This window comes from Aotus nancymaae, unplaced genomic scaffold, assembly GCF_030222135.1.
Source record: "Aotus nancymaae isolate 86718 unplaced genomic scaffold, 86718_ANA_hifiasm-v0.15.2.pri h1tg000016l, whole genome shotgun sequence".
In the NCBI taxonomy this organism is placed as follows: domain Eukaryota; kingdom Metazoa; phylum Chordata; class Mammalia; order Primates; family Aotidae; genus Aotus; species Aotus nancymaae.
The window spans coordinates 52,895,862-53,141,409 of record NW_026988428.1 but is presented as its reverse complement, the minus strand read 5'-3'; the positions used below and the strand labels follow the sequence as shown (position 1 = coordinate 53,141,409).

General features: G+C 38.4%; 7 protein-coding genes and 1 pseudogene across 11 annotated transcripts; 4 read left to right on the top strand and 4 right to left on the bottom strand.

Annotated features, from left to right (window-relative positions):
- Positions 1-9,522: 9,522 nt before the first annotated feature.
- LOC105705758 (protein spinster homolog 3-like) lies at positions 9,523-20,574 on the top strand (annotated as a pseudogene).
- Positions 20,575-44,104: 23,530 nt separating this feature from the next.
- GYS2 (glycogen synthase 2) lies at positions 44,105-104,920 on the top strand. 3 transcript variants are annotated; one of them, XM_021673829.2, is made up of 17 exons: positions 44,487-44,575; positions 59,400-59,502; positions 59,892-60,073; positions 64,340-64,531; positions 66,096-66,278; positions 71,394-71,538; positions 76,926-77,043; positions 77,225-77,345; positions 79,741-79,847; positions 80,508-80,567; positions 81,061-81,139; positions 81,913-82,026; positions 93,620-93,746; positions 98,513-98,608; positions 100,478-100,641; positions 101,715-101,795; positions 103,936-104,920. In XM_021673829.2, exons 2-17 carry the CDS (start codon positions 59,481-59,483, stop codon positions 104,155-104,157), a joined length of 2,013 nt encoding a protein of 670 aa, XP_021529504.1. In that variant the 5' UTR covers positions 44,487-44,575; positions 59,400-59,480; the 3' UTR covers positions 104,158-104,920. The 3 variants fall into 3 exon arrangements, with proteins under 3 accessions (XP_021529503.2, XP_021529502.1, XP_021529504.1); XM_021673828.2 differs by lacking the exon at positions 59,400-59,502 and having other exon boundaries at positions 44,105-44,575; positions 103,940-104,920; XM_021673827.2 differs by lacking the exon at positions 59,400-59,502 and having other exon boundaries at positions 44,105-44,575.
- Positions 104,921-108,630: 3,710 nt separating this feature from the next.
- SPX (spexin hormone) lies at positions 108,631-116,940 on the bottom strand. The gene is made up of 6 exons (XM_012435706.2): positions 116,758-116,940; positions 116,295-116,375; positions 116,051-116,108; positions 115,372-115,434; positions 114,091-114,174; positions 108,631-109,997 (listed from the first exon to the last, which is right to left on the bottom strand). The coding sequence occupies exons 1-6, from the start codon at positions 116,761-116,763 to the stop codon at positions 109,939-109,941; spliced, it is 351 nt and encodes a 116-aa protein (XP_012291129.2). The 5' UTR covers positions 116,764-116,940; the 3' UTR covers positions 108,631-109,938.
- Positions 116,941-122,771: 5,831 nt separating this feature from the next.
- GOLT1B (golgi transport 1B) lies at positions 122,772-139,094 on the bottom strand. The gene is made up of 5 exons (XM_012435703.2): positions 138,936-139,094; positions 133,871-133,962; positions 132,339-132,517; positions 128,600-128,681; positions 122,772-125,297 (listed from the first exon to the last, which is right to left on the bottom strand). The coding sequence occupies exons 1-5, from the start codon at positions 138,958-138,960 to the stop codon at positions 125,259-125,261; spliced, it is 417 nt and encodes a 138-aa protein (XP_012291126.1). The 5' UTR covers positions 138,961-139,094; the 3' UTR covers positions 122,772-125,258.
- Positions 139,095-139,239: 145 nt separating this feature from the next.
- Positions 139,240-181,706, top strand: RECQL (RecQ like helicase). The gene is made up of 15 exons (XM_021673830.2): positions 139,240-139,710; positions 141,239-141,286; positions 156,854-157,051; positions 158,364-158,543; positions 162,350-162,456; positions 165,625-165,823; positions 172,343-172,509; positions 173,655-173,736; positions 174,859-175,007; positions 175,098-175,215; positions 175,699-175,837; positions 177,389-177,480; positions 179,326-179,545; positions 179,888-180,017; positions 180,575-181,706. Exons 2-15 carry the CDS (start codon positions 141,271-141,273, stop codon positions 180,725-180,727), a joined length of 1,950 nt encoding a protein of 649 aa, XP_021529505.2. The 5' UTR covers positions 139,240-139,710; positions 141,239-141,270; the 3' UTR covers positions 180,728-181,706.
- Positions 173,205-208,744, bottom strand: PYROXD1 (pyridine nucleotide-disulphide oxidoreductase domain 1). Of its 2 annotated transcripts, none has more exons than XM_012435690.2 (12): positions 208,574-208,743; positions 205,622-205,702; positions 200,634-200,753; positions 196,308-196,436; positions 194,291-194,364; positions 190,834-190,994; positions 190,033-190,133; positions 187,358-187,487; positions 186,393-186,505; positions 185,657-185,779; positions 183,018-183,155; positions 173,205-174,434 (listed from the first exon to the last, which is right to left on the bottom strand). In XM_012435690.2, exons 1-12 carry the CDS (start codon positions 208,655-208,657, stop codon positions 174,408-174,410), a joined length of 1,281 nt encoding a protein of 426 aa, XP_012291113.2. In that variant the 5' UTR covers positions 208,658-208,743; the 3' UTR covers positions 173,205-174,407. The 2 variants fall into 2 exon arrangements, with proteins under 2 accessions (XP_012291113.2, XP_012291112.2); XM_012435689.3 differs by lacking the exon at positions 173,205-174,434 and adding an exon at positions 180,491-182,117 and having other exon boundaries at positions 208,574-208,744.
- On the top strand, positions 195,347-200,053 carry LOC135275403 (elongin-C-like). Its single transcript, XM_064377326.1, has one exon. The coding sequence runs from the start codon at positions 198,370-198,372 to the stop codon at positions 198,667-198,669; it is 300 nt and encodes a 99-aa protein (XP_064233396.1). The 5' UTR covers positions 195,347-198,369; the 3' UTR covers positions 198,670-200,053.
- Positions 208,745-227,103: 18,359 nt separating the features above from the next.
- On the bottom strand, positions 227,104-241,355 carry IAPP (islet amyloid polypeptide). Of its 2 annotated transcripts, none has more exons than XM_012435691.2 (3): positions 241,273-241,355; positions 230,111-230,205; positions 227,104-227,369 (listed from the first exon to the last, which is right to left on the bottom strand). In XM_012435691.2, exons 2-3 carry the CDS (start codon positions 230,188-230,190, stop codon positions 227,180-227,182), a joined length of 270 nt encoding a protein of 89 aa, XP_012291114.1. In that variant the 5' UTR covers positions 230,191-230,205; positions 241,273-241,355; the 3' UTR covers positions 227,104-227,179. The 2 variants fall into 2 exon arrangements, with proteins under 2 accessions (XP_012291114.1, XP_012291115.1); XM_012435692.2 differs by having other exon boundaries at positions 230,111-230,225; positions 241,273-241,285.
- Positions 241,356-245,548: the final 4,193 nt, after the last annotated feature.

Sequence of the window (245,548 nt, the reverse complement as noted above, 5' to 3'; positions counted from 1 at the left end):
AGCGAGACTGTTTCTCCTTAAAAAACAAACCAATCCTGGCATCATCTGACCCTGGCTGCCACCTCCATTCTTTTCCTCTTGCTCATTGTGCATCAGAGATCTGGGCTTCTTTTCTGCTCCTGTAAATGCCAAGCAGTTTCCCTCTTCAGGACCTTTGCACATGCTCTTCTCTGCCCCAAATGGACTTCCCACATCTCCTGCCATAGCTGGATTTTTCTCATGTTTCAGACCTAGCTCACACATCACCTCTGCAGGGAAATCCTCCCTCATCCTGTGAAGGGGGAATCATCCTCTTCTGCATTGCCTTGTCCTGCCTGGTTCTATCAAAGCAGATATCACACTCAAAAATCAGCTTGTTATTTATTGAATTGCTTGTCTGCATGTTCTCCCAAGGTCATGCTGAATCAGAAGAGAAGCTCCCTATGGCAGGAGTCTCATCTTGTTCATTCTCAGAACTTAATCTAGTAATTGGCACATAGTAGGCACAAAATAAATGTCATTAGAATGAATAAGTATCAAGGGGCCAGGCACTGTGGCTAATGCCTGTAATGCCAGAGGTTTGAGAGGCCGAGGCAGGTGGATCACCTGAGGTCAGGAGTTTGAGATCGGCCTGACCAACATGGTGAAACCCTGTCTCTGATAAAAATACAAAAATTAGCTGGGCATGGTGTGCACACCGGTAATCCCAGCTACTTGGGATTGATACTGAGGCTGGAGAACTGCTTGAACCTGGGAGGCAGACGTTTAAGTGAGCCAGAGGTTGCAGTGAGCCAAGATTGTGCCACTACACTCTAGCCTGGGCAACAGAGTGAGACTGCATCTCAAAAAAAAAGGGGAATGAATAAGCATCAAGGAAGGGAGGTTTTGTGATTTGCCACCTTTACATGGAAATCCTACTTAACATGGACATTTTCTATTTGATGGTATTTCTATAAGAGGAAATTGAAAGTGAGCTAATTAAAAGAGAATGAGGCTGGGCACTATGATTCATGCCTGTAATCCCATCACTTTAGGAGGCTGAAAGGGGAGGATCACTTGAGGCTAGGAGTTTGCGACCAGCCTGGGTGACATACAGAGACCCCTGTCTTTGCAAAGTAACTTTTAAAAAATTAAACAGGTTTGCCAGGGGCAGTGGCTCATGCCTGTATTCCCAGCACTATGGGAGGCCAAGGCAGCTGGATCACCTGAGGTCAGGAGTTTGAAACCAACCTGGCCTACATGGCAAAACTCCATCTCTGTTAAAAATACAAAAATTAGCCAGGTGTGGGTAGTGGATGCCTGTAAGCTTAGCTACTTGGGAGGCTGAGGCAGGAGAATCACTTGAACCCAGAAAGCAAAGTTTGCAATGAGCTGAGACTGGGCATTCCAGCCTGGACAACAAAAGTGAAACTCTGTCTTGAAAAAAAAAAAAAAAAGATGTAGTAGCATTTGCCTATGGTCCCAGCTCCTCAGGAAGCTGAGGTGGGAGGATCACTTGAGCCCAGGAGATAGAGGCTACAGTGAGCCACAATTTCACCACAGCATTCCAGCCTGAGTAAGAGAGCTACAGCTTATCTCTAAAAACAAAAAACAAAAACAAAAAAAGTCCAGGCTCGGTGGCTCACACATGTAATCCCAGCACTTTGGGAGGCCAAGGTAGGTGGATTACCTGAGGTCAGGAGTTCAAGACCAGTCTGGCCAACATGGTGAAAACTGTCTCTACTAAAAAATTAGCCAGGCATGGTAGCAGGTGCCTGTAATCCCAGCTACTTGGGAGGCTGAGGCATGAGAATTGCTTGAACCCATGAGGCGGAGGTTGCAGTAAGCAGAGATCACACCACTGCACTTCAGCCTGGGTGACAGAGAGAGACTCTCTCACAAAGAAAAAAAAAACAGAAACACAAAAAACACAAAAAAATTCCAGCTGCTTGTAAGGAGACTGGGTATGGAAGGGCAAGAGTGGGAGCAGGACGTCTGGTGAGGAGCTGCCACATCAATATCTTTTGATCACTTGAGGCCAAGTTTTGAGCAGGGCCTCTGCAAGAATATGGCCCAGCCTCAGATGCCTTAATTCTGACTCAGTGCTGGTGGAGGCCCTGTGAGGTCACACTGTGGAGGCTTCTTGGGAAAGTGTTGGCTCTTCAAAATCAACATCTTGGTTCATTCCTTTGATGCTGGAGACAATGACCTGTCTTTCCTCATATGTCCGCTCAAGACAGTTACAGGGTGCCTTTTAGTCCAGGAGCTTGTCTCCTCTAGAGTTTGCACAAACACAAATAATCATCACAGGCTCTCAGGCCACGTGTCTTGGTTATGATGCAAAACAATCCTCCAGCAGTGGACATCTACATTGTGGAAGTGGAAGTTCCCAAACACCTGTTTTTCTTTGAGACAGTCTCGCTCGGTAGCCCAGGCTGGAGTGCAGTGGTGTGATCTGAGCTCACTGCAACATCTGCCTCCCGGGTCCCAGTTCAAGCAATTCTCCTGCCTCAGCCTCCTGAGTAGCCGAGATTACAGGCATGTGACACTGTGCCCAGCTAATTTTTGTATTTTTAGTAGAGACAGCATTTCACCATGTTGACCAGGCTGGTCTTTAACTGCTGACCTCGTGTTCCACTGTCTTGGCCTCCCAAAGTGCTGGGATTACATGAGTGAGCCACTGTGTCCAGCCCTTTTTTTTTTTTTTAATATATAGAGACAGGGTCTCCCTATGTTTCCCAGGCTGATCTCAAACTCTTGGCCTCAAGAGATCCTCCTGCCTCAGCCTCCCAAAGTGCTGGGATTACAGGTGTGAGCCACTGAGCCTGTCTTTTTGTTGTTTTTAGACAGGGTCTTGCTCTGCCACACAGGCTGGAGTGCAGTGGCATGATCACAGCTCACTTCAGCTTCAAATTCCTGGGCTCAAGTGATCCTCCCACCTCAGCATCCTGAGGAGCTGGGGCCACAGGCATGCACCACCAGAACCAGCCAATTAATTTTTTTTTTCTAGAGACAAGATCTCACTATATTGACCAGGCTGGTCTTGAACTCCTGAATGTCAATCCTTCTGCCTTCACCTCCCACCTTAAAAATCATACATTCCCTTGGGGGCAAGTATTAGGATCTAGGTGGTTATATAGCTAAAGATGTTCCATCATTATGATATGCTCTAGGGGGCATATGACCTCATCCCCACAAAGTTGGTGACATAATACTAACACAGAAACAAGAAGAAAAACAGTTATGCTGAAGCTGATTTAAATTGCTTTTTGGAGGTTGCAGCAGTTGAGTTCGACTTCATGAGGAAACAGAACTTACGATAGCTGAGCTGTTAATGAGGCTGTGATTTCCCAGGTAGGGAGACTGGGTGTATGAACATCTGGAAGGAGAAGAAAGGAAGAGAATGAAAGGAGCCAGGGGAAAAGCACTGCATATGAGGGAGCAGTAAGGCCACACTGTGGTGGCAGGAAAGCTTAGACATTTATTTATCATTTATTATTATCTGAGATGGAGTCTCACTCTGTCACCAAGGCTGGAGTGCAGTGGCTCTAGCTTGGCTCACTGCAACCTCCTCCTCCCAGGTTCAAGCAGTTCTCCTGCCTCAACATCCCGAGTAGCTGAGATTACAGGCATGCACCACCACATCCAGCTAATTTTAGTGTTTTTAGTAGAGATGAAGTTTCACCATGTTGGGCAGGCTGGTCTCAAACTCCTGATCTCAGGTGATCCACCCACCTTGGCCTCCCAAGTGCTAGGCTGATATGTGTGGGCCACTGTGCCTGGCCAGCTTAGACATATAGATGTAATGTTAGGCATTGGAGAATTAAACATTTTGGAAAGAATGAGTGACTTAAAACTGTTAAACACAAGATTAATCTGACAGCAGTATTCATTTAATTTTAATTTTTTTTTTTTGAGACAGAGTCACTCTCTGTTGCCGAGGCTGCAGTGCAGTGGTATGATCTTGGCTCACTGCAACCTCCGCTACCCAGATTCAAATGATTCTCTTGCCTCAGCCTCCCAAGTAACTGGGATTACAGGTGCATACAACCATGCCTGGCTAATTAAAAGAAATTTTTTTGGTAGAGACAGGATCTCCCTATGTTGCCCAGGCTGGACATACTCATTTTAATTGGAAGGGGACAGGGCTAGGGGAGGGGAGTGGAAAGGACGTTAGAGTCAGTCTGTGCCTTGGCCCAGCTAGATTCCAGGTCATCCGTGGCACTAGCTGGGGGCCTTGTGTAAGTGACCTGACCTGGCTGAGCCTGTTTCCTGATCTGTGAAATGGGCTGTATGTCAGAAGCTCTTTGGAGGATGAGTCAGTCATTCACCAAGTATTTTACTTGGTTTCTAGAAAGTGCCAGACAGTTTACCAGGTGCCAAAAGTACAACAGACAAGGAAAAAACATAGTCTTGGTGCTCCAGGATCTTACCGGCTGGGGTAGGAGTCAGATAATAAAAAAGGCAACAAACAGATGAAACACTGCCCAGTGTGGTAAGTACCATGAAGAAGGCAGGCAGCGGGAGAGTTGCCTTTCAGTTTAAGATGCCAGAGAAAATCTCTCTGAGGATGTGAGACTTACTGAGACCAGAGAATTGAGAAGGAGCCTCAGTCAAAGAGGAAATGGGACCGGGCATGGTGGCTCACACCTGTAATCCCAGCACTTTGGGAGTTTGAGGCAGGCAGATCATTTGAGGCTGGGAATTTAAGACCAGCCTGGCCAACATGGTGAAACCCTGTCTCTATTAAAAATACAAAAATTATTGAGGTATGTGTGTGCCTGTAATCCCAGCTACTCGGGAGGCTGAGGCAGGAAAGTTGCTTGATCCTGGGAGATGGAGCTTGCAGTAAGCTGAGATTGTGCTACTGCACACCAGCTGGGTGACAGAGTGAGGCTCCAACTATAAATAAGTAAATAAATGAATAAATAAATAGCTAAAGGGAAGAACATTCCAGAGAAAGGAATGAGATGTGCAGAGACAGGAAGAGCTTGCTATGTTCTGGAAATAAAGACATTTCTAGAGCACAAGTGGTGAGGCCAGAAGAAAGGCCTGTGATGAGACAGAGATGACCTTGCTGGCCCTGGCAGGAGTCTGGGCTCTCTTCTAAGTGAAATGGAAGCCACTGAAATGCTTCAGGTGGAGAGGGACCTGTCCAGATGTGATTCAAAAACCTTATTCTGCTGTGTGATCCAAGAAACACACTGAAGGTAGGATCAAAGATCTTGGATGTGGATGGAAAGAGGGAGGAAAAGGGTGGAAGCAAGTGTGACTCTTAGCTATGTTTCTGGCGGGGTGGAGATGAGATTACATGTTAAATATCCTTTTCATGCCTGGCAATAGAACTCACAATGTGGGAATTATTACCACCATCTGAACATCCTGTGTTGCATAACAATGACTTCTAGAAAATGAGTGGAAATAGTAACTTCTGTGTCCTTAAGTACAGTATGCAAGCATGAAATAAAACAGAATTCTGAAAGTGGATGGCGATATGGTGTCTCTGAAATAATTACAGAAAACTTCACTAAAAAATAATGATGCAGGCCAGGCACAGTGGCTCACACCTGTAATCCTAGTACTTTGGGAGGCTGAGGGGATTTAAAAGAGCAGATTTGTGAACACACATTGTAAACTGTGAATATAGTATAATAGTAATAGTCCATAGCTTGAAAAAGCTATGTACTACATAAATTGTAGCCTGTACTGCAATTTTCCAGTTGTTCATGTTAGTTCTTCTTAACTTCACCTCACTTGAGGATACTATGTACACAAATTCCTCATCGTAAAGCCCAGAACCACATGTTTAAGGTTACTTTAGGGGCTAAACCATATCAAATAACAGTCTCAAGCCTAAAAAAATCGGTTGTAGCCAAGTTGACTTAAACTTCTGTAAAGTGACTTCTGTCTTCCCACTGATGTCCTTATTGACATCAGAATCATGTCTCCTAGAAAATATTTCAGTGCATTGGGTTGCAAACTTATTTTCTGATTTAAAGAATTACAGAAGCTGGCTAAATATATTTGAAGGGTCTCTGTCAACTAAAATAGTATACGGTTCTGATTCTAGTTTAGGATTCAGTCCAGCAGTTACCTTTTCTCAAACTGGGATGCCAGTGGGTGTATCCTGCTCAGATTTTCACTGGTTCTTAGGAATATGTCTCCCTTCTTGATGTTGATCTGCTCAGTTTACTCAAAATTTGTTTCTTTTTTAACTGTGTGGCCACAAAGGACAGAAATAGAATTTGGACTGATGTCACTGAAGGAACAATTCAATGTAAAAATCTTTCTAGCAACCAGAGCTGTCTAATGAAGAAGTAGCCAGTACTGAAGAAATGGAGTTACCATGGCAGGAGGAGATATTAGAGGGAGCTCACCACTTACTGGGCAGAAGCATCCATTTTAGGATATTACTGCTCATCCTTATCTCTTCTAACTAACTGTAGGCATCCTGGGGACAGTTTTTTAAATTTTGTTGCTCTCCTGGATCTCTGGACATATTGTAGATGTTTAGTAAATACATTTTTAATAATTGAAAATATGGAGACAGCAGTTGCTGGAGAGGATGTGGAGAAATAGGAACACTTTCACACTATTGATGGGAGTGTAAATTAGTTCAACCATTGTGGAAGACAGTGTGGCGATTCCTCAAGGACCTAGAAATAGAAATTCCATTTGACCCAGCAATTTCATTACTGGGTATATATCCAGAGGATTATAAATCATTCTATTATGAGGACACATGCACACATATGTTCATTGCAGCACTGTTTACAGTAGCAAAGACTTGTAACCAACCCAAATGCCCATTGATGGTAGACTGGACAGGGGAAATGTGACACGTATGCACCATGGAATACTATGCCACCATAAAAAATGATGTGTTCGTGTCCTTTGTAGGGACATGGATGAACCTGGAAACCATCATTCTCAGCAAACTGACACAAGAATAGAAAATCAAACATCACATGTTCTCACTCCTAGGCAGGTGTTGAAAAATTAGAACACATGGACACAGGGAGGGGAGCATCACACACTGGGGTCTGTGGGGGATGAAATAGGGGAGGGACAGTGGGGTGTGGGGAGTTGGAGATGGATGTCATGGGGAGAAATGCCAGATACAGGTGATGGGGAGGAAGGCAGTAAATCACACTGCCATGTGTGTACCTATGCAACAACCTTACATGTTCTTCACATGTACCCCAAAACCTAAAATGCAATAAAATATATATTTTAAAAAAATAAAAAAAGAAAGAATAACACAGAGGAGAATCCCGTATTTATTGAGTGGGGCATTGGAAAGCAAAACTTTAAGATGCTTTAACTGTGAGATTCTTGGAAGCATTCATCATCCTGTGGAAAACTAAATTCAGCGGTAAGGGTGTGATGTATAAGTAAGTATTTTGTAATTTTTAAGAGCCCTTTTCTATCTCCAGATTGTTGTCAGTTTCTTCTTGCAATTCTCTATTTAGAAGATTTTCTTTCTTATCTAAGGCCCCAACTTTATACTAAGACCCCCCCAGAACTGAAAAACCACTGTTATCATTGCAAAATGTCTAAAATTTAAGAGTTATTCTGCCAAATCAACTTTTAACAGCATAAGCCACATACTAATTGGAAAAATACCTGATTCTGAAAAACTTTAAATTTTATATTATGACAAATAAAACCCAAATTTGATAACTTATGTATTCTACCAGACTTGTTTGTTTTAAATAAAGTATACTTGAATTTCATATTATTCTTGAATACAACCAGCACCCTGATTTGTTTATGTTTGTGACTCCAACTGATACTCTGAGTCTCAATTATTTTGTGGATGATAAAATCAATTTAATGGACTGAATGCGGAATTTTTAAAAAATGATACAGTGAAATTGAAAAACATCAGAATACATTATACCTAGTAAGGAAAAGGATTTTTTAAATAAAACTTCCATTTCAGTAATTTAGATGTACATATAGTCACATGCGTGTTGTGATATAAAATGTATTTCTTACAGTGGATCACATGCAAAAAAAAGTTCTGAGGCCCTTCAAAATAATATCTACAGTATGTCAGTAGTATAATGTATAAATAATATCTGCAATAGGTCACTATCCAATTTTTTCAGGAGAACATTTTGATAGATAATCAGGCTCATACATGTGAAATTACTCAGGTTCAAAATTTCTTATTAGCAGTAAAGGGAACAGAGGACTCAGTTCCCAAGTTTCATGCACCTAGCTTAACTGGAATTGAAATAAGAAGAGGGGGATGCTATTCATTTTACATCTTCCACAGAGGAACTGAAGGTCAAGTGGTGCTTTGCAACCCACCGGTCCAGACGTAGATGCCCCTGCTTCCTTCCCCAGGGTCAGCGCATGGGCATTGTTCCTTTCCTGGAGTTACCTTTGTCGTCTTCCTTCCCCCTTTATAACCCACTACTATTACTGTCTCCTCTACTCTTTTATTTTAGCACTTGGCAAATATGTGAGGCAAAGTTTATAGGAGCTGAATATTTCTAAGAATATTGTTCTTAAAAGGTGGTTAGAAAGGAGTCCTTTCTTCTACCCTCCTTACTTCCCTTCCCCCTCTTTTCTCCACTCTACCAAGACCACAAGATAAGTGTTTAAAGGCATTTTTGTTCTACAAAGTGCTCTGTGTCTCCTTTAGAATGGGAAAGGTTCTATGTATGGTGGTAGTGGTTGAATAAGTCAAAATGAAAAAGGTTAAGAGAATGTAAACACTTTTAAATTGCCTTTTTCAATTTTCTTTTAGTAGCTTTAAATAACTACACATAATATACACTTCATAAACAGAGGAAAGTTAATTCTTATAAATATGATTTCAGGAGAAATAAAATGTTAGGTGCATTTCACTTCATAATATATTTTCCATTTACTGATTCTTTTCTAAAAGACTCCCCCTGCCCCCAATTTCTGTCTTATCAGTATAGTGGATAGAGAATATTTGACTTCAAGCTGAATCTATTTTCTCAATTTTTTTGAGTGACTATTCTCTAAAGGAAGTATTTTTAAAAGCAGACTTCTCCAAAATTGACTTTAACAGCGATTATTTTCTTTGAATATCAGAAGTGTATTTTGATTTCCCAAATGCACATTAATGAATTTTTGAACTGGATCTTTTATGGCTAAGTTTTCTCTATTTATTTCTGTAATAGAAGCACTACATTACGTTGTCTCCCTGAGAACTCTAAAGCTGGAGGCTCCATGGTATGTGTCTTGCATAAAATAAAACTGCAGATGACAGCAAATTCATTTTTCTACTCTGCCATACCTCCTATGGCTCACTTACATTTAGACTATGGCTGTGTTGAGTGAATTTTCTTGTCAGGCTTTGTAAAACTGCATTTCAGAGAGAGCAAAAGCAACTTGAGTTTTCTCAAAGGGACCTGTGTAGTGGACAAGTCACATGGCTTTTCTGGGCATTGGTAACTTCTATTGCATAAAGTAAGAACTTTCAGGTAGAATAATCTCCAGTGTTTGTTTTTTTAAGTCTTTCTAGCAATAAAAAAGTGTTGACTCTGTTAACTAATGTTAAGACATAGTCGCAAGGCCACCATGGGCTTTGGGATCTTGCTGTGGTCAGGAGCTGGCCTGGCTGGCTCCTTCATCCCACGCCAGGTAGGTGTCCAGGCTCCTGGGGCCCCTTCCTCACCTGCTTCCTCCCTGGCCCAGCCCTGTCAGAGCTGGGTGGGGACAATCCTGCTCCATTCCCAGCTATGAGTGGGGGTCGAACTGAGGACTGGGAGAGGAGGTGAGGGCACAGCCTCCAGCTGAGCCTGCACAGGGCAGAGCCGGTAGACTTTCTTTCTTTTTTCTTTTTGTTTTTGAGATGGAGTTTCGCTCTTGTTGCCCAGGCTGGAGTGCAATGGCATGGTCTTGGCTCACTGCAACTTCCACCTCCTGGGTTCAAGTGATTCTCCTGCCTCAGCCTCCCGAGTACCTGGGATATCAGGCACCTGCCATCAAGCCTGGCGAATTTTTGTATTTTTGTAGAGACAGGGTTTTACCAAGTGGGCCAGGGTGTTCTCGAACTCCCAACCTCAGGTGATCCACTCACCTCAGCCTCCTGAAGTGCTGGGATTACTTGCATGAACCACCGTGCCCAGCCAAGCTGGTGGACTTTCTTAAGAGGATGCCTCCTCTCTCCTGCCTCTCACTGCCACACCAGGTTCATTTCTGCCCAACTCTGCTGGGGTGGGGCTGGGGGTAACAGCTGCTGTCTTGGGGAACTGGCCTGGTTAGCCATGGAGTTACCCAGGAGAAGGGCTCCCCTGAGCAGGAAGGCAGGCGGTGGCTGCAGGGAACACATGTGTGACTTTGGGAACCTGGCGCGGGGAGAGTAGTGAGGTGTCTATAGCCCCGATCCCTTCTCCCTCCTCTGGGGTCCTGTGTCACGGGTCCCCTTGGCCCCTCCTCCAAACCCTTGGGCCCCTGGCCCTATGGGTGGTTTCTGGAACTCACTGTGGTCTTATGCCTGCTCACCCAGTATTCTTGGCTCTTCTTCCTGACCCAGGGCACCATGGGCACGGGCTCCGGCAGCTACGCCACCATCGCACCCACCGTCCTAGGCGACCTCTTTGTGAGGGACCAGCGCACCCGCGTGCTGGCCGTCTTCTACATCTTCATCCCCGTGGGAAGGTTGGTATCACCTATGGGTCCACTTCCCCAGGTGGTAAACTGAGGCCCAAAGGAGTCAGAACAGGGGCTGGGGTGGGTAGGAGAGGTCAGACCAGAGGAGCTGGGATTGGAGTTCTAATGCTACCCCTTCCTCACCATGTGAGTTTACCTCTCCGAGCCTCAGTTTCCTCATCTGTGAACAGGGCAATGCCACCAGCTGATGGGTGGGGGAGGAGTAGAGGGGATGGGGATGCACCTTCAGATTCGTACACTCGGCAGCATGGCCCGCGCAGGGAAGGGCCGGCCAGGGAAGCCAGGAGAGGAAGTGTGCTAGGACCAGGCCCTGCACCCACAACAGGCTTGGCCAGGGTGGGGTTTGCAGTCAGGACCCTGGCCTCTGACCCCGCTTTCCTGAACTCGCCTGACTCAAGCAGGGCCCAGCCTTAGGTAGGAGGGTGGAGGGTGTCCCCATAGGTGGGAGAGTGGTGCTGGGGGTGGGCCGGGAGCCAGAGGCCACTGGTGGCTTGATCAAGGGCATTGGACATCTGGGCCTCTCGTGGTTTACTTTCCTCAGTGAAACAGCTCTAAGCCTGCAGAGGGCCAGCTCCCTGGGGCGGGGGGCACCCTGGGTCAGGCTGGCTATGGGGTTTGCCTTCTGCGCCCCCCCCCCACAGCCCATCCCCCTCTCCCCTCTGTTGCAGTGGCCTGGGCTAGGTGCTGGGGTCGGCCATGATGGCGCTGACCGGGAGCTGGCGCTGGGCCCACCGAGTGAGTCCAGCTTCCTTGTCTTCCCTCTGCTTTCCCTCTGGACCGGCAGGGGCTTTCCAGCCTTGGGTGACCTTTGCCACTTGGCGTAGCACCCGGCGCCATGGTGGGGGGCGGTGGTCAGGCATCAGCAGCTTTGGACATTTAGGGCCTCAAAGGGAGCATGGGTCGTGGAGGTTGTAGCCCTGGGTTCCAAAGCTGGCTGCTTCGTGTACTCAATGTGTGACCTCAAGTGAGCCACTTTCTTCATCAGAGCCTCAGTTTGCCTGGGAGCGGAGTGGGGATAGTAAATGCTACCGGAGGCATCTTGGGGGTCAATGAGACAGAGATGGAATTTCCGAGCCGCAGGGTCAGGGCACAGAGGAGGCCCTTGAGGGCTGGCAATGAGGCTTGCTGGGCAGTGGGACAGGATGCTGGGAAGATGCTGCACAGGCCCTGAGGGGGCTGCAGCCATCGTGACTCCCACGTGGGCACGAGACGACCATTCTGCAGAGGAAGGCGCTCAGTAGCAAGGGTGCTGAGCTCAGCCCTGGGAGTGCCCGGGAGCTGGTGTGTGGAGCACTGAAACCAGAGCCGGAACCTTGTGGGTGGGGTGGGCTTCAAGGAGGCAGGTCTGACCTGGCTCGAATGTACCGTCTCTTGGTCTGATCTGTTTGAAGGCCACCCAAGGCAGGCAGTGAGATCCCCGTCTTTGGGGTTTAAGCCCGGGGGGCCCCTAGGAGGGGATACCAAGACTGGTGTGGCAGATGGAGGGCTGGCCCAGGGAAAGGTCAGCTCTAGGGGCAGCAAGACCTCCAGAGGCCGGGCTAGTGTAGCGAAGGTCCCTGTTCTCAACCATCTCAGGCCCACTGGCCCCAAAATAGTGGTGTCACTACTGGAAAGACGGGAGTTACATCAAGCCCCGAAGAGAACCCACCCCCAGAAAGGCTGCAGCGGAGTGGGCTGAGAAACAGGGATATGTCCTGCTCTGTGGATAGCAACACCCAGGAATCACATCACCCCAACTACCCCCAGGGCCTGGACCCCAGAGGTCAGACTCCGGCTGGTACTGTGGCCAGCTGCCCCCGGGGTCTCCTGGGCTGTGAGAATATGTGGTCCTCAGCTTCCTGGGCTCTCTTGTCCCCAGATCATGCCCTGCCTGGAGGCTGTGGCCTTGATCCTGCTTATTCTGCTAAGGGGAGGGGGTTGCAGGAGGCTCCAGGAGCAGCTGGTTCGAGGACATCAGATACCTGGGGAGAAAGTGAGTGTCCCCGCTACCCCCTGCCAGCCACGGAAAAACCCCTTTGTCTGCCCCAGCCTCATTGACCCCCCTCTCTCCACCTCCAGGGAGCCCTCCCTGGTTGCCCCAGTATTCACAGCCCTCCTCTTCCTCTGAGATCCCACTTATCAGTGGAAGTGGCCCTCCCTCCCTTAGAGCACAGTTCTCGTCACCTTGCCATGTGGCAGGAATATCGACGGGGAGGGAGGGAGATGGAGTGAGCCCCAGCCTTGCTACTGCTGCCACCCTGCCCATAAGTGGCCCCGGCACTCACAGCTTCGCAGTCCGTTTATTCAATGGAAGGAATTCTCCAGCCTTGCCCGCTTCTCCGGGTTGCGGAGAGGATGCATAGAGTTCATCACTCACCTCTCCCAGCCTCGTGGCATGCATCATCCTCTGTGCCAGCCATGCTGGGGAGGCCGGCAGGAGTCCCCTGCTGGTCCCAGGCCTCAGATTTACTGCAGTGCAGGCCAGGGACAGGACCCAATTCTGTTACTGAGCTGTGGCACTGGCCGGGAGGACTCAGGGGAAGATGGGGCAGGCAGGGACAGCTTCCTACAGAATGTGATGCTGGATGGGAGCCCCTCAGGAGGGGGAGAGTGGGTCCTGCAGAGAGGAGAGAGGGAGGAGGCGGCACGCATGAGCCAGGGTGTGCAGGTGGGGGCCTCAGAAATGTCAGGGAGGCTGGAGATCAGGAAGCTGCCGGGAAGGATCTGGAGGCTGGAGCTTGGGGAAACCTGAGTGACTTCTTCTTTGGCGTCTGTTTGCCTGCCTGTAAATAGGGGGTGGGAAATGCTGCCTACGGAATCTTGAAGGTTAACAAGACACGAGATGGAGAGTTCCTGGAGTGCCCAGGAGCGGGGAGGGTGGACAGGCCTCTTCAGCCCCAGCCCCGCCCGACGTCAGCCGAGGCACCTTGTCTGTCTTGCAGCTGGAGTTTTGTGTGGTTGACCCTCGGCATGACTGCCATGGCCTTTGTGGCTGGAGCCCTGGGCTTCTGGGCCCCCAAGTTTCTGCTTGAGGCACACGTGGTCCACGGGCTGCAGCCTCCCTGCTTGCAGGAACCGTGCAGCAATCCTGACAGGTGAGGGCGTCGGGGGCCTGTGGCCCAGCTCGGGGGGCTGGGGGCTCTCGCTGGGGAAGTTCTGAGATTCTGAGGTTCTGAGCTCCAACATTCAGTTTCTGTGGGGGGAGCACGTGGTGCTGTGTGGAGACAGTAGGAGCCTGGCTCTGGCTCTGGCTCTGGCTCTGGCTCTGGCTCTGCTGCTCCGACGGCCAAGGCTAGCCCCCTTGTCTTCTCTGGGCTGAACTCCCAGTCTCTCCACCCTTGGGGCTGCTGTAGGCTCCAGGAGGTGCCTGTGGGAGATGGGAGTGAGGCTTCTGTGGGGCCTGTGGGATGACAGGAGCCTTAGCAACCATCCTATGGGGGGCCTGCAGTGTCTTCCATGAGGGCATCCCATTCTACACATGGCAAACGGGGGCCTGGAGGCCTCATCGCCTCTCTGGTTTTGGGATTTCATGTGTTGGGAAGCCTGGTGGGAGGGGGGCGTGGGCACTCTGCCCTTGGGGCATGGCCTCTCCTGCTTCCTGCCTGGCTGTCTCCCCCACCCTGCCGGGCTCCACTTCTGTCCCTGCCACCTTTGACCCCTTGGCCCCAAGAGCTCCAGTGACCGCTTGATGCTGAGTCAAGGACATCCTCCCTGAATAGCAGACACCTGATCCTCAACCCTGACCTCCTCCTTTCCTCCAGGGCTGCTCCTCAGCCTCCCTGTGGCCTCCTCTTCCTTTCTGACACTGTCCTGGTGGGTCCTGGGGACACTGTCCTCTTCCCTGGAGCCCCATCCTCCCCAGGGCTTTGGCGACACTCGTCCTCTGCTGAATGCCCCTCCTTCCCCTCCTCCTTCCTTCCTCTTCCCTCTCCTCCTTCCCTCCTCCCCCTTATTCTTCCTTCCTCCCCCTTATCCTTCCCTCCTCCTCCTTCTCTCCTACTCCTCCTCCTCCTTCTCTCTTCCTCCTTCCCTCCTTCCCCTCCTCCTCCTTCCCTCCTCTTCTTTCTTCCTTCCTCCTCCCCCTCCTCCTTCACTCCTCCTCCTTCCTTCCTCTTCCCCCTCCTCCTCCCCCTTCTCCTTCCCTCCTTCCCCTCCACCTCCTTCACTCCTCCTCTTTCTCCCCTCCTACCCCCTCCCCTCCTCCTCCTCCTTCCCTATTCTTCTTCCTACCCTCCTTCCCTCCTCCTCCTTTCCTCCTCCTCCTCCTCCTTCCCTTCTCCTCCTCCTTTCCTCCTCCCCTTCCCTCCTCCCCTCCTCCCCTTCTCCTTCCCTTCTCCTCCTTCTCTCCTACTCCTCCTTCTCCTTCTCTCCTCCTCCTTCCCTCCTCCTCCTTCCCTCCTACTCCTCTTCCTTTCCTCCTCCCCTTCCCTCCTCCCCCTCCTCCTTCCCTCCTCCCCCTTCTCCTTCCCTCCTCCTCCTTCCCTCCTCTTCTTTCTTCCCTCCTCCTTCCCTCCTCCTCCTCCTCTTCCCCTCTTGCCTCACTCCCTGATGCCCAGAGAGAGCTCCGTGTAACTTCCAGAACGTCCTTGGCTTCTCACTGATCTGTGCCTGCCCTTTGCCCAGAACTTTCTTCCCTTTTCTCATCATTACTTATTAAGCTTTTCCTTTGGTTCAGACCCTATGCTGAGCATACCTTCTTCTCTTCTTTTCTCTTCTCCTCTCTCTCTTTCTTTTTTTTGAGACAGAGTCTCACTCTCACCCAGGCTGGAGTGTAATGGCACGATCTCGACTCACTGCAACCTCCACCTCCTGGGTTCAAGCAGTTCTCCTGCCTCTGCCTCCTGAGTAGCTGGGATTACAGGCATATGCTACCACACCTGGCTAATTTTTGTATTTTTAGTAGAGATGAGGTTTCACCATGTTGGTCAGGCTGGTCTTGAACTCCTGACCTTGTGATCTGCCTGCCTTGGCCTCCCAGAGTGCTAGGATTACAGGTGTGAGCCACGGTGCCCAGGTTTTCTTTTCTTTTCTTTTTCTTCTCTCCTCTCCTTTCCTTTCCTTCCTTCTCTCTTTCTCTTTCCCTCCCCTCGTCCCCTTCCTTCCCTTCCTCCCCTTCCTTCCTTTTATTTCTTTTTTGAGTCAAGGTCTCACTTTGTCACCAGGCTGGAATGCAGTGGTACAAACACGTTTCACTGCAGCCTCAACCTCCCAGGTTCAAGCAATCCTCCCACTTCAGCCTCCCAAGTAGCTGTGACCACAGGTGCACACCACCATGCCTGTCTATTTTTTGTTTTTTTTTTTTGAGACAGAGTTTCAATCTTGTTGCCTAGGTGGAGTGCAATGACATAATCTTGGCTGACTGCAGTCTGCCTCCCGGGTTCAAGTGATTCTCCTGCCTCAGCCTTCCGAGTAGCTGGGATTACAGGCACCCGCCACCACACCTGGCTAATTTTTTTGTATTTTTAGTAGAGACCAGGTTTCACTATGTTGGCCAGGCTGGTCTCAAACTCCTGACCTCAAGTGATCCACCTGCCTCGGTCTCCCACAGTGCTGGGATTCCAGGCGTGAGCCACCGTGCCTGGCCGTGCTGATAGGTCTTTAAGGGCTGTTCTGGCTGTGAGAGTCTGTGGTGCCGGGAAGGCCCTGTGTGGATAGAGGGAACGTGAAGGGCTTGGTGCTGGGGCATGCCCTCTGGCTGCACCCCCCGCTCAGGTGCTGGTGGGGGTGCCTGTTCAGGCAGCCTGTCTGAATAATCAATCCTATGTCTCATGAATATATGGAGAACCTGTCAAACTCAGCTCAGACCAGGACTCAGAGGCGGCTAGTATTCCTCTGGGATTCCAGTCACCTGACTGGGCTGAGCCAGACCTCGAACCGCTCAGAAGCCTGGGAAGGTTTGGAAAGCCCTTCTAAACTACCCAAGGATGCACATGCTTCTGTCTGGCGGGCAGAGGGCCATGAGGCCCTGGTTGTGCCCCTGAGGGGCTGTGTGACCTCAGGCAAGTTCCTGCCCTCTCTGGGCACTACACTGTCTCCTCCACACTGGGAGGATGGCAGAGGGGAATGAACCCGTTAGTCCTCAGCCTGCGAGATGGACACTTCACGGAAGTTCTTTAGGGGAGAGGTGGTTTTCTCATGGCACTCTGTTGGTAACCATAATCTTGCCTCTATGACTCTCTTCCATCTTGATGGGAACTATGAGAATAATAGTAGGCGCCTCGCCATCCACACGCCCCTAGAAACGTTTGGCTCTAGCAGTGGATATGATGAGGTAGCGAATGGTGGGTGGGGGCTCAGTATTCTGCACCCAGGAAACAGGCTGGGCCGACACAGGGAGGCCAGCAAGTAGAGGGTGAGTTTGGAGAATTCCCAGTCATTTGTGCGAAGTCAGGATGGGTGGAGAGGGGAAGCTGCCTCGGTCAGCATGGACCGGTCCTGCAGGGCTATCTGTGCTGGCCGGAAGCTTGCTGGGAGGACCCTGGATAGACTGGTGTCTTCAAGAGTTCGTGCTGGTTAGTCTCAGCCTTTCCTTTGAGCTCCTTTATTTGTTTTGTTTTGTTTTTTGAGATGGAGTCTTGCTCTCTCACCCAGGCTGGAGTGCAGTGGCATGATCTCAGCTCACTGCAACCTTCACCTCTCAGATTCAAGTGATTCTCCTGCCTCAACCTCCCAAGTAGCTGGGATTACAGGTGCCCACCGCCACACCCAGCTAATTTTTTTGTATTTTTATATTTTCAGCAGAGATGGGGTTTTGCTGTGTTGGCCAGGCTGGTCTTGAATTCCTGACCTCAAGTGATCCACCCGCCTCAGCCTCCCAACGTGCTGGGATTACAGGCTTAAGCCACATTGCCCAGCCCCTTTGAGCTCCTCTAAAAGGAGGCTGGAGGTTGCAGAATGGATGAATAGGGTGATGATGTATATTCAAATCCTGGTCTGTCTATTTATTTATTTATTTATTTATTTAAAGACGGGGTTTCACCATGTTGGTCAGGCTGGTCTTGAACTCCCGACCTCAGGTGATCCACCCGCCTTGGCCTCCAAAGTGCTTGGTTTACAGGCATGAGCCACCATGCTCAGCCCTGATCTGTCATTTACCAGCTGGGTCATCTAGGCCTTGACCTTTCTCAGCCTCACCTTGCTCGTCTATCTGTCTGGGAATTCTAGGAGGGATCAATGAGCTCATTGCTCCCAGCATCGAGTCAAGAAAAGACACCAAACCTGTTACTGTTCTCTAGGAAGTTCCTGGCCGAGAATGAACCTGGAGACACAGAAGGTGCTGTGGGAACTGATGGGAGTGAAGGGATCAGCAAGGGAACAAAGGAAGGGCATCCCCAAGAAGGCCGTGATGGCTTTTGAAGGATGAGTAGGAGTTTGGTAGGTCAAAAACTAGTGAAGGGTGTTCTTGATAGAGGAATGAGAGTATGAGGTGTGGAGTCGGGAGGGGAAGAAAATAGAGCTTGGACCTGGCATTGATGTGAGCCAGAGGTAGATCATGAAGGACAATGTACACCATATGGAACTGGGGACAAATCTTGTGGGCGTTTGAGAGCTTGTGGAGAATTTCAGGTAGGAGGTGGGCAGGGACAAGGTCAGGTCTGTGTTTTTAATTTTACTTTTAGAGACAGATTCTTGCTCTGTTGCCCAAGCTGGAGGGCAGCGGTATGATCACAGCTCACTGTGGCCTCGAACTTCTGACCTCAAGTGATCCTCCTGAGTAGCTGGAACTACAGGTGCACGCCACCAAGCCCGGATAATTTAAACATTTTTTGTAGAGACGAGATCTTGCTGGTCTTGAACTCCTCCCACCACAGATCTGTGTTTGCAGTGCACTCTTGGGGAGCCTGTCTGGAGGTTACTTTGGAGGGACAGGTCTCCACAGGATGGATGAAAAAGGGCAAGCCAAGTGGAGTTGAAGTGGGTCTAGGAGAGGACTGGAAGGGACTTCAGTCACGGGTGCTGCTTGAGAGGGGTTCGAAGACAGGGACTGGAAGGGTGGGATTCAAGGGGGAAGTGTGTGTTCAGGGCCCAGACAAGGGCCGGGTGTATCACGGGGCCTCAGTCAGTCCATGTGTGCTCACCTCCATTCCTCTTAGTACTGAGAGCTGGAAAGGCTGGGGCCAGAGTGGGACCCTGGAATTAAGATTTTGAGTGGGGCAGTTTTGGGTGGTGAGAGGGTGAGGGTCAATGGAGATGAGGGAGGCTGGGCCCTGGGGTGCTGGGTGATCACCCACGTGGCCAGTGGGATCCCCAGGATGAGGCAGGGGATGGGGCAGGAAAGGGGTGGGATATTGGTCCCTGGTCAGGGTCTGTAGGCCCTGGGATCATCAGTGAGGAGGGTGGGTAAGGCCTGGGTCAGGTCAGGGGTCCACAGCCATGGTCCCTGCAGGCATCAGATCCTGCACTTGGGCTAAGTGGCTAGACCTGGGGCTGGGAGCAGGATGAAAGGTCCCTGTGCTGACCCCGCCCAGTTGACCAACCCCTCTGTGCTCTTCCCCATCAGCCTGATTTTTGGGTCACTGACCATCATAACCGGCGTCATTGGGGTCATCTTAGGGGCAGAAGTTGCGAGGAGGTACAAGAAAGTCAACCCAAGAGCTGAGCCCCTCATCTGCACCTCCAGCCTGCTTGCTGCAGCCCCCTGCCTCTACCTGGCTCTCGTCCTTGCCCCGACCAACCTGCTGGTGTCCTACATTAAGTGAGCGCCTCTGTGGAGGTGGGGACAGTGTCGGGGGTGAGGACTCCTGTTTCCACAGGCTCACACTGGGCCTGGCCTTTATGTCCATTATGTTATGCCTTCCTTCTGAGTAGAGCTTGTCATTCCTATTTTACAGATCAGCAAAGAGAAGCTTGGCCGGGTGCGGTGGCTCACGTCTGTAATCCCAGCACTTTGGGAGGTCAAGGCGGGTGGATCACTTGAGGTCAGGAGTTTGAGACCAGCCTGGCCAAGATGGTGAAACCCCATCTCTTCTAAAAATACAAAAAATTTAGCCAGGCATGGTGGCGGGCACCTGTAATCCCAGCTGCTCAGGAAGATGAGGCAGGAGAATCCTATGAACCCAGGAGGCGGAGGTGATGATGAGCCAAGATCGTGCCACTGCACTCCAGCCTGGGCAACAGAACGGGACTCCATCTCAGTGGCGGGGCGAGGTAGGGGGCGAGATACGGGGAAGAGAAGCTTAACAGGAGTTCCACAGAACTGAGATTTGAGCCTAAGCTTTTCTGACTGTAAAAGGTGTCCTCTGAGCTCTGGGTTAATGTGTTAGTTTGAGAAAATAGGACTCATTTATTGCCAGGTCATATTGTGAGCCCAGGAAGAAATAGAGCAATTCTCCCCAGGTCACAAAGGAGGGAAGCAAGGCCCAGATTGGTTATGTCCAGTGTGGACGCTGCTTTCAGGCCGATAATCATGGTCACGTCGACTGTTCTGAATCCATATCCCATCACAGCCCTTCAGGGGCCTTGAGCTGTGGCCATGCCAGCCACATGGGCACACACGCTTCCCAGACTTTGCACGTGTCCATGTCTTCCACTAAAAGCACCATCTCCTCTCTTGTGAATCCTGAAATTCTCCTTCTGCAAGTCTCAACTCAAAAGCCGCTTCCTCCAGGAGCCTTCCCAGACCACTCTGTCCTCATGCCAAAATTCATGTTCCCACTTGGGCTTATGCTGGTTTGGGTCCCAGGAGGCGCCGAGGGTTATGGGGCTTGTCCATGGACAGGGAGCCCAAAGGGTGGAGACCAGAGCCCAAGAGTCCCGTGTGCAGCAGTGTCCCTGGCTCTGCAAAGCCCCGGCCCTGCCCATTCCCCAGCAGGGGGAAGGGCCACTGCTTCAGGGAGGATGACACCAGCCTGGCCGCAAGCAGAGGGGCCGGAGCTCCCTGCCTCTCCCAGCTCCACGGCCCTGGGCCGGTGCCTGCAGACATGGATATGCTTGTGTGTACAGCAGTTTCGCGGAGCAGGCTGGACTTGGGAAAAGTGAACCAGGCACAGCTCTGTGGTCCTCCCACTAGTTTGGCTGCATCTCCCACCCATGGCCAGAGCCCATCGCTTCTCCAGTCACACGCAGGAGCTAAACAGGCTGATCCCATTGAAATCATTGAAATCAAAACTTTAGCCCTGCTTCCAAATAAACTTCTTTTTCTTCTTTTTTTTTTGGAGACTGAGTGTCTCTGTCGCCGAGGCTGGAATGCAGTGGCATGATCTCAGCTCACTGCAACTTCTGCCTCCTGGGTTCAAGTGATTCTTCTGCTTCAGCCTCCTGAGTAGCTGGAATTACAGGTGCGAGCCACCACACCCGGCTAATTTTTGTATTTTATTTTATTTTTTGAGATGGAGACTTGCATTGTTGCCCAGGCTGGAGTGCAGGGGCATGATCTTGGCTCAGTGCAACCTCCACCTCCAGGGTTCAAGTGATTCTCCTGCCTCAGCCTCCTGAGTAGCTGGGATCACAGGCATGCACCACCGCACCCAGCTAATTTTCGTATTTTTAGTAAAGACAGGATTTCACCATGTTGGTCAGGCTGGTCTCGAATTCCTGACCTCGTGATCCACCCGCCTCAGCCTCCCAAAGTGCTGGGATTACAGGCATGAGCCACTGTGCCCGGCCCCAAATGAAGCTTCTTTCCAGGACCAGAAACTTGCCTTGGGAAGTGGGGGGCTGTAGTCTCATCTTGTTCTCCTTGTTCCATCTTCTACTAGCATCCCGACACCACGCCACCCCTCAAGATTCTGTCCCATCTAGAGATGAGTAGGCGAGGAAGGATGGCTCAGAATGGCCGAGCATCGCCTGTGTCAGGAGCTGTTTTTCTGCCTGTTAGTGCCTTCCCTGTGGCAGATGCCCAGAGGCAGGGTGGGGGGGCACTTTTGTGGGCATTTTGGGGCCTCTGGCCCTGGTTTCTGCTTTGCCCAATCCCTCCTTGCAGGGGCGCCTTTCCAGCCCGGCCTTCTTGCTGGGGCAGAAGATCCTGCAAGGGGTTCCCTCTCATGAGCATCTGTCTCCCTCCATGGTGTCCATCTGACCCCTGGAAGAGGTCAGGAAGGGAAGCCTCCCCCACTGCCACTCTATCCCCCGCCATGACACTGCAGACTGCTCTCTCTGGCATCTCCCTGGGGGGAGTCAGGCCCCAGGATCTGTCTCCCCAAATGCCAGATGACGTGCATCTGGGTGTCCTGAGGATGCCTTCTGTGCACACCCCTCAGGTGCCCTGGTACAGGAGGCTTGGCATTTAGCTGGTGTCCAGCCAGGGGGAAAAGGCCAGCTTCCTTCCTGGGAAGCACTGCCTTCTGTGGGGGGTGTCACCTGAAGCCCCTTACTCAGCTTAAGAGTGGAACTCTTTATTATTTATTTATTCATCTTTTAGAGATGGCAGTCTCACTATGTTGTTCAGGCTGGTCTTGAACTCCTAGACTCAAGCAATCCTCTTGCCTCAGCCTCCTGAGTAGCTGGGACTACAGGCTTGTACCATGACACCCAGCTAATTTATTTATTTATTATTATTACTACTGAGACGGAGTCTCGCTCTGTCGCCCAGGCTGGAGTGCGGTGGCACAATCTTGGCTCGTTGCAACCTCCACGTCCTGGGTTCAAGCAATTCTCTTGCCTCAGCCTCCCTAGTACCTGGGATTACAGGCATGCACCACCACACCCAGCTAATTTTTGTATTTTTAGTAGAGACAAGGTTTCACCATGTTGGTCAGGCTGGTCTTGAACTCCTGACCTCGTGATCCACCCACCTCGGCCTCCCAAAGTGCTGGGATTACAGGTGTGAGCCACCCCGCCTGGTCAAGGGCAGAACTCTTTTAATAAATCCTCCCCCAAGCATGACTTCAATGCAGGTGGGCGGGGGCCACATAGGATAGTTCTGTTCTCCTGCTGAGTCCTGAAGGTGTGTCTGGCACCCCTCTTAAGGTGTGGGCACTGCTCACCCCACACTGCTCACCCCTTGCTCTTAGCCTTGGGTCTCTGCAGAAATTCCTGAAGACTAGAAAAGTCTTGTCGTTCTCTTCTGCATATACTCTGATTTAGTTCTCATGACTGACACATTTGTGGGGAAGGTTTCTTCTTTACTTGTTTTTTTTTGAGACAGAGTTTCTCTCTGCTGCCCAGGCTGGAGTATGGTGTCATGATCTCAACTCACTACAACCTCCACCTCTCAGGTTCAAGTGATTCTCCAGCCTCAGCCTCTCCAGCAGCTGGGACTACAGTCATGGGCCACTAATTGTTCTATTTGTTATTTTTTTGAGATGGAATCTTGCTCTATTGCCCAGGCTGGAGTGCAGTGGCATGATCTCAGCCCACTGCAACCTCCACCTCCCAGGTTCAAGCGATTCTCCTGTCTCAGTCTCCTGAGTGGCTGGGATTACAGACACTCACCACCATGCCCAGCTATTTTTTGTATTTTTAGTAGAGACAGTGTTTCACCACGTTGACCAGGCTGGTCTCGAACTCCTGACCTCAAGTGATCCACCTGCCTTAGGCTCCCAAAGTTCTGGGATTACAGGCATGAGCCACTGTGCCTGGCTGTTGGAAGGCTTTTTCTTATGCCACTTGACAGGCTAGAAAACTGAAGTCCACAAATAGAAACAGGTGAATAGTGGGACAGACAAAACTCCAATGAATGGCTGGGTGTAGTGGCTGACACCTGGAACCCCAGTATTTTGGGAAGCTGAAGTGAGAGGATCGCTTGAGCCCAGGAATTAGAGACCAACTTGGACAATGTAGCAAGACCCTGTCTCTACAGAAAATTAAAAAATTAGGTGGGCATGGCGGCACATGCCTATAGTCCCAACTACATGGGAGGCTGAGGCTGGAGGATCGCTTGAGCCCGAGAGATGGAGGCTGCAGGAACCTGCGATCATGCCACTGCACCCCAGCCTGGGTGGCAGAGTTTGTTTGAGACCCTGTCTCAAAACAAACAAAAACAGTCTACTGTGCACCCTAAAAATATACAGTTTTCAAATTGTTAACCATAGCTGCATAAATGTGAAAAAACAGAGTAACCAGCAGGTCACATCTAGCCACATGGAAACTCAATTTGAAACACTTTTGGCCGCTGTTTCCAACTCAACAAGGGAAAGTCAAGAGCGCTTCTGGCCCCTGGACTTTGACACTCCTCCCGTGGTCCCCTAGGAACAATGCCTTGGGTAAAAGAGACTGAGGAGTGAGGGTTAAACAGAGACGAAAACTCAAGCTTTTTTAAAAATAGAGCTTGGAAACTCTTATTTTATTGCAAAACGTTTCTCCCCAAAAAAGTCAGCGGCACAAGCAAACTGTGAAAACAGTTTACCCCTCCCTGATTCAGAAATGTGTAATAAAGTGTGGTTTGCAGTTTTTAAAAAACAATTATTTGTGACTGAATCAAGTTATACAATAAGTGAACTAAAGTTCACATGACACACAGATGAGTTTATCAAACTTTACTATTTTATCTTGTCATTTACAACATCCATATAAGCAGTGAGCCATATAAGCAAAATTCATATAACCACTTAAATGTACATTTGTCCTTATCTCCATATATTTATACTAAGACGCACAGCAAACACAGAAAAAGAAACATCAAAAGTCTAGAAAAAGAAACATCAAAAGTCTATAAAAAGAAATCTGACAGTATGCATTCTTGTTCATGCCCTTCAGGATCTAGATAAATATTGTTGAGAAAACATGGATAGTGATGAATACATTTTCTTATCCCTGGAATAGCCTAAATAATATTGAAGAACTAATGAACAGGTAATATATCATAGAAAATTAGTTTATTGTTGCTTTCTTCTGTGAAGAATCTGTTGATATGTACTATATATTCAGTGTTTATATGTGGTTTGTTTTATAGCTAATAAAATATTTATATATGAACAACGGAGTACAGTATTGAAATAGTCAGTGTGCTGGCATTCATACTTTTCAAAAATATCATTGCAGGCAATTAAGTTGTGCCAGAAAAATCTGATTTCTAGTACAAAAGGAATACTTAACCAGAGCCTGAAGCTCAAGATATTTATTGAAAATGTCCTCAATTGCCATGAAAACATTATAACATTAAATAACTCATTTTGATAAATTATGAGTTAAACAAAAAAACAAATGATACCTTTTATGGATTAGGGAAGTGCTAATGAGAATGGTGATTGAAGCCCAAAGATCTGAATTCAGGTAAATAATTTTACTCATATTGGTTTTCTGTTGAAGAAAACAGTAATTCTGACCATGTACTATTTATTGCAGTTTAGTATTTTGAAAATTTGTACATAATATATAATTAATTTTCTAATAGTACAAAAGTAATCACATTCTACAAATTATTACAATATGGGCTATTGATGGGAGGGGTGTTTCAAATAAAAGAACTTTGAATTTCTCAGGAGGTGGTGATACATGCTATAGAAAATCTATGTAAATATTTTACTCATATATGCAACTATTGATATTTCTGCTTTCCAGAAAAATAATATGCTTTAAAAACTTAATGAAGACAACTAAAATCACCAAGAAGTTACAAGAATTCACAGAGTGCCTAATACCTTTGAAAAGAAATTAAGAAAACTTGCCAGGACTGGAAGTAAATAAAGGTAATGAACCAGAGAAATAATGAACCTAAGAGACCAGTGTTCCACCCACATGCATCTGCTCACAAGGATGTCAAATCCATGTGGGTTGTTCCCTTCTGACAAGGTAAATGGAATAAATAAAGAGAAACTGCCTGCAGGCATCAGAATGTGGTGTCTCCCATAAGTGAGGATTAAATTATAAATTACATTGCACACAGGAGATGAGCTACTGGGGTGAAGCATCGGGAAAAAATATATGGCACATAAATCTCAGATATCGACTTTATATTTAACTGTTTAAGTCAATATAATGGAAAAACAAGAAACCAAAATAATATGGAAAGAAACTATGAACTTGTCAAGCTATCTTTGGAAAAGAAGCAAATGAAAAGTAAAGAATTGAAAATGTTGTAAAACAATGTAATGTACAACATACAAATTACATATTAAAATAGACTGAGCTGAAAAGAGGACTAGTAAAGTGAAATGCTGATCACAATTCATGTAGCCATATACTTTATAAAAGGCAAATTAATAGAAAATCGAAGTATATTTATATATGAAGATTAGATTGAGAACAAATGAAAAACATTTAATTGTTTTACCAGACTATCTGAATAGGAGGGCAATATTCAAAGAATCAATGACTCATAAGTTTCAGAAATTGGAAACCAGACATGAATCTTTTAAAAGTTTAGGGTGTAATATATGAAAAAAAGGTAAATTAAGAAATACTTAGAAGAAATAATGGCTTTGGTTATTATGAATACTACTTAACGAACATGAGAGTGCAGTTATTTTTTGACATGCTTATTTTGTTTCCTTTTGATATATACCCAGTAGTCAGATTGCTGGATCATATGGTAGTTGTATTTATAATTTATTGAAAAAACCCCAATCTGGGTGTGGTGGCTCACGCCTGCAATCCCAGCACTTTGGGAGGCTGAGGTGGGTGGATCACCAGGTCAGGAGTTCAAGACCATCTTGGCTAACACAGTGAAACCCTTCTCTACTAAAAATACAAAAAATTAGCTGGACATGGTGGCAGGCACCTGTAGTCCCAGCTACCTGGGAGGCTGAGGCAGGAGAATCTCTTGAACCTGGGAGGTGGAGGTTGCAGTTGGCTGAGACTGTGCCATTGCCCTCCAGCCTAGGTGACAGAGTGAGACTCCATCTTAAAAAAAAAAAGAAAAGAAAAGAGAAAAGAAAAACTTTCATGCTGTTCTACCTATAGAAGTGGAAAATAATTGTACTAATTAACATTTTCACCAACAGTTATAAGTACCCATCTGCAGAATAAAGAAAATGTCACACACACACACACACACACACACACACACACACACACAGAGGAATAATGTTTAGTCATAAAATAGAATGAATTTCCATCATTTGTGTCAATGTGGAAGAGTGTAGAGGACATTATGTTAAGTGGAATAAGTCAGGCACATAAATAAAAAGACCACATACTCTCACTCATATGACATTTAAAGAGGTCGATCTCATAGAAGTAGAGAATAGAATGGTGGTTACCAGAGGTCAGAGATGGCAGAAGGATGAGGAAATGGGGACAGGTTTGTCAATAGGTACATAGTTATGGTTAGAAAGGATAAATCCTCGTGTTCTATTACTCAGTACAGTGACTATAGCTAATAATAATGTACTGTTTATTCTATCATAGCTTGAAGAGAGGATGTTAGCACAAGGAAATAATAAATGTTTAAAATGTTAAATATGCTAATGACTGGTTGGATCACTGTACAGTGTATGTGGTACAGTGTGATGCAGTGAAACATCATAAAATTAACATATAATTATACATGTTTATAGAGTACAGTGTGAGGTTTCTACACTGTAGTATGTAATATGATGCAGTGAAACACCACACTGTACCCCATAAATGTTACTGGTTCAGCAAGGAACTGTAGGACACAGAGAAGCTCTAGGTCAGCCATGACCAGCAGCTTCACCTGTGTGGGATAGTGAGAGGAGAAGGACCCTGAGGCTGACCCCTGATTTCATCCTCTCTGACTGCTGGGTGCCAGCAGAAGTAAGAGACCCCTAACTTCAGGCAGAGGCAGAAAACAAGGTCATTGCCTCTTAAGATTCCATCTCATGATGGGGGGAGTGGGGAGGGATCTTGGGGAGACCCAGCAGGGGCTGAGTAGGGAAAGGCGGGCAGCGGAACATCAAGGACAGTGTGGGACTGCTCATGAACGGGCACTGAGAACACGTGATCTGGCTCCTCCTGGGGACGAGGCAGCAGGGCACAGGTCAGCCAGGCCCCTGAGTGCTCCACCTAGCCACCAGGCACACATAGTGCCCATAGCCCCAGCAACCCCAGGAAATATTCTTTCTTGATCAGCAAAAAGGGGCCCTAACCTGTACCCACGAAGGCACTGGTGTCCACACTCATCAAAGAACAAAACAACTTCTGTGCATGAGGTGGGGAAAAAGGGTATAAAATAAAAGAAAAATAGTTAAGGCAAGTAGGATCTGTGGTCTCTACTTTTCCTGAAGAGAATTTTGAGGGTTTCCATATTTAAAGGTGGTACAGCAGGCAGGAGGGGGAAAGGGAAAGAAAAAATAAGAGAGAAGGTATGGTCACATTAGTGTGAGGCTTTGATTAGGCTTGCTGAATCCACACATTGTGTGTGAAAAGGAGACAGTAGAGGAAGGTATTTAGCAAAAGTTCAGTAAATCTGCACTTTACACAAGATAAAGCAAACCCAGAGCAGAGGAAGCAATCAAATATGTATTCATCTTGGAGTGGGGGGCTGGGAAGGGCAGAGGGGAGGGACAAGTTCTAGTCTTGTCTTGTACTGTGAAGATAAGCTGTTAATTTACAATGTCAGAGTGAGTGAGTTCACCTGTGGTGATATCTGGCCTTCTATCTGTAGCTATCTGCTTAGGAAGAAAAGGAAACATCCCCTTACCACTGTGGGTTCTACAGCATCTGCTCCTTTCAGCAAACCCATTCCCACCCCTACAAGGTGCTGGCACCCACCAGGATGTCATATGCCAAGAACAGCCTACCAGCACAGCCCAAGAGGTGTGAGTCCTGGAGAAGTTGTGCTGGAACTGGGGGCAGTGTATGTTTCCCAGTCACAGAATCTCCCTCATGTCACCATTCACGGCCTCTGTGCCACAGTCTTTCCCACTGTGACAAGATGAAAAACCCACCTGAAGGCTGAGGGGCTCACACAGACCACCACACCTGTTTAAGTGGCTGGAGAGGGTAAAAACCATGGGTGGGAAATTCTCCCTGCCCCGGGTCTGTTGCTCTAGGACTGATGTGCATCAGACCACAGCCCTGTCAGAGGCATGTGAGTCAGAGCAACTCCATCTTGAATAGGAGCTGGGTAAAATGAGGCTGAAACCTACCGGGCTGCATTCCCCAATGGTTAAGCCATTTTAAGACACAGGGTAAGATAGGAGGTCAGCACAAAATACAGGTCATAAGGACCTTGCTGATAAAAACAGGTTGCAGTAAAGGAGCTGGCCATAACCCACCATAACCAAAATGGCCACAAGAGTAATCTCTGGTCATCCTCACTGCTACACTCCTGCCAGCGCCAAGACAGTTTACAAAAACCATGGCAATGTCAGGAAGTTATTCTATATGGTCTAAAAAGAAGAGGCATGAATATTCTACCACTTGTTTAGCATCAAGAGTTAACCATTAAAAAAGGCAATCAGCAGCCCTCAGGCCTGCTCCGTCTACAGAGTAGCCATTTATTATTTCTTTATTTTCTTAATAAACTTCCTAGCACTTTGCACTGCTGACTAGCCCTGAATTCTCTCTTGCTGAGATCCAAGAACCCTCTGTTCAGGTGTGGATCAGGACCCTATATTGTAGCATATTTTTGGTGGCCACAGAAGGGACTATAGTGCAGAAACCCTGACCCAATGCTACCTTTGGGTAAGTGTAGGGTCCTGTAACATCTTTCTGGTGACCATGAAAATGACTATTCTGAGAAAAACCCTGACCCAAAAGCAACTTTGGGTGAGTGGTGGGGTCTAGTAACATCTTTCTGGTGAATCCTGCAGGAACAATACTGAAGAGACCCCTGACCCAGAGGCGATAGACTGCAGCACTCATTAGGTGATTTTGGGTAAGCGGTGGGGTACCCAGGTAAAGAATGGGATTGGGGGCCAAAAGCAGTGCTTACGCCTGTAATCCCAGGACTGTGGGAGACTGAGGTGGGCAGATCACAAGGTCAGGAGTTCAAGACCAGCCTGACTAATATGGTGAAACCCTGTCTCTGCTAAAAAATACAAAAATTAGCCAGGCATGGTGGGGTGTACCTGTAATCCCAGCTACTCAGGAAGCTGAGGCAGGAGAATTGCTGGAACCTGGAAGCCAGAGGTTGCAGTGAACCAAGATCATGCCACTATACTCTAGCCTAGGTGACAGAGTGAGACTTTGTCTCCAAAAAACAAGGTATTGGGTTAGAGGAGTTAAATCTCTCCTAAGACAAAGTGGGAAAGTGGGTTAGAGGCCCCTCTTAATAAAAGGCAAAGATGCTTGATTGACCTTGGGTTAGAGGCCCAAATTAGAAGGGTTAGAGTCACTTCTAAGATTTAGGAGGTTAGAAAACCCTCTAAGTGAAGTTCCTCTCAGCTAGGAACAGGTCCAGCACTATGGGATGTTAACTTCTATTCTGCCATGTACAGGATAGTGGGATATGGGAAGCTTTGTCCTTCCTAAAAGGGGAAACTTGAGAGCTGACAGAACTGCTGGAAAAAAGTCCCTTCACGATAGCAGCTGCAGCTGCCTGAACTTTTCAGCATTGCTGCAATGGATGGGTCTTTGTCTGGCCTCCCTGATCATTTCATCTTCTCCACCCTGCCACAGGCAATGCTTTTGTCTATTTCCTTTCCCTTTTCTGTCTTTTCTATTATTCAGGGTGACCATTTTGCCCAGAGACCATGAGTTGAAACTCCAAGTTGGAGGTTGAATTAAAGATGAGGAGGCCCATCTGGGGGTAAATTGAAGCCTTGCCAGTTTGATATTCAGTGCTAAGGAGAGTGGCTAATGTCTATGCTTTATTACATGTATTTTTCTCTGGCCAGAACAAAAAATAATAAATAATTTTCCTTTATGATTTGGTTTGGCCCCCCACGGTGATGGTGCCAAAAGCTGGATCACTGGGACTGCTCAGGGAAAGGGAACCTAGAAGTTTGTCATGCCAGAAAACAGTAATTTCTTGCCAGTCAGATTTCTGACTTCTCTCTCTGTGGGAAAATGGTTGAATTTACATACCCACCAGAAGTGTACAAGGGTTTCTTTTTCTCCAGTGCTCACCAACACTTGTTATATCTTGTCTTTTTTCTAACAGCCATTCTAACAGGTGTGTGGTGATATTCCATTGCGATTTCACCTGAAAATGTAAAACTCCTAGAATAAAACATAAGGGAAAAATCTCCTTGACATTGGGCTACACAATACATTTTTTGATAGGACATTAACAGCACAGGCATCCAAAGCAAAAATAAGCAAGTAGGACTACGTCAAACTGAAAAGCTTATGCATAGCAAAGATACCAGTCAATGAAATGAAAAAGTAGCCTATGGATTTGGAGAAAAAATTTGCTAGTCATATATATGATAAGGGTTAATATCAAAATATATGAACAACTTCCATAACTCAATAGCAACCAACAACACCCCCAAGATCTTATAACCTGATTTAAAAATGAGCAAAGAACCTGAATAGACACTTTTATTTTAGATTCTATACTAATCTCACACAATAAATATGAGTATTCAGTACAGAAGGTACAGCAATCCCCACCCTACAAAAGAGCACCCTGAGACATTGGGTCATCTTGGATGGTCAAACCCTCATATTTATTTTATTTTTAAATTTCCCCTTTTCTTCATCTAAACCACCATAAAAATCCTCAAACATAGAAGATCAAAACTTAGAAATAAATTCCTAGATAAAAACAAATTTAAAAAGTAAGCTGAAGAAGAAATATATTGATGGATATATGTTAAGAAATAGAATATATGGGAGGATCCAAGATGGCCGATTAGGAGCAGCTCAGGATTGCAGCTCCCAGTGAAAGTGCAGAGGTTGAGTGGACGCTGCATTTCCAGATGGATTTTTATTGCCCACAGATCAGGAGATTCCCAGGAGGAGGAGCTCCACAGGTCACCAGCACGGCTGCTTTGCCGGCACCCTGGGGCAGTGGTTCTCTGTACAAAATACACGGGTCCAGTCATCATTTTAGCTGGTGATCAGAACTCCAGGAAGGCAGAGTCGCCTATTCATCTGATTAAAAAAGGGACTGAAACAGGGAACCAGGCCGGGAGATTCCCGGGCAAAAAAATGCAGTGAATCTCAGTGCTGCTGTTTCAGCCGGTGCAGTGGGTCACCGCATTGGAAATCACACAGATCCCAGCACCTTTTCAACAGGCAACTGGAACACCTGGGAGAGAGTTGACCATTCAACTAAAAAAAAAAAGGCTATGAGTCAGGGAACCAGGTGATCAGGCTTGGATGGTGCCACCCCCACAAAAAAACAGCAATTGGAAATGCTATGGGTTGAGAGATTCACAGCAAGCACAGCTGAACCCAAGAAGGTCCAGCTCTGTCGGGGAGGGGTGTCTGCCATTATCAACGCACTCCACCACTACAGAGGTAGTCCGCCATTACTGAGGCAGCCCACCATTGCTGAGGCAACCCGCCACTACAGAGAGAGTCCACCATTACAGAAGTGGGCTGGCTTTGCTGAGGCAGTCCTAACTACATCCATATAAACAGGACTGCAGGGAAGTTCACAGGGCAGCTGGGCAGAGCCCACAGCAGCTCAGTAAAGCCCCTGCAAGCAGACAGTGACTAGGCTGCCTCCTCACTGGGCAGGGCAGCCCTGAGAAAAAGGCAGCAGCGCAATGGAAACTCATAATTAAAGCCTTAACTACACAGGACAGAGCACCTGGGGAAAAAAAAGGGATTTATGAGGTCTGCTGCAGCAGAGTTAAACGTACCTGCCCAGCAGTTCTAAATGAACAACGGAGATCACAGCTCAGCACTTGAGCTCTTATAAAGGACAGACTGTCTCCTCAAGCAGCTCCCTGACCCCCATATATCCAAAGAGTCACCTCATAAAGGAGAGCTTAGACTGACATCAGGCAGGTGTCCTTCTGGGACAAAGATAGCAGAAGAAGAAACTGGCAGCAACCCTTACTGTTCTGCAGCCACTGCAGGTGATCCCCAGGCAAGCAGGGCCTAGAGTGGACCTCAAGTGTCCTACAGCAGAGGGGCCAGACTGTTAGAAGGAAAACTAAGAAACAGAAGGAAATAACTTCATCATCAACAAACTGGACGTCCACTCAGAGACCCAATCTGAAAGTCAACAACTTCAAAGATCACAGGTGGATAAATCCACAAAAATGGGAAAAAACAAGCGCAAAAAGGATGAAAACACCCGAAACCAGAATGCCTCTCCTCCTACAAGGGATCACAACTCCTCACCAGCAAGGGAACGAGACTGGATGGAGAATGAGTGTGATGAATTGACAGAATCAGGCTTCAGAAGGTGGGTAATAAGAAACATCTGTGAGCTAAAAGAACATGTTCTAACCCAATGCAAAGAAACTAAGAACCTTGAAAAAAGATTTGATGAAATGCTAACGAGAATAGACAAATTAGAGAGGAATATAAGTGAATTGATGGAGCTGAAAAACACAACATGAGAACTTTGCGCAGCATGCACAAGTTTCAACAGCCGAATTGACCAAGCAGAAGAAAGGATATCAGAGGTCAAAGATCAACTCAATGAAATAAAATGAGAAGGCAAGATCAGAGAAAAAAGGGTAGAAAGGAATGAACAAAGTCTCCAAGAAATATAGGACTATGTGAAAACACCTAATCTACGTTTGATAGGTGTACCTGAATGTGACGGAGAGAATGAATCCAAGCTGGAAAATACTCTTCAGGATATCATCCAGGAAAACTTCCCCAACCTAGCAAGGCAGGCCAATATTCAAGTCCAGGAAATACAGAGAGAATAATCAAATAGATGCAATAAAAAACGATAAAGGGGATATCACCACAGATTCCACAGAAATTCAAACCATCATCAGAGATTATTACAAACAACTCTATGCACATAAACTAGTAAACCTGGAAGAAATGGATAAATTCCTGGACAGTTGCATCCTCCCAAGCCTAAACCAGGAAGAAGTTAAAACCCTGAATAGACCAACAACAAGGGCAGAAGTTGAGGCAGGAATTAAGAGCCTACCACCCAAAAAAAGCCCAGGTTCAGATGGGTTCACAGCCAAATTCTACCAGACATACAAAGAGGAGCTGGTACCACTCCTTCCTAAACTATTTCAAAGAATCCAAAAAGAGGGAATCCTTCCCAAATCATTTTATGAGACCAACATCACCCTGATACCAAAACCTGGCAGAGACTCAGCAAGAAAAGAAAACTTCGGGCCAATATCCATGATGAACATAGATGCAAAAATCTTCAATAAAATACTGGCAAGCCAATTGCAAGAGCACATCAAAAAGCTTATCCACCATGATCAAGTAGGATTCATCCCGGGGATGCAAGCCTGGTTCAACATACGCAAGTCTATAAACATAATTCACCACACAAACAGAACCAAAGACAAAAACCACATGATTATCTCAATTGATGCAGAGAAGACTTTTGACAAAATTCGACAGCCCTTTATGCTAAAAACCCTCAATAAACTAGGTATGGACGGAACGTATCTCAAAATAATAAAAGCTATTTATGACAAACCAACAGCCAATATCATACTGAATGGGCAAAAACTGGAAGCATTCCCTTTGAAATCTGGCACTAGACAAGGATGCCCTCTCTCACCACTCCTATTCAATATAGTACTGGAAGTTCTAGCCAGAGCAATTAGGCAAGAAAAAGAAATAAAGGGTATTCAAATAGGAGAGGAGGAAGTCAAATTGTCTCTATTTACAGATGACATGATTGTATATCTAGAAGACCCCATCATCTCAGCCCAAAATCTCCTGAAACTAATAAGCAACTTCAGCAAAGTCAGGATACAAAATCAATGTGCAAAAATCACAAGCATTCCTATACACCAATAACAGACTTAAGGAGAGCCAAATCAAGAATGAACTGCCATTCACAATTGCTACAAAGAGAATAAAATACATAGGAATACAACTAACAAGAAACGTAAAGTCCCTCTTCAAGGAGAACTACAAGCCACTGCTCAACAAAATAAGACAGGACACAAACAGATGGAGAAACATTCCATGTTCATGGTTAGGAAGAATTAATATCGTGAAAATGGCCATACTGCCCAAAGTAATTTACAGATTCAATGCTATTCCCATCAAGCTACCAATGACCTTCTTCACAGAACTGGAAAAAACCACCTTAAACTTCACGTGGAACCAAAAGAGAGCCCACATAGCCAAGTCAATTCTAAGCAAAAAGAACAAAGTGGGAGGCATCACACTACCGGACGTCAAACTATACTACAAGGCTACAGTAATCAAAACAGCATGGTACTGGTACTAAAACAGAGATATAGACCAATGGAACAGAACAGAGGCCTTGGAGGCAACACAACATATATACAACCATCCGATCTTTGACAAACCTGACAAAAACAAGCAATGGGGAAAGGATTCCCTGTTTAATATAAATGGTGTTGGGAAAACTGGCTAGCCATATGCAGAAAGCAGAAACTGGACCCCTTCCTGACACCTTACACTAAAATTAACTCCAGATGGATTAAAGACTTAAACATAAGACCTAACACCATAAAAACCATAGAAGAAAATCTAGGCAAAACCATTCAGGACATAGGCGTAGGCAAGGACTTCATGACCAAAACACCAAAAGCATTGGCAACAAAAGCCAAAATAGACAAATGGGACCTAATCAAACTCCACAGCTTCTGCATGGCAAAAGAAACAGTCATTAGAGTGAATCAGCAACCAACAGAATGGGAAAAAATTTTTGCAGCTTACTCATCTGACAAAGGGCTGATATCCAGAATTTACAAAGAACTAAAACAGATTTACAAGAAAAAAACAAACTTGCCCATTCAAAAGTGGGCGAGGGATATGAACAGATACTTTACAAAAGAAGACATACATGAAGCCAACAAACATATGAAAAAATGCTCATCATCACTGGTCATTAGAGAAATGCGAATCAAAACTACATTGAGATACCATCTCACACCAGTTAGAATGGCGATCATTAAAAAATCTGGAGACAACAGATGCTGGAGAGGATGTGGAGAAATAGGAACACTTTTACACTGTTGGTGGGAGTGTAAATTAGTTCAACCATGGTAGAAGACAGTGTGGTGATTCCTCAAGGACCTAGTTATAGAAATTCCATTTGACCCAGCAATCCCATTACTGGGTATATATCCAAAGGATTATAAATTGTTCTACTATAAGGACACATGCACACGAACGTTCATTGCAGCACAGTTTACAATAGCAAAGACCTGGACCCAACCCAAATGCCCATCGATGATAGACTGGACAGGAAAAATGTGGCACATATACACCATGGAATATTATGCAGCCATCAAAAACGATGAGTTCGTGTCCTTTGTAGGGACATGGATGAACCTGGAAACTATCATTCTCAGCAAACTGACATAAGAACACAAAATCAAACGCCACATGTTCTCACTCATAGGCGGGTGTTGAACAATGAGAACACATGGACACAGGGAGGGGAGCACTACACACTGGGGTCTGTTGGGGGGAAATAGGAGAGGGACAGCAGGGGGTGGGGAGTTGGGGAGAGATAGCATGGGGAGAAATGCCAGATATAGGTGATGGGGAGGAAGGCAGCAAATCACACTGCCATGTATGCACCTATGCAACAATCTTGAATGTTCTTCACATGTACCCCAAAACCTAAAATGCAATAATTAAAAAAAATGCCCCTACTTTATCGATGAGGAATCTGAAGCCCAGAAAGACTAAGACTCTCCCAGGCTCCCTCCCTCACCACTTGGTGGCAGCAGATCCCACACACAACCCTTGGCTTCAGCCTCCCTGTGAAGAGCAGGTAACTCACCCTCCAGAAGCTCACTGCTGCCTTTGAGAAAACTTTAGATGAAAAATAGCAATTTCCTCTGTGAAGGCAGAAAGAGTAAAAGCCCCTTTCCTTGGACAAACCCTTTATCACAGTTCTATAGTCCTGGCATTTATACTTGGTTAGCTGTCATTCACTAGCTACTAGATTGGGGCAGGGAGCACATAGGATTAAATAATGTTTCACACAACCCTGCTTTCCTGGCCTGGGTTCTCAACTCCTCCATCCTTCTTCAAATCTTTCTTCTGCTGTAACAGCTGGAGAGTCCAGGCCCTCACCTGGGTCATTTCTCCATGAAGGTCCCTGTTATTTTCTTCCTCTCCTGGAGATAGAGAGGGCAGAGATTGTTTCTGGGACTCCATAATCTTAGGTTTTCTCGTAAGCCAGCCAGGGCAGCTGAAAGCAATCATGACTGCGAGAGGTCAGGACAGTGAAGAGGAGCACGGGCTCACAAGGACAGCCCCTCATTGAGTTGGTCAGCACCGTCACACGAGCAATATCTGACCAATTCTGCTGGGGATGATGCAAAAAGGATTAAGTGGACGATGCTGCCATGAGGAGAAAGGGGAAAAACCAAAAGAGTGGGGGAAGAAGGAAAATAAAATGTTTTCAGTAACAATAGAAAAAAATGCAGAGCCCGGAGGCAAAGCCCCCTGTCACTGAGGGTTAGTTCCAGGCTGAGGAGCCTAATCAAGAAATTCTGGCTGGACTTTCCTCAGCACCATTGCAACATGGTTTTGGATCAGTGACTTTGTTCCTTCCACTTTCCCTCTTTTTGAACAAGAATTACTAGCGTCGTTATTCTGTGACTGTCCCACCATTGCACATTGAGGACAGATAAGCTGTTTGTTCAGTTTTGCAGGTCAACAGGGGTAAGAGAATTATATCAAGGATCTGTACTTTGGCCGGGCATGGTGGCTCATGCCTGTAATCCTAGCACTTTGAGAGGTCTAGGAGGACGGATCCTCTGAGGTCAGGAGTTTCAGACTCCTGAAATACACTCAAGCCTCTGCTGTCTGGAGTTTTCACCAATAAACTGGGAGACCAGTATTCCTCCTAGCATTTTGTTCTCATGAGTCCAATTTCTGTCTGGCTATGTTGACTCTAGAGAATGAATTAATTGCATCAGAAGATGATCAGTCTCTGGTCATATATAAGGAGGCCAATTTTCCATGAGGTCGTTTTTTGAAAATATCATTTGGTAAATAATTACCATCATAAGAAGAGTAAAATTCTAGCTAATACAATTTTCTGAAGCCCTAAAAAAAAAAAAAAATCCAAATAGAATGAAACAGATGTCTAGAACAGATAGCAACTTTCTCTTCCTGTTATTCTGCAAACTGCACTGCTCCTCCCTAAAGAAGACAAAAAAACATTTATTTTAAATGTGCATTTTGGTTGAGGTGATTTCTAATGTTTTACACAATCAATATAAAATTCCTAATTTCATACATATGTGTTAGCATGTAACCAAAGCACCTGTGGTATAATGAACGGTGGCAGGTATTGAACTAGTAATTCATAAAAACTTAAAAAGCCAGTCTTCATTATTTGTAGAATTCACCTAGTTTCAGATGTGTAGACTTTTTTCTCTTATAAAAGTATTTGGATATTTAAAAACTCTTAATTAAGGTTTACATGGTTTGAGACAAAATAAACATTAAAAACTACTTCCAAGGTCTTTTCTTGTTTTTCCACAAGTAATATTCTGAAAGCTGTATGTCCTATTTCTCAATCAATGTCTAATTTTAACCAGTAGCAAAGTTGATGCAATAAATGCTTTCAGAACAAACAGTATTTTGACTTCAATCCAGAAGTTAATTTTTCCTAGGACTTAAGGACTCATAACATCAGTTTTTAATGACACATCTACTGTCTATGTATATTTGCCAATCTTTCCCCTGAAGATAAGAACCGCTAGACTAATTGCCAAATAGATAATACTAATACGTTGCTTGTACTTTTAACTCTTTCTTGATTGTTTTAGAAGAGATTACATGCTTTACATCCGGAGTGTTGATTACCTGAGCGGTATCTGCACGTATTGCCATTCAATCACTTTTGACTGGGTCAGCCGCAGGAATAATCTTCCTTTTACTTATCAATTACTTTTTTAGCTAATTATAATGTTATAAAATATATTTTCAGGAAGAAATCTTTTTTTAAAATAAATTATGGGGTTTTGCGGGAAAGCAAAGTCAAGGTCATGAATTAATTCTGCTCACATTGCTTTGGTGAAAATTAGTTGCATGCCTACATCTGATCTCCAGAAATCTGTGGAATTTATGTTCTCCAGCCAGGTGACCATGTTTCCAGGATGAATGGGAAACCAGCATAGCTCACAATCTAAAAAGTAAGCATTCTTAAGATTTGTCTTCATTCATGAAATACATTTGAGTTTATTAGCAAAACCAAAGGTTCTAAATATTATGTCTTTAAAAAAAAGAAAACCTTTTTTTTTTTTAACCATGATAATGTTAATATGCCTTGTGGGTAGTATTCATCAATTCATCATCAACTCTAATTCATCAATTCATCATTGATTTATTAATTCAATTGTTGTTTTAACTAGGCAGCTATGCAGACATTAAGCGAAAAGCTGATTTCATTTAAAGAAACTTGCTGGAGATCACATATCTAAAAACTGGCAACTCCCAAAATTAAACCAATGTTCTTAATCCTTAAGATATTCTATGCTGAAGCATGTATTTGCACCTCCACCTGTTTTCCTTGTACTGTGTTAGAAAAGCCTCTTAAAACAAATAGAAAGTATTTGGCATCTATGGGCTAGCATATAAACTTAGAAAAAAACCACAGTAGATACCATCTCATGCCAGTTAGAATGGCAATCATTAAAAAGTCAGGAGACAGATGCTGGGGAGGATGTGGAGAAATATGAATGCTTTTACACTGCTGGTGGGAGTGTAAATTAGTTCAACCATTGTGGAAGACTGTGGCAATTCCTCAAGGATCCAGAACCAGAAATACCATTTGACCCAGCAATCCCATTACTGCATATATTCTCAAAGCATTTTGAATCATTCTACTGTAAAGACACATGCACACATGTTTATTGCAGCACTGTTCACAATAGACTCTTTGTCTAGCCTATATAATTAAATTTTCAGGAGTTAAATGTTCACATAATAAATCTCCAATATGCTACAAACACATCACCTTAAGTTTCATCCCTCCTTAACTCATTCTCTATTGTGCAGTGAAAATGATCTTTGGAAAATGTAAATCTTTAGAATGATCCACTATTTGAAATATGTCACACCATGGAATCAGTTCTCTGAAAAAAAATAATTCACTCTGGTATTGTTTGTTCCAATATTTTATTGAATAGTTACACAAAAGTGTTTGCTTTGTAATAACTCACTGGGGTATAATTTCTACACTTTGCTATTTATGTGGTCCACTTTGACTTAAAAGTTAAAACTATGAAAAAAACAATTAAATTCTATCATGGCTTTTCCTTATTATTAAGATAAACTCAAAATTCATATCAGCCCCTTCCCACTTCTCCAGGTTCATTTCTAGATCACTTTCTACCTCAAGGTTGTTGAATCTAAATATGTTGATCTTTCAGTTTTTTGAATTTGCCACATTCTTTATTGGTCTTTGCATGCACTAGGTCCCCTGCCTGTAACCCCTCTTCTTTAGATTTTCCCATATTTTTGATCTAAATTTAAATACTATTTTCTCAGGGACATCGTTCTTAATACTCTGTTTCAAGTTCTTAATACTCTGTTTCGAGTTAATTTTACTGTTACATGCTCTCACAGACTCTGTATTCCATTCATCACCCCCAAAGCTCTTTAGCTATTTGTTTAATATGTGCTTTCTCTGCTACAATGTAGACTGCATGAGAGCAAGAATCATGATCACAGTACCTTGACTTATGGCTTTTAATTCTCTGGTTTCTATAGTAACAACATCACTACATACTTAATAAAGTACATACAAGCAATGGACAGATAAGAACATATAGAGATACTATGTTGGAAAACAAAAGTACTCTCTCTAACCTTAAGAGACAAAGACTAAATGCTAAATAACTAACTTTCATTTTGCTTTTATGACATTTAGAAGAATATAGAGATTATCTAGCAAATGAATAAAGTTTTACATTCTAGAATTTGTGACTGATATACCAGCTTCATAACCTGTCTCCAAGCCTCCTCCCTTATACTTCTTAACACTCCATTTTTTTATTTTGCACAAAGTCCCCTGCTTAAAACCTTCCAATGATTTCCAACTACAACCAAAATAAAATCCAAGCTCTTGACCAGCTTCTCTATGACCCATTTCCTGCTTTCCTCTGACCTCATTCCCTCCAGAATTCCCTTCATTCATTGTGCTTTTGGCTTCAGCTGCATTAGTCTTCTTTCCGTTCCCGTAAGAGTTAAAGGCTTTGCTATCATTTCTCTCAGATCTTCAAATGTGGCCATTTTCTCATCATTTATAACCTAATTCAAATATCACTTGCTCAGAAGGGTCTTTCTTGACTTCCTCAGCTAAAGCACTCATTTCTATTCAATAGCACTCTCTATTGTTTGCAGTATTTCTTCTCCAAAAATCTAGCAGCACCTGAAATAACAATTTGTTTACAAGATTAATGTACATGTGTCCACATGAAGGCAGAGACTTGTCTACTGTTTATTGAAAATATTCTCAGTGACAAGAATAGTAGCACATAGTAGGTGCTTCATAAATATGTTAACTAAGTCATTCTGGATATGCAGGTGCAGGCTAGCCAAGCCCTGGAAGTCTAAAGCCTTTTTGGAAGACTTCGAAGAAGATTCCAAAATGTCAAAGCAAATGTGTGGTTTTCTAAATGTACTAGTGACCTCTGCTGGAATGCTTAACAAGGGAACCAAGGACAAGTCTTCATTTGTTCTTACTTGCCCTCTCACCTCTTTTCACTGGGTGATTAAATGTTAGCATAAGTATAAAATTTGGTATCAGGGACTTCTGAGAGTGCTTCCTCAACTTGGAGAAAACCCTTCTCCCTTTCTGTCTGGATGACTGTTCTCTTTCTGCTCCCATCTCATCAATTTGTGTTTTTAGCACAAACATTATAGGAGAGTGTTCAGGGATATGAGAAGAAGAGAACTTTCCCTGATTCCTCTTCAAATCTTATTGCACAAATGACTGCCTTTCTCTGCACAAATATCTGAAAGAAGGAAATTCATCCAGATACTATGAATATATGAAGATATATCTATCTCATGGATATACTTCATATGGTTCCATTCATTTTACCTCTCTTAACTCAATGAACAACTTTGAAAATGGTATTCACCATTAGCAAGCAAAGCATTTTGGCAAAGGATGTTCTCATGTCTTGACCCAGAATAACTGGGTCAAGAGGGTAAGTCTACTATGAGGGACCATTAGGAGCTGTCGTGTGGCTGAGAGTGCTGGTCCTTGACACAAAAATGCCAAATGGTAACTAAAGACTAGAAATTTCAAAAAATCAAAATAATGAGTGTGAATATGTGAAACAATCATGTGCATTTAATTCATTTATATGATTAAACTTTTGCTAACTGTTTACTCATCTTATATATGGTGTGGCTATATGTGTACATATATTACAGAAAATGTGTAGAACACAAATAAACAAAAATGCCACATAAATATCAATCATAATTACTACCAATTAAAGACAACCGTTGTAAGAGTTTTTACATGCAGCCTCCCCGTCTTTTGTTTATGTCTATTTCAGCCTTCTATTACATATATGTCATGAACAGAGGTATATAGTACATTTTTACAAAATTGTATCAGTCATACTACTTATTTTATTTTACATCCTACTTATTTTCATTTAGGATGTTATAAAATATATTCATGGATCTTAAGGTCATTTTTCTGAAAAACTTTTTTTCTGTAATTGAGCATTTGATCAGGTAACATATACAGGTGGTACAACATTAAAAAAAAGAAAGAAAACTAAAGTCTCCTTTTTAACCCTTTCCTCTTCAATGGTAACCTCTGCCATTGGAGAAAGCTTTTACTAGACGATCATATGTGTTATAAAAAAGGCTGAGATTACTAAAGTGGTTGGCTTAGTACCAGGCACTATGTGAAGTGACTTATTCAGATTATCTCATCCTCATCCCCATTTTTTCAAGAAAACCAAAACTTAGGTAAGAAATTGGCTCAAGTTTACACAGCATGTAAGTGGTGCCACAAATGCCTAACTCACAACTGATCAGTTGATACCTGGAACAGATATAAATAAATAAATCAGCCTTATGGTATACGCTGGAGAATATGAATCAGTGCTCCTGCGGCCTGTGTGACACCAGATGAACCAATCTCAAGGCTGCTGGAAGAGAACACTGCAAAAGTGAAGCTCTATCACCACACTGTCATCCCATTCTCACTCCTGTCAACGTGTCTTAGGTTTGGTTTTACTGGAATGTGTACTTGCAGGACTCTCAGAGGTATGTCAACATAAGCAAACCATTTTATAAAGAAGACAATCATTTGATCACTTGAGCTCATATGATCAATCAGCTTCTATTTTCCTACTTGAGTTTTTTAATTGGTCATAGACTCTCACAATGCAAACAAATGGATAATAAGCTATGTACTTAAAGGTACTTTTCTGGACAAAGATAAGAATCAAATGTGTCACAATATCATGGAAGACATTTATTTATTTTAGTTTTAATTAATTTGTTTTAAGAGATGTGGTCTCACTAGATTGTTCAGGTTGGCCTTAAACTCCTGGGCTCAAATGATTCTTCCCCCTCAGCCTCCTGAGTAGCTGGGGACAACAGGTGTGTACTACCCCATCTGGCTGACATATTTAATCTATTTGACTTACATAGATTTATTAATGTAATATAATAAAATGTAGTTCTGCCCCTCTTGAGTCACTAAGATAGGCATAAGTCAATAAAACCAAGTGTATAGAAAATAATTTAAAACCTAATAAAAGGTACAAAAATAGTATTAACAAGTAACAAATTACTGACAATTCTGATTGTAATTCTAATGTGAAGGATATTTTGTATGAGCTTCGATTCCACTACTCTAGAGAATAATAATGTAAAAATACTGAATTTAGCTAAATCTATAAAGATGACTCAAAATTAAGCTTGTTTGTGAATCACCAACTCTCCATAGGTACAATATCAGATATGTGTGTATGGGTGTGTAAATAAATTGAAACATACATATTTACATACATAGAAACACAGGGAAAAGCAAATATATGCCATTTGTCCTCAGTCTGATCCTGATGATATTTTAGAACCTAATTTCTTTTGCAATTTTCTTCCCATGTTTGAACATTTACATCCACTGAATTATTCTTTATCAATTTTAATATTTGAAGGAAATGCACAAACATGACAGATTAATTTGTACTACCTCATTATAATTATGGATTGATGATTATTGACCAGTCAAAATTACATTCTTTTCATGTTACACCCAAAGACACACTGAAATTTCTGGTTTTTCACAGGGAAAATTTTAAGAAAAGTAATTAAGAAAAGGGGGATCAAGATTATGGCTATCACCAAAATTCAATTTGTAAGTGTAGAATAAAATAACTAGGACTATTTTTTTAAAAGCTCTAGATACAGGAATCAAAAAAAAAGAAGAATACCTAGGAAATCCAAAGGGATTTAAAGCATAAAAATGTGTCCCAATCAGTCTACATAATTATAATAAGACTGGATTATTCTTTATCAGTTATTCTTTATCAATTTTCAATTATTCTTTATCAATTTTAATAATTGGAGGCCCGCAAACTGTATGAGGGGAGTTGCCAATATTGGATCACTTTGGAAATGATGAAATAAGCATTGGTAACCGTATAAATCTAAGAGTCTGGTCAAAAGGACAAGGGCTAAAAGGCTGGACTTGGGTCATGCCCTGCCTATCCCACGAGGTGCTTGCCTATGCCCTGAATCAGAGAATTTTTCTGTTAACAGCTCTGGATTGTTTGGGTAGATACTGATAGGGTAGATACTGTCCTCAAAATACCTACCCAGAAAGACGGGAAAGAGGAGGAAGAATTCCTCCTTCCACCAGGAATTCTCTGGGAAGCACATAAGATTTCATGCTACTAGTTTATTCCCAAGAGAAGCTACAACAACCTGGTAATTACCAGCTCTAACTTTCGTGTCTCTAAGTGCACCTTTCCTGGAATTACAACTAATTCAAACAGGGATTCAAAGGAGTCTCAGCGGACTGCAGGAAGAATGCTTCGAGGCCGATCTCTGTCTGTGACATCCCTGAGTGGGCTTCCCCGGTGGCAAGTTGAGGAACTTCCTGTGGAGGAGTTACTGCTCTTTGAAGTTGCTTGGGAAGTGACCAATAAAGGTTTGTACTGCTCCTTGAAGGTGGGTATTTGCTAGGTGACTGCAGAATGTGGAGTAACCTTTCACAGATGATTCTCTAGTGATAACCAATTCCCAGTGAATGAGGAAAGCATTTAAATAGAATGTAAATTAGGCTACATTTAACCTTGTCTATTACAACAGGCTATGAATACAGACTTGTGTATGCGCTGAAGAGGGAGAAAATTGAAAATATTAGCTGTTGCCATGGAATTTGCATTTAAATTAAAATTTCAAATCCATATTGTGACAAAAGAGAAATAAAAAGTTAATATTTATATTTTTTGTTTTAAAATTTGTCTCAGCAAAGTAGTATAATTAAACATTTTAGGAAGATGAATATGTAATTAGAACCAGATGGAAACTTTAACTCTACATTCTCTTAGTGATTATATGAAATACTTAATAATGCCTCTAACTCACAATTAGCCTGGCATAAAAGTTTTAATAGAAGCTTCTCAAAAGGCAAAATACTATGCTTATATTCATAAGAATTAAAGTAACTTTTCTTCAATGCTATGCTTATGTCAAAATTATAAAATAAAGAAAATTAAATTGGTAAAGGTAAACCAATTTGTGAGTGAGGTATAACCTCATTTGTGCTGGGTAGAAGGCAAGGTAGAGAACCACAATGTAAATGATTTTTAAAATAAAGACATCTATAACTCGATCAAGACAGTTGCAGATTAGCTAAATAAACAAATAAATAAATAAAAATAAAATAAAGACATCCGTAAAATTATAAAACAATTCCTTGTGGATTTATTTATATTCTCTAGTTTAAAAGTGTCAAGACTATTGAAGAACATTAGCAAAGAAAAAGTAATGGCTTTGAAGGCTGAGTTCATTGTTCATAGCCTGGAGACAAAACTCTCCTTGAGGTATTAACTCCCCATAAGCTTCACAATCTAGCCCCTGCAGGTCTCTCTCATCTTCTCTCATACTCCTCTCCTTTCCCTTTCTGAGCCCTGCTCAGATCTTTGAACAGAGAACCCTTCTGTGTCTTGGCATATATAGTTCTCTCATATAGAACACTTTCTCCCCTTTAGCTATTCATCCTTCAAGTGTCAGCTCAAACGTCTCTTCATCAGAGAGGTTTTTCCCAAACCTCTAGCTAAACTAGATTAGAAACCACATCCCACTCCACTGTACACTGTGGAGTCTTAGAACACCTTGTTCTCTTAGTCTCACACTCATCACACTTGACTGTATTATATGTTCAATGTCTACCTTCTACAAATTTGTCAATTCTTAAAGATTGGGAATCAGTTCTGTATTCTTAACTCTATGTCCCTTATCTCTCAGTGCCTGATACCTAGTAGACACTTGATGAATCCTTATCAAATAATAAAATGGATTAACAAATAAAAGCAATAAATTTCAAGGTTAATATTAACAAATGAAAAAGTTCTGAGAGAAGACCACACTTTTATCAGCTTCCTGAAGGCCCCTGTGATTGTCATAAAGAACAAGAGCTCTGAAGTTCACTACTCAGGCACTGGGCTCTTCTTTGTTAACACAGAAGTTTTCCAAATGGCTTTTCCCTAGAGCAGAATGAAAAGGATTCCATCCTTCCCAAGACCTAATGATGTTTTCCTTTTGTGATACAGTTTTTGTTCTTCCTCTTTTCTCCCACCTGCCACCACTTTTAAAGATCCCTGGAGGCCAGGCACGGTGGTTCACAACTGTAATCTCAACACTTTCCAAGGTCAAGGCGGGAGAATTGCTTGAGCCCAGGTGAGCCCAGGAGTTGGATACCAGCATAGGGAACATAGAGAAATCCTGTTTCTACAGAAATTAAAAAAAATTCTGTAGCCGGCCATGAAGGCTCACGCCTGTAGTCTTAGCTACCTGAGAGGCCAAAGTGGGAGGATCGCTTGAGTCCAGATGTTCTAGTGAGGCTGAAGTGAGCCAAGATTGCACCATTGCAAGCCAGCCTGGGCGACTGAGTGAGACCCTGTTTCAAACAAACAAACAGAAGCAAAAAGACCCATCAATCTGTTCCTCCCTTCCTTTACTTTCTATCTTGCTGTCTGTGGGCTCTAAAGTCAGACTGCCTGATTTAGAATTCCAACTCCACCATTACCTAGGTAATGGTAAAATTTATTGCATAGCCTCTCTGTGCCTCAGTTTCTCCATCTATAAAATAAAGATAGCAGCATCTACTTGTAAAGATGTTGTGAAAATTAAAAGAAATACCAATTGTAAATCACCTGGACTGTGCCTAGCATTTAAAAAACACTCTGTAGGTATTAGCTTATCATTCTTTCTTTATAAAATTTATTCATAGAATGAGGAAGTTAGCTCATTTTTTGTTTTGAGTCCATAACTCATTTTCAAACACAAAAGTGAAAAGAATAGAAAAAAATACATATATGTCAATGTTACTCCAATCACGGGATACGTGGTAATTAGGATTTCTTTGCCTGGTGTGGCTATGCCAATGGCCATGTAAATGTCATCTCAAGTTGTTATCACACCACATGAAACACACAATCTATGTAAAAATTATGCTTGGTTGCACAGCTTCAAGGTAAGCACTAGCTTGCTCCTTTCTCTTTTAGCATGCCATGTCTATGCTCATTTCATATAAAACATTTGGAGCTGCCATTGTAGGTATAATCGGTGGCAGTGCAGGGGGTCTTGCTCAAAGTGTGAGTATCACCTCCCACTGCCAAGATTGAAGCTGCTTTGATTTTAACTGAGGACCTAGGAAAGTACTGGGAACACAAATATTTGCTGACCATTGTCACAAGTAGCACCTAATCTCCTTCCTACCAGACCTGCTGCCTTATAAAATGATGTTCTAACTGTATAATGACTCCCTCTGCTTCTGCAACTGTGTTTTGAAACAGGAGGGTCAGATTGGTAGCCACACACACTGAAATAGCCGTATGACTTCCAAAGTCTGTAATTTTTAAGCATTTACAAAATAGTGACGTTTCTCTATATGTGTATAATATGTATATGTGTGTGTGTGTGTATATATATACATAGAGAGAGAGAGAGAGAGAGAGAGAGAGGGGGAGACAGAAATGGAGAGATATGGGGGAAGAGACAGAGTGAGAAAGAGAGAGAGAGAGAGACTTATTTTGGCTGATATCCATTCTATACTTCTTTGAAATTGTGATTTTAGTAAATTTGCAGTGTTGCCAGATGATGACTTAGGGTTTTAACCACCTTATTGTTATATGTACCATGGTAGCTTATCTTTTCTTTGAGATGAAAGGTGTGATACTTTGTCCTCACACTAAACATAGCCCCCATGTTGTTCCAGAAAAATAGAGATCAATAAAATACAAAGTACTTGTTTGAAAGTGAAGGTTAAGTTCAAATTCAACAACCTACGCTGTGGTAAAATGACAATTCATTAATGATATTGAGTGATTTTTTTTCAAAATGTAGAATAAAACTATTTATTTGCAGATTAAAAAAAATATGTGTTGGTAAATCTCCTTGGTTTATACCCTGAATTTGAAAATAGGAAGGACCTTGTCTCTGTGCTATTGCATTCGCTTATATTCTAGCTTGCTAAGAAAGAACTTGGGGCAAAATGTGCTGTATAAACAGTAAAAACTGAGGTAAAAATATGGGGAGGGCAGAAAAAGGCTAAAATGGTGTTGGAATATAAGAAATAGTAGTAAAGACTGTTATAGCAAGACTATACAGGGAAAAGTCTGGAGGGACAAAGATTTATTTACAATCAGGCCTCAACCAATATGATATGGACTTTCTCTTATTAATATATTTATGAGGTACATGTGGCATTTTGTTACATGCATATAATGTGGAATGATCAAGCCAGGTATTTGGGGTATTCCTCACCTCAAGTATTTATTATTTCTATGTGTTCGGAGCATTTCAAGTCCTCTCTTCCACTATTTTGAAATATACAGTATGTTGTTAACTATAATCACCCTATTTTGCTATCAAACATCAGAATTTATTCCTTCTATCTAACAGTGTGTTTGTTTCCATTAATCAACTTCTCTTCTTCTCCCTTCTTCCCACAACCTACACACCCTTCTCTTCCTCTGGTATCTATCATTCTGTTCTCTACCTGCGTGACATCAACATTTTCAGCTTCCACATATCAATGAGAACATGTAAAATTTGTCTTTCTATCCCTGGCTTATTTTGCTTAACATGAAGACCTCCAGTTTTATCCATGTTACTGCAAATGACATGATTTCATATTTTTATGGCTGAATACCATTCCATTGTGCATATATCACATTTTCTTCATTCATCTATTGATGGACACTTACAATGATTCCATATCTTTGCTAATGTGAATCATGCTGCAATAAACAGTGTAGTTGGGGTATGTGTTTATTATTCTGAATTCTTTTTCTTTGGATAAATGCCCAGTAATGGAATTGCTGGATCTTATGATAGTTGAATTTTTAGTTTTTTGGTAAATCTCCATACTGTTTTTCATAGCAGCTGTACTAATTTGCATTCTTGCCAATAGTGCCTAAGAGTTCCTTTTCCTTCACATTCTTGCCAGCATGAGTCATTCATTTATTTTAATCAGGACGATTCTAACTGGCGTAAGATGATATCTCATTGTAGTTTTGACTTGCATTTCCCTGGTGATTAGTAACTGAGCATTTTCCCCATACCCATTTGGCATTTCTATGTATTCTTTTGAACAATGACTATTCATATCTTTTGCTCATTTTTTAATGAGATTATTTGATTTCCACTGTTGAATTGTTGAGTTTCTTATATATTCTGGATATTAGTTCCTTGTCAAATGAATAGTGTGCAAATATTTTCTTGCATTCAACAGGTTGTCTCTTCACTCTGTTGATCGTTTGTTTTACTGTGCAGATGCATTTTAGTTTAATATAGTCCCATTTGTCTATTTTTGCTTTGGTTGCCTGTGCTTTTGAGGTCTTAGCCATAAAATCTTTGCCCAAACCAATGTCTTGAAGTGTCTCCTTTGTGTTTTCTTCTATTAGTTTTATAGTTTTGGGTCTTACATTTAAGTCTTTAATCCATCTTGAATTAATGTTTTATATGGCAAGAAAGAGGGATTGTATTAGGCCATTTTTGCATCACTATAAAGAAGTATCTGAGGCTGAGTAATTAATAAAGTAAAGGGTGTTTACATGGCACCTACATCTGCTTGGCTTCTGGTGAGGCCTTAGGAAGCTTTTATTCACATCAGAAGGCAAAGCAGAAGCAGGTATATCACATGACAAGAGAAAGAGCAAGAGAGAGAAGGGGAAGGTCCCAGACTTACTTACTTACTTAATTAATTGATCAATTTATTTATTTTCTTGAGACAGAGTCTCACTCTGTTGCCCACAATGGAGTGCAGTGGCACAATCTTGACTAATTGCAACCTCCGTCTCCCAGGTCCAAGTGATTGTCATGCCTCTGCCTCCCGAGTAGCTGGGACTATAGGCATGTGCCATCACAACTGGCTAATTTTTACATTTTTAGTAGAGATGGGGTTTCACCATGTTGGCCAGGCTGGTTTCAAACTCCTGGTCTCTAGTAATCTGCCCACCTTGGCCTCCCAACATGCTGGGATTAAAAGTGTGAGCCATCAAAACTAGCACCAGACACTTCTAAACAGATATGTGAACTAAATGAGCAAGAAACCAAGGAGAGGATGCTAGGTCATTCATGAGGGATCCTCTCCCATGATCGAATCACCTCCTACAAGCCTCATCTCCAACAGTGGGGATTACATTTTTTTTGAGGCTCATATAAAACATCTTTATTTTTAATTTTTAAAATTATGTATATATTATTATTTTATTTTTCCATAAGTTATTGGGGTACAGGTGGTATTTGGTTATGAGTAAGTTCTTCAGTGGTGATTTGTGAGATTTTGGTGCACCTATCACCTGAGCAGTATACTGCACCCTATTTGTAGTCTTTTACCCCTTACCCTCCTCCCACGCTTCCCTCCAGTCCCCAGAGTTCAGTGTATCATTCTTATGCCTTTGCGTCCTTATAGCTTAGCTCACACGTAAGAACATACAATTTTTACTTTTCCATTCCTGAGTTACTTCATTTAGAATAATAGTCTCCAATCTCATCCAAGTCACTGTGAATGCAGTTAATCCATTCTTTTTTATGGTTGAGTAGTAGTACGTCATATATACATATACCACAGTTTCTTTATCCATTCATTGACTGACGGGCATTTGGGTTGGTTCCACTATTTTGCTATTGTGAATAGTGCTGCCATCACATGCATGGGCAAGTATCTTTTCCTATAATGACTTCTTTTCCTCTGGTTAGATACCCAGTGTGGGATTGCTGGATCAAATGGTAGTTCCACTTTTATTTCTTTAAGGAATCTCCACAGTTTTCCATAGGGGTATTACTAGTTTACTAGTAATTTTTGTTTTTAATTCTGTTTATGTGATGTATCACAGTTATTGACTTGTGTATTTCAAAGCATCCCTGGTATGGAACCCACTTGATCATAGTGGATTATCTCTTTGTTATGTTGTTGAATTTGGTTATCTAGTATTTTGTTAAGGATTTTAGCAAGGCTTCAGGGATGTGGAGATGTAGATGATATTGGGGTCTGAGGAAAGATGTCATCTGTTGGGGGCTTGGCTCTCAAAATGGCACCTTGCTGCTTAGGAATGGGGATGCCAGGGGTGGGACCCAGTAAGAGCTCCTTCTTTGGAGCAATGCCTTTGTGTGATTGCTAGGCAGTTTCTTATGTTAGTTTCAAGGCGCATATGGTCAAGGGACTCTCCTGTGGCTAGGATTCCTAAAGTCCATAATGGAGATGTGGACCACTGGGAGTCACTCACTTACCTTTCCATGCATTGGGGAGCCTCTCTGGGCTCAGAAAGGAACCCTACTAGGTAGGCTTCCTTGCTTCCCTCACCTTTATTGCCTTAGATGCTTTCTGTCACTTCTCTGTTGAATTCCAGAATTCTCTCTTATGTGAGATTTTTTGCTTACTATTTTGGTTCTTTGTGGAGGAGGCAAGTATCAGATGCCTTTAGTTAAGTCATCTTGAAGCCCCTCCCCTTGAAGTTTTTAAAGCTTTATGTTTTTATTTCTAATAGACCGAAAGGGTATAATCATATTTTAAATACTCTGAGGCTATATGGGGGACTATCTGAAGGCCTTAGCTGAGTAAAAGAAGTAGCAAATTAATTATCTATATTTATCTCTTTATTTCATTTCCCAAATCAAATCATTTGTTTCTTCAAATAAAGAATTTTTCTTTCCCCCTTAAGTTATTCAGCAAATAAAAATGTTTGTATCCACCAAAGTGTATTTGAATTTGAAATACATAATCTAACAAACAAGGATGTTTTAAGATCTCTGAGCAAGATGCTTAGTTGCAAATAAAAAGAGTTTTCAAAAATAAAAAATGTAAATAAAGCATTTAATAAATGTTTACCTTCAGAAACCTATGGTATATTCTCCTGGAAAAGATGAAGATGAAAATAAGCCTACAGAGGAGGAGAAATTCTTTGGAAATTTTGCATTTTTGTGGACAGTGGTTTTGAAGAAAGCTTAGATATATTTAAATATGTTGCTAAGATGTAACTCCCACACTTTAAAGAAAAGTTCTTCATTTTAGTTGCCCTTACAAATTGGCTAAATTAATTTTTCCTCAACAAATAATTTTGATGGTTCCGAAAATTGTCCAGAATTTGATGAAATACTTAGGTGTAGTAGATGACATCAATTTATGTTGACTTAGAGTCATTGTTGGATGGTTAAGTGAATCATGTCTGTTCTTGTCCAGTCTAGAAGCTTCTGCTTCCAAGTTTTATATATCCTCCTCAAGTGTTCCATTCTGTCCTCATCATGTGGCATTTGACCTGTGATTCGATAGTGTCCTTATTATCAGACTCTGCTCAATGACAGTTTAAACTTTTTCTGATGCAGTAAAAATCTTTTCCTTAAAGATAAAATTCTTAAGGACAATTAGTTTGTATAGGCTCATATGAAAATTGCTTGCATTTTGGAGTTATATTAGCTCTTCTCTTTTATAAATTAATAAATCCTATTGGTACCATATAATAGTCTCAACATTTGCCTCTTGTGTCTCACCTTTCCAAAGACAATTTTACAAAGTATATTTTGCATGGCTCAGGCTTAAAGTAATGTCTTCAGATGCAATTCTAACTTGTGGCCATTGATTGTGACTATTGATAAGATTTACTATGTAAAGTATAAGTTACTGGAATAATGCATTTGAGAATATGGTAGCTATCAAAGCCTGTATTCTGATGAATTGGAATATATTTTGAAAGATAGCAGTGAAAAATAAGAAGAAGCTTTCTTCTCAGTATATAAGTAACAAAATTGCTCTTTGCAATTGAGTTGAAGATTGATGCCAGGATCGTATTAATTCCAGGATTTCACAGAGGATTTCTTGAGTCATCCCCTTGCTGTAGGTCATGGACAAAGTATTGCTGAAGTAATTGACAGATTGTGTATTCTCCAGTCATTATTGTTTAGCACTGTCATGAGAAATAACCTGCCTTAGTTTACTGGAGGTCCTCCTCCCCTCACTCCTTCCTATATCCTCCTACCTGGTTATCCTTTTCAATACTATAACTCTTGCCTTGCACACTCTGCTTCCAGTTTAGGGTCTTGGCTCTAACCAATACCTCTGCCTAAAAATTCATCTTCATGACATCCATTTGCCCAGTTTCTTCACCCTTTGTAATTACCCCACTGAGTGACACATTTTACTTGCTAAATTTTTGCCTTTCCAATCAGATCTAATTTATTTTATATTTTTAAAATTTATATATATTTGGAAGGTATGTACTAATTCATTTTCATGCTGCTAATAAAGACATACCTGAGACTGGGTAATTTATAAAGGAAAAAGATTTAATTGGTTCACAGTTCCGCAGGGCTGGGGAGGCCTCAGGAAACTTACAATCATGGCAGAAGGGGAAACAAAAATGTCCTTTTTCACATAGAAGCAGCAAGTAGAAATGCCGAGCAAAAGAGGGAAAGGCCTCTTACAAAACCATCAGATCTTGTGAGAACTCACTCACTATCACAAGAACAGCATGAGGATAACCATCTCCATGATTCCATTACCTCCCTCTAGCTCCCTCCTATGACACTTGGGGATTATGGGAACTACAATTCAATATGATATTTGAGTGGGGAAACGGCCAAGCTGTATCAGAGTACAAATGCAGGTTTCTTACATACATATGTTGCATAGGGATGAAGTCTGAGCTTTTAGTGGACCATCACCTGAAAAGTGAACATTGTATCCAATAAGTAGTTTTTCAGTCCCCACCCTACTCCTATCCTCTCACCTTTTTAAAGTCTCAATTGTCTATTACTTCATTCTGTATATGCACACCCATTGTTTAGCTCCTACTTATAAGTGAGAACATGCCATGTTTGACTTTCTGTTTCTGAGTTATTTCACTGGGGATGATGTCCTCCAGTTCTATCCATGTTGCTACAAAAGACATGACTTCATTCTTTTATATGGCTAAGTAATATAAATAAATAAATAAATATCTCACATACACATACATATACACACATATATGTATGTGTGTGTGTATATATAACATTTCTTTATCCAGTCCTCCACTGATGGACATTTAGGTTGATTCCCTATCTTTGATATTGGGAACAGTGCTACTTTGAACATACTAGTGCAGATACCTTTCACTTTGGGTACATACCCAGTAGTGGGATTGTGGGATCAAATGGTGGTTCTGTTTCTAGTTCTTCGAGAAATCTTCACACTGTCTTCCATAATACTAATTTACATTCTTACCAACAGTATATAAGTGTTTTCTTGTCTCCACATCCCCACCAACATCTGTTGTTTTTGAACTTTATAATAATAGCCATTCTGACTGGTATGAGGAAGTATCACATGGTGGTTTTAATTTGCATTCTCTGATGATTAGTGATGTTGAGCAATTTTGTCATGTTTATTGGCTACTCGTATGTCTTCTTTTGGAAAATGTCTGCTCAGGTCCCAAGCTGTATTTGTCAGGGTTCTCTAGAGAGACAGAACTAATGGAAGATAGCCAGATAGCTAGATATAGATAGATACAGATATAGATACAGATATAGATATAGATATAAAAGGGAGTTTTTAAGTAGTTTTAACTCACAAAATCAGAAAGTCCCACAATAGGCCATCTGCAAGCTGAGGTGCAAGGAAGCCAGTCCAAGTCCCAAAGCTAAAGAACTTGGAGTTGAATGTTCGAGGGCAGGAAGCATCCAGCACGGGAGAAGGATGTAGGCTGGGAGGCTAAGTCAGTCTAGCCTTTTCACATGTTTGTTTCTGCCTGCTTTATATCCTGGCTGCACTGGCAACTGATTAGATGGTGCCCACCTAGGTTAAGGATGGATCTGTGTTTCCCAGCCCACTGACTAAAATGTTAATCTCTTTTTGCAACACCCTCGTAGGCACAGCCAGGATCAATACTTCATGTCCTTCAATCCAATCAAGTTGACACTCAGTATTAATCATTGCAAGTCCATCCCTTGTCAACTTGAACCAATTCACATCTCCTGAGATCATATATTATCTTCAAATAAAGAGAGCAACAAGGTCATAATTACTCCTAAAATACTATAACTATCCTTCGTGCAACTGAAAACACATCAATCCCCAACGCAAATGCTACTATGTAAAGTTAATCATACTTAAATGCTGATATGAAGTCCATAAATCTTATGCCACATGATAAACGAAAAAGGAAATAAAATGAAGATATTTTCTTGGTACAAGTGTTTACATACACAAAGATGTTTTTAGCAAAAGAAGGAGGAAATACTCATGACAATTACAGTCCTTGTATCTGCAACTGGTCACATGGTTGATGACTACCTTCTGCTACTACACATTCTGTATTCCCTTTGCCTTCAGCAAATACCTCAGCAGGTCTTGTTTTTTTTTCCTGGTGGAGTGACCCAAACCTTCATTTGCAGTCCTGCCTGGATTGGGCTGTTGTAATTTCCCATTGACCTTAATCACAGGGGATGGTAATACTGAGATGCCCTAATGGATCTCCTGTATTCCATGCATACTCTTCCTTACCACCATTGTGGAGTAGTAGACTGATTTCATCTTGATAGTCCAGGTCAATCACCCTAGCCAACACTGTGACTCCTTTCTTAGCCTGTTGACTTAAAGGTAGGAGGAGCCCAAAGTATCCAGGTGGCAATCTTAACTTCCAGTTTAATGGAATTGTGTCACCTGGTGGCAGTGTTCCTCCCTCTGGAACTAAGACCTTTAGACCAGCAGAACATAATGTTATGGGAATAGGAAGCAAAAATGTTTCTAGTGGAATACTAGGGGTGATGGTGAGTGGTACCACTTCCACTTCCACCCTTTGATTCCCGGACCCATGAATCCTGGCTATGGGAGAAACAGTGCCATATATTGGACACTGATTCAGAGCATATATGGTCTTCTGGAGAACTTTGCCCCAGCCCTGTAAAGTATTGTCACCTAGTTGGCATTCTAACTGTAATTTCAGAAGGCCATTCCACTGTTCTATCAATCTAGCTGCTTCAGGATGATGGGGAAAATGGTAAGACCAGTAAATTCCATGAGCATGAGCCCACTGCTGCACTTGTTTCACTATAAGATAAAGTGAGTGCCTTGGTCAGAGGCAGTGCTGTATGGAATACCATGATGGTGGATAAGGCATTCCATGAGTCCATGGATAGTAGTCTTGACAGAAGCATTGCACGCAGGATAAGCAAACCCATATCTGAAGTAAGTGTCTATTCCACTGAGGGGCATGTCCTAGAAAGGGGCTGTAGTGCTGCAGCTGTCCACTTTCAGGTGGTGCCTCCATGTCATGCAGAACCATCTGTGAACCAGGCCCTAGTCTTCTCTTCCTCTGTCAGCTGATCATAGGGAACTCCCCATGAGGCCATCGGTGCAGTCTGAGGGAGAGAGGGCAGGGTGACAGGAGTGGAGACCATGGGCATTTGAACCACTTCCTCATGTAACTTACTTGTGCCTTCAGGATCTGCTCAAGCCCAATCATGTATATCCCACTTCCATTTGATGATGGAATGCTGCTGTGCACACAGACTTTATGGCTAGATGGATCAGAAAGCACCCAGTTCATAGCAGTTCAGGTCATATGGTGACTTGATGACCCATAGTCAAACATTCAGTTTCCACCAAAGCCCAGTAACAGGCCAAGAGCTGTTTTTCGAAAGGAGAGTGGTTATCTGTAGAAGATGGCAGGGCCTTGCTCCAAAATCCTAGAGGCCTTCGCTGTGATTCACCTATGGGGGGCTGCCAAAGGCTCCAAACAGCATCCCTATCTGTCGCTGACACCTCAAGCACCATTGGATCTGCTGGGTCATATGTCCCTAGTGAAAGAGAAGCCTGCACAGCAGCCTGGACCTGTTGCAGAGCCTTCTTCTGTTCTGGGCCCCACTCAAAACTGGCAGCCTTTTGGGTCACTCGATAAGTGGGCCAGAGTAACACACCCAAATCAGAAATATGTTGCCTCCAAAATCCAAATAGGCCCACTAGGCATTGTGCCTTTTTCTTGGTTGTGGGAGGGGCCAAATGCAGCAACTTATCCTTCATCTTAGAAGGAATATCTCAACAGGCCCCACACCATTGGACCCCTAGAAATTTTGCTGCGGTAGAAGTTCCCTGAATTTTAGTCAGATTTATTTCCCATCCTCTGGCACAAAAATGTCTCACCAATAAGTCCAGTGTGTTTGCTACTTCTTGCACACTGATCCCAGTCAGCATGTCATCAATGTAATGGACCAGTGTGATAACTTGTGGAAGTGAAAGATGATCAAGGTCTCTCTGAATAAGATTATGACACAAAGCTGGAGAGCTGATATACTCCTGAATTCATCATTTTCTTTCATAACTTTGTCCAGTGAACTTATGAGCAACCAACCAACTTCACTATGTTCCTTGATTCTCCACATGTAGTCAAAAGTATTATGTATAGAGTCACTAAATTCCTTGCCTCTCATAAACGTTAAATCAGGAGTATCAAATGCATTTATTTTACATAACTCTCTAAACAATTCCTGCCAAGGACTATCAATGTTCTTCATACTATTAGATCAAGAGTCCTTAGAATTTTGGGTCTAATCATATTAAGCAGCCAACTCCAGAAACCCCAAAACCAATGAAAGAACTCCATGCTTAATATTCTGTTCCTCTAGAACCACTCCTGGTACCAAAATCTGTATTTGTGAGGGTTATTTAGAGAGACAGAACTAATAGGAGATATATATACATATATATATGTGTGTGTATATAGATATATATATACAAAAATAAATACAGCAAAAACAAAAATAGACAAATGGAACTTAAAATGCTTAATTGAACTAAAATATATATAGGAATATATATAGGAATATATATATGGATACATAGAGAGGAATATATATATGAATATATATATAGGAGTGTGTGTGTGTGTGTGTGTATGTGTTTATATATATATGAGTTTATTAAGCAGATTAACACACAAGGTCCCACAACAGACCATCTGCCAGATGAGAAGCAAGGAAGCTAGTCCGAGTCCCAAAACTGAAGAACCTGGAGTTCGATATTCCAGAGCAGGAAAAATGCAGCAAGGGAGAAGATGTAGGCTGTGAGGCTAAGCCAGTCTAGGCTTTTCACATTTTTCTGCCTGCTTTATATCTTGGCTGTGCTGGCAACTGATTAGATGGTGCCCACCCAGATTAAGGGTGGGTCTGCCTTCCCCAGCCCACTGACTCAGATGTTAATCTTCTTTGGCAACACCCTCACAGACATACGCAAGATCAATACTCTGCATCCTTCAATCCAATCAAGTTGGCACTCAGTATTAACCATCACACTTACTTTCTAATGAGGTTGGGTTTTTTGGTTGTTGAGTTCTTTGTTGATTCGGTGTGTTAGCCTTTTGTTGCATTTATAGTTTGCAAAATATTTTTTCTCATCCTGTAGCTGATCTGTTTGCTCTGTTGATCAAGTCTTTTGTGGTGCAGAAGAATTTTAGTTTAATTAAGTCTCATTTGTCTATTTTTGTTTTCGTTGTGTTTATTTTTGAGGACTTGGTCATACATTCTTTGCTGAGGCCAGGTCTAATTTCTAATTCTCCTTTACAGCCTGTCTTTCCCTCCAAGCTAAATATTATTTACCCTCATTTGACACACGAGTTAAATGAACTTTATGTCAGTTAAATAAGTTGACTAGTTCAATGTAAGTTGTTTCTAATTTTTTGCCATTATAATGCTTCAGTAAACATCCTTCTATCACTCTTCTTAATTTTCCACCAGGACAGTTTTGACACTGTCATTAATTTTCCCCCAGGACGGTTTTCTAGATGTGGACTTGCTGGATCCCAGGGTGTGCATATTTTCCAAATGGATCCATATTGTCTGGATTTGTGTTCTAATAGAGGTAGCAGCAATATCAGAGGGGAGAATGAAACAATGATTCTAGGAAGGGAGAAATATCATGTGAGAATGAAAATATGGATCTGTGTTATTGGATTTGGCATCGGGGTTGGACCAAGCATTTTCTATGAAAATCTATAAGCACTTTCTTCTTATCCAAAAAGTACCTTGCTTGGTGCTTTAAAAGATAAATGACTATTTAGTTTAGGAGATTTGCTCATAATTGCAAACCACAGCAGCTGTTATTTGAACATCCTGAGCCCCTTTTGGACCATTGTAGGAGAAGGAGGAAGAGGGGTGAAAGTGATTTATGCTGCTGAGGGCATGTATGATGACAATGAGTATTTGTCCTAACTTTTGATGCTACAAAGTGATTGGAGCTTTAGGCAAGTAGTGCTTTACTCCAATTGTCTTTTCAGATTTTTTTCTGAAGCTATTTGACCTCTTTGCTGCCTCGGGCCTGCTGCTCTTTCACATGCACCTGGAAGGGACTTTAAAATATGCACAGAATTGAACAAAACGGTAACCATTCATTAGTGTCTCTTAACAACACATTTATTTGGAAAGGTAAACTATTTAGAAAGGTAAACAAAACCTTGGGCTTAGTGGATCCTAAATGCTAATTTAAAAATCTGAACTCATTTCCATCTCTTATCACTTAAAATGAATTGCTGGGGGGTGGGAAGGTGGGGAGAGATAGCATGGGGAGAAATGCCAGATATAGGTGAAGGGGAGGAAGGCAGCAAATCACACTGCCACACGTGTACCTATGCAACAATTTTGCATGTTCTTCACATGTACCCCCAAACCTAAAATACAATAAAAAAAATAAGCCATACATTTTTTGTGCAATTAAAAAAAAATGAATTGCTAACCTGAATGATAATAAAACCTTTTTTTTCTTTTAACAGTAGGGGGCATCTATACTGTGATTCAGACAAAGGCCAAAACAACAGCAGATGAATGGGGAGACAACTATTTTCTGATAGGTCCATATTTTGAACATAATATGAAGACTCAGGTGGAACAGTGTGAACCTGTAAACGATGCCGTCAGAAGAGCAGTGGACGCAATGAATAAGCATGGCTGCCAGGTAAAGGAACTGACACTTTACTTGGCAATTCTCAGTAAACTCATGGGAAAAAAGACTGCAATTAACATGAACTCAGAAGACCATTCACCTACTTAGGGAAAAAGCAGATTCGTGAGAAAGATGATGAACTTGCCTTTAAATGGAGTCCATTTGAGACACCTGGTGAAAACTAAGGAGAAAAGATAATTGGTTTGGAGTTCAGCAGAAGCTATAGGGTAAACATGTTTTTGAGGAAGTCATTAGTACATAAATCGAAGTCATGAGTGTTGGTAAAATTGTTCAGTGGAAATGTATAGATTAGAACAAAAATTTTCAGCCAAACCTTGTGGAATGTTAGCATGTTAGGCCATCTACATTACAAGAAGCTAGAGATTGCAAATGTAGAAGCAAAGCTAATGATGTAGAACCAACGATATTCAAATCTTAATCCTCAAAAGCTGTGACTATATTACCTTTTATAGCAAATGGAATATTGCAGATGTGATTAAGTTAAAGATTTTGAGAAGGGGAGATAATCCTGAATCATCTAGGTGGGCCCAATGTAAACATAAGGGTTCTCATAAGAGGGAGGCCTTAGAATCAGAATCAGGCAGGAGGTGTAACAATGAAACCAGAGGCTGGCGGGATGTACTTTGTAGATGGAAGAAGAGGCCACAAGGAATGTAGGTGGCCTATAGAAGTAGGAAAAGGCAAGAAAATAGATTTTTCCCTGGAGACTACAGATGGACTGTGGCTCTGTCAACATGCTGACTTTAGTGCATTTTGGACTACTGACTTCAATATCTATAAGATAATAGATTTGTTTTAAGCCTCTAGGCTTGTGGTAATTTGTTGCAGCTACAACAGGAATCGTGATGTCAAGTCAAGGGAGGAGAGAATTTTAAGTATGAAGAAGGGATTAAGTCAACAAAGGTTTGATCCAGGGTCTGTTGGGTTTGGTAATATTTGGGCCATTTGTAACACGGAGGAGTACAATTTTAGAGGAGAAAGGAAGGTTAAATCACATTTCAGTGGGTAAAGGAATAAATAAGTGGTCAGGAAAAAGGTACAGAAGTTGTGATTATAAGATGTTTCTATGAAGAAGAAATATAATAAAGTAGTTGCAGAATGACATGGTTTTGAGAATTGGTGTTTTATTAAATATGAGTAAGACCTGAGCATATTTATTTGCAAAAAGGAAATACCTAGAAGACAGGGAGAAGCTGAAAACTCAGAATAAATGGAGGATTGAAGAAAGTAAAGTCACTGAGAATGGGGACAGGAACAAGATCCAAAGCAATATTGAAAGAATAATTTTTCACTTGTCTTACTCAAACAGCAAAAAAGGGTAAATGCAAATACTAGAGACAAGTTAATGAAGAATTCAGGACAATCTTACCCAATGATTTTGATGATCTTCCTGAAGGAGGAGTTAAAGGTCATTTCATTAAGAGGCAAGTGTAGAAACTAGGGAAGTTCAAGAAAGAAGTTGTTCAAAATGTTCAAGGAATTTTTGGACATGTTTGAGATGTAGTCATGACTTTGTAGTGGCACAAATACACACAGCTGTGACTTTGTCCAGGCGCAATCTGCAGTCTGAGTGACAGTGCAGGAAGTAGAATAGATGAAGATCCAGTGTTGTTTAGTTTCAGCATTCATGCAAATAGGTCAAGGTGGCCCAAGAATTGAAGGTAATTGTGAAAGTGATTGAATTAATAGTTTAATTGATGGCCATTGCATTGGAATAGATAGAAAAGGAAGAAATTAAATAAGGAATAGACAGGAAAGTAAGCAAAGCCAGAAAGAAGATGATATTGTAGGACAAAATGGAGGGTTATAGGAACTGGAGGTCTTAGAGGGGACAAAGAAAAATATATACACTGGGAAAAACAGAGTGACAGAAATGGAAGTACAAGAGTTGTCATTGGGTAACAGAATGCCACAGGGGAATATTTTAGAGGAGAAACAATTTGGGATTTGACAAGGAAAGAATGCAGTCATGATCTCGAGTAGCTGAAATTAGGTGGACATGAAAGTCTTTTAAGTCCATAAGGTCAAGTAACCATGAGGTTAAGCGTGCAGGATAAAAAATCTGGACTTTGAAGTTGCTTAGGATAAGGTCAAAATGTAACCTTATCTTTGCTGAACAAGGAAAGGTAATATTTTTGGATAGCATACATTTCAAAGGTGTTTTATATGTAAATAATGAATAAGGCTTTAAAAGCTTCAGCAGAATTTTAAAAATCAGTAACTTTCCTTCCTACTCATCCCAGGAATATAGTTTCTGGGGGTGAAAAAATGCAAAGCCTTCACTTGAGATGCTGTGTGGGTAGTGGTGTCTAGGAGGTGCATGCAAAGTTTAAGGAGCGGAATGTATAATTTACAAGGGAACTTGAGATCCCAAAGAGTACCAGAAAAACACTTCTTAGTGAAGGCAGCATAGAGAATGTTAGAAATGTGATAGAACAATGCCTGTTGTACTATCAGAATGCAAGTAAAAGAGATGTTAGAAGGGGCTTGAAGTTCTTGTAAAGAAAGAGGTAGATGAGAAACACAATGAAACCGACTGGTCTCAAAACTACATGGATTTCTAGTGTAGGGATATTTTCATGTTGCAGCCAAGAACTGACTGGCAGTCAATACCAGCTAGCTTACACTCTCTATTTGTATAATAGTCTCAATTCTTCTTTATGATCTTAGCTCACTGTATCATGTAGCACATATTACACAGTGAGTAAATATTATATTATAATATTACATGTTATTCACAGTGTATAAATAGATGAAGCAATAAATTTCCCAAGGAGAAAAAGTGTTGAAAAGTTGTTTGGGGCTCAGGAAAATTTCATCTTAGTAGGAAACAGTGGCATGATAAACACTAAGTTAAAATGGAAACAACAGAAACATAATGAGGGTCTTTCAAGGTTGACCAAGGAAGGAGCATCCCCACACATGCCTGGGTCCCATGGCAGAAAAGGATCAAACTGGGCTTCAGAGCCCTGCAAAATTCAGCCATGGGTAGAGTCATAAGTGCCAGTATGTAAGCAATATGAATATATTTTATTTTCTAGAGAAGGCTGGATTCATATTCAAAGAGACTGTTAGCCTCTGCTGAGTTCCAGAAAGGACTGGAAGTAGTTTATGAGGTTGTATATCATGTAATAGGAGAATAAACACAAAATAAAAATTAAGACAGAAGAACAAGTAAATTACTATAGGAATATGGAGACAAAAAGGAAGTTAAAACTGGAATGTGTAAGTGATGATATTCATACAACTGGAAAAAATAAGAGAGCTAATTCATTAAAACTTGCACAAGATAAGACATTTAGGAATCAAAGTCAATTTGAAGAATGTAATAGAATTATACTTTGAGCTGCTAGATTAAAGAGATAATGTATCTAGGGCAATGTGTTTAGTTAAACCTCTGGCAGCAACCATACTGGGAAACATTTTGTGTCACTTTTTTGATAGTAATAGTAAGATAAATCACACTGGTCTATAGAAATAGCTTTTTCTGACTGGGCACGGTGGCTCACGCCTGTAATCCCAGCACTTTGGGAGGCTGATGAGGGTGGATCACGAGGTCAAGAGATCGAGACCATCCTGGTCAACACGGTGAAACCCCATCTCTACTAAAAATACAAAAAATTAGCTGGGCACGGTGGCGCGTGCCTGTAATCCCAGCTACTCAGTAGGCTGAGGCAGGAGAATTGCCTGAACCCAGGAGGCGGAGGTTGCGGTGAGCCGAGATCGCGCCATTGCACTCCAGCCTGGGTAACAAGAGCGAAACTCCGTCTCAAAAAAAAAAAAAAAAAAAGAAAAAAGAAATAGCTTTTTCTTCTATCAGGAAGTAATGTTAGTCCTGTTGCATAAAAAAAAAATAAGCAACACTGGAGACATTATATCTAAATACCCCGATTTTCAGAGATACAAAGCACTTCATGGCTCTTTCATAAAAGCAGAGACTATAATATTAAACCCTATAAGCTCAAGGTCACAAGAGAGTGACTAGAGATAGATGAACAGAAATTACACGATCTAGATACATTGTTTTTAAATTTAATGACGAGCAAGAATTCGGAGGTTCTAGACGAATGGATGCATGCCCATTCCAGCTCGAGGCTCAAACAGCAGAGGTTATATGTTATCAATATTCTTTTCTAAGTAGCTTGTTTAATCTGCTATTGAGTACTACATAAGGTTTGTATCCTCAGAGTGCAAATACATTGTCTTGTCTTACATGAGTTAATATCACTACATGGCTATGTGTTCTTTATATGACAGGTGCATTTTGGAAGATGGCTGATAGAAGGAAGTCCTTATGTGGTACTTTTTGACATAGGCTATTCAGCTTGGAATCTGGACAGGTGGAAGGGTGACCTCTGGGAAGCTTGCAGTGTCGGCATTCCTTATCATGACCGAGAAGCCAATGATATGCTGATATTTGGATCTTTAACTGCCTGGTTCTTGAAAGAGGTATGGTTTATTATACAGTGATACAACAGAGGAGCAGCACAACTGCTTTCAGCGCTCAAAAAAGATCCCATGAGTTTTAGATGAAGCAAATTTTGACATGATGCCATTATGGTTTGTCCTAATACAGTTTACAGAAATCTTAGGAAATGTTCAGCATTCTGCAAATTAAATGCCAGACTTTGGAACAAAGTAATAATGATACTTATTACTATTTACCTCATGTCAAATTTAAATGGCACGATGTATATAAAACATCCAATTATATTTGCCCGATATATAGATGATACTTAATTTATATGCAAAAAAAACCTCATGAAGTATAGAAACTTAAGCATAGCAAATAGTTTAATAAGCTATTTGTTTAATAAGCTTTCCAGGTGGTTCTGATGGACACTACATGTGATAACCACTGTTTTAACCACTCTCCAGCCTTCCCAATTCTCTGCTCAGCCTTCTTGAATTCCAGTGTTTTGCTATTGTCTCTATTAAGGAAATGAACTCTCATCGTGGAGCCAGTGTGAATGTTAATATTTCGTAAGGGCAAAACAACCTGTCTCTTTGTAAGGCAAAGAGACGATTGCCCACCTGATTTGGAATTAGACCCCAGGGTGAAATTAGACCCCAATCTTCAGTGTGTTACAAAGCTGCTATTTACTTCTAAGCACTTTTTTTATTAGCCTCTTTCTCTCTAATTCCACATTCTTAATAATATATCAGTTAATTTTTTTTTGGCTTCAAGAAAAAGAAAACCCAAATAAGCTGAATTTAAAACATAGAATAATTTATTATTTATTTTAAAATGATGTAATGGCATTTTATCTTTGTTTCTCAAAATCAAATATGTGAATATACACATGAAAATCATTGTTTGCTTTTGGAGTTTTCAAGTCATTGAAAATCCAAGTAATTGTTTATTAGAAAATAATAATATTATAAAAGTCCTTTTTTCTTCATATGCATTTTTTTTTTTCATTATCAGATTGTGATATATTTTTGGGCAACATTTGCTTCTCCATAATTGGGCCACTACAAATATAGAAGGCATTTTCAAGTTTCTGTCTGGCAGTTCCTTTAGCAAATATCAAAATGTACACAATAAATACACACACGTCATGTCAATTAAAAAAAAACTTAAGTAGTTTTTAAAAAATAAGCTTATAAGTGAGTAGTCCCAATTGATTCAGCTGTTCAGTGATATCTTTAAGAATTTATTTATTCATCCAGTAAATAAATATTTTTTGAGTTTATTTTACATTTATCCCATTTATTAATATTCATTACCTATCATTAATATTAGTATTTATTCTTTTGTGCATACAAAAAAAATCAGACCCATCACTGAAACAGAGGATTAAGACATAAAAATATATGGGGTTAATGAACATGCCACTGGATGTTCATAAAGAATCCTGGACTTTCTTTGCTAAATATTCATGCTTTATATTTAGACTATTTTAAATTGCAAAAGAATTTATAGACATCATAACTCCACTTATGATGTGGACCATGATCACAATCAAGCTTCATCAACAACTTTTCTGATGCTTTTTTTTTTCTGATGTAGGTGACAGATCATGCAGATGGTAAACATGTCATTGCCCAATTCCATGAATGGCAGGCTGGAATTGGACTGATCCTTTCTCGAGCCAGAAAACTTCCTATTGCCACAATATTTACAACCCACGCCACACTACTTGGGAGGTATCTCTGTGCAGCAAATATTGATTTCTACAACCATCTTGATAAGGTAAATATTCCTTCCTCCTTCCCTCTTACTCACCCTTCTTTCAGATCGCTGAAGCTGAAGGGTAAGTATTGATCTGTACATTTCATCTGCCAACCAGATGGCAGAAATGCCCTTTTAGCTGATCAATATTCATGACCAAGCTTCCCTTGGGTTGACAGACAGCTCATATAGTTCAACTTTGTTCAGAGTACACTAGAGTATAGAGGTGAGAGGCCTGATTTCTGTCCCACTTTGGAACCATAGATCCAAAGGGATATGACTGGGGCAAAGACATGGTGTAGGTTGGGCCCTTGTTCTAGCCTAAGGCTATGGAAATGCTGTGAATACTCTGGATCAGCACACAGCTCTGAGTGGCAGGTAGAGAACTGGGATTTGAGACATACAAACTTGCACTATGAGCTTTACTTCCTCTACTTCTTCTATCCTCCAAGTAAACATTTGATTAAAAGCCATATTATAGGTCGATAGGTCAGTTTTCCCCTGTAACTTTGCAATGCGTAGGAGGCATTTTTGTGGGATCAAATAAAACAGAAGTTATTGGAAACAGGGATATGGATCCTTGGTGAACAACAAGTTGTTTTTGCTCATCGTAGCAGATTATCTGATTCTATGACCTGCCAAAATCATTCAGTTTTGATTTATTTTTCCTATTTTTCATACATCGATTTAGATTAATAAAAGTATGTATTTTATACCATCATGTTAATAATATTAACAAAGCATTTGAGTAATGTAAATTCAGGGGTTTTGCAGATTTGGTATCTATATTAACAATCAAATCTATTTAGCACTCTAAGGTTCAGTTTCACTATCAGGAAAATTAGGAAGTTAGAAAGTTGATTTTTAGATTTCCTAGGTTAAAGACTTCCAGGATTCTATAAAACAGAGTGTGTGTGTGCATGTAATACATAAATAATACTCAAATAATGTTACTGAAAACTTACACTACTATCTCAAAGACACTTAGAGTGCAAGAAAGTTCTTTCTGAAAAACTTTAACATCTGTAAAGCAATGAGGGGTCCTAATGAGCCGTTCCCTATAAAAAGGTCAGCCTAATCTAAAGGTCAAACTAGAAACATAAGCTGTACATTTAAAATAAAGTCACCAAGGAATTCAGAAAGCCTGGGACATGGGAGGTTCTTAGCGGTATATAGTAATGGTGGACTAATAAGGGCAAACCAGTGATCTGTGAGAAGCTGATAAGCTCAACAACCGTGTTCCCTGGAGAGGAGTGCACTTTGACTTTAGTGAAAGAAAATATTAGAGTGGCAGACTGAATATTTCACTTCGGAATTCTTGAATCTTACACAGTAATCATTAATTTTAAAAGCTACTAATAATATACATAGGATGTGGTTATTTGGTTTTAAGGAAGAAATGCATTATAGTATATGTTATATATTACAATTTTACCCTTTCTGGCAGTATTTGTCATACTGTCTTCAGATAGAATCATGTATCTCCCTAGTTTAAAGGCCCTCACTGGTTGAGATAGTTAAGTGTAGTCAGACCCCTGCCCATCTTTCTAGTAAAATGTTCTATCTAGCAGAATGGCTAGTAAACAACAAGCAGTCAAGAACTAACTTTTGGGTTAAATTCATAACCATTTTTCACAACAGAAGCCCCCGTGCTCACACTAAGTTTAGAATTTGGGTGATACATAAGAATACCAAATCATATACATGAAAGGTTTTTTAAAATTCAGTAAAAAGAAAAAGTCATAGTTTAATCTTTGATGCAGGAACCAGGATGTTTCAATACATTCTGACATAGACAAATAAAATTAGGGCAAATAGGAGAATAAGAATAAAATTATGTTTTGCAAAATCAGAAATATTAGAACAATTTTACTCAAATTAGTACTAACTGAAAACAATTTTTTGGGGGAGCCAATTACAAAAACTCTAATGCTGGTTTAAGTTTTTAGTAAAATTTATTATTTAAAATAACATTTTAACCATTTTCGGTCAGCGTATGAAATTTCTGAGAACCTCTAAGAATATGTCTCCACACTCACTTTTATGATTTTCTTTTTTTTTTATTATTATACTTTAAGTTCTGGGGTACATGTGCAGAACGTGCAGGTTTATTACACAGGTATACACATGCCATGGTGGTTTGCTGCCTCCATCATCCCGTCATCTACATTAGGTATTTCTCCTAATGCTATCCCTCCCCTAACCTCCCACCCCTTGCTATCCCTCCCTTAGTCCCCCATCCCCCAACAGGCCCCAATGTGTGATATTCCCTTCCCTGTGTCCATGTGTTCTCATTGTGCGACACCCACTTATGAGTGAGAACGTGCGGTGTTCCAAACTCATTTTTTAAACTTCAGTCATTGATCATTTATCCCCTCAATTCTAATAGCTATGTAACAATGCTTTTCCCCCCCTAAAGCCCTTAGTTTTCTTATGTTTTGGCCCTTTTTTTTCTTAATAGTAACAGAGTTTCCTAGATGGAAATCTGAGGACAGTGCCATTTGGGATTAGAAAATGGGGAAGGAAGCTTTGGTCAATTATTTGGTGAATTTAAACTATTTCTTCTGATCAAGTTTTGAGCTCATCAATTTCAATTATGTGGTTACCCACATCTGTCACTGGACTGTGTTTTATTGATTAATATGTACTTTACCCATTTTTTGTTTTTCTATACACATTATCCAGAATTCAGTAAAAAATTACAAGCTATATTAAAATGCAAGAAAGGAAAACCCATTGTCAAAAGACCAGGTCCAGATATGTCCTATGTTGGAATTATTGTACAGAGATTTTAAAATACAATTATAAATATGTGGAAAAGTGGACAATAACATGTATAAATGGTTAGGGTTTCTGTAAATCCACAGCTATGTCCATATACACTACAGGCCTAAAAGATAAGGGCACCCCATAGGAGAAGAGAAAGGCAGAAGCATGCACACATGCCTGACCTCCCAGGACCTCTCGTGAGATCGCCAGGCTCCTGCTATCCTCCTGCTGTGTTTATGCGTGCTCAGCCTGCTCCTTTAGAAAATCTATCTTCCCATCTCTAAATGTCTGAATGTTAAATGTTATCTTATCTGTGACATATGATTATCTACAACAACAATAATAATTAATCATAACAATGGCTAAATTTATTGAGCAATTTCCCTATGTGGGGTACTTTTCTAAGCCTTTGACATTTGTTATCTCATTTGAAATTCACAAAAGTACTCAATGGGATGGAAAATATTCCTTACTTCTTTCCAGTTATTTTTCTTAAACATTGGCTCTGTTTTTACCACACCTCTAAATGAACATTTTCAGAGTGGGCTTTCTTGTTTTCAGGACAAAAGCAAAATTCCTAGGCTCATCCTCAGGGATTTCAGTGGTTTGGCCCTATTATGTCTGACCAGCCTCTGTCTCTTGCATTCTACACCCAATGCTACAGTCACATCAGACATCCTACTATTTTATTTACATGCCATAGCATTTTCTATACTTGTTCTTTAGGGCAACTAGTATTTCAGCTAAAAATAACTTTCCCAGAATTAAACTTCCATATCTCAGTTCAAATGCCATTTTATTCATCCAACAAATTTGGAGATACAAAGATGAATAAGTCTTGGTCTTTGCACTTGAAAGTCTTACATTTGTAAAGATGATACTGACTACCCTTGTTGTGTAGTATGAGATACTTTTGCCTACCTTCAGCCAGAGTGAATCAGTGCTGCTCTGATCCTATAACTTATTCAGACACATACCCATTTCATTTCTGCCTGTTTTTTTTTTTTTTTTTTTTTTTTACCGATTTTTTCCATTAAGGTAATAGAGATGTATAAATTGCTTAAAAAAAAAAAAAAAAGTTGGTTAAATGAGAGATTTGGTTTCATGAATTAGACCAGCCACATAGAGTTTTTAAGAAAACTTCTGCTGATCCAAGCATGTCATATACAACCTGAGTTAAACATTTTCAGAGAAATGATTGCAAATATTACAGTTGTGAAAGAATGGTCTAGGAGCTTTCTTGTCCTAATCATGAGATTCCTCTAACGGGTCTCTTTTTAGCACTTTTTTCTCTCTATGTTGCCATAGTTACTGGGACTAACCTGTTGATAGAGTTGAAATCTAAATGACATAAAAACAGACAAATACAAGACTGTATTCATTCATCAGTCAGGCTGGTTAGGGACCAAATTAGGGTTCTACTAAGATTCTTAATAGTAATGTGACCTTGGACAAGTTTTTTGACCTCTAAAATGTTCAATTTCACTCTCCATAAAATGAAGATAAAATATGCGTCTCGGTAGTTTATAAGGATTCAATGTTACTGTGCTTAGTGGACTGCTTGACACTTGTGCTGAAGAGCTACTAATGATCTTTATTATGAAAAGCATTTTACTTCTATAATGTCAGAAACTGTATGTACTTTTTGTCTTAGACGCTGCTAGCTTCATATGCAGCTATGTGAGACATTATATTCAGTAACCAAGTGAGATGACAAAAGCCCACAACTGTTGCCAGTTATTTGAGTGATTGTTGAGAATTTGACTTTTTTTAAGTTAAACTACCCAGAATTATAGATGATTGCATAATCTAGCACATTATCTAACTGGAGTAACTATACACTCTTTGCAATTATAAAGGGGACGTTCTATAACCAAGGAAAAGCATTTGTCTTTCTCTTTTTCAAGTTCCCTTTCAATGAATTAAGCATTGTAATAATTATTCTTACTTTTGATGTCAAGTTTAATGTCAACTTTGTTTCATTGTTTAATGGGAAAATATATTAAGGACTTTGGGGAAAGGCATTAGCTCAGTAATCCAAGATGTAGAATAACTAACCGTGTAATTAAAATGTTAAAAATTCAAGACTTCTATGTGATTACAGCAAGATAGAAACATCACTTACTTAGGGAGTTAAATAGCAGTTTAGAAGGAGAAATGGAGTAAACAATGCCTTTTAAAGTGTAAGTCCTTATGTATATTTTAGTAATGGGTTTAATTCAAGTTTCTATTACTTTTTTTTTTTTTTGCGGTCATAAAATTTTACATAGTCTTGAGGTAAGTCAATTGGTGAAATGTGTGATTTTGTTTTGCTTGTGTAGAAGGGCATGTGTCAGCAAAGGTGTGTTTTATTTTTGTTTTTCACAGTTTAACATAGACAAAGAGGCTGGGGAAAGGCAGATTTACCACCGGTACTGCATGGAGCGAGCTTCCGTTCATTGCGCTCACGTGTTCACCACCGTTTCTGAAATAACAGCAATAGAGGCCGAACACATGCTGAAGAGAAAGCCTGGTAATTATTATCCCTGAGTCGCCGATCTTTCAGTTCCAAATGACATTAGACTATGAGGATTTTGTTTTTTGGCCATGAAGTAGTAGTTTGAGGAAAAATTGCATTCAATTACCATGCAGCTCTTTACATGTATTTTAATTCTCAATTTCAGTAGGTTTGCAGGGAAACCAACACAAAGCCATGTCTGGAACACGGTTAAGTGTTCAATCTGTGCTTGTTGAATAAATGAGCTGTGCTTGAAATACCCTCGGTATGATCTGGGTTGTCATAATGAGTTGGCATGTGTAAGGAAGCTCAGGTGGCTCTTGCCTTTTAAGAAAATAAAAGCCAAGAAAATAGAAATTTGTGTGAGACTATCCCAGTCCTACCTACATCTTGTAACGTTGCCTCATTGGTGCTGTGTTGGTAGAAATGTGTTGTTTATCTATCTCCAGATTCCTTGCAAATTTTTCTAGGAACTATCCACAGACCCGACCAGAGCTTGCAATGATGAACTCATGCTCATAAGACATGGCCCTGTCTCCTGGCCACAGCTGATTGGCCCAAAGGAAGACACCTGACATAAGCTGAGCAATCAGAATGCTCCCATTCAAACGAGTCTCTGAATGCACTGTCATATAATAGAACGTCAGCTTTGAGCTGTTGGTAGTGTTCATTTTTCTATTCTGCTGCACTGGATGCAAAGATTAAACTACACTGAATTGCTGTAAGAAGAAAAAACAGGCTGAGAGAGAGAACTCTTTACGTTCTCCACAATGATTTCGACCACTTTTCAAAATCATTCCTGATGCTCAGCTAAATCTTTGCCATGAGACACTCTGGTATCCTATTAATTATATTATATTATTATATTATATTTATTATATTGTATTATATTATACATCCTATTATATTATACTTAAGCCAGGACTAGTAGATTTACATTACTTGCAACCAAACCGTCCTAATTAATATATCCTCCTTCTTAACTCCTGTGGTCTTATCTCTAGTTGTCCTTATTTCAGATAGCAGATTGTGTAGAGGAGGTATTTTGAGGTACTAGATTATAAAAAGCAAAACAAGATAGAACAAGAATCCAAGTAATTTGAATAGTGGCAGCATTAAGAACCGGTGGTATTCTTTTTTCTTTCCAAGGATTCTCTCAGATTCACTTGTATTCTTACTCTCATTCTTCTTTTGCGAGTTTATTCCAACAATATGCTCATTTCTCTCTTGGATCTTCCTCTTTCCTGTCTACAGTACCTTTCTGAGCTTACAAAAATGCTTTCTTTGTTTTTGCCTCTTTTAAAGTGAAATTTTCTCTTGAGGTTACTACCCTGCCAAATGTCATACTGTCTCCTCCTTTCTCCTCCTTTCTCCTTTCACCAAATTCAGGGTCATCTAATATTTTTTATTTTTCTTTATATTCCCTAGCATTTAAAGGTGATGAACATCTTTTCCTTTTCTTTTCATGACACTGCACATTCTGATTTCTTTTCAGTATAATCTTTTCTGGTGCCTCTAATCGTTTTTCTACTTTCTTTTACTTTTCAAAGTGGACATTCTCCAAGATTGTATTCTGGGTCCTGCTTTCTCTATTTTCTTAAATTTTTGTCTTCTTAAGAATATAGCTACAGAGTAGTGGTCAAAGCATGAGCTTTGTGCTAAACTGCCTGTATTCAGTATCAAAAATGATTTTGTGTTGAATATATGTTACTAGCTGTATGACATTATAAAAGTTACTTAAGCTCTCTGTGCCTTATCTGCATAATGTGGATAATAATTCTTTTATCTAGAAACGTTGCAATGATTCCAAGAGTTAACATATGGAGAAAACAGCTCAGTGCCTGGTCTATTGTAAAGATTTATAAAATATCGACAATTATTGTTTTGTATGGATCACTGTCTAGATTTCCCCCAAGTTCTCATCTATTACCAAGTGCCCACAAGCTAGCTTTACCTGGAAGTTCTACCAGAAACTATAAACACTGCGATCTAGTCTGTTTCAGATTGGCAGTAGAATCATGTGGTGGCTTTGATGGAAATTGTGAAATCTCTGAACATTTTGTGGTTCAAGAAGGTCAATGGACTTTTAGTAGATCATTAAACATATAAACCTTCCCAAGAGCATTCTGAAACAAAAAAAAGATCACATAGTGTAACTATGAGTTTGTATTCCTCAGTTTTTCTTGAAGTCCTCCCCGACTAAAAGTTTAACTACAGCCATTACTTTTAAGGCTGAGGGCACAGCTACAGAGCAAGAGACAAATGTTGGCTGGGACAAAAACATGCATGGGACAAGATATTTTTCAAAATATCACAGTATACTCAATGGCAAAACCCATATTTATTACTGTATCATTATACTTTTGCTATAAGTTTGATTTAAAATAATTTAGGATGCTGAAAAGATGATATTTTCTTTAAAATAAAAAAGTTTGTCATTTTCTCTTTAATATAGTCATTAATAGTATTGCAATTATTGATTTTTGAGCCTGTGCTAATGCCTTAACATAAATTCTAGCTAATGCCATCTTTTAGTCAACGTTTTTCCTTTGTGTTGGCGTTGCCTAACATCAGAAAGGTGGGTAACATTGACATTGTCTTCTATTTGGGAACAAATACAGGAAATTAGTGACCAATGTTGCTTCCAGGGAAAGGAACAAATTGGGAAACAGAAGTGGAAAGGAAGCTTTTCAAGGTCTATATTTTGATTTTTAAAAAATTTAAATGATATGAGCATATAACTTATATACACTAATTGTATAGTAATTCATGTACTTATGTGAACTAGACTAAATTAAATAATCAAATTAATTTAACTAATTCATGAAATTAAATTTAGAGCAATGCCAACTATAGAGTGGAATGTCTCACAAGTTGAAGATAGTCTTTGCTAGTATAGTAAACATTGAGAGAATCCTTTTAAACACAATTTGTAATGACTAAATTCTATGTAAGTATTTTTGCTCTAGAGATAAAGTTACAATTTTAATTATGTCACTGTGTAAAAGTGTCCATATAATCCTTATCCATCAATGAGGCATAAAAACATGTTTTAAACCTTATTTCTTAAGCCATGTAGGCAGTGATGTGCTAAAACCAGCTCTTGCTAGTTCACAAGAACCAATTGCAATATATATATATATAATATGTACATATATATTATATACATTTTATCTTTTTTGTAATTGTTTTTGAAACAATTTAGAAAATTCCTGAGAATTACAATCCCTAATATATATGTATATTACATATGTGTGTGTGTATATATATATGTATATATATGTGTGTATATATTGCACGGATGGAAATACTATAATAGTGTTACTGCACTTTTCTTCCCAACTCTGCATTTACATTGGTAGCTTGAAATTGGTCATGATGGGTATATTTGCACCTTGAAGAAAGGCAAATACTAAAATAACCTCTCTCTTTCTCTCTCTGTCTCCACTCTCTCTCTCACTCTCTCTCCCCATCTCCTCTCTCTCTTTTCCTCTCCCCCGTCTCTCTCTTTTTCCTGGGGTACTCTTTGTTAAATTTTACCAGCATACAACTGCATATAGGCATGTGCGTGTGAGATTATTCCGTTATAAATATGGATATTAGAAGACCTCATTGGCCTAACTCTTTAGGCTAATAAATAGACAATTTCAGGACACAGATCTTTTTTTTTTTTTTTTTTTTGATAATTGTTTGTGAAGCAATTTAGAAAATTCCTGAGGATTAAATCCATAAGAAGCTGATCTTCACATACATTCTTGCCTTCTATAGCTTTTTGGATGGTACAGTTGTATGACACCATTGCATTATAAGGATGGAGACCCCTGAGCCAGGCTGCTTTGGTTCTAAATCCAGCCTCTGTTACTTTGTAGTTATTTGAGCTTAGGCAAATGACTTAATATTCTGCAGGCCAACTTCCTCATCTTTAAAATGGGGACAATGAAAACAATTTACCTCATAGGGATTTTTAAAAATTATTATATTTCAAATATAATAGGGTCTGGCACAAGGTAAGCCTTGCATAACTGCTGTAGAAAGATAAATACATGTTAAGATGTAATTGTCATACTATACTAGTCACACTATATAGTTCATTTAGGAATTATTCACATGAATGCTTTCACTGGAAACTTTGGCTACCTAAGATTGACGCTACTGTGGCCATCTATGTAAAATAGTATAAGAAATGTCAGATTACTTAATAAAAACTCATAAAAATCTGTAAGTTCTTATTAATCACAAAACATGACCAAAATGCCTGGGTTGATTTGGTGGAACCATGTCAACAGAATAGCCAGTTAACTGTAAAAGTTTCTCTTTTTTTGAGATGGAGTCTCACTCTGTCATCCAGGCTGAAGTGCAGTGGCACAATCTTGGCTCACTGCAACATTCGCCTCCTGGGTTCGAGTGAGTCTCCTGCCTCAGCCTCCCCAGTAGCTGGGATTACAGGCATGCACCACCACACTTGACTGTTCGTGTCTTTAGTAGAGACAGGGTGTCACCATGCTGGCCAGGCTGGAAAAGACCCTTAAAACTACAAAAATCTTCATAGGTCTGTCCAAAATTTTTTTAACATAGCTTCTTTTTTCTTGCTTTTGATTTTTTGTTACTAAATGTGATAACCCATGTATTCAACTCAGTAGGTAGTTTCCATCATATGCTCTGAGTGGTTCTGCTCTTCCTTGTCACAGACCAATATTTGGAAAACCAAGAATGTCTTCCTGCTTAAGCAACAAAATCTCCTAGGAAGAATGAATCAGTGGATATTAGAAATAAGAAATTATAAGTAAGAATAGAAATTAGAAGAGGTTGCCTTTCCAGTTTTCTAAACGCACAAAAGGTGTCCCATACACCTGTGGAAAACAAGATGGCTGGAGGTAGTTTAGAGCTGGAGTTAAAGAAACAGTATGTAGGAGCAGATTGCATGGATTCTGCTTCGACTTACCAGCCGTGGGTCCTTGGACAGGGTCTTTAAACAACTCTGTGCCTGAGTTTCCACCTCCGAAAATGCAGATAAGAGCACTTACTCCATTGGTTTGTTGAGGAAGTGGAGTTACACTGTAAACCTTTAGAGCAATACCTGATGCACAGTAAATAATCAATAAATGAAAACTGTAATAACAATTGTTACTGCTATTGATTAACCTGTCTCATTGTACCAGTCCCTCATTGTTATTTTGGTCAGGTATTTCTGATTTCCTATTTCAATCAAAAGATCAAATTTGTTATAAATTTTATGAAATATTTTATGAACTGGAAATTTTATACATTTTCAATTTTATGGTAATTGGAAACTAGAAATGTTAGTAAACATTGGACTTTATAGATTTAAAGATACTTTTTTTCTATAATGGTGCCCTCTTTGAAAAGAGAAATTTCATAATAATTTTATTCTGCTTTTCTAGATGTAGTTACTCCAAATGGCTTGAATGTTAAGAAATTTTCAGCAGTGCATGAGTTTCAAAATCTACATGCCATGTACAAGGCCAGAATCCAAGATTTCGTTCGAGGTCATTTCTATGGGTATGATTTTCTTTATTTAAAAAAAGGTAGCATCAGATACCAGGGATCATTGGTAGAGAGAAAACAGACTTGTAATAGTAAAAGTTTATCTTTCCCAGCCCCTTTGTACTTTAACAGAATTCATGTGAACGTTTTGTTGCTGTTGCTGTATTTCATTTGAAACTGTTTTGTTTTATTTTAGTCACCTCGACTTTGATCTTGAAAAGACTTTGTTCCTTTTCATTGCTGGGAGGTATGAGTTTTCAAACAAAGGAGCTGACATCTTCCTAGAATCCTTATCCAGGCTAAATTTCCTGCTGAGGGTAAGAAAGATCTAGGACATGATATAATGCTTTTGTAGGGAGAACTTTCTTCTGTGGGAAGTGAAGAATTTTTTAGCATCTTAAATAGTTTTCAAGAGAATTAACAATAACCGTGTTCTAGAAATGGCCTCAGCCTTTCAATTTACATATTGGAGTTGGCACATTGTTGACTTGTGTATTTGTCTATAATGTCTTCTTTTCTTCCCGCCCTTAGGAGAATCATAAGCTTATCCCATTATACATGCTATGTTTTAAGAAGTCATTATAACATCCCCTTTCCCCACATGAGTTTGTAATCAATTGAAAAATATATAGAGAGAATCAAGTGAATGGAGAGCAAAATATCAATTTTCAAAAAATCAATGAAGATTGTAATGGAAGATATGGCTTATGCACGTGACAGTGGCATCCTAATACTGAACCTTGTTATTACTCTTAGCCATTTAATCATAGGAAGATCTGACCATCACTCTCCTCCCCTGACTGAAGCAAGCCTTCAGAGTACCATGTGCCGTACAGCTGGCAGCCAAAGCGGACAGCACTAACTCTCTATAGAACAAGGCAGACACATACATACTCGGTTCACTCACCTCTCCAGCCGCACCTCCTCCCTGCGACTGAGAGTCTTAAACTGTTGAACTAGTGGATATCCCACCACATGAAAGCATGAAGGAGGAAAAAGAAGGTTCTTACTCCCAACAACGTGAAATCATTTTTTTTTTATTCAGGAAGGTGGGATACAAAGTGGGTTCTCAACTAATCCAGCAATACAATATGTATAAATAGAAGCAACTATAAAAAATGGTACCATGTCATAGCTATTGATGGAAGCTATTGGTTTATATTCCAATCCCATCACATAAACATCTAGAATAAGCAATAGGAAAATATTTACAGGAGAACAGTGTAGAACTTCAGTTTTAATGAGATAATAAGAAAATCTAAACTTTCTTGAGCTTTGTACCACCCTCCAGTTAAATTTTTATTTCTTGAAGAAAGATGTATCCTTGCTTTAGAGCAGACAGTAGACCAAATATGCTAAAAAATTTGCTAAAGCCACATTAATAAGAAAGCAATTCATTAATAAAATCCAACTATGCAAAGTAGAACTGAGGGCTTAAAAGATTATTCTAAAATAATCTTACTTCATATTTCCTAGTACATATCCATTCAACAAGCTTTATAATGGACACATAACTGTATCAAATATACAGAGCCTTTAGGGACATTATTAATAAATGTATTTAGATAATTATTAAATATGCACTTTATAGATATGAGGAGAAGACAGATTACTATTATACTAGACATAAAAGATAACTGCAATACTTGGAGAAGTTAAAAGAAGGCATTCTCTTTCCACATAGTACATTTATTCTTTGATAGCACATAGGCTGTTCTAGGGTGAGTTTCCTATTGTACACCTTCTGTAGCTTTCCCTTATAAAATGTTAGGTCCCAGAGGGCAGAGGCTACATACTAGATGGTAAAGTGCCCCACACTGGAGCTAGTCAGTCATTTCCAGAACACATGAACATTCATAGAGGTTCATGGTTTTAAGTGAGTTTATGCTTTCATTCTTATGGCTTCTTAACAAGTCATTTCCTTTTGAGAGATGCTACGCCAGCAGTTTAAATGTCAGCTTTGGCACTAACCTGTTACAGGAACTCAGACAAAATATTTAACCTCTCATTCCCTTCTTTCAACCTTAATAAAATGAGGAGAATGATGTCTATTGTACACTTTTATTAGTAGTGTATTTAAAGCACCCCAGCACAGTGCCTGCTATCACAAAAGTGCTCAGTGTGTGCTTGCTTCTTTATTTTAGGGATAAAAAACAAAATATAACATCATATGAATCAAGACATTTAGCAGAAAAATGTAAATAATCTATTTGTCATCAATCAATGTGAATAAGCAAAAAATTTAAATATTATTTTAGCTTTTACCAAAGCTTAAATCTTCATTAAATTTCCACTCTGAAATTTTAAAGAACTAATTTTTATCTTGTAATATTAGCTCTCATTCATGCTATGTGTTTAACCACAGAAAAGCAAATGTCATCAATAGCAATTGTTATCTATTCTAGATTGTCAAAGGCATGAAAATATTTTGTTTGAATTTTTTAACTGCTAATTGACAAAAATGATTGAAAGTCAATTTGTTCATTGACAAGTACTGATTGAAAGTTTAAAATTTAATTTAAAATGTCTGAAAAAGTCTCAGGAAAGTGAATATAATTTGTCTGTGAATCATAAATAACTATTCCTTTTATCTACCGGTAGTCTCTTTACTGATATTTTAAAACACTACTTTTCAATGTTTAAGTTCCATCTATTATACTTTTAAAAAATCTTTGATAGTTGACTCTGCTGTGTTTTCTAATTCCTCATCAGATGCACAAAAGTGAGGTCACAGTGGTGGTGTTTTTCATTATGCCTGCCAAGACAAATAATTTCAATGTGGAAACCCTGAAAGGACAAGCAGTGCGAAAACAGCTGTGGTAATCTCACATCCTGTGAATGTTCTAAGCAATAAATGTAAAAAGATTTCTTTTAAGTGAATGATATCTCATGTATTGCCTTGAACTTTGTTTTTTCCTTAAGATTATTACAGACAAATAATACTTAGCCCTTTCTTCATTGTGCTACTCGTTTAGATTATTGTGATGCCTATGTGTTATAAAAATTTTGAAATGAGCTACCATTGAAGGAACAAGCCCTGTAGAAATCTTAAAAGATGAGTCAAGCATTTTTAAACTTTTTATTGTGAAATTCTAAAAATATGTCAAGTAAAAAGCTTAGTAGTAGGACCTCCTGTATACTCACAGTTCAGATTCAACAATGATCACCGAATTCCCATCTTGTTACATCTATGCCTCCATTTACTGTCCCTCTCTGCTCTCTACCCTATTTCAGTCATTATGAAGCAAAAAAATTTTAAGCTCTTTGTGCTGGCCATGGTGTTCTGTTGCTGCAGCTCTGGAGATTTTAACTTAAGCTGAATTGGAAAGTAGTGAAATAATAAAAGAGGCTATAAAAAAGATATCTGCAATTTCAAAGAATGTAATTTCAAAGAATGTCAATTAAAAAAACAGTATTATCACGATAAAGACTAAACCTTGTCATACTGTTTAAATGATAAGTCTTTCTTTTTGAAACAGGGACATTGCACATTCTGTGAAGGAAAAGTTTGGGAAAAAACTCTATGATGCGTTATTAAGGTAGGTGCTTGGAATGCTGTGTTCTTAAGGCTTCACTATTCAAACTTAAAGTTTTGCTGTCTAAGTTGTTAAGTTTGAAGAGTTTGAACATATTTTGTTCCAAATATAAAGGAATTAATAACCTTTTAAAATGTATTATGTCATATGAACAGTGTTTTATCCTTCATTTGACAAAACTTGTAAACATCTGTACAAATAAGAATATATTTATATGCAGGCAAGTTCTAATTCAATGAGGAAGTCATTAAAGGTTGATATATCAATCTGAAGCTGAGGGAGACTTCATGAGATTTTAATTCAAAATATATATTGATAATATGCATCAAATATCTGCTTAATATATATTAAGTCTATATGAACATATTTACTTAATTGAATAACCAACATTATTTATTAAAATACATGAAATAGCTAACATATAATCTGATGCTTAAGAATCACTGAAGTAGTGCCAACTGTTTTTATTTTTGTTATTCATATTTTTTCCCTGCAGAGGAGAAATTCCTGACATGAACAATATTTTAGATCGAGATGATATAACAATTATGAAAAGAGCCATCTTTTCAACTCAGGTAATAAGGAAAAAAGCACCCACTATGTCCCATAGTTATTAAATTCTATCTAAGTCAGTATTTAAATTTATTGAAATATGTTAATTTGGAAAATGTTTAGACCTGAGGCTAGAAAAGACATTCTTACATAGTCACTTAAATGATTACTTTGTATGTTTTTTCATTGGTGGTTTTAAGGGCTCCTTAAAAAAAAGTCTCATGAAACTTGTCTTTCCACTCACAAAATTATTTTTGAATCAATATATTCAATGTAAAAATTCTGTATAGTGTAGTAACTACAAAAAGTCCTAAATATTTCCAAAACATAGTATTTGAGTCACATTAGAGAAAAGAGTATTTCTTAGTCAAGTGGAATTATTACAAAAGAGGTAAAATAATGTGTTAGATTTGCATCAAAATGCTTGCTATAACACGGAGGAATCGGATACCAGAGGACAGCCTTGCTAAAAGAAATCAGTAAAGTTCATCTTAAGTCAAGACTTCAGGACACCTTTATATTACAAATAAGTCCCGGAAGCAGTCAAGAAGTCCAGTCTCTCGTATAGTAGCTGCAGGCGGAAAACAAAACTTCATGTGTTCATAGTAAGCGGAGGAGATTCTTCAACCCATTATCTTCCTTGGAAACACACACAGGAGTTAGTCATCATCATTAGTGCCCTCTCAAAAGACTGAAGGTGTAAAGGTTGTATGAAATGTCAATGATCTATTGTTGAAATTAGTCACCCTTGTTAATTCTCTCCGCAATTGACATTTCCTTCCCTCTCATACTTCAGCGACAGTCTTTGCCCCCAGTGACCACGCACAACATGATTGATGACTCCACTGACCCCATCCTCAGCACCATTAGACGGATTGGACTTTTCAACAGTCGCACAGACAGAGTCAAGGTAGATCTAACTGTTTATGTCGGGAACTTCAAACTTACATAAAATATATTTTCTGATAATTTATTAGGAGATTTCCTTAGTTGTTTTTACATCTACCAGAAATATTTTAAGTATTTTTAAATATATCATTAAATATTTTAAATATTTTACATCTACCAGAAATATTTAAGTATTTTAGTTCAGTTTCTTGTCTTGTATAACTGAAGTATAATGAATAATTTGGTATAATTCTGGAAAATTGAAGCATAGTCATAGCTTTGGGCTATAGTTGTAGCATTTATTTCCACTATACAATACTGCCAATAAACATAAGGAAATTACTTACTTTTTAATTATACCAATATATTCTAAGAATTATTTGAATGAAGGAATTGATGATATTAACATGAATTGTGTTTGTTTCTTTCTAATAACCTAAGGGAATAAAATGAGAAGCTTCCAGTTTCAGAGAATGAGGCTAATAAGTTTTTATATAATTTTCTATAGAGCAATTCATTTTTTTGACTTGAGTTTCTGCAATGACTAGGCACAATGTTACTTGCTGAGAACGTTTATATGAATAAGACCTGGTTTCTGCCACTGTGGAGTTTAATCTATATGATACTTACTGAGGGCCTGCTGTATTCCAGGCATAGTTCTGGATATAAAAGACAACAGTGAACATGCAAACAGATAATTGCTTACCTCTACTCAGCTCCGTCCACTAATGTTCAAGATCAAATGGCTGCAACCAATATTTTCAAGAGATCCCACTTTCTCTTCTTTCATTTTTAGCAGATGAACTAATTGATAATTAAATGAATTATGAACTCCTTCAGTGACCCTTCATACTGGCCTCAAATATAGATTTTGACCTATTCTTACATTTTTTCCTTCAGGTTCTTAGGACTATTCTGATTTCAATTCCCACATTCTTAGGAAACTTGTCTTATTTTTTACCTTCTGTTTTATTGTACATTTCTTTCTTATCACTAACTCCTTCTCTTCCTATCTATAAATATTTCTTAAATTTCTCTGTGTTAAAAAAAATCAACTAAATTTGGCCTTCATCCTCTTTCCCTTTGATGTTTTTACAAAACAATGGGAGAGATGGTTGCATGTAGGAAAGGCCATACTTAGTGACTGATGGATACTGGGAGTAACAAAGAGGGAAAAATGAAGAAAAATAGCACCCTGGCTTCAGTATTTAACCAATGCTTTCTAAAAATCAAAACAAGTCTTTAGCAGAAACTGGTTTGAGGGTCATGTCATGAACTGAGTTCAGTTTCTGATGAATTGAGTTTGAGTTACGTGTGAGATATCCAACTTGAGATGTTTAATGGGCACTGAGAAAACATAGGTGTGGAACTTATGAGGGCAACCTCAAAGGGAGATATTGGCGCGTGGGCAGCAGTGGACACCAAGGAATGGTGATCCTGACACACTCAAAACCAGGTTGAGGGCCAGGTGCGGTGGTTCACACCTGTAATTCCAGCACTTTGGGAGGTTGAGGCAGATGGGTCACTTGAGCCCGGGAGTTCAAGACCAGCTGGGCAACATAGTGATACCCTGTCTCTGTAAAAAATACAAAGAAATTAGCCAGGTGTGGTGGCACATGCCTGTAGTATCAGCTACTAGAGAGATATAAGTGGGAGGATTGCTTGAGCTCGGGAGGTAGAGGCTGCAATGAGCTGCGATTGTGCCACTGCCCTCCAGCATGGGTGAGAGTAAGACTCTGTCTCAAAAAAAAAAAAAAAAAAAAAAAAAAAAAAAACACAAAAACAAAAACAAAAAAGACTAGGTTTAGTAAGTAGAAAAAAATGTCAATCCAAGGAAACGTCAAGATTTAAGAGAAAATTAAGGAGGAAAAGTCAGGGAAAGAAAGAAAGAGCAGAGAATAAAAAGAAAAGTATTTCGGAAACTGAGGTAGGAGAAATGTTCATAATTGTAGGAAGACCTCATGATACCACATTAAGTAACACAGTTTGTAAAATATTCCATTCTGTGTTATCCCATTTATATCAAACATATCTATATGCACATACACCCTAGGCCACAGAATTGTTACTGGAATGGCAGTTTTTTGATCTGGGTCCCCTTGCTCATGGCTCAGAAAGCCAGTCACTGAGAAAATGAGTCTTGCTAGGGAAGAAGCCTTTTTTGGGTGCTGCAGCCTAGGAGAATGAGAGATCAGCCTCAAACTCATCTCCCATCTGACTAAAATTGGGGGTTTATCTAGTGGAGAAGGAATGTAAAACAGGAATTAGGGAAGGATAAAGAAGCAATCATGAAGAATGAGACGTCTGGAATTTCACTGTCTGGATGCAGTGATCTGGCGAGCAACTGTCCTTTACCTGAGGATCAGTTTCCTGAGGGAGAAACTCTGATGAGACAAATGTAAATTTCAAGTTTTAAGATCTGAAGTGCCAATTTCCATGTTTATTTAAAAACCCGTAAGTATTATTTCTATAGGATAGTGGGGCTAGTTCATTATAAGTGGTTTTTATTTTTTCATTTATGTTTCTGTATTTCTGAAATTTCTACACCTAGCACATCTTCTATACTAAGTGAGCTACATCCCTGGGAATGCAGGAATGTATCCATCAAGGTGCCCTACCCCTTAGATTTTTCAGTGTTATTAGATCCGCAGAGACTTATACTTCGTTACAGTGTGTCAGCACTAACTAGACTTCATTCTCATATAGTTTAACCTAGGCTGATCTTCTCTCTTTCTTTTCTTGTGTGTGTGTGTGTGTGTGTGTGTGTGTGTGTGTGTCCCCTGGAAAGAAAATAGTAAAGGGGCAATGAAAGCCTTTTATTTCCCTGTAGATTTCTGTTTCTCTCATTTCTGTTTTTCTTTTGTGTCACACTTATATCTAAATCTATAGATCTTTTTCTGAGGTCTGTCTGCTGGCTGGCACATGTTATGTACTACACATGCAGATAGAAGGGAGGGATGAGGGAAAGTGGGAAAAGGAGGGATGGGTCATGTAGCTGGCAATAGTTCATGCTTCCCGTGCTCTTGGGAAGACTGAGGCTGGAAGGTCCCTTGAAATTGGGAGCTCTAAATGAAGAATGCCTTGCTGATTTATGTTTAAAAGCGTTTTGCATGAAACAATTTTTCGGGAATGGAAAAGTACCTTATTTTCTAAACACATGTGACACTTTCATACCTCTCTGTCCTTCCTGATGTTATCATCTCTTTCTGAAATACTTATCTGTCATTCTAATAATTCTTTTAAGCTGCAACCTAAAAGTCATTACTTCCTTGCACCTTTCCCTAACACATATTCCTCTACTCCAGACAGGAACAGTGTTTCCTTATCTGCATTCTCAAGACACTTTATATCTACTGCAGTTATAGGAGTTATCACAAGAAATTGTATTTTTTAAAATGTTATGTGTCAATTTCTCTAGAAGAACTCAGTTATTTGAGGCAACAATCATGTTTCGTATGTATTGTCTCAGTTTAGGTTCTCTGAGAGGCAGACACCAAGGTGAGAGGATAAAGGAGTGGAAAGCAAGTGCTGGCAGGGAGATGCAGATCAGAGCAGAAAGGAAGGATGATGTAGGAAGAGCCATAGACTGCAGTCCAGGTTTAAAAATGCGTGGCCTGTCCTTCCTTCCTCTCTCCCTCCCTCCCTGCTTCCTTCCTTCCTTCCTCCCTCCCTTCCTTCCTTCCTTCTATTCTTCATTTCTCTCTTCCTTCCATTCTTCCATTCTTCTTTCCTTCCTTTCTCCCTCCCTTCCTTCCTTCCTTCCATTCTTCCATTCTTCCTTCCTTCCTTCCTTTTTCTCTTCCTTCCTTCCACCCACCCTCCCTCCCTCCCTTCCTTCCTTTCTTCCATTTCCCTCCCTTCCTTCCTTCCTTCTTTACTTCCTTTCCTTGTTCCATTCTTCCTTCCTTCCTTCTTTCCTAGAAAGAAAAGTCAAATATATTTAATAAAAAACAAGAATAAAAATTGGCTAATATACAAAAAACATACACACAGTAGCAGCACTTGTGACTGACACAGGGAAAAAGAAATGGTCCAAGACCACTCAACATGGCTTGTCAGTTAATGGAACGAAAAAAAAAAGAATGCACACATACACATGTATGCAGAAAAAATGGAAAAAAAATAGTTTTCAATAGTGCAATCTACAGCTAACACAAATTCAGAACTATTTTACAGTACTTCCTTTCTTAATACAAAAGAAGCCTATTTTATGTGTGTGTATGTGTTTACATTGGTTTACCATTAACTTATTTTAAATATATTAGTGTTAATATTACTACACACAACTTTTTGTTATATTCAGCAATCTTTCCCTTCTGTTTTACCTTTATATGTACCTGCCACTTACCAAAATAGTTTCAGATTGGCAGATAGCTGTCTGATTCTATGAGCAATTGAATAGGGATTCCTATTAATAGGGATAGGGATTCCCCAAATGAAAATTGCCCATTAAATGCACCTGTTGGGCAGAAATGACTTCACACTGGTACTAGTTTCCGCCAGTTCCTGTAGGTTAGGAGCAGTTGCTGCAATAGATCCAGAGGGAAGGCAATTGGCGCTGTCAGTCAAGATCCCTGGGGCTAAGATCTCTAGAAGGAAAGCTGAACTGTATTTCCAGGGCTGGCAAATTTATAAAGAAGGCAGCCTCAGGCTGAGTCCATGAAGACTGTCTTTAAATCCTGGCCACTTATCTAATTTGAAAATTCACTGCAGCTGTCTGTACCTCAGTCTTCTCATCTGTGAATGGTGATAAAATAGCCTTACACTCAGAAGTGTGAAGATTAAATTAGACATAGGCCAAGCATGGTGGCTCCTGCCTGTAATCCCAGTAACTCAAAAGGCTGAGGCTGGAGGATCACTTGAGGCCAGGAGTTCGAGGATGCAGCCACCTATGAAAGTGCCACTGTACTCCAGCCTGGGCGACAGAGTGGGAACCCGTCTCAAAAATAATTCATAAATAGGTGCTGCGTTTAACAGCTTGGCACATAGTAAATACATAATAAGTATTAGCTTCTTTTAGTAGTTAACCCAGTATTTGACACATGATGGGAACTCATTATTTTTAGAAGAGAGATGTGAATAGAGTTTGGTGAGAGTTGAAGAAAGTGGATTTATCTTCACCTTTAGGATTTGGTAAGACGTTTTATAAAAGAGATGACATAGTAGCTAGATCTTGATTAATGATCAGAAATTCATCATGCAAATAACAGGAAAGAGGACTCACCAGGCAGAGGAGAAAAAGTAGATGAAAAGGCACAGAGATATCAAAGCACTTGACTTTCGTAGGGTGAGTGAAGATGAAAGTTTGTCTCATAGTTTATGTCTATAGAGCTTTAGTTGTGAATATATTGAGATGTTCATTTATTATTATCATAAGGCAGCCACAGACATACAAAAACATAAATGTACAGCACCTTCCTGACATTTACTATATACTCAAAGCACTGAGAGAACTCCCATCAATTCAGAATCAGGTATTACATTTTATTAACAGAATTCTTTTAAAACTTGGCAATAACGTAGGCCTGTGCCGAGTAAAGTACCTACTTAATCACCTGCTTACTTTAAAAACTCTGTAGAGTGGTTCTAAACTCTCAGAGTGCACTGATAGGTTTTTGATATGAATGTCATGTTTGATTCAGCAAACATTGCAGATTATTTTGAGTTTGAATTTATCATTTTTGCCTTAGCTGAGGAAAGCTCAGGCTGAAGATTTCAGGTTTTGACTCTGCGCTGCTACAGTGTAAAAATTAACTTCCTGAGACATTACTTCTCTCTGAGAAAAAATAGAGTCAGACAAGTTTTTGTCCATTTCTTGTTTTGTTTTTCCTACTGATCTAGGCAGGGCCTGCTGAGAGCCAGGAGCTTTCCTGGGGACTTTTGTATACAGGATCTCATTTAATCCTCTTTATAACCTTGAACTGACCTCTAATATCCCTTGCTCATCCCTGGGCTTCTGCAATTGGCTGGTTTAGGGCCAGAGCAGCTGTTTTCTTATTTTAGTTTTGCTGTCATTCTGTTCGGCTGGAAGCCAAACAAATAAACCATGGTGTTTTCATGTTCCAAAATGGGCTCTGGACTGTGCAACTTTTCCTAAGCTTGGAAATGCTGAAGTAGACACAATGCTTTTCAAATCCCTCTTTCTTGTTTTTTGCCAAGAGAGTACAATGGGTTGCCAATTTGTTGATGGCCCGGATACAGTATGTGACAGTGTCTGTGTCTTTTGTCTCTTTTTGTAGTGCGGTACTTTGCACACAATAAAAACTCAAATCATGTTCTATGAATGAAAATATTTTTATTCACTTTTACTTTGCCATTTTGTGATTTCTGTGATTGAATTCTTAGGTACTAGGGTTTGGATCCTTTATCATTTTATTTCTTCTGAAGTTTAACTGATCTTCTTATGGATCTGCTGAGATATAACTAATGTTTATAATGTTATAATGTCCCTATAATGTCCTTGAGGATCCAAAGAGTAAAACTTTTCAATAAAACAAAGATTTAAGAATTTTTTTTATTTTGAAACAGAGTCTTGCTGTGTCGCCCAGGCTGTAGTGCAGTAGCATGATCTTGGCTCATGGCGTCCTCCGCTGCCTGGGTTCAAGCGTTCCCCTGCCTCAGCCTCCTGAGTAGCTGGGACTACAGGCACACACCACCACACCCAGCTAATTTTTTTGTATTTTAGTATAGATGGGGTTTCACCATGTTGGCCAGGCTGGTCTCGAAATCCTGACCTCATGATCCGCCCACCTCAGCCTCCCGAAGTGCTGGGATTACAGGTGTGAGCCACCGTGGCTGCTAATTTTATTTACTTTAATCCTTGGCATATGATGAGATTATAAAGTGATAAAATCAATTTAAAATTGATAATTTAATGGCCTCTTTATGTCTTAGCTTCTTTACCCATTGCACAATGTCACTAAGATTAAATGAGGTAATTTGTAATATATAAAATGTTATACAAATATAACGATAATTGTTATGTATCCAAATTAGGGTTTTTCTTCAAAGTTATCTCTTCTTAAGAATGTATACTCGTTATTTCATGAATAGACATGAAAAGGGTACTATGCTTGTGTAAAAGTAGTTTGTCTTCTTTCTCTCTCTTTTTTTTTTTAAGACGGAATCTTACTCTGTTGCCCAGGCTGGCATGCAGTGGCGTGATCTCTGCTAACTGCAACTTCTGCCTCCCAGGTTCAAGCAGATTCTCCTGCCTCAGACTCCCAAATAGCTGGGATTATAGACGCGTGCCACTACACCTGGCTGATTTTTGTATTTTTAGTAGAGACGGGGTTTCACTGTGTTGGTCAGGCTGGTCTCGAACTCCTGACCTCAAGTGATTTACCTGCCTTGGCCTCCCAAAGTGCAGGTGTGAGCCACCGCACCCAGTCTCTATTCTTTCTCTTTCTCTTTCCTTTTCTTTTCCAGAACAATTAAGTTCTAAAGCCATTAGGTGGGCAACACAAGGTAGGTATCTGCACTGGAACAGGGAGGGTGCTGTGGAAGTTCAGAGAAAGGCATCAGAATCCAAGTGGTCTGAGAAATGTTGACACAAAGAGGAGCAGCCTGAAGCAATATCAGAGCCAGAGTGGAGAGAGGAGGGCATCTGTGCATGTGAGGGAGTGTGTGGAGAAAGATTAGTTACACAGAAGAAAATTGACCCAATATGTAGCAAATTAAAGGTAGCAAAAACCAGGGGTGTGTGTGTGTGTGTGTGTGTGTTCTTTGTCTACTCAGAGCATTTGGGGGAAGTAATAGGCCAATGACAATGAGCACACCTAGTAGCCGGGTCTTGATTTCTAAACACTATTCGCTACTAAAGAGAACCAGGGCTGCCTTTGGAATTGGCTGATTCTAGAACGGTGACAGGTAAAAAGTACAAGATGAGCCTGGAACTTCTTGTGTCAAAAATCAAAGAAATGCTCAAGGAACAATGAAGACTTGTTAAATATATACAGAAACAATCTTGAAAGGGCTCTCACTGGCCAGATCATGGACAATTTGAGTGTCAAAATAAATAAGGATAGGAAGGAATTAGGATGCATTGAATGACATAAGAAATCAGAAGTCCAATACAAGGAGTAATCAAAAGTTTACTTAGGAATGAGATATTTACACAGCTTCAAAATAACTGCCCCAATGCTTATTAATAACAAAGAGAAAAGCCAAAAAGTGGAGAAGCCAAAAAGGCTTCAATCAAGAGATCAAAATAAACATCATCATTAATGAAAAAAATAGAAAACCTTTACGGCCTGATTAAAATGCAATGAAAAGAACACAGCATCACTTCTGCGATGTATCTGCCAAAGATGTGTAACTTTAATTATGAAGAAGCATAAGACAAACACACATTGAGGAACACGTATCAAAATAAATAGGTTATAGTCTTCCAAAATACATATATTATATATACGTATATCTCATATATCATATAGTCAGGAAGGCCAAAAAAAGCCCATGAACTCTTCCAAATTGAGGGACTCTAGAGGGATGTGACAACTAATGCAATATGTAATTCTGAACTGGATCCTTTGGTTTAAAAATCATTATTTGAATCATCAGAAAAATTTAAATGGGGTTTAAGGATTATAAGGTATGTATCAGCATGAATTTCCTGATTTTTATGTTTATGAAAGATTATGTAAGAATGCTCTTGTTTGTGGGAAATATACATTAAGTACTTGGGAATGCCGGGTATCAAGTCAGCAGTTTATGAATGGTTTTGAAAATATATTAATTCTCTTCATATTGTACTGGGAATTTTCTGTAAATGTGAGATTCCCAGTACTTTTATATCAGATGTTATTTATTTTCAATAACCCCTTAGGTATGGCTGAGACTGAGAGATAATCTAATAATAGCTCAGTGAGAACTGTAGTAAGTGGGAGAAATAGGATAATTCACATGGTTAGCAAGTTAAATAGCTATTGTAGTCACAACTTTCCAATTATAGCCATGCTCTCATCATTAGTAATACTTTGTGCCACTCACAATGTAATGGCTATAGATACAACACATTTTAAGGCTAATCCTGAGCTATTAATATTTTTCCATCACTTTCTTGAGTCCAGAAATCAATGCACAGTAAATCAAGCCATGATTGTAGTATTTGCCTATTTTCATTCTCTAAAAACTCTCACTGCTACCAAGGCCATTGTCAACCTATCAATGTGATATCACTGAATTTGGAGACAGATAGAATAGTAGGAACCAGAAGGATAAAGTAGCATGTGGGCAAAATATGGGCCAAAAAACAAACAAACATGCTAGGCAGAATAGCACATTGTGTAGATTAATTGACTATATAGAATTCACAATAAGGAGTGTTGTATATATACATGTTGATAGACTTTATTTTTAGAGCAGCTTTAGGTTCAGAGCAAACTTGAACAGCAAATACAGAATGTCCCTGCTCTTGTTTCTTTGTTTGCAGTGTCGTCCCAGAACTGGCTCATACAGGTGCACAAGAGCCAATAGTTAAATGTTCAGAGACTTTATGAGACAGTTTTAAATGCAGCTATTGCTAAAATTACATTACGTAAACTTAAAAATAAGTCAACTATATTAAATGAAAGGTAACGCTCAGAATTAATCTCATCCTAATTATTTACTGCACATTACCATGACCTATGAGGCTCTTGATGTCTGTGAGATCTTTATGGTGCAAGTGCTTTATAATGATGTGTTACTGCTTTCCCTGTCTCTGAATTCAGCAACATTAGACTGGTAGCTTGAAAATGGCCTTGGTGGTAGTGGGAGTATTTTTAGAATGAAAACAGGTAAACACTACAAATCTTGGCTTCATTTGCTTCACGTTGATTTCTGGATCTGTAGTTTTTACATTGTGAGTGGTAAAAAAAACTATTTTCTCTGTGTTCAAAAACTAGTATCTGACCCAGAAAAGAAGTCACTTGCATTATTGATGAGCTTGTGAAGTTCCAACAAAGGTCTCTGTTATTTCAGCTCCTTCTAACAACTAACAAAGGAAATCAACCAACATTTATGTCAGAGCTACATTCAGCCATCAGTTGAGACCATAAATTGGTTATGAATACAAAATTTTGGCAAAAATAAAAATAGCAAATTGTGATAATTAATTGACTATATAGAGTTCACAATAAGGAGTATTGTCTATATCCATTTTTAATAGACTTTGTCTTTTAGAACAGTTTTAGGTTCACAGCAAAATTGAACAGAAAGTACAGTGTCTATTTGCTCTCTGCCCCCTCACATGCACAGAACCCCCCATTATCAGCATCCCACAGAGCAGTGCATTAATTCTGATAGATAGATGAACCTACATTGACATAACTATCACCCAAGATCCATCATTTACATTAGGGTTCACTCTTGGTGTTGTACATTCTGTGGGTTTTGACAGATGTATTCATCATCATAGTATGATACAGAATAGTTTCACTGCCTTAAAAATTGTCTGTACTCTGCCTATTCATCACTCCCTCCCCCCTAACTCCTGGAAACCACTGATCTTCTTACTGGTTCCATAGTTTAACTTTTTCCAGATTGTCACATAGTTGAAATCATACATCATGTAGCATTTTTGGATGAGCTTCTTTTACTTAGTAGTATGCATGTATGCATTTACGTTCCCTCTATTTCTTTCCATGGCTTGATAGTTTATTTCTTTTTAGCACTGAATAATAGTCCATTGCCTAGATGTACCACAATTTATTTACTCATTCACTTATTGAAGGACATATGTGTTTCTTCCAAGTTTTGACAATTAAGAATAAAGTTGTTATAAACATCTACATGTTAAAACATCTTTTATTATTTACTAACTGTATATACATCATTTACATCGTTAAAAATTATAACAAATATATGTACTAATATATATTTATACTTCAGTGTCTCAGCTTTTAAATATTTACCAGCACCCCACTGCTTAGAAGCTATGATAAACACTTTGGCTTTTACTCTGGGTAAAATAGGAAGCCACTGAACAACTTTAATCAAGGGAGTGGCTGACATTTTTAAGGGATCGGTCTAGCTGTGTTGATAGAGACCCTAGTGGAACAGAAAGAAGCAGGCAAGTATGTTAGGAGGTGACGGCTTCTAGGTGAGAGAGGATAGTGGCTTGCATGAAGTCCTCTAGCATGATGTAGTCTAGATGACATTCCTAGAACATCTTCCCTGTGCCTTAGTTCCATTTCACTTGAATAAGTCATGCTTAAGGCATGTGAGAGTGGTCCGTTATATAGCTCCCTCTTTCCTGCTCAAGTTGGGAACAAATTGAATAAAAGACGGGAGCAATTAGATAATCAAATCTAATCTTTATTGCATGTCAAAGCTGGATTGGAGGACATAGTTTAGTGTGAGAGCAAAAATGAGCAGCTAACTCCTTATCCTTCAATCTAAGCCTTGGAATCTGAGAGAAAGTTAAATATGTAGAGTAGACACTTTTACAGAATGGAGAGAGGAGAACAAACCACCAAGGCTTTTTTCTTTTTCTTTTGTCTTATCTCTTTTTTCTTCATGAATCTAGAACACAAGGATTTTATGGTACAGTACTGAAATAACCAAATTAAAGATTTTTTCACATTACTTTCTTCTTTTTCTTTTTTTTTTAAATTAGAATTTTCTTTTTTCAGGTGATTTTGCACCCAGAGTTTCTATCCTCCACCAGTCCCTTACTACCTATGGATTATGAAGAGTTTGTCAGAGGTTGTCACCTTGGAGTATTTCCATCATACTATGAACCCTGGGGTTATACTCCAGGTATGTGTCATGTATAGAATGTGGAATGTTTGGATTTTGTTAGTATATTATTCTATGTGCATATATATAATATTCAAAGTTGATATTAAATTTCTAAGATTTCATTTCTTCAGTTTTAAATTTTGGTTGAGTTTCTCTCAGGGATGAATTTTATGGTTTGTAGATGATTACTTAAGAACAAAGATAACGATCATACAAGTATACCACAGTTTGGAAATATTTTAGGAGGTATGTGAGATATTGCCTCATTGAATTCTAAAGAAAAAGGAATGTATTATGAAGATAATATATTATTTAGCTTTCTCTATCTGCCCCCTTTATTAGTGTGAAGGAGAAATTGACTATAAGTAGGATTAATATAAGAAATAATAGTCTAGCAATGTAGTTCTTCAAAACTTATTTCAGAAGAATTTTTTTCTAAAAATTTAAGGGCTGTATTTAATATGTAATAGGGAACACAGTCACATGGTAGGGAAATAAATGTAAAAAGGTGTACAGTGAAAAGCCTTCTTCACATTCCTGTGCCTCAAAATAATAGGTACTAAGAGAGACTAGCAATTCAGTGCAAAGTATTGTCAACAATGACATCATTCCATTCAGAAACTCCTCCTTCACCCTCCTTCCTTATTTTATTTTATTTTATTTTAACAGATGGTAGATTCTCTTATCCACTAGGTATTTTTATTTTCTGGACCCTACTAGCATCATTGCCATTAGCATCAAAGGTGATCAATTTGGGCCGGGCTCGGTGGCTCACGCCTGTAATCCCAGCACTTTGGGAGGCTGAGGCAGGTGGATCATGAGGTCAGGAGTTCAAGACCAACCTGACCAACATGGTGAAACCTCATCTCTACTAAAAATACAAAAATTAGCTGGGCATGGTGGCACACATCTGTAATCTCAGCTATTCAGGAGGCTGAGGCAGGAGAATTGCCTGAACGTGGGAGGCAGAGGTTGCAGTGAGCCAAGATCATACCACTGCACTCCAGCCTGGGTGACAGAGTGAGACTGCATCTCAAAAAAAAAAAAAAAAAAAGAGAGAAACCACAGGCATGGTGGCAGATGTTTGTAATACCAGCTACTCAGGAAGCTGAGGCAGGACAATTGCCTGAACCTGGGAGGCGGAGGTTGCAGTGAGCCAAGATCATACCGCTGCACTCCAACCTGGGTGACAGAGTGAGACTGCATCTCAAAAAAAAAAAAAAAAAAAGAAATTACAGAAATTAGCTGGGCATGGTGGCAGATGTTTGTAAGTCCAGCTACTCAGGAAACTGAGGCAGGAGAATTGCTTGAACCTGGGAGGCGGAGGTTGCAGTGAGCCGTGATCATGCCACTGAACTCCTGCCTGGGCCAAAGAGCAAAACTACATCTCAGTAAATAAATAAATAAATAAATAAAATTTTAAAAAAGTGATCAATTTGTATTTGTACTGAAATGTCTAATTAAAAGGGAAACAAATACTTTAAATACATGCCAATGCAAAGAATACAATAATAACTTTTCCATCTCTTATTAATTATTAGAGATTTTTCTGCCCAATATAAATAAAATTTCACTTGTGATTTTATTATTTCTTTGGACTGGAGTCTCACTCTGTCGCCCAGGCTGAAATGTAGTGGCATGATCTTGGCTCACTGCAACCTCCTTCTTCTGGGTTTAAGAGAGTCTCATGCCTCAGCCATCCGAGTACCTGGGATTACAGGTGCATGCCACAACGCCCAGCTAATTTTTGTATTATTTTAGTTGAGATGGGGTTTCATCATGTTGGCCAGGCTGGTCTCAAACTGCTGGCCTTAACTGATTCACCTGCCTCAGCCTCCCAACATACTGGGATTAAAGGCATGAGCCACCGCACCCAGCCTCTTCACTTGTGATACTTAAAAACTTCAGAAAACGTTTTTATTTATAATGGAGATAATAAATTTTACCTTTTATATCTCAATGTCATCATTAACATAAAGCTCAAGTAAGGAGCAGCAGAGGCCAAGATGAGGTGGCATAACAGGCTGAATTATGAAGAGGAGGAAATTTTTCTATTATTATTATTATTTGAGATGAATTTTTACTCTTGTTCCCCGGGCTAGAGTGCCATGGCGCGATCTCAGCTCACTGCAAATTCTGCCTCCTGGGTTCAAGTGATTCCCCTGTCTCAGCCTCCCGAGTAGCTGAGATTACAGGCGCCCACCACCATGTTCGGCTAATTTTTGTATTTTTAGTAGATACGGGGTTTCACCATGTTGGCCAGGCTGGTCTCAAACTCCTGACCTCTGGTGATCCAATTGCCTCGGCCTCTCAAAGTGCTGGGATTACAGGCATGAGCCACCGCGCCCAGCCATTATTTGCATTCTTATCCTATAATTAAAATACAGAACTTAAACTTCTACAAAAATAGAATCCTATGTTATTTACAGCAGGAACAACATTAGAGATGTACGTCTTTGGTCATGAGGTCCTTTTCCATTGTTCTAGGTTTCACCGAGCATAATTTGCCAGCAGCTATAAAAACTTTAACATTTCTTGGGAAAAATAGACAAAGGATTGTCTTGAAACGTGACATAGCAAATGTTTGTATCTAACTCCTCCAGGTATCTGTCTTGCAGATCTAAAAATGGTCTACTTTTGTGAAGGTGGTATCTTCTTACTTGTGAAATGTCCACATGAATATCTCAAAATGCTTGCAATTGGGTATCTATCTTTTGAGATACATAAAGCACACATTTCACTGTTGAACTTAACACTTTGTTTTCGACCTTATTATTTCTAGTAACTCAGTTTACTATTGGAAGTATCATGGATAGAGGAGCACACAACCAAATGCATGAGTGACTGAGGCAAGTGGGAAGTCCTTTCTGTCAGGTCAAAAAAATGTTATAGAACTCACAGCGGCTGTCCACCACAATGTCATTTTATAGGGCAAAGTTACACTTAACCCAAAAATGATAGGGGAGATATAGCTAATGTTTTAAGATAAAGGCCAAAGAAGGTGTTATAAAAGATATTATAAATAGACCAATAAGGGAGTTTCTGGAATACTCCATAGTGAATGAGTCAGTCTGTGTTTTACATCATCCCAAGGGAGCTGGCCACTCTTCCTCTAACCTACAGTTTTAGAAAGAATGCGACTTTTGTTGGCATACATTTAACTTTAGCATATTAGATAGCGCTCTAATTTTTTTTAGAATAATCTTTTTATGCGTTACTAGATCTAACTCTCTCCAGAAAGTATTCATCAAAATGTGTTTTCAGAGAGCCAAGTAAATATAAGCACTTATTTTATTAAATTAATTTGATGAATATATACTGAGCTTCATGGGTACCTGGAATTTTACTACATAGTGAATTGATACATATAAGAATACACATAAGAATATAAAATTTTCATCATCCTTGGCGAACAAACACAGGAACAGAAAACCAAACACTGTGTGTTCTCACTCATAAGTGGGAGTTGAACAATGAGAACACTTGGACACAAGGAGGGGAACATCACACATCGGGGTCCATGTGGGGGGTGGGGGCAAGATGAGGGAGAGCATTAGGACAAATACTTAGTGCAAGTGGGGCTTAAAACCTAGATGATGGGTTGCTGGGTGCAGCAAACCACCATGGCACATGTATACCTGTGTAACAAACCTGCATGTTCACCACATGTATCCCAGAACTTAAAGAAAAAAGAAAGGAAGAAAGGAAGGAGGAAAGGAAGGAGGGAAGGAAGGAAGGAAGGAAGAAGGGAGGGAAAGAAGGAAGGAAGGAGGAAGGAAGGAAGGAAAAAGAAAAGAAAAAGAATAGGATATTCTTCAACTCCCAACTCCCATAGAAGGTGGAGCTGAATCCAGGAGGAAGTCTGAGGAAATAAAAATGTGTAAAAAGGGAAAAAAAAGAATATTTCTGGAGACGAGTTCCAAAATGTTCATCAGACTCTCAAAAGGGCTGAGAGTCCTCATCTCACTTTCCTCCTCTGCACCACCTGCTACTAAAATTAGAGAACCACAACTCCGTAGCTATATAGCTAAACCAAGGGGAAGCATTTGCAGAGCAAGAGATAAGGCTGCTGTCTAAATTGTATTACTTCATGGGAATGGGAAGATCTTTTTTCGTCCATCTCCACTCACCAACCAAGGGTAATTCCATTATCAAATATAAATTCTTCAAAATACAGACATCCTTGAGACTAGTAAAAATTTTTAAGATGTATCAATTATTTCCTAGAAAACAGATTTTGATTAAAAGGTGAGGGAGGACTGAAAGAGATCATCCATTTATTGAGCTCCTGAGACAGTGGAAGGAATATATGCCAAGAGAGATTTAAATGGAGGAAGAATCTGGTTGTGTCCAAAATGTATTTAACCTACTCCATAAATTTGCCAAGCACATGGAAACAAAGCCTAGAAAGAGGCTAAAAACAAAACCAGCTGAGATTGAAGGTGTAGTAGAGCCTGGCAGTTCTGCCCAAGGGTTCTGCAGCCGGGCACCTGACTTCAAATCCCAGCTATACGATGAACCTTGGCTTTGCAAAGGTAGGCAAGTTATTAATTTCTCTGTGCCTCAATTTCTTCAGCTGTAAGACGGGGATAATGGTAGCCCCATCTCACAGTGTTGTTGAGAGATTAAATAAGTTAATGAAACATGTAAAGAGTTTATTGTTGTGCCTGACACAAAGTGAACACTGCCGTTATTAGGAGGACTAGGGCCTTTTCTTCCTCTGAGTTCATACAAAGATACAGGCGCTGGTCTGAAGCGGAGCTTTGATCTGTTTCCCCTGGCAGCTGAATGCACTGTGATGGGGATCCCCAGTGTGACCACGAATCTCTCCGGGTTTGGCTGTTTCATGCAGGAGCACGTGGCTGATCCTACTGCTTACGGTGAGGTTTTTCATCATTAACCCAACCTGGGGAGATGTGACCTCAAAGCAAACAAGGCACAGGGCCTTTACAGAGCCCAACTCTAAAACTATCCTGATAATAAACTAATGTTTTTATATTTCTTGTTTAACTAAAAGTTGATTTAGGCCGGGCACGATGGTTCATGGCTGTAATAACAGCACTCTGGGAGGCTGAGGTGGGTGGATCACTTGAGATCAGGAGTTCGAGACCAGCTTGGCCAACATCATTAAACCCCATCTCTACTAAAAATACAAAAAAAAAAAAATTAGCCGAGTGTGGTGGCACATGCATGAAATCCAAGCTACTCAGGAGGCTGAGGCACAAGAATCACTTGAACCTGGGAGGCAGATGTGGCAGTGAACTGAGATCGTGCCACTGTGCTCCAGCCTGGGTGACAGAGCCTCAGGCTGTCTTAAAAAAAAAAAAAGTAGATTTATAAATAGAATTATGTCCTTTGCAGCAACATGGATGCAGCTGGACGTCATTATCTTAAGTGAATTAATGCAGGAACAGATAACCAAATACTGCATGTTCCCACGTGTAAGTGGGAGCTAAACACTGAATACATATGGACACAAAGATGGAAACAATAGACATCTGGGAACTGCTTGTGTGGGGACGTGGGTTGAAAGACTACCTACCAGGCGCTATGTTAATCACCTGGGCGATGGGATCATTTGCACACCAAGCCTCAGCAATATGCAACGTACCCGTGTAGCAAATGTGCACGTGTACCCCTCAACCTAAACCAAAAGTGGAGGAAAAAGGAGCATTAAGTACGTGGTCCCTAAATAACATAAGAATGCTGTTAATATTAATATATTACTGCAAAAACGTGCAAAACTTGGACAAACTTTGTCCATTACCTTTTTTTAACCACTGAATTTTGATCCCTTTTACTGCCTAGAAGTGATATTACAATAACTATGGTCTCAGAGTACATATATTGGTCATTAGATACAGAGTACATATATTATTATTATTGTTATTATTTTAAAGGCCCATCTCAAGTTAGCAAAATTCACCTAAATTGTTTAAGTTGTTTAAGATGGCAAAATAATTTGCATACCATTATCTCTCTGTTCATATTGCCTAGCAGTAAGAAGTTAGAATGAGATACATTCTCTGCCTATACCTTGCCAATTCCCTGGGTCTTTTTTTTTTGAAACATGCTCTCACTCTGTTGCCCAGGCTGGAGTGCAGTGGCCTGATACTGGCTAACTGCAGCCTCCACATTTATGGCTCAGGTGATTCTCTTGCCTCAGCCTCCCGAGTAGCTGGGGCTACAGGCACACACCACCACACCTGGCTAAATTTTGTATGTAGAGATGGGATTTCCCATGTTGCTCAGGTTGGTCTCGAACTCCTGGGCTCAAGGAGTCCACCCACCTCTGTCTGCCAAAGTGCTGGAATTACAGGTGTGAGCCACAGAGTCCTGGCTGTCCCTTAGTCTTTCACAGGTGTAATGTTGCTCTTTCCTCAGGCTAGAGCTGTGGTTTTCAGCCACAGCTGCATAAGGGGAACACTGGGGAGCCTAAAAGGCACAGATATCCATGTCCTGTCCCGGAAATTCTGGTTAGTGAGCAACCTCATGAAAGATCACTGATCCACCGATCCCTAGACTGCCAGAGTTTTTTCAGCAAGATCCACTTTGTTGGCTGTATGTCGGTGACAGTTATAAACCATTAGAAGGGAATTAGTGCCTTAGAAAAGAATAAAGTGGAGGTAATTGCTGAGTAAGGGGTAGATATTGCATAGGTCTTTGATGGAACCAAAGAGTAAATCATAAAAGGCAAATGTTTAAGATGAGTCCTACTTTTATTTGTGCTTTGGCTTTTGTGTTTTCAGGTATTTACATCGTTGACAGGCGGTTCCGTTCTCCAGATGATTCTTGCAATCAGCTGACTCAGTTTCTCTATGGATTTTGCAAACAGTCACGCCGCCAAAGGATTATCCAGAGGAACCGAACTGAGAGGCTCTCAGATCTTCTGGATTGGAGATACTTAGGCAGAGTAAGCAAGTTTTGATAAACACAGCAGACCACTTAAAAAAAATCCACTGGACTATAAACATGTTGATTCTAGTCCTAATCTTTAAAGTTAATCCAATATTGTAATTGTTAAAATCTCAGTGTCTCCATGTACTTCTTAAAATTTAATGAATTTACGAAGTCCTACACCCAATACTTCAAGTTTAGTTTGAGTCTATCCATAATAGCAAGTTCATCCGGATCTAGTACTAATCTTACTAGTTATTCCATTGTCAGTGCTTCACTTGATGTGTTCCAGGTAAGGAAACATTTTTGTGAAGTTGAGGAAAACATCAAGAGAAAAGTCCCTACGACATTTGTCTCTAGAGAAACAGTGTGGTCATATTTCTCAACTATAGTAGGGAGTGGGAATAATACAGTTTTTCAAAATGATGAGTACAGGAAGTACCTCCTCTCAATCGTGCAATATGTTTATAAACACCTGGATGCTCACATAGCTCAGCCGTGGTGATTTCATAATAAACAGATTGACTTTGCCTTCACCTAATGCGTCTGTCTGCATAGTGCTGAACACTCTTGGCCGAATGATAGATGCTGCCATTTGCTGAGTATCTGCACACACAAATGCCAGCGCTCATTACGACCTGGATGATTACTTTTGCTATCTCCATCCTACAATGAAAATAGATACACTAGGCTTTTAGAAGTGGTATTTCTTACCTAAGGTCTGAAGCAGGATTTACACCTGATTTATCTGAATATTCAGGCATTATCTTTTTTCCATGCCACATGGCTTCTCTGTGAAATGAAACCAGTGTTTTCAATCACCTTAATGCTCAATTCAGAGCTCATTATGACTGGTATGGGCATTCTCCCCCAGCTTTTCATAGTATTTCCTTGCCTATGTGTTGAAAAATAATAAAACTATAAACTGTAATTTCTTTCCTGAATCTTAAATGTAGAATGCATAGATCCTGTCACTTTAAAAAAATATGTATGTTTCAGAACTAGGAGAAAAAAGCCTTATTTAATAACTTGGTTATTGGGATATCTAAGGGTTTTTTTTTAACCTGTGATTTGGCTTTCTATCAATAGTATTACCAGCATGCCAGACACTTGACATTAAGCAGAGCTTTTCCAGATAAATTCCATGTGGAACTAACATCACCACCAACGGTAAATATTCAATGTATTGTTTGTTTTGAAAGCTATATTTCTTTTTATAAGCTTAAATAATGCCTTTAAATTTGGAATAACTATGCACACAAGCTATAATACTTTTCCATAATGTTGAATCAAAGCAAAGAAGAGAGAGAGGAAGTCCCAAATGAGACTATCTTAAAGCTCTCAATTCAGAGTCAGCCTTACGTATAGGATGAGGAGACAGTTAATTCATGTCATTAGAGAAGCATCTCTGAATTAAATATTTCTCTACCTCAATGCCTGAAATGGTTCTGATGGACATTTATGCTTTAGGGAGTTGTTCAGTGATAAATTGGACTGCTTTAATCGAAAGTGAATTTGCTATCCAAGGAAGTGTTTAAATATAGTATGATCACTTGGCAAGAGTAAAATAGAGTAAGTTCAGCACCCCAGGAGGAATTGAACTAGATGAGCATTTATGTTCCATCCAGCAATGCCCACCAAGGTGTCTTCTTCTAAAATCCAACTAGACATTTGTGTTCATGAGACTGCCAAAGGCCACATTTGTCATCAGATTCACCTAGCACGGTAGAAGATAGGAGGCGCCGCTTGAAGCAGGGTAGGATCAGGCATTTCTCTTTATTGGGATTGGTCCTTGTACTAGTCTACACAGTGGTCCAAGAGCTAAACATCTTTGGCCCCCTACACACTAGGTGACATCTTAGGTGCAAGAAGGTAAGACCCATACCATTGCAAATGAGATCACCTTAGCTTAGTAGCTCCATCCCCCACAGAAGACTCTATCTCATGTAAATCCCTGGAAACCAGCTTCCATGCTCCCTGCAAGGAATATGCTCAATTACAAGAGTCATCACATTCAGAGATTCCCAAAAACTCTGGCTCCTCATCAAGTATATATAGATTTTTCAGTTTAGATATAATTTCTCAATCAGGGGTCACTGTTGTCATAAGTAATTATGCCTAATACCATGACTTATATTCCACCTATATATCAAGTTTCCAGAGGAGCAGATCTAGAAAGTCAACCTGAGGTAAAATTTTCCCATAAAAAAGGTGATAAGGTTTTCATAAACCCTCAATCTATAAATTCTGTCTTTCATGTTTATGATTCTAGCATTCAGAGTTGATTGCTTAGCTTATTTAGAGGTGGTCATTCCACTTAACGATAATTCAGCAATAGTCATCCATTTATCTGCTTATCTACTTATTTATTCAGTTATTATATTGAATAAGCATTGAGCACCTACTTCAAGCTAGGTCCTGAGTGCAGAACTCAGTTCTTTTGTTGTATTGCTTACAGGTAAAGTATCTGAACCCTAAAATGACTGTACATGTGTGACATGATAGTAATGTATAAAATAGTTGAAATACAGAGTGACAAGCGCTATGACACTTTTATACATGTGTCTCCCCATTCAATCATATGCACGCCAATCATGTTTTTTCATCTGGTTTCTTAGTGGCATTGTTGTGCCTGATACATAATTGGTGCTCAGTATGTGTTTATCTAATAAATTATCTCAGTATCTCAAGTAGAAGGGCAAATTAATTGAAGTCTAGTGGTATTTTATCATTAACTGAAATAACAGCAACTGGTGGAGTTGTAGGGCTAATTAAGTGGCCTGACTTCCAGCATGCCTTCTAGTGGTGGCTGTCCATGGCATTTCCAGGCTACGCACATTTGGCAGCTTTGTTGAGCAAATTCGAAGGATGCCATAGAGACTAACAGTATCAGCATTGTAAGATGGCAGTTGAGATTAAAGTTTCTGGAGTCATCACAGACCTGGGACAAATCTTTGCTCTACTATCTATTTGCTGTGCGAGATTGGGCAAGCTACTTGACCTCTCTAACCCTCCATTTTCTTCCGTAATGGAAAAAGCAAATTTATCAGAGAGTTGTTAAAAGATGAGATGATAACATGTATATAGCACCTGACACATTTCAATACTTAATAATAAGTAGCTGTACATTTAATGAATCCCTCTTGAGGTTGGTAGTATCAAAATCAAAATGAATCAAAGTTTAGTAGCACCTGAACAGACTACAAAAGATAACTGCTTTAAAAACAATCGAATGTGCATGCGTAGAATTTACATCATTGAAAACCAAGAAATTATTATGATGTTTACGTCCTATTTTTGTCTTTGGCAGACAGAAGGATTTAAATATCCCAGGCCTTCCTCAGTACCACCTTCTCCTTCTGGGTCTCAGGCCTCTAGTCCTCAGAGCAGTGATGTGGAAGATGAAGTGGAGGATGAGAGATACGATGAGGAAGAGGAGGCTGAAAGGGATCGGTTAAATATCAAGTCACCATTTTCACTGAGCCACGTTCCTCATGGGAAGAAGAAGCTTCATGGTGAATACAAGAACTGAATTCGACACGTGCTGAATAGAGCTAATTTAGAAAAGCAAAGTAAGACTAATTATTTAAAATAATAAAAATGCCACAAATTTCATTTTCTCTTTCTAAGTATTAAAATGGAATTTATTTTCTGCTCAAAAAGTGGAAGAAATTGAGTGAATGACAATTTCGTAATTTAGAATAAGATCCAAGTTATTTTCCCCAACACTTGTTTCCCCCATAGAGTTAGGCATGAGGAGGAGCACTAATTAAAACCAGAAAATAGAAAAGTGTTTTTAAAATGGTGAATTTAAGTGGTAAGGATTTTTCTCTTACTCTGTTTGTTTTTAAATTATCATCATAATCCTATGCTTAGTATTTATGAAACTTCTCTACTCCACCACACAAATCTCCCATTTCCCCCTTGAAAACCCTGATCTTACCCCTGAATGTGCACTACCTACATATTTGAAATAGCTAGACTTTTATTAATTATTTTTATTTTTCACATGCATCAGAACCATGGTTTATATTTAGTTTTACAGAGACAAAATCCATGAGTGAATAGCTATCCTAAGTCCATATTTTGATGCATGTTAATGCACATTTATGTCACTTTTGAAATCTAGAATTGATGTTGTAATTAATGATAGATATTACCATGTGCATGGTACCACCATCTTACTGTAACATTTTTCTATTGTTTAACTTTGTTTTTTAAAATTTGGTCAGTCTTCATGGATGATAAGTCGTTAAATCCAAGTAAATAAATACATTAACATTTAATAACTTTCATTGATAATGTCTTGTTTCGAAATTGTTTAGACATTTAAATAATATGTGAGAAGCAGCTGTCATGAATAATTCCTAGAGAAGCTATCTTTTAAAAAACAATTAGAAAAAAAGAACATCTGTTTAGTTGTAATAAGAACAATGTCTCTAACATATTCTGTGATGTGCAGAGTCATAGTTGAATGATTATTAATTTAGCAGATTTATAGTTTAACCGTAATTAAATCTAAATTGGCACCAAAACTAAAAACAAAAATCACATTATTAGATTGCTTTTTTTTCATAAGTAGTTATTCACTGTGAGTTCGATTTAACTCACAGTGACTTCCTTCATTGACATATCAATTGGCCTTGTTCTGAAGAGGCTCTAAAAAAGTTTTGGTCTTCTTAGTATTGGATTATCGATGGCAAAAATGGAATAGTGCACAAGGTGTCAGATGGTTCAAGACCATTGGAAAACTATAATCCAACCCTTCTGTTGCTCCATTAGCTAGAACAAAGTAGAAGACTGTTGGATACAAGCAGCAAATCAGACCAAAATGGAAGGCGGTTGGAAATTTACTTTATTTAGATGTCCAGAAATAAGAGAAATAGTGGGCCTAAAATCTACCCTTTGACAAACGCTCTTTGGATGCCAGTTAACCCAGTATCTCCAGAACAGTTTGAAATGCTCTGTACTGGAGAGTAGAAAAAATATGAGATGGACTTATATTATAGGCTCATTCGCTGAAGTACCAGAACAATCTTGTGATAAACGGGGAGTTCACTGTTACAATAACCATGAAAATGATCCCTAGTAAAGTGGCATAACATGTGTATTCAAATGATACTCTTGATTGGTAACTGGTTGCTTGACAGCTATTGAAAACATGGCTACATAGTAAAATACCTTGAGATGTAACTGGTTTTTGTTCAATGAAAGAATAGTTCTATGATAAGAAGTGTGTACAAATGATAGTGCACATGGAATTTAGCTGACTTGCAAACACGTGGCTTTGACAGCGTGTGAAGGAGTCACCTTCTTTCCTGTACTCGGTCCCCTTTCAGACAGCTGCTGCTAGGTGATGCCATCTCACCACTCTGGTCATTTCTTTGTCCTTTTCCCCAAGGAGAAGCAACTATGATTGTTAGCAGATGGCTCTGTGTCTAGTACAGTGCCTTGTACATAATAGTTGCATAAATAAATGGTCTTATTGGGAGATAGAGAGGTTCAAAAAATAGTTGCTTTTAAAGAATGTATGTATTCGCAAGTTGAAGGACAGGAACTATAGAAAAAAAGTGTGTGGTGCCTGATCAGCTGACAGAAAGACTTGTTTTATGGATTGTACCACCTGCTATAGTTTGAATGTTTGTGTGCCCCCCAAATTCATATATAGGTGCTCCTCTACTTACAATGGGGTTATGTTTAGATAAACCCATTCATATTTTCTTTATTTTATTTTATTTTTGAGATTGATTCTTGCTCTGTCACCCACGCTGGAGTGCAGTGATGTGATCTCAGCTCACTGCAACCTCAGCCTCCCAGGCTCAAGCAATTCTCATGCCTCAGCCTCCCGAGTAGCTGGGACCACAGGCATGCGCCACTACACCTGGCTAATTTTTATATTTTCTTTTTAGTAGAGACATGGTTTTGCCATATTGGCCAGGTTGGTCTTTGAACTTCTGGCCTCAAGTGATCTGCCCACCTCAGCCTCCCAAAGTGCTGGGATTACAGGCATGAGCCACCATGTCAGGCCAACCCACTGATATTTTTAATTTATGATGGGCCTATCAGAATATAAATCCATGGTAAGTCAAGGAGTGTACTGAATGTGTGTTGCTTTCATACCACTGTAAAGTTGAAAAATCATAAATCACACCATCATAAATTGGCCCCATCTGTATTGAAATCCAAATCCCCAGTGTGACGGTATCCACAAAAGAGGCAGAGCCTTCGGGAAGTGATTAGATCATGAGGGCAGAGCTTTCATGAATAGGATTACTGCCCTTATAAAAGAGGCCCCAGAGAGCAGCCTTGCCCTTTCCACCACGTGAAGACACAGCAAGAAAGTGCCATCTATGAGAGAATGGGCCTTGGACTTCTCAGGTTCCAGAATTGTGTGAAATAAATTTCTGCTGTTTATAAGCCATCTAGTTTTTGGCATTTTGTTTCAGCAGCCTGAACTGATCAAGACACTACCGTTCCTTCCATGATAAAAGTTAGACTGCACAGACCTGGTTTTATGTAAACAGATGAGAGTATAAAATGTTACAGGTGTATACTAATAGTTTTCCAGGGTACAAGGAAAACTATTGTTTTCAGTCAGGAGGGGGACTGGTCAAGACATGGAATGAGCCCAAATATCTATGAGTAATATGGGCGGTAAGAGGACCCATTTCACACAGTGGTTGTGAGGATCAAATCAAATTAAAAATGAGCTCGTTCTAAAGAAATTTACAGTCCAGTATGAAGAGACTGAACAGAATGAAGTTACATTCCCAACTTCCCTTTCTTTTTAGTCACGATAAAATAATGTCATTCAAGGTTGATAAGATACATATTTTTATTTATCGTAACCAGGTAAAGAAGAAATGCAAGCCAGAGGCTGACTTGAGCAAGCCAGGGCCCTTTTGCCTTCTTCTCTCCTCTCTTAGGAACACAATGATGGTATTGGGGGAGAGAAGGCAAGTACCAAAAAACAAAGAATAATTAAGACCCCACAATGGAGGCCAGATAGCTGAGGTAGGCTATAGAGACAAAAAAAGGGAAGAAAAAGGGAAGGGCAATGGAAACTGTGCAGAAAGTGGCTGAAAGCCCTATCTGGAGACCAGGGTATTTTAGTCCATATATCTGTGTTGAAGGCAGAAATTCTCAATTTTAAAACACAAGCCATACAATGTGAAAGTTTTCTGATCTATGATCACTTGTTCATTTTTGTTTGTTTGTTTTTTGAGACAGAGTCTTGCTCTGTCACCCAGGCTGGAGTGCAGTGGAGGGCAGTGGCGTGATCTCAGCTCACTGCAACCTCCATCTCCCGGATTCAAACGATTCTTCTGCCTCAGCCTCCTGAGTAGCTGGGACTACAGGCAGGCACCACCATGCCCAGCTAATTTTTGTATTTTTAGTAGAGACAGGGTTTCATGATATTGGCTAGGCTGGTCTTGAACTCCTGACCTTGTGATCCTCCTGCCTTGGTCTCCCAAAGTTCTGGGATTACAGGCATGAGCCACCATGCCCCACCCATTTCAGTTTTTTAAAAAGCTAGGAATAAAGAGAATGCAGACACCATAGAAAGTTGGAAAGTTATAGAAAACCGGGAAGAGGGACCTTTGTAATTAATTAGCATATTTGTACATGTGAACATTCTAGGAATTTGAGTACTTAGCATATGTGAATCTGTATTTTAACAGCCATTGGTCATTGAGACAGCTTTTAAAACAATGATTAGTATGAAATTTTTGAGATTGTTCTGGTTAGTTGTGGGAAGAATTATTTCTTAAGATAGATGTTTAAAGTGTTCTTCGAATACACATACTATTTGAATAGTCAATATGTAAAAGTTGTGTCTGATAAGTAAATAATTTTTAATATCCCACGCCTCCTAATGGTGAAGTGGTTAGGACTCTGTATAAACAAAAACAATGCTTTTGGAAAAAAGTTTCAATAAATTGGATGTAAGCACTGCCTAGTAAATCTACTTTCAAATCAAATCATAATTAATGACAGGTGCCTATTATAATGCCACACAGATTTTTTAATGCTCACAAGTTATTTTTTGACAGAGATCAACATTACATTAACTTGAATTTAGTTTCATTATTATGAAACAAGATACAGATAAATCTTATAAGCCTAGTTCTGACTACTTAACATAGTGAAATTGCAATTCCACGTTACAGAGATATTCATATAAAGATATTCTTGGGCTATTAAATAATGGCTACATACTGATGACAAGAAAAATTAACAATACTTTCCACTTATGACATTTGTCGATAACAACTCTGAATTAGGTAAAAAATAATTAACATGATGGTCATATTGTAATTTTAAATAAATACATTATTACGTTTGCCACAGGAGTGTGTGTGTGTATATATTCAGATGGTACTGAACTCAAGTTGGCTTTTAAAAAGGAGGAAATCAGGCATATTACTGTGCACTTACGTTGTCAGAGTTATTTATGTAATGCTATGAGGTCAAATAAAATCTAGAGTCTAGTCAATTAGAGTAAGCAGAGTACATGAATCTGCTAACTCTGTTTGGCCATGGAAAATGAGTTACTTCTAACAAAACTGGCTTGTTCCCTCTTCCAATATGTAAACAACAGAGTGTGTCTCTATTGCTTATTTCCCAGTTACTTTTACATACATACATGTTTCTAAACTGAATGCAAGGTAGTTCCTAAAGAGCACAAGGGGAGCTCCAAGCTCTGGATCTTTGGCAAACCTGCTACCTTCATTGACTGTCTCCTCCCAGCAACCACACTGAAGCGTTCCTATCACAGGGCTTCTCCCCAGCCATCCAATTTATCTTCTTAATTGACCACTCCTGGATGAGCTCTAGAGAGTCATACTCTCCTATTTCCCATCCTGCCAAGCTTCTTAACTTCATGCCACCTCCTTGGGATGGGTTAAAACGAAAACAGAGAGGGAGAATTTCTGCTGAGTGAAAACAAAATGCAAGTGTGTAACAACATGAAAAAAAAAAAAAGTAAGATCAAGACAGTTACTGGCTGTAATTAAAAGGAAAGAACACTTTAGTCTTCAGCCTTATAATTATAAATATTCTAAGAAACTCAAGAGTAAGACACAAGGTGATCTCAACATTTTTGGTGATCTAAACAGGACCTGAGGCAATGAAAGAAGGTGATGATGTTCTCAGCTAAGCATCCTACATATTTTTTTGTTTCTGAAAGAATAAAACTATCTGTGTGTATTCTTAAGATTACAAATGGAATAAAAGAGTCCAAAGGTTTTATTCATATGGTTCATGTTTTCAAAGAGACTAGAACTATAATTAAACATAATCTAGTATATTTTCACCAGTTTAGCAGACTATCTTCCAGGAATCTGGGTTGATCAAAGTTTTTTTCTTCATCTGTAAGAAAAAAAATTGTTTAAAATAAATATACACTCTGCATATACTAGAGGAAAATTAATAGAGGAAAAGGTAAGACAAAGAGAATCTCAGTAAATAAACATTGAGCCTTCTAAGTTATGTTAACTCGTGGACTCTGCTACTGAGAATTTAAACAATACGGGTTTTGATTTGTTCAGTTTAAAATCTTTTCTTCTCAGCTTGGGACACAGTGGGGGTTTCATATTTTAAATCTGAATCTCTATAATGAATGAAACTACAATATGGGATGTCTGGTAAAAATCTGAAAGAGCCATGTGTCTTGCTCTCACAAATTGACTTATGTCTTAAATACCTGCCATGAAAATAATTCACTTTCATCAAAGGACTATCTCTTTATACTTCCTGTTAAAATGGATCTTACTCGGGAAAGATGACATAGGAACACATTTGCAAATGTTCTTTTATTAAGGGAGCTAGAGTTGTGGGGGCAGAAATGAGAAAGAAGAAACACTCCTGGGTGAGATGGCGAAACTTTAGAGCATGAGGTGGGGATACTTAAAGAGTCGGACAACAGCAGGCTCCTGGGACTCTAAAAATAGGATAGAATGACTACAAGTTACAATAAGGTAGGGAGAAGGAGTGGCTAGGGCAAAGTGCATCTACTAATTTCTTCTAAGATCACCTCTAGATAAAACCACATTCTTTCCATTAGTTGCAATATAATTTGAATATCTGGGTTACATCATAACCTGTATTTCTAGCACACTTTAAACCATCGCAGAGAATGGGCTTCTCTTTAAAGGGAAGGAAGATAACAAAACAAAACAAAACCAGAACACTGACCCTGTATAAATTCCACCGAAACCAAAATTCACTACAGAAAATAAGAGCCTTCTAAATAATATCAAGGGAGTATAGAAAAAAAGTACTAAAGGGATTAATACTAGTGACTAATTTATCATTTGGGAATCAAAAAATTTTGTATCGATTTAGACTGATAAAATTAGTCATTTCATCTTCAGAGACCATCCACTTAGAAAACTTCAGTAATTAAAAAAATACATATTTATTTTCCAAAAAAGAGATGGGAACCTATCATCACATCCTTTCCTCAAATTACTAATGAAGATACCTCTCCTTTTTTAAATTAGCTCCCTCTTGTCCATTACAGGTCACTTTCCTTTCTGGCTCTGCACATCTTCCCAACAATCAAATCTAAAACGTCACTATCAACCAATCTCCATCAGAGCTCTATTCTTACTGACTTCAAAAATTGCTGGGTTCCACATCTAGTGTTTTAAAAAGATCACCCTGGATACAGCATCCTCTACCCATTATTCAACTATTTCACACCTTTTCATTGCAAGAGTTCTGAGAGTCATGCCAGCTCTCCGGAGCCTTGGACACCGCTTTCTCTTAACTTTGCAGTGTACCTTCTTGCAACCAAATTCTGTCTAAACAAGGTTTCAGATACAGCACAGCAGAAGCAAGTTGTGTCACTGGACAGGAGGTGGCGGGGGGGATGTCCTGTGATGCATTGTTTAAAGTCCCCTGAGCTGTATATTCTTACTAACCATTCTGCTGTAGTTAACCATTCTGATAGTTTTCATCCTTGGAAAGTTTCAAGAGTGGAGTAATCAGTAGCATCAACTACTGAATAAATTCTGGGATACTCTGTTATTCTGATTTTCCTCTTATCTTTCTGCTTGCTCCTTTTAATGTCCCTTCATGGATACTATTTTCCCCCATTTCCTTGATTTTTGGGTGTTTTATTATCTTCCACTTTCCCATTATATCTAAACCCTAGAAGGTATCTCCATTCTCAAGATTTCAACTTTTATTAACTGCCTCTGACGTTCCTGTTGTTTTCAAACCTGACCAATCATCAGAATAATGTGGAAGAACTTCTTAAGGACAGAGATTCTTGGGCCTCACTCAAGCAGTACAGAATTAGAATCTCTGGGCCTAAGGCCAAGAAATCTCTACTTTTTTTTCAGTGATCTCTCCAGGTAATTCCGATGTCACCAGTCCACAGATGGATAGTGGAGAACTCTGACCCACATAACTTTATTGACTAGAAGGTCCCTGTCACTTTGAATTGAATCCTTCTCCATATTCACAAAAATTTCCACTCCTTATTGTCATCATCACCATTTTAAACTCTCAAACACAACACTTTAAAAATGTGCTTGACTTTGGGTTCTCTCTTACATCTTTAGTGAACAGCTATCCCACGTATCTATTCTTTCCGGTATACCTCAGAGTTGAGACTCACCATCTATTCCCACTGACTAACTGGGCCTCATCACTTCACTCCTGTATTATTTCCTGAGTTTCTTATTGGTTCTCCACTCTAGCCTTTCCTCTTTGATCCAATTCATATGAGAGGTGGCGTGGAATAATTGAGAGAGCTATAGAATCACACAGATCTGAGCTAAAATCTTGATATCACTTCTTACTATCTATGTGATCTTAAAAAAGTAAGGCCATCTCTTGAAAGGTCAGTTTTCTGAGCTATAAAGATTAGCAATAATATCTGACACATAATGTCTTATATTATAGCTATTGCTATTGCTTTTATTGTTACCCTATGTATCATAACCAGACTCATATTCCTTCACCTTGTCATCTCTCGGCTGAAAATTAATAGGTAGTCTTATTCATTCTGAAAGACCAAGTTACCTCCTGTTTTCATCCCAGTTCTGTTATGCACCTCTTATGTGATGGTGAGCAAGTTACTTAATCTTTCTGAGCCTCTATGTTCTCATCGGTAAAATGTGGATGAGTGCCTACCTCCTAGGGTTAGTGTGAGGATTAAGAGTGCATATTCAATATCTGAAAAGCATTGTCTTCTCTTCATGCCTTAGCCCCGGCCTTGCTCTGAGTTCGAAAGACTTTTTTATCCCACTCTCTTCCACTTGACTTTCACAGGTATTTTTTGACAACAAAGCCAAAGTTTGAAGCCAGAAAGTGCCTTCTGCTCTCTTCCCTTCTCCCACATGGGCTGTCCAATATGAGGCACAGAGCACACACTTTCTCCAATAGCACAGATATTATAGAACTAGGCTAGCAGCATGTGTTTCGACCACCAGACCACTAACTACATGTTCTTTTGTTTGTTTGTTTTTGAGATGGAATCTCGCTCTGTCACCTAGGCTGGAGTGCAGTGGCATGATCTTGGCTCACTGCAACCTCCGCCTCCTGGGCTCAAACGATTTTCCTGCCTCAGCTTCCAGAGTAGCTGGGACTACATGTTTTTTACACATTTTAAAATGTAAATTATGTCACAAATATTGGCATCATTACAATTTTTGAAAGAGAAAATGTTCGGTCTCTCTGTTACAGTTCAATGACTTCGTAATAGTAATAAGAATGATATAACTTGTTTCATTGGGTTCTTGTAGAGACCTTGCATATGAGTACCATTATTTCATTATTTAATTGATAATGATACTAAGACTCAGGTTCACCCAACTAACAAGCAGCAGAGCCAGAATTTAAGCCCAAGTCTGTTAGACTCCCAAGACGTGGTTGATCCATTACAAAAAGATGCCACAATTCAACCAGTAGTTTTAATGCTACATGGACACAGTACTTCTATTTGAAGATTAGATCTAATTCTGGTATAGAAAAAGCTACATAGGATAGTGAAAATTATACAGGCTTAGAATCAGAACTGGCCCATATCTATTGGGGTGAACCATATGAAACTGCTGTGTTTCTAAGAAAAAATTGTTGATATCCTTTGGTTTAACTTTGAATAACGAGCAATTGGATTTGTGATTATTTAAATTTTTTGGCCTCAGTTTGTTCAACTATAAGATAATGCAGTTGGACTTTGAGCTTTTTCAGTTTTAAAAGTTCTTAAAAAAATAAATAAAAGTTCTCATAGGCTAAGAATGCCAAAATTCATATAAAATTCCCCAGTCTTGCAAGGAAATGTTTTTATATTCTTGGGACTCGCTTCCAGACCAGTGAGAAATATACTGGTCTTTACAGAATAAACATCTCTGCGAATTTCTGGGGGACGGGCATTGCTCTCAACACAGAATCCCGAAAGTAAGCAAAGCGGTTCTGTCAGTAAAGGTGAAAGAGGTCACTATGCTAGTACCTTCTGGTGATTTCTGCAGGGACACCAGTAAGATGGCTGCTGCCTCCGGAATAGTTAGTAGTCGGGGATTTGGACTTCGTCTTTCTGGAGAAACAAAAATGTATACAGATTCTGTTAGCATTTATATATTCATATTGGTAAGTCTTATTCTAACATGCTACAACACTAGAAAAACCCTCTATGAAATAGATTTTGATCTCTCAAGAAAGGGCTCCTTACGCAGAAGACCAATTTTGTATAAACGGAAACAGTTCACATTTGCTTTGGAAATGACTTACAATTGGTATGTCAAGTTTACAAACCGGGTATGGAAGATAATTTTAAAATACCAAAGAGAATTTTAGATAATAATTTACCTTTTCGGCCAAATATAAGGTAATTATTTGACTGAAGGAGTATCTGCTAAGAATTCAAAGTTATTTCAAATCTAAGTTGAAAAAAGACAAATTGTTCTGATTCGATTCAGCACAAAACATGATTTCTAATTTGGGGCAACTAAAGTTGAAAAAACATAAAATAGCACAATTACACAGCATGTTTGAGGAGCCTACACAAAAATTTAAGCACCTACTATGTGTTCAAACAGTGTTTGGTATTTTTCAAAGTAAGTATACTTTTTAATTTTAGCATTTCAATCTTTACAATTTTATCGAATTGTACTGTTATTTTCTAATACAATACGATGGAAAGGTTTACCATGAAAAAGAACAGTCCCTGGTCCCATCCTTAACTGCCTGCATGTTACTTTTGATTTTGAGCCTTTGATAGCTTTTTCTAATAAAACAGAAGCATACATTTGAAGTTTCTAGGTAAGTTCCCATTTTGTTAATAAGTGTTTAAGAGGAGGCTGAGTAAAGTTCCTGCATAAACGCGCCGATACATTTCTAGAAGCATTTGCATAGTTCTTCCTCTCTCTCCTTACCCCGCAGAGCTGAACCTCAGGCCCTAACTCCCTGAGGACCTCTGCACACCCTGGCGGCCAGAGGGCTGGCTCAGCAGCCGCAAGCGGGTAAAGCTAGCGGAGCCGCAGCGCCAGCCTGAGCCGCCCTTGCCACTGTTGGCGCGGGGCTGGATGCGCGAGCTCCCGGCTCCGGCGCTCGGCGTCCCGCTGCTGCTGCCCACGTGGGCTGCGCTCGGGCCGACTGCAGCTCAGGGCGACTCAGAGCCGCGTCTTACCGGTGGGGAGATACTTTCTTTTGGCGCCAGCGCGGAGCAAGCCCTGCCCGCCCCATCCTGTTTCCAAAGCGCAGGACTAGCGAACTTGCACCCCTGGTCACTCACCCGGCAGTGGCCGGTCGGAGAGGTCCTTCCTCCGGCTCTGGTCGGAGATGAAGCGCCGACCCTCTGCAAAGGCGAGACCCGGGGTTCAACGACCGCCCTGCCCGGGACTGCCCGGGACAACCCGGGCTTACACCACAGCTCCTCCCGGCACCGCGCAGTCCCCGGGCGTGGGGAGGGGACAGGTTGCTCCAGGTTAGGGTCGCGCGGGGCTGTCGAGTTTCCAGCGCTCCCAGCGCAACCTCCGGCGGAACCCGGCGCCCTGGAGACCTGGAGACCTGAAGACCTGGAGAAAGCCCGGCGCCTGGCCGGACGCCTCAGGGGCGCTTTGGAGCAGAGGTCGGGTTCACGGCCAGTGCGGTTATTTTCCAGGCAACCCGAGTCCCCATTTGGACCAAGACAAGCAACCCTCCATTTAAGGATGGAGGATTTCTAATAAGAATGGAGGATCTCTAATAAGGATGGAATATTTCTAATAAGGGTGAAGGATTTCTAATATTCAGGGACTCTTCCCTTCTCCCACCCCTCCTTCACCTACCGGTCTCTTTGATGGCCTCTATGATTTAAGGGAATAAACTCGATATTTTTCTCTCTTCATAACTCTCCATCTATCTGTTCATGGATTCATGCAGTCCTAAGGGTATTCCGTTATTATAAGAAAAGCAAAATATTTGGAACTTACGTGCCCCTTTCAGATACAGCATAGCTTGAGGAGTCCAGTTCCTTCTATCCAACAGTCTCTATAACCCGGGAGAAGGGAAAAGCAGTTAATTAAACATTGCAGCTCAGTCCTCTACTACAGCAAAATAAAGAAAAAACTAAAGACAATAAAATAAGAAGGAAGAAAGAAAGAGCAGAGTGGACACACCGTGCACATTTTTAATTTATTAATTTAATTAATTTATTTATTTATTCCATTTGATTACCTGCGGTGCACCGCTGGCGTTTCCCAGGAAAAAAAACACCAGGAAAAGAGCCAAGGTTGTTGCTGCTAGACTTCTGAGTCCCTGTATGAGGTGATCAACCAGAAAGGGTCATTTCTGTGCCAATAGGATCTTCTGCTTCCTTCCTTGACCTCCTGGACAATTACAAACCCCTTACTTCTCGAAATATTGTTTTGGTACTCAGTTTCTGGAGGTGTTTCCCTTCTATCTTCTAGTTAATTGAAAAAAAAAATATCTAGAAATATGTTATTTTTACTACTTCACCCAAATGAAGAATAAGTAAATACGTGCATTTTTTCTTAGTAAAATCAAATGATTCTGTTATTCTAAAGCCATATCATTCAAATATCCTTAAAATGCTTATTAAACATGAAATAGGTAAAATGCTATAAAGTGTTTTTTAAAAAAAGCTAAGAAGTCTCAACTTAATAAAGCCTTTACTTACCTTCATGTTCTGCTTCTTTTCAGAACCTTGAAACAACTGTGACTTTCCCTGTGAGTTTTCTACTCTTGCCCTGAAATTGGAGCTTTTAAAATCTTGGTGTTAAGGACCTCTCTCCAACTGGAGTAGAGTTTGGGAGTCCACAGGGACATCTTGTCAGTCTTCAAGCAAGATCGAGAATCTGATGACTCCTCCAGGGAGTTTCATTGCAGGAAGTTGAGGAATGATTGATGGGTGGAAATTATTTGTTTGGATACAGATTGCATCATCCAGAAGACATTCGGAATGTGTCAGCATCACTGCTCTTGCTTTTCCTACTAGCTACCCAAAGCATTGTTATTATTATTAATGAAAACAATTAATAGTCCAAGGCAGAATCAAAAGTAAATGAATAAGTAAGAAAACTTGTCTTGGGTAACTAGCTATCAGTCTATCACTGATGCCTAAGTATGTATGAAAAGGTTTGGGAATCTTAATGGAATTTGACATCAGTCATTTGCTTAATTATTCATTCATTCTGTTGTTTAGCAAATATTTATTGAGTGCCTACTGTGAGACACACAATCCTTTATTTCAAGGGACACAGCCATGCACTGAAAAGGCATGGTCTTTGCTTTGATGAAAGTACCTACTAGTCAAGGTACACACTAAATTGAAGAATAGATAAAATAAGACACAGTAGTTACCCCTTAATCATAGGTGTGTGTCAGGGGACATGTTTCAAGACCCAGAGTGGATGCCTGAAACCATTGGTATGTATATGCCTTATATACACTGTATTTATTCATCTGTTCACCAAGACGGTTACTAGTTGATTAATGGGAGAATGGTGTTTACATATGAACATGCTAGACAAAAAGATGTTTCCTGTTTTGGTTAGGCTGGAGCCGAACAGTGAGAGATTTCAACACCCTACTCAGATTTAACACTCACAATTTAAATCTTATGAATTCTGAAATTTCCCATTTAATATTTTCAGACTGTGGTTGACCATGGGTAACTGAAACCATGGAAAGTGAAACTGCAGACAAGCAGAGTCTACTGTAACTACAGAATGTTTTAATTTTTTTTTTTTTTTTTTTTGAGACGGAGTCTCAGTCTGTCACCCAAGCTGGAGTGCAGTAGTGCCATCTCTGCTCACTGCAACCTCCACCTCCCGGGTTCAAGCGATTCTCCTGCCTCAGCCTCCCAAATAGCTGGGATTATAGGCACGCACCACCATGCCCGGCTAATTTTTGTATTTTTAGTAGATATGGGGTTTCACCATATTGGCCAGGATGGTCTCAAACTCCTGACCTTGTGATCCGTCCGTCTCTGCCTCCCAAAGTGCTGGGATTACAGTGCTGGAGACACCAAGCCCTGCCTTTAAATTGTTAAGTAAAAGTAAGCAAGGTGATGGGTTAGGATAAGTGGTGGGCTACTTTAGGGAAGGTTAAAAACAGAGGGTAGTCTTGAAGGATAAGGTGAAGTAATGGGAAAAACTGGGGCAGTAATTAGTATTACAGGCATTCTCAATAGAAGTAAGAAAAGCAAAATCTATGGACAACAAAGAGCATGGCTTGTTTGGGGAACAGGAAAGAGGCCAATGGAGACAGAGTTGTGTGGGTGACAGGGGAGAGGCTTTGAAATGAGATTGGAGAGAAAGAAACAGGCCAGTCGATACGGAAATATGATTATAAGAAAAGATGATGATGGCTTATACTGGGATGGTACACACAGGGAAAGAAGAGCCGTAAATGAGTTTGGATACATGTTGTGGAGGTAGAAAATATCGAACTTGTATATAAAAGGGATATGAGAGTATTAGAAAAATATATCAAGGATGATTCTTAGGTTTATGGATAAAACTATGGGTAAATTATGAAGTAATTTATTGAAATTGGAGAAACTTCTTAACTTACTTTTAGTTAGTAAAAGAGAATGGAATATAGAATGTAGTATGTGAGCAGAAACTTGAGAACTATTTACCATCTTCAAGGAAAAAAGCAAAGCAGGAAAAAGCTAGAGGCATTAGTGTAATGCTCTATTTCCACATCACAGGAAAGGAGAAAGATAAAAACTGACTAAAAAGTTATCTGGTTGCTGTTTTAATAATGCTTTAAATGTTAGATTTTAAGATTTTCATTTCAAAGGATTGTAGCAATTTCCTTCAAAAAAAGAGCAATAAAAGAAGTGAAATATGCTGTGTTTATGTTTTAAATAGTCACACATGAAACCTAATTACCAGATTACCTGAAAAATAAATAAAATGCCTTTCCATACCCAAAACACAAGTGTTTTGGGAAGAGGAGCAGGAAAATGAATCACCAGTAAAACGTGTTTTGAACTTACAATTTTAACAAGAGATACATAAATGTGCTTTGCTGATAATAGTTTAGCTAATGAATTCACAAGCAGATGTCTTACGTCAAAGCTGCCATTTTCTGTTTAATGTGCACAGAAGGGAATGGTTTTGACATGTTATCAATATTGTAGTCTAATCAAGAGTAACATGCTAGAATGCATTACTTCTAAAAGGATTTTCAGAGGGCATTGGCCCCCAATAGAATGTTTTTGTTAAATCACAAAGCTTTTAAGGTTTTTACAGTTTCAAACCAAGACATGAGTTGTTACAATATTTGGTATAAAACAAAACAAACAATAACAAAAACTCACATAGGTAAAGCCCTTGAATTTTATTCTGCTGACAGTATGACCAGACAGTAGATGTTGAATGAGTGGTGTTTTAAGCCTTTTTTGAAGGCACATTCAATGAACACTGTTTTGAATTCATCACTGTTACCTGCATTCTTGTAGTTGACTAAAGAGTGCCTGGACCCTGTTTAACCAATGATCACCTGTCACTGTTTAAATGACGTTCTTTCAAGGTCAGAGATTATTGTGTTCACAAGGAAAACAGCTGCTATCTTGGATAAGATTATCTGGACAATATGGCTATTATAGTACAAAATGCCTAAATGATGTTTTTGATGACAGAATAGAGAGAATTTGGGTTGGATAGCATGAATGAAGATATGAGTTCAATCTTCTATGTTGGCTTCGTTTATGGTTAGGACATCAGCCCCTTAGGCCAGTTGTCTCATAATCAGATGAAAGAAATCATTTCCCCAAAGGGTTACCAGTTTTAGGAGGGACTTTGGGAGCACTAAGAAGGCCTGCTATCCAAAATAAAACTTCTCATTAATTGGCCACTGTCTTTTAGTCAGGCTTCTTTTTACTTAATGCTTTGATTCACAATGAGCTCACACCCTGAGATAGATAATATTGCAATTGTTTGTTTACAAACTATTTCAGATCCTTTCTCCAGAATTACAGATAGGGAGAGGAAGGAGAAAATATGAAGATATTGGTTTTCTGAGGAGAGTTAAGACAAGTAATGTTTAGTGCGTTGGGGGTAGATAAAAGTGAAGCAGGGAGACTCAAGTTAACCAATTTCACACTATCTTCTGAATTAAAATATTTTACCACTCATTTCCAAAATAATGTAATAGTGCATATAAATTAATGTACAGCCACCGACTACAGGATAATTCATAATACATGGCTGCTAACAGTGTATGTTATGTAAAAGCAGCACAAAGAGGACAAATATAGCAAAAGGTTTTGGATCAGGATACAAACAACAAAACACTAACACTGATAGCTCTTTTGGAGATGTTGAGCCATATAAACCTTGGTAGCTCAGAAATGTGAAGAATGATTCCATAATTCTGTGATGTGAATTAGGTTGAACACCAGCTGTTGCCAGGTGTGATCATCAAATAGGAAGGTGGGATAGTCAGTTGTCCTACTTCTAATCTATGTCACTGGGCCAGAAATACTCTCAGGACAATACATGTTATTTTTCATAACACTTTAAATTTGAGACCTTTGAAATCCATTGTTAAATTCAACTTTCATATCAAATTCATGTATTAGATCCTGTATTTCACTTAGAAGCATACTTAGAGAGTTTGACCTGGTATGACACTAAATAGTAGAGTTAGTGTTTTAGCACCAAGACTGGTCCTTATACCGCCATGGAACTCATAGTCACCTCACAAGGTCACATCACAACAGAAGAGTCTTCTTCAGGGATTCAATTACCCATGATTATCAGTATTATTTCATATGTGTAAAAGACTATTGTGCAAGTGATCCCTCTTGTCATAGGGTATTATATCTGGCTTTCATCACTTAAGAAATACATTTTATTTTCTCCTTGGGATAATTCTACTTCATAATAGCAGCTGCAATGACAAACAAAACCCAAGAACTCTTCATTTCATACTGGAAAGAAAGGAGAATTAGTGGTTCACACCAGCCTCAAAACTTTAGGAGTAGCTTCTGGTTTCCCCAGCAGCCTCCCTTTTCTAGTAAAGAAGGGCAGCCAATCTGTAGGCATGGTCTTTCGTTTATCTACGATCCCTCCATTGGCAAGCTACTGGGTAAAGTCCTAAAGAATGTGAAGTAGAAAGACGGACTTCTGTGGTGGCCAGATCATTAGAGTCAACTCTATGGCTGACAGAGGCTGATTTCAATATATTAAAAGTGATCGGGTGGCTAGCACCAGAAGAGCTGAAATAATGAACTTTCACTCATTAAACCAACATTTACTGGGCACCTATTGAAGGCCAGGAACTGGAGACACAAATGTGAGTAAGAAGAGATTTCGAACCTCAAGAATCTTTTCTGTAACCAAATCAATACAAAGCAAGTGGAAAGCTGTAGGAGAGGACGAGGAAGGAGCAGCTGTTTGGCCTAGCTGGTCAGGAAAGATATGATAGCAGTGACATTTCAATCAGGCCTTGAGTAAAGCTAAGGTCATAGAAACACATATTAGTCAATGAAGAATTTGGGGCATGCTTCTAGTGTTCCGTCTCCTACATGGATACAGGTAACAGAAGAACTGAGGTTGGGGCCTTTTGGCGCAGGTCAAGATGAGAGAGACAGGCTGGATGTTTAATAGCAGATTCAAGACTTCCCATTCACCCAACAATAGTCTGAATTTGCAGCTTAATTAGTGAATTCAACAAATACCTACTGGATATTTTAAGTGGTAGACTTGGCCAGTAGTTTTTTTGGCCTTAACAAAATTTACAATCAAACCACTGCAGGTGTTGTGGTAATCTTATTTAGGTGACAAAGATTCTTTCCATTCTGAGAAAAAATATTAAAGCATCTAATTTCTAAATTCCCTGACCACTTTTTAAATTTTGCAATTAATAGTAGCAATCATAGCAGCTTTCAGAACACTGTCCCAACTGCCTGTAGCAATATAAATTCTGTGGAAGGCTTCTGGATAACACAAATAGCAGTGACAGTTCTAAATCCCTAGGCCTACATTAAACACATTTCTCTTCCCTCTACCACAAAGAAACCAAAAACATAACCCTATAGTAAGTTGAATACATACACCGGCTTGCAAAAAATTACATCTCAAAACAAACCTCCCAGAGTTAAAGCTGATATTATTTTTTTTTCCTCCAGACACCTTTTGAAAATGCAAATCAATCACACAGCTGAAGGTTGAATAGTTTTAGTAACTCTTGACTAGGAGAAAACAAGAGGTTGGGATGTTTAGACCACAGATTCTTCTACCTTTGCAGTACAAGCCAGGCCAAGTTATTTGGAAATACAGCTAAGAATTTACAAGCAATGTTAACATTATAAACACTTAATGAGCAGATGCCACATTTTGTTCTCCTGGGTCTCCCAAATTCAGCACAGGACTTTTAGTATTCAAGAGGTACTCAGAAAATGTCTATTGAATAACATCATAGAGTCTGATTTTTAAAAAACAGCATATTGCCCAAAGTAGTGCCTTTCTTTTTTAGTTTTCAAAATTAGGAATGTTTTTGCTTACATGAAGCCTATTTGTATTCATTAGTACATTTAGAAAATTTGGAAATGAAAGATGTGAAGATTGTTTGATAAGAAAAAAATTGCATATAAGGCGAATTTTTAAAAACTGAGGTTATTTTGCAATGCTAAATTAACTTTTAGCACTTTGTAACACACATATATTTGACCACCAATTAATAGAAAAGTACCCTTTTATTGAGAGGTAAGACAAGTATATTTACAATATTCAATTGTCAAGATAATATAATCTGACAGTGAGACTTTTTAAAGCAGCAGTATTTTCAGGAATTACAATTTATAAGGGGAAAAGAAAAACACTCCAAGTATGTTTCTGTTACAGAAAATACACTTGAACAATGACAGAAACACTTAAGGCTATGTAGTATTAGACCTTTTCCTCCATCTCTATAAAGTACAATTTTGTTACAAAGACAGAAGGCTGATTTTGGGAAGGAAAAAAACAAGAGGATGTATAGTGCTTTCTATCAGAAAACTAGTATGTTTAAAAATAGAGTCTCATCAAGGGTTCTGAATAAGAAATGTAAGTGTTGCCAGGCAGTCCCAAACTCATGTTTGATATTAACTGCAGACGCATTTAAAACTGAAAACTGCTCCAGCCTCTCAATCTTCCTAAGGACTGGGAGATTATCAAACCCTTTCAAGTCTAATAATGCTTTCTGAAATAAGATTGTTGAAAAAGGAATCTCTGTTACAGTGCAAGGAACATTTTGATAGAAATTCATGTCTACAAAGGAGTTAAATGATACAGATGTGTCTTACATTACCAGATACTATTCTTGCTGTAAAAAGGTAGAATCATCAAGCCATTGTAAATAATATGAGTCAAAAATATGTGTAACAGAGTTCTGCTGGGCACCTTACCTAAGTCAATCCTCAAAAGTATATATTTGACACTCTCCAAACGAGGATATTCCTTTTTTGAAGAACATTAGACACAACAGTAGGCTCTTATTATTCCATTAACTATTGAGGTAGGAGTCTCCATTTGTCACTATTATCGCATTTTCACAGACATATCGTTAAGTCAAATGCAAGTACCAAAAATGTCAGTAATCCTCCAGATTAAACCATTACACTATACACCAAGTCTTTCCTTATTTAGATGAGCAAGATTGGGAGTTCTCTGTGTATCAAGAGATTTAACTAAAAATAAAATAAGCTGTAATCTATTTTTGTAGACATGTTTGTAAATGAATACCACAAATTCCAATTATAATTTTATGCATTAAAAAGCTTTGCAACTGTCAAAAAAAGTAAACAGTGCAATCAGTGGTGAAACAAATAGTACTGTGACTGTTTGAAATGTTTTCCTACATCTACAACTAAAGCTGCCACATCTTGTAAAACTAAATAAGAAAACAACTGCGATTTCCTACTGTCTAATAATCAGCAACAGTGGAAAAAAAAACATTTTTATTTAGTGTCATGTTCTTAAGAAACTATAGCCAGTTTAATTACAGTAAAATAACTTCAGCATGTGAACTCAGGTATTTTCTCAATTAATGCAAGATGAGTGATCCTATGAAGGATATGTCATGTTTCTTGACTATTATATGCTAGGAAAAAGCTGAAAATAAGGGAAAACTCAGATTAAATGAGTTTAATCTTAGTATTAAATGAATAGCCCTTTAAAAATAGTTACTTAAGTTTAACCTTTTAACACGTTTTATGTCTTAAAGTAAACATTATCAAGTTTGTTATTTTAATTTGTGAAAAACAAAATAAGCCACTACTAAAATTAAAAAAAAAAAAAAGAAAAAAATTACATCATGACATGGAAAAAATCCATTTGGTTTGTATCATTTAGTATCTTAAATAAGACTATTCAGTGAGATAAGCTATGAAACAGACTACTTCATTCATGGTCAAGAATGCTTTTCTGTTAAATACTTACATGTAATGAATGATATAGACAGATACTTAGGAGGGCAGACTCCCAAGAAATACGAGAATTTCCAGAGTAGGTTGCTGACCAAACTTAGTCAGCTATAATTTAGCAACTAAAAGTTAGTAAAGTATGACCTTTGCATATTCCAACAAAGAATATCTAGTTCAGATTTTCACCTGGCTTCAAAATATTAAGATTCAGAAGAACCACAAAAGTTTTATTTTAACCATGTTTACAAAAAAAAGTAATCCATACATAAAAAAATGGGATTTCCTTGGTTTTAATACATTAAAATGACATAATTCAATCGAATTCATGCATCACTTTCAGAGATAGAGTGCAACTGGAAATATTTTTGCCACTGCAGTGGACGTTTCTAAAAAGCAAATGCCTATGGGTGCTCCTGAGCCTTCAAAATGAAAAGAAACAGGCACCACAGTTCTCTAAGGATGGCTATGTTTTGCACACTGTGGAAAAACAATACAAATAGCCTTCAAGAGTTTCATAAGCATCATAACATAGATTTCATCTCTCCGTTTGCTTGCTGACTTCTTAGTTCACTTGAGTAGAAGAAGCCTGTTTTCACTGGTTCTTTGCTAGTTTGCTGCTGGTACTTTGTAGGCTATACGTTTTGAACTTCTGTAAAGAACATTACAAGCTATTTCATGTAATTTAATTTTGTGCTGAATATTCTTCAAATGACTTTATAAATAACATGATATTTTAAATGAGTCTTCAAATTCACTTGCTGTTATACCATATTGTTGCTTTCTCCAACTTTATCTACGAACTGTAAGGAGAAGAAAAACAGGTAATTAAAGAAAGCCCAGAACATCATAGAACATTATAAAACATTTTATCAACATTTAAAATGTTGATTTTTAAAAACCCAGCCTTACAAGAAGAGTTGTGGAAATTTAAGGTATGACTGACAATGACTAATCCAGTACTACTCACCACCATCTTCTGATACATAAATGTGTATAAAATTTTTTTCTAAAAGTTTTTTGCATGACATGTTATACATATGAATTTAAGGGTGCAACATGAAAAATGCAACACAATGAATAAAAAAATTGTATAAAATGAAGATAACACTGCTAGCTTAACAAAAAATAAAAAATAAATAAAAAAAAACTGAAATGTCAGCCATTCATGCATTAATGAACCCAATAAATATTTCAACTGACCATTACTGTGGATCTCTTCTGGGCCTATGTAGTCTTTGAACAAACAGATTTAACTCCATTAAGTTCAATAATTAACAACAGTTATTGGCTAAAAATACTTTAAATGTGTATTCTGGACTTCAGATTGAAACTGGTAATGACATTAAAATAGATTTAATGATGTAAGCATAAATTTATAATTATGGAATATAAATTTTAACACACATTAATTGTACGTGGTTATTTACTTTGGTTACTCCACCCCAAACATAAAGCAGTTGGGCTTTTTTTTAACATTCCAGATGGTGATGTAAAGGCTGAAATTGTATATAATTAGTAGAGACATTAAAAGTGATATAACCCAAGTGGTTATACTATCAAATTCTAACAATGACCTGATCATTTATTTTATTTCACAATGCATATTTTTTACATAAGCACTTATCATGATGAATAACGATAAGAAACATATTCTATTGTATTGGGTGCCCATTTATGCAAATTCTTGAGAATCCTTAAATTAAGGGCACAAATAATGATTACAACTCTATAAGTTTCAGTACATTCAAAAGCCATTCTGGGTATAAATAACATTAACTACTGTATGAGTTTGCAGATTAATGCAAATGAAATCAGAGTATACCCCTAAACGCCTCTGTTAAACATTTTGTGATATTATCACCAACAGGTGACTGGCAACTGAAACTAAAAGTTGCTCTCAAAGAATTCATGGATTTACTAGAATTTTAAGGTAAATTTAAGTGGAGAGAAAGTACAACTTTCTCTCCAAAGGTAACTTGAAATATTTAGACTGTCTTGGCTGTAAGGTTATGACCCTAAAATTACCCTGGGAATGGAAATGGGATTAGGCTTATAGTGGTACTTATTCTTCCACAGGTAAGCCATCCTTTAGCTCTTTGATAATTTAATAAATGCTATGAACTTCATCTCTAGAAACATCTACAAAAATCTGTGAACAACTTTAGAAAGTTGATTAACTTCCCTGGACCTAACTGGAACTTGTAGTCTTTTAAATTTTCCTTTAAAGCTAGTTTATCCTAGTTATTTAGGACAGAGTTGGACCTATGAAACCAATCCAAAGAAGGACATGAATACTTCTGATATGGGTCTGACCTAGAGCCAAAAGAATTGTAGCCAACTCAGTTGAATTTTAGATTACCCAGATTCTTTTAGAATTTAAGGATTTTGTTTAGTTTTGAAACTTAGGAGGTAGGCTAAGGGACAGTCATCTGGTGTTGTCCTGAAATTCAGCAAGTGCCCTGAGGTTAACAAAATGCCATCCTTCACTCATATGCTTAGCAAAAAATATTTTGAGTTTCCATTATATGCCAGATATTATGCTGGTCACTGAGGATAGAACAATGACTAAAATACAATCTGTCTCTGCCCTCAAGGACTGTAGTTTTACATGGAAGCATCTCCCTTTCTCCTTTCCTTTCTCCTTTCTCTTTTTTGTTTGAGACAGGGTTTTGCTCTATTGCCCAGGCTAGAATGCAGTGGTGTGATCATAGCTTACTGCAGCCTTGATCTCCTGGTTCATGCAATCCTTCCACCTGGGTCTCCCAAAGTGCTGGGATTACAGGAGTGAGCCACCATGCATGGCCTGAAGCCTTTTTCTTGAAAATTAAAACAGAGGTAAGGCTGGGCGTGGTGGCTCACACCTGTAATCCGAGCACTTTGGGAGGCTGAGGTGGGAGGAGTGCTTGAGCCCGAGAGTTTGAGATCAGTCTGAGCAACACAGTGAGACCCTGCATCTAAGAAAAAACAAAATAAAAAAACAACGAAAAAACAGACGTAAATGCTATGAGAGAGTTGTGCACATGAATGTTAAAGAAGCACACCCCGAGCAGCCACAGGGAATCAGGAAAGCTTTTCCTAAGGTGGCAAAAAATAAGGTGAATTCTGAATGACCTTCTGAGCCTCCACCAAGGGCTGTTAGAACCTTGGAGCTAGCAGTTTAGTACAAAACATTTACTGAATGAATACTGAATAAGAGAAACTCTATTTGTCAATTTTGAAAATGTTCTCTTTAACCTTTATTGTCTGATTTGACACTCTTTATTTTATCAAGGTGGAAACCAAGGCACACACTGGAAAACAAATTTGCCAAGCTTGTTCAAACTGTGGGCAGAGCTGGGAACAGACACTTACCATCTGACACCCAGTATAACAGTGCTTTAGTTAACACTTATTTTTTTTTTGAGCAGGGTCTTACTCTGTCACCACCCAGGCTGAAGTGCAGTGGCACAATCATGGCTCGCTGCAGCCTTGACCTTCTAGGCTCAAGCCAATCCTCCCATATCAGTCTCTTGAGAAGCTGGGACTACAGGCACATACCACCACACCTAGCTAAGTTTTGTATTTTCAGGGGTAAAAATGGAGTTTCACCATGTTGCCCAGGCTGCTCTGAAACTCCTAGGCTTAAGCAATCCACCCGCCTCAGCCTCCCAAAGTGCAGGGTGTGAGCCACCTGACCCAGTCTTATTTAACTGTCTTAATCTAGTCTACTTGGTGATACAGTCTGAAAATGAAAATACTGCAGGAAATAATGGTTTCCTTTTTACATTATTGCTTCTAAAATTAGAGATTATATAAAAGTTAAATAAAAAAATGTCCTGAACTCTTAAAAAGAAAGGTAGCGTAGCATATCAAATCTGAGTAACATTAAAAAGTAGAGAATATGAATCCAGAAATGGATACGGTAAAACAAAATTTCACATTTTGTAAAGTTTAGTGATAATTACTTTTTGGTCTTTATGGTACTCATGATCTATGTGAGGTAACTATTTATAAAAAAAAATCATCAATTAACCACATATCAATTACTCAAATTTTTAGAAGTAAAAAGCATCAAATATGTATTTTGTTGGCTTAAAAATATATTGCTAAATACATTACTTACTGATCTAATTCCAGGTAAATTTAGGAGGGATCCAAGGACTGGCACTCTTCTAATAAAGCCAACGACGACAGGAAAGAAGCCCCTGGGAGAGAGAAAAAAAAGTTCTTAATAGTCACACATTTTCTATTTTCAAAATCAATTGCTAACCAAGGAAAAAAAGAAAGTATCCTGTTAAAATTCTGAATAATTTAGGGATTTCAAACTTAGAAATAATTACAAACAATGAAAAATTTTGTGATTGTTGGTAAAAAATGTGAGAAGTGCATAATTAGGTCTAGCTATGTTGTATACTCAGATTATGAGTTAGCTCAACTGCTGAAAATTTTTCCAACTGTGAGCTGTGTGGGGTGAAACTGATCAAAAGAAAGTGGCTGTGGAGACCATATGTGTAGAACCATGAAAATAATAATAACTATCATTTACGAAATAAATACTAAGGGTCAAAACATTTAGTTAACACTAAAGGACTACCTGCTAGGTACTGATCTTCACGGCATGTCTCATCTTTCTTGGTAGAAATACAAGTCTACAGAAGTTATACAGCTTGTAACCAGTTTAAAATTAATAGCAGATCAGTTAAGCTACCTCAATATAGGAAGAGAATGAAATAGTTTATTTTCAAAATGCAAAGAAAGTAAACTTTTTCTGGGTCTTAAAATATGTACTTAAAATATGTACTGTGATATTGTGAACTATATATTTGGTCTTTGACCTCATTTCCTGGCTTACAACTCCTAAAATACTCAGAGTTTCTACAAGGTGATGTCTTTTTGTATACTAAGGAGTTATCAATGGTTGGCAGCACCTAGGTAGCTTCAGGATGGGGGCTGGTCATCAGAAAGACCAAGGCAAGATTAGAGGGCTAGAAATTTGAGCCCTACCTCCTAACCTCCACAAAGGGAAGAGGGGCCGAAGGTGAAGCTGATCACCAATGGCCAATGATTTAATCGATCATGCCTAGTAATGAAGCCTCCATAAAAACCCAAAAGGACAGGGTTCAGGGAGTTGCAGAATAGCTAAACACAAGGAGGTTCTCGGAGGGTGGCAGGCTGGGGAGAGTTTGGGGTATCTGTGACTCTTCCCCCTTTTCTTGCCCTATGCATCTCTTTATCTGTATCCTTTGTAATATCCTTTATAATAAACTAGTAAACGTCAGTGTTTCCTTGAGTTCTGTGAGCCTCTCTAGCACATTAATCAGATCAAAGAAGGGATCGTGGGAACCTCAATTTAGAGCTGATCAGTCAGAAGCACGGGTAAAACAACCTGGGGCTTGTGGCTGGCATCACTGGAAGTAGAGGACAGCTGCGGGACTGAGCCCTCAACCTGTGTGATCTGGAGCTATCTCCATGTAGACAGTATCAGAATTAAATTTGGAGGATGCCCAGCTGTTGTCTGTTGCAGACAACTAATTGTTTCATTGCTGTATGGGGAAAACCCCCCACACATTTGGTCACAGCAGTCTTCTATGTTGATTGTGGTAAGACGAGTACAGGAAAAGCTGTTTTCTCCAGAGTTAGGAATGAAAATACTACAATGAATAGAATTCAGAAATTAAGCAATAAGATTCTGTTATGAATCTGTAGAAGTCAAAATAAAGAAACAGAAAGTAGAATTTTTAAAATTAGACAAGTATGTTGATGGTATATGTGCGTGTTTCAAACAAAAGCACAATTATTTTCTAGTAGTACTGTTTTCAAAAGATCATTTATTTTAAGTATTGTTTTAAAATATAAAAATGTGTGATTTCAAATGCTGTTTTTCAGGATTATAAATATCTAGAAAAACAATGCCAGAGACCCTTGGAAGTAAATCTCCAGCTCAGAATATCTCGGATCATAACAAAACCCAACAACAAAAACTAGTATTTATACCACAAAGCTCTTTAAACCACAAAACCAATGTAGTCTTCCAAGCTTATCAATGATACTAGGACTTCCCATTTTTATTCATCTCAAAGATCAGCTTTGGCTTTTAACTTCATTCCTAAAATTCCTAAATAACTAAGAAAGCCAATGGTTTTCTTAGTTCTTAAGGAGCTTAAGTTTTCTGCTGCAAGATACACCTGCTAAAACAAACTCCTTTTCTTTACTCTCTTCTCTCTTAGCCACTATGAGCTTTATTCCTAGTTCTTCTCCCAGCTCTTTTCCTAGTTCCTTCCAGTGTTTTCTTCTTTTTCTCTACCCACCCTAAAATGTCAAGAGTACTTCAAGATTCCAGTCTTAACATTCTATACTCTGTACTGTATTAAGGGCCTCCTGACTGGCTCCTTTGACTTCAATTTTCCTCTTTAATACATACTTTATCCAGATATCAGAACAATCTTCCTAAAACCCCTACCTGGTTGTATCACCTCTGGCTTAAAAATCTCTGTGCCCTATACCCTCGACCTTCTTCAAACATTACTCCCCCAGCCCAAATTTGGTTACAGGATAAGATACTTTTCTTAACAAGTAATCAAAGAAAGTTTGCAACCTGGCTCCAGACTTCATTTTCAGTTTCATTATCAACCATTTCCTTCAAGTGCTCACATGCTCCTGTTCTGCAGGAGCATTCATTCTTTTCAGAACAAGCTGTGTATTTTCAGGGCCCTGTCTGTTCCTTCTGTCCAGTTAACTGTTGTTTCCTTTTCATTTATAAGATGAATTCTTACCCATTCTTCAAACCCCAGTTTATGAGTTAACATTTCTTACCTCTCTTTGAATTTACTAATTCTTTAATCATGCTCCTACAATATTTGGCATATACATTTATAATGTCAATATAACTTTATCCTACTGGTATTTTTAGAGTCTACTTTCCATAATAGAAATGAGAGATTTTCTAAAGCAGATTTGGTACTTATTTTTACGTCTCCTATGAGTAATACAATCCTGGCAGATAGAAGACAAAGGATATGCATTTCTGGAATAAATAATTAAGACCAACCCTACTTAAAGGTATTTTCTCTTTTTGAGATGGAGTCTTGATCTGTTGCCCAGGCTGGAGTGCAATGGTGCAATTTTGGCTCACTGCAACTTCCGCCCCCCAGGTTAAAGCGATTCTCCTGCCTCAGCCTCAGAGTAGCTGAGATTACAGGCACCTGCCACCACGGCCGGCTAACTTTTGTATTTTTGGTAAAGATGGGGTTTTGCTGTGTTGGCCAGGCTGGTCTTAAACTCCTGACCTCAAGTGATCCAACTGCCTTGGCTCCCCCAAAGTGCTGGGATTACAGGCATGAGCCACTGCACCTGGTTGAAGGTATGTTCATACACATACATATATATACACTATTGTTTACCTAACTGGTATTTACAAAATATTAACAGATCAAAATCTCCCATAGTGGTATATTTGGTAAACAATCTTCTAATATGTACATGTGCTAAATAAATTGGCATCAAGTGGTAGTAATTACTAAGTATAAGATTCTACACACTAAAATGCTGGATCTATCTAACTACTTATCACTATTTAGTTGATAAAAAATATCAAGCATAAAGATGGTGCCTTAAAATGCTAATAAAGTAAACTTTATTGTGCTGACAACACAAGATAATTTATACCATTACTTAGGCAATCATTTACATTTGATAAACATTTTTATAGTTGCTTGATCTAAAACTATAATAAAAGATTCAACTTCAATAAAATTCCTTTTAAGGAAATGATCATCATCTTATTCCAACTGATGCAAATATCTGGGTTTTTGTAATAATATCTGACATACTGGTTTACTGAAAGAGACAATAATATGCCTTACCTGAACAAGAGAAAAAATCCATAAATTTCGAAGATCATGCCTATCAAAGGCCAACCAATAAGGACTACAAATACTCCACCCAGAAAAAATCCTGTAGCTTTCATTTTATGTTTTTGGAAGAAGAATCTAAATGTTCTTTCTAAACCAATTACAAAAGCCAAGCCGGCCACAAATAAAACCTAAAAGAGAAAGAAAATACAACACCGAAAAGGTAGTTAAACACACTGCATAAATTTGAAAAGTAAAGCCAAAGCTAAATATAAAAAAAGAAGCACATTTGTTTGGCTTTTAATGTGGGCAACTGGCCAGACAGAACTGTAATGTACAACCAAAAAGCAGAACCAAGGAGTGGGTTATGCATGTTAAAGCTGTAGTTTTGTTCCACTTGTCTCATTCCTCTTCTATCTTGATTAAATGGAGAAAAAGAGAAACAAAGAAAGATTAGACGTTACCAAGGGGCATCTGTGTTTGCAGTAGTTTTCCTAGTTTTAGCTGGATGAGGAAGGCTTAGTCAAGCAGATGAGTTGGCAAGGCATAAAGAGGAAAGCTGCCCATAAATATGTCACCCCAGGGTATTCCTCTTGGTTCTGAAATATTCATCATAGGCTACAGGAGTTTCTATGGATGGGAGAAATATTGACATGGCTAAGTTGATAGTAGAAGAAACAACGTAAAGCCAAGAAGATTCTAGTTTTATAAATTCTAGAATATCTGGTGGCAGCAGAAATAAAAATACAACCAAGTGTTTTCAAATATTTTGAATGTATTCTGACTGTGGACAAGAAATGGTGGTGTATTAAGAGCTTGCTTTCCCCAGGTTTGCTTTCCAAATACTTGCCCCCCCCATTAACTTTCTATAGTGAAAAACATTTCACACAAATATATATTAAGCCTAATGGTTAAACTTCATATTCTAGGATACCAGTGCTATTATCATTTATGAAGATATCAATTTTGAACAATTTTGCTATCCTTTATCATTTCCAATTAAAAGCCCAAATATATATATACATATAGTGACTCCACTGCCTTAGAAGGGTTATTATTTATTTCTGGAACGTAACCTCCACACATGAATAGCATAGTACACATTCCAAATAAACAACCATTAACAAAGAGATATAGTTTTTTTAAAAAAAGTTAAAAAAATCTGTTTATCTTATGCAGCTGAATCAAATTCGAAGTCTTGGATTTTTAAAGTAAAAATACTTTAGCCAATTTACCAAGACACAGGACTATCAAGTCATCTATTTTGAATTCCTATTTAGAGGCAGCCTTCATTTAATCTATTGTAAATCTCATGACAAACACTTAACAGAGTAGTTATGGAATTAGAAAACCTCATTAAGTGTTTACCTTTTATTTAAACAGAAAGCTGACAGGTTTCATTCCTGATGGAAATAGAGAATGTAACAGGAATTACTTATAAGTAATAGTGAATTATTTTCCCCAAATTTAATAGCAGCTAATAATTCATTTGTAGGTAAAATTTTCCTTATAAATTTAGTTAAAATATATATTTAAAAACTCACATTTCCAATAGCCAGTAGTGCTTTGTCAAAAAAGAGAATCATTCCAAAGAACAGGAAAAACACTCCAAATCCTGTTAATCCCATTCCAATTTCTGCAATATAAGTTATATGGTTAAGGGCAGAGAAAAATTAAAGTCACATTAACATCCCTATAAACTAAGTAAGAAAATGTTCCAGTTTTCCTTTCATTGATATAAGAAAACAGGTACTTAACATTGCAGGTTAACTTCATAATGACATTTATTTAGATCTATAACAAATTAATTATCAGCAAATTATTTCAAAATTTAAGACATGAATGAAAATTTCTAATCCTTATGTGGGAGACAGTATTTCTCAGACATAGCTATAATAAAAAAGATAAATCAGGATTCTAAACCTTTGGTTTTATATATATATATATTTGTTTTTTCCTCCTAAGAAGCTCTCTTGTTTCAGACATGAATGTATAGGTTTCCTTTAATTACTTATCTCCTTTCACATTCTATAATTATTATTTATATGCACAATATCTCTAGTTCTTTCTTACTCTTCTTAAAATTAATTCCTTCTTTATTCCATTAGAAAGGTTACGGTAGGCCAGCATTAGAAAGGTTACGGTAGGCCAGTGTATAATCATTCAATTATACACTGCTTGTCACAAGGGCAGCAAGAAATATTTTGAAAATCACGGTAGCAGTCTTCTCAAAATCAAATTTTCAGGTCAGGCATCACTTTTAATTTCTTGATTACTTATTATGGACTTTTCATCTATAAATTTACCTAAACTATAAATCCACTTACATATTTAAAGTCCTAAAATCAACTCTCCAAAGTTTCAAAGAATACTGTTTTACTTTATATTAATATTCTAGGTTGTTAGTGTTTCATTCAAAAACAAAGAATCGTTGATCAACTGCCAGATGCAAGGAACTGTTCCAGGTACTGAATATACAGTGGTAGACAAGGTGTAAGCTTTAAAGTCTATGTTTATCTTGCATATAAAGTTAATACTTTCATTGACTGTGCCTTCTCTAGTCTTATCTTTTTAGTATGAAAAGTCTTAACTCCTAAGGTGACAGATGTACTCTTCTATTAAAGCACAATTCACTAAGTCACCTCCTTGATCATTTTAGTTTTGATTTTAGAAAACAGCCACCAATCCACAGTTTAGCTAGAAGCAATGTCTGCATACAGATGAGTCAGAGTAGAAGCCACTGTATTTTTGGAAGCACAATTTAAAATACACTATCACTGACTTCTGATCTATTGCTTAACATTCTTGCCTCAAATCCAGAAAGCTAAAATCTAGGTCACAGCTACTTAAAAAAATCTTAAATCATATAAAATGTTCTGATAAGTTGAAAACTTGTAACAACTTTAGCTTTTTCTACATTCCTCACCTGCTCAATTTCCTGATAACTAGGGTCTTCCATTCTAGCCACCTTTGTTTCCAAAATTAGTCTAAAATAATTCAGGTATCTGGTCTATAAATACACCAGTTAAAGCATATTCAACACACATTCCTATGAAAATTTGAGTCTGATACTTTCATGATTAAATGCCTTAAGAGAATTTACCAAATTAACTGTTTGGATAGCAGACATAATTTCAGAGAGGAAAATGTGGACAAAAGAGCAAGTAAAATTATATTAAATAACTATTTAGTAGTTAGGATTAAACATTGGCAGCTTTGTTACTTGAATATGACTCATTTCTATCTTCTCACAAATAACCTTGATGATTACATACAAATTTTGAGATGTTTTTAGAAAGGAAAGTATATGGAAAGACACCTACTACGTACTGAGAATTTACCACAAACTTGGTCTCATGAAGTACGTACGTCACATACCTTATGTAAATTAATATTTCTAATACTACTAGAATACAGGCGTAATTACATCATTTTAAAGATGGAGGAAATTGAAGTTTAGAGAGTTGACTTAAGTTGCCTAAAGCCACTCTTCTAGTTAAGCATTTGAACCAAGGTCTTTTGAATTCAAAGCCGATGTGCTTAACCATTAATGTCATACTTTTTCCCACAGAAGTTTTGTTTTTTAGGTTAAACATATTTGGTTACATGAAACTCAAGGACACTGGAGTATATTGAACTTCTGGGGGAACGTGTCTTTTAGGGGATTCAAGTATGATATTAGCTTGTTATCTAACATAGCCAAGTGGAACTATTAAAAATCAACCGCAGTGAAAAAGAACAATGTCTGAGTATGGTTTACCATGTAATGAAGTGTTCATACAAAATTTTTATAATTTATTTAACAAAATTGTGAGGTAAAAAGTAGCACTGGCCCCATGGCTCATATGTGCAACCATGGACCTAGAGGTATTAAGTAACTTGCTCTTGATCACAGAAGCACCAAAAATATGTGTGTAGGTGCTGACGATATGGAATCAGGTACGACAGTCTGTGGAGTCAGCATTCAACCAGTTTTCTCACTCCACTGACAATGGTCCTGCAACTACAACATGGGAACCACAATATTCCCACTACTTTATCCAGTACAGTCCAGCAGGAGACATTGCCCATAACATCTTTGCCAGAACTGGCACTGGCAATGATATTGCCAAGTGGCTTCTGATCCGCACCAGTGAAAAGTCTCAAATTGGCCTCACTGTGCCTTTTTCTCACCTCCAGGTTTCACTTCTTCCCCATCCTTATGCATTCATAAGCCCTCTCTGCCTATCAAAAGCCTGGCATAGAGCTGCCTTCTTCCCATCAGAATAACATCCAGTAAAACAAACTTATTATCTCCCTTCACTTCTCCCATGTTTAAAAAACTGCCCAAAAGTTAAAAAAAAATGATAAAAGCAATCTAATAAAACGAATCTGTGTAACATAAGGAGCATACTGTAGAAATTTTATGAGGAAAGACATGCATAATCTAATGGCAGACACTGTTAGCATTTTGATATTTGCAATTTTTAAAAGCAGCATTGTATTTCTTACTGTGCCCTTTGAAAAACAGAAGTCAAGAAAGAATTCAATTGAACATTAACTGTACTGGAGAACACAATTATCACACTAGAATTTTAGACAATGTGATGAGATGAAGATTTAGAGGCAGCATGGAACTGCCCCTCCTCCATCCCTCTGAAAAAGTCTTGTCTTTTTTTGGGGGGGTGCGGGGATGGTGGTGAGGAAAGTCGTATTATAGAATCCCTTAAAAGAATCATAAATTTCCATTTATTCTACTCTGATCAGGGCTGGGTCACTCTCTCTAAAAATCAAAATCCCAGAATAATCCTGGCAAATCACTTGAATGATGGCCAATCCCTGCAGTTTAAACACATTCACACACAAACACAATTTGAAATCCAAAATGCATTTGGTTCACTAATCATTTATGCTTCAATCCACTGTTTCACCTAAAATGTGTGACATGTGAACAGCAAAGAGTAAAATTTCATTGTCCTCACAAAATTTAATGAAGTGAGGAGAAAGCTTCTCAGAGAGAATGCCCATAGTCCAACCCCACCCTCTTGTTTTTGGAACGATGTAAAGCAGGTGCTCATCACTACATTAAGTCTTCAATAAGATAATTTCTATGCACAGGAATTGTGCACAGAAATTATAAACTTGATATATATAAAGTTTATATCAAGTCTTCTTAGATGATAGTGGGGTACAGTGCAAAAGGTTTCTGAGTCAGCAGACCTGGGATCAAGTCTTGTTTCTGTCACTTTTTTTATGACCATGCACTGAATTTCTTTTGTGCCTCATTTAACTTATGAAAGGGGCATGCTTCTCTTTGCTTTACAGGGCTCTTATAAGAATTGTGCATAATGATTTATATGAAAGCACATGGTAAACGGAAAGAAAATACCTTTACATAAATGCTAGTAAGTATTATTACACTAGATTCCCACCCCCTCAAAACTACACTTTAATTTTCTTTAATCAGAACAGGCCAGGCCAATGGACCAAAGTCGACAGCAACCTTGGGGCACGTGGCCCCAAGGCGCAGGCCCAGTCCAACCTCAGGAGGGAAGATAGCCTGATTGGAGTAGCAGTGTGTGTAGGAGGCCTTAGAAGCTCTGTGAAGTTGGTCTGCCATGACTTAAATCTACACATGAAGACTAAGGGCATTTTAAATAAAGTTCTGTTTTTCACTTCAACATACTGTTTAAGTCATAAAATCTGGAAAATCTGAGTTAACTGGAATGAAATGAAAGGCGTGGCAGATAAAGCAAACTGAGACAAAAACAGACTCATATGACCATCAAAAGATGAGACACAGAGCTTGGGCAGACATAAATACAAAAATCATTAATATTAACAAAAAGCAGTAGGAAAGTGGAAATATAACGAAAGAAAAGGAAAGCAATTATCAGTACTAGCTTTAGAGATGAGATAGGCCTGGAGAACTGAGGCAGAGAGAGTGTGATGCTAAAATAATGAAACAAGCCACAAAGCACAAGATACAATACTAAGAAAGATATCCTTTAATGGAACACAAAGTGCCTTTTCTCTACTGCTTGAAACTTTAGCGGGTAGAAAGTGAGAGCGTTTCAAGAGATTTCTAAAAGGTTGCTTGCAGTACTGGCAAAAAGCGAATATTCAAAATACCACATTGAAGTGTAAGCATATTTTAAAAAGAATCTACTGTAGGCGACATTTAAAATACCGCCTCCCAAATAAACAGCCAGCTAGGGACTTGTAGAGGACCCGAAGTGTGTCATGTGCATAAACGATCCCAAGAATGGGCCGCGGGCACCACGCAAACTTTCTCTTGTGGCGAGCCCCCAGAACAAAGCGCCTTTCTCACTGGGGATGAGGATATCAGCGCGACCCTGGAATGAGACAGACTCTCGGCTAAAGTTCCCCTCCTCAGCTAGGGCGTCCCACCCCGCCCCACAGACTCTTCTCCCAGGTCAGGTCCACCACTGCAAGTCTAGCCCCGGCATCCCGAAGGCAGATCCTTCGGGTCACAGAAGCCCTAGCTCGGTCTCGCAGGCCGCCGCCCCCAACCCGGAGCTTCATTCATTGACCCCAGCGGAGGGGCGAGACCCAGCAGAGCGATGGGTGTGCGCGGCTCGAGGCGGGGGCCCCGGGGCAGGTGCTTACTCTGCGTGTCCGTTAAGGAGATCATGGCTGCAGTGGTGAGGACAGCGGCGATACAACCTCGGAAAGTCCAGGATGGGAAGCTGAGTCGGGAGAAATGAAGCCGGGAAACAGCCCAGGCGAGAGCCGCCACGTCTTCCGGAAACACGCAGCCACCCTCACCGCCGCTTTAAGACCGCGTCCTATTGGCTAAACCTGCTTCCAATCTCAACCAATAATTCGTAATCTTGTTCGGTGACGCTCTTGGTGACCACACCCCTTGACCAATTAAAGAAGGTTGTTATTTGCGATTGGCTGAACTGACCGACCCGGAAGGGTGGATGCTCTCAGCTAGGTGGCGGGAAGATTTTACTCCAGAGCTGCGAAAAGAGGTGCTTAACTGGCTCGAGGCCGGGGTGCTTTGGGGTCCGAGATACGAGAGTCGGACACCGGGGAGTCGGACACCGGAGAGTCGGACTGGGCTCTGGGATAACTCTTGTTACAGCTCTGAAGGGTCAAGGGTGTGTGCTTCTTGTTTGAGTCTTCTCTTTCCTGCTGGAGGGCGAGGCCGGTCTGTTGCGGATCACTTCCTTTGGCCTATGAAGAAACGGGAACGTTACTCACTGCTCTGCTCTGAGAACTGCAGCCTTTAGGAGCGCGTTCGCCTGTCGACTGGTCAATTGAGCGCCCCATTCTTTTCTATGCAGGAAGCTTGACCACCAAAGCCTGTTTATTAGCAGCCGCCATTTGTTGGTAATACTACTGGGGATGTTTCTTCCATCCCCTACTTCATCATAGCGTAAGGAAGGATGTTATTAATATTATACTATTGCTTCTAAGTGCAGGTGGCAGGGAGAGAGAGGATTTAGCCTATGGTTCCTTAGTGGCGTTTCCTACAACATTGATGACTGGCTGTGGCCCTGTAAAATTTTCCTGTGGATGCCTAGTTTATAGACCTGCTATAGTTCAATCTCTGGATACATTTTATGTTGAGATACCTTTTGCTACTAAATCATATCATTTTGGGAAGGAGCAGTCTTTTAACAGCATAATCAAAGGAGTTATTTGAAATCGTGGGGTGGGGGTGGAAATTGGATATAGACTATTATCTTTTCATAAGGGTAGAAACAGCCCCTGCTTTCAGCCTTAGCAAACCTGAGCCCTCACTATATCAAGGCATTTTGCTGGGCTGTGAGGATACAAAGGTGAAGAGATTGAACCCCAGCCCTGCAAAGGACCTTACATCTGTGGAAGGAATGTTACATTTTCATTACATGAAGGGATGTTTGTATAGGTAAAGAATTAGAAGTCCTTGGTTTATTCACCTATTTCGCCATCTTTTAAGTGTGGTTATTCCACATTCTTTAGCAAGGCAAAAAAAAAAAAAAAAAAAAAGGGTCAGCCTATCTTTCCAGACTAGTGGTGGCTTCAGAATTCTATGTAGGAAGGGCATAAGGTCAGCAGTCTAAGGGTAGGTGGTGCAGAAGTGACATTTGGAGAGCATTCTTAGTTTTAGAAAATGTCCGTATTAGAGAGATTGGAGAAGTGTTTATAGGATAATGGGGAATTTAAAGTTTCTACTGTCAAGTCCTATTTTCCATTGTCCATATGCATGCTTAGGTTTTAGTCATTCATTGATATTTAGAATTCATTAATGCAAACCATTTCCCCCTCACCTCTAACTGCATTGTATTCTCTTTTAAAAACTAGCTTTTCTATAGAATAACAATTTCTCTTTTAAGATTGAGCTTATATTGATTGCAATTCTTTAAAGCAAGTGCTCAATAAAATGTTAGATGATTAATTTTATTATTTATGTTGCTGTATTTTGCTTAATCTGGTATATTTGAATCTATTCAACTTATTTATAAGATTGCTATCCTCCCAGTTTTACAGGTAGGGAAAGAGGCTTAGAGGAACAGCATATGCTACTTTGCCTAACATAGTAATTTAGTCACATAGCAATTGGTGCTAGAACTGTTGAATGTTCGCTGGTTTTTCCTTACATTACTTTGTATCTGGTGGATGTTTGCTAAATGTTATTGATACTGTACTTGTCATGTGTACGTTTATGTAACTTTGGACACTTCTCTGAAATCTAGAGTCAGTTCTGAGTGTTGTGAGTTTTTAAGCTGAAATCTAGAGAGTTTTCAAAAAAAAAAATTAATGTCAAAAGAACTATGTGGTTCTTATATGAAAGGTCACTGCAATATATTATTTACTTTCTAACATTTTCTGTACTTAGGAATGAAGATTACTGTTGACTGAGCATCATTAATAGTACTATTTTTAAAAACTTGTTGTCATTGTTGTGCTTTTATTTTTAGAAAGAAATTTGGATCTCCAATTCAGGCTTAGAATGGCATCCGTCTCAGGTTAGTAGCAGTGACTACATTTTCTTATTCCTTCCGTTCTATTTCTATGATATTTGAGAAAAAATGTTTGTTTTAAAAATTCTGATTATAGAAATGATTTTTTTTTTCAGCTTTTTCTGTGTTTGTTTGAGATGAGTCTCGCTCTGTCTCCAGGCTGGAGTGCAGTGGTGCAGCCTCGGCTCACTGCACCCTCTGCCTCCTAGGTTCAAGCGATTCTTCTGCCTCAGCTTCCTGAGTAGCTGGGAATACAGGCGTGCACCACCACACCCAGCTAATTTTTGTATTTTTAGTAGAGCCGGAGTTTCACCATGTTGGCCATGATGGTCTCGATCTCTTGACCTCGTGATCGGCCTGCCTTGGCCTCCCAAAGTGCTGGGATAATGGTGTGAGCCACTGTGCATGGCCTTTTCAGCATTTTTTTTTTTTTTTTTTTTTTTGAGACTGAGTCTCACACTTTGCCGAGGCTGGAGTGCATTGGCACAATCTTGGCTCACTGCAACCTCTGCTGCCTGGGTTCAAGCGATTCTCCTGCCTCAATCTCTCGAGTAGCTAGGATTAGAGGCCCCTGCCACTGCGTCCAGCTAATTTTTGTAGTTTTTAGGAGAGATGGGTTTCACCATCTTGGCCAGGCTTGTCTTGAACTCCTGACCTCGTGATCCACCCGCCTCAGGCTTCCAAAGTGCTGGGATTACAGGTGTGAGCCACCGCACCAGGCCCTTTTTCAGCTTCTTTATTGAGGTAAAATATACATTACAAACTTTGCCATGCTAACTGTTATTAAATGAATAATTTATTGGCATCAAATGCATTTAGACTCTTGTACAACCATCACCACTATCTATCTCGAGATCTTTTTCGTCTATTCAAACTCAAATTCTATACTCATTAATCTGTAACTTTCCATTTCTTACCTTCTCCTAATCCCTGATAGCCACTATTCTACTTTCTGCTTCTTGACTATTTTAGGTACCTCGTATAAATGGAATCATGCATTTACCCTTTTGTGTCTAACTTTTACCTTGTGTCTAAATAAAGGCAATAACAGAATCATGCTTTTGCCTATTTCTCTTACAGCTTAGTATACATTGACCCTTTCCCCAAAAGAGCAGCTACAAATTATCTTTATTCATCTTTGGGTGGTGCTCATTTCTCCTTTTGCTGAATCATGTCCTCCTTAGTAATACTGTAATGTATTGGAGAGGGACCAAATAAAAGGAAAAACCCAAATGTGGTTTTTATACACATTTTAAAAAGGAAGAAAGGCTTCTAGCTATTACAGTTCTTGTTTTCCAATGGGTCATGTGGTCATAGCTTGTACTTTATAACTGCCTTCTTCAACTACCCATTCCATATTCCTTGGTTCTCAGTTGGTAATGGGTCTTTGCTTGGTGGGGACTGCTTGCCTTAGTAGTTTCCTACATTTGGTTATTACAGTTTTCAATTAACTTTAATCATAAGATAAGGGAAAACTGAGAGGTGCCCTAGAGGATCTTCTACATTACAGACATATTCCTCCTTATCCCTATAGTGTAGTGGCTGTCTGATTTCCCCTTAATAGTCAGTATCACTTACCCCAGCCAGTATGGTAATCTCCTTTGCCTGTTCATTTGTTGGCATGAGGAACCCAAAGTGGCCAAGCGGCAGTCAACTTCCAGTTTAATGGAACTATTGCTTTGTCCCCTGGTACAAGCATTTCTTTCTTGGTAACTAAGACCTCCAGGCCAGCAAGAGTCCAATGTTTCAGCAATGGGAAGCCAAAATTTCACTAGTGGATCACTTAGGGTAATAGAGGAGCCACTCCCATTTCCACCCCTGAGTTCTATGAACCGTGGCAATGGGAGAAACAGCACCGTTCACTGATGGATAGCATGCCATATCCTGGAGGCTACTAGTCCAGCCCTTAAAGTGCTGATACTCACCTGGCAGCATAATTGAGTCTGCAAAATGCCACTCCATTATTTTCTCAGGCCAGCTGCTTCAGGGTGTTGGGGAACATAGACCAGTGAATTTCTTGAACATGATGAGCTTTCTGTTATGTTTCATTTGCTATAAATTTGTTCTTTGGTCAGAAATAATTTGGTGAGGAATACAATGACAATCAGTAGGAATTCTGTGAATTCATGGATGGCAAACATGATAGAGCACTGCAGGCAGGGAAGGTAAATTCATATTCGGAGTAAGTGTCTGTATCAGTGAGAGCAAAGTGCTGCCTCTTCCATTATAGAAGGTTCTAATGCAGTTACTTTGCCATCAAGCATCTGGCTGTCCCCACAGAGAATGATGCCTCCATTGGAACTCAAGGTGAGCTGTTTGCAAGTTGGGCACTTAACTATGGATGTAGCCAGATAGGTTTTCATGAGTGGCAGTCTATGTTGCAGCAGCAGAAGGCACTTTGTTCTTGATTTCATTGTCCAAGGACAGGTGTGGTCAATGTCCAGGTCATCTTGTCCACCTGACTAATTATGATTATCCTTTGTGGAGGTTGTTTTTAGTGAGCATTAACATGGGACACAAATATCTTCACACTCTGACCATTCAGAGAGGTCTATACATATATCTTCCTCAGACCTCAATGCGACCCGTTTTCCTATTTGGTACCTTCCAAGTTGCTAAACATCTTGCTAATCGTTATCCATTGCCTATATAGTGTGGATGTGTTTCTCTGGCAAAATGAATAACTATATGCACTGTTTACTGCAGACTGGGAGAATTTTCCATCTCCAGTGATTTTTATGGCCTCTCTGGAGAGATGCTAGAGTGCTTCAGTTGTTCTTTTAGGTAGTGACAATATAACATGCAGAATCTTTTGCAAATTAGGCTGGCACTTTCTTTTTCCTTAGTAACAGGGAACCCCACCACGAGGTCATAGTTACAAGTTGAGAAGGAAGAGACAAAGAGGAGCATGGTGCATGAGCATTTGGACTTCTTGTTCATGCCTTCACTTAGAACCTGCTCACTTTGGCGTATACCTCTTCCATTGTGATGATGGAAGTCCACCTTATGAATTGATGGGTCAGATTATACCTGGTTGATATACAGGCAGCACAGGTCACATAGTAACTTAGTCTCTTGTAAGACCCAGGAGCAACCCAGAAGTTGTTTCCAAAAGGATAATAGTTCTCTGTAGATAATGGCATAGCTTTGCTCCAAAATCATAATTGTCTGTTGTGACTCATCTTAGGCCAAAGGTGTCATATGACGTCCCCATTCATCACAAACTTACAGCACCATCAAATCTGTTGGGTCATATGGCTCAATGGTAAGAGAAGATTGTGTCATGGCATTACCTCTTATTCACGACCCTACTTAAAACAGGCAAGTTTTTGGGTTACTTGGTAAATTAGGCGTATGTTGCCTCCCAAATCCAAGTAGTCCATTAGGCTCTGTGCCCTTCTAGTAATAGGAGGGGCCAGATGTAGAAACATCCTTCACTTTAGAAGAGATATCTCCACATGCCCCATACCCCTTGGCTCTCACCAAGGTGTCAGGCCTCTGAATTTTTATGGGATTTATCTTCTGTCCTCTGTCAAGTGTCTCTCTTAGCAGTTTGTTTGTAGTAGCTGCTACTACTGCTGCTTGTGCAGCAGGTCAGACAAGCATGATATCATCAATGCAGTGAGCAAGTGTAATGTCTGGTAGAATGAAAAGGCAATCAAGATCCCTGCAGATTAGATTAGGGCTAGAGAGCACATACAGCCCTGAGGTGGGAGAGTAAAGATACCTTGCTGGCTCAGCAAACTGCTTTTACTGTGCTCTATACACCTATACTATAAAAACAGGTATGGAGAATAAAACATTCAACAGATCAATAGCTGAAGCCCGATGCCAGGGCACGTGTTCTGTCTCATTCATGAAATTACAGCTGGAACAATGGCTGCTGTTGGAGCCATAGCCTTATTAATTTTGCCATAATCCACTCTCAATCTCTAGAATCCATTGTCTTCTACATATACCACATAGGTGAGTTGAATGTGACGTGGAAGACATCATTACCCCCACATCTTTCAAGCCCTTGATACAGGCGGTTATCTCTGCAATCCCTCCAGGAATGCAGTAATGTTTTTGGTTTGCTGTATTGGTTGGTAAAGGCCGTTTTACTGGCTTCCACTTGACCTTTCCTATCATAATAATCCTTAGTTACCGGCCACGAGACCAATGTGTGTGGTGGATTCTGCCACTTGCTGAATATATCTGTTCTCAGTATGTAGTCTGGAACTGAGGAAATAACCACATAGCAGATTAGAAGGCCCACTGTATATCACTAGCAGCCACTGGACTTGAACCTGCTGCTGCCCCATACCAATGAGCTCACCAGCCCTGCCCTTACACTGACTTTCTTAAATACAGAAAATATGGCTATTGCTTCATTTCAACCTTTTAAATCTCTGGCCATCAAAACTGCATTGATTACCTCACTTAAGTCTAGCTTACACTCTGACTGGTGGATCACCATGGCATTTTGGTTTTATAAGAATTAGCATCAGTTCAGAGTTAATGCCCAGTAGTTTCTGAGAAGTGATTTTTTTTTTTTCTAATGCACAGTTACCCTAATAAACTTCTCTAAAGGAGACTAATAGGAAGATTCACTACATATATTTTTAGCTGTGTGGTAGAGTCCTTCCCCAAGGGGCTCCAACCTTTCCTTTATTCAAGGGGCTCTGGTTCTGTAAGTTGGTTCAATTCTGGAAATTGGTCAAAGGATGGTTGCTCTGTTGTGGTGTTTCGGATCAGACTCATGTTTACCAGAATCAGAGCTGTTTATTCTGTGTATACAAATCATGTAATCTATTTCCAATTCAAGGACATCACAGTCGACTAGCCAATCCAGGATCTTGTGGGTCAGACTATTCTGATTCTGTCTCAGCTCTGTTGCCCTTTATGGCAAAGACATCCACTTTATTTTTGGTCATAAATTCAGTTGTAGCTGTTTAGCCCCCAGACCTGGGAATCCATCATTGTCACTGAATCAGATAGTCTAGTTGGAAGATGATATTTCCCACTGTCATTCCTAGCTTACAGAGAACAGCCAGGGGAGCCCCAGCATCCCTGAATAACTCCGCTGATGCTAGGGCTCCTCTCATGATTGTAGTTTTAACAGTCTTGGTGAAGGAAGTATCATCTGGATTCTCCTGGGGAACAGCAAGGGAGTGGATGATCAATCCCTTTGATATACCACTCCGGCACTGCTCTCTCTCTGAGCCTCTGAATACCTTCCTTTAGAGCATACCCAGGAAATTCCAGCACTTCAGTCTTATTGGACTCTACACCTGTTTTATTCCATCCCAATTTTCTGACATTTATCTTTGAGGCCAGGTTTCAGGCAACAAGCCAAGCAAATTACTAGAGCCACTCCTGGCCACTATATCTAGAACATTAAATCCAGAATTTCTTAGTGAGCCCGTATCAATAAACTTAGCTTAATTCAATAACCCCATTTCAGTACCTTTATGATCTATTAAACTTAGCTTAATTCAATAACCCTGTTGCAGTACCTTTATAACCTTAATTCAATAACTTAGCTTAATTCCATAAACCCTGTTTCAGTACCCTTATGATCTATTCCCATATATATTATCTAGCTTTCTGATGTAGTTTGGATATGTGTCTCCTCCTAATCTCATGTTGAAATGTGACCGTCTGGTGTTGGAGGTCAGCCAGGTGGGAAGTGTTTGGGTCATGGGGGAGGATCCCTCATGAATGGCTTGGTGCCCTCCCCATGGTAATGACTGAGTGCTTGCTCTGTGAGTTCACACGAGAGCTACTTGTTTAAAGGAGTCTGGCATTGCCTCCTCTCTTGCTCCAACTCTTACTGTGTAACACACCTGCCCCCTTTGCCTTTTGCCATTGGAACCTTCCCAAGGCCCTCACAAGAAGCAGATGCCAGCCCTGTGCTCCTTATACAGCCTACAGAACCATGAGCAAAATAAACTTCTTTCCTTTACAAATTACCCAACCTTGGATATGCCTTCATATCAATGCAAAATGGATGAACACAGTTTCTATTGATACGTTTTGGCACATGCAGCTTTTTTGGTGTGTATCATGTCTTTCGACAGGTTACATCTTTGTGTTTTATTTTAAAGCACTGAAATTTTTTTTTTTTAATTGCATTTTAGGTTTTGGGGTACATGTGAAAAACATGCAAGATTGTTACGTAGGTGCATACGTGGCAGTGTGATTTGCTGCCTTCCTCCCCTTTACCTATATGTGGCATTTCTCCCCATGCTATCTCTCCCCAACTCCCCACCCCCCGCTGTCCCCCCCACTTCCCCCCAACAGACCCAGTGTATAGTGCTCCCCTCCCTGTATCCATGTGTTCCCATTGTTCAACACCCGTCTATGAGTGAGAACATGCGATGTTTGATTTTGTGTTCTTGTGTCAGTTTGCTGAGAATGATGGTTTCCAGATTCATCCATGTCCCTACAAAGGACGCGAACTCATCGTTTTTGATGGCTGCATAATATTCCATGGTGTATATGTGCCACATTTTTCCTGTCCAGTCTATCATCAATGGGCATTTGGGTTGGTTCCAGGTCTTTGCTATTGTAAACTGTGCTGCAATGAACATTCGTGTGCATGTGTCCTTATAGTAGAACGATTTATAATCCTTTGGATATATGCCCAGTAATGGAATTGCTGGGTCAAATGGAATTTCTATTTCTAGGTCCTTGAGGAATTGCCACACTGTCTTCCACAATGGTTGAACTAATTTACACTCCCACCAACAGTGTAAAAGTGTTTGTATTTCTCCATATCCTCTCCAGCATCTGTTGTCTCCAGATTTTTTAATGATCGCCATTCTAACTGGCGTGAGATGGTATCTCAATGTAGTTTTGATTTGCATTTCTCTGATGACCAGTGATGATGAGCATTTTTTCATATGCTTGTTGGCCTCATGTATGTCTTCTTTTGTAAAGTATCTGTTCATATCCTTCGCCCATTTTTGAATGGGCTTGTTTGTTTTTTTCTTGTAAATCTGTTTTAGTTCGTTGTAAATTCTGGATATCAGCCCTTTGTCAGATGGGTAAGCTGAAAAAATTTTTTCCCATTCTGTTGGTTGCCGATTCACTCTATTGACTGTTTCTTTTGCCGTGCAGAAGCTGTGGAGTTTGATTAGGTCCCATTTGTCTATTTTGGCTTTTGTTGCCAATGCTTTGGTTGTTTTGGTCATGAAGTCCTTGCCTACGCCTATGTCCTGAATGGTTTTGCCTAGGTTTTCTTCTAGGGTTTTTATGGTGTTAGGTCTTATGTTTAAGTCTTTAATCCATCTGGAGTTAATTTTAGTGTAAGGTGTCAGGAAGGGGTCCAGTTTCTGCTTTCTGCATATGGCTAGCCAATTTTCCCAACACCACTTATTAAACAGGGAATCCTTTCCCCATTGCTTATTTTTATCAGGTTTGTCAAAGATCGAATGGTTGTAGATGTGTTGTGTTGCCTCCGAGGCCTCTGTTCTGTTCCATTGGTCTATATCTCTGTTTTGGTAGCAGTACCATGCTGTTTTGGTTACTGTAGCCTTGTAGTGTAGTTTGATGTCCGGTAGTGTGATGCCTCCCGCTTTGTTCTTTTTGCTTAGAATTGACTTGGCTATGCGGGCCCTCTTTTGGTTCCATATGAAGTTTAAGGTGGTTTTATCCAGTTCTGTGAAGAAGGTCATTGGTAGCTTGATGGGGATAGCGTTGAATCTGTAAATTACTTTGGGCAGTATGGCCATTTTCACGATATTGATTCTTCCTAACCATGAACATGGAATGTTTCTCCATCTGTTTGTGTCCTCTCTTGCTCACTGTTCGTTGAGCAGTGGTTTGTAGTTCTCCTTGAAGAGGTCCTTTACGTTCCTTGTTAGTTGTATTCCTAGGTATTTTATTCTCTTTGTAGCAATTGTGAATGGCAGTTCATTCTTGATTTGGCTCTCTTTAAGTCTGTTATTGGTGTATAGGAATGCTTGTGATTTTTGCACATTGATTTTGTATCCTGAGACTTAGCTGAAGTTGCTTATCAGTTTCAGGAGATTTTGGGCTGAGATGATGGGGTCTTCTAGATAAACAATCATGTCATCTGCAAATAGAGACAATTTGACTTCCTCCTTTCCTAATTGAATACCCTTTATTTCTTTTTCTTGCCTGATTGCTCTGGCTAGAACTTCCAGTACTATACTGAATAGGAGTGGTGAGAGAGGGCATCCTTGTCTAGTGCCAGATTTCAAAGGGAATGCTTCCAGTTTTTGCCCATTCAGTATGATATTGGCTGTTGGTTTGTCATAAATAGCTTTTATTATTTTGAGATACGTTCCGTCGATACCTGGTTTATTGAGGGTTTTTAGCATAAAGGGGTGTTGAATTTTGTTGAAGGCCTTCTCTGCATCAATTGAGATAATCGTGGTTTTTGTCTTTGGTTCTGTTTATGTGGTGAATTACATTTATAGACTTGCATATATTGAACCAGCCTTGCATCCCCGGGATGAATCCTACTTGATCATGGTGGATAAGCTTTTTGATGTTCTGTTGTAATCAGCTTGTCAGTATTTTATTGAAGATTTTTGCATCTATGTTCATTGTGGATATTGCCCTGTAGTTTTCTTTTCTTGTTGAGTCTCTGCTGGGTTTTGGTATCAGGATGCTGTTGGTCTCATAAAATGATTTGGGAAGGATTCCCTCTTTTTGGATTATTTGGAATAGTTTCAGTAGGAATGGTACCAGTTCCTCTTTGTATGTCTGGTAGAATTCGGCTGTGAACCCATCTGGACCTGGGCTTTTTTTGGGTGGTAGGCTCTTAATTGCTGCCTCGACTTCAGACCTTGTTATTGGTCTATTCAGGGTTTCGACTTCTTCCTGGTTTAGGCTTGGGAGGATATAACTGTCCAGGAATTTATCCATTTCTTCCAGGTTTTCTAGTTTATGTGCATAGAGTTGTTTGTAATAATCTCTGATGATGGTTTGAATTTCTGTGGAATCTGTGGTGATATCCCCTTTATTATTTTTTATTGCATCTATTTGGTTATTCTCTCTTTTCTTTTTTATTAGTCTGGCTAGTGGTCTGTCTATTTTGTTGATCTTTTCAAAAAACCAGCTCCTGGATTTATTGATTTTTTGAAGGGTTTTTTGTGTCTCTATCTCCTTCAATTCTGCTTTGATCTTAGTTATTTCTTGTCTTCTGCTAGGTTTTGAGTTTTTTTGATCTTGCTCCTCTAGCTCTTTCAATTTTGACGATAGGGTGTCAATTTTAGATCTCTCCTTGTTTCTCATATGGGCACTTACTGCTGTATATTTTCCTCTAGAGACTGCTTTAAATGTGTCCCAGAGATTCTGGTATGTGGTGTCTTCGTTCTCGTTGGTTTCAAAGAACATCTTTATTTCTGCCTTCATTTCATTGTTTATCCAGTCAACATTCAAGAGAAGGTTGTTCAGTTTCCATGAAGCTGTGTGGTTCTGGGTTGGTTTCTGAATTCTGAGTTCTAACTTGATTACACTGTGGTGTGAGAGACTGTTTGTTATGGTTTCCGTTCTTTTGCATTTGCTGAGGAGTGATTTACTTCCAATTATGTGGTCAGTTTTAGAGTAGGTGTGATGTGGTGCTGAGAAGAATGTATATTCTGTGGATTTGGGCTGGAGAGTTCTGTAAATATCTATTAGGTTTGCTTGTTCCAGGTCTGAGTTCAAGTCCTGGATATCCTTGTTAATTTTCTGTCTCGTTGATCTGTCTAATATTGACAATGGTGTGTTGAAGTCTCCCACTATTATTGTGTGGGAGTCTAAGTCTCTTTGTAAGTCATTAAGAACTCGCCTTATGTATCTGGGTGCTCCTGTATTAGGTGCATATATATTTAGGATCGTTAGCTCTTCTTGTTGCATTGATCCTTTTACCATTATGTAATGTCCTTCTTTGTCTCTTTTGATCTTTGTTGCTTTAAAGTCTATTTTATCAGAGATGAGAATTGCAACTCCTGCTTTTTTTTGTTCTCCATTTGCTTGGTAAATCTTCCTCCATCCCTTTATTTTGAGCCTTTGTGTATCCTTGCATGTGAGATGGGTTTCCTGGATACAGCACACTGATGATTTTTGGCTTTTTATCCAATTTGCCAGTCTGTGTCTTTTGATTGGGGCATTTAGTCCATTTACGTTTAGGGTTAATATTGTTATGTGTGAATTTGATCCTGCCATTTTGATGCTAGCCAGATGTTTGTCCTTTGGTTGATGCAGATTCTTCATTATGTTGATGCTCTTTACCATTTTGTGTGTTTTTGGAGTGGCTGGTACTGGTTGTTCTTTTCTATGTGTAGTGCCTCTTTCAGAAGCTCTTGTAAAGCTGATCTGGTGGTGATGAAATCTCTGAGTACTTGCTTGTTCACAAAGGATTTTATTTTTCCTTCACTTATGGAGCTTAGTTTGGCTGGATATGAAATTCTGGGTTGAAAGTTCTTTTCTTTAAGGATGTTGAATATCGGCCCCCACTCTCTTCTGGCTTGTAGGGTTTCTGCTGAGAGATCTGCTGTGAGTCTGTTGGGCTTTCCTTTCTGGGCAACCCGACCTTTCTCTCTGGCTGCCCTTAGCATTTTCTCCTTCATTTCAACCCTGGTGAATCGGACGATTACGTGCTTTGGGGTTGCTCTTCTTGAGGAATATCTTTGTAGTGTTCTCTGTATTTCCTGGACTTGAATATTGGCCTGCCTTGCTAGATTGGGGAAGTTTTCCTGGATAATATCCTGAAGAGTATTTTCCGGCTTGGATTCATTCTCTTCGTCACATTCAGGTACACCTATCAAACGAAGATTAGGTCTTTTCACATAGTCCCATATTTCTTGTTGACTTTGTTCATTCCTTTTTATTCTGTTTTCTCTAATCTTGCCTTCTCATTTTATTTCATTGAGTTGATCTTCGACCTCTGATATCCTTTCTTCTGCTTGGTCAATTCGGCTGTTGAAACTTGTGCATGCTTCGCGAAGTTCTCGTGTTGTGTTTTTCAGCTCCATCAATTCACTTATATTCCTCTCTAAGTTGTCCATTCTCGTTAGCATTTCATCAAATCTTTTTTCAAGGTTCTTAGTTTCTTTGCATTGGGTTAGAACATGTTCTTTTAGCTCACGGAAGTATCTTATTACCCACTTTCTGAAGGCTGATTCTGTCATTTCATCACACTCATTCTCCATCCGGTCTTGTTCCCTTGCTGGTGAGGAGTTGTGATCCCTAGTAGGAGGAGAGGTGTTCTGGTTTCGAGTGTTTTCATCCTTTTTGTGCTGGTTTCTTCCCATCTTTGTGGATTTATCCACCTGTCGGCTTTGTAGTTGTTGACTTTCTGATTGGGTCTATGAGTGGATGTTCTGTTTGTTGTTGATGAAGTTATTTCTGTTTCTTAGTTTTCCTTTTAACTGTCTGGCCTCTCTGCTGTAGGACTGCTGAGGTCCGCTCCAGGTCCTGCTTGCCTGGGGATCAGTTGCAGCAGCTGCCGAACAGTAAAGGTTGCTACCCGTTTCTTCTTCTGCTTTGTCCCAGAAGGATACCTGCCAAATGTCAGTCTGAGCTCTCCTTTATGAGGTGACTCTTTGGATATACGGGTGTCGAGAGCTGCTTGAGGAAACAGTCCTTTATATTAGCTCAGGTGATGAGCTGTGATTCCTGTTGTTCATTCAGAGCTGCTGGGCTGGTAAATTTAAGTCTGCAGCAGCAGAACTCATAAACCCCCACCTTTTTTTTTTCCCCAGGTGTTCTGTCCCAGGGAGTTAGGGCTTTATGAGTCTCAGCTGTACTGCTGCCCTTTTTTTTTTTCTTCAGGGCTGCCCTGCCCACAAGGAGGCAGTCTAGTCACTCTCAGCCTGCAGAGGCTTCGCTGAGCTGCTGTGGGCTCCGCCTGGCTGCCGTGTGAACTTCCCTGCAGTCCTGTTTATATCGGTGTAGTTAGAGCTGCTTCCGCAATGTTGGCCCGCCTCTGTAATCACGGACTTTCTCTGTAATCGCGCGTTGCTGCAGCAACAGCAGGCTGCCTTGGTAATGGTGGATGCCCCTCCCCACAGAGCTGGACCGTCCCAGGTTCAGCTGTGTTTGCTGTGAAACTCTCAAAAGAGAGCATTTCCAATTGCTGGTTTTTTGTTTTTGTTTTTGTTTTTGTGGGGGTGGGACCAGCCGGACCCGATCTCCTGGCTCCCTGCGTCAGAGCCTTTTATTTTTACGTTGAAGGTCGGCTCTGTACCAGGTGACCTGGTCGCCTGTTGAATAGGTTCCAGGATCTGTGTGTTTTCCCGTGCGGCGACCCACTGCGCCGCTGTAACCGCGGCTCTGAGATTCGTGGCGCTTTTTTTGCCTGGGAATCTCTGGCCTGGCTCCCTGTTTCAACTCCCCTTGCTGGCTAAGTGGGAACACAGTCCCCTTTACTCTGCACCGGGAGCGGCTGCGCTGGCTGAAACTGTGGCTCTGAGATTTGTGGTGCTTTTTTTGCCCGGGAATCTCCTGGTCTGGCTCCCTGTTTCAGCTCCCATTGCTGGCTAAGTGGGAACACAGTCCCGTTTACTCTGCACCCGGAGCCGCTGCGCTGGGGCGCAGGCAAAACAGCCGCGCCAGCCACACCAGCCGCGCTGGCAACCCATGGGGCTCCTCCGCTGTTGTTGGCCGTGAGACCGGCACGTCTGCCGGGGGTCTCTTGACCAGCAAGAGGGTCCTAATACCTGGAAGAGAGAGTGCGCGGAAGAGAAGAGAGAGAGATAGATGGGTCTGGAGGACTGAAATGAGATATGCTCAGATCAGCGATTTATTATTTGTGCTCATGTTCTTATATATGATTTTACATACAGTGGCTGACGTCAGTTTTCTTACAGAATCATTATCAGGGGAAAAAACAGAAAGTTACAAGGTAACCAAAGGAGGTTCAAAGTAACCAAGGGAGGGGGCAACATACAAGTTTACCTAAAGTTCACAAAAGATTCTTATCCTTTTATCCATTGTTACAGAAAATGACGTTAAGACAGGTGGGCAAGCAATAAATCAGGAGGGGAACAATTTTGTAGTGATTCAGTGAATGATCTCAATGTTTCTATGGCTACGGGTAAATAGAGTCATAGAACTAGCCCAGAACATTGACTTCAGGAGAAACACAATAATCTGGCATTACTTCAGTCATGCCTTAGAAGCAGTGAACTGAGAGTGACTCTCTGCAAGCTTAACATTTCCCACGTCTTCCTGTAGCCACCTCACTCGACTGCACCCAGTGGAGAGAGACGTGTCTGGGCTCAAACCCCGTCATGGCGGAGACACGGAGGGGCCTCTACGCTGGTGGGGGATCCCCACACTCCGCCTGCGAATCTCCTGGTCTGTGGGCAATAAAAATCCGTCTGTAAATGCGGCGTCCACTCACCCTCTGCACTTTCATTCGGAGCCGCAATCCTGAGCTGGATCTAAGCAGCCATCTTGGAACTCCTCCAAAATTTTTATTTTAAAGAACTGAAATATGGCAGAGGCAGATTTTTAGGAGGATTAGCAGTCCCATACAAGGCAACAAGGACCATTGTAGGGATTTCAGTTAGGAGGACATTGTTTCAGAAAGGGGAGGCAAGGTAAAAGAGACTTGACATAATTTAGTGGTTTAAGGAAACCTGCTTCATTGGAATCTGCCCTTATGTTTCCCTCCAAATTTCAGAGTCTCCTTCCCAGACAGTGTCCTGAGTTTATCATAAGAGTCCCTGCAGGGTTGGGAATTCACTTTGTATTGAAATTCAGCCATCTGCAGGATTTAGACCTAGGGCTGTTTTTCAGAAGTAATGGCCCTGCACCTATAGAAGATAAGGTTTTTAAGGACAATCATAGAAACTTTGAGGTCCGTTAATGCAGATCCTACATTTTTCCTGAGTTCTTCACACACTTAGAAGCAACCAGTCAACCCTATTATTCTCACCAAAACATTTTGTGAAAGCAAACACTTTGTCACCCACAGCCTTGCCTTCTCTAGTTATTTACTGGTGTCTATAGATGATGATTTAAATAACTTTTTTCATTGCATGATGATATGGAATAGTTATGTTCTCTTTATGAGTGAAAACAGGGTTACTAATGCCTTGAAATCTAATCAGATCAGAAAATCAATTCTGTGTGGCCCAGAATCAATTCAGAAAACCTAATAAGTTTCTGTTCTTCTGGATCAAAATTCTGTATGGGTTAGGGTTCAGTCAGGTAAGCTGAACCATTATGAGTGCTGTAAGTTTTATTATGGAGATTAAACCTTATGTGGTAATGGGACCTGGTTAAGCAGCTATCCCTGAGTCAGCTTCTGGTCCTGAAGTCAGCAGTACCAGCAGTGAAAAAGGAAGATGAATGTGAAGTGTGGGAGGGTATGGATGAGCTGGAAGACAGAAGTGTAAATTGAAACTCCTGAGGACAAAGTCAGGATGCTGGTGCCCTGCTGAAAAGCTGGTGCACTTGTCACAGAAGGTTGCTCAGCAACCTGGCCAAGAAGCCAAAGAAGCTGTGAGCCACGTTGCTCCACCAAGAAGATTTAGCAGGGGCTAGGAGAGCTGGCTTCCACCCCATGTCAAAAAAGTGAGGCAGCAGATTCCTAATATAATGAGTGAGCTGCAGAAGCACCTGGCTTTAGGCCAACCATCCCAATGCAAAACTGACTGCTGCTTTTTTTCTGCCTTTTATATCTCATGCAGAGTTCACTTGTGGCCAAATCTAACCCAAAATCATGTAGAGAAGGGTTGATACAAGGGATGATGGCAGTTGTTACAATGAAAAGCACTCCAACATCCTGTTTTAAACCATAACCATTAATTTTATCTCATGAAGTAGCACATTGAACCTGTATACTGATTAATGCAGGCAGCTGTATTAGAATGCACCAAGAACATCTTTAAGATTTTTCTAGCTTTCATTGATGTGGTATCAAAAAGCATTTCACTTTTTGATTTTAATACTTAGAGTGATTAGAATCATACACTGAGGTTTCTTTATAAATTAGTTACAAAGGAGATACAATGCCAGTTCCAATAGTACACTTGATTTCTCTTAGTTATTACATCCTCTTGTTTATAATTACCAACTCATACCATCAATTGAGTACAAATAGGAATGCCTTCATAGAGTAATAGCAAAGTAATTAGGGAATTAGCTTCCTTGTGCTTCAAAGTCTGACTACTTTACTTAAGTGATTTAGGAGATTATTAGATGACTTCTCTACAACATAATAAAAATAAGTATGTATTAAGAATTTGTGTACCAGGTATTATGTCTAGAACTCTTAATATATTATGTCACTAGCTCTTTATAAAACTACTATGAAAGTTAGATATTATCCCCTTTTTACGGGAGGGGAAATGGGGATGCAGGTAAGTATCTTGCCTCAGATCACTTAGCAGGTAAAAGATTAAGAGCATGTTTTTGAGTCATATAGACCCTAGTTAAATCTGACCTTTAAATCTGAGTTAAATCTCAGGTCTATATGGGTCTAAACATGCTCTTCACCATTCTGCTCTACTACTTCAAGTTAGTCTGTAATTTATATGGTGGAGAACATCCAAAAATCAATCCGGAAACTTAAAGTTGTAATTTCCTCTGTCTAATCATTGTATTCTCTGCTGCCTCCCATAGCTCTAACTGAGGAACTTGATTCTATAACCAGTGAGCTACATGCAGTAGAAATTCAAATTCATGAACTTACAGAAAGACAACAAGAGCTTATTCAGAAAAAAAAAATCCTAACAAAGAAAATACAGCAGCGTTTAGAGGATTCTGATGCCGGGGCAAGCAACGAATGTGATTCTTCACCAGCTGCTTGGAATAAAGAAGGTTAACTTTTCTTTTCTTTGCTAGTTTTGTTTCTTCTCATTTTTTAAAAAAACTAGAATGAATTCTTTATGGGTCAGTGCTTTCCGGTAGGCTGCAGTGGCCATTTCTCCAAAATTTTTATTTTAAAGAACTGAAAGATGGCAGAGGCAGATTTTTAGGAGGATTAGCAGTCCCATACAAGGCAACAAGGACCTTTGTAGGGATTTCAGTTAGGTGAAAGTGGCCATTTCTCCAGTGGAATGGGAAACCTGCAGGTGGACCATTCTTTCCCTCTGTTCTGTAGTCTTTAAGCTTTTATTATTCAGACATTTTTTCCAATTATTGTTCTAGCAACATTGATCATGCTTAGAAAATGATACATTTACTTTACCTAAATTAACAAACAATTTAGAAACAAGAAATTTAAACTCTTTGCCAAAGTTTAGATTATTTTCCTGCCCTAGTGAACAAACCTCTCATGATTCAACATCTTAACAAACATCATATTTATCAATTATAAATTGATAATAGTGTAATTATACATACTATAATATAATAGAATAATTATATATAACATATACTATAATAGAATAATTAGAATAACTCTAGAAGGAATTGTAGTGCTTTTTGTAGATGTTGTGTTTTTTAATGATTCACATCTAAACAAGATATTTACACCAAAAATTCCAGATAATTGTTAACTTTGTTCATGATATTTGAGTATTTTATGGTACTGTGAATTCCCTGATCACATTCAGACTATTTTTCAAATACCTGATCAAACACCTTCCTCTTTTGTGTGGGTTAATTCTTAGCTGGCAAATGTTTACATTTGTTTCTTTCTTTTTTTTTTTTTTCGTTAAGATAGGGTCTCGCTTTGTTACCCAGGCTGGAGTGCAGTGGCGCAACCACAACTTGCTGTAGCCTCAAACTCCCAGGCTCAAGCAGTCCTCCCACCTCAGCCTCCCTAGTAGCTGGGACTACAGGTGCATGGCACCACACTAGGCTACTTTAAAAAAATTTATAAGAGATAGAGTCTTGCTGTCACTTGAGCTCAGGCTGGTCCCAAACTCCTGAGCTCAAGTGATCCTCCCTCTTGGTCTCCCAAAATTGTTGGGATTATAGGCATGAGACACTACACCTACTATGTCTTATAATATATCATTTAACTTGTTTTTGCTTTGCTTAGCTAGTGAGTTAATCTCAAAATTATTATCAGAAAAGTTTAATTGTCCATAAGTATTAGAAGTTTTATATATGTTTGTCTCATTCTTATCAAACTTCTATAATAATCTTCTATATGTTTGTCTGATTCTTATCTTTCTTTTTCTAGATTTTCCATGGTCTGGTAAAGTTAAAGATGTTCTGCAAAATGTCTTTAAACTGCAGAAGTTCAGACCACTTCAACTTGAAACTATTAACGTAACAATGGCTGGAAAGGAGGTATTTCTTGTTATGCCTACGGGAGGTGGAAAGAGCTTATGCTACCAGTTACCAGCATTATGTTTAGATGGTATGTACTAAGAAAAACCAATTTTGAGTCGAAGAAGTGCTTTGTCATCATATACTTTTAATTGTTTTAAAAAATAATTTCTAATCATACGTATATAAAAATCAAGTGCATTTTTTGTTTTATTTGTTCTATATTAATAGAAATTTAAAGTTTCACTTAAAGGGGGAATTTATTTACTTTTTATTTTAGATTCAGGGGTACATGTGCAGGTTTTGTTACATGGGTGTCAAGTTGCGTGATGCTGAGATATGGACTTTGAATGATCCATCATCCAAGTAGTAAACACAGTACCTAATAGGTAGTTTTTCAGCCCTTGCCCTCGTCTCTTCCTAAAGGGGGAATTTTAAAAACTTCTGAGATTAATCCTTTTATCTGGTTCCTGAAACATAAATTTAAAAAACATATTGTATTGAACATTCAAAATCCTCTCTTCTAGCTTTTTGAAACCCTATACTAAATTATTGTTAACCATATTCACCCTGCAGTGCTGTAGAACAATAGAACAGAAAATAAAAGGGGGGAAAAACCCCAAAAATGTTGTAGGAGAAGCAGCACTAGAAGAAGAATCGGTAGGCCTAAATTCTCATCCCTGATCTTCATTGAGTGTGCTATTGTGCTAGGCACTGGGAGATAGAGTAGTGAGCAAAAATGGCATGGTCTTAGTTTTCACAGAACTCATAGTGTAGAGTAGCACTTTCTCAGACTTCAGTGTACATAAGAATCACCTGAGGATTTGATTATGTGCAGATTCTGATTTTATGTGAGACCAAAGATCCTGCATTTCTAACAAGCTCCCTGGTGCTACTGATACTGCTGACTGGGGAACAACAAGGGGTCAGCAAGCTTTTTCTTGAAAGGGTGGATAGTAATATAGGCTTGTGGTCCATATGGCCTCTGTGGCAGTTCTTCAACCCTGCCATGGCAGCACAGAAAGAGCCACACATAATGTGTAAAGACATGAGTGTAGTTGTGTTCCATTAAAATAACTTACACAAATAGGCAACCAGCCCTTAGTTTGTTGACCTCTGGTTTAGAGAATACAGGTAATTGCAAGCAATTGCAGTAAGAGTTTTAGGATAAAGGTTTCAACAGGGAATTAAGTCTGTACAAAGATCTGATCTAGGGGCTGTCAGGGAAAACTTTTTTAAGGAAGTGGCACCAAGCTAAAAGTTAAAGGATGGGTAGGCAAAAGGGACAGGGAAGGAAGAGTGTTCATTCAGAAGAGCAGCATGTGTGAGATCCAAAAGCAAGGGAGAACACACATCATGATGTATTCAATAACCTGGAGGAATTCTTGTGTAGCAGTCAGTGGTAAGACAGGTGGAAAGAGTCTTATTTTTAAAACTTTTCCTTATTTTAGCAGGAAGCCATTGATGTATTTTATACACTGGTAAGAGACTCATTATTTTGTGGTTTAGAAGGATAATTCTTGCAGTTAGACAAATTCCAGATGTATCTGGAAGATAGACTTGGTATTTATTGGATAGGGGGAAAGGAGAAAGAATAGTCAAGAATGAGGCTCAAATTTTAGGCTTGGACAAATGGTGAGGTGCTTCACTGAAATGGGGTACATTGGAGAAAGAACTCTTTGGAGTGGAGAGGGGAAGATGATGAATTTATTTGAGACATGTTGAATTTATGATGCTGTTAAGACATCCAGGTGGAATTGTCCTGTGAGTAGGAGGATGTTTGTGTCTAAAGCTTGGTCTTAGAGGTCTGAGTTGGAGGCTGTTAGTGTGGAGACGGCCACTGAAGCCATTAGAATGAATTACAGAGCAGCATAAGAAGATAAGAAGGCCTAGAACAGAAACCAGAACAGCAAGAGTTTAGGGATAAACAGAGAAAGAGGGGTTTCCAGACAAGGCTGAGAGAGTAGCAACATATAGGACAACCAGGATTGTATGGTATTATTAGAAGCCTAGGGAAGGGCATGTTTGAAAAAGAGAGTGGATTATAGTGATGTCTGTTAGCAAAAGGTCAGTTACAATAAGGATGTAAGTTTCATTGAGTTTGATGACAAAGGACTCATCTATTACCTTAGCTAGAGCGATTTTATTGAAATGGTTGGATAGAGAACAAATAGCAATGGTTTGGAGTAGGAATTGAGGAAGTTGAACTGGTGAGTATGGGATGCTCTTTGGAAAAGAATGGCTATGAAGGGAAGAAGACAGGGGGCCATAAATTAGATGTTATCTTAGTCTATTCCAGCTGCTGTAACAGAATACTTTGAATCAGCTAATTAACAAACAACAGAAGTTTACTTCTTGCAGTTCTGGAGGCTGGGAAGTCCAAGATCAAGATGCTAATAGATTTTAGTGGCTAGACAGGGGGTGTGTCTTATAGATGGCACCTTCTTGCTGCATCCTCACATGGTGGTAAAGAATAAGGGCACTCCCTTCAACTTCTTTTAAAATGACATTAATCCCACTTATGAAAGCAGAGCCCTCATTATTTAATCTTTTCTGAGGGGATACCAACATTCAGACCATAGCAGGTGTTTTCAAAGATAAGAGACTTGACCATGTTTTAATATAATGAGTAGGTGCTAGTAAGGAGAAAGTGAAAATATAGGAGAGAGAATAATTGACAGGGCAAAATCCCTAATAAGGTCTTAATTTGATTATGTTTTTAAAGCATGTCTGCACTCTGCCATAGGTTGTTGTAAGAAACAAACTACAGAAATGTAAAGCCATATGATTTCAACAGTAGAATAGCTTTTGTAGTTTAAACAATTTCAATTATAAGGGGAATATTACTACAACTTTATTCATACAGTAAACTGTTCACTGAGTTCTACTCAGAGTAAATCTCACACGAAAAGTAAAAGAATGCTCATGCAACTGTCATGTTTAATTATACACACTAATAGATAATTAAAAATCTGTTTTCTTTGGAAAGCTTTGTAGCAATTTTTCCCTGATGAAATTGTTTAGTGTTTGAACTGATTTACGTTATATTACTGAAATTACCAATAGTGATTATTTAAAATAATAGCAAATTAAACATTTGAAATGTTCAAATCTGTCTTTAATTTATACGACTGAATAAGGATAGGCAGTTCTGTTTAGTTGTATGTTTGCTTATTTGACTTATATTTACCTCGTGTGGTCATTTATTCATAACTATCTCCCTGATGAATGAGAGTAGAAGTAAGCATTACTAAAGCTGCATTAAAAATTAATCTGAATTGATAGGTGGTGCCCGAAAGTTAAGAAGGTAAATGGGCTGGGCACAGTGGCTCATGCCTGTAATCCTAGCACTTTGGGAGGCGGAGGCGGGCAGATTGCCTGAGCTCAGGAGACCAGCCTGGGCAACACGGTGAAATCCCATCTCTACTAAAATACAGAAGAAATTAGCCAGGCGTGGCAGACTGCGCCTGTAGTCCCACCTACTCAGGAGGCTGAGGCAGGAGAATCGCTTGAACCTGGGAGGTGGAGGTTGCAGTGAGCCGAGATCGCACCACTGCACTCCAGCCTGGGCAACAGAGCGAGACTGTCTCAAAAAAAGAAGGCGAATGGTTGCAACTGATTCTGATGGTGGTGTAAAATTGGAGGTTGCAGTAAGCCGAGATCGCACCACTGCACTCCAGCCTGGGCAACAGAGTGAGACTGTCTCAAAAAAGAAGGCGAATGGTTGCAACTGATTCTGATGGTGGTGTAAAATTGGAGGTTGCAGTGAGCCGAGATCGCACCACTGCACTCCAGCCTGGGCAACAGAGCGAGACTGTCTCAAAAAAGAAGGCGAATGGTTGCAACTGATTCTGATGGTGGTGTAAAATTTAAGGTAAATTTTTTTTTGTCTTTTAGGTTTTACACTTGTCATTTGCCCATTAATCTCTCTTATGGAAGACCAATTAATGGTTTTAAAACAATTAGGAATTTCAGCAACCATGCTAAATGCTTCTAGTTCTAAGGTATGTTTCAGTGGCTTTTCTTTTTTTTTTAATGTAAACTCTTCACTGAAATAGGAGCCTTACTGAAGTTGAGTTGCTTATAGAATTATAAACTGTTAACTGTTTATATTAGGAGTTGCAACTACTGCTCTAAGGCTGGTTCTGGCCCACTGTCTATTTTTTATGTCCCATGAGTTAAGAATGGTTTTTATATATTTAAATGGTTAAAAAAAATCTAAAAAGAGTATTTTGTGAATGTGAAAATTATTTGCAATTCAAGTTTCAATATCCATAAATAAAGTTTTATTGGAACACAACCATACTCATTTGTGTACATATTGTCTGTGGCTGCTTTTACAGTATAATGGCAGAGTGGAGTAGTTGGGATGGAGACCTTATATCCCACAACACCTAATATTTATGTCTGGCACTTTACAGGAAACATTTGTTGATGTGTTTTGTATTATCTATTCTAAAATAGTAAAGGAGAATTTCTAATTATGCAATATAATTAAATATGAAATATGAATTACTAAGAAGATACCCTATACCTGTGGAATTTCTTCTATTTAGGAATGGACTCTTACCCTCATCTTTAGAATAAAGCATTTCCCAGGTCTTCTTTTTTAAAAAGCATATTATTGAAATCTTCAAAAGTAGAGAGAATAGCATAAAAACTGCCACGTAGCCATTTCCCCCTTCAACAGTTATCAACATATGGCTAATCTTTTTTTTTTAATCTATTTACTTCCAGTTTTCCCTACCTCCTTCCCCTTAGTTTATTTATTCAGAACAAATTCCAGGCATCATATTTTAATTGTAAATTCTTCAGTATGTATCTCTAACTTTAAAGAAAAGTGCTATGCCATCAGCATATCTAAAAAATTTCATATCAATTCTTTAAAATTATAAAAATATTCATATTTCTGTCTCCAATTTTATGTTTTTTTAAAAATTATAGCCCAGATAATATTCATGCATTGTATTGTATTTGATTGATATACCCATAGGTTCCCTTTATCTCTTTTATATTTCCCATGGAAGTTCTTTGTTGAAGAAACCAGGTTAATTGTCCTGTATCTTTCTACATTTTCCTGATTGCATCCTCGTGGTGTTTTTTTCTTTTTCTTTTTCTTTTTCAGTTCTGGGGTACATGTGCAGGATATGCAGGTTTGTTAACATAGGTAACTGGTTCCTTTTAGTTAGATCTAAAAGGATCCTTATTGTATTTGGAATTTTTCTTTCTTCTTTTCCATTTTTTTTAATTCTTACTATGGTATCACTCAAGTGGTACATAGTACCTGGTTATCTTTTTGTGATGCTAAGCATCAGTGGGTTTAAGTGATGTCTGCCTGATCTCTGATTATCAGCTTTTCATCTAATGGTTTTAGCAGTCACTGAGAGCCACGCTGAGAGCCATGATTTCATTAGGGAGGTGCAAAATGGTGATATCTAATTCTGTCACTCTTTCTTCATATATTAGCTACACATTCTCTATAAAAATAAACTTTTCCTCATTAACTTTTTGTATGATGAAAGTGCTTGATTTTTTCCCCTTTCTTCCAGTTTTGAGAAAGAGTTGGTTTTCTAGCATTCTCCAAAGGTGATCGACAAGATTTTTAAGTTTTTTTTACCCCCAAGTATCGCTATAAACTTACAAGTTTTCACATATAATATAATATGGGGCCAGGTGTGGTGGCTCATGTCTGTAATCCCAGCACTTTGGGAGGCCAAGGTGAGCACATCACCTGAGGTCAGGAGTTTGAGACCAGCCTGACCAACATGGAGAAACCCCGTCTCTACTAAAAATACAAAATTAGCCGGGCATGGTGGTGCGTGCCTGTAATCCCAGCTACTCGGGAGGCTGAGGCAGGAGAATCATTTGAACCCAGGAGGCAGGGGTTGCGGTGAGCTGAGATCACGCCATTGCACTCCAGCCTGAGCAACAAAAGCAAAACACTGCTCAGAAACATATGTATGTGTGTGTCCTTGGGCAGTGAGAGCCTCTTTAAGTTGGTTTCTGAATCTTTTCCCTTAACACCGTTGCTTCTGCTGCTTGCTTCCTTTGGTAGTAAGATAATCCATGTTCATTTTTTATGTATTTCCTGCCCAGACCTGGAGTCAGCCATACCTCAAAGAATCCCTGGTTCCTTTAGTTTACCCATATATTTTTGTTTTATTTAAACTCCATGGGTCATTCAATTATAATTGCTTCTTCATTCAACAAAATGAATCTTTGGAGAAAACTGCCTCCCAATAATGTACTTCGTAAAACTGAAAAAGAAAGTAATAGTAATAGAAAGGAGTTTAGACAGTTGCAGTTAATTACAAGTTCATGGTATATCATTACTACTTGAAAAGTTGGAGAGAGAAAAAAGAACATCTGTATCCTAGAATATATCTAGGAGTTAACAAACTGCTTCTTTTCTATGATGAAGGCAGTTTGACTCTCTCTGTCCCATTCACTGGCATGTTTTTATACTTTTTTGATCCTCTTTAGGTTAGAAGGAAAAAAATGATGTCTAATGTGCTAAGTATTATATAGAATTGTATTAAAGTATTAAGGATCTAGTAACTGTTACCTTTTAAGATTTATTATTATTATCTTAATTTAATGAGTTTAAATGAAAGTTGCCAGGAAAATTTATTTCTTAAAAAAAAAATTTAATGAGTGATACTTTATGAAGCCCCATGGTCTTTATATTGAAATGGAAATTAAAAGATTTGATGGCATCATTTAAGTAGTTAATAAATAATAATTTTGTTCATGTAAATAAAAGGATTATAAATATAATGTTAAAATTAATAAAACCCACCTTTATACCCATAACAATTTTACCTAGCTTACATTTTAGAATATATTATGAACAATTTAGAATTATACCTTCATAGAATAAATGCTGTTCATTGGAGTATCTGTTCATGTTAACTTTTTTTGTTCTTTTTGTGAAGTGAGGTTTTTTTTCATCAACGATGTAGATATTAGTAAATAACTAGAATGCTATTTACACAGCTGCCATGATGTTTAGCACTGAGACATGGTTTCAGTTTTAATGAAGTAAGCATCTGCTCCTAAAAGAGCTGAAGGCTATTATTGCTTTGGAGAAATGAATGTTTTCATTTACCACCTAATGTTTCAGTCTGCTAGCTTGGTTTTCCTATCATTGTGTCTATTTTTTCTTTTAATAGGAACATGTTAAATGGGTTCATGCTGAAATGGTAAATAAAAACTCCGAGTTAAAGCTGATTTATGTGACTCCAGAGAAAATTGCAAAAAGCAAAATGTTTATGTCAAGACTAGAGAAAGCCTATGAAGCAAGGAGATTTACTCGAATTGCTGTGGATGAAGTTCACTGCTGTAGTCAGTGGGGACATGATTTCAGACCTGGTATGTATGTTTTATCTAGAAAACTTTTTGATGTCAGAGACTGTGTCCTTACTCAGCTTGGCATGATGGAAATCTCTGCTTCTATTACAATCATCCTTGAGTAGTTACACGTTGAATATCCCTTATCCAGAATGCTTGGAACCAAAAGGGTTTTAAATTTTGGATTTTTTCGGATTTGGGATGATCAACCTGTATTACTCATTTTAATCTTGTCTCATGAGGAGGACTAAGAGGCAGAATCTTTAGTTTCACTCCCTGCTGTAGTATGTTTCATTGCCTTTGTCCTTGGATACATATGTTTGCTAGCCAGTAGTGGACATCTTTGTGGCATTTATGACATCTAGGTATTCCTGCACATTTGTTGAAGAATTTGTATCTGCTTCAAAGTTGTCATCTTTAATCATCATTCCCAGGGGGTCTTTTCAGCACCCACATACAACTCCTCAGCATTAAACTTCGGTGAGATATTTTAGTGACCTTTTTCTTCATCCCACCACCTAATGCTACAGTCGTAGCCTGAAGTAAGTTACTCAGAATTGTTATATGCAAAAAAATCTTAAATTCAAAAATTCTTCTCCCTGGCTTCAACCTCTTTTCTTTCTGAAGCTTTTCACACTCATTAGGATCTGCTGGGTCCCTCCTTTAATCCCTGCTTATTTATCCAGACTCCTGTCCCTGCATAGCAATCACTCTTTTTCCCATCCAGACTCTGCATTGTTGCCCCTGACTTCTGTTATATTTGTCCTGGACCGCCTGGCCATTTTTCCAGTCTGCTTCAGGTCTTGTGCCTGAGACGCTGGATCCATCTAGACTTCTGCTTTCTCATTCCTGTTGCTTGGCTACAAAACATTGTCAAAAAATAAAAATAAAAATTGCATAACTCAGTTCAGCTTTTCATTATCCTCAGTTATCCTTATACTTGTCCCTATTTCAACTTCTTTATACATTTCTTCCAACAAATGTTTCATATCATTAACTTTCTATTCAGGCCCTAACTTGTACTTAGCAGATGCTTCATAGGAAATAGATGCCATCAGGTTTGAACTGCTCCTGTTTTTACTTTAAAACATTAGTAATCTTTTTTTTTAAATTTCTTTTGTTAAGGCAGAAAAGACCACTGCTTTATAAGGGTAACCATGACCACCAGTGTCATCCTTTCCTGCCTTCTTAAGACCTTGCACTGCCAAGTTCCTTATTCCTTCACCTTTAGTCTCTTTTGTCCTCTCCCTAAAAACAGAAAATAAACACCCTTCTAACTTTTGCACCTTTTTATGTTATTGTCCTCTTTCTGTTCTTTCTGTCACCATCAGACTGCTCAGCTTACCATCTCCAATGGACACCTTTATGGGCATTCTGAACTCATTGAATCATGCTTCTGCCACCACCATACTACTGAAACAGGTCATCAGTAACCCACCCCCAGTGGCTTCATCAAGTGGTCTCATTTTCATTCCTCTTCTCACTTGACTTCAATAACATTTTATACGTTCACCTCTCACCTTGCCTCAGTCTACTCCCTTGGTTACTGTGCAGTGATGCTGTTCAATGTTTTCGTTTCCATTCTCACCTCCTTTGCTCTTCTTCTTTTGTCTTCTTTTTAAATATTAATGTTCCCTAGGGTTCTGACCTCAGTCTTTACCCTTTCTTACATTTCTCCAGGGATAGTGAGCTTGTAGCCCTAAGACTGCATTCTCTACCTACGGAATTATTATGGGCATTGTTTTTGTTTATTTGTATATTTTAAATGGATTTAAATGCCTTAAACAGGATATATACTCCTTTTAACTAAGGACCACACTTTCTCTTTTTTTTTAATAGGTTGTTTTCAGTATGACTTTTAATGGCATATCCTTATTAAAATGAAATGCAATAGAAAACATGCAAAGAAAGGAAACTAGCTGAATTACATGATATTGAAAAACTAGGAAAGTTTTGTTTCTGGGATTAGCCATAATTTTTGTACTAAACTTGTTCAGTGGTGTACATATCACTTCTGAGAGACAGACCGGTTCAGTGGAGAGAACATGGGCTTTGGAAGAAAATGACTAGGATGTGACCCCAAGCTGTACGTAAACAGCCGTGAAGAATTGTTGAAGTAAAACTCAAAGTTTTAGTTTTAACATTAGTGATATGGAGATAATATATACCTATTTTATACATTTTGAAAAATAAATGAGATAGTATGGACAGGGGCATAACTGCCTACCAAGGTTAGCACCCATTCGATACTAATTTCCTCTTCTCTTTTGCACCATAGTTTGGTTTTATCCCCAAAATATCTTCTTTTATATTTATAAAAGATATATAAAAGATTTATAAAAGATATATTTATAAAAGAAGATATTTTGGGGATAAAAGCAAACTATATATAATTATATATATATATATATATATATATTGTACTTTAGGTTCTGAGGACCCACTTTCTTAACCAGATAGCACCACTTAGTTGTTACCTGGTGGCCACGAAGTTGCCTAATTTGTGATTCTTGCCCTATTTTCAACCTAAGTTATGTGATCAGTTATGATTGTTACCATTGCTTATGTATTATCATGGCTTATGTTGTCTCTGTGGATCTGCTGCCAAAGTGTAAAACATTATTCCCATATCTAATTATCTAACTTCTAAACTTTAAATTTATACTCCTAATTGCTTATCAGAAATGCGTGTCTAAATTAGCATGAACAGAACTAAATTCCCCCAAAAGAATGCTCTTTTTCTTCTCTTCTGCAACTGGGAATCACTATTTTCCCCATAACTTGACTTGACGTTCTAACCAAAAACTTAATTTGCTTCGCCTTTCCTTTCTCCCTTCTCCTTTCTACTCCCAAGCAATTTCCCCTTCAGTCTTCTCTGTCTAGAAAATCATCTGCTCACTCACACATTTGCTGAAGCCAAAATTTTAGCAGTTATCTTTATCATTTAGGTTCTAGTCAGGAGACAGTTATTTGAACAGAGAGAATTTTTTTATAAAGAATTGTGAACTAGGTAAAAAGTAGCTAAGTAGATAACTGAAAAAGTAAAAAAAGAAGCTAAGATATCATGGAGTTAAAAACCGGAAGAAGCAACTACTATCTGTAGGGCTGGGAGAAAAGGAAGAAAAGATGGAAACCAATAAGACTTAGAAACTTAAAGGAGAGGCCTTGTGGAACTGAGCTCCCTGGTGCTGGAGTCTCTTGGTACAGGCAGAGGTGGGGTACATCTTTGATAAAGCTGGTTCTCCAAAGGCCGAAAAAACTGCCAACGGTATGTAGTTGCTCTTAAGGAAAGACCATTCTGCTGCAGGAATGAGAAGGCTTGTGGGGTGACAGTCACAGGACACAAGCAAGCCCACAGGAAGCAGTTAGGGAGGAGCCAGCCATGGAGTCTTCCATCCAGGACCAGCTCGCAAAGCTGACGTGTAGTGTGCAGAGTCCTTGGCGCAGCATCCCAGAGCAGAGAATAGAAAGGTAGAGGGCGCAGCATCCCAGAGCAGAGAATAGAAAGGTAGAGTTAGAGATGAGGAAAAACATAATGGATGACACACCACTATGTCATCCATTATTGATTTACCCTCCCTTTGCAGATCCAGTCCACCACTAAGTGTTGTCAGCTCTACCTCTAAAACGAATCTCAAGTTTGCCTACTCTTCATGCACCTGCATCTGACCTAGTCGAGCTCCCTTCCACTGGTCTACTGCAGTAGCTTCCTAAGTAGTCTTTGATTTCAGTCTTACCCTTTTTGTTCATTCTCCACAGAGCAACCAGTGATATTTTCTAAATGTAAATCAAACCATGTTACTTCCCTGCCTAAACTACCCAGTAGCTACTGTGTACTTAGAATAAAACTCAAGAGTTTTTAAATGGGGCCCATAGGGTAATATGTGATTTGCTCCCATCTGTCTACCTCATTTTCTGTTCTTCTTCTCTTACTCCTTAAGCCACAGCTATACTGGGCTTATCATTATGAGCACTTATACTCTCTAATGGCATATTTATTGGTTTACTCTTTGTATTGTCTTGTTTCTTTGCTTGAATTATAGCCACATTTGCATAGCATTTTTGTCTTGTTCATCAAACTATCTTCAGTGTCTTCATTTATCTCATGCTAGATTTATCCATTCATCAATAGATAAATGTTTATCTATTGATAAATGTTTATCTATTGATGAATGGATAAATCTAGCATGAGATAAATGTTTATCTATTGATGAATGGATAAATCTAGTATGAGATAAATCTCTCCCTCCTCCTCCCTGCCACCTCCATATCCCAGTTCATGTAGGTTCATGTATGTCTCTTTACTCTTTTTGATTTATCCTTAATGTCATGCCTTATTTTATATTCTGTATTGTTTGTTTTCTCATCTGGGACTGCCATCGTTTCACTGGTTTTCCTTCAGTGTTTTGTCAATTCCAGTCTATATTTTGTACTGTCACCAAAAGATGATTTATGACACATAGGTCTTTAAAAATTATATGATGGGCTGGGCATGGTGGCTCATGCCTGTAATACCAGCACTTTGGGATGCCGAGGCAGGCAGATCACCTGATGTCAGGAGTTTGATACCAGCCTAGTCAATATGGCGAAACCCCATCTCTACTAAATATACAAAAATTAGCCAGGTATGGTGGCACATGCCTGTAATCCCAGCTACTTAGGAGGCTGAGGCATGAGAATTGCTTGAACCCGGGAGGCAGGGGTTGCAGTGAGCCAAGATTGCGCTACTGCACTCCAGCCTGGGCAACAGAATGAGACTCCCATCTCCAAAAAAAAAAAAAAAGTTACATGATGACTCTTCATTTCCTATAGGATAAAGTCTTAGCTTAACATCAACTGGCCAAATTGTTCATAATTTTACTTAAATCTGCCTTCTACATAACAGTCTGAGACAGGGTTCAGGCCAGGAAGCAGAGTCACAATGAATGTTATGGGATTACAGTTTTACTATAGGAAGCAGACCTTGCACAGTTGTGGGAGGAACTAGGGAAGTGAAGGTCTGAAGAGGGGAGTTGGAGGATTAAAGTAACGACTGATACCTAAGTGCTGGTGCAGGAGGATGAGGCAGAGCCTGTAGGGAAATCTGCTGCTGGCATATACAGTGGCAAAGGGGACCCTTTAGGGGAAGTTCATGGAAAGGTCCCTGGTAAGCTACTTCCTCTAAGTCGATACCACCTCTGTGGTTCTGCTGTTGATTGGAAAGGCCTGCAGTTGGAGGGAAGAGCTGAATGAGGAGTGGAAAAGAACTAGGATGACCCAGAACTGGCTGAGCACTTCTGCGTCTGTCCATCATCCTCTCTGCTTGTAAAGACCTTGAAGGAGTAATGTTAGCTGGTTCACTTCTGCCACCAAATCTTGCACAATTCCGCTTTTGGGTCAACTCTAACTTGGAATAGGGAAGAGATTCTGGGAAATGTAATTCCCAGCTTAATAGATTGAACAATTAATCCATCCACCACAACACTCTGAATTAGCCCCAATGAACTGCTTGCTGTTATCTGAACATACTAATTTCATCCCAGTGTATTTGCAGTGTGTATGCTGTTTCCTTTGTGAGATGATTGTCTCTTCCTAGTGAACTTCTGCTCATTCTCTTAAGACACGGCTCACGTATTGTCTCCTTGACATCTTCAGTTCCCAAGTAGCTGCTTTATCCTCTGTGTTTTCATAGTAGTCCCCTACTTAGCATGTAAGCAATTTCTATCACATTTCTTTTTCACTTTCCTCTAAATAGTTTAAGTACTTAAGGGAGATTCAGGACAATTTATCTAGTGATTTAGATGTATATAACAAGTTTGAGCCTAGAATGGTTTCTGAGAAATAGGTTATATACAAAGCAGTGCTGCCCTTACCAAGCTTTTTTTGGTCTGATGACACTAGGTAGCAGCAGGGTTTGTCTGATGGCCTCTTTTATCTTTTGTTAGTTGTAATAAATGCAAACCACTGGCTATACCCACTGTGTCTTGAGTCCACTGTTCAGCAGGCGTAGGCCAATGCATAACTTGAGGGACTATTGAGTGATCCCTCTCTTCAACATCTCCTTCTTTCTACCTGTGACCAAGAATAATGTCTGAAATAAAGTATAATAAAGCCTACCTATCAAAGAGGCTAACACAGAACTGCAATTTACTGCTACAGATAGCTATGGAAATAAAATAATAGTAGTCATTGATTATCTACATAATTTTTTTTTTGAGACGGAGTCTTGTACTGTCGCCAGGCACCAGGCTACAGTGCAGTGGCGCAATCTCGGCTCACTGCAGTCTCCGTCTTCTGGGTTCAAGCAATTCTCCTGCCTCAGCCTCCCAAGTAGCTGGGACTACAGGTGCACGCCACCACACCCAGCTAATTTTTGTATTTTTTAGTACCATGTTGGCCAGGATGGTCTCGATCTTTTGACCTCGTGATCTGCCCGCCTTGGCCTCCCGAATTGCTGGGATTATAGGCATGAGCCACCGCGCCCGGCCTATCTGCAAAATATTAAAAGGTATAATTTACTCTAATTCTTAAGGATAAGGGCCACTTTGTTTGTCTTTTCAGATTATAAGGCACTTGGCATCTTAAAGCGGCAGTTCCCTAACGCATCCCTAATTGGGCTGACCGCAACTGCAACAAACCATGTTTTGACGGATGCTCAGAAAATTTTGTGTGTTGAAAAGTGTTTTACTTTTACAGCTTCTTTTAATCGGCCAAATCTTTATTATGAGGTATGTAACTTTTATGTCAATTCATTACTTCGTGAAGAATTATAGCAGAAAGGTTCTACCTTTATATTATGCTTGTTTACATGAGCAACAGTTAAGTACTTACAAAAATTTTTAACATTAGGAGGTAATCGTAAGCAGATTCTGTAATTAGGCTTCATTCATACATATTTTTCTACATAATCCTTTGTTAGGTTAAATGGAAGACACTCTTGCTAGGTGATACTTTTTATTAAATATATGAGTAAGTCACATATCTTTATTAAATTTGTCTCTTCTTTTCTCGTGTACAGATGGGAAGAAAGGATGGAGTGATAACCTAATAACATCTCTGTTCAAATTAATTACTAAGTAATAGAAATATTAATATGCCATTAAAGATTTGCCAATTCTATTTAGATTTTATTTGAATAACTTGAAAATATAACCTAACAGCTGTCTTTACTTTCTTTCTAAACCATTTTAAGAATAGATTTAATATTTTTTGGAGTTTTCATTAAAGAGTTTTTTATGTTATGGTTTGTTTTTATAAAAGTAGCATCATAAATGAACCTGGAAACCATCATTCTCAGCAAACTGACACAAGAACACAAAACCAAACACCACATGTTCTCACTCATAGGAGGGTGTTGAACAAGGAGAACACATGGACACAGGGAGGGGAGCACTATACACGGGGGTCTGTTGCGGGGGAGTGGGGGGGACAGTGAGGGGGGGAGTTGCGGAGGGATAGCATGGGGAGAAATGCCAGATATGGGTAAGGGGGAGGGAGGCAGCAAATCACACTGCCATGAATGCACCTATGCAACAACTTTGCATGTTTTTCACATGTACCCCAAAACCTAAAATGCAATAAAAAAAAAAAAAAAAAAAAAAAAAAGTAGCATCATAAAATAAAAGTCTTCATCTTTACAAGTTATTCACTCCTCATGTGTTTGCTCTTGTCTGGTAAATTAAAAAAATAAAGATCAAGAAGAGAATCTGGGAGGTAGAACAGATGAGACAGATGGATTGAGTCCTATGAGTAAGTGAAAGAGTAATAGAAAAGCACTATGTTCATGAAAGAACTGCATCCTGAAAGTTGTAAGTAGACAGCCTCTTGGATGGTGCGCATTCATTTACTTTTTAATAAGTTAAGTTTTTTTCAGGTTCGGCAGAAGCCCCCAAACACTGAAGATTTTATTGAGGATATTGTAAAGCTCATTAATGGGAGATACAAAGGGCAATCAGGTAATATAAAAACAAATCAACTTTGGCGACAGAGATAACTTTCAAAAAGTGACTTAATATTATATTAAGAATTATACTGATAACTGAATAACACCAAAAAAATGTTGTATGGCAGAAGATAATTGAAAATGTGTGATAAAATTAATTCACTTGATGATCTTAGAAACTGGGTGCGACATTTGCTTATGCCACAGATTATGAGTCATAAAATTGCCTGATTTATTTTTACTTATTTACACTTGCCTTAGAATAGACCTGATGACTTAATGTTAATTATCAACAGCACATATTTAGTATATATCCACTGTGTACAAAATAGTGGATTAAGCAACTGATGTTCTAAAGGGTTAGAAAATATCCTCCCTTACAGTAAAGGATTCATTAAAGCAATAAGTAAATCCAGTAGTATAGGACTCATTAAAGCAATAAGTAAATCTAGTAGTATATACTGAAGAGATTAAGCACAGATGGAGTTGTGAGTATATATATATGGTTTTCTAGGTTTAGTGACTAGACAAGTGCAAAGAATTTGTGTAAAAGTAGCCTTTAAAACTGTTCTATAGATTTTCAGTAGGTAGTAGTGGGTGTCCTGGGTAAAAGGAGTTCTAGGGTCAAATACATTTGAGACCAGTTGCAGGTATTTATTCTGGCTGGACATTCACAGGGTGATATCAGCAAATTAGAAGCTCTGACCATCCCTGAAAATAAAGAGAGACACGCATTTAACTTTGTTGAATGCAATGTTCTTCAAATTAATTTGCATGCAAATTAACCTAAATGAACCCAAAATTAATTTGGAGAGCACCGCATTCATAGCACATTTGTTAGCATCTTACAGACATCAGTTTGAGAAATGCTGTGAGATAACGTTAAAGAGAGAAAAGGGATAATGGGAAGGAAAATCGATGGCTCAGGGCTCATTTCTTCTTTAAAGCAAGCTGGTGATCAAATCTGGAATTATACCAAAATGTCAATACATATATGCACAAGGCCTTGAAATTTTTCATAATTCTTTTTTTCCTTCTGTGCATTGTATTAATCAATGTCCCAAATGTGTGTGTTGAAAATTATCTTCCAGGAATATACCATATATATCTAACAAATATACATATTTTACTACAGGAATCATATACTGTTTTTCTCAGAAAGACTCTGAACAAGTTACGGTTAGTTTACAGAATCTGGGAATTCATGCGGGTGCTTACCATGCCAATATGGAGCCAGAAGATAAGACCAAGGTTCATGGAAAATGGTCAGCCAATGAAATTCAGGTTAGGTATATATCTTCCATGGAAGCCTAATTTACCTTTTAAATATTTAAACTTGATTTAATTAACTGATAAAATGTTTAAATATTTCAGGTAGTAGTGGCAACTGTTGCATTTGGTATGGGAATTGATAAGCCAGATGTGAGGTTTGTTATCCATCATTCAATGAGTAAATCCATGGAAAATTATTATCAAGAGAGTGGACGTGCAGGTATGTAGGACTCAAATCCAGAAGTACTTTTTAGAAAGCTTTTCCCAAAAGCACATTATAAATGTTTAATAAGTCTGTATATTTAACCTTTACTGGATAGTATTTTTAGAACAGTATTTTTAGCAGTTTTACACTTACTTGCATATGGAGAAATTTTTACCTATGTTCTGTTATCTGAATTGTTTCTTTTTATGTGTGTTAATTTGATGTTTATCTTTGCCTCCTGAATTTTTAATTAGTGGTTTCACATCTATAGCTTAACTGGATTATCGACACATATTTTAACTTAGTAAAGCTGATTATTGATGTCTCTTTAGAGTTTTTTTTTTTTAATTTGAGGGTACCCATTACAAATTAACTTCCACATTTCTAAAATTTCCAGATGTGGTATAAAACATTGCCTGCTAATTTTACATATCTCATTTTTGTGTATTTTGAATTTTTCAAAGTAATTCCATAATCTCAAGGTTTCTCATACCACAGGTCGAGATGACATGAAAGCAGACTGCATTTTGTACTATGGCTTTGGAGATATATTCAGAATAAGTTCAATGGTGGTGATGGAAAATGTGGGACAGCAGAAGCTTTATGAGATGGTGTCATACTGTCAAAACATAAGCAAGTAAGCCACATACCTTTTTATAACTTCTGCCAATTAAAGCAAATGTGAAAGTGTATGACATCATTTCATCATTTTTAAGTTCTTACTAAATACATTGGTGAAACACCAAAGTGCAGATCCATAAAAGCAGATGTTGGAGGGTAGGAACCAATACATCAATCTGTATGATCTGCCTTAATTCAAGAAAAGATGCCCTATCTTTGAGATAATCCTCCAAAACTACTTTTTTAATTGAAGGTTTTTGAGACATATTGATAGCAAGTCGAAGTCTTTTTTTCTGTGGCACTGGTATATAGTTACATGCTTTAATAATTTTGAAAAGGTCTATAGTTAAGTTAGGAATTTTGAGAGTCAAGCTCAGTAATGTGCCATTCTACCAGCTCATGTGTCAATGAAATACCAAATTTCTCCTTAAGAAGTAAGTTTAAATCTACTTAGGGTGGCTTTAGACTATATAGCTTCCTGAAAGCTTTTTGTCATAGTTGTCTTTGTGCTCTTATTGCCTATCACGTAAGAAGTGCTCACAAATGTTGAGGTGGTAAACAGCAGCCAGTGATGGAAATGTTGTTTCTTTCCAATAGATGCTGCAATAATCTAGTTAAAAGAAATGAGAAGGTGGGAAGTAGGGGAGGGATAACATGGGGAGAAATGCCAGATATAGGTGATGGGGAGGAAGGCAGCAAACCACATTGCCATGTATGTACCTATTCAACAATCCTGTATGTTCTTCACATGTACCCCAGAACCTAAAACACAATAAAAAATATATATATAAAGATAAACATTTATATGTTTATATATATATATATATAAAAACATTTAAATTACCTAAAAAAAAGGGAGAATGAAAATGTCTTTAAAAGCCCAGTAGATGCTCATGAAGCATATTTTAAGGTTTCAATTCAAATATTGCTGATTTAAAATATAAGAAACTATTTTGCTGTCAAGAATATTCTCCTAATAATTGTAAAACTTTGAATTTAAAAGTGGAACTCAGACAATTTCTTAAACAGTGTTTATCGAGAATATACAGGGAAAAATCGTATGTCGGGGGCACATATGAAAATGTATGACATCATTTCATCTTTTAAGTTCTTACTAAATACATTGGTGTAATTAGGACATGAACACAAAGATGTTCATGTCCTAATTCCTAACCTGTATATTACCTCACATGGCAAAAGGAATTTGGAGTTGCACATGGAATTAAGGCTGTTCATTAGCTGACCTTAAAATAGAGAGATTATTTCGGATTATCAGAATGAGCCTAATGTAATCACAAGGGTCCTTAAAAGTGGAAGAGGCATAAATGGTCAGATGAATATGATGTAAAAATAACTTGACACCTTGATTTTGATCCAGTGAAACCCACAGTATACTTCTAAACTACAGAAATGTAAGAATAAATTTGTGTTTAAAGCCACTACGTTTATGGTAATATTATGGCAGCTATAAGAAGCTAATACAGTATATAATTATATAATCTGAAATAGAGATTCTTAAAACCTTATTATATCCTTTAGTAATTTGTATCTTTAAATGTGTTTGCAGATGTCGTCGTGTGTTGATGGCTCAACATTTTGATGAAGTATGGAACTCAGAAGCATGTAACAAAATGTGTGATAATTGCTGTAAAGACATTTGTGAGTTTGTTTTATATACCTTTGTTGGCTAATATAGTCATATACTATCTAGTGACGGGGAAATGCATCCTTAGGTGATTTTGTCATTGTGCAAACATCGAAGTGTACTTACATAAACCTAATGGTATAGTCTCCCGGGTTATATGGTATAGCCTATTGATCCTAGGCTACCAGTCTGTACTGTGCGTTACTGCACTGCTTACTATCGGGAACTGTAACACAATGTTAAGTATTTGTGTATCTAAACATAGAATAAGTACAGTAAAAATATGGTATTATCTCTTGGCACCACTGTCATGTACATGGTCCATCACTGACCAAAACATTATATGGCACAAAACTGTATATAGAGCTAGGACATGAGAGAAATATTAGACTTCCCAATGGATTTAAAAGATTAAAGTGTGAATCAGATTTTCCAGAATTAAAAGTATCAACATAAAGTTTTGAAACAAAGGTGAATAAAAGGAAAAGTCCTACGTGTATGCACACATTTTATATTGCTATACTATACCAAGGATGTGAAATTTTTAAGAAATGAAGGAAAATGTTTGAATTCTTCTGAATAGAAATGCTAATCTATAAGAAAAGGCTAACCATGTGATAATCTCTAATACTTTATCGTCACTAATTGGGAAGAAAATGTAGTGCAAAATAGAGATTATAGTGAATCATTTTTGATCCAGCTAATAGCTAGTCATAAGAGATTTACTTAAAATTCTTTTAAAGGTAGGAGATCAGCAGGACTTGTTTTCTGAGCATTGGTCACAACCCTGCTGATCAAAACAGGATCTGGTCACAACAAGATGTAGCAAAGAAACTGGCCCAAAGCAGTTAGAACTAGAAAATATAATGCCTTTGCATGCTGTAAGACACTCCCACAGACACCATGACAGTTTACAAATGCCATGACAATGCCTGAAAGTTACCTTACATGGTTCTCAGAACTCCCTACCCCTTTTCTAGAAGATTCATGAATAATCTGCCTCTTATTTAGCATATAACTAAGGAGTATCTATAAATATAGCTAGCAAGCAATCGACAGTGCCACTCTGCCTTTGGGGTAACCCTGCTCTATGGAGCTGCCATTTCCTATATTTTATTGCTAATAAACTTGCTTTGCTTTCACCTTACTCTGTTGGCTTGCTCTCAAATTGTTTCTTGCATGAAACTGGGAACCCTCCTGGGCTGAGTCCCAGTTTTGGGATTTGCCTGCATCATTTCAGTACTGTATTTTAACTTTTATTCATCTGTGTTTTGTATTTGAAGAGCTGGACTAGCCAGTACCTCATGTAAGACCTTACAGAGTTCTGATGCCTTGGTAGGTGGAGGCCACTACATTTTTAACTTTGCACACAGAGAAATTTATGAGTCTATTAGACTGTCTTATAAACTAACAAGAGTGTAAGATATAAATCAGAGAGTACTGGTCTCTTAATAATTGGGGATATCTGTTGAAGACATTCTTGTTGCTAAATCAGAGTTCACAGGAGCCTATACTAGAATAGACAGACTCTCCTATAAAGCACACATCTTAGTAACTTAATAATTACATGTGGCAGACACTTTGATTTCTAGAGTATATGGCAGGGCTTCTGTTCATCGCTTTTTTTTTTTTTTTTAGTATCACTGTAAACCCCACAATGTTTACAGAGACCATAACTTGGTCTAGTGACAGAGACTTGAGGAATAGCCTAGTCTTAATTCACAATACTTTTAAAAATCAATGTTTATGGTGCCTCACATTGATAACTAGCTTTAAACCAGTTTAACTACTTAAGATAGCCTATCCTTGCCCTCATTTCTAAATCCCAATTACCTCTTACCATATTTGTTTTATTATAGCATTTGAAAGAAAGAATGTAACAGAGTACTGCAGAGATCTAATCAAGATCCTGAAGCAGGCAGAGGAACTGAATGAAAAACTCACTCCACTGAAACTGATTGATTCTTGGATGGGAAAGGGTGCGGCAAAATTGAGAGTAGCAGGTGTTGTGGCTCCCACACTTCCTCGTGAAGACCTGGAGAAAATTATTGCACACTTCCTAATACAGCAGTATCTTAAGTATGTATAAACCCATTTATTATCCTTTCATGTTGTCTTTATGGCTGTTCCTTTTTTAACTGGAACAGAATAAATGCTTTTGCAGTTATTTTGTGTGAACTTTTAAATGCTACAGAAAAGAATTTACCTAAAAAACTCAAACTTTAATCACTATAAATCAAAAAAGAACAAAACTAAAATATTTTCTATACAGGTTATATTTGCATTCTTGTAAGTTTTATTATTTCTAGTCAATGTGTTACTAAAATATTATTGCACATATAGTTATTTTATAACTTTTATAAATTTGTTTTCTGTGATTCCTTCAAAAGCTTTCTTATTGTTGGCCTTTATTTTCTGCAGAGAAGACTACAGTTTTACAGCTTATGCTACCATTTCGTATTTGAAAATAGGACCTAAAGCTAATCTTCTGAACAATGAGGCACATGCTATTACTATGCAAGTGACGAAGTCCACACAGAACTCTTTCAGGGTAACTGGCTATTAATTTTCAGTTTTATGTATTTTTAAAAATATATCAAAGCCTATGGGATGCTTTTCTGTCACATCCCCCTAGGTCCAGTTGAACATAGGGAAAGTCAGTTTTCTGATTAGATTTCTGGGTATGGAAGAGAGAAAACTAGGGGTTTCCAATCCTTGGAATGAGAGGATTCCATTTTAGGATCTAATTTTGTTATGCACCCTGCTCTTATGGTATTGGTTGTGATTACTAATAGTTGAGAAGTCTGTTTCTGCTCTTCCATTGGCTAAAAACTACTGTTATAAACCAAATACTATCAAGTCTGCAAAAGCATGTCAAGTGCCATTGTGTCTAAGGATATTTGAAGTCTTTAGAACTTCTCCCACAATGTAGCCCCTTTTATTCAAAATAGAGCTCATATTTGAATAGAAATTTGTAGGTAAAAAAAACTAGACCCCTCGATACTTAAAAAGCCAACTGATAAATAATATTTTGAAATTTTTAATCTCATGAAAAACTGAATAGCTGAATTTTTACCAAAGTGCTTGCTTTGTTATTTTTTTTTGTAGGCTGAATCATCTCAAACTTGTCCTTCTGAACAAGGTGATAAAAAGATGGAGGAAAAAAATTCAGGTAACTTCCAGAAGAAGCCTGCAAACATGCTTCAGCAATCTGGCTCTAAGAATATAGGAGCTAAGAAAAGAAAAATTGATGATGTCTGAAGTGAATGTTACCAGATTTTCTAATTAAAGATGTTTATGCATGTATACGCCATTATTTTTGTAGTTAGACAAAAGCTTAATTTTAAAAAGCATTTCAGTGATATTTTATAGATATGGATCTATATTTTCAGAGCTTATCTCTGAAGATTTAAACTTTTGAGAACTTTTGAAAATTAGAGATCATGAATTAAAAAATTTTCCAGTATAAAACAAGGGAAAAAAAGTTTTATGTAAAACTTTTTAAAAGTAAAAATATTTGAGAATAAGTTCATATAATTTTTTTATGCCTTTATATATCAGCTGTATTTTTTCTTTTTATATAACTATCTTTTTGAAAGCAATATTATACTGACAGAGGCTCATTAAACGTGAGTGATACTTTTAAGTTGAATATGTAGATCAGGGATGTCCAATCTTTTGGCTTCCCTAGGCCATACTGGAAGAAGAAGAATTGTCTTGGGCTGCACATAAAATATGCTAACACTAATGACAGCTGATGCGCTTAAAAAAACATTTCAAGAAAATCTCATGTTTTAAGAAAGTTTATAAATTTGTGTTGGGCTGCATTCAAAGCTGTCCTGGGCTATATTAGGCCTGTGGGCTACGAGTTGGACAAGCTTGATGTAGGTGATTTCAGGTTATAAAACCAGAAGTACAATTCAAACAAAAAAGGAGTAAGTCATCAATATAAAATATTAGCAAATGAGATATTGCTATAGCTCAATTTAAGTAAAATAAAACCTATTTTAAAGTTCAAGAAACCACAGCCATATTTTGACATTTCACAAAGAATGGTTCTTGTCTACTAGTTTACATTTTGGCTAGATAGATAACTTAGCTAAATTTGCTCCAAAGCTAAATCACAAGCAAACATATTTATGTTTGTTTAAAACACAGAAATAAACAACTTAAGACTTTTTATCTAAGCAGTCAGTGTTGTATTGGAAAGATATATCTATAAATAAATTATTTGAACTGATTTCACTTAGAATTTGTTCTTATGCTTTTCCATTAATATCATTATCACGTCTGTAATTTTCAGTGTGGTCATCATTAACTCAATGCAGTCATTCATTTTATTGACTTGTGATTTTTTTGGTGTCATTTGGAACATTATACGATTCTTGAAAAAATTCTATTTTCAGTCAAAATAATCTTCTATATCAATATTTGGATCTAGCAGATCTTCTCCATATGATGAAAGATTCATTTGGTTTAAAATTAGGTTTTCAAATGTTTCTTCTAAATCAGTTTCACCAATTAAGACAGCTCCCATCATTCGTCCATTTTGCATGACGACTTTGATGTATTCTTGTCCTTTGGTACATCTCAGCATTAATTCATGATCTGAACCTAAGCCCTGTGCATTGTATTTTCCCAGCAGTACAACCTATATATAAGGATAAAAAGGTTATTGTCATGAGTGTAAAAAAGAAAGAAAATGTAATGGGTATTTTGTGTCATGTTAGAATAGTCAGCAGAAAAATTATGCCACAAAATTTTATAACTAAAAATGTTATTAGGGAAAGTCCCAATGAAAATGTTTGAATAGCATGCATTAATTCTACCGATGACATTACCACACAATCTACACTGACATTAAAAAATTCTTACGAATATAGTCAAATATTAATGTTTAATATTTTTAACAAAAAATATCTAGTGAATAGCTAGGTGATACTACCAATCTGTAGGAACATGAAAACTATATAGCGACTATATAAATATGTAGGCGGTAGACTACATTATCCTGGAGTCATGGTTTAAAGATTTAGCAAGGAACTGAATTAGATCTTTCACGGACTATTTCATTTCCCTGAGCCTTATGAATATGTTTCTCCTTCTTTGTAAATTAGGGGAAAAAAAAAACTAACAACGACAAAAAAAAACCCAAACGACCTTCGTCAGAATAATGTAAAGAGGACTGAATAAGATAACACATATAGGAAAGCACTTGGTTTATTTTTGAGTACAATAGCTGTTAGTTCCCTTCACAAAGAAAGGATGAATCACAAGTAAAAGTTAAAAATGCACCAACAGCGAACAAATCGGGAGATAAATTTTTTTCCCTCTTAACTAAAATAGCATAGTGGTAAGGTGGATAATTATCAGATGATTAGGGATTGAAACTAGCAATAATACCAGGTATTGGTTTGTAAGAAATGAAAAATGTCATTTTTTTTTGTAAAATGATTAAAATCATGTATATTTTTATTCAAGTGAGATAATTAGATGATCTATCATAGTCATAAGACTAACAAGTAGAGAAGGCATTAATATGCTATCTTACCTTATAGTTAAAAAATTTTGTCACATGAGCAAACAGTTCAAAGCTGAAATCCATGTCAATAGAGTCTCCTGAACTCGCTGCAGCCATGCACTTTGCTGCATACCATCCCATCTGTCTAGCCTGGGTCCACAGCCTCATCTGAAATAATGAAAAAATGTTTTACAATGTCATTTTTCATGATCATTATTTGAAAAATGTTATCTTAACCTTGTAAATTCACTTAAAGGAGTTAAATGACAGTCTGTCATCTTTGCCACAGAAGCAGTCACCAATGGACAACTAATCAGACTAATTTTTGGTATTTATTAATTATATCTAAATTACTGCCTCTAAATTTAAAAGTTGATACCATTCATACCTGTTTTAGTAGCATTTCTATTAAATACTATGAAACTATATTAAGCTATACCAGGTGAGAAAAAAATGTTTAATTAACCAGTCCCTTCTTCAAAGTTTATCATCACCATTAATAATAGAGAGGTCAAATTATCACTGAAGAACTTGTTCTATTTTTCAGCAACCTTCATTCTTATACACACATTAAGGTCTGCCATGCTGTTAACCTCAGTTGTCAGATTGTTGGTGCCTCACCCCAAGACGACATATATATTTCAGCAACTGATTCTGGGAAGTCATTTAAATTCTTTTGTATGACAGGATTAATTTATCCTCTATTGTATTTTTATTTAATTTCTACAAAGTTTTGAGACTCCCTGGTATAAAAGAACACTGACCTTGGGAGTCACAGTGGATCTGAATATCAACTTATCTGCATGTATAACTTCTCTGAGCCTCAGTTCATTTACCTGAAACATAAACATAATACTACCTACTCCGTAACTATTGAGAGAATTAAATAGGTTAGCCTATGATAAGCACTTGGTTTCCTTCTACCTCTCTGTATGTGCATATGTATCTAATGCTGTCTTTTGTTTGCAGGAATAATATCATAATCATGGACATAAGCTTTAAGCGTTTCTAGCAGAAGTGATGTAGTTTTGTTTTTCAATCTCCTCTCTGTAAACAAGGTATTATAGATTTGATGAAGTGAAAGGCAGTTTATGGCAAGGGATCAAAATAAACAGCATAGTAACAACTAGAGAACAGCTAATAGGAGTGGCGTGAAAGTTTGCATCTTGGACTGCATAAACTAATTAGTATCTTTATTGCTTGTGTAAGCTAAGAAATGGGGTCTATAAGGTGCACTCAAAACAAGGGACACCTTTTTATTTTCGGATTTTTTTTCTGTCTTTCAGATTGTAACACATTAAAATATAATTACCCTAGAGAATTAAAAATGTTAAAAAAACACACACACAAACTCCAACTCTTAAGAATTTGTGATACTCTTGCCACAGAAATGACACAGAATGAGGCAGATTAGAAACAAAAAGGGTGGAACCACTCTCTTATTATTGATGTCTCTACTGTCTGTAAGAACACAAAATGATGGTGCTGCCTCTTGAAATACTTTTAGCTCTTCTACTACTTCACACTGCATAGTTAATCTGAATGAATAATGTCCCTAACTGTGGAGCTGGTCTTTAACAAAGATAAATGTTGATGGGTTCCTTGATCTCAAACATCTACCTAGGTCTCTAGGTCTCTGCCCCTCCTCACACTTCTGGTCACTGTCTTTATCTTCCTCTGGTATTTTTGTTACACCATTAGAAGGAGGTAGGTAAAGCTGTGAGGATAGGGAAAAGTCTAGAGCCTGTTGGGACTTGTTAAGGCTCAGGAAAGGCATTTACTATAGGAATTTTTTTTTTTTTTGAGACAGAGTTTTGCTCCTGTTGCCCAGGCTGGAGTGCAGTGGCACGATCTTGGCTCACTGCAACCTCCGCCTCCCAGGTTCAAGCGATTCTCCTGCCTCAGCCACCTGAGTAGCTGGGATTACAGGCGCATACCACCACGCCCAGCTGATTTTTTGTATTTTTAGTAGAGACGGGGTTTCATCATGTTGGCCAGGCTGGTCTTGAACTCCTGACCTCAGGTGATCCACCTGCCTTGTCCTCCCAAAGTGCTAGGATTACAGGTGTGAACCACTGCACCCAGCCAGGAACATTTTTTAGTAATAATTACTACAGGGACAGAATAGGATGGTCCAGAAATAGAATGCTTTATCTATATAATTTACAATCTTAGTAGTTTTGTTTTTTAATCTAAAGTTGTGCTGTCCAACATGGGGAAATTTTGGACACTAGCCACATATAGCTATTTAAAGCTAATGAAAAGTAGGTAAAAATAAAAATTCAGTTCCTCGATCACATTAACCACATTTCAAGTGATCATGTGCCATACTGCTGGCTACCTGACTGGATGGTACAGAATTACACATTTCCATCATCCCAGAAAGTTCTATTAGACAGTGCTGATAAGCGTATCAGAATGAAAAACAAAGTAATAACCTAAATATTCTTTTAAATTAAAAGATATCCCAGTCTACCATTATAATAATAACTTACCAAACAGGGAAAATTCTAGCTTTTTTTTTTTTTTAAATATATATAACAACTCTGTGCTAGCTTCCTATTTAAGCAGAAATGTTGGAAAACTGGAAGTTAGATATATTAGTAACAACTGCTTTATTTTCAGACAGAATCTCTGATAAAAGCATATGGTCACATATGCTAGCTTACCTGCTGCCAGACTGGGCTCAGCTGCCAGGATGTAGTACAGATGTCACCAGCAGCATAGACATCAGGAAGGGATGTGTGCATATGATCATCCACTTTCAGGCCACCATCTTCTCCTAGATCAAACTAAACAGTGTTCCTCATAAACTTAAGTGTTAAGAAAAATGAAACATGATTTTTTCATTCTAAAGTAAAAGAACAAATTAAATTTTTAAACGTTAGCTTGCTTATCTTTAATGAGAAAATGAAAAATAGCCGCAAAGTTTAGACACCTAAGCTGAATTTCCATGGATCAAATTCCAACTAAGATTGACTCATAAAATTCTTAGAATTTCAACATGACAAGTATCCAATAACCATTTGACTACTCTACCCATAACCAAAAGAACATTCTGTTTTTTTGTAACTGTCAAGTGCTGAAAAGCAAAAAATACAAGATGGTTTCTCTAAAAGAATCACTTTTGAGAAGTCATGGGAGGTATCAGTTTCTTACCAACATTTAGATAAATAAGTTGTACATTATGAACCATTACCATGACACTTATACCACGATGTAACTATGTAAGGATTTTAAGCAGTAAAAAATACTGTAAATCAAGACAATGTTATAACCAAATTGTTTTCAAGCATGTGAAGTTACAGTTGTATACCAAAATAATAATTATTAATGTTTGAGAACTAGAGATCTTCACAAAAATACTTCAAAAATATTCATAGCTGGACAAAAATTTCACCTTACACTGTTACCATGGAGAAAAGGTTCTACATTTGGTGTAACTCCTGTAGCACTGACAATGAAATCGCAGCCATATATCTTTTCATTGGTCAATTCCACATACACAGGCCATATCTCTTTAAGAAAAAAAAGAAAAAAAGACTATTTTTAAATAGAACAACCACCACAGCAGTGTATGTGACTACAATGACTAAAGACAAAGACAGAAAGAAAAAGGAAGACAAGACATGACTTTGTAACACATTCCTCAGTTTTTATGAGGCCTATTTGCTAAAGCAATTTTAATGTAATTAGCATCATCTCATTTGGGTATAACTTTAAAACCATGGCATTTTAAATGTTTTTCCTTCAAATTTGGACACAAAAATTTTGACAAAGTAAATCTAATTGTTTCTAAATTACCTCTCTAAAAATCCTTAGTAATACTTTACACGCTACTTAGTGTTTAGTTCAACTAGGTGTTTTCCCTCACTATTCATACTCAAACTCCCCTTTCCTATGGAAAAAATTCAAAGAATTCAGTTCAGTAGAATGTTTCATATGCTAGTTAGCTGAGTGTATTTCTTCAAATTATGATAATTCTCAGATGAGTTGTGGAACTGGAATTAGGAGAGCTGCATCTTAGTCCCAAAAATATACATTTTCAATCTGTTAGATTTGGGTGAAATCACGTCACCTTTAGGAGCTTTAGGTTTTTGTTTCATTTTGATGGACAATCTATTCTGATTGTTGTTCAAAACACTATGAGCTCTATGTAAGATGTAATGCCCTATACAATTTAATTTACCAGAAAACAACAGAGTGAAATGAAGTGACTTAATGCTATTAAATTATGGTTTTATTTTTACTTTTCATGTTTAAATTTTATATGGAAATCTGAAGTTATTTTTAACATAACACAGCAAGATTAAATTGCTTTGTTTTTAATTAAGTGGTTATATATATTTTTGTCTTATTTCATTACTTGCCTGTATCAGTTGTAACTGACTTATGGTCTCCTGGAAAAGTGAAGGACTTTTTCTTCAAAATTCTAAACTCATCCTGAGGGTAGATTTTCTTTACTTCACACATAGTTTCAATGTGAATCTTACGAGAAAACTAAAATTAAAAAAACCCTGGTTAGCATAATACTTCCAGAAAGAATGACCTGGGTTACTAATGATGAAGAAAAAACTTGTAGAAACATATAGAAAACATAATTCTTATAATGTAAATGAAAACACATTGGGTGCCCTAAAATAAATCTCTCTATGCACATGAAAGGAGTGAACAGAAATTCAGTCACCTAAGAGATTTGGTAGCTGCATTAGCAGATAGCACGGAGGGAATGCTTTTTAGCCTAGGCTGCATTGATAATTACAAGTGTATTCTTTAAAAATTACAATAGTTGCTGGGCACAGTGACTCACACCTATAATCCCAGGACTTTGGGAGGCCGAGGCGGATGGATCAGCTGAGGTCAGGAGTTTGAGACCAGCCTGACCAATATGGTGAAAAGCCGTCTCTAATAAAATTACAAAAATTAGCCGGGCCTGGTGGCATGTACCTGTAGTCCCAGCTACTCAGGAGGCTGAGGCAGGAGAACTGCTTGATCCAGGGAGGCAGAGGTTGCAGTGAGCCAAGATCGCATCACTGCACTGCAGCCTGGGCAACAGAGCGAGACTCTGTCTCAAAAAAAAAAAAAATTACAATAGTTATGGACTATAAAAATTTATTCAGGGCAGATCTGTCTTGACTTATTGTTATATCCCTGAGCATTAATAAAGTGCCAGGTAGGTAGTAAATACTCAATAAATGCTTTTTGAAGTTCTCAGTTTAAAAATATAATTACTATTAGGATCTGAAGGTACAGAAAGAAGGGACTTTGCGTAATTTCCATCACAAAAATTAGATACACCATGCAGCCAGCCTCACTCCCACCTGCCAAAAGTCGAAACCAATGCTTTAAAGAAATCACGCACAGTAATGAAGGACTGCATGCATGTTTCTTACAACATTTAGATTTCACAGCCTTGTAACAACTATTAAAAAACGATCTAACAAAATGAGGAAAAGCAAATCATCTCCTTATCCAATTAGGATATTAAGTGTATATTTGTAATCCATCTAATAACTTATAAGTTTACTGCATGCATCTAAAGTGACCTTTAAGAAAAGATTAAAAGAGGACAGGTGTATTCACTGTAGTCTGGGTATAAAGATCTCTATCCCTGGTCAGAGGATACAGGAAAAAACAAACTCAGTTTCTCCTACTATACTTTCACAACACAGAATACTTCTGTGACCAAATGTGTATGTGGGGGTTTTCTACACACTAAGCAAGCAATCAATTCTACACAGGACACCATCTGGGTGTCCTCTAATTCAATTTAGTGCTGATGTTATTATCTACTTGGAGATAGCATCAGGTCCCATATGTTGAGGGATCAATCCCAGAAGACTATCCTCCACTTCCAATACCAATTGTAAGCCCCAGGTGTTTTACCAGTTGGTCTGACTAACCCATCTATAAATCAAGGGGCTCCCATGAGCCCCTTTCTTAGGTTCAAATAATTTATTAGAACGTCTCACAGAATTTGGGGAAACTTACTTACATTTACTGGTTTATTATCAAGGTTGTAACAAAGGAAATATGAAGAAATACATAGGGCAAAGCATATAAGAAGGGGCATGGAGCTTCTATGCCCTCTCCAGATGCACCACCCTCTAGCAACTTCCACATGTTCAGCTATCTGGAAGCTCTCCAAACCCAGTCCTTTTGGGTTTTCATAGAAACTTTGTTATGTAGGTGACTGATTAAATCACTGGTTGCTAGTGATTGGCTTAACCTTCAACCCCTTTCCCTTCCAGGAGGCTCCTGCCTCAGCCTCCTGAGTAGCTGGGAGTACAGGCAGTGTGCCACCATGCACAGCTAATTTTGTATTTTTAGTAGAGACGGGGTTTCACCATATTGGCCAGGCTGGTCTTGAACTCCTGACCTTGTGATCCACCTGCCTTGGCCTCCCAAAGTGCTGGAATTACAGGTGTGAGCCACCACGCCCAACCCAAACTTCATTATTTTAAGAAATTGCTACAGCCACCCAAACCTTCAGCAAGCACCACCGTGATCAGTCACAGCCACCAATACTGAAGCAAAACCTCCCACCAACAAAAAAATTATGATTTGCTAAAGGCTCAGATGATTTTTAGCATATTTAGCAATAAAATACCTTTAAATGTGCATTGTTTTTTCAGACATAATGCTAATGCACATTTAGTAGACTGTAGTATGTTATAAACCTAACTTTTATATGCACTGGGAAACTGAAAAATTCGTGTGGCTCACTTTATTGTGATATTTTATTTCCTGCGATGGTCAGGGACTGAACCTGTGATATCTTCAAGGTATGACTGTATATATATAACAATACCACACCTCATGAGTTAAAACATAGGCTGAGATCCAGTCTTAGATGTTTTGACATTCAGTTTTCTTTGGTGGCCAAATGGACCAAGTGGATTGGAAGTCTTTTCCTAGCACTATGGATTTTAAGTAAAGTGACCTAGCAGTTCGTTGACCACCTATTTATAACTGGTCTTTATTAAAAGGTTCAAGAATTTAAAATTACTTTTATACATGTTCAATCACTATTATGAAGAAATACCTGTTTTGTTCCTTTAAGATTCAAGCCTTCATGCCAATCTGGTCCCAACGCACTGCCTACATTATCTGCTTTAGATTTGCTTCTGGCTTCCTTTTTCCTTCCTAAAGAGATGAAATTAAATAATATAAAAATTACCAGGCAGAGAATTATGTTAGTGTTCAAGTTTTTATTTAGGCAATGTAATGATTCACATATATACATATATTACAGCATGACTAACCTATGTTATCTATATTAATCATTTTAGTCATTATTTTAATATTTTTCTGATGTAGAGTTACAAATAATCTTTCAATCGTGTGTTGAGTATAAGCACACTCAACTTATGTTTTGGATGTTACACCAGTTAATCTGAAAGATAAGAAAATTAGCCTTTGAATTTTAATAATTTTGTCAATTATTAGCACCTCCAAAATGTACAAAACTCTTGCTTAATTTTATAATCTAAAAGCTTTTTAAGCTATCAAACTTAAAAAATATGAAGTCTGTATTAGCTTTTCAACTCACTGCGTTTTTTACAAAACTACTTTAGGTGTTGCCCAAATGTAGCATCTGTTTGCAAAGATGCAGATGTGCTGAGTTATTCAATGCATTTTAAATTTCTTGTTTTAATTATATATATAAAATATATACACATATATATAAATATAAAATAGAAAATCTGAAAACTTCATGTAAAGATACATAAATATCCATATTACTATCTCCAAAATTTATTTCAATAAATTTTCTTATAGCCCTTTTCTATATTGTAAAAATATAGGTTTGTATGAGAATTAATGAGCTACATGCTACACTTACCTTCAGTTGTATATCTGGTTCTTTTATGTGCAATTTTAGCTTCTGATTTTTCAGAAATGAGCTTTGAAGTCAAGAATTCAGCTGCTCCTGCATCGAAGAAAGTATTCCCTATAGCTTTATCTTTAATGGCCCAAATCACTTCACAGCCTTCAATTTCATATCTAAAAACAATACCAAAGTTACTAACAGTAATTTCAAAAGTCTAAGTAAAAAATCTTTGTATTTGCAAATAACAATCTCCTGAAGCAAAATAAGGAACACATTTTTAAGGCAAATTGGGAAAGACTAATTATAAAGAGCAATATAATATTCTTTAAAGATATTAAAAATTAGAATAGTAAAAGAAGAAACTGAAGCAGTTTACAAAGGTTCTGTAGAAAGAACCTTTAAGTGACAAATATATGTACTGAATATCAAGTAAAATTTCATTACAATGAACATCATTAGAAAATGTTCAACTTCTACAATATAGTTATTATATGAATGATCCCTAGGGCTCCCAGGGTTAAGCAGTGCTTTTTAAAAAATCTGTTACAGTATAATCAATAATGGATGGATAATACACAGCTATAATATTAAAATCTTCACTTATTTGGTAAGAATGTTTTGTATCTTCAAAGCACATTATGAAAGGGGATAGAAAATGGAGAGAACTAGAGTTAGAAGCTAAAAATCTTAAGGATCAAGATTAAGGACGTTAGAGGAAGGAAGGAATGGATATGGTATATGAGCCATCTTCTATTAGTATTTACCACTAATATAAGGTAATGGGCAAGTGATATTTTATTCTCGGTTTAGATACTGATTAGTGGTTTCCCTAACAATATTCATTTCACAAAGTCCCTGAAATCCATTATAATTAAGGTAATCACATAATTTATCATCCAACCTGGGATACTATCCGCTATTAATAATCATTTTTTGTACAACTGGTGGAAATGGGGACAATCCCAGACAAACAAGATATATGGCCATCCTAACTATAATAGGATTTTATCTAAACTTGCAATACTATAAAATACTGTAATTAAAAAATTAAGGTATTAATTTTTCACATTTCTTTATGGTACAAAGTATTGCCATCTTTATTTCACAGATTGACATAACATAGTTAGGTTATACCACTTTTCAAGACTAATCAATAAACGAATTATAGAAAAAACAGTTTAGTACATCTGAATCCAGGTCACGTGATACTCATACTTTTCAACATACGGTGACAGGAGCTCCTTGCTTCATCTAATAAGTTTTTATTTTTCCAGTTCTCCTACGCCAGTATTCAAATTGGGTGAACATTCTATTTTATGTTACTCTGGTCATATAGCATTACTGACCAACGCAAAGTAGAATACACACAAATTTGGTAATAAAGTTTGTATTTCAGTTTCCACACAGGCATACAGTTATCATGTAATCCTTTCCTTTTTTATAAACTTGAAATTTCTCTACATTACCATTTTTATATTTAAAGTAATATTACAGTATAACACCTATCAGTGCAGTTTAACATACTGATGACTGACTAGAAGACGAAGTTATTACAAGTAACCACATGTAACTTCAGTATTTACCTCCTAGGACACCCTCTAATCCTCTTTTACTAACTTAAACTATTCTCTCAGCAAGATGCACAGGTTTGAAGATTATCATCACACACAGAGGGGAAATACTGCTTTCATTTTTAAAATGACTCTACAAAAACAGACTATGAGGTATTACAGTTTTGTGAAGTTATGAAAAACAGTATGTGTTTGAAAAGGAAAGGATTAACTTACACTTAGAAAAAAGAAAACAGACCAGGCGCGGTGGCTCAAGCCTGTAATCCCAGCACTTTGGGAGGCCGAGGAGGGCAGATCACAAGGTCAGGAGTTCGAGACCAGCCTGACCAAAATAGTGAAACCCTGTCTCTACTAAAAATACAAAAATTAGCCGGGCATCATGGCATGCTCCTGTAATCCCAGCTACTCAGGAGGCTGAGGCAGGAAAATCGCTTGAACCCAGGAGTCAGAGGCTGCAGTGAGCTGAGATTGTGCCACTCTACTCCAGCCCGGACAACAGAGCGAGACTCCGTCTCAAAAAAAAAGAAAAAGATAAGAAAACAGATAATAACTGAAATAAATGTATAATGAAAAACACTAGTATTAGTTTCACTGAGACACAGGGTAGAAAGGGTATGGGTATGCCAAGTGTCATGACAGACAAAGAACTAATCATTCAGTGGACCTAACCTCAGAAAATAACAGTATATGGATCCGTTTTTAATTACCAAAGAAAAGCTTACTAAATATAAAATTATGAGTTTTATCCAATTATACAATCTTCAATCTCCAACTTAAAATGAGGAATAGGATTAAATGTTGTAAGACTGAACATTTTTGAACATACAATTTTTACATGTAAATAATAACATTCATAATAATATTAAGTGATTCTTTGGTGATAGCTGATGGAGAACATCTGTCATGTATATATTATACACAAGGATTTGAAGCCCCATTTAAAATAAATCTATACTTCTCCCCTCTTGGCCACATTTTGGTTTTGATTCTTTCTCTGCACTTCTCCATACAATGCTACAAACTTCATAATAATAATGACTGCTACCCATAGTGCTCAGGCAACTTGAGAACTCTTACAGGCTTCCACTGGGACAGACGGTCCTCTAAAAGAGTGGCAAAAACCTAGTCTGAGAATTGGAATGAATGCAAGTGAGCAAAGATATGGCTTTAGCAGAATCCTCATTTTAATTCAAATTTGTCCTCTTTGTGGTTTAATCAAATTTTATGCCCTGAAAAAGATACAGACTATTTCATGTCAATCATCTGGTAGAGAATAAAATCATAAGGTGAATCAATCTTCTGCAGGCCATAATGGGATATTTCTCAATGGTTTTTGAACTTGTAATGTCATCTTTACGATGAAAATGTTTCATATTAATTCATGTGTTCACATTCCTCAAGCTTCCAAAAACCAAGAGCTGAAGAAGCACATATCCCAAAACAGGAGTTATAAACATTTTGGTTACATTGGCCAGACAGGTAACATAAATGAGTGAAGCAGGATTTACCATATAAGCAATAAAAAGTGGTGAAGGCTATCACTAGAAATCTCAAAAGGTATAAATATTTAAATTATTTTAAAATACAGAATATGCTTACAAAACACATTTATGGGCCAAATTTGGCCAGCCACCTTGAGACCTAAAGGATTCCCAAAACATTTTTATTTTATAATAAAATTTCTACAATTATGGATTCCACAAGAGCTAAAAAAAAAAAAAAGGTGGAGTTTTCCCCTTGAAAACATATGAAAATTATATTTATCTTTGATTTTCAGAAAAAAAACCACATTTCCTAGTCTGCCAACAATCACATGAATCACAAAGCAATTGCTAAATTTAAAAACAAATTATTTTCAAACAATTTAAATGTTATCATATTTAAAAATGTATACTTACGCTAACTCAAGTGCAATACCACCGTTCCCTATGATCATTATTCTTTTAGCTTTAGTAAGCTGTTTCTGAAATTCCTATATTAAAAAGAAAATAATGAGGTAATATTTTGTAATAGTGGGTAATATCTGAAATAAGAGGCTTCAATGGTAATATTCTAAAAATGTAAATACGTTATTAAATTTATAAAGGAAAAAAGATGATATCTCACTTTCCCACTCTACCAGGGTACATCCTCCCAATTAATATTACAAAAGTTCCCCTTTATGCTTTATCCCAAGCTGCCTTTATAGCTGTGCCTCTCCTGATTTTCCTTTCCTTTTAGGTCATTACATTTAGAGTACTTCAGAATTTCAGCAGGAGGCAGTATTAACTTACCACATTCCCAACTATTTGACCAAATCAATTACTCTTTCTTTTCACCTAGACAGTTTCCCCAGAGTTACTCAACACTTAAAACTTTTAGGAATGAGAAGCTCAGCAGCATAGTGGTTAAGAGCAGACTCTGGAAGCACTGGCTCAAGCAATTACTAACTAAATGACTTTGGGCATGTTGCTTACCCTATCTGCACCTCAGGTCTTTCAACTAGAATTGGAAATGATAAGTGACTATATATCCTGATGTTTCTGTAAGGATTATGTGAAATGATACAGACAAAATTGTTAGGAGTAGCAGGCACACAATAATGTCAAACTTTTACTGAAAAAAATGTTATTAACATTCTAAGACAGCTAAATTGATGTCTCCACCCCCAAGAAAAAAGGTCACAATGAGCTTAGAGAAGCCAGTGGTAATTCTTCAGGCACTTTCAAAAGTATATAATAGTCTCATTGCTTCAGAATGACATCTGAACAGAAAAATTCCCCCTGCTACTAAGTTTCTATTAAATGTCTATTAAATTTATCTCCAAACTTATAACATTCACTGAAGTTGACTTCTTTAAATTCTCCAAGAAAAAAACAACCAAAATTTATTTAAGTTTGTCCTTCTTTGAAGACACTGCAATTTAAGAAAGATCTGTAAGAGCACTGGACCTAGAGTTGAAAAGCACAAGCTTAAATTGTGTATCTGATAAACTTAATACCTAAATTAGTATAGATACATACTTAATCTCTCAACCTCAGTTTCCTATTTGTAAAGTGGGAGTAATAATTGTCACACAGGCTTATCATGAGGATTCAATGAGTTCATGTATGTAGAAGACCTAGCTGAAACAGTTATGAGCTCAATCTCTGATAATATGAACTTAAATTGTTTACAAGAAGATAATCAAGTTTATTTAATTTTCTCTAAATTCCTAATTATTTAAGAGGTTGAAAGAAAACATTATTATTTTTTCATAATATAAAATATTATATTGATGCAAAATCATCATGTCATGAGACAGAACAACAAACTTGAGGTTAGACACAAAACTGTGAAACCAGGAAGAGCTTCTTGGCAATAAGGGTTAATAAGCCCTGAATTAAATCACCAAAAGAAGCTGTACAATGCTCCAAATACAGAAGATTCACCTTATTGGGATAGTTTACCTAGGGCAGAACAATAAGTCAAGTGACTTTTTCTGTTCTATGATAATATCATGATTTTGTACCATAAAGATCTTTTGAATACTCTTTTTCTTTGGGGAGTGGGGGCTAGAGAATAAGATCAGTAAATTTTGAATATGCTTTACCTTTTTGGAAAAGTTTTTACATTATTTAGGTTGCATATCACATATTCCCAAAGCGGAGTAATGAATGTGTGTGTAATATAAGTTTTAATATTCAGCACAGTCATTATATCTGGGATATCTCATACTGATAACACATCAGCATGAACTTAAAAACAAAAATAATATCAACTAAAAATAAAAATAAATTGGCAGGAATAAAACATAACCCCTCTGAAGTTTATTGGTCATGGAACAAAAATTTCCCTTCTGCCTCATTATAGTTTAGGAACTCTAAGTGGAACTCTTTAATTTAAATGTAGAAAGTCTTTTATTTTTCTTCTCATGGCCCAACCTTAAAATGTTACCTGAGCACTGTCTGTATCACGGATTCCCAATACATAAGGATTTCCTTCACATATCAACTTTGGTTTAGCTCCAGCACACAGACAGAGTTTCTTATATACATGCTGATTGCCATCTTCTGTTATAATGCACTGTAAATACATCAAACAATGAAAGAAAAAGGGGACACATAATCAACATGGATACAATTCACTTGAAATTAAAAATTCAATAAGGCAAAAGCAAAACATAATTTATTAAGGTTGCCTCATGGTGGCACTCAATCCTTTGTTATAGCAGTTACAAAACTAAGCATGAGAATGCATTCACTAATCCAGTTATTCTTAATCATTTTAAGCTCGTGAACCATTTTGAGAATCTCTTGGAAATTAGTCTTTCTCTCCTTGAATAAAAAGGTACTGTAACCGGGTTTTCTCTTGAGTGCTGGCGAGGCACAGCTCCTGTGGGTTCTTGGCCTCCAACCTCTTAAAAGAATAAGCGGTGGGGCTGCTGCAGGTACACCATATGCTTGTAAAAGTAAATACTGGACCCAAGAAGTGTTGCAGAAAGATGATTTTATTTAGGTAGAGAAAAGAGAAGGAAAGGAGAAGAAGAGAAAGGTTTCCAGAAGAGTGTGGAAGGGGATTCCAGAGGGGAAATCCTGGAGAGAGCGCCCACCATGTGGGAGGGGATTCCAGAGAGCTGGAAATCCAGCATGGGTAAAGGAGCAGGGGAATTTATCCTGGGAGAAATTCCCACCTTCCCAAGTTCCTCTGACCAATGAAAGGAGTTCCTTTAAACTTCGGCTGGGTTGACTGACTCTTAGCTCTTCCCGCGCCCAGGAAATTCAAACATAAACCGTTAAAACTCCCAGATGGAGAGAGATGGGAGGGGGAAATGGCGCTGGGAAATTCTTGCCCTTAAAACCACGCCCCTCAGGGACCTGGAAAGAGAACACATTCCCTCAGTACATTCACACAAAGTTTTGAATTAAACTTCAAGAATCCATGTTGGTTGAAAAGGTAGTTGATCCCAGGTTAAAAACAAAACTTTAAGAAATTTTTAAATTAAGCATTCTCTTTATACCTGTGACAGACCTTGAAGAAGATTTCTGATCTCAAGGGAAGTAACTGTAAGAAGACCTAGTAATTCTAATCATATCATACCTTCATATCTATTATGAGTACAGAAAAGCAGTGTGTGGTACAAGAAATTACAATATGTCTTCTTAATCTAAAAAGACTAGAAGTCCTAAAAAAAAAAAAACCAGTATTTATATTCTTAAGTACAAATAATGACTTTACTAGCAAATCAAATGCTTTTGGGGTATACCTTAGTATGAGTAAAAAAAAAAAAAATGTTAATCTTTAATCATAGCATGTATTGGTTTTAAATTTATATTAATTTTCAATAACATAAATGGGTCTAAAACTACATATCGGAGATCTATTGCTTTTGTTCCTTAATAATGAGTGAAAAACTATATATAAATAGTAGCCTTTAGAAAACATTTAAACATAAATGCATGCTACTATGACAGATGCTCAACTTTGTTCAAATGATTTAGGGGGGTTAATGTTTGTGCCAAGTATTTGATTTACAAACCTTGGCAAATTGTATCATAGCACTTAAGAAACCCAATGAGACATTTATAACCCAAATTAACTCTTCAGTTGCATAACAAATATATAAAATCAGTAATCCAGCATAGCATAATCTATATAGAAATTTTATACATTTCTTTCAGATAATCTCATTAGAATTTTATCTGACAAGAAAAATGTTAATGATAGGTACTGACTAAACTTAAAAAATAATTTACATTTAGCTGCTGATTGCCGTCTTCTGTTATAATGCACTGTAAATATATCAAACAATGAAAGAAAACAGCAAAACAAACACAAAAACTATTTTCATTAGTAAATTTTTGGCAGGAGACGTGAAAGTAAAACATACTATCTCTAATTCACCAAAAAATGTAAAGTACACTTTGTCCAGACAGAAGCGAGCAACACACTCTGCATCCCCACCTCACCAGGATACTGAAGTTCCTGGGGAAGCAAAGCAAAATTTCCTAAGAACAAAATGGATGGAGAGGAGAAAACCTATAGTGGCTGTGAAGGCCCTGATGCCATGTATATCAAATTGATATCATCTGATTACCATGAATTTACTGTAAAAAGAGAGCATGCATTAATATCAGGCACGATAAAAGTCATATCGAGTGGTCCAGGTCAATTTGCTGAGAATGAAACCAATGAGGTCAGTTTTGGAGAGATACTTTCACATGTGCTATCAAAAGTATGCATGTATTTTACATACAAGGTTTGCTACACTAACAGCTCCACCGAGATTCCGAAATTCCTGTACCTGAAATTAAACTAGAACTGCTGATGGCTGCAAACTTCCTCGATTGTTACATAAAATAAATTATAATAAACTTAAAAAAAAATGTAAAGGACAATGGATAGTAGAAGGCAGACATGCACTGCATGTGAGATATTTTTCAAATGGTATCAGGAGGCACTCTGTTTTATTCAAATGCCCTAACATACAAATTCCTTCACAATCCATTGCATATATTTTGAGAGCCCACCTTAATTTACAAAACAAATTGACAAAGATATTACTTGGAATATGTAATACCACTATACGTATTAGGAACTCGTCTAATAATAGTTTCTAGTTTGGGGATTCAGATTTTTTTATTTTTTCCTGATAAAACTCAGTACTTTTACTTACTTTTTTCTCTCAAATTACTTGTGTTTCAAATTTGGTATATATGTTTTATCCCTAAAGGAGATAAAACACATCTCTATGAGTTAGAATTTATAAATTAGAACTGCCTTATAGAAACAACTACAAACCTACTTCTCATCCTGCCTAAAGTTCATCTGAGGATACTGTAAATCATCTAACAACATCCTTTCCTGAGACTGCCTTCTTCATTCTCATGTAAGGGGTTATTGAGTCCTGCTGAATTTATAGTAGAAATCTCACTCAAATCTGGCATACTTTTTACAACTACATTGTCCCTGTCTCAGTTCAGGCCCTATATCATTTTTTTAAATTGACTTTTTAAAATGTATTATTATTATTCTTTTTGAGACAGGGTCTCACTCTGTTGCCCAGGCTGGAGTGCAGTGGCAAAATCACAGCTACATGCAGCCTTGAACTCCCAGGCTCAGGTGATCTTCCCACCCCAGCCTCCCAAGTAGCTGGGACTACAAGTGCATGCCACCAAGCCTGGTTAATTTTTGTTTTTTTTTTTGTAGAGATGAGATTTTGCTATGTTGTCCTACTTTGTTCAAATGATTTAGGGGTTGTTTATGCCAAGTGTTTGATTTACAAACCTTGGTAAATTGTATCATAGCACTTAATACCCAATGAGACATTCATAACCCAAATTATAGCCCAGGCTAGTGTCAAACTTCTAGGCTAAGGTGATCTGCCTGCCTTGGCCCCCCAAAGTGCTGGGATTACAGGTGTGAGCCTGTACAAAATTTCCTGACCCTTTACATAATTTTCAACCATCATATCCACCTTCTAATTTGGTTGTTGGCTACCAGCCACTTGTTCTACCTCAGTTTATTATCAACACTGCTATCAATACCTTTAAAAAGATCAATTTTATCATAGATGTCCCCCTCTTAAAATCACCTTACAATTTCTCCCAAATATAAAACAAAAATAGTATGACATGAAAAACCCTTCAGGATCTTATTTACTTATCTTCTAGCCTTGATTGCCAATCTCCTTTACTTAACCATATCCTAATCCCTTTGACATTTCTATTCTTCATATTACTTTTCCTTTCTTTGGGTCTTTGAACATTCAATCTCCTCTTCCTGGAATGCCCCTTTCCACCCGGGTAACTTAATTTACTCATCTGTTAATACCCAGCTCATTTTACTCTCTCTGTGAAGTCTTCCTAAATCCCTGATATCAGAGCTTTGATAGTATTTCAGTGACTGTGTTTTTCACATGACAATATAATTATAGTATGCATGTTCATATTCCCTCTGACATGGACAGTTACTAGGAGCAGACGCCTCATATTATCCCTACTGTATCCTGGCACCTAATGCAGTACCCAGAACACAGTGAACACTTTATAAACATTAATGTAATTTGAAATGTGACAACTAAAATCCCAAATTTAATTATATAGTTCCAGTAAACTTACAAAATCTGTACTTTTTCTTTAATACTGTAAATCAATGTCACTAACCTTTGCATGTTAAAAACTTAAAATAGTGCTGGTGGTAGAGCCGGAGTGAAAAGAAGGCAGGCAAAACCTCATCAAGACTCAACAATGAAAAATGTCATTAAGAAAACAATTGTCTTACATGGTCTTCACTCTTCAGTTGCTTTACTCGAGATTCTATAATCTTAATGTTGGGAAAGCGACGTTTTAACATGGTACTTGATTGTTCTTCAACATCAAATTCTTCCAATACTTTAGAAATCTGTATAGATCAAAGGGATTAAAAATGCATATTTTTAAAAGCATTTTCTTTCAAGAATCTTAAATAATAACAATACTTTGCTTTTATACACCATTTTGTGTTTACAGTTAGCCACCTGCACTATATAGAGTGGAAAGAGGACTAGACTCAGCATTTAGAGACTTAAACATTTGCTTGGCTGCTCCTGGGCAAGGCAGGTGTTAAAAGCCATAGATTCCTGGCTAATGAGAACTGACCTGTACATTTCTACAGTTTAACCAAACCACTTACTTATTTCCTTATCCTTCAGGCTTTCTCTCTCCATTTACTAGCTAACCTTATGGTGATCGAGGCTGTGCACTTTTCTTTCCTGTTCTATAAAACCATCAGTATTCTTCTAGACTCATTTCCTTTCTGTAAAGCTGAAGTTCAATTGTGAATCACTTAATCTTTTCCCCAAATCCTTTACTTCCTTGCTTTCTTATCCTAACCCGTTAACCTGAAGACCCCCAACCCTATACCCCTGCTTTCTCTAGTCCTAAACCCAGTTTGCTGCAGGAAGACCACACAACCTTGCATACTGATATTCAATCTCAGCTGCTCCTTAAACACTGCATGGAAATCTTACTGTATGGCCCTGAACAGTTCTCAAACCTTTCGGTCTTATGTCCCCTATACATTCTTACAAATTATTTAAGAACCTACTTCTAGGGTTATTTAAGGATCATATGTTTGAAACCTAATTTAGAAGACTATTTGGTGCATGGTAAGCACTTAACAAATGTGAATTATTAGTAGTAATCTTTTTTCTCCTTTAAAAATTATACAAGTCATGAATCATGCTCTTTGTAACACTAAACAAACAATACACAATAGACAGTAAATGTTAAAGTCTCTCTTTATCACTCTCCGAATCTCATCCCTAATCCCTCAGGATAAGCACTAGTGACTTTTTGGTGTTATGTTCTTTACTTTGAATCTCTGTATCTTATGTGCCTAGCACATTGGTTAATATATAATACAGGTGCTCAATAAATCATAAAGATGCCATTTCCTACTGCTGTGCATAGAATAGCTGATATTTGTATGTTTGTTATTGGCACATTTAAGCTCACAACCCTGTGAAGCAAGGAAAGTATTAACCTAATACTATAGGTGAAGCAACTTACACAGATCTTCCAAGGCTACCCAACCAGTAAATAAGAGTCAGGCCTAGAAACCAAGTTTGTTCCTTCTATTGTACATAACTTATAAAACTGGCAAAAACTGAATTCAAGTCTCACAACTCTTGGATTACTATACTAAATTAGGTCATCTAGAAATGTAATTATGAGACCCAGCTACACATCTTTCTCTTATATATGTACTCTTAGCCTGTCATTAAACATGTACTTTTACCTTTTAATGATTAATAGCTATAATTTTTCCTGTTTCTCCCAAACTCTATAACTCTTTGGGTATATCTAAGTACTAAGATATTATATGTATCTCTAGAGATGAGAGGTTTAGGTTATAAAGGGACAACATGGTATATGCCACTAAATTACCCTTGGTCTTAGGGGTTTACAACATGAAAAAGTTATATTCCATTATCAGGATATTATAAGAAACACTGTATTAAATGAAGGGCTATGGTAATAGTCTTCACTGAAGGGTGGGAAGAAAGATCAGAAGGTATGTTTTTCACCATTTCAGAAATTTTATTTTGCACAGGCTTTATTACATTAATTGTAGTTCTGTAGCTCATGCATATAACTTAGTAGTATACATATATTGGGATGTCAGGGCAAAACTTTTTAACAGTTGAGCTACAGGATCAAAAGTTTGGAGATGGCTTTTCTATGATACTATGACCCAACTGTTCTTATACTCCTATTATAATGTGGATACAAATTAATGAAATATCAAGTGTTCAGAGATGCTTATTAAATGTCTGAAAAACTAATTATCTCTATGTATAAACTTGGCTTGGAAGCACTTTTCTGATTTGTAAACACACATACACACCCTATCCATATTTATAATAAATATATACATGTATATTTGTACCTACTTTAGATTTGCAGAGCATCTTTCCTGAAAAATTTTTTATTGAAAACTTTCCCAAAAGTAATTCTAAGTGGAAGGAAAAAAGAGAAGAAGAATAGAAGACTAAAAATTCAGTATCATTCTGGGAGCTTTTGGTATTCAATCTGAATAATTCTCAATTCCAGCTTTTTAAAAATGACTGTCAAAAGAATCTTTGTAATCTTAAACAATTAAAACACTCCAGAATGCATGGAGGTGTTGTCACCAAGATGGCTAAGTAGGAGATGCCAGCCTTCATTCCCCCATAAAAAAACAAGTATAGACAACTATTTACAAGCCAAAGTGGCCCAAAGAGGGCTCAAGGGCCCATTAAGCAATCTGTAGCAACATAGTAGAGCAAAAAAATGGAGACTATCTACATAAAAAGAATCAATAATGACCTTGGCATGCCTGAGAAACCAGGAGATGGCTAGGAACAAAGAAAGGCAGAGGCTATCAGTATCAGCCACGTGGTGGGGACCACTGTGGTCCACGGTGGCCTGCACTGCAAAGAAAACTGGCATCTCTTGCTTCTGTGAGGGAACCAACAACCATTCCTGACAGGAAACCCAGAGAGGGAGACTTGGCAGCACATCCTGTCTCTACAAAGAAGTGGCCAATGTCAAGATGCTTTGGAAAAGGAGTCGCTTCATCTCTCAAATCCATGAGTGCCCCAACCCCAGAGTCATGGTCATCCTGAGAATGCCTACACCTCAGACCCAGGTTCTATGACCTGCACTGGGCCCACCTATATCTCAGACACCAGAGCCATCACCATAGTAAGCTACTTTGCACTTTGGGCCCTACAACCAAGCCTCACTGCACATGTCTGCAATCCAGTTACTGGCTCAGCTGCCACTGAAAGCTAGGCCCTGCCCTGACACTGAAACTGCTGTAACTCCAAGCATACCTGTGTTCTCATTCTTAGTTTCCCTGGCTGCTTCATAAGCATCCTCACCTCACATTCTATTGTCAATACAACAGTATGGTGCCTGTACCCTAGGCATCAATGTCATTACTGTCCCAGATCCCAGAGCTTTAGTTCCTCCATGTATGCCTGTGTTGTGGGCCTCAGCTCTATCACTGCTCCATAGGTACCACTTATCAGACACCAGTGCTGCCGCCACTGTAACTGAACCCAAAAGGCAGACCCAGTGCCAACAGGGATCCCCTAAGCCACAACTTCCTTTGTGGGAGAAAAAAAGATTGGGAGGCTCTTAGCAGCCATAGACATTGAAAACCCAACAACCCTCATTACCACTGCAGATATCCAGAGTTGGATGGATGCTGAGGATCCCTGCAAACTTCGACAATGATTAACTCAGCTGACAGAGCTGCATAGACTATAAAGTTGGCACCCTCACTGGTGCCAGACTACTGCATCCCATCCAGTAAGCAGCCCTCCCCAAACGGGAAGGTCTTTCCACAGCGAAACTAGCCCATACTTCTGAAAACAGCGAGTGTGTCATCAAATGTGCAAACATCAACATATGGCAATAAGACAAATGATAAACCAAGAAGACATACCACCAAAAGAACACAAAGAAATGTCAGAACTGCCTGACAAAGAATTCAAAATAATTGTTTAAAGAAGCTGAAGGAACTTTAAGAAGTTATAAACAATTCAATTAAATCAGGAAAACAATAAGCAACCGAAACAAAAAATTTTAAAAGTTATTTAAAAGCAGGAGGCTGAGGCAGGAGAATTGCCTGAACCCAGGAGGCGGAGGTTGCGGTGAGCCGAGATCGCGCCATTGCACTCCAGCCAGGGTAACGAGAGCGAAACTCCGTCTCAAAAAAAAAAAAAAAAAAAAAAGTTATTTAAAAAAAACACAGAAATTCTGGTGATGAAAAATGAAATGAATGAAACCAAAAAATGCAACAGACTATGTCAACAAGAGAACTGATCACACAGAAGAAAAAATCTGTGAATCTCAAGAAAGATTATTTGAAAATATATAGTCAGAAGGAAAGAAGAAAAAAGAATGAAAAAGAATGTAGAAATATGGAATTTAAAGGATGGCATCAAAGGAGCAAATCCTTGAGTTATAGGAGTTATAGAAGGAAAAGAGGAGGGCAAAGGAGTAGAAAGTGTACTTAAAGAAATAACAATAGAAAACTTTCCAAATCTGGAGAAAGGCATAAATATCCAGGAACCAAAAGGTCCAAAGACTCTAATCAGATTCAATCCAAATAAGGCTACATCAAGACATATTATAATTAAGCTGTCAAAAATCGAAAACAAGGAGAGGATCATTAAAGCAGAAAGAGAAAAAAAGCAAATCACAATAAGGGAGATTCCAAAAGGCTAACAGCAGATTTCTCAGGAGAAACCTTATATGCCAGAACAAAATGAAATAATGACATGATTTGGATCTCTGTTGCTGCCAAATCTCAGGTAGAAATGTAATCCCCAGTGTTGGAGGCGGGAGGTGGTAACATCATGGGAGCAAATCCCTCATGGCCTTGATACTGTCCTCAAGATGGTGAGTTCTTGCGAGATTTGGTTGTTTACACGTGTATGGCACCTCTCCTCATACTCATGGTGGCTGCAGTTAATAACAATATATTGTGTTTGCAAGTTGCTAGAAGAAAAGATTTTAAGTGTTCTTATCACAAACAAATTATAAATATGTGAGATAATGTATAAGTTAAATAGCTTGATTTAGCCATCCCACAATGTATACGTATATCAAAACATCATGATGTACAGCATATAATTTTACTTGTCATTTAAAAATAATACACAATTACTCTAACTACTATGCAAGTTATTGCAATTTTTTCAAATTAATAGTAAGAAGTTATACAAAGGTTCTTACCTGCTTGAAATTTGTAACTGCTTTAATAACAGGAGAAGCTGTTACCAAGAGAATATCTTCTGATGGAAAGTGAGTAGCCAACTTATTTTTAAAAAGAGAGACAAAATTAGGACAAATTAAGTATTAGTATACATGGTTTGGGGGTAAGGATAATGCAATTTTAATAAAGTAATTAATCTAGAAAATTAAAAACCCATTGTTCCTCATCGCAAAATCTCCATTATCCTTATTTATGGGGCAATGGTGAATAATGTTAAACTCTGATATTGATAAAATATTACATTTACATTAAACACTAACAAAGATCTCCTGAACAAGAAAAGTGATATAAGGAAGTATCCTTTATTTACTTCAACTATTTTGTATACCAATTTAGAGTTATAATACAGAGGATGAGAATAAACTATCTTCCTAATTAACAGTTAAACCAACTTCTATTTATCTTAAAATAGTATTTCATTTGTCTTCAATGGAATGACATTAAAGCAAACCCTTAAACACTTAGAATCTTGGTCTGACTTTCCCCAAGTGCTTTGGTACTCCTATTCTGCCTCTTCCAGTCAGTACATATTGTGGAATGATAAAGGCATTTTAATAATAACTTCAACAAAATTTAGACGTATAACTTTAGAGGTTAATGTTTCATTATTTTCCTCTAGCTACAACCTCTGTCTTCACTCTGTACCTGAAAGCATTTTCTTATCTCAAAGTCTGGTTCCTCGACACCACCACCCTCAATAATCTGGCTTCTACTCCTCCCACACCACTGATACAGCATGTTTGAGGGAACTATGGATCCTTAAAATCCAAGGGATTATTTATTTTATTTAATTATTTTTATGGAGATGGGATCTTGCTATGTTGCCCAGTCTAGCTTTGAACTCCTGGCCTCATGCAATCCTCTCACTCTGGCCTCCCAAAGTTCTGGGATTACAAGTATGAGCTATTGTGCCCAACACCCATGCGATTCTTGTTAGTCTCATTTTATTTGAACTTTCTATATTATTTGACAATATTATTACTCTCTCCATCTTTCTTTCCTGTGTATATTCTGCAATTTATCTCCCTGCTTTCTGTTTCCATTGCTAGATGAGGTTCTCAAAACTTCTTTACACTACTGAAATCACATTCAAATTGGCTCTCCAGTTTGATGTATAAACCAACTGCCTCTGCCACAAATACACTGTAACCTTCTTTTTTTTTTTTTTTTTTTTTTTTTTTGAGGCGAAGTTTCGCTCGTTACCCAGGCTGGAGTGCAATGGCGCGATCACGGCTCACCGCAACCTCCGCCTCCTGGGTTCAGGCAATTCTCCTGCCTCAGCCTCCTGAGTAGCTGGGATTACAGGCACGCGCCACCATGCCCAGCTAATTTTTTGTATTAGTAGAGACGGGGTTTCACCATGTTGACCAGAACGGTCTCGATCTCTTGACCTCGTGATCCACCCGTCTCGGCCTCCCAAAGTGCTGGGATTACAGGCTTGAGCCACCGCGCCCGGCCTGTAACCTTCTTTCAAACCTTTTTATATGATCAAGTTACTCTGCTGCTCAAAAACATTTGACTACTTGTAAACTCTTGTTGAGTTCTCAGCATGAATTATAAGACTCCTTATGATCTATGCTTTAAGCTTTACTGCTCTCTGATGATCCATGCTTTTCCACTGGAGATGACATTGTTAGCCTCCCTTTGGAATGTCTTTCTTTCCTTGAATACTTGGTGAACTTTTATTCTTTGATAACGAGATTTTAAAAGTAACTTTGATAAAAAAAAAATACCTCTTCTCTAATTCACTCCCTACTTAACTCCACAGGAACCCCTAAGATAACAATTCATGTCTCTAGCATAGACATACACTATTGTCTCTTCCACTAGGCTGTGAGTGCCTCGTATGGTATTTCATGGTGTTCATAGTTTAACATTCAGCACTTAATACGGTGCCTGCATCATAGGTGCTTACTTACTGAATAAACAGAAAATTCGCATCCAATGTTGAAAACACTTGAATTTCTTGCACTATTTCTTAAGACTTCAGTGATTGCTAACCTTTAGTTTACATCAACAAAATAATCTAGAACTTTTTGGAATACATACATGTATATGAATATATATGGTCCGGCTATTCAGTATAATCAGAAAAGCAATCCCTATATGCATTTAATTCCTTGCTGATTGTTTCACAAAACATTACTAGAAACAAAGTATCTTCTATCTTGGGAGTTCAAAGTATAGAAAACTCATCTAAGGGATTCTTTATTAATTAGTTAAGATGCACTAAAGACTTGGCAACTATCTGGAAACTAAAGGGGCTGAGGGCGGCGCGCGGTGCCTCAGGCCTGCAATCCTAGCACTTTGGTAGGCGGAGGCGGGCGGATTACTTGAGCCCAGGAGTTCCAGACCAGCCTGGCCAACATGGTGAAACCCTGTCTCCGCTAAAAACACAAAAATTAGCCGGGCGTGGTGGCCTGCGCCTGTAATCCCAGCTACTCGGGAGGCTGAGGCATAAGAATCGCTTGGACCCGGGAGGTGGAAGTTGCATTAAGCCAAGATCAAACCACTGCATTCTAGCCTGGGCAACCGAGTGAGACTCCGTCTCAAAAAAAAAAAAAAGAAAAAAACGAAAGGGGGCTGAATTTGCTATTTGCTGTCTAACTGCAAAATCCTCTTCTCTGCCCTGGCATTACTAGGATCAGAGGACGGATCAGACAGCTTTGGTTTCTCGGCTATAATTTGACTCCCACTTCTCTCTGAGCCTGAGAGAAAACTAGCGCAGTACTAAGAATATCATCTGAGGAACATCAAACAAGTTTCTAAAATCTGGGAGCAAGAAGTGAGGAAAAGGGCGCGGCGAAAGAGGAACCCGGAAGAAGGAAAAGGGAGGGGGCGGGAGGAAGGCCGCCAGCGCTACGGCCTTTGGGGTCGGGGAAAGAGGTGGAGCTGCCTGAGCACCGCCCTACCTGCTCCGCACAAGTGACGCCCGCGATGCCGCCGCCGACCACCACGAACTTCCCTGCAGTCGGGGGAGGGAACACTGTCTCCATGCTGTCGGACTCCCAGTGGTTTACTCAATATCGCGGCGGAGCAGCGGGACTTTGGACTCCAGGAGAGGAAGCAGCCACGAGGCGGTCACTTCCGGTACTTCATCCAGAGAATCCGACCTACGGGTGCTCGGGAGCTCACACTTAGTGTTCTAGAGTACCTGCTACCAGCTGCGTTTCGGAAGCTACGAATCCTCTCATCGTTTTCAGAGCTTTGCATTACGATTACTACACCTGAATGTAGTTATTCCATGAACGTTTGACAAAGAGAAGACCAAAAAATAAAAAAAAAGTAAAGAAGATGGGTTGCCCAAAGAAATTTGATAAATTCCTTCTCTAAAGATAGACCAGTGTTCTCACGGGACAAAGCATTCATAAAATAAATGAATTGGCATGAAGTTCTCATTATTTGTTTCTGCGAGAAATTATGCCCTTATTGGTAGAAGGAGCCTTTGGGAACATCCTGACCCCACTCCTGTCATTTTTGTGGAAGAAGAAACAGAGTCTTCTGAAAACCACTTGATTGTCACGTTCACCTAACAGTCCAAGATTTTTTGTTTGTGGAAACACAAAAATTCTTCATGACAAGGCAAAACAATACTACACTGAATTGTTCTCTAAAAAGTTATCCTTTTCATTTACAACTTTGACCTCAGCTAAAGTTTCCAGTAATAATGTACCATTGCTTTCCATTTTGTCAAAGCAAATGCATATTTCTTACATTTCCAATCAATAGCAGCATGTGTGAGGGTTGAATGAAATATTACCAGTTTTACTGTAATTTTTTTTGTGTGGTGGTGAATTGTTTTTGAAAAATTGCTAAATTGTTTTTAACTGGTTTTACTATATTATTTATTATTCATATTATTTTACTATTTACTATTACCTTTGCTGTCTCATATAACTTTCCCTAGGAGTTTTTTTGTAATGGTAAGGTATTATTTCTCAAATGACTCACTCTAATGGTAATTACCAGTGTCCCCTTAATTCTTTAAACACTGAGAATAACCATTGTATATGAACAGGAAAGCCCACCATGTATCTAATTACAGATATTTACTGATACCTATAAAAATCATTGTTCTTTGATTTACCAAGTTAAATGGTAAACAGTTTAATAAATGCTTCTAATTCTTGTTACTAGTATAGCAACCAAACAAAGCATTCATTTCTAGGAGGAGGCAATACATTCCTTAATCCCATTTAGATCTGATCTTGCTTCAGCTTATTTTCACAATATCTCACTTACACTGTTTTCCATTCAGGCCACAGTACACTTGCAGATCCCAGGATATGCCATTTTCTTTCTGAGCATTTGCACATATCTTTTTCGCAACTACTCTTCCCTAGCTAACTCATCGACCTTCGGCTTCATAGAAGCCATTGCTTCCCCTAAGATACTTTATCTAACATCCTCAAGACAGCTAGGTGTCCTCTCTGCGTATTTCTCTAGCACCTTGTCATCCTATAAACTTAGACTTATCCCACTTTATTGTAATTTCTTACTGCCTGACCCCACCATCACCATAAACTCTTTACTTAATCTCAGGGATTATTTTTTGTCTCCGTTTGTATCTCCAATATTTAGTGGGTAGTATATAGTCAACAAAAATGTACTAAACGAAATAGGAAGTTGGTGGAGTATGAAACTGCCCTGAAGTCCTTCTAAAGATTTTTAGATTCATTGTCCAGGGTCAAGATCCTCCTGTATATTGTGACAGGGGTTTCCTCTTTATGGAAGTTGGAAAGAAGACTAGAGTGGAATTTAAGCTCCCAGGGAAAATGGAAGGAGATAATTGTCTATGGGAAGGGAAGCAAAGTAGTAGGAGGCATCTCAAATGTGAGAAGTAATGCCTCCACACTCTCCTTTCTTCCTTTCCTTTTGAAGGCTGGCTTTTTGTCAAAGTGTTGTAGGTTTAAAACCTAGCTGCCTGATACACCAGCATGAATATCCAAATTTTAGAAATGTCTAAGGGTTAAAGAACTTTCAGGGAAGAGCACTAAGAAAAGACTAGCAGTGCATCTCACCTTAATATTGATTAAATCAGGTATACTGGATGTAGGGTGGGTTAAAAATAAGATACAGGTAACTTGAAGCATGTTATCCACAGAGAGGGCAGCAATAGGTACAGGTTAGGAGAAAGGGCAATTGCAAAGCAAACTGGTTACCTAGAAATAAGGGAGGCCCAATGCCAAGAAGCAGCAGAGGAGCAGAAAAGACAGAACTTCAGCTCCCTTTTAGCTCTGGTCAGCAAGGTTAGGAGTGAAGAGCACATCAACCTGGTGACTGTTTCTGAGGAGTCAAAGAAACACCAGTGTGTTGCTCAATATTATGGTGTATGGCTATAGGTGGAAAAGAATACCAGGACTGGAGTTGGCAAAGAAAGTTTCCAAGAAGAGGTGGAATTTATATTGAACCTCAAAGGCCCATAGCATTTGGATAGATTCAAAAGAAGATGTGACAAATCATGTAGGAAATATCCCAAGAACCAAAAGCAAAAATGAGCATGGGAAATAGGACATGGTAAAAGGGAAGTCAGAAAGAAAAGTGGTTGGAGAGTTCAAGATTCCTCTGGAAAAACTGAAGGAGATAAATCTATCTTCTATTTATTTCCAATACTTTTACATCTGATTCCCATACACACCTAATCTCTTGACCATCCCCAACTTTTAAACTATCATCAAAATCTAGTTTTCCATTCTTCTTCAAGTTGATATGAGAAATATCTAGAATAGGAGTATTTGGGTTAATTTTGAACTGCAAAAATTGGGAATGAACAATGACATTTCATGGAGTAGCTAATGATTGATAGCTTTTGAGTCAGATGACCTAGGTTCAAATGTGGCACCAGCATTTCTTTACTGTGTGACCATTCAGTGAGTTACAGACCTCACTGGAGCCTGGTTTCCTCATTGGCAAAGTGGGTTTAAGACCTACTTTGTAGAGTTGTTTTGATACATATATGAGGTGACATATTTAAACTTCTTAGCATAGTGCATGTCTTTTAGTAGGATTAATGGTTAAGTTGCCTGCCTGTGCCCCATTGAATAGACTATATTTCTCTGTCTAAAGCATTTTACCTATGATCATAACCTTGACCAGCCTATAATGCTTTTAACTCCCAAATGTCTATCTCTCATGTCATCTACTCTGAAATATCTTGGATATCTTCTCATTGTCATCTTTTTTGCCAGGTCACTATGAGTACAGCCTGGATTCATCTTGCACTCAAAACCTCTTCTTTGTTTTTATTAGTTCATATAACTGATTTACTGAACAAGCTGGACTTTATAGGGAACAAATTGAAGGAAACATTTTTATGTCTCAACACTTTTCCTGTGTATGCATTTTTCTCCTCTAGGTTAAATTCTTATTAATTTAGCTTATCTGGTCATTTTCAGGTAATAAAAAGTCTGATACTACCTATTATCAAAACTCCAGACACACATTCAATTAAAGCTTCCCCTAACTACCTAACTACAGGCAAACCACGTTGATTTCTTGTTGCTTTCTTGCTCCAGCTCTTCTCCTAACTAAGAGCTGATGTTTTCAGGGGCTTTAAAATTGGAGAGTGGGTAAGGAGTAAGGAGAGGAAATAACCTCACTGTTGTTCCTGTGAACATGTATATGCAAACCTATCCCCAAAGGCTGAAGGAGCTGAGAGGCCAAAGGAAAGCTGACAAATCCAGTTTCTCAGAAAGAGATATTTAATAGAGACTTACAAACAGAAATTATGATTTGGTTACAGTGGATCCCCACACCTGCCCTCCAGAAAATATGTAAGCTTTTAGGATAAAATATGTACAGTTGATCTTGTCTCAGACTTTCTTGCAAAACTCATGACCACTGGGGACTCTAGATAAGCATCTTAATGAGGGAATTAGCTATGCTACATGCTTTGTTACTTTCGAAGGGGTATCTATGCTATGAGCATTGTTTAAAGACCTTGCTGCAGAACACCTTAGTATGCAGGAATCAAACATCAGTCATCATTCAGCATAATGCTTTGAAGATTCATGTTGGTTTTTGTGTGTATTAATAAACCTTTTAAACTGGCTTTCTCTGGCATCACTTTGTCAGGGCAATGGATGACACCACCACTTAAGTATCAAATAAAGGTTAAAATCCAGATTCTTCACATGGCCTCCATTGGTAGCTGGGATGGGAGGTAGGGGCCTTCTCTTTATTACTGGGAGGGGATGGGTGTTCTGGCTCTTTATGTGGTTCCTCAGTGGGAGCTGCTTCATTACCACTGGGCAAAGGTGAAAGTCCTGACTCTTTACTAGGGCTTCTTCTGGCATCATCCAGTAGAAAAAAGGTGCTGGGCTGGTTAGAAGTTTAGGCTCACCATGTAATCTCCACAGATGTTATGAGGTTAGAGGGTAGCTCATAACGGTCGGCAAGGATGAAGTTCCTGGCTCCTACTTTCAGTCCTCTGACAAAACTGCAGGGAGGTGGGGAGCAGATTTTGGACTGCCTTGTTGTAGCCTCTCAATGGTAGATGTCTAGGTCCCTTAGTCCACCATTGTTGGCATTAAGGGCAGTGAAACCACAAGTTGTGTTTTTTTTTTTTCTGTGATCTTTAGGAGAAGTAAAGAGATTATTACCCAAAAGTCTCCTGTCCAGGTAAGCTCCTCCTTTCCTGGTCCTTTGGCTAAAGAAATCAAAGGGGCTTTATTTGTCTGTGCCTATTGGTATTTCTGGGTCAAATAGTAATCAGAGTCCTCCTATGTTTGATATTATATGTAATATCCCAAATTATTAGTCTTACATAGTGGGAGAAATAGGGAAAAGGGTATCTATTTAATCTTCTCAGAGCTAGAACACATTGCATTTTATATGATTTTTGTGTGTTACTAAATATTCTTAATTTTTTTTCAATAATTAAAAAATATAAAAACTAGTGTTAGTTCACAGGTCATGCAAACATAGATCATGAGCCAAATTTGGCCTACAGGTGGTAGTTTGCTAATCCCCTGTTCTAGACCATCACTACTAGTAGCAGTAACTCCCTTATCTCTTTAAGTTTTTATACATGACTGATATGGTTTGGCTGTGTCCCCATCCAAATCTCATCTTGAATTATAGCTCCTATAATTCCCATGTGTTGTGGGAGGAACCTAGTGAGAGATAATTAATTCATGGGGGCAGTTTCTGCCATGCTGTTCTCATGGTAGTAAATAAGTCTCACAAGATCTGATGGTTTTATAAGAGGTTTTCCCTTTCACTTGGCTCTCATTCTCTCTCATCTGCCACCATCTAAGACGTGCCTTTTGCCTTTCATCATGATTGTGAGGCCTCCTCAGCCATGTGTAACTGCGAGTTCATTAAACCTCTTTTTTTAAATAAATTACCCAGTCTCGGGTATGTCTTTATCAGCAGTGTGAAAACAGATTAATACCATGACTGTTCAATACTCTGTGCCTGAGGTTTCTAACATCTGCAGTTCTCAGTAATCTGATTGCTATTTCTTTTCTCTCAAAAGATTTGTCTCTTTCCATTGTTTTTGGAGCTAATTATTTGATATTAATCATGTACCTAAATTGAGAAACATTTTTCTCCAGACAGGAAGGATTTTCTTCTGCTTCTGCTGTTATCCAGGGACACCACTGACATGGAATCTTTTCTCTAGACTTTTGCTCAGTGCAGACGTCTCATGTTTAGCTTCCCTTTGTTGCCTCTGGCCTAAGGTGTAGTATCTAAATACTAGTATTGCTTTTGTCTTCATCCTTCAGAGCAACCCAGGTGCAGGTCAGGTGTGGGGATGAGGATATGAAGTTTCAGGATATTTTTAGACCTCCTCTACCTCAATAGAGACCAATGGTGTGTTGTAAAAGTGTGTTTTCTTTACAAAAGCTGTGTTTTTTAGTGGGAAAGTCTCACAGAACTCTCCTCTGAACTATTGCTGGAAGCAAAGGTGAGTGTTCTATTTCTACAATTCTATTGATTATACTTACATTTTAATACATACATACATTATATTTTTCTAACCAGACCTAAAGTTTGTCAGTGTTTTGATTATTCTCCTAAACAGTTCAGGAAGCTTCATGATTTAACTTCTTGATGTCCACTGAATCCCACCTTCTACATAATGTTTGTCATTGAGTATATCAGTTCTGTATAGGTTTAATTTTTTATATTTTATTTTAAATTGGCTTTTAACAAATTATGCATGTATACTTTGCATGCAAATAGTTTTATAAGATTTACAACAAAAAGAATAATCCCCTTTGTCACTTTTACCCATTTCCAAATTCCCCTCTTTTAAGGCAGTTCTTTTCAATATTTTTCAGTTTCTTCTGGTATTGCCTCTTTTTAAAAGAAAATGTAAGTAACAGCCAAGAGATAAGGAGGATAATGGAAAAGTCTAACAACCTAGAATTAAAATATTTTGCAAGTCTTCATATTGAAAGAGCTTATAGAATGTTAAAAAGAGAAATATTGATAAACACACATACAAATACTACAAAAGATGTAATTTTTAAAATCTACGATGAAAGATGTAACTTTAAAAAAAGCTTTCTTAAGTAACATATTTTTCCACATATTTATTACTCCTTTTGAAAACATCTCAATATAGTCCTTATGATTTTGATTAAATCAGTATTCAGTTTATATAATTATGACTATGTAAATATTATTCATAGCTGATTCACACATTGTAGTATAATTATATTTCTTATACAACTTTTTGATTTTCTTGTAATGCCTTGCTTTTTCTCTTTGCTTAGTTTTCTTTGTTTCTATTACTAATTTTTTCCCAAATCTGCCAGAGAAAGTGAAGTCATATCAGGAATATAGAAAAAGAATACATTGAGTACGACTGTGTGCTACTTACTGCATTCACGGAGCTTACATCAGAAGGTTCAAACACTCAACATTCTCAATTACTAAGTTCAAACACTTAACGTTCCAGCTTAATGCATTCAATAAATATTAGTTCTGATTTTTCCTTGGAAATTTCCTTTTGAGAGCCATTTATACTCCCGAACCAATTAAACTGTTGGTCCCCATTTTTGCTGCACGATAATTTCTTTTCATTCTCATTTCAGAAATTTTATTTATTTAAGTAAGATCCCTTGTTTCCTGAACTCAATGACTTATTTTTTTCTTGGTTGACACCTTCATTTGTGATGAGTATGCCCAGCACAGAATAAAAATGTGGGGCCCTTTGTTCAAAACTCCTGTGTTAATCAATAGTGGGATTGCTCCTGTGAATAGTCAGTGCCCTTTAGCCTGTCCAATACTCTGTCTCTTAAAAAACAAAAACAAAAACAAAAGCTAAGCAAGAACAGTCTGCAGACAATTAAATTAAGCAAGACACCCTCAGCAAGCATGAGCAGGTGACACATACCCATGAAGCTAGCTCTGTTCTCAAGTTTGGGGAATTACAACGTAAAAAAAAAAATAATAATCCTCCTAATGATACAACGTTTATACTTGGGGAACAAATAATAGAAATATAAACTTGTCCTGTAGAGTTATTTTGGGAGAGTGAGTGATTTATTATCTCGTGTGTGTATGTGTGTGTGCGCGCGCGCGTGAGCGCGCTCCTGAGATTCTGTATCCAAAGGTCCATTATTTCCCTTTCCCGATTTTATTGTAACTAACAGCAAATAAAATCTGGTCTTCCTTCCTAGCATTGCTTGACAGATTAGCCAATATTTTCAAAGTAAAATGAGCTCCTAGGCTCAAATAACAAGACATTTGAGAGCACAGCCATCTGAATAGAAAAATAACAGATTAGGTTACAGATACAAACAGAATCAGAATATTAGAACAATTAAAAATATTTAAAGCAATAAACACAATGAAAAAGAAAAAGAATAATTATTAACAATATGAGACAAGAACAATAAATCACTAAAAAGAAGAGGCTACTATGTATAAAAAATAATTGCATAATGAACACAGCAGATGGGATGAGTAGCAGAAAGGATAAAGCTTGAGGAATGAGGTATTGAAAGAAAATATCAGATAAAGAAAATCCTCCAAAAGGAAGAAGCCAAGGACAAAAAGCAGAAAAATATAAAAGAGGAGCCAAGAGATGAGGAGGATAATGGAAAAGTGCTAACTTCCTAGAATGAAAATATTTTGCAAGTCTTCATATTGAAAGAGCTTATAGAATGTTAAAAAAAAGAAATATTGATAAACACATGCACAAATACTATAGTGAAATTCAAGACTAACAAAGACAAGAAAATATATAAAAACTTCCCAAGAGAATGAAAAATTCACATGCAAAAGGACAGGAAAATATCAATATCAGTTTCCTTAATTGCAACACTGGGGTCAATAATTAATGAAGCAATATTTTTTAAATTTGCAGGAAAAGATACTAAATTTAATGTGAGCCAAATTGTTCTTAGAAATAAGAGCATAATATAAAAATAATATTCTCAGGCAGACAAGAACATGGATGGAGCTGAAAACCATTATCCTCAGAAAACTAATGCAGAAACAGAAAACCAAACACCACATATTCTCACTTACAGTGGGAGCTGAACAACGAGAATACATGGACACAGGGAGAGGAACAACACACAGTGGGGCCTGTCGGGAACAGGAGGAAAGAGAGCATCAGGATAAATAACTAATGCATGTGGGGCTTAATACCTAGGTGATGGGTTAATAGGTGCAGCCAATCATCATGGCACATGTTTACCTATGTTACAAATCTGCTAGCCCTGCACATGTATCCTGGAATTTAAAATAAAATGAAATTTTAAAAAAATCAATCCAACTATTGTAATCACTCCATTACAAATTACACCTGGATATGGCCACCTAATTACTTTACATAGCCTCTAATCTTTTACTCATCCAATCCAGCTAGAAACTTACTGATAGAATAATCTGCAGACACTGTTTTTTGCATCTCAGTCTGCTGTTCAAAAATGTCAGTGGCATCCCATAGAAATAAATATCCTTGTCTACATCAACTCTGCTTCCAAGTTTATTCTCATTTTGGTGTCAATTTTTTTTTGGATTATCCAGCTACACTGAAAATTGAACTCATGCTCAAATACATGTGTGTCAATTTACTCAATGAATAAATTAACATGTTATCTTTGATTTACAAGAGACTGGTTAAAGCCATCTTAATCACCAAACAAAAAAAACCTGAGAAAATTGAGGCTCAGCTATTACTGAGGTTTTTCAACAGGATATTGGAGCCAAGGCCACATAAGAGTTAACTGTTTAAAAAAACAACAAACAAACAAACAAACAGCAAGGAGGAGCCTCTGGTTCCAAGTGACTACAGTAATCTTAGAACCTGTTTCCAAGATTATAACCTGTTTTATGCAACCATCGGAGCCAAAGAAACTTAACCAAAGGATTAAAACTTATGTAAACAAAGATCCTTTTATTTACAACTCTGCTTCTCTGATGAACAAGAAACTCCAGCTTATACGTTTGAGGTGCTTTATTCGTACTGGCTACTCAATATGTAATTTTTAAAAAATCTGATGATCTTATGGAAGCAACAATGAACGGTGATGTTGGTGAATGCTAAGGTAAAAGTCTTTCATTTATTTGGGTTGTTGTGGGCTATAATTCAGTCACTTTTACTTGGAAAATTATAAGGAGATTTAATGCTTAGTAATAAATTTAAGATTCTTTGAGTTTTCTAATTATCTTGTCTATACATTCCTGATAGCAATGACAATTATGTTTAATACAGGATTTGTTTTGTACAGTAGCAATAATATTGTTTGTTTATGCATGCATAAACACAGATCTACATTTTGAGTTTTCAAATATGTAGTTACAAGTGGCTTGGAGCATTAGAAGTACGTCTAAATGATTCTAGATAATGTTTTCCTCCTGCCTTGTCATTGGTCTGGAAATTCCCTTTTTGTTTATCCAGTTCTTCCACAACCGTCTTTCAAATTCTGATCAAGCCCCGTGTTCTTCACATTTCTCTCTCTCTGGAAATTGTAGAACATTAGTTGTCTATAACATACACATCTACACACTTAACACTCACACATTTTAAAATTCAAAAATGAGAACATTATGTTTTCCAAGCCAAGTAATAGAAGAGTATATAAAAAAGTCAATTTTGTGCATAACGTTTTACATTTCTTGCTATACTTATGTAAAATATACATGATTTATGTAATTATACACATATGCTCCCCATAACTTTTACTTGCAAATATAGGACCGTCATTATATACATATCTTGACTTGTTGCTGTAATCATTTAACTATGAACTATGGACATCCCTCTAGGTCAGCATGTATATCTAAATCATGGTTAGTCCGTAACTGCTTGGATAACAACATCTATTTCTGCAGAATGGATTCCAAAAGTGGAATGATGGAAACATTGTATACCACAATATACAATCCCATCACTTCTCCACCTCATTTTACTGTGCGTGATAACTCTTTCAAAAAAGTTTTTAATTTGCTATATGAAAAGAATAAGAGTACTGTGCTATTTTTCAATCTCATTTCCTTGAATTTGCTCAGCAGAGAAAGTATAGCTTATTTAATAAATGATTTGACAATAATAATTAGATCTCCATTCAGCAAGAAAAGAGTGATATTCCCGCAAATGCCACATTCAAAGATGAAAAAGAGCAATCCATTAGGGATTTTAATTTTAAAATAAAATGTAAAAAAATGTGAAAAATAATGTTAGGTTAAAGAAAAACTTCTTTAAAAAGACAAACAATGCCAAGAAACTATAATGGAAAAACACCGTAGGATCTACTTCTTTAATGGTACAAATTTACACAAAGGCAAAAAATACTATAAATAAGTTTCTTTTTAAATAGAGAACATGTTTGAAACATATATGAGAGGTAAGCTTTATAACTCTAATGTAAAATGGAGAACTACAAATGGAAAAGAAAAAGCAAACATGGGAAAAATGTATGAACTGGGGTGTATAAAAGAGGAAATGCAAATAGACAAAAATTATTATAATCTTTTTATAAAAGATTCCAAATCTCACCATTTTACGATGTAAGTGTTTGCAAGACAGAAAAAGAATAGGAAAATGTTGATGGGGGGATTTAGAAGCTGGGGGACAAAAAAATAGTATCTTCACTCTTCCACAACCTCCTGCACCACATTTTACAAACTTTATCATCATTTTAACTATAAATGTATTTGTATTTCAGATTTTTAAAAGGCTATCTTTCACAAATTTATGTTCTTTTCCTTTTTGTGGACGTTAAACACAGTTTAAGGTCTATATGACAATGTTTGTTGAATAAAATAAAGTATGCAACAGTAATTTAGAAACTCAAATCTACATAAGTTTATTTAAGTTTGACACTACAAATAGCTTTCTGTGATTTAAAATTTTCTATAAAATTCTAGTAATAAACAGTTTGGTAATGTGAACATAGCTTACCAACATTTTTGTCTTATAGATTATACATTTTTGATAGTAACTGTCTGTGATTCCATCTGTTTTTATAAGAATATGATGTGGTGATCTAGTGTAACATTATACATTTATTTGCATTTTAAAATGAAAAAACAGTATGTAGCCAGGCACGGTGGCTCGTTCCTGTAATCTCAGCACTTTGGGAGGCCGAGGCAGGCGGGTCACCTGAGGTCATGAGTTTGAAACCAGCCTGACCAACATGGTAAAACCCTGTTTCTACTAAAAATAAAAAATTAGCTGGGTGTGGGGCACGTGCCTGTAGTCCCAGCTACTTGGGATGCTGAGAATCACTTGAACTCAAGAGGTGGAGGCTGCAGTGAGCCGAGGTCACAACATTGCATTCCAGCCTGGGTGACAAGAGTAAGACTCTATCTCGAAAAAAAAGAAAAAAACCAAAACAGTAGGTAAAGTATTAATTGGGTTGATGCAAAAGTAATTGCCCTTTTAGCCATTAAGATAATTTAATTTTAAAATAAAAGTATATTAGTAATATAGTAATATAGTATAATTATATACTATAATTTGTAATATAATAGCATTATATAATAAAAAGCCCATAGGAAGCATTTTATTCTGAAGAAGAAACCAGATAGTTCCTTTTCCTATTCATTTTCTTTCTTTTATCTCTGTAGGTGCATGATTTTTTTCCTCATTTCTTAGTGGCACTTATGCCATTTGTGATTTGTGTGTATGTGCCTACTCTTTATGCTGTAAATCTTGGTGCTAAAATACATGCTAGATGGGACTCATTTGTAAGGCTAACATCTAAATTCAATATGTACTAAAATGTCAAAAAATCTTTGATTTTGCTACAATGTTTTTGTTACATTTACATGAAAAAAGTTTTATATATGGATATGGAAGAGTACAGAGGTTATACTGTATTTTGAGTTCCTGTTTTCCAGCTGGGACACTGATCATTTGCTAACTTAAAATCTTAGCTTGTGAATAAGTCTTATCTGCATTAGATAAGACTTAATAAGTCTTATCTGCATTAGCATCTGAATCTTAGCTTGTTAATAAATCTTATCTGCATAACATTTTGGTCATATTTGTGGGTATTTCTACAGACTAAATTAAGTTTTAAATATATATTCCAAGGAAAGGTGAGAAAGAAAAATGTGTAGGTGGTAATAACATGAGCTTTGCAGAGGCAAATTTCCAGGTATAAACATATAATACAATGTACTTGTAATAACCATAACTATTTTTGACAAGTAAATATTACATTTTGATGCCTTCGTTTATTATAGATGAAAAAACAATTTACCTCAGATTATTGGTCACAGTGACCCTAGCTCATATTTGATTGTGAAGTAGTACATTACCTCTTTTAGGTTATTCAGCTCCTAAACTTACATATATTGACAGGGCAACATTTACTACAGATGTGTGAGATTTTAAAGCTATTGAAGAGGCTCAGTACATTATGTCTTAAAAATAGTCACATTTAAGCATCTATTGGATTACTGTATTATGGTATTTATAATGATGAGGCACAAAAGGGTTTAGGACTATGTTTGCGCATAGTCTGGAAGACAAATCCTACACTTGCAGCATTTTACCAGTGGCAGCTATTAGAATCTCCTAAACATCTTGACCTATGGGCTTACATATTTTCTTATTTTTTTTTTCAGAAGTCTTAGAATCAAGAAAGGGCCAAATATGAAAGTAGTGAACTGGCATAATATTTTTGTTAACACTTCATGCTTTGGTCAGTGCCACAGTATTCTAGACTTCTAGTTAAAAATTACTAAGTGTTGTATTGCTAGGTGTATTAGTCCATTTTCATACTGCTATGAAAAAATACCCAAGACTGGGTAATTTATAAAGAAAAAGAAGTTTAATGAATGGTTAGTTCCACATGGCTGGGAGGCCTCACAATCATGGCAGAAGGAGGAGGAGCAAAGGCACATCTTACATGGCAGCAGGCAAGAGAGAAGTACAAAGGAACTGCCCTTTATACAACCATCAGATCTTGTGAAATGTATTCACTATCACAAGAACAGCATGGGAAAAACCTGCCACCATGATTCAATTACCTCACACTGGGTACCCTCCATGACACATGGGGATTATGAAAGCTACAATTTGAAGTGAGATTTGGGTGGAGATACAGTCAAATCATATTATTCTGCCCCTGTCCCTCCCAAATCTTATGTCCTCACATTTTAAAACACAGTGTGTCCTTCCAACTTTAATTTCTTGGGTACATGTGCAGAACGTGCAGTTTTGTTACATAGTTACACACATGCCGTGGTGGTTCACTACATCCATCACCCTGTCATCTACTTTAGGTATTTCCCCTAATGCTGTCCTTCCCCTATCCCCCACCCCCTAACAGGCCCCTGTGTGTGATATTCCCCTCCCTGTGTTCATGTGTTCTTATTGTTCACCTCCCACTTATGAGTGAGAACACGTGGTGTTTGATTTTCTGTTCTTGTGTTAGTTTGCTGAGAATGATGGTTTCTAGCTTCATCCACGTCCCTGCAAAGGACATGAACTCATCGTTTTTGATGGCTGCATAGTATTCCATGGTATATGTATGTTACATTTTTTTTATGCAGTCTATCATTGATGGGCATTTGGGTTGTATCCAAGTCTTTGCTATTGTGAATAGTGCCACAATAACCATACATGTGCATTTGTCTTTATAATAGAATGATTTATAATCCTCTGGGTATATATCCAGTAATGGGGTTTCTGGGTGAAATGGTATTTCTAGTTCTAGATCCTTGAGGAATCGCCACACTGTCTTCCACAATGGTTGAACTAATTTACACTCACACCAACATTTTTTTGTTTTTGAGACAGTGTTTTTCTCTGTCTCCCAGGCTGGAGTGCAGTGGCACCATCTTGGCTCACTGCAACCGCTGCCTCCCAGGTTCAAGCAATTCTCCTGCCTCAGTCTTCTGAGTATCTGGGAATACAGGCATCCGCCATCATGCCCAGCTAATTTTTGTATTTTTGTAGAGATAGGGTTCACCATGTTGTCCATGCTTATCTTGAACTCCTGACCTCAAGTGATCTGCCTGCCTCGGCCTCCCAAAGTGCTGGGATTACAGGCTTTGTAATCCCACCACACCAGCCATTTTCTTTCTTAAAAATTTATTATTATCATTTTTTTTATTTCAATAGTTTTTGGGTACAAGTGGTTTTTGGCTACATTGATGAATTACATAGTGGGTGAATTCTAAGATTTTAGTGTACCTGTCATCCAAGAAGTGTACATTATATCTAATATATAGTTTTTTATTCCTGGGCCCCTCTCACCCTCCCCCTTCTGAATCTCTAAAGTACATTATATCACTCTGTATGCCTTTGCATAACTCATAGCTTAGCTCCCGCTTATAAGTGAGAACATAACAGTTTTTGGTTTTCCACTCCTGTGTTACTTCACTTAGAATAGTGGCCTCCAGCTCCATCCAAGTTGCTGCAAAGACTTTGTTTTGTTCCTTTTAATAGCTTAGTAGTATTCCCTAGTGGATAAATACCATATTTTCTTTATCCTCTCATTAGTTGATGTGGACTTAGGTTGGCTTCACATCTTTGCAATTGTGAATTGTACTGCTATAAACATATGTATTCAAATGTGTTTTTCATATAATAACTTCTCTTCCTTTGGTTAGATACTCAAGTGAGATTGCTGGATCAAATGGTAGATCAACTTTTAGCTCTTTAAGAAACCTCCATACTGTTTTCCATAGAGGTTGTACTACTTTACATTCTCACCAGCACTGTGTAAGCATTCCTTTTTCTCCACATCCACACCAATATCTATTGCTTTTTGACCTTTTTCTTTTTTCTTTCTTTTTTTTTCTTTTTTGAGATGGAGTCTGTCTCTGTCGCCAGGCTGGAGTGCAGTGGTGTGATCTCACTGACTGCAACCTCTGCTTCCCGGGTTCAAGCAATTCCCTTTTCTCAGCCTCCCTAATAGCTGGGACTACAGGTATGCATCACCATGCCCGGTTAATGTTTTGTATCTTTACAGGTTTCACCATGTTGGCCAGGATGATCTCTATCTCCTGACCTCTTGATCTGCCCTCCTTGGCCTCCCAAAGTGCTAGGATTACAGGCGTAAGCCACTGTGCCCGGTTTTTTTTTTGGACTTTTTAACAAGGGACATTCTTGCAGGAATAAGGTGGTATCTCGTGGTGGTTTTGATTTGCATTTCCCTGATGATTAGTGTTGTTGAGCATTTTTTCATGTTTGTTGTCCCTTTGTATGTCTTTTTTTAAATAAATGTCTATCCATGTCTTTTGCCCACTTTTCAATGGGGTTATTTATTTTTTTCTTGATTTGTTCAAGTTCCTTTTAGATTCTGGATACAAGTTCTTTATCGGATGTGTAGTTTGCAAATTATTTCTCCCATTCTGTGGGTTGTCTGTTTATTGTTTCTCTTGCTGTGCAGAAACTTTTTAGTTTAATTACATCTCATTTATTTATTTTTGTGTTGCATTTGCTTTTGAAGTCATATACCAGTTAAACTCCATCATTTTGCCTCTTAGTGTTCATGCTTGAGCCTACTCACCCAACTTGTGAGATCTTATCTGGAAGCTGCTGATCATCAGTTTCAGGTGTTTTCTATCTATTGGGAGTCTGCCCTTCCCTGGTGCTGGCTGCTACCAGTTATTATTTTAGAGAGACAATTTAACAACCACCTGACAATCAGCTGATGGTTGCCTGAAAATTCTTCGTTGTGGGCGGGGAAGTGGGGATGTGGGGGTGCAAGTTGGGTTGTGGGGGGCTCTCTTTTCTGCTCATGCTTCCCTAACTACCCATTCTAACACTTGGAAGCCTAACTCACTCAGATTACTCTGGGTACCTATGATTTCACATACCTAGGCACAATGAGAAAGGTTGAGATAAACTTAGTCACCAAAATTTTACTGTTGATACATCCAATTACAATAATTTAGTTATCCTCGTTATTTTTTTTCACAAAGTAGTTGTGAGAAACCAGAGAATACACTCAGTAAACTCCCTGGCAGTAAGGCATTTTCAACCTTTGTATATTTGATTCCTTACTGAGCTGCAAATACCAGCATAACTAAAGAAACAATACTGAATTTGTGTAAATGTTTCACTTTCATAGGAAATTGAATGAATAAACTTTAGAATAAAATCTACAATTAATATCTGCTGTATCCATACAGTAACTTTCATGTTACAGAGTGTTACAGAGTTACTCTGTGTTTTAATCCCTACCACCAGAGGTTGTTGGGTTACTATTCATAATTCTTCTTGTTTAATTCCTGGGAATTGTATGCTACCATGGGCAATGTCTTTGAACATCGTATGCACTCATTAAAATTTTGTTAACACTTGAAAGACAGATTGGGAAGTTGAAATAAATTATAATGTTAAATAAACCCATATATGTAATATTTATAAACCTAACTATAATGTTATTATAAATTATGACATATTATAAATTACATATTATGTTATATATATTTATATTATATATAGATGTGATATTCAATTAAACTGTAGACTATTGTGGGAAATTTTTCAAATAAATTTGAGAGGTTATAATTTAATTGTACCTTCTTCAGTTGGAAATGTTGAGTTTGAGTCCACTTTGAAAGAAGGACCAACAGTTGAGCATCACAAATATAAATTTATGTATACACCTATTTATTTCAATATGTAATTCATGACATAAAATTTATTATAAATATATTTCCCTGCCTCTAAATACTCACTACCACTACCACTTACCCATCACCAACAAAAGCCTCTACAATTTGGTAATCTAAAGCAGACTTCATAAAGGGAAATTTTAATGTAGAAATGAAAGTCAATGAGTCAAATTTCCACTTAGATTGAAATGCTTATTTTTTGTTTTTAAAAGTACAAGTTGAATGTTTTTAAAAATGGCATAATGCAGCATGACGGCAGTTTATGTGAATTAATCCTACTTCTAAAGGTACCTAACTCAAAGTCAGGAAAAAGCAGATATTGTATAAGAATCTGAATCCACTTTGGGAGGCCGAGGTGGGTGGATCAAGAGGTCAAGAGATCGAGACCATCCTGGCCAACATGGTGAAACCCCGTCTCTACTAAAAATACAAAAAAATTAGCTGGGTGTGGTGGCGTGCGCCTATAGTCCCAGCTACTCGGGAGGCTGAGGCAGGAGAATTGCTTGAACCCGTGAGGCGGAGGTTGCAGTAAGCCGAGGTCGCACCACTGCACTTCAGCCTGGCACCTGGTGACGGAGTGAGACTCTGTCTCAAAAAAAAAAAGAATCTGAATCAAAGCAAAGCATTTCATCTCCTGTCCAACATTGCAGCCACTATCAAAAAAATGCATCGTACAAATAACCTTTGACAGAAATGTTCAATTTGTTAAAGAAATAAAATAATTACTATACAACAAATAGTTTCCAGAAGTCTGTGATCTTTTAATTGAAGACATGATTAATAGAACATAAGTTGTGTTTGCCATACCCTGCATAAGAATATGACCAGGTTTGCTGAAAGCCACTTAAACAGAATAAAGGGCATATAAACATTTAATGAAAGCTCACTGCTGCTAATACACAATGAAACCCTCAAAGATACAAAGTGCTTTTATACTTTTAAATGACCTCTTAGTACTAGCAAGCACAACAAACAATAGACTTTAAAAATTATTTCGACTGAGTCAGGAGCAGGATTTTATTTCTTTGTTTTTAAAACAGCATCTTATCATTTTAGAAATCTAGTGCAAAAAGGGATTGCTTAACAAGGGTACTTACAATTACTGATTTTCTAATGTTAAGAAAAATAACTTTATTATTAACTGTTTACAATTTGCCAAGTTTCAAACTACCATTTTCTCCTCTGTTCTTAAACCTGTGCCACTGACATATAGGCCCCAAAAAGACTTTTTTTTATGTTTTAAAATAGAAACCGATGGCAAAAACATTTCATTTTTGAAAGATACTATCTTTTATTATGAGACCTTAGCTAGTACTACATATAAAACAATCTTTTGACAATGTATATGTCCTGGCAATAAACGCAGGATACACAGACCATATATTCACAGTGGAAATGAAAAAGGCACTGGTAAATTATACAGGAAATCACTAGAACATAAAGCAATAACTGTAGAGGCACATTGTCCTCTAAAGGGGCAAGTAATTCGGTGGCTGTCTCTTTAAAGCCTCTACTGCATTCCTCTTGCCATAGGTATTGGATCCCACGTTGGTAGGTGAAATAATGGCACCAAAGTTGTTGCCGGAACGACCTAAAAAATCTGCCAGGCGATGCATTGAACATGTGGCGATGTTGCATTTCCGTGTTTCCACCTGACGACTGGTAACAAGGAAAAATGTGAAAAGTTAGAGCCTTAGAATTTTAGTTGGATCCAGCCATGTGACATCAAATGTCTTATATTGATGAAAACTAAAGACACACTTTTCAAATAAGTAATTCGGTGTTTTGGTTTGCAAACACCTAGATGACTGAGAGGTTTTTTTTTTTTTTTGACACCTTGAAATGACAATTGGAAATCATATAACATCTTTCATTACAGTCAATGTTGCATTTCTCAGTTAAAAGTCTTCCTTTGGAAATTCAGAATACATTGCATATAATCAAAATAACAGTGTCTTTGTCTTACATTTTTAAAAACCTTGAGGAATTTATTTTTTAATATATAAAAAGAATTTAGAAATGTAAAATTTATATGTAATCTGAAATAAATAGAAGTTTAAAAATAATTATTTCTACATCTTTCCAATAAGAATAAAACAGTATCACTCAATCTTTAAGTTCCTTGAGATAATTGAATCAGGAGTGTTAAGCAAGAAATGTCAGAAGCGAATTCTGCAACACGCAACACATGGATGAACCTTGAGGACATTAGGTTAAGTGAAAGAAGCCAGCAACAGAAAGACAAATACCACTTGGTTCCATGTATACAAAGTATTTAAAATAGTTGAATTCATGAATCAAAGAATGGAATGGTGGTTATTAGGGGAAGGGGAGAGGAGGAAATAGGGAGTTACTAACTAATGGGTGTAAAGCTTCAGTCAAGCAGGGTGCCTAAGCTCTAGAGATTTGCTGCACAACATTGTGTACATAATCCAGAATAAAGCATTGCATGCCTAAAAATTTGTTAAAAGGGTAGATCTCCTGCTTTGTTCTTACCACAATAAAATGAAATATAATAAAATAAAAAAGATAATGTCATAAAAAGTATGTCAAAAAGAGAGAATGTCATAAAATCTCAAACAGAATCAAATTTATCACCTGCTCAAGTACTCTATTGCAATGTGAGAGTTTTCTTACTTTTAGCATAAATACATTTTCCTGCTTGGATCTTACACTTTCAACAATTTTAATGATAAGACTAGGTTAAGTGTTAAAAACCAAAAGACCTTTTATGTCAATGGTATTAATAGTCATCATATTTTTCTAGCCACCTGGAAGAAGTGCATAATAATATTTATAAACTCAGAAATCATAACCACAAATTAAATAATTCTATTGATTTTAACTTAGGTTTTAATTTAAAACATTTATTTGTATACTATCTCCATATTTTTGACTACCTTTTGTTTCAATGTGCTTTCTAAATGATAGCGGAAATGGATGCAGAATAATAACATTGCTTCTTCTTTGGTGATTATTAGGAAAATTAGGGAAATGTTTTAGTTTTCGGCTCCATAGAAATCAAAATATTGGTGAAACTTAGGGTAAGTGGAAAATGACATAGTTATAGGGCTAAAAACTCAATGTCCAGGAGCCGGTGGATATGTGTAATTTGGGACTTAAATGCATAGATTTATCTCATTGTGTTTACCTTGTGTGGGGAGTATTTCATTATCTCTATCTCTAAGTAGAGATAGCCTAAGAGTAAATGTTTAATAATCTCATGTTAAACTGTTTTTTGTTTTACTTTTTACTCTCATATTTCCTTCTAAATACAGAAAATTTCTTACAGCATCAGGTGAACTGAATATTTGTTGAATGTAAGTGTATGCTGACAAATTACTGGACAAATTATCTGGACAAAGGAAACCACTTTGGAATCTAATTATTTAATCTGTATCAATCTCATTCACACTATCTGTTCAATTATTTATTTTTGAAGGTACAATAAATATGACCAATGTACATTTCGAAAGAGTGACTTAATGGTTTAACATTGAACTAGTAATTTCATACATTTGCATTGAATTCCAAAATACTAACTTTTCTTGAAAATCAGGAAAAATTGGAATTCGGTCCAAATATCTCAAAAAAAGCAATAAAGGAAAATTATGGGTCGACTTGAGAAGGTTCAAAGGGAATATCTGTTCCAAGATATGTTTAGCATATGACTGAAGCAGAGTTAATAAGCCTTCCCGGAAAGGCCTGACATACATGCTACCTATTGAAAATAACTTTAAGAAGTATTGATTTAAATTTATAGCAACACAGAAGTAATATGAAGAACGACTTTTTATAATTATGTTTCACTAACGGAATAGCTAGCTAGCAATATAGAATAAATCCTCAAATAGCAAATGGTTTTTTAACTAATTATTTTAGGTTTCATTTCTTAAAAACATTAATTTGCTCCTGATTATTTCTATCCATTTCCATTTCCACAAGATGTAAAAGTTTTGAATATTTCCAGAGCCATTTGAGGAAAACAAAAATCTATGTAAATATACAAAAGAGTCCACTTGATATAAGAATATATGCTTTAGTTAGGCTTCTCCAGTTTGTGTCAGTATCAGGTTAGTATAGGATAAATTATTATCTTTTGATTTTTTTTCCCCGCTTCATGTTCTGGCTTTGCTCCTCTAAGTTCCAAGAGCATATTTCTTGACAAAACTGGAATTATCCATTCCTGTCTGTCAGAAGTTCCATCAAAGAGATTTATTAGCCACTGGCATTATTCTTTAAAGAACACAGAATTCAAGGACCAATGGAACAGCTGAAGGTACTGTTCTTAAGCATGATATAGTCAGAAATCTAATGGTACAATGTCTGTTAGTTACGCCACAGTATTTAATTCTATTTTTCCCAACTTTACAAAATAAACAGATTTTAAAATTACCAACCTTTCCATGGGTGTAGCTTTCAGAGAGTTTAATGCAACAGAGAGCACGATGAGAAATACTTGCAGCTTTAGGATGCACATTGCTTCTCAAATTTTCTGCAAAGAATAATGCAGCACTGAAATCAAGAGATTTTGTACAGTTCTAATTGATGTAATTTTAAATTAGAGACTAGTTTTTAAAGGAAACATTTTCAATGTAATTTACAAGGATCAAAACTTTTATTGACATAGGCCCTTAATACTGTCCACTTTTCAAGTAATTTCAAGATTTTTACTTTCCCAATTTCCTTCTCTAAACAATCTGAACATTCATATTGTAATACATTCTCCCTTTAGCCTTTCTTTGAAATAAACCATGAATTTAACACCAAGTGTGCCTTTCTCTAAATAAATAAAACTTTCCCAGAAATAGGAAATTCTTTACCTTTTAATGTTTCAATGTCAGCAATAGCAGCAAATGCCTTCGATAGAAAAAACCTTCATGAAAAGAGCTCAAACTTGTATCCACTGGAATATTCACCCCCTCATTTGCTATCTAGTAATCCAGCTCTTATATACCTCTCACACCTTTCTCAGCTCAGGCAGCTCAGAGAGCCTCTGTCATTAATTTCCATCCCTATGGATAGAAAGTACCTCACAGGCAGCAGAAGCAGATGGGTCATTATTACATTAACTCATCAGTAAATATTAACGTAGCAAATACAGAGTGTCTTTGTGCAGTTAATGGTGTGTTATACATGACAGAAGTTTGAATTTACCATCTTTGTAACACATGAATGAATTTGCAAGAATTAAGTGTATTGTATGGTAAGGAACTGTTAGAAAGGAGTAAGGATAACAACAAATGTGCATATATGCAGAGAAGTCACAGACATTGAAGAGGTATACCTAAACCCATGTGACCTCAATGGCTGAATCCCATGACGCTTCAGACATAAATGGAGATATAAGGGCAGGGTGTATAAAAAGGGCAAAAGAGAAATCAGAAGTCATTTACAAATTTAAAGGCATAAGAGTAGTGGAGACCTACTCTGTGGTAGAGATTATTCTAGGTACCAGAGATACGGCAGTGAACAATATAAAATTAGAATGGAAAACTGCTACATAACCAAATGAATAAAAAAATTCATTTGTCAGCACTTAAATAGAGATGCATAACTATATGTAGTCAAGTAGTTTTTGGATGACTTTTTCCATTCATTCTTAGACAAAAATTTTACAATTATTTTGAAAGAACAGATTTGCTTCCCTTTAGCTACATGAGAAAATTATGGGGCTGGGTGCAGTGGTTCACACCTGTAATCCCAGCACTTTAGGAAGCAGAGGTGGGCAGATCATGAGGTCAGGAGTTCGAGACCAGCCTGGCTAACATGGTGAAACCCTGTCTCTACTAACAATACAAAAAACTAGCTGGGGATGGTGGCATACCCCTGTAATCCCAGCCAAGATTAAAAAAAAAAAAAAGATGAATGGTGTGGCTCAGAGAGTACTTTGCAGTTTGTCTTTTAAAATGATTTGGTTTTTAAAATTTTCTCCAAATTGCTCTTTCTTTTTTTATTTCTAAATTATATTTATCTTAGTTATTAATGTAACAACTCAATGTCATGTAAAGCAAATCAAACAAATTTCAATTGTCAGTAAAACTGTGCATGCCTACGAATCTTAAAAAAATTGAAGTTTTCTAACTAGGAACATAGTTTATTGATTTAATATACTTCTTAAAAGCTTAGTAACATAGTTTGAAGGTGTTTGGTAGAGATTTTAGGAGGAAAGAAACAAATTTGTTTAGAATCCTTGTTCTAATTATTCGATGATTCTACAATTTTAATATTTCTGTGAAATTTACTGATAATCCAAAAGAAAAATAAAATCAAAAGATTTGAAAAGACAATGGATTTCCTGTAAAAAGATAATGTACTTAACAAGGTGAGTACAAGGTAGGAGGCAGGACTAGGCTCCAGAGGGAGAGCTTGAACACCAGACCTCAAATTGAGAACTAGCGGCCGGGCGCGGTGGCTCAAGCCTGTAATCCCAGCACTTTGGGAGGCCGAGGCGGGTGGATCACGAGGTCAAGAGATCGAGACCATCCTGGTCAACATGGTGAAACCCCGTCTCTACTAATACAAAAAATTAGCTGGGCACGGTGGCGCGTGCCTGTAATCCCAGCTACTCAGGAGGCTGAGGCAGGAGAATTGCCTGAACCCAGGAGGCGGAGATTGCGGTGAGCCGAGATCGCGCCATTCCGCTCCAGCCTGGGTATCAAGAGCGAAACTCCGTCTCAAAAAAAAAAAAAAAAAAATTGAGAACTAGCAAAAACAGGGCCAATGGGAAGCAGCTTTCCGTAACACACGCCCCCTAGTGTACTAAGTCAGTTTACCATTCCCATAGCAACACCCAGGAGTTACTGCCTCTTTCCTTGGCAATGACGGGATGACCCAAAGTCACTACCACTTCCCTCAAAATTTCTGCATAAACCACCCCTTAGTCTGCATGTAGTTAAAAGTTGGTAAAAATATGACTGCAAAACCGCCCTAAGCTGCTACTCTCTGCATATGGGGTAGCCCTGCCCTGCAGGAGCAGTCACAGAGTTATAACTGCCAGAGCTGTAACACCGCCTCTTCAATAAAGCCTCTTTTCTTCTACCTCCAGCTTGCCCCTGAATTCCTTCATGAGCAAAGCCAAGAACCTTTGAGCACTAAGCCCCATGTTGAGGCTCACCTGTCCTGCATCAAATACAGTGATGTAGAAAGGATACGAGGGACAGTGACATTAAAGTTCAACAATAAGGTTCAAACACTCTAGTTAGTGCTAAATCCTGGACCAAAGTTTAGCTTTCTGACTCATGGTGTAGTGTTCATTTAGATAAAAATACTTACCTGTTACCTACATTGTTATTTATTTTATTTTCATAACCTTTTTTTTCTCATGAATATGTTAAGGGTGCCAAACATAATATTCAAAATGGGTTCTCTCTTACCTTAATGTTACAAGCAAAATGTTCTACCTAATCTTGGTTCACTGTAAGCTCCGCGTCCCAGGTTCAAGCGATTCTCCTGCCTCAGCCTCCCAAGTAGCTGGGATTACAGGAGTATGTCCCCTCACACTTCGATATTTCCTTTCCTTCTTGTGAGCTTAGCCATAAAAATATGATTGTCTTAACTTATTTAAGTTCTAGTTGTCTTTTAGTGGGAGGACTCTTCAGGATAAAGTCATACTTCAGGAAATAGAAGCGTGTGTGCACATTTTAAAGACTTCTGAGCTATTTAGCCAAATTCCACTCTGTATAGGTTGTAATAATCTATACTCCTCTAAAAATGTTTCAACGGCTCTGATCTTCTTAAAATTACCAACACAGGAAATTATAATCAAATAATATACATGGATCATAAAGAAAAGTAGTATCTTTGTGTTAAGTTGAATTTTTTTTATATTAGTGATTTAAAATGTATTTTTGGACATTTGTGCAATTTACTTTTTAGTCACCTAGAGATATAGATGTAGATATTATGATAGGTCTGATCTTGAACTGGGGAAAGCTTTGCCCGTAGAGTATATAATACAAGGAATGTATGTGCAACAACAGTAAATTAAGACAAAGGTGTTTCTCAGGAAACACCAGAATTCATGAGTCATACTGAGAAGTAGGAGCCAAAGAAAGGTCTGATGTGCTCAAAGATGACGTACTGGGAGCTATCAGTAGTGTCAGCAATCAAATGAAGAAAAAATTAAAGAAAGATAGGTTGTTATGAATGTTACATGATGGGCCGGGTGCAGTGGCTCACGCCTGTAATCCCAGCACTTTGGGAGGCCAAGGCGGGCAGATCATGAGGTCAGGAGATCGAGACCATCCTGGCCATGGAGAAACCCCATCTCTACTAAAATACAAAAAATTAGGCGGGTGTGGTGGCGCGCGCCTGTAGTCCCAGCTACTCCAGAGACTGAGGCAGGGGAATTGCTTGAATCTGGGAGACGGAGGTCACAGTGAGCAGAGATCATGCCACTGCACTCCAGTCTGGTGAAAGAGCAAGACTCCATCTCAAAAAAAAAGTTAAAGGAATTTTACATGATGAAGGTAAATAACATAGGAAGAAGGCTAAAAAATAGAAATTTGAATTTAAAAGTAAAAATTTACTGATAACCATAGCTAGAATTTTCAGGTAGGGACAGAAACAGATACAATGGAATAGCAGGACAGCCCTGAAAAACTATTAATGTAGATTCAATGTATCTTAACATATTGAGAGTCAGGGATCTTTCGATACTATGATGGAAGATATTGATTCTTTTTTTTCTGGAAAATACTCACGTGCACATACAATCTAAATATTGATTGCAGTATCTAGATATTCACATTTCCTCTGACAACCATCTTTATCTGGATTCTCTTATTGTCACCTAATTGAACAGGTTTCATCATAGCAGTTAGGAGAAAGACCAGTACCTTCAGGAGAGGTTTGGGTAGGTTAAGGTAACATGTAAAAAAAAAATACCTGGCACTTACTAAACAAATGTTCAGTGAATGTTTGTTTGTTTTTCAGGAGCCATCGGGAAAGGAGAGTTTAGCAAGAAAGGAGAGGAAAAAGATAGTTGGCATAGTGTCCCCAAAGAACTGAGAGGCAATGGGATCATGAGTGTAATGGAGACATTAGTTTTAGGGAGGATGGAAGTGAACTTTGGACATATCAGTTTATTCAGAATCTGCTTTATGTAATGCATTAGAACATTCTTATGCAGTATCTCCCATAATCTTCAAACAACCCTGCAAAGTAGGAAATGTTACCTTTTACAGTGAGCATTTGAGTGTTTAGAAAGGTTAAATAACTTTTTCAAATTCTCCTTAGGAGTAAAGCAGAAATTCTTCTGTTGCCTGTAGGGTCTTACGTGGTCTAGCTCCCTGGAACTCTCTCAGTTATGTAGGTGTATTTTTAACAGGAACTCTTCAAAGCCTTATTACAGAGGAGTGGAGGTATCTGCAGCCTTTTGAAAGTGATGTTTTGGAGTTAGTTTACTTACCATTCCAGCAGGTAGGTAACTACTTACTATGACTGAGAAAAAAGGAAAGAGTTACTTGACCACCAAGAGATGTTTAATTTATTTTCTGCATCTTGTCAGGGCCAATCATATCTCAAACAAAGTCTATGAGTAAATTACATCTATTAGTTATTCCTCTGTCTAACCAAGAGTCTTTTTGCCATTGTCTGATGAATTTGATTATTTAGTGCCTCTAACATGGTAGATGCCCTCTGGTGGGCGTTAAAATGCCATACAAATCGCTTCACATTCATACCCCTTTCTATAAATCCACCTGCATGCCTCATTTTCAGAGCTCCTCTGTCCCTATTTTATAAGTTTCTGATTAAGCAGCCAAACCATTTGCCATTGCCCTTGAATTTTTGTACAACCTTGAGCAACTTCTTTTTTGTTTGTTTGTTTGAGATGGAATCTCACTCTGTCACCTAAACTGGAGTGCAATAGCACAATCTCGGTTCACTGCAACCTCTGCCTCTCACGTTCAAGCTATTCTCCTGCCTCAGCCTCCCAAGTAGCTGGTACTACAGGTGCATGCCACCATGCCTAGCTAATTTTTGTATTTTTAGTGAAGACAAGGTTTCACTACGTTCACCGGGCTGGTCTCGAACTCCTGACCTCATGATCCACCCTCCTCGGCCTCCCGAAGTGCTGGGATTACAGGTGTGCTGCCACTTCTTTTTTTATACAAAGTAGGTGATCAGGTGCACCTCCTGAAGCACTGCTAACTGGGAAGATTGCCTGTCATCTCGGTCTTTCACAGTACCCCTGAGTGAGGCTCTAGAGTGGCAGCAATTCATTTGTGGCTTGTACTCACGTGTTGAGCTCATCCAGCTGTAATCCAAGCTCAGTCTTTTTCTGTCTCCTCTGTGAGCTGATATTAAGGAACTTTGTTAGTGCTATAGTCATAATTTGATGGAGAGATGCAAGTGCAATACTGGTTGGTGACATGGAGGCTGGTCTACCTGTTCATGCAGCTTGCATCTGCCCTCTGACCCTGCTTATGCCCAATCCTGAATATATCACTTCTGTCTTACGATAGATTACTGCAGGAATTACCTCACTCTGACTTGGTGAATCTTACGGAACCCAGCTAATCATAGGCAGGTCTGGCCATGTGGTCACCTATATGCCCTGGCCAATAAGTCCATCTTTTCCAGGGCCCAACAGCTGCAGACAGTATGGCCTTTAGAACCCCAAAGGTCTATATTGTGATTCTTATACTGAGGCTTGCCATAGTGTTTTGTCTTTTCTCACCATAGATACCTCCATAATTGTATACTATTTTCCCTTCATAAATATGAACAATTTCTGACTCTTTTTTTCTGATAAGAATAGAAGAGAATACATTTTTCAGATCAATGATTGTGTAACAGGTACCTGAGATTATGTAAATATCTCCTAGAAAAGATGTCATATCTTACCCAGCAACTGCAAATGGGGTTACTACTAGGTTGAGTTTGGTAATCTATTGTCATCCTCCAGGAGTTTTCTATTTATTGCAGGGGTCAGAGTGGTGGATTAAATGGTGAATAGAAAAGAAACCCTTTGCCTCTTTACTTTTTAGGATAGAATTATCTGCGGTTCTACATAGATCACTATGATACTTCTTACGTCACAAACCAAGGAGCAAATGTGGGGACTCTACTATCTATTAAGTATGTCTGTTCTAATTATTGAGGACCACAAAAAAATGACCCTGGGTCAGGTGTGGAGGCTTATATCTGTAATTCCAGCACTTTTGGAGGCCAAGGTGGGAGGATCATTTGAAGTTAGAGACGAGCCTGGGAAACACAGGAAGACTCTGTCTCAACAAAACAAAACAAAAAAACCCAAACCAAATCAAACCACGAGTGTATCTGTGGACTATTATGGTTTCTAATTATCAATTAAACTCAGACCCTATGCACTAGTTCTTGAAACACTTGAGTATATCCTTTCCATCAATGTATTACCCTAGTAAATGGCCATACGGCTCTTTGTGATAGGGCAAGGGAAGCCCACGTATACTTGTTAAGATGTTATCCACCCTTCCTTTTGGAAACCTTGCCTCTCCTTCCGACAGTGAGTTCCAATCTGAAAAATAGTCCAGATTGGGAAACTGAGCAAGGTATTTTAACATTTTATTCGGAGCGGCTGCTCTCAACCCCTCGATAATACTTCCTTGATCTTTTTTGATTGCGTAAGTTAAGTAATATTATTGTTGGCTATCCACCTGTCTTGTGCGTTGGGGAATGTCATGTTCTATTAATTATCTCTATAATTTTCTGCAGTGCAGTTCCCTCTGGTTACCACCCTAACCTTGATGCTCATTACAATAATTGTACCCACTTTGCTTCTGATACTTAAGTGCTACCAGCTGACTGCTATAGTTTTGCTGTTTCATCACTCTTGCTGCTATCAGAGATCCCTATTCTGTAAAAGCAAATATCATCCCTGGCCTATGGACGGCTGCCATTCCTGAGCTTCTCAACAATACTCGCCAGTGAATTCCCAATTGCTCTGGAAAATGGAATATTCTCTAAACTCTCCTAGGAAATATGGATGAATAGTGGAGTTTGGGCCCTTATTACTCATGCACTTTTTTGAGGTTTTTGATCCCTTCTCCTATCATGAAAGGAATTTCCCATGGAAATTCTGGAATTTTTATTTCACTTAATGTGGGCTATCACTTTTCTAAGTTTCTAGGAGTTATTTTGGAAGCATATTAGCTGAAACTTTGTCAAATATTAAATATTGATGAACTTTCTTGTAACTACGAGTATTGTAATAGTGTATCAGGAATGGGAACATGGGAAGGGAAAAAAATACCAATAGTTTTTAAATGATGGTCATAGGAATTTTTTAAAATGTAGAAAAGCCTACAATCTTGTCAAATATTAACTATAAAAATTTTAAGCACAACACAGTTAAAAAAGCTTTTTGGTTAGTCTGGGTAAAGTTCATACAACTCTGCTAAGTTATTTAAATCTTGGCATTGCCTTTTGAATACTTTTCCATTTCAGTGACTTTCACATCTACCTTAGAACAACAGTCAACATATGTTGCTGTTCTGTGGCCTTGTCACCTCAAGAAACTACTCCCCATCTCATATCTCCCACCAGGAAATCCTTCTAAATGTTTGTTCTTTAACATTAATGTTCTATTTGTCTAATTACCTAATCTTTTCAATTAATCAACTTTCACCTGTATTGTATTACTTGCCACAGGACCCTCCCTGTGGTTTTAATATCACTTTCTTTGTTTTTCCTTTCTTTCTGTATTCAAACTTGACTTCATGGCTTATAATTTCAAGTGTGTATTTACTGGCTTTGTACATAGATTCCTTTACTCCCTTTATCTATCACTAAATCCAAATTGCTCATTCACAATTCTGGGTAAACACATACATCTACTTGTCTTCCTCCTTTCCATTTTCTATTGAATGTTTCTGGCATAAATTACATAATGATGTTGATAAACTTTACAAACACATGTTACACAATCTGACTCAGAGTAGCAATCAATGCTATTTACTAATTCCTTTACTCAATTCTCTTTAACTTCATATTTTAATGTTTATGGTGACTATTTTTAACTTTTTCATTATATTTGGTCTTCCAGCTTTTCCATGACTAATTTTCTTTCTGCAGATAAACTTGCCTTCCTCAATGAGAATGTCATAGTCACTCCATGCATATTCTCTTAACTTCCTTTTACCTCAAACTTTCTTGAGATATTCAATCAACTTTAGTCTTTTATTTGTGAATCAAAAATGTAAATATCTCTTCAACTTTGTGCTTTTTGACATAGCCGACATACCCTTCCTAATGTGAATAATATGCACATGAACATATAAAGATTCATTTTAATGTATGTAGTCCATCTCACTAATGAGCAAGAAAGAATTAAACAGCAAAACCGTCAACTGCTGTCTCCAGGATGGGTGCTTAATAGTGATAGGGGAAATTATAATAGACTCTATGTTTCTGCTAAATAGTAGGAATTTTTTTTTTCTTGAATACAATCTATAAGTAAATGTTTAGCAAAAAGCAAATAGAAAAATACAATCAAAACAAAATAAAATGGCAGCCACAACAAAAAAGTACAAAAAGACTTCTCTATTGCTATTTAACAGAGAACACAGGAAGTAACCACCCAAAGAGGGCTTAGAATGGGTAGACTTGAGTAAATCATAAGGCAATTGCAAATACAGATGTCTGTTACCTCTGACTAATAACTAAAAAGGTAATAAGTTCTTCTGGAAGTTTAGCTTCACATTAAATTCATGAACTAAGAAAGGACATGAATTTATTGACAGATACATGTAAAGATAACAGTGTTGTATTGGATTTGAAGTCAAATATATTTGAGAAAACGAAGCTTCTTCATATGAGAAACTGAATTGTTTTTTCAAAATGAAAAATATATTATTTTAGTGTAGGTCAATATGAGTTACAGAGGAAGATGATTAATACAATCTCTAACAAAAGAAATCCAAATAGGACCAGAGAAAAGATACTTCCTTAGTTACGCAGGCTAAGGTTTTATCTATTTCTTATTAGTTTACTCTCCTTTGCATAATTGAAATTAAAACCCTATTACAAAGTGCTGATAATTAATTGTGAGTGTATTCCAAAACTCCTAGCTTAAATTATGAAGAATTATATACCCTCAGCAGACCAACAGCAAGCAACAAGATTGAAATGGTAATAAAGACATTACCAACAAAAAAAGTCCAGGACCAAAAGGAGTCACAGCAGAATTCTACCAGACTTTCAAAGACTTGGTACCAATCCTATTGACACTATTCCACAAGATAAAGGAAGAGGGAATTTTCCTAAATCATTCTATGAAGCCAGTATCACCCTAATACCAAAACCAGGAAAGGACATAACCAAAAATAAAACTGCAGACCAAAATCCCTGATGAACATAGAAGCAAAAATCCTTAACACAATACGTAAGCTAAACAAATCCAAAGGGTAATCTACCATGATCAGATACATACAGAAATATTTGGTGAAAAGGGGGATCATATCTCCAAATTATTTAAGTGGTTCAGGAAAAAGAGCTGTCTATCTATCTATCTATCATCTATCTATCTATCTATCTATCTATCTATCTATCTATCTATCAATCATCTGCCTTTCTATCTAATCAAGAGAGGAAGAGAATGAGAAAACAAATGAAGCAAAATGCAAACAATTGGTGACTCAGGATAAAAGCTATATGAAAATTTGATATAATATTCACAACTTTTCTCTACATTTGAGGTTATAATAAAAGTTACCAAAACAATACTGGCCCCCAAAGGAACAGATCAAATTAATAGAACATAGAACTCTTCAGGAAAGGTGTACCTTAACAAGGTTAATTTCTGCTGGGAGTGTTATATACTATGAACAGCTAGAAAGATAAGCAAGCAGGCATTGTGAAGACATGTTCTGGCTAAGAATCATGAACTTCAGTAGGTATTTTAGTTTTTAATAAAAACAATGTGTGTTTCTAAGTACTTTATTAAGTGTTTTATGTATATAGTACACAAAGTGTTCCATGAAAAAGTGGTAGATGCAAAACAACCCCTAAACACAGAAGGAGGTCAGAAACTGAAGAGGGTGATTTATTTGGGGAACTTTCAGACAGAAGCATGGTCTCTGGCAGTTGAAAGACGGTAGATTCCTCACTGTAACCCCCCTGACCCATGGATTATATCTTAAAGAAAAAGTAGGAAGGTGTAGGTGGCTGAGATAATTCTGCTGGTGTCGTAGCCTATGTTATATATGGAACAGCATCGAGGGTTGTTTTGGAGGAAAGGTGAAACTTACAGTAAATAGGTGTTTCTAAATTTGTAAATAAAAAGTAATACCTGAGCCAGAAATCTTGGAGTTATTTCTGGACTCGAAGTTACTTAGGTGTCACGTGGCAGTTTAGCATCTAAAATAGAGTCACTCTTGTCCCCATACAATGACTGTTTCCGTATTTGCTAAATGAGAACTTGACTAAATCAATCTTTGCCAGTCTTGTTTGATTTACAACGCTTTTTCATAGTAATGCATAATCTCTTGAAAATTTTTATAAATTAAAAAAAAAGTTCTTCCTTCTCCTTTCTTCTGAATTCCTAATACTTTCTCGTACTTATTGTCTGCTTTCTTACCTTGTAGATCTTAGTAAATCCTTCCAAATTGAAGCACTTTTCTTGATCCACCAAGCAAACCCAGTTGGGCACACGCATCACAGCCCCAAGATTTGTGTCAAATTCCGAGTGAGTTACTGAATATAGGTACAGTGGGGACAAGAGGGACTTTATTTTAAATGCTAATCTGTTGAGTAGCCCCGTGTCCAGGAATGCCTGCATGTCTAGTTGATGTGTAACTCCTTCTGTAGTAACATCTATGTATTGTAAGTCTTGCCTTTCTTTCAAAACTACCCTTCGTATTGTTGTATACATAATAGACTGTGGTGCCTGCAGTCACCACCTACACGTTCCTTCTGAGTACATATACTCTTCCCTCAAGATGCAAGCTCTGAGTCTGGGGAGTTACAGTGTGCAGATGTACCTGTCTAGTGGCTGCCCAAGACCATGATTCTCTCTGTAAGTTCCCCTAATGAATCACCTTAGGCCTACAAACTGGGTTTGTCTGCCTTCTTTTCGGTTTCCTGGCTCTCTCAGCATTTGGGTCTGCTTTGCGTATGCCACCCTTGCATAGAACAGACACTGAAGTATCTGGAATCCAAATTTTGTTTACTTTGTAGTGAAGAGAAAGAGACTGAGTACTTCACAACTCTTTGGAACACATGTTATTAGGGAGAATTTCAGGGGGGAAAAATAGTTTTCCCAATCTTGATAGAAAAAAAAAAAAAAAAGCCTTGTTTAAATTACCCTCATATTGACAATCAAATTGTGGAAAGTAAACAGTTTGTCCTATGTGTATTTACTCTGGTATGGGCCAGAGATAGCCAATGCTAGTTAGAGGAGGTGGTTAAAACCCTCCAGGAGGCTTGTGTGTATTCTCCAGGTCTACTGGTTGATTGTTTTTTATTTTCAGACTTGGTGCTATTGAGGTCAATTAAGGTGAAAACTTTTGGGTTCTTTTTTTGGAGTTTCCAAAGGAACATAGATTTGGAATTCCAGAATTCAAATGTTCAAATGTGGGGCAAATAAGCAGGAAGAGGAGACTGTTGTTTGGAAACCGATGCTCCATCAGATTGAATATCTCATAACCAGTGATGGGAAAGACCCTAAAATCACAAAGTTAGTTAATAGTACCGAGATACATATCATGTCTTTAATGAACTCAGATGAATTTGAAGCTATAAAAAAGCCTGAATGTTTTCACACTAATGGAAGGGAAGAATTATAACTAGTATGACCTGAAAAGAAATTTCCCGAATGCTTTTGAATTTAGTAATGTATCAAGGCAACCTGAAATTGTGGCAGTCATAAAGTGGCTGAAAATGGAGACATTTGTCTTCTCTGCAAATCATGGTGGTGACTTGGTCACAAGTTTTCTGTTTGGTAATGGTGTTCCAGCAACTTGGACATTATTTTCCTGGAGCTTAATTTCTAATGATGATGTTTTTCAATTTCTTTCCACATCTGGATACCACAGTCCTCTGCTAAACTGATGGTTCCAGAATGTGTAACAGTAGCCTTTTGCCTGAGCTTCAGACTCATGTCCTACTGTCCACAGAACATGCCTACCTGGATGTGACCCACAGGTCATGTCTGAGCATAATATTCATGTTGAAATTGAGCATACTTTTCCCCCTAGAGCTGCTCTCTGTCCTATTTTTTTTTTTTATCTCAAGTACCGGTACTACCAAGCTAGAAACCTGGGAATCATCTTTGAAACTTCCTCCTCCTCTTCCATCCCATATATCCAGTAAGTCACTAAAGATGTTAGTTGTAAACACTAATTAATTATCATCAAAATAGTTTTATTTGGGGTGTGGGGAAGGTGGGGAGGGATAATATGGGGAGAAATGTCAGATAAGGTGACGAGGGGATGGAGGCAGCAAACTACCTTGCCATGTATGTATCTATGCAACAATCCTGCATGATCTGCACATGTACCCCAGAACCTAAAGTACAATTTTTTAAAAAAAGGTTTTATTTTTTACAAATAGATGATTCTAGCTAAAATGTTTAATTTTAGATCAATATGCTTGTAGATAATTATAAAGTTTACTTACGACATTTGGTAATGTTAAACATAAAGACAATATTCTTTGCCTTAATGCTATTTAATTTGTGACATACACCCCTTATGTTAAATTAATGTTAAAAGAAAACATGAGACCTGTTAAGAAATAAATTTATAGATGACATAATGTTGTATTTTTAGATTGGAGTTTATTATATGTTTTAATTTGTTAAAATAAGAGGAAGCTGATTTTTTTATGTTTGGAATTTTTATACTTAAAATATTTTAAAAGTGTAAAATATCAATACACTTGTTTAATAATGTTGGAGTTTTCTTTAAAATTGAAGAAATAAGAGTGGGTTTTATATCATCATATTTCTCTGAGTATGAAAAGCCTGCTTATGTAAAATTCTCCATCCTATTACTCTTTTTTCAAAAATAGATTTTGAAACAATGGAAAAATAATGTGAGGTGCTAGGTAAATATTTTGAATAGATTAATGAAATTTACTGATCAGATGAAGGCAATCTTAAGAGAAATATATAACATCATCATTTTATGCTCCTCATTAGATGATATTTTGAAATCAGTGCTTTTAATGCTTTCTGCCTTTAGCCATGGTCCATTAGAGGTAAAACAGCATATGACCACAAATAAAGATCATTTAAAAATTATCTAATGATCCAAACCACGATGCTGACAAATCGTATTCAGCTAAGTGGCAAACCGAAGGAGAGGTGAGTCATGAGCACATGCTCATCTGATTAAGATTCATTCCATGCCTCATTTTACACATACACAGAGCTCCAAACCGTTCCCTTTATGTGATTTAAATAATTACTTTATTTACTAGTTCCAAAGTAAAATCTGAATGGATACTATCCTGACCTTGAACCACGTGCAGCCAATTGAGAAGTTCTGGGAATCAATGCTAGATGCATCTTAGCTCTAACTAATATTTAGTTACTCTAGTCAGGAACATTATGGCTGCCTCAGGCCAGTTTTCTAAATTACACTCTAAATAATAATAAAAGAAAAGGCAGAAAAATGGGAGACTGACAAAGCTTCCTGGAGAACACAAAATACAATAATTAGAGAAACAAGAAAAAATACCAAACCCTGAAGTAGTCAAGAACACAGCATTAACATGGATCAAAGTATTCTATACATTTATTACATTTTTAAAGAATTGATTCCATTGATTCTTTTTTTCCTATGATTTTTGATTGGAAAAATATATAATGATCCTTGTAGAAAGCAGCATAGAATTTCCTAAAGGAAAAATAAAATCAACCATAGGATTATCCACTTTCTGGATAACTATAGATTATCCAGAGATAACCACTTTTCAAATTTTGGTTTAGGTCCTCCAGTGTTTTATCTAAGTGAATACATCAATAGACACCCCTACACCCACATACACCTGTGGACAGGTAGCTTAGGGTAGTTGTTAAGATTCTCTAGGGCCAGACTTCCTGGGTCTGAATCCTGACTCTGCCAGTTATAAGCTGTGTGGCATTGTACAAGTTACTTGACCTCTCTGTGCTTTAATTTTTACATCTTTAAAGCTGGGAATAGTACTTATGCCATAAGATTTTAGGAGAATTAAATGGGTTGAAATCTGCAATGCCCCTAGAACAGTGCTTGTGTTTTTCCAATTTGGTGCTAGCCCTTTAGAAACATCTGCCTCCTCATTCTTTTTTTATATGTTGGGGTCTTTGCAAGTGCTCAATAAATACCAATTTTCTTGCTCCATCCTAATTGTCAATCAATTTAAACACGAGACAGACAAGTATGGCACCTGAAGTCCAAAGTGTAATTTTTAGCACTAGCAAGCTCATATTAGGGAATGTGGCTTATTAAGGGATCCAATGGCAAATGGATTTCCTTACAGTGAACATCCAGATAGATGGACTTTCCACGTGGTGACTGGATGATGTCAGTGTTACCCACAGGAGTGACTGGGGTATGGAGAGAAGCAATACTAAAAATGAGAAACAATATTCATCTTATCCTTTTCTCTTTTCCTCCTTCAACCATGGAAACATTTTACTATTGATTTTTTTTTTTTTTTTTTTCTTTTTTTATTGCATTTTAGGTTTTGGGGTACATGTGAAGAACATGCAAGGTTGTTGCACAGGTGCACACCTGGCAGTATGATTTGCTGCCTCCCTCCCCTTCACCTATATCTGGCATTTCTCCCCATGCTATCCCTCCCCAACTCCCCACCCCCCCACTATCCCCCCTCCCCCCAACAGACCCCCGTGTATAGTGCTCCCCTCCCTG

Coding starts and splice junctions, on each gene's coding strand:
- GOLT1B (XM_012435703.2), bottom strand. CDS start 138,960: ATGATCTCCTTAACGGACACGCAGA. Junction 133,963..138,935: donor CTCCTTAACGGACACGCAGA/GTAAGCACCTGC, acceptor CTTATATTGCAG/AAATTGGAATGGGATTAACA. Junction 125,298..128,599: donor ATTTACCTGGAATTAGATCA/GTAAGTAATGTA, acceptor TTCTCCTTACAG/TTCGTAGATAAAGTTGGAGA.
- GYS2 (XM_021673827.2), top strand. CDS start 44,455: ATGCTTCGAGGCCGATCTCTGTCTGTGACATCCCTGAGTGGGCTTCCC. Junction 93,747..98,512: donor ACCCTGGGGTTATACTCCAG/GTATGTGTCATG, acceptor TTCCCCTGGCAG/CTGAATGCACTGTGATGGGG. Junction 100,642..101,714: donor ATTGGAGATACTTAGGCAGA/GTAAGCAAGTTT, acceptor TTCTATCAATAG/TATTACCAGCATGCCAGACA.
- LOC135275403 (XM_064377326.1), top strand. CDS start 198,370: ATGGATGGAGAGGAGAAAACCTATAGTGGCTGTGAAGGCCCTGATGCC.
- PYROXD1 (XM_012435689.3), bottom strand. CDS start 208,657: ATGGAGACAGTGTTCCCTCCCCCGACTGCAGGGAAGTTCGTGGTGGTC. Junction 185,780..186,392: donor CTTTTCTCCATGGTAACAGT/GTAAGGTGAAAT, acceptor AACACTGTTTAG/TTTGATCTAGGAGAAGATGG. Junction 183,156..185,656: donor TGAGCCCAGTCTGGCAGCAG/GTAAGCTAGCAT, acceptor TCATTATTTCAG/ATGAGGCTGTGGACCCAGGC.
- RECQL (XM_021673830.2), top strand. Junction 158,544..162,349: donor ACCAGCATTATGTTTAGATG/GTATGTACTAAG, acceptor TTTGTCTTTTAG/GTTTTACACTTGTCATTTGC. Junction 162,457..165,624: donor TAAATGCTTCTAGTTCTAAG/GTATGTTTCAGT, acceptor TTCTTTTAATAG/GAACATGTTAAATGGGTTCA.
- SPX (XM_012435706.2), bottom strand. Junction 115,435..116,050: donor GCTGTATCTGAAAGGGGCAC/GTAAGTTCCAAA, acceptor TCGCCTTTGCAG/AGGGTCGGCGCTTCATCTCC. Junction 114,175..115,371: donor CTCCGACCGGCCACTGCCGG/GTGAGTGACCAG, acceptor TTGTTTCTCCAG/AAAGACGAAGTCCAAATCCC.
- IAPP (XM_012435691.2), bottom strand. CDS start 230,190: ATGTGCATCCTAAAGCTGCAAGTATTTCTCATCGTGCTCTCTGTTGCA. Junction 227,370..230,110: donor AAAGCTACACCCATGGAAAG/GTTGGTAATTTT, acceptor CCTTGTTACCAG/TCGTCAGGTGGAAACACGGA.